We start from the raw sequence: 234,917 nt of genomic DNA, 5'->3' as shown, positions 1-234,917 counted from the left end.
CAACATTGTAGTTTGGCTGAAAAGAAAAGAAAATCAATCATTTGTAAGCTTTAGTGTAGGTTTGAGCTCTTTTGGAGAAGCCGACTTCTGAGTGTCAGAGTCAGCATTGTGCAATCATTCCTAGTCTGGAGTTGTAAATGTTAATTGGTAGTTAATAAATGGATTTTGTTCTAAATGTTCTTCAGCTGCTGAGTGGTCGAACTAAACACTGAAGCGTCTTGCTAATGACCTGAAGAACTACAAATACGAAGTATCCTGGAGAAGAATGCACCAGTCCACTGATTGCATCACAACCTGGCAACCCACAGCTTTTCCTTATTAATCTATAAAGCATTAATACATAATGTATTGCCTATTAATAAATCCATAACATATAGACCCTATATAAAGTGTGCCCTATTGGAAGACATTTCCATCACATTTAATCAACAAAATCCATTTGATCACTATCAGAGAAGATTTGTAATTGTTTTAATGGCTTACAATCGATCGCCCTCATTTGACTAAAATTTCACTACTTGCTGTTTTTTTGTAAGATATATTTATTGTATTATTATGAACATAATTAAACATTTTGTTGCAAAACTAGACTTTACATTATTAATTCTTATCACTCAGATTTTACCTGAACACGTGATGTTTTGAATTATGAACACAATTATTTTGTGAATGATTTAAGAAAGCCTCATGGGATAAACGGAATCATATTTATGATAATAAAGAACTCAATATCTGTCAGGTTTGATTTACACCCACTAGCTTTATAGTCTATATTTATCTGACCATGTGATGAGCAGACTCCTACTTCCTCTGCAGAACATGTGTTTAGCGATGCTTCACCCTCCTGGCCATGATGTGCTATTACACACTGGTTTGTTATTGACTCAAGGTGAATCGGACACATTTAATTTTTAATGGTTTTTCAAAGACGTGAGTAAAGCCATTTTATCTTTTTTGACTATTTGAAACTGCAATTTGTTAATTATTATTTTGTTTGTTTGGGGGGGGAACAACCCACAATCGTGACACATTGGAGTAGACCTTGATTTAACATTGGACCTACTTTTTTAAGAATATACACAAAACTCTCAGGCATTACTGCGTGCACAGCAAACATGTTAGATCCGGAGCTGCCCCAGGAATGGCGATTGAGGGCTCTTAAAACGGTCTGTAGTGTCTCGTTACACACTGATGACCCCTGCAGGCAGACTGGAGCAACTGCACTGCTTTCTTCTCTGCAGCCTATTTTCTTTTTTTAATCTGAACAATCATGCAACATAAATAGTGTTGTAATTTTTGTGTTTGTTATTATCTTATTTGTGAAGTTGTGATGGGTGCCGGTGAGATATAAATGCAGTTGGTATTTTCTTTGACAGTTGAAAGATAAGATTCTCATAAAATAAAGGACAGGTCAATAAAGCTGTAAAATGCCAATTATGCACCTTTCAATGTGCTAATGAAAAAAAGATGAGTTACTTTTCTTCTATTGTCCGCTGCTCTGTGATCTGAAAGGTAACAATTTAAAAACACATTAACGTCCGGATGTGTTTTTTTCTACATCCTTTACAAATCTCTCATTGATCAATGCTTTCTATTGCAGTGTGTGCAGAAAATATCGTCTGGCTGTGGGCCAACAGAAACCAGACGACCGTTGTACCGTCACACTATCTCACTGTGATGTTTGTTATCATTCAAACCTGCTTGTACCTCCCTAACAACTAATGCAGGTGTGTTCGGGTCCCGCCCTAGACAATTCTGTCTACAGATGAGGTGTAAAACTGAAAAAAGAATTCCAGAAGTGTGACTGAACTTTCCGTCTGCAGTAAGTGATTCAGATCTGTTCCACTGTGAGAACACAATTGCACTTTTACTTTTTACAGTCAGATAGCAGTGTATGTATCTGTTTGTGTATTTCTGTTAACGTTCTTCTCGTTACCGTAGAGTTATGTAGTTAGACTGTATAAAAGACAATATCACCACACATACCTTTCAGTGCTCTTTCGTTTCAAAGTCCAAGAGATTAGTGCAACATTGTGTGATTTATTACTTTGTGGTTAGTATCTACTTATGTAAGAAAAACAATGGGCAGTGAACACGTAGTGTGGACTGTACACGAACACACAAAGACACACACACATACACGTTCTGTGAAGAGCCTTCCAGCAGATAAGCAAATATTGTAGAAGAAAAGGCGGTTAACACAAAGGTTGGTTTTTTTTTTAGCTCCAACTCATTGGAGAACGGCCTCAGATGTAGTAGATTTGTTTTCCAGTTTTTTTCCATGGCCCTAATATTCTGTATTTTTTTGGGAGCGTTTAATATATTCTTACAAATATTGGGGAATTTAAGGCTGATTCTGGTATTAGTTTTATATTGAATTGTGTTAGATTAGATTATCATGCAGGGAGTTAAACTTCACTCATAGATTCATTCTATGAATCTATGAAGCAGTGGAAAGTCTGAGGAACCATCTGTATGTTAACAAGCTGCTGGGGAAACTCAAATCACAGTGTTAATATGCGAGACAATGTTATTAGTCCACATCATTTAATAAACCAGCTGTCAGGGTTGGTTTTTTTTACTCACTGTTTACTCATGAATGATGTCAGTGCCAGTGTCTGGAAATGATATCATACGTATGTGTGTCGACAAGTGTCAGCGGGTCTCACAGTCCCTGTGAATCACTAGAGATCCGTGGGAGTTAACCTGGTGATACCTTTGCATTGTTTTTCATATTCTATCAGACACTGGCATCTGTTTAGTTTTATATTCCAGATGTCAGTTTGGTGTGGCAACACATGCATGAGTGACAAATTCCCCTTTGCAACAAATCCCCTCTTCACAACCAGGAAATACTGCAGGTGACCCACACTGAAAGCAAACATTAGGTTAAATATTTACTCCCAAGCAGAAGAGACAGTCAGCAAAGCTTTTACTTTCTCCTCACATGGTTCTATGTGCATCTGAATGAACAATGCAGACAGAAAGGTAAGGTTAAAGACAGACAGAAAGGATAAAGGAGGATAAGCCAGAGGTGGCACCAGTGCATGACAGACAGGTACTACTAAGTCTGACAGAATGAACCATCCCTGCACTATTTGGCACACCTCACTGTGACACCTAAGTCTCCCAGAAAGAGTAATATCTCACAAAAAAAGTACGCAAATGCTGTGAAATAAAATCCCTGCACAACAATTTCAGAAAATGACTCTCAGTCTCAGTTGTTAGTTTAATAAGGCCACACCCTTTCTGTTGAAGCTTATAATTAATGGCCTGCTTCCAAATATTCTTCACTATCTCATTATACAGCAAGGTTCACTGTCTTACTGCTGAGCCCGTCTCTGTCCGAAAACTGTTATTACACTGAACTTGTACATTGTACATGTTCAGTCTTGCAGTGTCTTTGGACATGTATTAAGAGTGTGTGTGTGTGGGGGGGGGGGGGGGGGGGGGAGCAAACACACGTAGAGAAAAATCCACCTGAGCCAATAGTGGGAAAGAAATGTAGGGTGTGTCTTTAGGTAGGTGTGTTTGTCAATTGACACTGGTTTTACAAGAAATTGTCATTATAATAGATGAGACTGTCGTAATTAAAGTGTAAATAATTACTGCATGAGGTACGGAGAAATATCCAGCACAGACAAGTCATGCCAAGTCTTTCAAATACGTGCATTTAAAAATTATAAATGTGAAGAACCAGGGGTGTAGCTAGGTTTTCAAGTGTGGGTGGGCTTAGCCCAGAGGTGAGGTTGAGCTGTGTGCACCTGCATGGTAGTACAATTACCATTAAAGGAACTCAGATGACATGATGATGGATAAGTAAGTCTGGGAGTTGTGCACTGAGCAAAGCCGCTACACACCCATAGTGTTCTGTGCTGGTTGTGTCGTCAATATATTAGTCATGTTAACCAGGTCCATGTTACCTGGCCTTAGTCATGTCGACATGTCTTAGGAGTAGGGTAGACTTCACATCCTCCAGGGGGGTCGGGGGGCATGTTATACCCGGGCAGAATATTTGTAACATTTTAAAGTGAATTGTTGCATCTGGTGCACTTTGAGAGCAACATTAAGATGCTAGATCTAATATAACTTTGTGGTCTTGGTAAGGGGAGGGGTTACAACTCTCAACACTAATATGATAAATATCAATCAAAGTATAAAAAATACCATAACCAATGACAATTAAGTGAAATATTTTCATTTAGAAAACTTTATTCTTAAAAAAGGAGCATGAGCCGGGAATCCCAGTTTTTTTCATTTGGATGTGAATATATAATTGTTTCTTACTAATCTTATACTTGCTAATCTCTGTGAGCCCATGGGGTTGGGGTGAAAATATATGAACGTTTGCCCTTACTGTTGATGGTACTTGCAACTGTGAAAATAATAATAAACAATTATTTTAAAAAAAGAAGCTGAGATGGCAATAACTACAAAGCAACAGACATATTTTCTTCTTTAATTTATCATCATAAAAACATTGAATGATTGGAGAAAACACTGACACCAATTTCTAATAGGACACAGGTCCCCCTTGCCCAAAATAAAGTACATTTGCATAAATCTGGTGCACTTTAAGACAAATGCCTATCGACTCTTGAACACACCATCTGTCTTTCCGATACTTGTAGGTGGAAGCATTAAATAATTCCTTCTCTTTTTGAGAGTGGCAAAGCGATCTATCACGCTGTTGGGATTCAGATGCCAAAGATGGCAAATTTTAATTTGGGTGGGCTTTAAGCTAGGCCCATTTTAGGTGGGTTGAAGCCCACCTAAAATGGGCCTAGCTACGCCACTGTGAAGAACAATAATGCTGAGTTGTTTTAAGAATTTCAGTTTAGGGCGTTGGTGTTACGTGACGGCCCGCTATCTCTCTCTCGTTCCCACACTTGGAGTAGTTGTGCGTTCATTGGCTAAAGCTCAGCGCTAAAACAATGTCTGTCAAGTTAGTCAACTATGAGACTTTACTATGACCTACTTCATAAAAACCAAAGCACTTCACTTTGTGGCGGTATCGTTTTTATGTCTTTTGCACTTCTTTATATACCAGACCTGCTAAATCAAATTAAATCACACTCAAGTTAACGTTTCACTCCTCAGACTTTTATCAACTTTCTTCCCCCCCCCCCACATACTTTTTTGACTCTGCCTTCACTCCCTTTCACTTTTCACATGATGTCTAACAAAGTTGTCTAAAGGTCAAAGGAGTTGATTTGTGGAATTTCTAGTCATAGGAAATGAAAATGTGTAATATACTTAATAGATTTGAAACAATATATAAAAATAAGGTGATTAACAAACAAAAAGATGAGGTATGAACACTAGTGTGTACATTTCTTTTCGTTTGGGACTTTTGGGAGCACATATATTTTATTTTGTTTATTTCTTTTCTTTTCAGTGTATACATTTATTGAGAATTGCGCAAATGAATTACTGTCAAAAAGGGTGTGTGTGTAATAAGCTAAGTCTTAAGCCTACACCCATTCAGTCAGTATTGGTTTGGCAATAAAAAAAAGTGATGACTTATGGTTGTTTAGTTAATATTTTTTATGCATGTATTTGAGTTTTTTAAGTTGACCAAAATAAACGAAACAAAAAAAATACAAACTAACAAATCTGCTGTGTTGGCAGAGTAACAGAAACAAAATGGAAACATGAAAGATATACTTTAGTGAACTTGGTGTTACTTGTTTTTCAGCTTTATTGAGATACTGAACACTCAAATTGTCCTTTTGACCTCAAGAATGTTGAACCCTGGATGGGAAATTCTCTGCGCAACCACTATCTCTACTCACTCTACTGGGGATTAAATGTGTTGCCTTCTGTATTCTTTAATAATCATCAACTGTGTATATATAGCACTATCATTTGTCAGGCTTTAAATGAGAGAACAGAGTTTAGAATAGTTCTTTTTAAGTGAGGTTCAGTGATGCCTAAGGATCCATAAAAGGACCGTAACAAAATTAAGAATGCATTTTATTTATTTATTTATTACAGCGAAAATGCGTAGTGATCAATAGCAATCATTACAATAACAATAAAGCAAAAATCATGTAAAATCATAACAGGAAAAGGCAGATTTGTCTTTTTTTCTGCAGTCAAGTTAGATGTCATTAGAAACATTATGTGTAAAAATCACTTGTATTAAATTGTAGATTTCCCAAAATAAAAGGTACACCTTACGTTGTACCTAATCTATCTCTCTAATGACACAGCTGGGCTCAAATGTACCACAGAGATGATTAGAGTCTCTGACATAAACTTATAGGACGTTATAGGAAGTTTTCTTTTGAAGATGGCAAACAAGCGCCTTTGTTTGTAACCAGATAGGGTTCTTGTTTAAAGAATATCTAACTAATAGATAGCTTTAAGTCACTCCCCCCCCCCCCACATGACTGTGTTTATTACAAACTGTAAAACTAATATTGTAATTAGCAATGTTTCAAATGAGTAATCAAAGTTCTGATTGCAACATACTTAACAACTTTTTCGCAGAATGAAAAGACAGCCCGAGCACTAATCTTCCCACCCAGGCTAGAGGGTGCAGGAGTGTTTCGTAAACACAGCAAGGTGTGGTTTCTATCCAAAAGCGGCCAGCTTCCGTCTATTCAGACAGAGCAGAGCATTATCTGCGCAACAGGAGACGGGGAGGGGAGAGGTGCGCGGTTTGTCCTCTTGTCTGGACAGCAGAACGACTAAAAACTTAAGAGTTTCTTAAAACATCGAAAACAACTCCGCAAACATGAGTATGTACGGCTCCAATTCAAGGCTGGCCACCATGGGCCAGAGGAGTAATTCTCGACAGGATTTGGCGAATGCAAGTTTTAGAAGCGACCCAATGGCCGGTGGAAACGGCTTCCAGGGAGATTACCCAGCAGGGGACGGCGGATACACCTATGCCTACTCCAGGACCTCCATGCACGGCGGGGGGGGACAGAAAGTACAAGTCAGCGTGGGCAGCGGAGGTGGAGGACTGAGGTAAGAAATCACCTGAATGAGCTTTCAAATTAACCTCGTGGCATTAGGATGTGCTTAAATTAGAGTTTAAATGTTCATGTAAAAAGAAAAAGAAACTAAAAAAAAGGTTCAGGTTCTTCCCAGCGAACCAGAAACTACAAATGAATGCCCGCTTCTTGAGAAACATTATGTCAGCTGTGTCAAAGCAAAGGCATAAACAACAATTTGGGAATGTGTTAGGGGATTGTGTTGTTATTATTGGCACCATTAAAAAAGACAAATGGCATCAAACAGGTTCCATTAAAACCATTGCTTGCTCTCCACAGACAGGTTAATGAATGCTTTAGAGATAATACATGAACATATTAAGTATTCTTTCATCAGTGCAAACGCATCCCAGGATCCAAGGTCTTGACGTCTTTGCTAAAAACGTATTTTTCCAATTTATGTTTGTCTCTCAGTAATCCTAGTTGTTTCCTGTTGCCAAATAATCTGAGTTACAATCGAGGAAATACGTGCACACGCCCCTTAAATGTCCTCCCAGTACACTCATTATGTCACTGTCTATATCAGGGGTGTCAAACTCATTTTAGTTCAGGGGCCACATATGGCCCAATTTGATCTCAAGTGGGCCGGACCAGTAAAATCATAACTCCTAATTGTTCCCTTTGTTTTAGTGCAAAAAAAATACATTCTGAAAATGTTCACATTTAATTAACTATCTTTTTACAAAACAATATGGACAACTTGACATTTCGTAAGAAAAACAAGTGCAATTTTACAATTTCAACAATATTATTCCTGTTTATTATTTCCACATGTGCACTACAACTTACAGATCACAGTGTATCTACAAAGGCACAACACATTTAGTCACAGATATCTGGAACTGAACAATATAGTATTTTACTTTATGATCAAAACAACACATTTTTACACTTTGCAAAGTCATCCCGCCGTCGGTTTGACGCCCCTGGTCTAAAGTCATGACAGTGATGTTTGTGCCAGAGCTTTTCAAACTATTTCCTTTTTAAAGAGTCTTAAATGCTTAATTCATGGTGAACAAAGGTTAAAGTAAGACACAGGATGTGCATGGGGGAGTTGCAATCTCTTTAAAAATAGAACGTTTTTTGTGTTGGTGACTAAAATGTATGATTTTTAAAGGATTATTCCTGATCGTAAACTACTTTTGTTCTTTCTTTGATTTTCACACATTGTTGTTTTGTTATGTCATGTTGTTCATTAAGAACGTTCGAGCTGATATTTTGTTTTAATTTCCATGAAATTCAATGATTATTGACAAGCATTCATACCAATCTAATAATTGATTAATTATATTAACAGTATCTGTCTTTGAAACTGCTTATTAAAGGTTTAAAAGACAAACAAACTGCTGGTTGTACATGTATATATATAACTGAGTGCTTAAAACAGTAGTTTGTACTTTTTCAAAATATTCACTTCACATTGATATTATTTAAAGTTGTATTACAAGCTCTGAAAATATGCTGTTTTGTGTTGTTCCCCTCATGTTTAGTTCACATGCAAGTCAGCAAAAAGCTGTGTTCCTGACAAGCCAGTGCCAGGAGTACCTGCAGAGAGCCAAGATGATTATCCAGGGTGTAAGTGTAGCACACATATTACACTGAATATAACTTGAGTGTTTGTTTTTACTGTTCACGCATCAATATGACAATGTGGTATCATTAGATATGATTTAAAAGCCAGATATTATCATCAGCCACAGTTAAGTATAATTTCAGTGTCTGTATTGTGTGATTTTATAGGGGGGTCTAGCCATGGATGCAGAAAAGCATTTGAACATGGCTGCAGAAACCATGGAGCAGATGAAGCTCTGTGGCAGAGACCTGCAGCAAATGCGTATACCTAGTGAAATTTTCAGAAGGTAAGACCAGATGTGTGTGTGTGTGAGTTTGTTTTCTGTCTTTGCATGTGTTCAATAAATGCCGTGTATACACATAATGGTTAATGGGTAAAATATGCAGGTTTTTGAGATTGTGGAGTCGCATCTGAATTTCATTTTGTAGTTGAACCGAACCTTATAAAGACAAAGTAATTCTGAGGACTTATGGGCCCTCTGCACATTCCTCTCAGCTGTATTTGCCCAGCTGAGCTCTTTGAAGTTCAGAGCTCAGGTTGCCCTTTGGAAGATTCACAACATATTTTCCTTCTTTGTACAACTATACAGCTTAGAACAGTTCCAGTACTTGCATGGTGCTCTCCATCAGCAATTAGTAGTCGGTGGTATGACAGTGAGGCGGAACAGAAGCAGCATGGGTTCCCAGGAGGGGGGGAGGATCTTTAATGATGCCATGGCCTGGATTGTCCAACAGAAGGTGAGCTCTTCATACATCAGAGACATTTAAGATCATAATAAATATAAAAAGAACACAACCAATGTGGGTGATACGGTTGGAATCAATGATACAATAATAATCCCTCATCAACACACATCACAATACATGTATGTAGAATCACATATACAATAATAAAATGTGTTCCACTGTTACTGTACTTCACTCATGTTCAATCAGAGACTTTGATCAAACATTTTCTTTTTGATTACAATTTACTTGTAATTACGAATTTGGACAATCATTAAATGGTAATACAGAATCGTCTGTACTCGTCTGAAGCGTTTTGTGACGGCAGCATCCACAAAACTCTGTGCCCGACAGTTTTATAACCTGTTTGAGCAGTATGAATAGCTGCACCTGCATGTGTATGCATGTCTGAATGCCAGGGTGAATTAGTATGCAGGCAGTTTTTTTATGTGAACTGAGGAGGAGGAAGAGGAGGAGGAGGGGGGTGCACTTACCCTGTCACTTGTTCTGACCTCCTGTAACTGGAACCATCCGGACCCATGCCAAAACCTGATCCATGAGTCAAAAGAGGCCAGGGGGTTGGGGGTGGGGGGTGAAGAAGGATTGAAACAAAGAAGAGGAAAGAGCTCTGCCATTTTAGAAAGAGACTGCAAGAGAGGAAGGCATAAAGTGAGAGCGGGGATAGAAAGGATGCAGATAAAGAAGCTGTGGGAGCAACAAAACAAAAAAAAAGTAGAAGTAAAGGAGTGTGAAATCTGACACTCTCCACCGAGTCAGTCGGGGTAGTTCAGGAGAAGGGTAACATGCTCATGGGAAAACGCCCTTTTACTCTCTACCTCCACAATCCTCCCACCCGACCAAAAACACACCCTGTCGTTCTGTCACCACTTCAAGCCTCACCCTGTTACATCATTCACTCTACCCCGTTATCACATATAGAAACACTTCTTTACATATTTCTCATTCTTTCTACATTAGTTATTGCCTTTTTTTAAACTCCAAAACTGGTATCCTATCACCTGATGACCTACTGCTATATTTTTTTTACCTATTGTATTTATCTACTGTCATGTCATGCTTTTAGCCATTGTACCTTCAGTCAACTTTGTTGACCTTTCTACTCTGAACATTAGCTGTACTGTCGACAGAGCCAGTCTCTTAGCAGCAAAAATGTGTGTAGCTTCAGCCAAGCAGTCATGAAGAAAAAGGGAGTGGTTAGAGAACAAAAGCCTTGAGAGAGAGAAAAAAAATGCGGGTAAAGAGCAAGGACCGGCTGAGGTTGGTTTGCTGCTAGAGCTCTTATCAAAGCTGAAGGCCGTTAACAAGGGGGGGAATAGTTGGGATAGTTTCCTGCCTAACAATGGACTTAATGATTGTATGCTGACACCTAGAGGACAAAGAGGGGAAATGCATCAGCAAAGTAATAGCAGGAAGAATAGTGTTGACTTGTGACTAATGAGGGCTCACTGTGTATTTTTTTTATTGCTAAAACAATGAGTTGATTACTGACAAGTGTTGCCTGTGTGGCTAAAGCCGATAAAGATTAGTCCTCTGTGCCCCAGAGTTTCATTGTTGTCCAAAAACTATGATGAGCCTAACATTTTGCAGTATTTAAATGTTTTCAATTCCACATACTTATGTCTTGTTAGATACTTACTACAGCACAACATGTGTATTCATTTGCAGCTGGAAATAGCCACATACCAATGCACAATTTACTCCTGTTTGAGTAGCTTTTGCCAAAAACAGCAGTGCCCAGGTTGTTTAAGGAATTGCAGAGCTCCTTTAAAATGAAACAATGTATTTGTGAAGTATTTAAAAAAAATACATATATGACTTAGAAAAGAAAGGGCTCAGTATGGAGTGCCACAGACAGGGGAGGAAGTTCAAAAAGCATTGAGAGACTAATAATGCATTTCTTTTAAATTTGTATATATACAGTGTATAGTATTTCTTAAACCATTATACAGCAGTGTATCAACAAAATATGTTATGTCGCGTCAATTGAGGTTGATTTTGACTTTGTAATTGTGTGTAGCAGTTAATGCATTTTAAAAGGTAATAAACTGTGATTCTGCATCTTGTAGCGCATGATTGAGACTGCTCCGTGGGGAGATGACTCCGAAACCATAGAAAAGCAAATCATAAGCCACAACAAAAACCACAGCTTCATCCAGAGGAGCCAGGAAGTAGACCGTGCCAGAGATGAACTGGTAGGTGGTCATCCTGTTTCCCTGTTTTGAAGCTCTTCTTAGTTTCTCTTGATATCTTGTTTGTTAAGTAGGATGGTCATCGATGCATCACGTGTACAAATGTTTTATAATCTTATTTAAAACTGAACAATTTAAAACAATCAACATCTCTTTTATTTAGAGCATGAGGGGTGACAAGTACAACCTGTCCATCATGGAACAAGAATGGGAAAGCCTGCAGGTAGAAGCAAAGTCTCAAAAATATTTTAGAGCTTTTACAAATCAGTTTTTTATTTGATCATATTCATAACATTGCCCTTGTGTCTTGTCTCAGAAAATGTCGCACTGCCGTGTGAGTCAGCTGCGCGAGCTTCAGGGCATCATCGATGAGATCTCCCGAGCCATCATGTGGGTGAATGAGAGAGAGGAGGAAGAGCTTATGTTCAACTGGGGTGACAAGAACATCGACCAGTACATCCCAAAGAAGCAAGAGAGCTACTCAGTAAGAACCTCTGGCTGAACTCTTCTTTTCTCCTGGTTGGATGTCTCTGTCATAGTTTATGGGTGGGATTAAACCTTTATATTTGATGTGTTTTTATTTCATATGTTGGCTTTTGGAGTCCAAATCCCTTATGTTCTGTTCCTCTGCCAGGGGCTGATGAGGGACCTGGAGGAGAAAGAGAAGGACCTAAACAAGCTGAAGGCGAAAGCTGATGGACTCGTAAACAACAACCACCAGGCCTCAGATAAAATTGAAGTAAGGTGTTTTGTTTCTGGGTGTTTTCCTTTCCAAAACACCAAATTATTCATTGGTTTTGTACTGAAGACTCTGTGTGCGCCCACAGGCCTACATGGACACCTTGCAGACCCAGTGGAGCTGGCTGCTCCAGATCACCAAGTGTATCCATGTTCATTTGAAGGAGAACGCTGCCTACAGCCAAGTAAGGGCTCAGCATTGCAAATATCTTATGAAAATAGTGCATTGTATTTATTTTTTTGTGTGAAAACTAATCAAAGCTTTTTGCTGCCTTCTTCAGTTTTTCAAGGAGGCTAATGAGACCTATGCAAAGCTGCAGAAGGAGCATGAGACTATCCGAAACAAGTTCACATGCGACAAGAACACCCCACTGGATAACCTCACTGAACTCCTGAAACACCTGGAGGTACCATTATACATGCATACCTTTAAGTTAAATTCAGGCACATTTTCTTGCAGGTGTGAAGCACAAAGCATTCTCCAACTATGCGTTCTGTCGAGTGACATGGGTTTAAACTTGCATGTCTGGTGAACTGGTTGGCCAGTTTTTGTTAAGACGCTAAATAGAAAGCCTCTGCATGTGTGCATCTATTTTATAAAGTCTATGGTTTGCATTCCTTTTGTAGAGTTTTGAACTTTGAATGACACAGTGTATGTACAGTGGCTCAGTTAAAAATACAGATCTGATGTTTGCATGTTCACAGAAAGAGAAGATGCGAGTCATGGAGAATAAGAGACAAGTCCACAGTCTGGTCAGCAAATCTAGGAGCATTATCAGGCTGAAACCTCGCAACCCTGAGGAGAAGTCCTCTAGCCCCGTCATAGTCCAGGCCTTATGTGACTTTAAACAAGACCAGGTAGGTCCTCTCTCTCTCTCTCACAGACACACACAGACACACACACACACACACACACACACACACAGACACACACACAAGCACAGAGTATGAAGTGGAATATTACAAGTATAATTCAGTGTTTCCTCTGTTTATATGTTCTGTTTTCTGCTTCAGATAGGGATTTTAAAAGGGAATGAGGGCATCCTGAAGGATAACTCACAGCGCAGCAAGTGGCTTGTAACGGGACCTGGAGGTCTGGACATGCTGATTCCCTCTGTGTGTCTGCTGATCCCCCCACCAAACCCGCTCAGTATCGGCCTCGCCAACAAGTAAGACATATTCAGTCAATGTAGGTCTGTGAAAAACCTGTTCAGATATTGGTCAGGGCATATACAAATTTGATTTGTTTTGTGATAAATATATTGGATACATCACGTTTCCTGGAGCTAGATGGAAAAACAGCTTTTCCTTTTTGGACGGTAATTTATTTTTTAATAAATAGATCCAATAGATTCTAAAAGGTTTTTTATGACCGAAGAGGTAAGAAAATATCTTAAACCACAAAGTAGCAAGTACTCGCTCCGTTAAAATTAAAATGCAAAATTCTGCGTTTGATAAATATTACATCATATGTCTGCATATTAATGGGTTGTGCTGTTCCTAGGAATGAGCAGTATTATGAAGCCATCATGAGCATCTGGAATCAGCTCTACATCAACATCAAGAGTCTCATCTCGTGGCAATACTGCCTCAAAGACATAACTTACATCAACTCCCTCACTGCCAGCATGGTAAGATATCACAAAGAATGTTATAAACTTAAAGGGGAACTACCCCCATTTTCTAAATTCATACACTATTCTCCGAAGGTCTAAGACAGTCAAAAAATATTGGTAAACATGAACAAACCCTCTCCCAAATCTGAAATGTGCTAAAACTAAATATATATACTAAAAATACTGTCATCAAGTATAAAGTCTGTATATTCTCCATAGAAAATGACTTGTTATGTTATAGATGGCACGGAGAGCAACCAACAGAATACATTTTGTTTCACAACTGAGAACACTACAAAAGAATGAAGCTCATTTTAGTATAAGAAAGAAAAACAAACATTCTGTGGGTCCACAGGATCATCAGGTCATTTATTGTCTATGGAGTAGCTCCAGACTTGTCCTGTTTCTGGTTTCGAATATTGATTGAACTTTCCTAGGCTGTGGAAATAACGTATTAGAATTCTTCATTTAAGCTAATTCTGCATTTTACTGTTAGTTTTTATACCAAGCAAAGCTGAATTAGATCCAGTTTTCGTTTGATCTGATATATACTGTCTGGAGTTTGCTGACATCCAGTGTCTTTTGCTTTAACCTGATCCCTCTCCATTGTCCCGCAGCTGTCTAAGATGCGACCCGAGGAGTACCGCAGTGTCATCAAAAGACTGGAGACTCACTACCAAGAGTTCCTGCGTACCAGCCATGGTTCTGAGCTGTTTGGGGAAGAGGACAAGAAAACTATCCAGGGCGACTTTGATAAAGCCCAGACCCACTATGACACACTGGTTATCCAGATGCCCGCCCACAGTGAGTGTAAAATGTTACCTTATCCTCCAATAACCTAATAATAGTCCTCTAAATTTGCAAACCACTATAAATTGATATTCTTCAAATTTTCCCACCAATAAAGGGGAAGAAGTGGTGAAGCCTGAACCACCAAAAACGGACACCACCAAGATCATCAAGACCACTGTCGTCGATATCAGAGCAGCGGCTCCCGTACCCAGTTCTACCCTCAGCCTTACCCTGCTCAATAGTCTGCAAGAAATTCGACGCAAGCTGGAGCTGGCTGAGTCCGGTCTTACCAGTCATCTCCACATTCCCCTGGGGGAAAACAGTGTGCATGAATGCTCAGTGCACATCCAGAGGCTGCAGGTGTGTAACGTTTCATTTATTGTTCCATCTAATTAAAAGTGAGGTTCCTCTCTGCTTGAAAAAAAAGAGGTATAGGTCAAATATAAATGTAAACAATATATAACTATAAAAATAAAACACAACAAAAACATAACTTTCTTGTTCTAAGCAAAGTGATAAATACTAAATGTAACTTATTATTACATATTGATATCCAGACTGTGCACCAAGACTTGGATTCCATTCATGATGAGTACCTGCGACTAAGAGAAAAGATTATAAAGCAGCTGGAGGGGATACCTGCAGACTCCGAGCAAGCCAAGTTCCTCCGCTCTGAACTGGAAATCATCAACCAAAAATTGGGAGGCCTGCAGGGTCTCTACCCAGCCTACCTTCAGAGGTACATTATTGTTGTCTAATCACATCACCTTTGTTTTTACAATGATTGAGAGAATACTGCGCAAAATAAAGTAATTACTGGGACCAGAACTTATTGCAACATAAAACTGATTTATAGAGTAAAACATTTACTTTTCTCATTAGATTTAGTGAAAGTCATTTGCAAGAACGAGTGCATTAACGTAATGGCTTCCTGTCTTTAAAAGGCTGTCGGCTGTTCATGCCTTGCTCCAGAGCCTTCTCCAGGCTGAAGATATCATTAAAGTCCATGAGGCCCGGCTGACAGAGAAGGAGACCTCCTCTCTGGACCTTCGAGAGTTGGGAAGCTATCGAAGCACACTAAAGGTTTGACACGCTTTATATATTTAGTTTGAACCGCAGCTTATTGTTTTCCTATGTGGGACATAAGGCCACATTTAGTAGTACACTACCACCTCATTTATATCAATATCAATATATTTTGTGATATACTACATTTTCTGCTAAATCATTTGAGAAACTTGAACACTGAAGTTCATTCTTGACCTTATGTGTGACAAAATAATATGAAATAAGCTTTTTCCTGAGATTTCAACCACTTCTCACAGTCTTTATGTCTCTTCGCTCCTCACTGGCTGTGATGGTCACTGATGATCCCCACTCCCGTATGCAACAACTTGTTATCACATGGCTGAGGTTCCACACTTGGGTCACATGACAACACCCAGTGGTGTGAATGTAGCATTTACTCCAGGACTGTACACATTTAAGTTATTTGTACTTTACTTGAGTATTCCCTTCCCATGTTATGCTACTTTATACTTCTACTTCACTACAAATCAGATGGAAATTGTACTATTGTCTCCATTACATTAATTTGATAACTAGTTATCATACAGATTAAGATATTACATACAAATCATACACATGATGGGGTTATTAAATATGATGCATAGTTGTAGATTAAACTACCCAACAGTATAAAAAACTGATCAAATTAATAAAAAATAATCCAATATATAATAGCATAACACTCACATTTTTCTTCATTATGTGTATTTTTACTTTTGATACTTTAAGTACATTTTGCTATTAATACTCATGTACTTTTAATTAAGTAACATTTTTCAATGCATGACTTTTACTTGTAATGGAGTATTTTAATATTGCTGTATTGATATTTGATAAGTAAAGGATATGAATACCTCTTCCACTCCTGACAAAACTGTAGGAATGCTCTGATGAAGACTAATAATATCATGTATATAATGTCATAGTGCCCACCTCTAGATGTAAATAAGAATTAAAAAGGATGAATGATATTTATATAGTTGAAGTTTTACATTTTTAATTTTTATTAAAGAAAATGAAGATTGATCTGGAACAAAAAAGAGACCTGCTGACAGCTATGGAGTCTGACCTCAGTAAAGCAGTGCACTGGAATAGTCAAATCTCTGAGCCCTTCCACAAGTGTGACGTGGACTTGTCCAAGTACTCAGACCAGGTCAGTCAGATGTCTGACCGCTGGCGCCGCATCCAAACCCAGATTGACAGCAGGTAGGATAGTCAGTACATGTACACACATTTCTTTAATATCTGTGATTGTTTCTCCACATTCTCCGTTCGTCATTGCCGGTAACAACACTAAAAAATTCCCTTCATCCCTTCCTCTTCCTCCTACTCTTTCCTCTTCAGAGTTTGGGATTTGGAGAAGCAGGAGAAACAGCTGAATCATTATCAGCAGACCAGCTCTCTCCTGGATCAGTGGATAGACAATGCCAGGAAGCGCCAGGACAACCTTCAGACGGTTAAACTCAGCGACATCCAGACTCTAATGGACCACCTCAACCAACAGAAGGCACGTCTTTCCTTCTTTAGATCACCATATTGTAATCAATAATATTATTTTTTAACTGATTTGTTTTTGAATTGGAGATATCCAACCATATACACTTTAATTAAGATAGTGACAGCCGTGAGCATTAGTGTAGGTGTGTGGATTTTATACTTTATACAGCCCCATAAGTGGAAAGTGTGGACATTTTTTGATGATTTATATATTACTCGCCAAGAAAGTTAATTTGTGAGTAACCACTAATACTAATATCATTAAAAGTATTGTCTAATACTATAATAATATTATTATAATTATTGTCTATTAAAGTAATGGATGTCTTAGATGAAGCACAGTCTGGACAGTGTCATGTCAGATCAAATCTGTGAATTTAATGCCCCCTTTTTGCTGACTGTACAGGCACTTCACACTGAAATTAAAGGAAAGAAGGAGAAAGTAGAGGATGTGCAGAAAAACGCAGACACCTGTGCTGCCTCCATAAAGGTATGTAGTCTGTAAATATTTTTTTATATTTATATTTTTATATTTTTCTTTCATTTTAAATTTGTTTTACACTTAACAAGCTGATGAGCCCAAGCAAGTATGGTACAAAATAAAGAAGTCCCTGTTGTGTTGTGGGTTTTCAGGACTATGAGTTGCAGCTGGCTTCCTACGGTGCAGGCCTGGAAACTCTGCTTAATATTCCTATCAAGAGAACAATGCTGCAGTCCCCTGCCTCTGTGGTCAGACAAGAGGTATGAGTACTATTTCTAGCTAGATGTTATGTTCTTCTGTTTGTTAAATATCAATTAAGCAAGGACAATTGCCTTTGTATTAAGACCTTATGTAATACATCCTATTTAAACGTTAATTCCCTAATTGTATCTGTCATTCATAGATCTCATTGTTATGTAATGAGAACATGAACAATTTACATCAGTATTCATCAACTAATTTTAACTCCCATCAGGCGTCTGGCCTCCAGTCCCGCTACATTGAGCTTCTGACCCGCTCAAGTGACTACTATAAGTTCCTAGGGGAGCTGCTGAAGAACATGGAAGAGCTGAAAGTAGGTATCAGATTTGAATGATGCCATTTAAAACATTGTGTCTGTAAGTCAATAATTGTGCTAGTAACAAAAGTAGTATGATCGAAATAAAATAAATGAACAAATAGGTTTATGTAACTGAGTCTCTTTCTGTTTTTGTCCATGCTCTCTTCAGATCAGGAACACCAAGATCGATATGTTGGAAGAGGAACTGAGGCGTCTGAAGGAGGACATCCAGGATCGTAACCACAAAAACAAGTCTCTGGAGGATGCTTTGGCCCGCTACAAAGTGGACCTCTCTCAATCACAAGATCAGCTCATTTCTATGGAGGAAGTGAAGAGAACCACAACAATTCAAGTTAACGCTACCAAGGAGAACCTGGACAGCACACACAGCCAGCTTCAAGATCTTAATGATCAGCTGACCCGCATTAAATACCAGCTTGATGAAGAAAATAGGAAAAGAAGGTTGGCAGAGGAACGCTACACCAGCCAGCAAGAAGAGTATGAGACGGCTGTTCGCCGCAGACAGAAAGAACTGGAAGAACTCAACTGGTCCAAGATTGACTTGGAAAAGTCGGTGAAGGACAAGGAACGTGAGGTGGAGAGGATGAAGATACTGCTAGATGAGGAAATGATGCGTCGACGAAACGTTGAATCAGATATCTCAAAGGTAAGAACACAGTGTACCCAGGAGCTTAATCAACTTAAGCAGACATACGAGACACAGATCCATGTTACCAAGACCACGATCCTGAAAACCTCACAACAGAAAGAGGAAGACGCAACAGAACTGAGACTGCAAGTTGACAGACTCTCTGCTGAAAATAGAGATCAAGAGGAGGAGCTGAGGAGACTAAGGCAGTCCATTGCTCACACCGAAGAGCAGAAAAGCAGAGCTGAGCATGAGGCCAGCCAGCAGAGGGCCTCAGTGGTAAAAGAAACAAGAGTGCGCAGTGAGTTGGAGATTCAGCTGAGAACAGTCATGCAGAAGGGAGGAGAGAATGACCTCCAACTACAGGACGCATCCAAAAGCATTCAGGAAAAGTCCAGGCAGATCAGCATGCTAACATTGAACCTGGAGGAGGAGGGGAAGAAAAGGAGAGCTCTGGAATTGGAAATCAATCACCAGAAACAGACTGAGGCAGACCTGAAGGCAAAGAACGCCTCCTATCTGGAGTCCATCAACAAGCTTAAAGTGTCTGAGCAGGAGATCTACATCACTCGAGTAGAGCTAGAGAAGCAAACCAGTGAGAAAACCAAGGTTGAGCAGAGTTCTGCCAGGCTGCAGAGCCGTATCCGGGAACTTCAGTGCTCCCTGGATGGAATGGAAGCTGAGTTGGAGAAACAAAAGAAGGCAACCCAGGAAGAGTTCACACGTAGAAAGAGAATGGACGCAGAGTGTGAGAAGATGTCACAAACTTGCAGAGAGCACACCACAACAATTAGCACACTGAAATCTATCCAAATAGAGACTTCCAACAGTGGAAGGAAGTATGAGCAAGACCTCAGCGCCCTCCAGGAGGCTCTGGACAAGAGTATGAGGGACCATAAAGTCACCAAGCAGGAACTGGCAGCTGTCACAGCTGAGCTGAGGACACTTAAACAGAAGCTCCAGCAGGAACTGGCTCGAGTTCATGAGCTCAACCAACGTAATGAGAGTCTGTATAAAACCATTGAGGAGAAGAGCCGCCAGCTTAACGACTTCACTAAAGAGATCGAAAAACTAAAGACTCTGACACAGAACCTGACAAAGGAGAGATTGAGGTTGGAGGAGGAGCTGAGGAAAGTTAGACAGGAGAGAGATCAGCTGAAGTTTAGCAAAGACACTATTGATGGAGAAAGTGCCACTCAGATCTCAGCCTTGCATGTCCAGCTTCAGAGTAGCTCCAAGAGGACAACCGAGCTCCAGGCTCTCATCAATGACCTGACCAAGGAGAGAGAAAAGCTTAAATTGGAAATAGACAAATTCCAAAAGCAATCGATTGAGGTATTTTTCACTGCATGGAAGGATCATCTCTACAAACTCCAACTAATTTTTTTTCTGCTTTTGCATGAATGCTATATGTGCTTTAAGAGTGTTATATTAGTGACACATTAATTATTTTTGGAGTTTTGCATGAAATTCACTTGCTTAAAAAGGCTTTTGCTTATACATGCACATTGTTCACTCATTCACTTGGCACATTATGCGACTCAAATTAACTCATACAATAATAACAATCACTTGATTAATCACTGCATACTAATGTATTTAATAAACATAATATACACATTATACAATATTAAACATTCAATTAGCCTGTGGCATCACAAATTAAATATACGAAATCTGGTATATGATGATAAGCGCTTACAACATGCTGTTAAGGAAGGCAATGTGTAATTCATTCATTAAAGTTGTGGCTCTTTGCATATGCTGCTTTTTGCTCTGCTCATCACTTATTGCCATTTCTTTACAGACATAATAATGTGTTTTATAATCTTTCCCCAGACATCCATGATGGTTCATGATTCCCAAAGTCAATACACTGAGATGCTGCTGGAGAGGGACAGTTTGCTATCCAAGCTTAAACTGCTGGAGCAAGACAAGACTCGTCATCAGCGCATAGAAGAGGAGCTCACCCGCATCAAGCTCACACTAGATACTGAGATCCGCAACAAACAGCGGCTTCAGGATGAAAACAATGGTATCATCAAGGATTTAAACTATATGAAGAGCCAGTATGAGATGAGAGAAAACCACATTAGGCAGTTTGAGACAGACAGAGACAAGGCAGATCGTGACAGGATCTCCATGAAGAATGAGCTCGATAGGCTCATGAGGGAGCTAAAGAGTGTTGAGGAGAGGTACAAGAGCCGCCTGTTAATCTCTGAAAAGGAGGCATCAGACCTGGCTCTCAGGAGAGATGCCCTAGAGAGAGAGATACAGAGGCTGCAGCAGAAACCCAGCACTCTAACCAGGCATACACAGACAGATGAGAAGGTCCCAACAATCGATCCATCCAAGCTGATATTTGATGGGGTGCGCCGCAAAGTCACAGCCCACCAGCTTTGTGACTGTGGTATAATCAGTAAAACCACGCTAGACCAGCTCCTGAAGGGAAAAAAGACAGTGGACGAGGTAGCTGTGGACATCCAGCTTAGTCTAAAGGGTACTGGCATAATTGCTGGCATGAAAACAGGTTCTCAAGGGAAAATGCCATTCACTGAGGCGAAAAACAAGAGACTCCTCACCCCAGAGTGCGCCCTCATGCTTCTGGCAGCTCAAGCTGCAACAGGCTACATAGTGGACCCTGCATTTAATGAAAAGATGCCTGTGGATACCGCATGCTCAAGAGGCATTGTAGACACAGAAGACAGAGACACCTTGGTGACAGCTGAAGCAGCTAGCACAGGCTTTAAAGATCCATTCACTGGCAAAGTGTTATCTGTGGGTCAGGCTTGCAAACAGGGCCGCGTAGACAAAGACACAGCCATCCGCTTGCTCCAGGCTCAAGAGTCTGTTGGAGGCATATTGGACCCCATTCTGAGTGTGTTCCTTCCAAAAGATCTGGCCTTGGATCGCAATCTCATTGATGAAGAGCTCTATAGGGCTTTGAACAAAAAACCCACCTGCTATCTGGAGCCGGCGACAGGGCAGAAGATAACCTATAATGACCTTCGGAAGAAGTGTATAGTGGAACCTGTTTCTGGCTTGCTTCTGTTCCCTGGTCAAGAAAAGAAAATGACAGTGATGGGTCTCCGTGGTGAAGTCTCTGTTTCAGAGCTCATCGAAGCTGAATTGCTGGATGAAACTGATGTGGCGAAGCTCACCAGCAGCGAAATTGAAGACAAGCTAAAGTCTTATCTCCATGGCTCTTCCTGCATTGCAGGGATCTATGATGAGGCCAATGACAGAATAATTTCTTTATATCAGGCAATGAAGGAAGGCTTGCTCATGAGAGGAACCACCCTGGAACTTCTAGAGGCCCAAGCTGCTTCTGGCTTCATTGTTGATCCAGTCAACAATGTGTTCTTGACAGTAGAGCAGGCCACAAAGAGAGGCTTGGTAGGAAACGAGTTTAAGAATAAGCTGTTGTCAGCAGAGAAGGCAGTAACTGGATACAAAGACCCATCCACAGGAAGGATAATCTCTCTCTTCCAGGCTATTGAGAAAGATCTTATTGAGAAAGGTCATGGAATCCGTCTTCTTGAGGCCCAAATTGCCAGCGGTGGCATTATTGACCCCAAAGAGAGCCACCGTATTGATATCGCTGTTGCCTATAGAAGGGGATATTTTGATGAGGAAATGAATGAGATCCTAACTTATGAAGGAGATGACACAAAAGGGTTCTTTGATCCTAATACTAAGGACAACCTGACATATCTTCAGCTGAAAGAAAGGTGCCTGTCAGATCCCAAGACAGGCCTAACACTCTTGCCAATCAAAGACAAGAATAAGACCCAGAAGTCAAAGGAGAGCCGTACCAATGTCCTTCGCAAGAGGCGGGTAGTGATTGTTGACCCAGACACTGGACTGGAGATGTCAGTGAGGGAGGCCTATCACCGGGAGCTAATTGACTATGACACTTTCCTGGATTTGTCGGAGCAGGAGTGCGAGTGGGAGGAAATAACTATCAAGGGGACTGATGGCTCCGAACGTTTGGTGATAGTGGATAGGAAAACAGGAACCCAGTATGACATCCAGGACTGCCTGGAACGCGGTGTCATTAAGCAGACGTCTTTGAATCAGTATCATGCTGGAATGCTAACCTTGACCCAGTTTGCTGAACAAATTACCAGCAGAACCAGCAGCACAGAGATGAACATTGCAGCCATCAATGTTGATGACATGGTCACCTGCAGCAGTCCCACCCAGGCCGCACCATCTTCTCCTACCGTCCGTAAACGCTTTAACAGTATTTCTATTACTGTTTCTCCCCCTGAGATGTACGATGACCACAGCCCTGTGGCTGCCATATTCGACACAGAGACCATGGAGAAAGTAACTTTGACAGAAGGGCTCCGAAGAGGCATAGTTGACACTATTACAGCACAGAGGCTACTGGAGGCCCAGACATGCACAGGAGGTATTATCAACCCTGCCACTGGTGAGAGACTGTCGTTGCAAGATGCTGTCCATCAGAGTATCATCGATGAAAGCATGAGTGCTAAGCTGAAACCTGCCCAGAAAGCCTATGTTGGTTTTGAGGATGTGAAAACTAAAAGGAAGATGTCCGCAGCAGAGGCAGTGAAAGAGACATGGCTGCCCTATGAAGCTGGCCAGAGATTTTTGGAGTTTCAGTACCTGACAGGAGGCCTGATAGAACCTGGCAGTGGACGTCGCATCACCATTGAAGAGGCCATCCGCAGAGGTTGGCTAGATGGTCAAGGGGCCCAGAAGCTTCAGGATACACGGAACCACCAGAAGAACCTGACCTGTCCCAAGACAAAACTAAAGATCTCCTACAAGCAAGCCATGGACAGCTGCATGGTGGAAGAAAGCAATGGTATGAAGATGCTGCAGGCCTCCTCAATCTCCTCCAAGGGAATCAGCAGCCCTTACAATGTCTCTAACCCAGGATCTCGCTCTGGGTCCAGGGCTGGTTCCCTAGCCGGCTCCAGGAGTGGATCTCGTAGAGGCAGTGTGGATTACTCCTCTACTTACAGCTATACATTCTCCTCCAGCAGTACCAACTCTCAATCTTAATACACACCATAGAAAAAAGAATGAAACTAGACATGTTATAACCTACAGGTCAAATACAATTTGAGTACTTTTGTAACAGTTTGCTTTTTTAAATATTTTACTGATACCTATGATATTTTGGGACATCTGTTTAAATACTGAACGTTATTCTAAATGCATTTAGATGTTTTGATAGTTTGCAGTTTTTGGTGATTTGGTGTTTGAATATTAATCTTAATGCAGAGTACAATTAATACTCTTATTCTAAAGCATACTTGTTGTATGAATATATATTTGGCATAGCTCATTTTAATATATGGCTTTTTCTTTAGAATTTAACTATTTGTTGTGTCAAAATATGCTTGTTAACCACAGCTTCAGCATTAAGTTTGCATTTAAGTTGCTTAGTTTTTTGCAGCTTGACTTCTGTATGTTTTACTTTTTTTATTGAATAAAGGAACAGAAATATTTTGGAAATAGCTAATGCTGAGGTTTATCTTAAAATACTGAATTAAATGATTAATGATTAATAAAAATTCCTTGCCACTAAAATGTTATTCTCACATGATTGAAAATAAAGTTGTCATAACAAATTTGATTCATTCATTTACTCATTCATTCTTTTATTATCTTGATATTTCATTAGTGTGCATTAAAAATAAAACAGTTTACTGTATGAGGAGAGGATCAGCAGTATCCACTGTAACCTATGGATGGCGCTAATTTTCATGCTGAAACAGTTTAAATCTAAGTGCCAGCCTGTTTGCCCTCAAAGCACAGTTTACATTATACTAGAGATGTGGGAAGCAACATTGTAAACTTTGATTATAATATAGGCTAATATAGCAAGACTGTTACGGACTGAACAACCTGCAATGCAGACCTGATATAATATGATAATCATGCATCATATAAATCTATATATGTGAATAAACATGGGTATTATTTAACCAAGCAATACATATAAATGATCAAGCAAGTTTCTCTTATTGCCTAAAGATAATTTAAATGCGTATCCAGACACCACTGGAGATTCAGATATTATATTACAATGGATAGACCTAATGCATATTATCATTCAAACAAAAAGCAATTATTTATGAAGTCATTATACTTATACAGTGCATTAGGGTAAACCCAACTCAATTGTTGCCAATACATATATTGAACCACAGTAAAACTATTTGAAATATTCACATAGTTTTTAACATAAACATGATGGGTATTAAAGCCATTTGAGGCACATTGTGATTTTGGGGTTCATGAATAAAACTGACTTGATACAGCTTTGTTTGGTGATGTAGGCCACTGTAGGATTATGCAAAATCAAGCAACGTAAATAAATGGTGCGTCTGCGCAACTCTCTGCGGCGCTGTCTGTTTTTGCTATAGCCTACCGGTATATTCAACTTCTATAATTGTACTTATTCCCATACAAAATGACTTGGGGGTGGCTGGAGGAAGTATCCGTCTGCGTGTGAAGGGTGAGGGTGAGAACAAATGGAGACAGGCAGCGAGAGGAGGCCGTAGAGAGGGGAGGTAGGGTGGAAGGGGGAGGGAACAAGGGAGACAGCCCTAACGGAGCAGTGGGAGGACTATCCCATGCCAGGACTTGTGGCGGCTGCAGCGGCAGCCCGGACTGGAGGAAGTGTGCTGGGGGGCTGAGCAGCAGAAGCAGCAGCAGTTCAGGAACCGAGCAAAAGCTTCCATTTTATCACCAGCAGCCACAGAAAAGGCCGAGCAGAGCACCGGGTCCAGCTGAGAGCACATTCCAGCAGAGGAAAATGAGCCTCTCAGCCTGCACTAAGCCTGTATGACGGGATGAGGGCTCTTTGATCAGGACTTTACCCCACTCTTTCTCTTTCTGCAGCTCGGACTGACAAAGGGACACAGAGGAGAAAAAAGAAGAAGAATCAAAGTTCTCGCTTTCAGTCTGAAAAGGTAAGGCACGGTGTGTGAACTTTTCCTCGGTCAATCATCATCAGGGAGGATTTTTTAAAGTTGGGCTGGTCAGTACTTAAGAGCAGGATTAGACTTCCACACACTGTTGTTCATTTTTTTTCCTTCTCTTTAGCACTTTGCTTAGTCACATTTCATTGAGTTTGCTCATTTATTCAAAGTGCAAAAGAAGGAACCGCTCTCTGTATTTACTTTGGCTCCGAGTCCTAGTAAAACTTGTGTTTGTGCTCCAGCTCCTCCAGCAGCACTGTGAAGACAGAGAAGGGACTCATTCAAACTGACCCAGCACTGATCTTGTGACTTTTTTTCTTTTTCTTTTTCAATGTGAAAGAGTATTATTTGAAGCCTTTGAATTGAACTCCCTAAAGCTTGGCTTGAACTCTGGGTCTTTTTAGCTTTTAAATGTCTTCCTCAATAAACTGTGTTTTGCTATGGCTATAATTTAGGGTTCCTTGCTGTTGTGGGCTCTGGTGTAGAGGAGACCTTTTTATAATGTGAAACATATGGGGCCATTCTTGTGGAAGACTTGCACCCAGTACATAGTTCCAAAAGAAACCATTTGTTGATTGTCTCCCAGTCAGTGGATAAATGATGGAGACAATCAGATCAAGAGTATGGCTTTTTTCTTTGAGCTACAGCTGCTGCGTGGTATTTGCGGCCCTAGGGCTATGCTTCTCAGACAGCCATTGTTGATGACATGTACAAACATCCTTGCATCACAACAACTACAACCATCTTCACCTGAATATCAGTCCCTCCCTTGAGAATCAGACACACACCTGCATTTACACACTCTTTCTGTCAAGCAACATAAACCATGCAGGTTGTTCGAAACATTTTGAAGGCTAAACTCTTTCAAGATTAGCTTTAATTACAGACCCAGTGAGACAGGAGAAACATTTTTGAAGTGGCAATTATAGCTTTTGTTGGTGGTTCTATCTTGAGGTCAGAGTCGTATGAACGATATCTTGCCCCTTAAGGCAAACAAGAAACGTGCATCAGAAACCCAAAGTGTCAGGCGGTAATTACAAAGGACTGGCAGGGTGACAGATGAATGGGGATCCTGGTAGTGTGGTTTGGACAGGTGGGTTGGCAGAGGGTTGGGGTTGTGTACTGTAAGCAGAACACTGTGATCTAACCCTGGGAGGAACAGCATGGGACGGAGCACTGGGGCATTTCACTTTGTCACGGCTGTGCCACGGCCACTTGGCTGACATGTGTAAGCTATTAAATGGAGAGAAGGAGACCTGAAGAAGGAAGGAGAATGGAAGCAATAAAGGGGAGAGAACGGCAAGAAAGAGAGGAAAGAAAAAAAGAGATTGAGGGAATGAGAGAGCGAGAGTGGGAACGTAATCCATTTTGGAACGCATTCCACTATGACCTTGGGATAGAAAATGGTAATTAGGGAGTACTTTTAGGAGCCTTAAGGGTGCACAGATTTGCTAAGGGCCGTCATTTTTTATTCCCTTCAACATACCTCGTGAAAATGTGCGACAAATACACGTTAGAGTTCCAAGGTTACCAAATAAACGTACTAAAAATAACCAGCTCCCACCTTCTGTGCTTTTTTTTCTTTTTTTTTCCAATAGTTCTCATGGTTTTGTTTATTTCAGTTCTTCAGCAGTGAACGTGTGACAAAGCCACAACATATAGAGCCCCCTGACAGGAAAAGGCCAGAACAAACTGTGGCCTTGTCTCTCTCCGGGCCCTTCAACCAGCCTGTTATGTCACTGTGGACATGTTATCCCGCAGTATGAGGCATGCGCTCGTGCCAAGTATGCATACAGGGCGTTTTGGAACAGTGAAGCTGATGGTATCAAGGTTATTAGGTGGCTATTAGATGTGAATGCTAAATACCAAGTGGGGGCTAAGAAACAAATCTGTTCTGGTGGCACAACTCCTGTCATCTGATTGAGTGGTAAACAGTGCAGGAATAGTCCTTTTCATGTGCTGGGAAAACAAAGAAATAAAGCTAGTAGAAAACAATATATAGCTACATTTAGTAAAAAATGTAAAAAAACAACATTTTACCATCCAGAACTCTCCCCCACCCCCCTTCCCCCCCACCCGCAGGCAGCCAGACTTCCTGAAGCATTTATGGCACTTAAGGTGTTACTCAGGTTTGCAGACAAACAGTTTAGGAGATCATTAATCTGTCCAGAGTCTCCCAAGAGGCAGAAGTGTGTAGCAGCTTTTTCCATAGGTGCAAAACAGAGCCAGCTCCTACACGCTGGGTTGGATGAGCTTTATCACCCCTCTCTGAATTCAACCTCTAACCGTAGCTGTAGCAGCGCTGCAGTCTGTACCAGAGAACGTTTGTGTTGAGTTGAGGTTTGGGACTCTGAGGAATATCAGTGCACTCATTTTTCATTTCATGCACATAATTTCAGTTTAATGGACCTGCAAAGATATACGTTGTTATAAAATGGAGGCTGTTGCCAAAACATGTCAATCATACACTAGAAGATGGAGCCAACAGAAGCAATTTAGTTTGCTTTTGGAGTGTGAATGGGGGAAGGGATGTCTTGATTGCTTTCATATGTGTGCAGGCATAATGTTTGTGGACATTTGAGCTTTCTTTAATTGATTTAAAACATGTCACATCTCTTACTAAGTTGCAATCTAAGCATTTGAATATGGATTAGTCGATGGGGCAGGTTTAAATCTCTTATCTGGTAAAACTAAAGTTTTGGTTGTTGCAGCTTCCTTAATATAAAGATTACAGATTACATTATAAAATAACATTTCATACTTTTTTTGGCTTTGAGACAATTGGTGGACTTTGTTCGTAACTTGTGATGAGCATTTGTTATTGTTTGGACATTTTACAAACTAAACATTGAATCAAAAAAAGAACTGATACATTGATTGATAACAAAAAGAAAATATTAATTTACAGCTTAACTTGCAGTAGTGTTGATATCCTCATCTCATGACTTGCTTGTCTTTGAAAGAATATGCGCTTCCTTTACCTTTTTTTTTTTTTTTTTAAACTTGTTTTATACCTTCCGGCATTTAACCAAGAGTCTCGACTCTGTGTTTCATCTTCCACTGGCTCGTACAAATATATGCAAAAGCAATCTGCACTGTGATGGCCACACTGAAATCGCTAACGGAAAATACAGGCTCCCCCGCCTGTAGACATGTAGCAACCGAACATACAAACAAACTTTGGCGTGAATTAATTTGGTTGCTGTGGCTCAACCCCAGGCTCGGGAGAGTCTTTATTATTTGTGAAAGACAAGGATGCAAAAATTTTTTTTTTTGCCAACTGTTGTCACCACAGTGGACTCAAAAATGAAAACAACTATGATGTCACTGTTCACATGATTTAACCCTTGGGGTCTGACTAACTGGTGTCTGGATTTCTGAGACGGTTCTTTCTGAGGTTTATGTCCTGTTTCATGATGCCGTCTTCTTTCATCTCGTGGTTCACCTGCTCCTACAAAATGGAAGATTCCATACTGTAGTAGACCCAAGGGCCAGGTGAAGGGTGTGGCTCCTGAAATAGAAACAGGCTTCATCCCAGCACTTTATTATGCCTTCCCGCTCCGCCTTCCCCGCATCTCTTTTACGCATAAGTGGAATATTTGATTAATTTATTTTCAGCGTTGTTCCGGGTATTTGATATAAAGGCATTTGGAGCCGGTTCCAAGTGATGGTCATGCATGTGTCAACGTGGCTGACAGCACCCATGCAACCTAGTCAAGCTCTTACCTGCAGGGGTTGGAGCTGGGGGAGCCAGACACACCCTAATCCCCCAACATCCTGACCTCAGTAAACCTGTCGCAGCTTGTTCACAGTAGACCTGGCAACACATTTTCTCTGATCTCTCTGCCTACCCTGCTCCTCTACCAGCCTTGCTCTCCCAGTGCCATGGGTGGGCTCAGGATTTGAGTTCCTTGGCACTGCTTATTCTGCCTTTGTGAGCTAATGCTGCGCCTCAAACCAGGAACAAAAGCAGTCACTGCAAATTAAAGACCAATTATCTTTAGTGCGTGCTGGGGCAAGTCGCTCATGTTAGCTTGAATGATGAGTGGGAGAAATGAGAGGTCTGGTAGGAAAAGGATGTGATAGTTAATGTGATATTAGCTGCTTTTGTGCATCCTCATGGGTTTTATTTTAATTTGGTTGAAATCTTTATTTATTTTTCGTTTAGTTACCTTGAAATTAGTTATGTAATCAGTTATTTAATATGTTGACTTTTTAAAGCTTATTTGCTTTCTAAGCAAGATGCAAAATGTGAAACTTTACAAAACATTCTTTATACATCAAATGAATGAAGTAACCCCTTTTCACACTCCTGGGTCACATGGAGGTTAAGTGTAGGTTAGATATCCTTCCCATCTCTAGTTAGCAGAGTACTTTGACACTTCCAAAACATTACTAAGCCTTCTTCCCATGCCCCTGCCCTGCAGAGACACAGTGCCTAAGTACTGGCCGACCTGTTCATTAATTTCCCATTAGTCAACAGTTTTTTCTCAGGGGAAATAGACTAACCCCGCCATTAATTCCAACAATCCCCGGGGACCCCCCACCCACCCCGCTCTCACCACCTCCACCAACACACACACACACGCACAAAACACCCAGCGCTGTTTCCCCCGAGTGATGACCTCTTCATACACATGGCCTCTTTCATTCCGCTCTGAGGGTTGGTTTAAGCCGAGCTACACTGTCCCTGGTTTATGGCTCCCTCTCTGGCCCCCTTCAAAGTGTCGGGCTGCAGCCTGCAGTCGTTGCTGACTTAATTGACGGACACATTCTTGACTGTGGATCGTTTAATCACAACAAACATTCGGAGTCATTCAAGAAGGATGATGATATCTTTGGCAGCTTCAGGAATGTGTTTCTGAGAGTGTGTGTGTGTGTGTGTGTGTGTGTGTGTGTGTGTGTGTGTGTGTGTGATTGTTTGTGTAAAATCTGAAACATTTATCAAGCTCTATTGATCTGTTATCTCTTACAATTTCTACACGCTAGTCGAGTTCAGTTGTTCAGTGAGCCTAATTCTGGCTCAGTCGAAAGGTAGGATTTGCTTTGCTTTGCTTTATCGACGGTAATCTAATATTTTTAAATAATTCAATAATAATAATAAGTACAGATAAAAAGAGAAGTAAAAATAGGAACTATAAAAGATAATTCAACAAGTCAAGCAGTGTGCACACAGTACACACATTGTCCCACTATAACAGCATACATCAGAATAATATGAAATATGATCAAGTCATAATACTTAGTGTTGTCTGTATTAATATAGAAATATGATATATTATATAATGTAATAAAACAGCATATTAACATAATATACATTATAGTACAGCAATATTACATATACAATTGAATAAAATATGAGTACAGTATAATAAATAATATAATACATTTAATATTGATGAGTCAGTCCAACAATATATATGTTTTTTCATAGATATTAAGTATTTAAGTACTTTTTAGAATAATTAATTTCGTTATTCTATAGTCGTAATTTCCTTTAATACTAAAATGACAACTTGAAATTGCTTGTTTTGTCGCACCAACTTTCAAAAACCTGAATTTATTCATTTTAAAATCGTATAACAAATAGAGAGAAGCAGCAAATGCTCATAAATAATAAGCTGGAAGCAGCACCAAACATATTTGGCATGTTCACTCGATAAAAAAAAATAGTTTGTTTGATTTATTGATGAATCGACTAATAGCGTCAGCACTAGTGATGGCCGCAGGCAACACTTTTCTATTATACGGCTAACGACCCGCACAGAGCATACAGAGATGACTAGATAGGAGAATAAGGGATGTGTCTGTGGATGTGGTGGGGTGAGACAGGCTCTCTCCAGACTACCACTGCAGGAAGTGCATGGCAATGAGGTCACAGGGACACGCCATCACTCAGGGATTTACAGCAACTGGTTCTAACCGGAATTGTTTGAAAGTTGTTGTTTTTTGTCTTTGTCACTGTTGCTCCGACTGAGTGATATTGGGTGCTAGATTGCTGGTGTTCAATCTTTTGAAACCACTGCACTAAATCTCTTTTTGCAGTGAAGATAAGCGTCACTCATCTCTCGCATGTTAGAAAGCCCTTGTCATATTGTCTCGTTTCAACCAGTACGGTGTTTGAGTGACTCACACTGTTGACCGTTTCTGTGCAAACAAGACACCCTCTGTAATACAATCTGGAGCTGAGGTCGATCTCTAAAGATATCCGTGGCCAACTTGGACACAATGACTAAAGCTGAGGACTTTGACCACCAAATATTGACTCAAAGTTATTGACGGCAAAGTCACCGGCTTTACCTGGGAAGGGTTTGAGGTTATTAAAGGGCCTGAGCCACCTGTGTCTCTGCTTTGATGTTTTCAACAGGAAGACCCAAGATTCAGCATGGAGGAGGGATATGAACTTGACCTGACGTACATCACAGAACGTATCATCGCCGTGTCCTTCCCCCGGGGTTGCACAGAGGAGATTTACTCTCACAACCTGAAGGATGTCACGCGAATGCTCAAGTCCAAGCATGCCGATAATTACCTGGTCAGTGCTCGTTTGTGTGCTGCTCTCTTGTCTCACCTTGAAATGTGCCAAAAGTGCAAAAAACAGTATTGATGTCAGAGCTGATGAGCTTTCATGGCATATTGACATGAGAGTATTGATCTCAGAGTTCACAGTGCATCTTTCACTCATGCTAATGTAAGACTCAGGGTTAAAGCAGAATGCAGTATTCTTATAGAAAACATTTTAAGTCATTTGGCTTTGTTATATATTCTCTTTAGATTATCAACCTGTCAGAGAAAAGACATGATCTCACTAAAATGAACCCAAAGGTAAGTTTACCTTTACTGTGTCATCTATACAATAAGCTAATGAAATCCTAGCAGGATCAGTATATCAATATCAGTTTGGAAAATCACAAATACAATTTATTCCAATTTTTTAAAGTCTTTTTTAATCAGCTCTGTCTAACCAGCTACCAAAGACAGTCTAATATTGATTGGTAATGCTTAGCTGTATAGAGCACTACTGTATCTGTTTACAGTGAGTGATTTGTTTTTAGACTTTAGATACAGGCTGGCCGGACATGCACGCTCCACCTCTGGATAAGATCTGCACCATCTGTAAGGCCATGGAGAGCTGGCTCAATGCTGACCCCCTTCATGTGGTGGTTATACACTGCAGGGTGAGCTTCTACGGTTGTGTTGTATCAGCTGTAGTTTTGTATTAATACTGTACCAATTACTCCAGATTTATTAACGATATGATTATTTTGTCACTACACATTTCTGAAACTTTAGTATTTTAAGTATTTCTCTATGACGTTGAATATTCATGACATCATATTCTGATATAAAAACAATTGCAAGCCTTTTTCTTAATTAGCCATGCCCACTTCATAGATACAGATGTGTGAAATAACCAATAAAGTTCTAACTTTGGCAGAAATGAATGTCTTTATGTATGACCTCATCACTCACAATAGGTCAAAAATCAATATTTAAACACATTAATGTGTAGTGAATCATCTCCTGTCTTCTCTTGTTTCTTCAGGGCGGCAAGGGTCGAATCGGTGTAGTCATCTCATCCTTTGTGCATTTCACTGACGTGTCAGCCAGGTAACCACTACTATGTGTCACATTCTTAGTGTGCCGTTTCTATAAAAATGTCGTTGTTTGCTCTGAACTCAGGATCTATCATAACATGGATGTTCCCGCTCGTTGTTGGAAGCCAACGCTGTCAACTACCCACAACAGTTTATGAAGACTCACTCCGTAGACCACAAAAAAAAGTCATTTTCTAACCACGGCTGATTTATTTACCTGCTTTGATTTGCGGTCAAGGATATTCAGAGAGTGAGTCAAAGAAAAGTCACTGCTTTAAAGTCCAAAGGGAAACCGCACAACTTTAAGCCATGAATCACCCCGTATTGAATTGCATGAATCAACCTGGAAACATGTCAGTTGCTGTAATAGCTTCTGGCCACAGTGTCAGTTTCATGAAATCTATTCATCGTGAAGAAAACCGATTCAAATTTTCAAACCATTGTCATTGTCTAAGCCCTAAAGTAAAGAACCGCAGCAAACATTAGGAGAAGCTGCCTGGTGTTATGCCACTATGTAGATCCTTTCTGCACACAGCAGTCATTGTGGCATGAGAACACATCGGCCTTCGATTTAGCCTCTGCTTCCCTTAGTGTTTGAGGAACACCGGGTCGGTAAGGCGAATGTGAAAGACAGAGGGCAAAAAAGAGGTAGAGGAAGAGATAGGAAAACAATGAGGCAGATTTACAATGGAATAGATTCATGGAGGGGGGGAGAGCAGAGGAAGAGGGCCGACGAGAGAGAAACAGAGCTGTGGTGAAAGGCTCCAGCGCCTGTTGGTTTTAGGTCTGTCTGAATAGCAGAGCTGTGCACACACTCTGGCCTCTCTCTGTCCTCCTCTCCCCCTCCGTGTTTACTTAAGGCTGGCATTCTCTTCCTCTCTGCTGGAATCCCCTGTCTCTCCGGTGACTTTCACTCTTGTCCATTATGCATGTGTATGCATGTGTGTGTGTGTGTGTGTGTGTGTGTGTGTGTGTGTGTGTGTGTGTGTGTGTGTGTGTGTGTGTGTGTTGTCCTAATTTAAGTTAGGGTTACTACCATTCAATTATAGAGCAGCAGAGTGTAATCTCTCTCTTGAGTCATAATTACCTAAAGTGTTTAATGTGTCTCACTGTCTCCCTCAAAGTGCTGATCAGGCGTTGGACCGCTTTGCGATGAGGAAATACTACGATGATAAGGTCTCAGCTCTGATGACACCCTCGCAGAAACGGTAAGACCCAAAACTCGAACACACCCTTCTGTGTAGCAGTCGATGCGTCTATTCGTGCGTTGTTTGACTGGTGCTTCAGTTGACCCACATCCAAACACATGCATGTCCCAGACCCACCTGATTCAATACAACACTTTGTATGTCCCAAGTGCTGTTAGTATGTTCGTTCACTAATTGTGGATCATTGTAATGAGAATGGGACCCCATGGTGCCCATATTAGTATCGCTGGGTAGCCATTAAAATGTCTTAATACCGGTGCAGATTTGATACCTGGGTTATGGTACCAAAAGCAAGATAATACTTTTTGCAATACTTTGCTACTGTATAAGGAATATAAACATGTTTTCATTGAACAAAAGAGGCCAAACTCAAATGTTAGATGTTGTCTTAAAGGAACAGTTCTTGCCCAGAGCTAGATGAGAAGGTCTGTCTCATGTCTGTACATTAAATATGAAGCTAAGCTTTGCATAAAGACTGGAGAGAAAAATAACCCTGATGATGTCATAGTGATGTCACCAGGGTTATCTCAGTTTGGGCTCGGAGATTAACATGTTTTTATGAAATTCCTGAGTTACAAACAAGAAGATTCAGTTTGAAAGACTTGAACATTTGCCAGGCAGGGGATGGTCTAATGAAAAAAACATCATCAAGTTGCATTATGGGAAGTGTAGGATCCAGTGTTTGTAGAGATGGACCCATACTAGGGATTTTAATTTGGAGTACCCCTTTACCACAAGCATCGTTCTAAGAACTTAAAAGAACTTAAAATAACTTAAAAAGAATTAAAAGTTGTGATCAGTTAATATCTGATAAAAACAAATACTTGAGACATTTTGGACTGCCCTAAAAAATAAAAATAGCATATTTAGCATGTTTGTTTGTCATGGGAATACTATATAGTTATTTACATCCACCTCTTTGCTTTCATTTCAGATATGTTTGGATCCTCAACAGTCTTCTGAGTGGATCCATGAAGATCAATGCCTCACCCTTGTTCCTGCACTGCGTCATCCTTCACGGGATCCCAAACTTCGACGCCACAGGAGGTTAAACTCATTTTGTTTACCACTGTACACAGCTGCTACTCCCAATGAAAAAACAGTCGCTGCCACCATGACGGCATAAAAGAACCCAGACACAACCACATCAGAGTTGGAGCTGTAAACAAGATGGAGACTTATCTGTACTTTTTATATCGTTCTCTTTTTCCAACACACATGCATGCTCAGACAGATAGAGGCACTTACACAAACACAACTGAGGAGAAGAAGTTCTTTATGGGTTCCCAGTAAACTCATGGGAATTCACACCCATGTTTGCATGTAAATTGCTGTTTTCACTAATTTTACTGAAACAACAGAGGTCTTCGTGACATCGTGGAGCTGAAATCCCTTTCTCACAACAACAGCTTATCACACTTGCTGTGAGCAAAACAATCTGGGGAACATGTGAACATCTTACCTAACAGGCTACTAAAGTTCATGCTATCGGTGAACTTGGAACATTTATTTATTTGTGAATTCTTATATTGTTTTCAGTGTGTCGTCCGTACATCAAGGTTTACCAGGGAATGCAAGCAGTGTATTCATCTGGAATCTAGTAAGTAGCCTACACATGTGGTACAGTAATTTGTTTACTTCAAAGAATATTGGAATACATCAAAGCAATGTCCTGTTTTACTTACTTTGGTGCTGATTTTAATTCAGAGTTACTGCTTTCTGTAAATATCTGTGATCGCTTCCAAACTCTGGCTCACTTCTCTGTTGTTTTTGTTTCAGTCACATTGGGCCAGGCCACAGAGACCGTGTATGCATCACCCTGGAGCCTGCCCAGCTTCTAAAAGGAGACATTATGGTAGGAGAATAAAAAATAAAAAGCAAGATGCCTTCTCAGAGTTTCTGACTTCAGTATTAATTGTAGTAATCTTTTGCAGATTAAATGCTATCACAACAGTGACGTAACTTCAGAACGTGAAGTTATTTTCCGGATGCAGTTCCACACGGGAGCAGTGCAGGGCTACAACCTGATGTTTGAAAAAGAAGACATGGAGACTGCCAACAAAGGTAAACCTGAAAAATAACATCTCAGTGCAGGTCTCAACGTGCCGTCACTAGTTTACTGCGACTTCTCTGCTTCATGCAGCATCTGCAGGGCTCACTCTGGACTTAATTTAGACCTGGCACTTTGAGACCAATAATCTTCTTATCCCAAACATGTTACGTCTACTGAGAGAATCCTATTTGCAGATTTACAGACACCATTCATCCTTCCACTTGTGAATGGCTACACTAATGACATTCCTGTGTGCTTACATTCCAGATCCCAGATTTGCAGATTATGGTAAAGTGGAGCTGGTGTTCTCCGAGGGACCAGAGAAGATCCCAGGTAGATTCCTTACTCTTTATTTTCCAAAAGTTGCTACAGGGAGAGGTAGTTGGAAAAGCACACACGGAGAGCTTTCTCCATTTTCCCCTTCATGTTGTCATGTGCTCTGTACTTCCCCCTCTTCCCCCTGGTGAGAAGGGATGTGGAATGCTGCATAGGGGAAGTGTAGTGTGAAGTGTGTGCTGACAGAGAGGTAAAGAAGCACAGCATGTGCTGCCCCAGAGCCCCACAGGAGGGAAACTATGTTGTGTTGGTCTGTGTCTGTGCAGCACGTGTATATTTGTTTTTCAGTGTTTATCAAACCCAATTCCTGTAGCTTGATTAAAATACGTTGGCTAGGGTGTTGCTCTTTTGATAAAAAACATGTGATATTGCCAGTCATTGTTGCCCCCTAACCATATGGTGTGATTTCAATCTGCATTATCAGGGGTGAAAGCAAAACCTTGAATAAACCTTAATTTGTTGTTATTATCCAATGATATGCTTAGGCTATATTTAGAGGAATAGTTGGGACATACAGGTTTGCTTGAGAGTTAGATGAAACACTCGATATCAATTTGTGAGAGTTCTAAATATGAAGGTACAGGCAGGAGACAGTTAGCTTAGCTTAGCTTAGCGTAGAGACTGTAAAACCACTACCTCTAAAGCGCACTGATTAACACAATGTATATGGTTTGTTTGAATCTTACTAAAACCAAAATGTAAAACTACGACCACAACATGTTTTCTTTTACACTTTGGACGTGCTGTAGTGCTGAAGGCTGATTTTGTTACCTTTTTGGAGCGAGGCTAGCTAGCTGTTTCCACCTTTTTTCCCTGTCGTAATGCTAAGCTAAGCTAACTGTCTGCTGGCTGTAGTGTCATATTTAGCATAGTGACATGTGTAAAAGGTATTAAACTTCTTATCCAACTCATCAAGAGAGTGAATAAGCGTATTTCCCAAAAATGTTAAACTATTCCTTTGAAGCTCTTATACCTAATAAGTCAAATAGAAATATGAGGGAATAACTGAACATTTAGTTTTTACTGGTTTGTGTTTGAATAGTAACGTTTGTTGATATAAATTATCTTCTGAACGGGGTGATATGAAGTGAACATTTATGATCATACCATAGTGATATAATTCCACTAAAAGCTTATAAAATCAAAATATTGCTCAGCCCTAAATATTTACACAAAAATGTCCTGCTAAGACAGATCCGTCTTTCTCCATCCTCGAGCCATAACAGCTGTTACAATAAAATAATGATGAATAGTATGTTTTGCTGCTCCCTGTCTTGTAAAGTAAAAAAAACACCCACAGTTTCAACAACATTGTTATTTTTGGGTCCAGGTGCCGACAGGTGGCAGAATGGGGCGGATGTTATTGTGGACTACAACACAGCAGATCCTCTAATCCGCTGGGACTCCTACCAGAACATCTGTGATGGTGAAGGTACAGTTATTACGCTGCATAAGTCACTACATGACTCACAAGACTTTATAGCTATGCAGGGGGCTGCTTAATGAATCAGACTCTGAGTAAACATGACATGTGGCTGTTTTATTATTGGAAGAAGTATGCAAAGGTTGTTATTTGGACATTAAACGGCCCCTTTCCTCTCTTTGTTACTTTTTTCGGTATTGAATGTGTTCTGTCTGTTTCACAAACACACACCCCAGCTCTCTTTTTCTCGCAGGATATTAACACAGTGTGACAGGTCCTGTGCTCTGTTTGTTGATCGACTGCAGTATGATTGCATTAACGTGCACACGCTGTCTCCACTAACTTGGTTTATGTTGTAAGCGTTGCTAACTGGAGTTATTACCCATGAGTGGGACTTAAAACGCAGGCAGGCAGGCAGGGAGGCAGGAAGGCACTATGGAAACAAGATATTTATTATGGCGAGAAAAAGAAAGCTGAAATTGACCTTTTGTGTTGTTTCTGCGTGAAGGATAGGGAGGAGTGTTGTTGTATGTAGGGAATGCTGGGTTCAGAAGAAGAGCAATTAGTTCTCAAGAGATTTCTTTTTTGTTGTTTCATCAAATGAATAGGCATGCTTTAACCATCACACACACACACACACACACACACACACACACACACACACACACACTCTCACTAGTGCCTGCACAGACACACATAGACTCACACTCAGAGCCACCCTGTCGGGGCGTCCCGTCCTAGCTGCGGTTGTTGCTCTCCACTCAACCACAGAATTCACAACAACCTCCCAGAATAGAGAGACGTGGTGGTAGCATTAAAACACAGATCCACCCTTTCCCAGTATTCATTGAGTGCTTTTATAAGCTAAGTTCAGCTTGATGAAAATGAGCTTTTGTTTTTAATTTTCATTACAAATACCCCAACACGTCCATATATAATTTTATTTGCAACTCTGGGAATGTAATGAAAGAGTAAAACGCTCAAATTTAAGAATTCATCAAAGCAAAGCAAATACATTAACAAAGGAGCAATTGTTTTCTCTTGCCTTGATTCTAAAGCATTCATGTGGGATATTTACAGCTTTGTTTTCTCATGTAAACACTACATCTTAGACGGGAGACTGGGAGCTTTGTTGGAATTCTGCATCTACTTACCATCAGTCCTCCGGCAGGCTCAGTTTGACTCTGAGAGGCTGTCACTCAGAGGTTGGTCAGGAGGAGGAAGCCTAAATAACGTTTGCCACTGTAGTGCTAAGGTTCTGAAATTAAAACCTCATTTACTTCAATGGCTTTTCGTCAATCACCAGTGAGAGTGTGTGTTGCTCCCCATGTGTGAAGGAAGAGTTGAATTTTAAAAGATTGTTTTTCCAGAAAGGTTGTTTACCTAAGTTTACTGTCAAAGTAGGCTGTTGTGTAACTTGGCTAACAGCTGCTGACTGCGGAAATGAGTATCTGATAGTGAATATTTAAATGACAACTGTGTGCTGAATGGTAATTGCTCAGGATATTTTTTATTTTCTGCTTCCTTGTAGCAGTATATTGCTTTGCAGATATCTTGTGATATCTGTTTCTCAGCTTTATGCTGCCACCTCAATACAATGTATGTGAATGGAAGTACATTTTTGGGGCTAATGGCACAACAAATCAACACCGACATCTCTTTCCAGAAAAGGCTTGGATTATTCCCTGACCATGTTCTCAACATCTCTGGTAGAATGAAGTTCCAAAGAAAACTTTACATCAAACATCTAATAGCTCAATTATACAATAGAATCCAAAAATCCAAAAATGACAGTCTATATCGAAAGGAAACTGGAGAGTTATTCAGACGTGGAGATGAACTGAGGAAAACCAAGGAAGAACCAATAACAAGCTGAGCTGTTCGTGTGACCGTAACCTATAATATAAACTATTTACAGTTAGTAAATGTTACGTTAAGATGTAACCATGTTCCTGAACAAGTATTGTGTTGTCCAGGTCTTGCCACACACTTTTCTTGAAAATATCAATGTTGAAAAAAAGATAAAATAACACATTCTATGGATTGCCCAGAGTAACTGAGACGTTGTTTCTGCAAGGAAATGTTGCTGTTGAAAAAAAAAATATATATATATGGTTGTTCAATCTTTCTTCACCTTCATGTTATTGAAGTAGAGGCGGAATTCTCAGTGATGGTTATCTCCGAATTGTCTGCATGACAAGATACCACTAGCAATATATGAGAAACGCAATTGAACTCTTCCATAATGGAGTTTTCCTCCTATACGTTTTCTGTATGTACAGCATGTCCTGTACAATTTGTACACAGGATTGTAAGAAATATATTTCCCAAAGGGCGGTCCTCTACACATCGGAGGCACATGTAAAAGCTTGGGCGGAAGAAAATGAGTATGATGATCATCATTATGCTTTAGACTCACGGTTTTGGCATTCAGGAGGTGCGGGATGGTAGTAACTGAAAAGGAATGGGAAGGGTTGGGTAATTGCATATCCATACACAACCAGACCTCCTCCTGTGATACGAAAGCAGCTTGAGGAATGGTTCTGGTTTCGCCGCTCTCTGCACTGTAATTGGTGGATTATTCAGGGACTGACCTTACCACAACAACCATCATGATGAATGCTAGATATAAATGGTTTGACTGATTTTCTTAAGCTAAGATCATACTTGGTTAACCATTCATGGGTTTGTTAATGTCAGTGTAATCCCCATAGGTAAAACAGTTTTTAAAACAATCGGCGAATCCCATAATTGAGTTTAAGGCACATCTGTTTCTTGCCGATATTGTTCATGAGGACTGCAGGCATGCAATTTCATGACACACAAGAGTGAGAGAAAAACAACTTGGCTTCTGCTTTTCAGAGCTCCAAGTAGAAGGCAAGGATTGCTTTAATTAAAAAGTGTCTTTTTACAGAGTAAAAAAGTCTAGAGCTGCAGGAATGTTGTTTTTTCTCTCTGATCCTCTGGGCCGCCCTCTCTTTCTTCCTTTCTTTCTTTCTTTCTTTCTTTCCCTCTTTTTTCCTTTTCGCCCCCTCTCTCCCCAGTGGGGTAGTCCCCTAATGCAGGGCAAGAGGTCGGGTTACTGCTTTCCTCCAGCCCGCCTCCACCACTAAACCCCGCCTCACTTGTTTACATTCCTCTGCCCTTATTTGGAGATCTCAAGGTCCCCCCCCCCTTGTGTAGAGTGCAAACACTCTCACCTTCTCAGCAGAGAAAGCAGGGGCCAATTTATTCACATCTCTTGATTTGACCCTGACCATTATCTGCTGGTTAAAAGCCATGTCCGCTCTCGTGTGTCTGCGCTGCCTCTTCTTCTCTGCAAGTTGCGTTTTCCCGGAGACTGGGATTGTCTTGTGTGCTTACCTGCTAGTGGCGGCGAAGGTAAGACATTTCTCTTCTTGAGACAGATGGGTGGCCATGAGGGGGAGGGAAAGCAGGAAGATGCATGATGACAGGGGTGACAGAGGTAGAGAAAGATGGCCAGCATTGAGGGAAAACATCTGTCTTAAAACCTGCCTGCACCTTGCCAACAGGAATGTTACGAGAGGGATTTGTTGGAAAATCCCGGCGGGAACTGACCTGCATGGAGGCCTGAGCCGAGGTTTGCTCAAGGCCGGATGCAGGTTCAACTAGTGTGTTTGTGTGAGCAGGGGTGGGGGGGGCGGGCAAGCCATACATACAGGAGCTTTTGGAGAGGAGGAGGAGGAAGGGGAGCTTTTATCATGCGTGTCTGGTATTCAGATCCTCCAGTCATGGTTTTACTGAAAGGCAAGTACTTAAGGTGGCAGATTGAGGGAGAAGCATAGGAGTCATGTTCCAGCTCTCTTTTGTTGAGGAGAGAGTGACAGTGAAATAGCAAGTTTTACTTACTTGGCAACGCTGCTCACACGCACATCTACTGCAGCCCTCATTTTGCGTAAGTCTAGGCTTAACTTGATTTTCGTTGTTTTCTTTTGTGATGGATTTGACTCCCACCTTTGCAAAATGAGTGACTTTTGTTGTTTTTCTTTTACTTCTGAGGATTAAGGAGGTTGTTTGGACATATGCTGGGGGTCAAGGGGCAGGCGAGAGGGAGTAGGGTGGCTTAATCACAGCAGGGTGAGGAATGTAGGGGTCAGACTCTGAAGATCCACCGCCGTCGGACTCTTGTAGCGGCATACAGAGGATTTACCAACAATTATATAACCTGAGCGTGTGGAACACCTTTGTCTGCTGCACACGCTGCATACACTAGCACCTTGGCAGTTCCCCTTGTGGCCTGGTGGGAGTTGTTATGGCAAGATGAGAGGAATATCTATGATTAAAAATACCTCGGATTAGAATATCAAATTGATGGATTTGAATAATTTGGGTGATTCTACTAAAGATCTTTTTTCTCACACATCTAATTAGATGATCTGTTTCTTCTATTGAGTCACATGTTTTTCTCTGACAATGTCTTAATGTCCTAGTTATTTATAGTCTGATGTTTGCTCTGTATTGTCTGGAATGTTGTCTTTGTCAGGTGAGGTGTGACTGTAAGTGTTGAGCTCTGTCAGTAACGGATTCTGAATGATGGAGGTTGTGGGATGACATGACTGTGCATGTTAAAAGAGTCTTGTTTTGTCTGTGGTGTTGTGCCGTCTGTGTGAGTCTCTGCTGTCTGTGTGTCTCTGTGTGTATGTGTGCCCATACCAGCTGATCGTATGAAGCGCTGCGTCTCTTCTATTTTGCAGCGCCAAGATCTCAAGGCCTAATCCAGGACAAAGCGGCGAACAAGAGGAGCCCCAGCGGGGGAGAGGCGACGCTGGGCAGAGGGGCCCGCACGACCTCCGCCACCTCCAGCCCTGACCACAGCGACCACGCCCTCTCTGTCAGCAGCGACTCAGGCCTGTCTAGCACTTCTCTGTGGACAGACAGACCCACACCTATACCTGTCACCAACACCACCACCACCACTACCACCACCACCAGCAACACCAATACCATCAGGCCTAACCACGGCCCCAGCCAGCAGGAAAAGGTCCAGCTGAAGCGCCTTTTAAGTGGCTTTGGTCTTGAGGAGCCCTCACTGGGGGAGATGGGTGATCAAGGCCCCAGAGTGGTCATCCAGCAGATAGTCCCAGCGCAGGTGCACATTAACGGAGACACCAGACCCCGAGAGAGGGAAACGGACATCCTGGACGACGAGGTCATTACAGGTCATGATCTGCACAGTGTGGACAGTTTAGGGACTTTGTCGTCCTCCTGCCACAAGAGCAGCCAGAACTCCCTGCTGTCCGATGGCTTTGGGAGTCCTGGAGGAGAGGAGCAGCAAAGCCAAATCCAGCACCACCTCCACCACCCTGCACCCCCTCCTATGGAGGAGTATGAGAGAGCCTATGCTGAGACTAGAAGGGGCTGTCTGAGCTCCAGGAGCAACTCTGTGGCCACCGCTAATCCCAGCAGCGCTCCTATGCCCAAGCAGCACGTCTACAGACAGGGAAGCTATTCCACACAGTCCTGGGTACGCCAGCAGCAGATGGTTGCTGCACAACAGTTTATCTACATGCCAGAGGATGGAAACGATACTGAAAGATATCAAGGGAACAAGCAAGGGAGCAGTTCACCCAAAGCAGGCCTGCCCACTGAACCACAGGGCCCTACCAGGGACATGACGACAGATGCTCTGAGAAACACAGCGCCACACAAGGAGCAGGCAACTATAAACAATAACAACAACATCAAACGTGACGAGGAGTTCAAATCTCTAACGATGGACATTGACAACTCCATCGACCAGCTCAACCAGCTGATCATGGACCTGGATCCCACATTTATGCTGGTTTCGAGCCACGGCAGTTCCATAAAGAGGAACGGCGAGACGCACACGAACGGCTCAGTGTCCAAATGCTCGAACGGCGTCAATCTCAGACTCAACGATAGTAACGCCGCAACCCTGAAAAACACACAGCAAACAGGTAAGACAGTTAGACAGTCTGGGTGTGGTGGTGGTGATGATGTGTGCTGTGGTTTGGAAGTGTGATCGTGAAAAGAAACGTGAGAAGTTGTTTTGCTAGAAAGGTCTAATAAACATGGCAAAGATATGAGTAATAAAATAACTTTAATTGAAATGCTAGACATATTTCAAAACAGAGTAGTTCCTCTCCAACAGCATCAGATGTTCTTGTGCCTTTACCACAGAGTTAACTTCACAGAGCACTCCTCTACCTCTCCCACCTGGCGTGCTTTAGTGGCAGAAATAGCAGGGTTGTTGCCAGGTTTTCAGATGTTTTCAGTATGAATCTGAGGAAAGAGCGCCGTCCAGACTTGTCTGTATAGCTATCTGACTAGAGGATCAGTAAGGTACAAGAAGAGAGGGAGAGCAGCTGTCATCGACCTCTCTGAACACTGCCGTCTCTCAGTGTTTGATTATAGAGATCGCATACTGAGGAACACAGATATTTACTAAATCAAAGTCCTTAACATTATGTTTCGCTCCGACCTTACCACTGCTTATTGTTGTGTGTGTGAAATACGTTTTAAGTATTATGTAAAACACACACAGACACGCACACACACCATTTCTTAAATGTAATGTTAGTCATCTCTAATAGATGCTCTCTGAATCTTTATAGCAGCATGTTCATCAAACTTCCATCTGTGCAGATTCTTTTCTTTTGAGTTCTTATCAATGATATGTTACTATAAGCTTAAAATGTGTCCTCTGATTGTTGTTGTTAGGTTTGTCGTGCAGACAGAGGTTACGCGACGTAGCGACTCTGGTATCTACGTTAGATATCCACAAAAGTTATTTACTATTTCCAGGACCATTGTTTAGAAGATGCAGTCTGAATGTAACTGTGTGTGTGCTTCTACCAACAAGCTGTATACATTTCATAGAATTGCAAGAGCTACACAGATTAGAACTAAATGATCAAGTTCGGTACTTCTTCAGCTGAAAATCAGTGAGGCAGGGGAAATACAGAACGCTGTCTAGATGATGGCAGAGCATGAATCACACTTCAGCATGTACATGTGGTTGCAGCGGGGGCACACGATGGGGAGGCCTGAGGAATTTCCAAGGGAGGAACAAGTGAAGCCGGAGGCAATGTTTTTTCCATTCAAATCCAAAGGCATACCTGTCCGTGCATATCAACGACACAGAAGCGTCATTCCAAGAAACAAATGCCAAAGGCTATAACTTCAGCTTATTTTGCAAATAACTTGTAGGAAGTATAGGACTATTTTTTTGATGTAGGCTTTTATCTGTTTGCACCGGTGCCAGGAATCATTGGCTCAGAGTCCTTCTGCCCAGCTGTGTTGGAGCAAAAGTAATTTATCTTAAATTATGTTGATTTTATGAATGATTTAATTTTGACTGTTGAAAGCAAATCAAGCTGCAATAGGGCTTCAATCTGCATCTAGTAATATAGACTAGACCAGTCATGCTTTTCCTTGCTTACCACCTGGAGCTAAAGTAAAGTAAATCTTGCAGGAAGAATTTGGTGCATCGCAAAATTCTTCTTATTCTTATATCAGTAACTTCATGGCTGGAGGCAGTAACATTTTGATTTTTATATATATATATATATATATATATATATATATATACGGTATTCATTTGATTAATTATTGTGGTTTTATTATTATGTTTGATAAAATAAATGTCTCTGTATAAGTTTCCTCTCTAGTTGGAATAACGTGTTCTGTTACAGTATATGCACTTTTATATAACTATATCATGGTAAAGTACATTTTCAATGTATCACATCATTTATAGCTAAAACAAAACAGATGGGAATGTGTTGGATGAATTCAATGAACAAAATCGCTGACATATAAATAAGTTAATCACATTGATGCAACAATCCTGTAAAGACAATATTGCCTTTAAGCCATCCTGCTCATTGATTTGCAACGGCCTGATACAAGTCGGGACCTTTTTAAAGGAGAGCCACCTCAGTGGAAATAGCCAAATCTCTATTTGTCCTCATATTGCCCAACCCAACTCTTGAGGGAGTATTACGTTACAGAAATGATGGCACTGAAAGTGAATCGTGGGAGAGAAAGAGAGTTTGTCTCCACCATTCAGATCCACGCTTGCCTGTCTCCACGACTGTTTCTCGTACCTCCTTATACAAAATATTTTACACAGATGTGTATAATGCTGTGATGCATGCTTTGAGGACTGACGCTGGCTGTGACATCCACACTCGCCCCCACAAAGTGATTAATGATCCCGGCATTAACACTTCTGCATCATTAGCATTCTTCAGGGCTGAGAGGTCAGGGCTCGCTGGGAGGGCTCAAATTAACACCCGGGTGCTGAGTGGCAGCACTCTTCAGAGTAGTCACAACATTGACCACACACACACACACACACACACACACACACACACACTCCACACACACACACACTCCACACACACACACACACACACCCCTGGCATTCCTCAGCTGTTCTCTGAAAACATGACTGTTGGCAGGACTTTGGGCTCAGCAGTGTGTTGCTGTCACTTTTTATGGACTAAAATTCAAATGTTATCAGTTATTAATGTTATGAAATTAGTCATGCCAGTTTACAATTTAATGCTACAGTAAAAAGTTGTACTGTACAATAACTCAATAATTCAGATAAATCATATTATTGATGATACTGTCTTGTAAGTTATCATTCCTTAAATGTGTGTTGTCCACTTGATTCTCAGCAAGCTGTTGTTATTGAGTATTGCAACACATTTAAAACATATTCTTCAGATGTGGCTTTGAATACATTTGACGTCATATTGTCCAACCCTGGTCTTCTTTGCCTTGATTTCAGACAGGGCTGAGCAGTATATTGTTATTATATCGTGATATTAGACTTGGTATTAGTGTTAGACTTTGGATATTGTAATATGGTATAAGAGTTGTCTTTCCCTTGTTTTAAAGGCTGCATTACAGTAAAGTGATGTCATTTTCTGAACTTACCAGACTGTTCTTGCTGTTTTAGTATTTGTCATTATTTCCACAATGTTGATGATTGCATATGAAAAATCTCATTGTGTAAATATTTTACGAAAGCACCAATGGTCAACCCTACAATATCGTTGCATTACCGATATTGAGGTATTTGGTCAAAAAACATTGTGATATTTGATATTTTTTCCCACATTGCCCAGCCCTTGTTTCAGAGTAGACGGACGTTTGTTATAGTACGTTGACGAGAAGAAGACGACCAAATGCTAAAGCACGATTCTTTTTACTTCAGTGATGACTGTTGACATTTAATGACCTGCTTGCTGCTGTCTACCTGTGTATATCCAGCTGTCCAGTCCAGTGAGGGGCGGGTGGGCGTCATGCGGAGTCTGAGTCGCCAAGGAAGTGATGTCACAGATCTCCCAGGCTTCTGTAAATCAGGGTGGGCTGGGACAGAGGAGTACAGGGGCCAGCGGACGTACTCCCCCTGTGTGCCACAGTCCCAGGTAAATACAGTATGTGTGCACAATGTGTATAATGGCTCTTTCCCACTTCATGAATGATTCTATTCTATATGCTTACATGTATGTGTTTGTTGTTTGTTACAGCACCCCCTGTTGTTCAGGACCGACAGTGCCGACTACAGGGCACAGGGCCCAGACATGGACAGCGGGGTGGAGGCTGGAAGTGACATGACTCCACCCACTCCCGCCTTTCCCATCTCTCCGCCAACACCTTATGGTAAGTGCTGTATGTTTCCTGTGTCATTTGTAAATGTAATTTCATTTATGTGAACTTTTCATTGTGCATGTACTTGTGAACCAGCTTTGTTTGTTTTGTAGTTTTTTTTAATTAAATATCTTTGTTTCCTTTTGTGTTTTCAGTGAAAAGTATGTCTGAATTGACCCACCTCAGACAAACACCTTCTCCTAGCATGCAGTCTTATGGAGGCTACAGAACAGACCATGGTAGGTTCATGAATGCATTACATGAATCTGTTGTGGGAATTCTTCAGTCTGAGGGAAGAAAGTGGTCTTTCTCTGTGAACTTGAAAGCAGAGTTTAAGAATAGACACTGTAAAAAAAAAAAGGAGCTGTGGTATAGCAAACAATTACCCATATAATTTGACGGTATATATTTAACATGCAGAAATGTCATTCCATTGTGAACTAAAAATATGGATGATTGACCTTTTTCTAAGCCTATGGATTCGAGAAACCTTATCATAGGGAACAGCCGACCAAGTTAGTGTGAAGTACAAAAAAAACTATTAAGACCGTTTTCTTTGTGCAAATGTATTAACTTAATTGTGTTTTTTCCATTCAACCAATTAAAGATAGTGAGTGACAAAACAAAAACACGCAGGGAGTGGGAGGTAATTGCGTGAGTCTTCTTTCATGTCTGCGCTTTGACTGTCCTGTTTGGATCCATTATCTCATTAGAACAGAGTTAGTGCAGGTGACTCTTGCTTTACCTAATAATGGTGACATTGTTGTTTGGGGAATTCTAGCGGTTTTTGAGACAGAGGTTGAAAACAAAGACGTCTCATAAATGCGAAAGCAGGGAGATTCCTAACCAAGTCTCTGCCCTTCATGTTTGTTTGTTTTAGAGAATGTCAGCGTGGTCATGACCTAAAGAGAAAACCTTTTTTTAGACTTAACAGTGTTGTTCTTTAGATTGAAACAGAGCCTTTTTTGTTTCTTTATGAATGGGTGTTTTTCTGGTGTTTATCTGAGGTGGAACACACCCTGGCTATAATATTTCAGAAATGTGAAGAGATGTGCATTTATAGCACTTTGTAGCGTCAGCATTTATGGACTTTGACGTAAATTCCCAAATCCCAATTTTTTTTTTTTTACAGTTTACTCGATTTTCATGGATAAAATACAAATGTTGCACCCCAAGCTGTTTAAAATGAAGTCAGCTGTGTTTTATTTAGTATGCTTTTGGATCAGTGTTGTCGCAGAAGCGCAATGTTTTAATTGTCAGGAACTACTCACACCCACTTGGTTAACATCTCCATTAAATTAACCTTTTACTTTCATTTTCATTCGACTCTGACCTCATGTGGACTTGCTTCCATAGTGATCTGTTTGTATGTCTAAAGGTTGTAGGGCCTGGGAGCAGATATGTGCCCCTGCTGTGCCGCTTACTACCTCAGACACCCAGTCTTGCCACATCTCCATGGTTACTGTGGGTCAGGAGGCATGACACAAAAAAACTTTTCTTCCCCCATGAAAGTGCCTCTGTGCACACGGAGGGGAAATAGGGGACAAGAAGAAACCAGCAACTCTTTCAGCTCTGCATTCCTACAAAAGTAACCCGGAGAGAACTTCGCTCTAAAGCTGGAGTTGGAGCGTGGGCTTTGAGATCCGCTGCTGTCGGCGGCTCCAGACTATGACTGATTGAAATAAAAAGCTTTTAGATAATTATGTCAGAGGCCTTTTTAATTTGCATGCTGCAATGAAGTCTGATGTGTTGACTCTGTGGGTTGTGGCGTAACTGTTGATTGGTTTTATGTAGATTGATGACTGTGTCCAAGGCCATGTGGACAGTTTTCATTTAATTTCAACCCCTAATATTGATTGTTTTGTTTTACTGGAAAGAATCCAGAGCTCTTTCCGAGGGATTGTTTTTTGCCGTATCGTACAGTCCTGCTTGTTACAGCCATTTCATTTTTTGCATTGTTGCAGGCGGATTTTCTCTCACTAATTCTTGTAAAGCTGTGTTTTAAAAATAAAAAACCAGCGCCTGACTGTGAATGTGCTCAATAAATGTGCTATATTTCTGATTTGTGTTCTTGCTCTCACACAGAACCCCGGGGATATCCTGAGATGATCAGTCATGTTAAAGTGGACAGTTTACCAGACTCCTCCACCAACTGCCACAGGACACTAAGTGCTACACACTCTGCCTCTATTGTTGGGACCACCCTTCAGTGGCCAGACAGGTACAGATCTGTCCCATCCAGAACCTCAGAATTACCATAACAAACTTCAGACTGGTGTGGATTTCCAGTGGGATCAAGAGTATAAGCAGCACTTTTATATAATTATATAAAGTCATTTGATATAAACAATAATGTTGTTTCCATCCACCTTTTTTTTTAATGCACATTTTCAAAAACCCACCGTGGAAACACCAGAAGGCTTTTTAGACTTTAGAATTTGACAAAATTCAATGGAAACAGAGTTAGCAAATTAATAACGGCGATCATAATGCATATGACTTAAAGGTTACTTGACACTTAAGAGATACTAAATACATGAATACTTAAAATGAACATAAATTATTTTTCATAAAACCTTCCACATTTTCCATTGTTTGAGATTTTACTGGCGCTCTTCCTCTTCGATAACTTCTTCAATGGTTTATACAGGGTAAATATGGTCTGTGGTGTAACTTAAATATTAAGGTTTGATGATATATTTCTATCCTCTGGTTCCACTGACTCAGTTACAGTTATAAGGCAAAACAATTGTAGGAAAGTCTACCTTGATGCAGTAGTAGATGGAAATGCACATTGATTAGCAATGTTCTTGCAATTTGGTTAAAAATGGTCCTACACTTGTTAGTGTACTGTATATTCATTACCTTTTTAATTTTTTCTGTTAATTTAAGTTCATCCACGAACCAGTCCTGGCCGGATCATCCCGTCCTGAGCCGCCACTCGTCTCTGAGCAGCTACCCCTCTAACAGACAACCACCGCCGCACGCCATGTCACTAGACTATAGCCACCACTCTCCTCCCCTGCACCACCCCCACATCCACCCTGCCCCCAACGCCCACAGCTCTCCCCGGAGCATCCAACGAAGCTGTATGGCTCGATACGCTCTCAGCCGCAGTCCAGCTCAAAGCTTCGAAGAGCAGGATGGCTTGGGTCTCGGCTATGGCACGGACTGTCCAAACACCGCCTCTAATCTGCTGGGAAATGGAGGCATTGACAGGGAACTTTTGACCTCCATTGATGGGCAGAATCAGTTACAGCTGACCCAGATGCATCCGCCGCTTCTGCCTGAGAAGAAGAGGGCGTCAGATGGAGAGCATTCGTTGGGAAGAGCTTCTCCAGCCCTTAGTGGGTTCTCGAGTCCCCACAGTGGGAGCTCCCTGAGTATTCCCTTCCCCAACGTTTTGCCTGACCTTTCGGCTCAGACGCTGGCCGCAGCCTCGCCTCTGCCAGGTAAGCTACGATCCCCTTGTCAAGCTAATGTCCACATTGGTGTCACATGGCTTGATAACCCCACACAAATGAATACTGTACTGATTATGTTACTGATGATTGTGTTTTCCAGATGTACTGGCCATCAAGCAGGTTACTGTAAAATTTGTGCAGGACACATCAAAATTCTGGTACAAGCCAGATATCTCAAGGGATCAAGGTAGGCTTCCAGTGTCCAACCTTTTGTGCCAAAGTAATAAAAGAAAGGAAACGTTTTCACAAATCCATAGAGCAGCCTCACAATTATGTTTCTCTTCTCTCAGCCATTTCAGTCTTGAAGGACAAGGAGCCTGGTTGCTTCATTGTGCGGGACAGCCATTCCTTCAGAGGGGCGTATGGACTGGCTATGAAGGTGGCTACTCCCCCACCCTCAGTTCTCCAACAGACCAAGAAAGGTACGGTGGATGTGAACGATTTAAATGATTGGTTTGTACTAATTTGGTTTAAAAAGACTCCTTCTTGTTTCTCTAATGTTAGAGCAAATTCAAACCCTTTTCTCTCGTGCGTTAAATATAGAGCTAAAGTCATGTTGGGGTTAGCCTAGCTTAGCATTAAGGCTGGATAGCTGGTGGGGAAACTGCTAACCTTGCTTAAAAATATGCCCACAAATTCTGTAGAAAGTAAGAAAACAAAAAGTGTATTTCCCTCAATGTTATTCTTTCAATGACCATTGTGCAGATATCAGAGATTGGCCTAGTAGTACAGATTTCCTTGGAATTATCCATCTCACATTTACACACAAAGCCTTTTACAGTTACTGCCCACAGTACTCGTCTCCATGCTGGAACATGAGAGTCCATCCCTCTGTTTGTGTGTGTGAGAGCTCTTCACTGTGTTTCTCTCCTGGGCATCATCACGATGAAGCCAAACAGACCCCTTTCTGCCTGATAGTCTTAGATGTACAGCTAATGTTTCAAGCCTTAACAAAGGATACGCTGGGTCCATAAGCCAACTCTGATCCCACGGCCTCCTGGGAAGCCGTCTGCCCCAGATAACTTTGTCTGATTATAGATGTAATATCCAGGGACAGGGGTCAAAACAGGCTGCTTGGTTATTTACTTCCTAGTATGTTTGTTTAGGATAGTCAGGAAATACAGGGAGGGATTTTTTTGGAAACAAAGTCTCTAGAGGAATTCTGGCCAAACATTCCCTGGCCATGTTTCAACACGAAAACAAAGGCTGATTGAGTGATGATGGAGATTCATGTATCACTTTTACTTATTCAGAAAAGGGCCAGATGACATTAAATCACACACAGTGTGTATCAGAAACAAGTTGGACTATTTATCTATCAAAAGCAAAACACCAGGAGACAAAGGATGCCCTCATGCCCTTCCTGCACCAGCCCACCACAGTGTACAACCCTTTCATTTTGTCGCCTATTCACACCTGTCCTTTTGTTTGCCTTCACCCCTACGCAGTCCAACGGCACCTGTGGTGACATCATGACACGGTCCTTATCCGCAATTTCGGTTTAGGGCATTGTGACGCCTTATAAGTGTGAAACCCAACCCACCTTAAGGAGTTGGGCTTTCTCCAAGCCTTTGTGTCGAGACATTCCTCATATAGACTCCTCCTGCCCCCTCAAGAGGCGCTTCTTTTGAATCATAATCCCATTAATCTCTGGGGAGATTGAGTGTAGTGGTTTAATATGTTTTAGGTAACTCTTCAAGGCTGGAAAATTACGTGTTGCTCTGAGATAAATGTTTGGCGCTATTATTAAGGTTGGAGTAAATAGGATGTCAGATAGAGGACAGTTTTGCAAAAAACACAACAGACTATTCTCAGGAATTAATTATCTGTCGCATCTGTTTCTTCAATCTGTGCTTTTTTTTCCTTTTACAGGAGGCGATCTCTCCAATGAATTAGTACGCCACTTCCTGATTGAGTGTACACAGAAAGGAGTGCGGTTGAAGGGTTGCCCCAATGAGCCCTATTTTGGTTAGTACCTGTTCTGTTAAAACTTCTCCCTCCACAATATGTTAACAACAGTGACACCTCATGGCTGTTTGGCTACACTGCACAAAGGGAAAGACTTCACACACACCGTACTGCCCTCTATTGGTCAGTGGTGCATTTTACAACTGTCAGCTGATTGGTCATTTGTATGCAGCATAAGGTGACATAGTAATGCACCTGGCACTTTAACCACAATTTACTGTCCTTTTTAACCATAATAATTGTATTTTCCTCTCCCCTGACTTGTAGTTGCATGTGTTTTATGCTTTTATTGGTCATATATTTGTATGTTAATGTCTTTCTTTGTTGGATATACAGTATATAATTATGTATATGACAGTTGCAGTTATGCAATGTAAGCAGTCAGAAATGTTGTGCATTCTTGTAGTAAAGTATTAAACACAAGAAATTGATGAAGAAGTAAAGCGTGAAATATTTTTTGCTGTACAGGAAGTTTAACTGCGCTGGTCTGTCAACATTCAATCACCCCCTTGGCCCTGCCCTGCAAACTTATCATACCCGACAGAGGTAAACGTTCAACACACAGTCACAAACCTCATTTTACCGTCAAAAGAAAAATAAACATTTGTTTTGGTTTTGTGGCTACCCATATCTGCCAATCTGTCTGTTTAGCTGTCTGGCCATTTAGTCATTATATTTGTTTATGAAGCTCTCGTGGTTTTCCCCAAAGAATCTCACCGACATTTTTGCTTTTCTTGGTCATAGATCCTCTTGAAGATGTTCTGGAGACTACCTCACAATCGGTCACCAACTCTGCGGCCGAACTGCTAAAACAGGGTGCAGGTAATGAGGCGTCTTAAGATCACTTGCTTTGAATAGACATCATGACAGAGCAATGATGACACTGTACCTAAACACCACCGACACAATCCTTGTGTGCAAATCTGGCACAAACATTTTCCCCTGTCCTGTTAATATGGGCTATGGGACTTGTTATGGACTGTGGGACACTACATAAGCTCTACAGCTATTTGCATTTCGCAGTTGTAATCCAAGTGTCATTTCAATCTGTGTGTTCCTGTAGCCTGTAATGTGTGGTACCTGGGCTCCGTGGAGATGGAGTCACTAACAGGCGTCCAGGCGGTGCAGAAAGCCACCAGTATGTCTCTGAGCTCCAACCCTCCACCAACCTCCACTGTAGTTCACTTCAAGGTGTCCTCCCAGGGTATCACCCTCACTGACAACCAGAGGAAGTGAGTACCACACAGGCATATTCACACCATGCAAACATGCAGAGACATTTTTCTCACAATAACCCCCCTCCCCCCCCTGTCTCCCTTTTTTAGGCTGTTTTTCAGGAGGCATTACAATGTCAATACGGTCATATTTTGTGCATTAGACCCTCAAGATAGAAAGTGAGTATTGCTGATTTTAAGTTTAAATACATGTCATTTAATGGTTTTCACCAATGCTGGTCATAGCTATTGTTAGGCAAACCTGTTATTATTCTGACCAGGTGTGGTAGGTCAACAAACGTACGTTTGGGAAAGTTCTACTAAGCCAATAACAATCTGTTCACTGCTCACAGGTGGAAAAAAGATGGCTGTCCTTCAGCAAAGTAAGTTTGTGATTACATTTTACACTGCTATAACCAGAGCAGTATTATTGCAGTGCTTTTTAAAGGAACATGGTCAGTTTTAGGCAGATGACAGTTCTGTTATCATAAAGTATTTTTATTCACCTCTACAGGGTCTTTGGCTTTGTGGCGAGGAAATCTGGCACTTCCATGGACAATGTATGTCACCTGTTTGCAGAGCATGACCCGGAGCAGCCAGCAAGTGCCATTGTCAACTTTGTTTCCAAGGTGATGATTGGCTCGCAGAAGAGTAAGTAGGCCGGCCTCGGACTGAGCTCATCACCTGGACAGACTTTTCCTAAGAGTAGAAACAAGAAATAAAGACTGAAAGGCTGAAAAAAAAGGACAGAATGTACAGGACTGAAGATGGCGACGTTAACCCTGGATATTAACTGGATATTACGTACATATTGATCACTTGCCAGCATAGGACATCTAATTACATCTTTCGAAAAAAATATATAAATACCTTCTATGCTGTTATTTTTCCTTCCTGTAAAATAAACTGTAAAGTAGCCAAGTAAGAAAACAACAAAATCATAAGAAATGTGTATCCATTACAACTGTAATATCTTATACAGTAAGATGTATTTTCTTAACATATTTTAAGTACATAACAAACGTAACATAACGGCTGCTTTTTGTTATTTTGTTCGTAGCATTTTTATGGACAAATCAAGAAAACCATACCTCGTTGCATGTAATTTCTTTCTAATATTTAACCAAAAAAAACTTAATTTAAGCTATTAACATTCTGTAAAGTTGTAGCCAATGTAGAAGCACCTCTATGCTGCATCTGTCCAGCATGCAGTATTGTGTTGTGGATTTTAAAATGTGGAAAAGCAGTGCAGCAAATATGTATAATTTGGATTTTGGGACAGGCTACATCTCATAAAGGATTATACTATTTTATCTATGCAATGTACATTTTATTTTTTTTAAACCACAGCCTTCTGTACATGCGCAGCATGTATGTGGCTTCTCTAAATCTGTTCAGATGTATGTGAATATGACCACTTTTAAAGCTGCCAGTGACATTTTAATGAACGTGTGTTTGTGTTGAAATGAGAGAAACCATAGAATAATATTTTAATTAATCCCTAATATATATTGATTCGACATGAGTTGGGTAAAAACACATCAGTACTTTGCGCAGAAGAGGATACAAGTGGCATTCCCCTCACAGCCGCCAAATATGTTTCTCTATTTCGCCCTCTTTTGGAGGCTCGTGGCCACTAATGGCACTGCAGTGTTTCAGTATCAAAATTATATCGGTATCCTCGATTTTGTACATTTAATTTGAACTTTAAAAAAAAGACATACTGAAAGCTGATATATGGCGCAAACAAATGCTGCAACTGTGTCAGTGTTTTACAAGTTCTTAGAAGAAAGAAAAACACTTTGTTGGAATTGCACATTAAGTTTAGGATTTGACATCTGTCACTGACATACCTTGCTCTGGGATCAAGGAAAAGCTTGGCTAAAGCTGTTCATTATCCCAGTCGAGTGCTTGTTACCATTGTGATGGGATGAGTGATGCTATGAGATGATGACCATAAAACCTTTTCCTTTCTAATATTTGTGTTGGGCATTTTATCAAGAGAGGGACCTACGGCCACACTACAGCTTTGTTGGTATTCTTACATTGATTATGTACACATTTGTTATTTTGTTATCTATTATCTGTACCTCATACTTATCTCATACAATACTGTGCCTCTGTGTATAACATGCTACATGTGAACGGTTTATTTGTATATTGATGATGCATTGTTTGATGTGTTCTGTAAATAAACAAAATTAAACATGTATTTAATCTTGAGGATCCGTAAACCCTTGGAAGGAAACAGTGGAGACTAAAATGGGCCCGACAAACAACGATTTATGATCTGTTTTTTGCAAGAATGAACAAAAAAAGTGAAACGTGTTAATTAATGAACGTTAAAGGTTCTTGCATGATGTTTTTGTAACCTTTAGACATATCCAGGCTGGATGTGTCTTTGTTTCCAGTCTTTGTGTTAAGCTAAGTTAGCCGGTCGTTGGCGGTAGCTTCATATTTAGCAAACAGACCTGAGAGTTGTGGTTAGCAAGTGTCTTAAACGAGTTTACGTTAACAATAGAGTCCATAAGCACATTCAAATTTTGCCAAAATGTCAAACCGCTTTGTTTCCTCCTTCAGTATCTTTTTATTTTTATAAACCTTATTCCACTCTCTCTGACACCATTGTCTATATTATATATTCTGTAACTCTTTTTCCAGCTTTGTATTGAAGCTCTCTGATGTTTACACTGAGTAAAATATTTAAAGCCAACACTAATGTCATGGCTGCATCTTTCCATCTAACAGAAATATTTTAACGTATTGTGCATCATTTATATAGTTAGCTTACATCTAACTGAAATGAAAAGGAGTCTGTCTTTATGTGTGCATGTCGATTCATCCGATGTTCTACCCACTTGGCAGGTGGATTGCCAAGTGAAGTTGTTTGGAAAGTTACAGGCCCATTGTAGACGGGAATGTTTTTTTTTTTCCTGCACTAGTTTCCTTGAAATCAAGGATCATATTTGGTAACTTTTGGGTCTCCACTAGAATTGTTTTGTTAAGTTCTGCTGTTTTGAATAAAGTTTGGCTGAACATACATAGGTAAAGGCTAAACCCACTGTTATTAAAGGGGTTAAGCACACTGCTGAACAAAGGCACCATGCACAGGTCTTGCCTTGTCTCAAGACTCCACAACAGCTGGAGTGTTAGCCACAGGCCAGTTTCTCGCTTCAGTGTCTTCTAATAGCACCTATCTCACAATACAAAGGAGGATTTGAAAAGTAAGCAGTTCCCAGAGGCCAATTCAGAAGAAACTCTGCTGGAAAAATGTTTTGTGTTACTGTGGAGAACTTTCAGTTCAATGTGCAGCCAGCAGAGGACACTAGCAACACAACACTTTTGAACCTGAACATTTGGAGTCAAGTGGAGTAGTTTTGTGACGTGGCTTATTTCCCCAGTCAGAATATCTATCTGTGTTTTCCTTTCTCAGTACACACACATGTCCACTGTCTCATTTATGAAGTGCAGTAAAAGAGATTTTTACCTCCACACAAGCCTGGACAGGTTGCTCTAATGGTGTTGAGAGGGAATAAAATTGCATAGCCTAGCCAAAGAGGGAGGAAAGGTGTAATGAGGTAGACCCTCCCTCCTACCTCGCTCACTACTGTCCCTCTGCAGGTGGTGAAAGTGAAGAATTCCCGGGGAGGGCAGGAAGGAAGCGAAGGCCCAGGTGTGGTGACTGCAGAGAGCCCAGAGCCCAGTCTTCCTCTGTTATTTAGTGCGGAGTGGCCTCGAAATAAAAGAAACCGGGGAAAGTCCAGAAAACCAAGTAATGTTATTAGACTGCAGAGGAACCCTGTCAGGAGACAATATTTCACACATGTAATAATGGTGTGTGTGAGCATGAGATATATTTATTGATTTATACTGTATGTCTTAATATTTACTATTACCATGCTGATTAATGATTTTTTTACAGAAAAACATTCAATAAATTCAGTCAGGCTTATTTTCCAACAATTAACCTACACAGACAGCTGATGAGCCTCTGTAGCATAATCACTGCTATTGTGTTGACATTCCTGACCTGAGCAAGGACCCATAACAGACACTGATTAAGCCTGTCACATACAGTATGCCTGTCTCAACAAATACCAGCTTTCCAATAAACTTCACAGATTTACACCAGTCTGTTCTAGCAGTTTGAAGCTTGAATCAAGTTTCACTTTGCAGATAAAGTGGAGGTGAAAGGCCGTGTTTATCAGGATGACAGAGCTCACTCTCATTCCTCGAGCACCCCAGCTCTGCAGCCTTTTTACAGCCACTTGATTAGAGGGTCAGGGCTCATCTTGTTTCTCGGAGGCAGAATAAAGGTTCAGGACCAAAAATAGAAAGTGCATTCTGGCATGGCTGCACAATTTGAGGTCCCTCAATTTTGTTTTCAGCAGTTGCCGAAACCTCGAAAGGCACTGAGATTAATTGCGGACATTCATATCAGGCCACATAATAGTTCAGGCCAGGTCATGATGATGCCTTTTATACTATCTTTATTCAAGAGTGTGTTTTTCTATTTGAGAGCATGCGTCTTAGATTTCACGTTCACATATTGTAATGCTTTCCCCCCAAAACTATTCCCTCACACTCAAACAGCCCTGTGCTTTGGTTTGCTCTGCCTCTCTTCAAACTGCATGCTTGCACTCAGATATATTGTTGCTTGCACATGCTCACACTTCTGTGTGCGCGTGAAACATCAGCTCTCGGATTTCCCCTCTGTTCTTGGATTTTTTTGTGCAATAACCATAACCAATAGAATGCCAGGTGTTGACTACTGAAATGATCCCTACCTCGTTGTGGGTGCGTTTGCTTTACCTTTAGAGCGTGCCAGACGGGCAGTTACTCTTTAACCAGATCCATTCATCCCCTTCCGCCTCCAAGGCTTTATTATATGCAGTTCCCTGCTTTTTTTTTATCGGCCTCCTGTCGATGTAGCTATAATATTATGCTACAGGGGAATGAACCGTGTTGTCCGTCAGTGGAGAAAGTTACAGTTAGCATGTATATACCAGCGAAAATTGCTTATGGGGAGTGACGCCAGTAAGTGCAATACGAGCCGTTTTAGGTGGTTTATAACCGCAGCAGGATACTACTGCAATAGTCAACAGGAATCAATAACGTTATAAACCACGGCACCCAGTCCTCACTTACTATTGGAAAAACATAGCGAAGCGCTACAGAGCTAGTTTTGACTGTGCATCAAGCCAGCTGAGACTGAAAATAGAGCACTTTTCAGCACGAGTATGTTCAGTTTACGCTTGGAAGGAAATTTACTTAATTAATAGATAAATAAACTAATTATAGCTACAGCGAGGGAGATAGCTTAATGCGTGCAGACCATGGATGTATTAGGGAAAAGAGACAGAGCGCGGCGGATGCCACCACGGTTTTAGCTAGCATCAGGAAGCTAATATTTCTCCGTGTCCTGTTGATGCACGCCATCCTCGCCGGCATACGGCAAAATAAAAAAGTTGGTTCCATTGCAGCTATTAAAATAAAATAGAAAGTACGAGCGCTGATATATGTATATTAACTCATATTATTTGAAAAGTCGGAGAAAACAAAAGCCCGTCTGGGAGTAAAGCAAACGCACCAACAACGAGGTAGAGATCATTTCAATGGTCAACATCACACCTGGCATTCTATGGGTTGGGGAATTTAGACAGGGTTATTGCACAAAACATCCAAGAACAGAGGAGAAATCTGAGAGCAGACGTTTCACACTCGCACAGAAGCCGCCTGAGTGTGAGGAGAAGGGCTGAAGCTGGAGCGCAGGAAATCTGTGCAAGCAATAATATATCTGAGTGCAAGCATGCAGTTTGAGCAGAAGAAGAGCAAATCTAAGCACAAGCAGGGACTTCTTGAGTGTGAGGGCATGGAACGCATTACAAAATCTGAACGTGAAATCAAGGAGGCATCCTCTCAAATTGAAAAACATGCTCTTAAATAAAGATAGTATAAGAAAAAGCTCCATAAACACAATCGATGGATCATTAGTTGGATAATGCAGTGTAACTATTGTTTTGTTTATGTTAAGTGTCAAAGCTGCACATTTAGATACATAGAGAAATAAACGTAAAAGGTTTGTATTGCTATCATGGCCCCATTAAAAGATGACCCATTAACTGGAGGGTTGCAAGTTACAGAGGTCATCGGTGCCTCCCAGTCTATGTTACTGCCTATGGCTGTGGTGGGGTCTCAATAGGTCATAGACATGGTCACTGAACTGGAAAGAACAAGCAGTGAGCTCATGTGCAGCCTTTGTGATGTGAATTTGTGAATGTGAGCATTCATCAACACCACCCATCATGCTCCAACTGGCTTCATTTTAATAGTCTGTAAACTAGATGTCATTTAACACTGTGTACAATATTTGAGTTATTCAAGACGTAGAAGCTTTGCAGTAGGTTTTTGTCAACTTTTCACTTGTCTCTATGGTACAACTGACTGTTGGAGAGAAGTGTGTCATGTGCAGTCAGCCTTCCATTGCTGCTGGTTTATTGTTTTTGTGTGACAATAATTATACTAAAGATCAGGTTCACACCGATTCATAATGCTTTTTGTATGTTTATTTTCCTCCCAAATGGAAATATGTGGATTCAATTAGTTTAGCTATTCTGCAATATTTCCACTTGCTCCCTGGCAACAGCAGAAGTAGCACATGGGGTACAAGTGCTCGTCAATTTATTGTAACTTGTGAATAGTTTCTTGTTTGGCATAGGATGTACCTTGTACCCCTTATTTACGACATAAAACATGTCGTACAAAAGTCTTAGCATAGTATGACAATAAGATGTCACAAAAAAGTCATCGCATAGCATGTTGTTAAAATGCCATAAAAAGGTCAGGAAAAGGTTTGAAAAAGGTCATGGTATAATATGTAATAACATTCTGTAAAAAAGTCATAGTATACTATGTCTTTAAGATGTAACAAGCAGTTCATAGTATATTATGTCAATAGACATAAAATAAAAATAAAAATCAGGGTGGAAAGCATCGGGATAAGCCAATACCTAACTTGTATAGAATCCTAGCTCCGAAGACAGAGGACAATACCTATTTTGTGGAAGAAAAATTGGACGGAGAGCTACTACAGGAAATAAGCGAGGAAGTGTGGTTAAAGCTCTGTGCTCAGGCCCCTTCAGTCACTAACGGCAATTTGTGGAGAGAGTTTCAATGGAAGATAATTAACAGATTTGTCAGAACTCAACAAAGATTTATCCAAAACAGTCAAGTATATGTTGTGGGGGATGTGGAGACACTATGGCTACACATTTGCATATATTTTGGCAATGGCCATTGTTAGATGGATAACTTTTGGATATCAATTTTCACCACTAAGGAAGGTGGCAATTTTTGGGGTGAACCGGAATTTTTTTATTCAAATGTCGTCAAAAAGTCATAGTATAGACATACATTTTTTAATATAAAGGTCATAGTACTGTATTGTATGTCATACAAATGCCATAAAAAAAGTTCATTCAAAAGTTATAGTATAATATGTCATGAAAATGCAATAAAAAAAGTCATAGTAAAGTGTTTCATAAATGTTTCCTCTCCATTGTCTTATCCTAATTTACATAGGCCATTAAAATAAACTACATAAAAAACTAAAAAATAACAATTACATACAAGAGATGAAATAACAAAAGGAAAATGTTTATGAATCATGCTAACTAGGCTTGAAAAACAGGGCAGATTATAAAACTAATTTGACTTGCATGCTGATCCAACAGAGAGTAAATGAGATTTGCTGGGTGGACCTGTCAGAAACAACAATAATGTTTTACACTGACTGTCATAAGACTGTGTCTTTTCTCTTCATTTCAGCATCAAACCACATCTTACAACCGCAGACTACCATCACTTAAAAAACAAATGGAGCATTGTAGGGCCTGCATCCACAAGGGATATTCCCTCCTCCACCAACTATAATTTTGTTTTTGTTTACGATTGTGTTGGTGTCAGTTAGAAAATAATACGTGATTGTGCAAGAATAAATGACATGTAGTTGTCCGCTTCATCTTGTATTTAAATCATTTGACGCCTTTGTTGTGGATCACAAACACTCAAAAGAAAAAAAAAAGACAAATGAATCATGAGTGAAAAAGTACATGTTCAATAAGAAACTGCTTTTTTGTCGATACACATGTTTATATTAAAATCATGCTTTCCATTTATTTCAGTAACCATACTTGAATAACAAGCTCTGACAGAGTGAAAGAGAGTGATAGAGCAAAAAGCCTACATTAATGCTTTTAACATGTGAGGAAACTTACATACATGTGTGAATACAAAAAGTGCTATACGAGACAGAGAAATACAGACACAGGAAGCGGTACTGTCTGGGGGGGATTCGGAGCCCAAAGTGAGCGGCGCGACTCTTAGCCCACTTCCGAGCGCTCTGCAATCCGTCAGGCTGAGTGCTGAGAGCTCCTCTCTCTCTGTCCTCGTCTGCGCTCAGGCCTAATTACAGCCTTGGACTGCCTCGGGGGCCAAGCCTCCAGAAATGGGGACCATGACAGCTCCACGAACAGACCACTCCAAAAAAATAATTAACCGACTCTGGAATTAGATGAAAGGTGGCCTCTGCCCCTTTTGGCTCTTTATTTTATCCCCCATTCAAACCACATCTAATAATCAAATACTTGTCAAGGCTCTGTACGAGTGCCAGTCACAGCAGAATCAAAGGGAAAAGATGATCATATTAATCATAATAGACCGTTGCGTCCAATTCATCTGCAATGAGAGTCTGCTCGAAAAGCCCTCAGACAGGGACAATTATACGAGAGACGGTCATGAGGTTATGATGGAAAAAAATAATAACAGTGACCGTACCAGACTTGTCATGTGATCTGTGGCAGCCTCGTTTGTAAACAGTCCCACTACTTCCCCTTTTATTCCAATGCACCTATATACAATATGGACTCACACACTCTCTCTACACACACACACACACACACACACACACACACACACACACACACACACACACACTGGACCCCCACTGCGATCTCAAATTCCATGTCAGAATATGGGAAAGATTTGGTTGGTGTTTCAGAGTGAGGGACATGCACACACACATACACACACAACCTTCTTCTGGGTTAACCCAGACATGTTCTGCAGACCTCCAGCTGATTAAACTATGTGCTTTTCAATCTGTGATCTTTGGCACTTGCTGCAGATTTTTGTGCTGTTTCCCGTCACTACAGTAACACCATCCCCTCCATCTCTGCACTGAACACAGTCAAGAATCACACTAACAGAGCCAGAAGCGGGGAGGCTACTGAAAAAAGAAGCATTATTACATAAGACATGATAATGAATAATAATGAAAGGAACACCAATAAGGCATTCCGCTCATACATGAAAAATGTAAACTATATTTTTTCTCCCGTCCAGTGATTAAATATTCATATCTAAAAGAAACATCCTATTAGTTCAACTAACAAACAAAAGAAAATCCAGAAGCATTCAGTATATATTTAGCAAAGGGCTTCAGTGCAATAAGCTACAGTGAGCTACAGCACAAGTACTTGAGCTAATGCAAGACCACTCTCAGAGCTTCAAGCGAATGTATCTGATTTGTCCAAATCTTCTTAAAACACTGGAAAATTGCTCCGGATTAGGATTTGTCAAGCAGTTGCGGTTGGCCAGTGTAGCCTTTGACAGCAGGTTATGTTAAACACATGTACAGTAATATCCTGTGTGTGCAAAAGCAAATACTTCACACTCCCTCTTTATTGAGTGGCTGCTCTGCGGGACGACATTCCTCCAGTACATTACTCCCTGTGCCCGACGCTCTCCTCTGCTATGCTGAATATGCACAGGTGGCTGAGAGACCCCCTTCCAAAGAGCTCTGAGCGGAGGAGAGGGAGGAAAATCAGCAGGCTTTTTTCAGCTTATGAAACAAATGTTTGGCATTCCACTGAGCACTGCTCTGCTGTAGACCTGTCTGTTAACAGGCGGCAGGATGCCAGGGCTTGTTGGCAACTGATTTAACATCGGCTTCCAAGAACTTTCAAAAGCAAAGAGGAACTGTACACCTCGCCTCTCCCGCTGTTATTCTTTTGAGGTATTTTGGACATTTTATGCTGGTGTATTACCTTTCTCATCTGTAACCAATTAATAGTGGACTTAAAAAACGCCACAGATGTAATTACTCAGGAATTTTCTCACTCACATGTGTGGTATGTGTCTTTATTTTAAGATCTGCTTTGTAGCACTGACAAATGACTAGAACAGGCCCAACTATGTCACACGTCTAACAACAAGTTCAGAGCCCGCTGCTTTACTGTATGTGTGAGGAACAGGTACTTTTGTGCATGGGTCAAAAGCACTGAATGCCATATGGGCAGGTCACCTTGAATTATGTTCGGCTGGTGGATTTTGTCCATGTTTTGAACTAAACTGATTGTTTAGATTGAGAGCAGCAGATCTTGAGGCTGAATTATATTTTGACTTTCATCTGGCCTACATGAAACCTGTTAACAATACAATCTTACTTATTAGCAATCTTTTGAAGCCACAGTTCTGCAAATGCCAATATTTAAAGTAAATAAATAGATCAACTGTATCTGCATCATGAAATATTAAGGGAAATGTAAAAGGTAATACCATTATTTAATAACATTATATATATAGTGTATAGTGTATGAATTCACGTTTTGTACAGTGGTGGGAGAAGTAAACAATACAGACTAGATAACTAGACAAGGTGGAGAAAATCTATAAAAAGGCACAATATTTAATAAGATGACCATTTGTTTTGTATGTGTAGTATTATTCTGTAGGGAAACTATAGATCAAATAAATGTAGTGGAGTGAAAAGTACAATATTTGCAATATAGTACAATATAAGTGAAAGGTTGAGTAGGCATACACGTACCACAAAAGTGTACTTAAGTGCTTGAGTAAATGCACAAAGTAACGTTCCGCCACTAGTTTTTTCTTTAATATGTCATAGGGCTACACTGTTGTAGCTTATACTGTATCGAAGCATGAAATAATCATCCTATGCATGGATTGGTCACAGTTTATGCGCTTAAACCATATGCAGGTCAAGCAGGGTCATGTGCAGCAACGTCTGGAGCCGCAGATGAGTAGACACACAAACACTCACACATGCAAACAACACACAGTCATGTGAACACTTGTACACACGCACACGCGCACACATACACATACACACACACACACACACACACACACACACACACACACACACACACACACACACACACACATATAGCTGCTAGCAGATGAAGACATTTAAACCTCTTGAGTTTACCGCAAGTGCAACTGAATCATTGAGAAATTTGAGCTGCATGAGTTGAGAAATCTGTAAATGCTACACACACACACACACACACACACACACACACACACACACACACACACACACACACACACACAAACAAACCCTTACTATTGGCGCCCCCTATGAAAGAATGTGTGCATGGCAGATGCTTGGACTTCTGTGTGTGGGCTCTTCAAACTAAGAGTTGATAGACAATAAAACACCCTGCTGTGTATTCTCTTGGGTAATTATTTCCTTGAATATGTGTCTAATAACCGGACAACTGGCTATGTATTGAAATGTAGGCTATTCAGAGTTTTAATGTAAGATCTCAACTCAGCTAAGGCAAAGCGTTACTAATTGTAATTTATTTTTAAATGTTTTCCAAATTGATTTTAAAGAGCCATCATTTAAATGTTATTCTACTGGTCTGCACTTGCTCTGATGGTTTTAAAGGAATAACGGAGTAGAGGCAATTCATCAGTAGACCACAAGCTATTCGGGGGTGTGACTACAGTCGCTGGGGTCTATATATTGAGATGTTTTGTCCGGTGGCTTTATGTGAATGAGAGAGAAGCTGCCCAGTGAAAAGTCACCACCACAGTAGGACAGTGCTCTTCCTCACTTTGTCACCATATATGCTCTCAGACGCCACAATGGATTCCTGTTTTCGCGCACTTTGCATGACTTTTGTTCTGGCATCGTTCACACGGAGGTCAGGTGCGGTCGGACCGGTTATCAGATGCGAGCCATGTGATGTTGGAGCGCGGCTTTTGTGCAAACCTTTACCCAAGGACTGCGCCGAGAAAGTCCGCGAACCGGGCTGCGGCTGCTGCATGACTTGCGCGCTGAGCTTCGGCCAGCCGTGCGGCGTGTACACCGGGAGATGTGGCTCCAGACTGACTTGTCAGCATCAGCCCGGTGAGACGAAACCTCTGCAGGCTCTGCTGGAGGGACGGGGGATTTGTGCAAACGCTACTATAAAAAGACTGACTACCAGACCAACACCTCCAGTCAATGAACTGCCAGGTAATTATTGTGCCTACATCTTTTCCATGCGTCCCATGCGCACTTTAGGTGCTTTATAATTGTTTAAGAACGTCTTACAATCGTTGTATATGCATATTAATGTGAAATAACTGTACAGACTTTTTATTTGTTACCCTTATTTAATCTACAAGCGTCTAATCTCAAATGAAGATGTGTTTGCAAGAACCAGAAGAATGTAACATTTAGCATTACATAATCAACTTCCAATTCCATGACAGAGTAGAAATCCAGCTCAAAGCAACTCACTAATTGATTTCACCCAATTAATTCTCATCCTTCATGCAAACAGAAGATGGAGGATGAGACAGGTTGAAGCATAAGAAAAAAAGATGTTGAAGCCTTAGTAAGAAGTAAAAGAAAGTCAACTCAATATCATAAAAGTGTTTCCTTTTAAGTGTAGAGCTGAATCTCCCTGAATGAGAATACATTTTGACTTTCAGGTTAGATAAATGGACTACAGGTATTCAACGTTTAAGGTAGAAACACATTTGGAAGCAAGTAGTGTTACTTTTGTATATTTCTGTTCATTTCCTGCACAAATGTAAAGATTTATATCATCGCATGTATGTCCTCATGACCCTCAAGGTGACCTCTGGCTTGCTGAAAACAAACCAATCAGCAAGATTATGTATCATAGTGTACTGCGAATAAACACATGTTGTTCTCAAACTTTAGCAGAGCATATTGAAACTCAGGACGAGGAGCGGAACTCCACCGGCTCAGGCCTTCAGACCTCGTACAGCACCCACAGACCCACGGGACCCCTGAGACCTCCGCTTCACACCTTTTTCCCCTCTGCCAAGTCAGAGGTCCTCAGACGGGAGCAGCAGAAGAGAACCCAGAGCTTTAAAATGGAGGAGCTCCCGGGACCACTCATCACAGACCAACAAAACTTCTCTCTTGAGACCAAACAGGAGCCTGAGTATGTAAGTACCACAACCATTTTTTTTTCTGTTTTCAGAGCATACTGCAGGAATGTTTTTCTCCTCTTCCTCTGTGTTTTGGTGTTTTTCTCCCCTTGTGGGTGATGAAATGTTTTGGGTAGCGGTGCTGATGGTTGGCAAGCATCGTGCGCAGTAGAATGGCATGGCAGCGAGCGGGTACGATGGCCCTGCGGCTGACCTGGGTCAGGCGGTTGTTTGGCCACAAGGCGTCCGCGTGCCGGGTGTACTGGGAGCCAGCAAATGATGGATTGGCCTATGTGAGTGCCTGTTGGGAAGCCCTGCTGCTATTTTGATCTTCTCCTTGGCCAGAGAAGTGAGCACACACTAGTAATGGGCTTTGACTGGCTGCTTTGATTAGTGACTGGAGTACTTGGACTTGAGGACAAGCCTTTTGGCTCCCACTTTGAGCTCTTTGAATTCACTTTATCCCCCATCCTTTGTGTAAAGTGTAAGAGTTATAAGCAGCTTTGGCAAACTGTTAAGCCGCTACAAGTTGGTTAGATGAATTAATTTCTCTTTCATATTGCAGCCACCATTGTTCAGGTATTACAGCAGCGCAGTGTGTGATGAAGCGCGAGTCAGCTTTGTTAACGTCTTTATCCGGACACAAAAAAATAGAAAACCCAGAGAATTCATGTCAAAATCCCACCACTAAATTCAATATTAGCTTGTGCAAATGGTAGCATTTTGTCTTGAAGCTGGAGATGTATTGGTGTTAGTATTGGTACAGTAACTGCTTATGTGTTCCCTCATCTGTAGGGTCCCTGTCGGAGAGAGATTGAGAGCATTCTCAGCAGCCTCAAGATTACAGACATTCTCAACCCCAGAGGTTTCCGCATACCAAACTGTGACAAGAAGGGCTTCTATAAGAAAAAGCAGGTAAAAAAAAAACACATCTAAAGGACCTTCATTTGATATCGACTGTATGCTAAAATATAAAAGCATGCATTCATTTCACGAGAGGCTACTTATCTACTTGATAAAAACAATTTGTTTACATCTTTGAAAGGCTGTAAAAAGGAAACCCACATTTCCCTTTTTTACATGCTGCATTAATAAAAATTCATGCTGAAGTCTAGTGACTCAAACTTTAGGTCTCCTGCAGCCCAATTACAGATTTGTAGCTGTCCTCCTGTATTCATTGGTAGTCATTAGAGCCTCATCATTGCACCACCACACCAGTGAGGTAGACCCTAGCCACTGGCTCTGGAGACAGGAACCACAGGGGCCAAACCCCAGTGGGGTTGACGGCTGGGACGATGGCCGTTTAACGGGAACCCTCCCAGGGAGACAGACGTCAAGGTGGCCACCGGCACCCGATGCGCTCCCCCCATAATTGCTGGACTTTTGAGAAGCATGCACAGAAATAGAGCTGCAGCCATCCCCACGCTCACATGGTTCACCCACGATCGGGTTGTAATAAATGAGTGGTTCTGACGCATTCATATGGAGGCACTTAGTGCTCCCGCGCCACTGCATCACCGAGGCAGCTCTTCTCATAACATAGCAGTCCCTCCTGCTTAATGGAAGTGTTCTTCTTGACCTGCAATCACCTCATAGCCAGCCTCACAACGCCAGGCTCATTGTCTTTCTTTATGTAGAAATGACCTACTGTACAACTACTGAGTCCTGAGGTGCTGAAAGAGTGGCAGATATTTCATGTTGGACAGTTTAATTTGGACGTTTGCTTGATTTTAAGCACACACATCTCTTATTAGAGGTCTCAATCAGAGTAAATGTATTTTTAGAGAAAGAAAATACCCAGGACAGATTTAAAGCTGGAAGCAGATGCACCTCTTTCAGCAAACTGTGCATACAATTTGGATTTCTGTATTAGTTTATCCCCCTTGACTTCCTATGCAACAGTGATCTGATAACAAGAGAGTCCTATTTCAGCTCAGATCAGCCTCTCAGTCAAGCCCCGCTGAAATATTGAACTAAATAAGGATGTCTTCCTTCCTGATCAGCTCTGACTCCTCCGTGGAGCAGCAGCACAGTTGCTTTAGCCCCCGAAATGAATGGCTGCATGTTTTACTAGAGTGGAGGTTGACCTTTAGTAAAATTGGCAGTAAAATAACAGCCCTTGGGTAGCTCCACAGACTCTGTAAGTCATTTGTAGTACCCATAATTTGGAGCTGTGGGGTATAATCAGCAACAGATGATTCGTACTGGCCACCAGCTTCTGAAAATAGATCTTGGTTCTCAGTTGTTCACAAATGGGACTAAGCAAATATTTTACCAGGTTTCTGTTTACCTTAAAGGTCTCTATATGTGTGTGTAACAGGAGGTAGACCATAAAAGCAGCTCAAAATACCACAGCGTGTTGGATAACCAAGGCTGCGTCGACTCAGCACAATCTGACCATTAATGCCTCTTAACTCTTGCTGTTCTACTTCATTTAGTAAAGTGGCTTATTACTCATAAGGCTTCATATTCAACTGTATTTTCACATTTAGCTGCCCCCCCCTTCCCCCACACTTATTTCTCTTCCCTTACTTCATCATGTCCCTTCCTTCACTTTCAGTGCCGTCCATCCAAGGGCAGAAAGCGAGGCTTCTGTTGGTGTGTGGACAAATACGGGCAGCCTTTGCCAGGTTTTGATGGGAAGGAGCGAGGAGACGCCCAGTACTACAACTCCGAGAGCCAATAGGAGCAAAGCAGGACGGAGGGAGGGAGGGTGGGAGTGAGAGCAAGAAGAATTGTAAACAAATGGAGACACTGAGGAGTATTGGGAGAGAGATCAAGAGATGGCTCAGCCGATAAATGGATGTTTGCTATTTCTATCTGTTGCCTGTGGGACCTTTTTCTGAGGCAGAGCAAGGGGAACAGAGGAAGAGTGCTAGGAGGTACATAAGCCTCCGTGTCACAGATACTGTACGATGGATGGATTCTTCATAAGCTTTTTCTTTTCTCTCTGACCCAACCAGGGTGACTTCTGATGAGAGGATACGCTTCTCAGAAGCATCGTTCTGTTTATAAAACACAAAGACAATTGTCACAAACATTGATGAGAGTGATCTTCATTTACGCACAATTAAGTGGCATTGCACACGTGCACATGCTCGTGATGTGTAATCATAATTTGTATGCTTGTGATTTGTTATAAAGACATTGTGTGTGGTGTATGTATATGTTATTCAGAGTAAGCACGCAGTGCCTTACTACGAGTTCCATTTTCTTCCGGGTGCTTCCTGCTCCTCAGGGAGTTGGACTGGACTGTGCAGCTCAAACACTATAGTGCCTATACATTTTTTTTTTTATGCTGAATCTGAAGCCACAAGAAGAGGGACATTTCCTTTAATCTGTACTGTGGTTGTTACTGTTTTGTTGTCACTTTGCATAAGCTGAATTTTTGGGATAAAGGCCACAAATTGTTATCTCTGTGTAGCCAGTGACAGTTTTTTATCACTTGCTCATTCACTAGTAAATATGCTGTTTGCATGTACAATGCAACCCTCAGAGGTCTATTTTTACTTAATAAAGGCAGTATAAAATTATCCAGATATTGCATTTTATTTGATTGTTTTCTCCTCACCTTGCATTCTCTTGCTTTGAGTGTGTATGAAACACTATTTTGGAAGTTGAAAAACACATTTAAACATGACTCTGTTGTGATTAAATAACATTTTAATTAGATGCACACAGAATTAGAAGAATATATACATTGTTTCAACAAAACCAATAATGGAATAGCAGCATTGCCGGCAAATAGCATTCACAAACAGATTGCTCCGCTGCACATGAGATCTCAACAATAAACAAAAGCAGAAATACATTAATGAATCATAATAAATACTTGAATAGATGCTAGAATAGGTCGAAAAAAACGACAATTAAAAGTCATGCGAGGAGCCCTTCTGTTTGAACCTGTGGACCTGCAGAGACTAGTAGAGGTAGACAAATGCAGAACAACCCATCCCAAACCTCATGGTGGCTTGGATGAGTCCTGATATGTTTGTGCTTGGTCACCGTGCACATACTTGCGGCACTATAAGTATTTCCCCCAATACCCATTGAGGAAACGCCAATGGAGATACATTCAGACAATGTCAACACGTTGAATGAATGAGCGGCTGTGTTGTTTCGTGCCGCGCACAGCTCCAGTTTTGAATGAATTTTAAAAAAAAACTGATCCTGAAGACTCTGAAATGGGCTTGGCAGAGGTGTTGACCTGTGGTTTTCAGCAATGGAGTTATTTAGTCAGAAACACAAATGTATACAGTGTTGCCCTATTTACAATTGGGGGGAAAAAATGGGCAAACATATAAAAAATCTAAAAATGACAAAATGGTTAATGCTAGTAAGAATAAATAAGTCTTGATACATACATCATGTAAATAAAATGAGAGGAAATTTCCCCCTCTGAAATAGGTTTTTACATTTTGTGTGAATGAGTGTGTTTTTATGAAAGGAAGTCAGTTCATCAGGTTTGTTGCAAGTAGATTTACACTTTCACTTTATGAAACATGTTTTGCTTGTGTCAGTAAGTGTGTGTATGGGTGATAGCAGAGTCCATCATTTAGTGAGTGACTTCTTGATGACACTCTGATGAGTCACCGACCAGGTCACTTGATCCTGGGAGCTTCTTTCCATTCCAGGAAGAGACACACCAGCAGCGAGCGGGCGGTCCAACCAGAGATGACTCACACTGAGAGAGAAACAGAGATGGGTAACCACATGAATAAATCACCCGGTAAACTTTAGGATGAGTCTTTTTTTTAACAAGAGTGACTTTTATGTTGTGAAATTTTCGAGTTCTCACCTGCTTGGCCTTGTAGAAGCCATGCTTATCGCAGTTGGGGAGGTAGAAAGTTGTGAACTTCTCTCCTAGTTTCTGCTGAGAGCTGGATATCATGTCCAGTGCTGCATGCAGTTCAATGTGACAGGGACCCTGTGAGAAAAAGAAAGACTAACAGTTAGAACTACAACCCCCCATATAGACAAATACACTATATTCACTACAAAAATATATTCACATTCAAATCCACAGATGCTCAAAAACCAAGTGCTCCCTCTAGTGGGAGGAAGGCAAATTACATTGAATCGTCTTCATTAGGCAGGTTGATGTTTTTTGCTCACCTGTTGTTCCAGTTTGTTGCGGATGGCATTGACCCTGGCCTTGATGCTCTCTTGGCACTCGGCAGTGTCTTGATGGTCCATGGGAAGGTTGAGACCCAACAGGTAGTGTAGTGAGCCATGTTCAGGGACTCCATCAGCCTCCCCTGTACAGGTTTTAGAAAAATACAGAATTAATGTTGAAAATATCTTCTTTTTTTTTATCAGAATTTCTTTATTTACATGTTTTTTTGTTTCTTGTGTATCTTTGACATTTTAAGACCTTGAAAGTAACAGATATGAACGGTGAACATATGAAAGAGAAAAAGAACATACCTTGGTCTTCAGTGCAGACCCCTTGTCCTCTGGTCAGAGCGTGGAGCGGCATGACCTCACCGGGCCTGGGGGTGCAGCGGAGACCCTCACCACAGTGGGCTGTGTGAACCCCGCAGGACGCTCCTTTCTCCAGAGCGCAGGCCATGCAGCAGCCACATCCAGGCTCCCTCAGCACCTGATTGCAGTCTACAGGGATGGCAGGACAGTCGTTGAGTTTCTCCTGCGTACAGGTGGCACAGCGGATGGGCTCCGGTCCCACCACTGGCGACGACCTCACCACGGCCAAGACAGCCAGAACCACTGCTACCACGAAAGTCAGCTTCTCATATAATCCAGGCATCTTCAGTTTTCAGATAAATATGCTCTTGTCCGTAAACTGTTCAGTATGACTGCACTTTTCTTTCTAAACTGATTTCCCGAACTAGCAGTATTTATATGGACATCTGGCCTCCAGAGGCGTTAATGATTGACACGCTGGCCATCGCAAAATATTTTTGACAAAGCCGCTTTAAACGGTGGATGACCCTGCTTTATGTGCGTAGATCCAGGTTCACAAGGTCTGTTGTCAATATTGACTTTGGAACATAAAGTGATTATACATCAAAACAACCCTGTTTTTGGAGGCCTAAATTACTGATCTTTGCGTTTTGCCTTTGAGGTTAAGAAAACAATTCATTATATTAATTAAGTAATAATGGATAACATCCACAATAAGGAATACTAGATCATCCAAGGAGTTATAGTCTATGAGATAATAGCTGGTGATTATAAAAAACTGTTTTTGTGAAGTAATGCTGACCTATTGTGCTTTGACACCGTTTTCACACTCAAACCTTATTTGTACTTCCAGTCTCTTTGGTGAAGGTTCCTCTTATCAGGCAGACATATACACATGATCATTCTTCTTTAGCATTGCATAACCCTAACATTATGGATTGCTCTGCTAGAATCACAACATGTTTGTCTGAAGAAAGATGGTAGTAACTGGTTGTTTCCTTGGTGTAGTATTTGTCATAGTTATGTATGGCAAATGCACCACTCATGCATCACCACTCATGCTGTGTACTCTGTATGACCCCAAGCTTTTCATCTTGTAGTTTAAAAAAATAAAACAGAACTCCTATGTAACACTACCCGCTAAATGAAAAAGGATTCTGCATGCACTGTAATAAGGCTTCAACCAGGAAAGACCAATAAAGTAATGAGGATTATTTACCAGTATTAGTTTTGGATATTGCAGCATACATTTTATATTATGCTACTTTGTACTTTACTTCACTATATGTGATAAACTTTACATTTGATGGTTATAGTTACAATTTAAATAGCAGAATAAAAAATTCAATAAGATTGTATGTATGTGTATGGTAAAATTCCCAACAGTACATAAGAGTCATAATTAACTCCCTTTGACCAACTAATACATTAAAATACTGCTTACTGTAAATGCATTAATACAAATTATTCAGTAGTACAATATACTGTACTCACAGGGGTCATTTTTACATTGTGCCTTTATGTGATACAAGTACATTTTGCTTTTAATAGTGTACTTGCACTACAGTAAACACTTGGATGTTTACTTGTCATGAAGTAAATCTTCTTTTCCGTAGGTAAAAGGATCTGAATAAAACCACCTCCTGAAAAGAGACTCTGGAAAAACATTAGGTGTGCGTGATGAGTGGTGGCCTTTCTCCCAAAAAGAGCTACTTGATGCATATATAGAAATGCTTTTGGTGTATTATTTCCCCCTCACATGTAGTTTTATGTAATGAAAGTTATCAAGTCTGTATTTAACAGAAAAAAAAAAAAAAAAAAAAAAAAAAAAGCACAACAAAAATCTATTTATTGAATTTACAAAGATATTATAATGACACTAAGAGAACAAATGTTCCTCATCACACAGTCAACACTTGTTTGTAGGTTGATTTTTGTTTATTTATTGATGACAAAAAAAAAGAAACTGTGACTTGCACATGGACTTCACTCTCTGGCAGTGCCAACCCTTAACATGACTATTACTGGTTCTACATTCAGTGTTTACCAACAAGGCCGCGGTCTAACATGCTCTACATTCACCTTGTGAGGCCTGTGAAGAACGTTACTCAACCACCAGTTGATGAGTTGTTGCCGCTTCAATGTTGATCATCACGTCCACCAGCCACTGAGGAAACTGCTGTTTCTTAAAAATTATTTTGAGGATTATTAGTGAAAAAACTACATTATGTGTATTTTTAGAAGTTGAACCATTTTTGCTTGAAATGAACACTTACAGCCAGAGACTTGTGCGTTGTCTTCTTTGTCTTCTTCTGCACTGACAGTTTAGGTGGTGAGTGTTTTGGCCATTTATTCTTGGAGACCTTAAAACAATTAGAGAATCATCTATTTTCCATTCGAGTTGTAAGATATTTAGTTTGAATGTGAATTATGCCAAAAAAATACTCACCTTTATTCTCAGCATACCACTACTGGACCTCTTCTCATTTCCTAACAGTGTCTGCTGATGTGTGGTAGGTTCATCACTTAAATCCACTGCATGTGTGCTCTGATCTGACCCAGAGAAATTCACCATTTCCTCCTGCTGATTATTGGTATATTGGATTTGCAGAAGATTCTTTTGGCGGAGGGAACGAGGCAGTCGCCTCGGTCTCAGAACGCTCAGCAGAGCACCATCATCTTCATCTTCTTCGCTCTCAACTTCTGCCATTACCTCATTTGTCTCCACATCTACTCCAAATTGATGATGATGATAATCATCCTCATCCTCCTCCTCCTCCTCCCCTCTTTTTCTTCCTTCAATGTCATCTTCCTGCTCCGACTCCTCCTGTATGGGCTCCAGACCTTGCTTTGGTTCCCACCATGTTATTTTTTTAATACAGAGCAGAATTACGATAAAATGCCTAATTAATGATGAATTTTAGGAATTTTTTACTTATTTTGTACATGAAGATAAACAAAAAGAGTGGCTTAAAACTTACATAGTGCTGTTGACTTGCCATGGAGCTGGATGACTAAGCTTTCCTGATCGGTAGGACTCTGCAGTTTCAGGTTGTCGTTAGTTGATTATTGAAATCAGGTGTGGAAGCTTGATTACAGGCAGATGACAGGTGGAAGTCCTTTTCGGCACATGAGGTGAAACATAGAGCAATGTAACCTGAGTCTTCTATGAAATTAAATCAGTGTCGTAATAAATATCTATTTAAAAAGCAGATTTATTTTAAAGGGACACTTTTTACGCACAAATGATGGAGTCTTACTACAATGAAAACAATTGTATAATTTATTCTGTAGCTCTGGAGGGAGACTTAAGTTAAATACATTTTTTTGACATTGAATATAAGCTGAACGTTTGCTTGTTTACAAGAAATATCTTTCAAATGGGTTAAGATTCAACTGTTATTTTAAGGAAATTCCTCTGGAGATCATCGACTGCTCATAAACTTAACATAACTAACTAAAAACTCAAGTTTGATAATACAAAATTATTTCCAGGAGACTTACTTAGGAATTTATATAACATTTCATATATTTATAAAATAAATAATAATAATAATATAAAAATATTTTTTTTGGTTGTTGAAATTCTGTTAATTAATGCCCCAACGTCATTTCTTCATCTTGACCCTTTTTTGCACTGATGACACAAGGGGGAGTGTTATTTGTGAATCATCACTCACCTTGGATTCCCTTCATTGCTTAATGTCAACTTCAGTCAGGGGACTTGTACCAGGACGGTGATAACAACAGCTGCACTTCATAGTTATTTTTCTGTAACTTTTTAAAGATACATCAACATTCAAATAAATTGCAACTTATCAATAATTGACCAGAATTTGTTGTATTTCATTCCAAAGCAAAACTACTTCCAATACTGTACTGTACTGAAAAATGGTTGAGCAAGTCAGGCATTTGTTGACTTAACTGTTACACTCCGTGAACCCAAGACAAATTCTACATTACGCTGGGAAAACAATTCTAGCCTCCGCTCAGTGTTTGGGACATGGTGACATTCATCTGGCTGTGGGCTGTGGAAGTCCACCGTAAACCTGTCATTGTCCGCCATAGTTTACTGCATACAGTGAAAGCTGTTATTGCAAGAGCTATAAACTAAGGTGTGAGAAATGAAATTTTATAGAGTGGAACTAACAGGGAAAACTGCCAATAAAACGTTAAATGTGTTAGTTTGCTGTGCTGCATGCTGGGTTTTGAGGTTTGGGGGACTAAATGTAAATATTGTGCTTTAAAGATTGAAAATCCTTACATGGCTCATCCTAAAAAAAAAAATCAACAAAAAGATCTTAATTTACACCCTCAACCACAATCCCATACACCTGCTTGCTATGATTCATAGCCATACTCATTAGATATTTTATACACCAATATTGTCTTTATTACAAAATATTCAATAACCCAACTTTACACTGTACAAGATACAACATAGTTTACAGCTTTTGGCTATTTACAAAAAGTATGATCTGCATATCAAAGTGAATATATCTAAAAAGGCAGGTTGCAATCACTGTAAGCTTATTGAGTAAGGCAAAAACTTGAAACAGGATATATTTACACTTTTGCAGATCAAGTAAAAGTTCAACGCTGATAAAGATACAGGCTACAAAGATATCTGAAGTGCCCCGCATTTCTGAGACTGTATCTGAGAGACGTGCTGCTAAAGCTGATATTGTTTGAGGAAAACTCAAAATGTAGCTTAAAGATAGCGAAAAAGCCGGAGAACGGTAATGTATGCCTGATAGACGACAGTAGCCAGACTCTGCACCTAAGTTTCTGTGGTCTCCAGAAAATGTGAAAATGTACATGGAGCATTTGAAAGGCTAAAGGACTGCGTCATGCATTTCTAGAAATGGTGTGCTTATTGTATATATATATATATATGCTCTCTTCTGTGTGGATGAATGCCTTCCTGGATATCTACAGATATGTTTGCACCATATATAGGAGAGTATTGGTCCTCTTTGTGATGTTCATTGTTCTTTGTGATCGGTCCAGTTTTTGCATTTACTTGTTTCCAAAGCAGCACACATCCACACACTTTCCTTTCATTGACCTGTGTGTAGACTTAACACACACCACATTATATTAACAAAGAAATAAAGTGTGTATATATATATATGTGTGTGTGTGTGTGTGTGAATTAGGGAAAAATTAAATCAGATAATCAGGAAACCTCGTTTTGTCTCTCAGGGGTTCAAAAAGACACTTTTTAAGTCTACTCATGAGTCCAATATGCCAAATATATTCAACCTACTACAACATTTTCTCTTCTCTCTTGTATGTTGATGCAATATGAGCAGTAAAACTAAATATTGATAGAAAGCTCAATACTTTGGTTGTTTCAAAAGGAGTACAGTTACTATGGCTGTCAGCTCGTAAAAGTCATGCACTATTAACTGTAAATATGTCTCAAAAAAGCCTATTTCGTCCAGTGAGCTCTGAGTATAAAAAAAGTATTTTGTGCTGTTTTGTTACAATTCAGAATTAACCACACATGCATACACACACTCACAAGTACACACATGCATGCTTACACACACCAAAAAGAAACAACACCATTTTTACACTGTAAATAATGCAATGTATCCTTGGCATAATCGGAAAGACAGTGCAAAAGCAATAGCATGATCAGTCTTTTTCTGGATATCAATGCACATATCCCTTATACCTGGAATATGTTCCATATAGAAAACAAAGATGCACATTATACCTGGATGTGAGGGAACCCAGGAAAACCACAAATCTAATAATCCTGTATAGAGATGTAAAAAGAGGATTTGAGATTCCGGGTGTCTTTCTTCTTCACTCCACGTTTGTCAAGAGTGACAAGCAGATTAAAAATCCCTAAAAGTGAGTATGATTGTCCGTATCACCATGTCATTTCTCCGGAAGTTCATATCCTAAATGAGCATATTCTGGGTTGTGCCAGTAGCTCAGGATTTCAAGGAAATAACTGGACAGCCCTTTCTTCTCTAGACCTCCAACCAGGGTTTTTATTCCTTTTTTCAGTGAAGTTTTTTGTCCTGTCTTTCATCCTACACTGCTACATCTGCAACAGCTGCCCCAGTCTCAATCTCAATATGTGTCATCTCTATGTCCTCCTCATCCTCCTCACCCACTGCGGGCACAGAGGATGAGGGCAGGCATGTCGCTTGGCTATTGCTGCTGTTGGCAGTGTTCATCTGTACGTTGCTGCCCATGCCGGCATAGGCGGTCAGGCTGGCGGCGCTGCCCAGATTGGTCGGGACGCTAGTCTTGCCACAGGAGTGGATCCGGCGCGCCAGGCTGGCGGAACGCACCACTGAAGAAGTGGTTACGGTGCCCACGCCCTGAACCTTGCCTTCCAGGAAGTAGGTCAGCATCTCACCTTTACCCTTGACACTGACTTTGCCCCGGCACACCAGGTCATAGTTGCTATTTAGCAGGCGATAGACGTCTTCAGTCACCTGTATTGTAAAAACAAGGAAACATGCATTGTATCTGTTCGCATCATGCTCCTGCCTGATGTCCGGTTACAGGGAATAACACTCAATACGCTGTTTTTGTTCCGTTTTGTAGCATAAATAGACTACAACTGTATTTATTGTGCAACCCTGATACCTGACAATGATACCTGAACCCTTAATGACTTACATTCAATCTAATATCAGAATAAAACACGTAATATTTATGTTTATTTATTATTATTTTACTGATATTCTTTGGACATCTACTGTGCCTCAAACTATGTGTAATGTAACAATTTTGTTATTGAATTTTGAATTAAATGGAGTTCAAATTAACAAAAGGGACAATGTGGTTTATTGCATCCAAATGCATCACACTTTAAGTCCTGTTCATAGTCGTCAACCCACTTTCCCCTATTATTAAATTACTTTTAGATAAATATTGTAATAATCCAAGGTGCGTTGGATACCTGTATTTTCCCCGGGACTCCGGTGCTATCCATTCTGCTGGCCACATTGACTGTGTTCCCCCAAATGTCATACTGAGGTCGCCGCGCCCCAATCACTCCTGCGACCACTGGACCCACATTGATACCTGCACAAACATAGGAACATGTTAAACAAATACAACGTAATGTCAAACTGAGATTTCTCATTGTGATTACCTATATGGTTGTGTTAACAGTTTAATACAAGGCTAGACGTACCCACTCTTAACACAAACTCATTGTATGACTGATAGTTGATTTCATCCAAAACGTCAAACATCTCAATGGCGTAATCTGCTATTGTGCTCAGATGGTCGTAAGGAGATTTTTTGGCCTAAAGAGGAGACACACAGAGCAGTTAAATATCTGTGCATGAAATGATCCCTCCTATCATAATAATGTATCCATTCATACACGTGCAACACACACAGAAACATAAAATGACATGTCACCTTGGTACCAATGGTGGGGACGAGGCCCACAGCTGCCATGTATGTACTGCCAATGGTTTTGATTTTCTCTATCTCTTTGTAGCACTCTTTATCCATGAGCTGCAAAACATACATTCAAATAAACACACAATGCAACACATTTCAAATTCAGTCTCAAAGTCAAGAAATCACCATCCCACCTCATCAAAGTCAGCGATGATCTCGTTCAGCAGTCTCAAGCACTCCACTCCCATGTTGTTGCCATCCAGCTCGATGTAGAAATCATTGAAGTTTGGGATCGAGGCAAACAGGACACCAACTTGTGCGTAGGACTGATAGTATAGATCCTGATGTCCAAAGAAAGAATATAGAATAACAGTATAAAATACGTCCTATGATGTCTTTTAATTCATGTTTTATTTTCTGCCTGTTTATCTACCTGGCTGTCTGCGTGTCTATTAGCGAGGCTCACCATGTTCCTGGGGTTCGACAATAGGAAGTGTTGAGCCACATGTGCGGGCAGAAGATTGAAGAGAATCCTCCTGTTGTCCAGCTTGACTTTCTCCATGCCATCTCTAGTCCTCTTCCGCCTGACAGCACATATAGCACACACACAAACACACAGAATACAGCCATTAGGACTGTAGCTTGTCTCACATTTTCACCACACGGGGTCAGTAAAAAACCATAAGAGCCTTACAGCATGGAACGTATGTCTCATAGTTGGATTTCGGATGTGTACATTACATGACTAATGCTGCTAGTTAAATGACTTGAAAATCAGACATTTAAAATTTAGCTTTTGCAATCCCACATTGCAAAATAGTGCATTGTTTTTAAACTGAAAACAAGCTTCTTACCATCGTTTCTGCCAAAAAAAACAGACAGCTGGCAGCCTATAAATACAAATCCCTCATACGTACCCCAATAGTTTACATATACCACAGTTGAAATGGCAGCATTTCTTCAGCACACTTTACTATTAAAGCATATATCATGATACTGAGATTTAAGCCTCTCAACATTCACACTAGACACACTGATACACACGCTTGCTGACCTGCACAGCCCATAGGAAGTCCAAGCGTAGTTTGAGGTCGAGTTGTCTGGAGTGGAGGGCCAGTGCGCTGACAAAGAGCAACAGAGACAGGATGGGCTCATAGCCCCGGATGTGGAAGGACCCCCCACTGTGGAAGAGACCGACACACTCAGCACTGGACTGGACCACACAAGAAACTACACATGAGGCTTGAACGGACCCCCCACAGTTTCGAGAGCAATCATGAGTAAGGTTTTATTAAATAAATAATAATTTTACATGCATCCAAAATAATAAAATGAGGAAAATGTATAAATAAAAGAGCTTAAATGCGTTGAAATTTTGGACCATATCCTATTCGGTATGATTATATTACTCACTGAAGCACGATCTAAAGAAAAATTTGCTTTTCAAACGCGATCTTTTATCTTAATAAACTTAACAATATTCAACATAATCACTTTTCAGGGGCACATTTATGATCTGAGCACCAATCAAATTGGCCAGGCCCCTCGGTACTGTGTTGAAACAGCTAACGCGCTACCATCATCCAGCCCACATCGTCCTTTCAGGCTTCTGATTTGGAACTAATGAGCACATGTGCTGCTTCAAAGAGTGGAAAATGAAAGAGTGTGTGGGCTGCAGACAAGCAAAGACTCCTCCACATACATACATCTCAGCACGTAAATGTTCTTCCAAACTCCTGGTTATCTGTCCCTTCTCCGCATCAAACAAACACAGAAAACATTGCTTGATATTCACAGCCAATCGTTGCCACAATTAGCTTCAGGAAATGACAAATAAAAAGTAGTGTTTTGCATGAATGTATGCCCTGTGTTAGTGGTCATGTTGTACCACAAACCACTCACCCTTCAGTCTTGCGAAAGCCGCTGAGCTCCAACACGGTGACATACAGCACCCCCAGAAGGAGCATTAGCACCATCTTTGGCAGCCATGAGACCCGCAGGAAAAGTGCCAGGGTGAGTGTGCCCACCACACAGGACAGAAAGGCGTAGTGGGCACCGTCACAAGGCAGCTCCTCCATGGTGTGGTTGGTGCCGCTGTCCAAATCAATAATCACGATGGAGCTGTTGGTGTTGGCACTACCCCACAACCAGGGCATACAGCCCACCTGACAGAGACAAACAGGGAGATACATGTGCATAAAGACGACAGGATATTAAAGCACAGAGCAATTCAACGCTAGCCTTCTCTCACAGTCTAATAGTAAGGATATTTTATTTTGCTTTGTTGGTTTCCTAATTTATAACACCATTATATAAAGCACGACTGATATAATGTTACAAATGTAATAATAAAACATCTCACCAGTAAAGTCTAGCATACAAGCATCCAGCCTTTTTTTTTTTTTAAACCAAAAGGGATTACAGTTCGAAACATGGAGACATTTTTGTTACTGGTTTTTAATGTTGTCCTTCACACTTACCACACAGGCCTGGGCCACAGCGTAGATTAAGAGCACTATGAAAATACAGAGAGCAGTGCGAATCTGAATGGTCAGGCACCCTGGAAAACACTGAGAGACAAAACAAAGCAAAGTTAGATGAAGGAGGCCGACACAATGAGGAACATTAAATGATATATATATATTTTTAAAGAGACTACAATGGGACAAAGTGTGAGAGTAGTTGTAAGAATAGTATACGGAAAAAGGCTTGAAATCACACTGATAGGAGTAGCATGAGGTAAGTAAGGAGAGTAAAGAACAGAAAGAGAAAGAACATGAACGTGTAAAAGTAACAAAGTAAAAAAAAATAAAAATATATATATATATATATTCAAATTGATGTGGTCAGGAGGACGACCTCAACAAAAGCTGAAATTAATAGACTAGCCATCCGAGTTTAAATACAGCACAGGGTCTTACAAAGTAATTTGGAAGCCAATGAATACTGAATCGTTATTACAAGGATGTATGAAACACATTTACATATTTCTCTTTAGTCAGCAAAAAAAGAAGAGGATCATAGCAGAGAAATATTGTAGCGAAGAAACTTGCCATCTCTGTTAGGTCCCAGATCAGAGAGAAGAAGTTAACGTGTAAAAAGTGAATGAGGGAAAAGAAGATAAGAATCATAAGAACGCAGCTGTATTTACCTGTACTCTAGTGATATGCAGGTACATGATACAAGCTACTAGGAAACAGATGCAGAAGACGAGAAGGACAAGTACCACCGTGCCCCTGAGTGGAGAGAAGCAGATGGAGGGGTTAGTTAAAAAGACAAAGAACAGAGTAACTAGGAGATGAATGGAGAGAGAAAAAGCAACAGAGAGAAGAAGGAACAACAACAAAATCTGTTGTACATACTGTGGTATGATGAGAAGATAGACAAGGCCAAACAAGGCAGCTAGGATCAGGGAGAGGACCACTGCGCTGGTGAAGTACTCATCAGGAACCTGGTGGTACTACGCAATGCCAGATAGGAGTGAGTAACAACATATCACATGACATCTCACTGTACAGGTACAGTATGTGTCTGCAGTGTCCCTCACCCTCTGCTCGCGCTCAGAGCACTTATACATGAGTGTGAGGAAGTTGAGATCCGCCGTGTCTGACTCAGTTTGGCGGGCCTCGATCAGACGACCGATGTAGCGATTGACCCGGGTTCTGGGGCTGCTCTGGACCACAGTAGCCTGGTTTGCTTTGGGACGATTCCTCAGCTTCTGTGGAGCCGTTCGCATGGCCCTCCGCTGGTGGAGATAAAAAAAGAAATCTTCACTGAAAATGTAGAAGTTGAGAAAACAACAGTATGATAAATAGCACCCTTTATTCTCTGCCCTACTGGAGTATTATCATATTAGGAACAAGGGTGAATAAGAGTCAACAAGAAACACGGGCAGCTGATTATACTTTCAAATAAAGACATTGCTTTCACACTTAACTTCATTACTGAATGCACCCCGCTGTGTCTAAGTGTCTTCGGCAGCCAAAGAGAGCAGCTTTGCAAAACATTGGGCATTGGAGCAAAGCCAGATAGTTAACATGGCAGAGTGGATGTTTGTGTGCGTGTGTGTGTGTGTGTGTGTGTGTGTGTGTGTGTGTGTGTGTGTGTGTGTGTGTGTGTGTGTGTGTGTGTACATGCTGGAAGAATTGTGTAGCTCGGTGTCACCATAGGGGAGCAAAGGGTGAATAAGGATCAGCAGACTGTCCATGAGTTCATGACATGATTGTGTACAGCTCACTGACTTTCTTTTATTTCCTCATTTTCTTTCTGTCCTTCCCTGCTTCTGTCTATTCTTCCTTACTTCCTGCTTTCTCTCCATGCTTCTGTATATTCTTCTTTCCCCCCTGTTTCCATCTCATCTTCCGTACTTGCTTCATTACTTCCCTGCTTCCATAAATTCATACCTAATTCTTTCTGTCCCAATTGTATATTTGTATGTTGTACTTCCTGATTCTGCATATTCTTCCGTACTTCCTTCTTTCCGTTTACCATTTCTCTACATCCTTACCTCTTTTTTTTCCATCTATTCTTCCTCAGTTCCCTCCTTTCGCCCCTGCATCTGTATATTCTTCCTTCTTTCCTTTCTTCCCTGGTCCTGTATGTTCTTCCTTTCGCCCTTTTTCTTACCTGCTTCTTTCTTTCCTTGTATGTTTTTGTCCATTCTACCTTTTTTCCCGTCTACTCATCCTTACTTCCTTCTTTCTTTTCTTGCTTCCATATTTTCTTCCTTCCTTGTTTCTGTTTATTCTTCCCTCCTTTCCTTCAGTCTTCCTTTATCTCTCCATTTCCATCCCTTATTTCTCTGTGCCTCCCTCACACATCTTGTTTTGTTATTCATAAGGCAGCAGCGGAGTGACCTGCTGATGCCGACTTCTCCTTATATCCCATAGTGTGCTCAACGTAGCACAAGACACACCATGCAGCCATGTCTGCTGCATCAAAAATCCTATTCATTTATCCCTTGTCCCTCATATTGCTTCCCTCCGTGCCGTGAATGCATATCTCTTTTCACACAATTCAAGTGTGTGTGGTCTGAATGCAAAATTACCATTAAGTCTTTCATGTTATAGTAATCTGCTTCCTGTCTACGATGTGTGGATGTTGTCATTACCAGTAATGTAGATCTAAGAGAAGACACTATCATGAAGTGTGAGGTAAAGATCTACTGGATGCAGCCACTGAGGGCAACATTATAAAAGCAGGAAGATGATGCTGGGTCAAAATGTTATACCAAACACAAATGTGTGCTACAACACTAGTGAGGACATTGTTTTGACATAAATTAATTCCCTGTGTGCTTGTCCTGACCTTTACTGCTACATGCCTTACCGATCCTTATGTTAGTCTTAACCCTAAAATAAATGGGTACTATTTATATATATATATATATATATATATATATATATATATATATATATATATATATATATGTTGTAGCTGTTATTCCCCGCAACAAGAAAAATACATAGTACACACACACGCATAAGAATTGCCAGGCCACAAGATTTTCACACACAAGGTCAAGTAAGCTCTTTGACATTTGGACAGAATGCCAGTGTCACTGACAGTATACGCGGGGGGACACAGTATGTTGGTCTCTGACAGGAGCAACATGCAGAGGTCATTATAGATGAAAGGAGCGTCACTTACCATCACTCCCTATCTTCTTACGATAAAGTATACATCCTGTGAAAGCCATATATGTTTTTACTGACTATGATTACTGATTACTGAGCTGATTGCTTTTCTCCTAAGCTGTGGTTTTGCTAATTCAACTAATTGAAAGCACATTCAGCGCAAGAATGTAAAACTATGTGAACTTCTAGGAAAGAGACTTCTTTGAAGTAGGGTTTCATGATTTCTAAGCAGTGTGATGACATTGTTGTGTTGGTGGAGACGTCACCAACCGACAAGGGCTGTAACTAATGATTATTTTCATTATCTATTAATCCTTTTATTTATAAAATGTCAGAAAATAGTGAACACCTCAATTTTCTTAAACACCTGCAAACGGCTCTCTTTGTCCAACTGACAGTCTAAAACCCCAAAAATGATAAATGAACATGACAAAGAAAAATTGATTTCTGGATTATCAAAATAGTTTTAAAAAGATTTTTCTGTCAATGGACTAATCAATGAATTGTTTCAGCTCTAATTCCACGTCTACAGCAGAGATCTGTAGAAGATAGACAGAAGGAACTGGCTGTGCTAAAAATGTCACAGCAACGTACAATGTTCAATGAGGTGACAAATAACATTTGTGTTCCAGCTGTGGTTTCGGGAGCATCTTTTGTACATGCTAATATCTACTCTATGTCCACTAGTCCACATTAAGAAAGCCACTAAATCATAAAGGAATCCAAGGAACATGCGTTATTGCCGCTCTAATGTTTGCCCCTTGGCTGATCCACAACTCTGTTCTGTTGGAACAATGTTCTGTAGCGCTTAAACTCATGTCAGCCCATTCAAATGTACAAATGTGGAACAGCCAAGTCCTAGTATTGTGGCTTTTTTTACAAGACACCCAGGAGTATAAATGAAATACAAATGTTTAATATAAAGAAGAATACTTTGAAATGCATCGTAATCGCTGTACAGTTCTACAGAAAGCATTTGCCTGAAAGATAGTGTTGCTAAAGTAGTTTTCACCTCTAATGTAATGTAATGCTACAATGCATAAACAATACCATGAATAAAGACAGCACAGATTCAGGTTTAAATAAAGAGATTAGGCCACATTTAGGGGCATTAAGAAATCCAAACATAGAAGTGTTTTAACTGCTTTAGAAATCTCTAGACATTCAGAATTGATATCGTTTTGTCTCCATTTACGTACATCACAGCACGAACAAACACAGAAACGTCAACACAGACACTGAGAGTTTATACCTTATCACCGTCCTCGCAGTTCATGACATTGGAGAAGGGAATCTCAGCCTTGAACATCTTCCTGCAGTGCATAAGCTGCACTAGTAAGTAGCACACAGTTTTGAACTTCATCTTTTTGGCGGGCTTTATATCCGAAAGAATCAATCCTGGGAATATCTGTCACCAGATAAGAAACGGGAACAAGGATTTAGTCATGACACCCCACACAGTAATATATATTATGTAAGGGCATTGGACAGTATGCACTTGCACACATGCTCATGCACAAACAAGCATGCAATCATTATTAACAGCTTAGGAATTTCACTAGAAAGTGGTTCAAATAAAATCAATGCCTGAGGTGATTTTAATAGTTTTAGGACTTTGTGGTCCTCATTTTTCTTTTAGAAAACTATTTTAGAAAGAGTAATAAAGATTATGCATATGTCATTTTTTTAGTAAGAAATATATGTTTTGTTCATTACACAATGTTGGAAGGGTGTCCCTAAGCAGGAGTAATTAAAGGCACAATAGCAGAGCGATAGCAGCCTATCCAACACAGCTTAGTCAGGGCACATCTTTCTCTGAGCCATGCCTTTGATGAAGTCTAACCCTCAACTCTATTAAGAGGATTAGCAAAGTCTCCTACGTACCAAAGGAAAATACACGCAACTGGGATGTTACAGGTTCATATGAGGACCCATGTAACCTATGCGCAAGCTTTATATTGCATAACATGAAACCTACAGCAAGAAATGAGGAGGAGAGGAGAGGAGAGGAGAGGAGAGGAGAGGAGAGGAGAGGAGAGGAGAGGAGAGGAGAGGAGAGGAGTAGTACTAAACCAAGACTGAAATTCCCTCTCCAGCTGCTTGTGGCACATCTGTTGAAGATGTGCATGTTTATGTGTATGCTCTATGACACACACACATATATCTCTGTAAGTTTGTAGGACTGTGCAGATCAGAGATGATAAATGCCACAGGCTTTATAGCCCCAGTCCAATCCAATACAGGCTGGAAGTGAGATCAGCTCAACAACAAATGTGTGAGAGCTCCATGAAATGATATTTGATTCTTTAGTCAACAGTACATTTCTATTTGAATAATGGTTTTATTATTGGTCTTTGCATAGATGTAGAACCAGGTCAAGAAAAGCTTTCTTCACCTAGCCTACTTTAACTTACCACATAAGTCGATTAATACTGATTAGCATATATTTCTGCAGAAGCTTTGCCAATGTGTACACAGTGACTAGGTAATAAAAGGTTCAACTAAGGCTAACGTCTTAATAAAGGAGGTGCAATCTTAGCATACAACTGATGCTGTCCTCTTAATCATATTCTTCTGCTGAAAGCTAAATATACAAGTATATACATTCCTCTGCACAGAAATACAATGTGATACCTTCCGTCTGTGAGATGGCACTATAAAGAAGGTTTCAATTTCATGTTTTTGGAGGAAGGCGTTCCTTTCGTGACCGTTTCCAGGCTCCACCTCATAATCTCCATTTAGGCACTCCAGCGTAGATTTGGTGATGTGGACTTTCCTGTGGAACACAGGCAGAGATGGGACAAGATGATACACAACCCAACTAGTCTCACAGCTGTCATCTGCAGCAGAGTGTTACAAGAGACTGTCAAAATAAGCCCTGAAATCCTGCTATTAAGTCTATTTCAAATTCAGCAAAAAGGTTATTTTTCATTCTTAACATTATTTATATGTAAACTGTAATTAAAATGTGTAGTTGAGGTTAGTGCACCTTTTTCCTTGATTTGTCTTAAAACAATTACTAGTATTTCTGTCTATATTGCACATTTCTGCATTTTAGCGCCTTGAGATTGCTTTTAGCTTTGAAAGGCGCTTTATAAATACAATTTATTATTATTGTAATTATAATTATAATTATAATTATTATTATTATTATTATTATTATTATTATTATTATTATTATTATTATTATTATTATTATGTATGTATATATTATTTCACAGTAACTTGTCATATTCTTAATTAATTTCCTTTTTTGTATATTTATATTTCTTGTTAAAAAAACAGTTTTTTAATAATAGTTTGTACAATAGTTTATATAATATTTCTTTATTTGAACTATGCACTATTAAACACCAAAGCAAATTCCTTGTATGTGTAAACCTACTTGCCAAATAACCAAATTCTGATTCTAATACTGATTTTGAAAGCACTAGCATAAAGACAGACTCTATATATCCAGGACAATATTAGAAATATTCACACTTCACTGTACAATATGATTTCTTGTGTCAACTCTAGATCACAGAACTAGTGTCCTTATCTGTTGAGGCTGGCATTCATCTATCATGTCAAATACTGACCCAGGTAATCCTCCAGCCTCCATCACATTGGCGAGGGTTACATCATTGGACCACACATCATATTGCCATTTCCTGAGGCCAAGCACTCCACACAGCACGCGACCTGTATGCAAGCCCACGCGCATGTTTAGGTTGACTTCTGTGGCCTCCGCTACTGACCTGCAGGGGCAAAACACGTGGAGTGTTGGAGCCAGGTTTGAAGGTTGTATCTATATTTATATATATAATTAGGCAGAGCATAACAAGGATGCGCAGAAGATGCACATAAATAACATTATTTGACATTAGCAATGCATACCTGTAAAAAGCACTGTACAGTTATTGAATAAGACTTATACTCATAATACATATATGTCAAAGTAGACTCTACAGACATAAGCGAGACAAATACTGAGAAAACTGTGTGACTCATTTATACATAATATTAATATTTGCAAACCAACCCTATATGTTTTACATCTAAGACAACCATTCGTATCACTGTATGTTTATGCATAAACCTTAAGAATCCTCAGTGTTAAAAGGTAGAAATCAATGTTCCTAGACTGCCTCATCTGAATTATGTTTCTATTCTTTGTTTTATATTTATTTTATTATTTTACTTTAATTTAGTATATACACAATTATTTTATCTTGGTTGCTTTTTATTTTATTTTATTATTTTTCCAATCTCAAAATACAATCCTCTATATGTAAAATCATCTGTCAATGTACTTGAAAATTCTTTCATATAAATGGAAATGAGCATTGACACAACAAAATACCGTATGTATACTCTTTGTTGGTTCAGTTAAAAATATTTAAAATATCTGAACAATCAAATTAAATCCTCAAAATGACCTGAGATGGCTCATTGAAAAAGCCCATCCGAATATTTACTATTAAAAGCAATTATTTGTGTGTAATGATTGAGGTCAGATACAGGCGAATAACATAAATCTGTAACGACAAGCCTTCTTTCTAAATAGATGTGGTGATCTGTCAAGAAGAGGACAGGGAACAAACAATGATCAAAATACTCTACTTTGCTCTAACGTACCAAAATAGACTAAAGAACAAAAAAACACTGCTAAGTTGAGCATTTCCATTTAATCAGTGTTGAGGGAAATCTTAATTAACAGTCACGAAAGTTTCTGATTCAATCTTCTGCTGCACCTCAATCTCTCACTTTCTTTTGGTCTTCTTTTCCCCACTTCCAAACTATGCAGAGCATGCAAGGAAAACAAGACCAATAAAATAGCTTATTTATTTTCTCCATTAAAGCCTTTTTCTCTCAGCCAAATGTAGCTCTGCTCACTCAGATGTTCAGTGTTAGAATTCACTCACAGCACACATGGCTAATCAGGCTGCAGTTTGCTCTACTTGAAGGAAATCTCTCAACACGGACTCAGTTAAACAGTTTGTTTTGAATAGAATACAGATTAAAAGAGAAGATTTCTTAAACTTTAACCGTGCCGAAATTAAACTATTAGAATACCTATTCATTTCACTATTATAAATACTGCTAAATAAAAGACTAGAATGTGAGCACTCACGTTATGGTGTCAATCATATCCAGACCCATCTCTACACAGCAGTGGGCGTGGTCAGTCTTAGGCTGGGTCAGTCCAGACACACAGTAGTAACAATCCCCCAGGATCTTAATCCTGCGACAGTGGTTCTCCTGCAAATCACAAGAAAAAGACGGTGATCCCATGTCTTCTTCCAAGAAAGAAGAGCCAATCAGTAACAGAATCATCTTTAACTCAAAACAAGTAGTGCTATAGCACCTACGGCCTTTCATAGGATCAAAAATGTACCTTTAATAACCATGGTTATAAGCTTATTTAGTGTGAAAACATTATAACAGAGAAGCATCATTCTTTCAATCAACAGTATTGGAGTTAGAGTTAAAAATTCTGAAGTTTAATTATCGTGCACCCATTACACCGATCCATATCCATCAGTGTAATTTGTAAGTGTAGCTACAACATACCCATTGCTGCATTTAACATTTTACCTTAAATTGTAACATCCTCATCGTAACAGTAATGTTTATATATCATGCTTCAACATTCTTTGGCAAATTACACAGGTGATGTAAAGCTTTTTTTTGCTATGACGAATGCTTTCCTTTGGCAGCAGGTTAGCTGAAGCTCGTTAATTATATTTTATATCTCGTTTGTTGAATCCGTGAAAAAAAGTGTGGACTTTTTGTGACTACACAGGGGGGGGGGGGGGTATGTGCCGGGAGCAGCAAGTCCCTCTTTCTTCTTCGTAAAGTCAGCAAATCAGTCTGGCTGGGAAGTGATGCTTAATGGATACACTGTTGACAGAAATAGCTTCATACTCTGGGTTTAAATTAGTGTTTTATGCCAGCACGGTTGTTTAACAGCCGACGCATAAAGACATGCCACTGGCAACACCTGCTGTGCATTTCAAAATCACCAATCACAGAGACAGTTGAAGGCAACCGAGTTACAGTTCCCAACCTATATAGGAACACCATTTGAGAGACAGAGGCAGTCAATAAAATGAAATAAAAAGACTTAAGTAAGACAGTTATCAGCTAAGACAGTTATACAACAACAGTTATACTACATATATGAAGATGGTGTGGATCTCCACATGGACATATTTGTATTTTCATTATCCCATACAAACTCATGAGTATTTGAACTCACACCAAAATTGAAATGGTTCCCACATAGCAGCAATAAATCAATGGATCAGTCTCACTTTAGGGAATAAGGTGAGTCACTCTCTCACTCTTCAGGGACAATAAGCACTGGCATGAAAAGGCGGCTTACAAATATAATCCATTATTAGAGGACATGAGCAACAGACAGAGATTTTACCAGGGAGACCAGGTTACCGTGGACACCTTCTCATAACCCGTTATTGTTTCGATGGAGGTAATGGGATCGCTGGCTATGCATGTGAACAGCACAAAGACTCATAATTATGCACATCGTGGGCCCAAGACAAGACAGATGCTCTATTTTTAACATGCGAGCCATGTGAGTTTCAGTAAAGAGAGAAAGCGAAGGCGTGTTAGCGGAAACTATTAGCGGCTTTGGTCATGCTTTTTGAGTGCTCGGTGGCATGGATGAGCTGTTCCTGTAAAATCGAATCTTAGACACAAAGGTACAAAAGAAAAAGAGCTCAGCAGCAGAGAAACGAGGCAACATTGAGAGAAGTATGTTTTGTAGACTGTTAAACAGAATGTTGCACTGAATATTTAATTTAAATAATAACCATTGAGCTCAAATGACGATTTAGAATGATCATATATATATATATATATATATATATATATATATATATGCTGCTGTATTTCTTCATTAATTTCCTTTGTAAACATCAACAAAGGGCCATCTAATTTTATTTTTCTAAAAATACAAAATTTCAAACCTAGTGTGGAAAAATTGTGCTGATCATAACAACAGTCAGTGGAATGAGCTCAATGATAAAATGAACAACAAAATACCCTATCTTCAAAAATAAAGAGCTTCTTTTCAAACTATTTTTTTATAGCAACTTCACTCCATCACACTCAAGGCGAGGCAGGTCCACGCTACATACGCAGCTCCATTTTATATAGACACCTTAGAACAGATGTCAAAAGCAAGGTATGACGTGGAAAACACCTTTAAGACCGCTATTTACTTGAAAAGTTCAAATGGGTATCCTGTGAACAAGATCTTTAGCTATGTACTTGACAATTAAAAGCTATCCTCTCAAGGTCTCTTCGATTGTAACAGAGCCAATGAGGTCTCTTCGAGGTTACTCAGGTTATGGTGGAGCAGTAGCAGATGGCGCTATAGTGAGGCATAGTTGAAGCTCCAGGAAGCAGGGGAAAGCCCTGGTACTTACAGAGTCTCTTACTCTGTACTTTTCCTCTGCTAATCTGCACTGTGAGGGTTTAGGGGCTGATTCAGTCCCAGGCAGGATTACCACCGTCATGTGACTGAAGCATTGTGGGCGATCTCGGTGGTCAAGATGAGTACTGTGTATTAGAGACAGGTATAGCTTGACACCTAATCACAATTTCCATTGGAGAAGGAAAGACATCTTTTAAGATGACTGTTTTGGATAATTCATCATGTGTTTTCAGTGAGGTCAGAATATATTGCGAGCACCACCATCAAAAGTGTCGTGTAGTTATATTACCAGTCACCTTACATAGAATATGCCCATATGCTTGCAGAGATGATTTTCTTTTGCAAACACTTCAGTGCGCACAGACGAAGAGAGGGAGACAAAAAGGGACACAGATACAGGGAAGGGGGAACATTGAGTAAATTATTATGAAGGAGAAGATGAGCCAGCTGAGAGTAGCAGCAGTTAATTTCCTACAAGGCCCCGAAGGAGAGAGCAGTACACACCGTGCTTTGTCTTGTCTCCACAAAGACAAAGATCAGTGCGGTGTACATATTATTGATGTGGCTAAAGATTAGGGTTTCCACTCCTGTAGCTTTGGGAGGTTGAAAGGACACAGACAGAAGGTGTGTTTGCAGCTGTCTATCTCTGAATCTGCCCTTCTGCCACTGTTTGAACACGCACATTTATAGCATAGAGTTGAAGCACTTTTCTTTATTCTAATTACAAACACTCACACTATGTTATGCATTTTACACCATTACATAGCTTTAACGAGCATTTTCCTACCTTTGCTTTAATTATTTCATTTCAAAATGTTACCAATACAATGATTCATAGCAAGGGGCCACTGTTGGCGAAAATCTTTTCTATCAACATTTCCCCTGCAGACTTCTTTCCACCTCTGCCTGCATGCCAAGCATTCTCTGGATTTTTCCCTTTTAGTCACCAAGCTCCCTTATTGATTTGAAATAATATGCAATAATTTATGTGCAACAACAAATGAATAATATATCAACACTTCCTCCACCCACCACAAATTGGTGGGTTGGAGAGAGCAGGTGTTGGAGAACTGTTAAGTAAACATATTAATGTAGATATATTTAACAGATATGACCGATACAACAAATAACAAATGTTCAGCGGTCCAACTGTGTTTTATTTTCAAAGATGGCACTGCTTTCCAGAACATTTGATTGGAATAGGAAACAAGGAGCACTGTTTTCTTGGAATGCTTACAATATTAAAGAGAAACTGGTCAAAATATGCCATTAGCTTACATACATACTTACATATGTCTGTGTATAATGCAGCAGATATGGCAAATCTAACAATAAAGAAGCATTGTGTCAGCTTTTCTCTTTTACAATATTAAAAACACCTCAAGAACACTAGCGTTTGATAATTGAAAGATTCTGTAACATTTTCCCCTATGATGACAAATAAAACTTCCATGGGTCACTCTAATAATCTGCCTCATGTGAGTCCCCCACCTTACGGAAGTGCAGGATGCTTTATGGTATGCTCAATTCAATGGCAGCCATCATGATGATTTCTTTTTCTTGAAACAGAAGCCTTTTTTTCTCCTCTCATAGTCCTCTGTCAATATCCTAATCTGGCTTGTTTGGCTTGGGTTTTGCTTTAGTCTGAGGGAAACTGCAGGACTTGACAGTGATCCTTGCACCTGCTCATGAGACAAACCCAAACAGGGTTATTTGAGCTGTGTTTACACCCAGACTTTAGTTTCTGGCAGGCAGCTGTCACAGTGTGGGCAGTGAACAGTCCTTGAGTCTAATTTAAGAATAATACATTTTTATTAGCACCCTAAGCCGTCGTATTTGTTATATTATTTCTTGGCATAGTATTATGTATTATATAAACCTGCAGATGTACAAATAATCACATCTACAAAGCAGTTGGAACAGTTATTTAAAGTTAACTTTGGGCAGAATTGCACTTTCCTTGGAAATAGAATTGTTTGTAGTTCTTTTTTTTTTGGGAAAAACGAGTTTCTCACAAAGAGATTACAATTGAAATTACACCATCTGAAGTTACTCACAAGTTCTTCTAGTTAGATAGATAGATACTTTATTGATCCCGAGGGAAATTTAGGCATCCAGTAGCTTAAAAGACATGACATACAACATTATGTTTTATGTCAACTCCAGCATGCATTCATGCAATGCACATGTGATGCAGGCTATTCTGTACGCCTTATTCACAGCCATATATGTGTGTATGTGATTGAGAGGGGAACTCTGATTTGTCTAGAAAGAGGCAGCAGATAGATACATCATTGAGCCATCCTAAAAATGGAAACACGAGAGAGGAAGAGAGTGCAGAGAGTGCAGAGAACCACGGGGCTTAAAAGACACAGTTGAGGGAAGTAGGCTGCAGCATGTCAATCAAAAAGCTGAGAAACAAGGAGCGGAGGAGTCTTAAAGCTGTGATGCAGGGAGGTGTTGCGAGAGGAGAGAAAAGAGAGACAAGAATGAAAAGCTTTGTAAAAGTCTGCCATGGAAACAACGACGACACGCGCCCATACACACATGCAGACAGACACAAAAGCACATCCAGTCCAGAGCTATTAATGTTATATAGCATCACAACAAACATAAATTAATCACAGAGTCCCTCTCACAACAAAAGCTGTTGTTTCGGGTGCCGGGCTGACTGTTGGAAACTCAGCCAGGGAGAGGAAGTGTTTATAGAGTGACCAGTTGGTGTGTTAATTTGCATTCTTGTTATCTCTCTTCGAAATAAATACCCTTCTTGTATTACCTTCCTTAAAAAAACAGACATTGCCCTTGTAACTGTGAGTGCTATCTAATGTTACCTGTATTAAAGAAATTCCAACTGACATCAAAAATGCCATGTTTCTGCCGACAGTCGAGTTTGGACCACTTCTACACTCAACTCTGTCACTTCAGCCACGTATGATTGTGTCTGCTTTGTGTGCCAGTCTGCTGTTATATTTTCATCATTTCCCCAAAGACCAAGTTTGGGGAGTGATACGGTTTCAAAGCTTTCCTGAGACGTCTGCGCCCCTTGTCTCCGGTCTCAGCGATATAGTCGGCAGATTCTCAGCCTGGTGCTGAAGAGTTATAATAACTCCCAGCTAGTGTACTTGTGGGTGGCGGGAAACAAACAGCAAATGCTGAACAGTGTGAGTCAGTTTTCATTTCAATGTTCAAGCTATCCCCCCTACTTAATATGGCACAGTGAAAGAAGGAAAGACTATTATCTCCTAATGTAAATTTCATGCTGTTTTCCACTGAGTTTCTGAGCTCAGGAAAGGCTCACACTTCTACAAATCTTACCGGGTGTTATCAACATGTGTATTAAAGCCAATAGCTGCTGTCGGTACAGTGAAACAGCGGAAGGCTTTCCACTCCCTCCCTATCAATAGTTGCAATAATGAGAGCCAGCAGTAAAATTCTTGGCTTGTTTTTGTTGGATGGAAACACTCTTGTACTCGGTAGGTAGGTAGGTTGTTGTAAGGGCTTCCACGTGGTGAATACTGGTGCAACCAAATTAAAAATCCAAACATGATCAATGACCTGCTTTTTGCTTTCTATCCATACAGAACTACGCACACATTAGCTAGCCAGGCTAACGCAACACGTTGGTGGGTACACTGTCATTCCCTCTTGGCATTGCTTATTTGCTTGCAACACACAACAGGGGCACATACAGTCAGAGAGAGAAATTGTTAATTTACTAGAGTTGCATCTAATCAATATTTCTATATTAACAACTCTCAACTCTAAGGAACTTTTTAGCATTGTTTAGCTCATTGTTTTGGCTATACCAACCACACTGTGTTGGTTCACTCTGCTCTTATCTACCCAGTTTTCAGCAGAATCAGGCAGCTGTTTAAGTTCTGATAAACCCACTGCATGCTACCAGCACCAAACAGAAGCCAGGCCTGGCTGGTGCTCATACTGGAGCTTTTAGCAACTAAAGAGCCAGATGCTTCTCTCAGGAGTTAATGGAGACCAAACCAGAGCCTATATTTGCCAGGGGGCAAAACAGAAGACTCACACTCAATTAGAGTTTACAGCTTGTTCTCAGCTTCACACAACTGACTGTGAATATAGGAGGAGAAAGATTGCAATAGTTTACATGGGTTTGAAATTTAGTAAATCATAGTGTCTCTTTGACACAGAACAGGTAAACAGATATAGTACATTCCTTTTGTGAGCATTAGTGATGATTGATATGGAGATAAGGTTGAAAAGTGTTGACAAAATGCTCAAAAACAAAAATGTCTATTTTGATTTAATGTCTAAGATTAAGTGTGAAAGTGATTATGTGTCAAATTCAGAAACTGGTGTGTGTTTGTTAACTACCTAAAGTTTAAAGGTTTGACAAAAACATTTGGCTGGATGAGGAGAGGAGAGGACGGGAAGGGGGAGGAGGGGGGAGGAGAAAAGAGGAGAGGACGGGGGAGGAGGGAGGAGGGAGGAGGAGGAGAGGAGAGGACAGGACGGGAGGGGGGAGAGGAGAGGAGAGGAGAGGAGAGGAGAGGAGAGGAGAGGAGAAGAGAGGAGATGAGAGGAGAGGAGAGGAGAGGAGAGGAGAGGAGAGGAGAGGAGAGGAGAGGAGACTTGGGCTGCTACAACAGCACTTTAGGAGTACACTGCGTTCCTGGCCCACTTCACATGCAGCTTGACAAGTCCAAAGAGTGGACAGGTGGTGTGGGGATGGTGCTGGAATGGTATTATGAGATGATGCCCAGTGGCCATGTGGCATCGCCCGCTCTTCGTATGGAACGAAAAGAGTCTGCGTGCCCACAGTGACCACAGCAATGAGTCACTGGCACTGCCACTTCCTGCCAAAGTGGATCAGAATGAGTGGGGCTTTGGGTCAGGGCAAGGATAGAACATTTGACAAGTTTCATAGCTGGGGACAGCCTTTCGTGGTAACACGCTGCTCCCAGCTAGCAGCCAAGGCGAAGATCAGACCAATCTATTGAGTTGTAACCCAAAGAATGAGACAACTCCATTCACAACAGCAAGAAAATGGACGTAGCTTTTCTTCTAGCATTTCTTCAGGCCAAACTTGATGGAAGATAAAAGTGAAAATGTATCATTCAAAGCTAAATGAATTGTAGCTGTCAACTGACATGACTTGACTTATAAATGAGTGTGTGCCTATGGGTGTGTGTGTGTTGTAATGCATGGAATCCTCTTGTCTTGGCTAATAGCATCTTGGGGGTAAAATGCAACTTTCAGTAGGATAAAGACAGATTGCATCTGACATGCAAATCAGCAAGAGCCTGGTAAAGCAATTGATACAAAACTAATTGGAAAGGCAATGACAATTATTTGACAATTCTCTTGTCAGTCAGATCTAATTTTGTGCGTGTAAAACAAACAAGTTAAAAATAGAAGCTCAACACAGCCAAGTAAAACCTTCTATGAAAGCAAAAAAGGGTTAGTTGTAATCCTGTGGATTAATGGATTTGACAAGGGCATGTGCCTAGTGTAAGTTATAGAGGCCAGATTACATGTAGATAAGGCTGTAGTGGGGTGATCTGCAGGGGCTCAACCTTCTCACCAACAAAATGCTGTAAGTGTCAGCCAAACTCACACGGTCGGAGAAGGAGCAATACCATACCTTTCTTTTAAGAAGCACTCTTATTCTAATTAGCACAATTATTAGTATTTTTAATTAAAGCTTTGTAATACCAGCATTGATAGCGTCACATTTGAAGGCGACTAGATTAACCACAGCCGTCAAATTCACAGCAAAAGTTGAGCGGATTTTCAGCACTGAAATCGCAAAGAGTGATATATTGACAGATGGGAGAGCTGAAATCTTTTCTACATGTGAACCGAGAGAGATTGGGACAAGTACAACTCAGTGGTCGCGTCATTCAGTTCATTCACACAACCAGAGTGGAGGCGAGGTTTAGCCCTGTGTAAATCTGGCCTAGATTAAAGAGTTATTTCAACTCTTCCTCAAATGAAGCACTGGGTAATCATATTAAGCATCATATGGGCTTCCAGTATTCACAGTGACATCATGCTAAGCTGGTACAATAGAAGTATGTTCCCGCAGCCTGTGGCCAAAGCAGTAAACAAACACACACACACACAAACACACATACGTCCTTGCTGTGTCGGAGTTTGGACAAAGTGTGCACAAAAAGAGAAAAAGAGCAGCTTTTCATGCCAACAGTGACTGTAATTGAGGGATAGGCCTACGTGTTCAAGGAAGGGAAACCGACTCACCGTGGCAAGCTCATCAAACTTTCCAAACAGCTCATTTAGCAGTTTAACCAGTTCCTGGGCTGTGCACTGGGAGGCCAGGCTCGTGAAACCGACTATATCTGCAAACAGGATGCTGTGACGGAGAGAGAAAAAGAAGCGTTTCAGTCAATGCAGGTTATTTATAGCAGCATGTATGAAGAAAAAAATAAAAAAGATTATAGGGTGCCTGATAAGATTAGCTCTCAGGAATTTATTTTAAATGACATTTAAGAAGACTGAGCCAAAGTCAATTTGGGCATTCTCTTTGGATAATGTTTTACAGCATACTAATGAAACATTCAAATTAATGATCTGCAGATAAAGAGAGAGAGAGAGAGAGAGAGAGAGAGAGAGAGAGAGAGAGAGAGAGGGAGAGAGAGAGAGAGAGAGAGAGAGAGAGAGAGAGAGAGAGAGAGAGAGAGAGAAAGAGGGAGAGAGAGAGAGAGAGAGAGAAAGAGAGAGAGTGTGCTCCGTTCTCTAACTGACTGGCGGCGCAGTCAAGCAGAGCGACTCAAAATAGAAACGAGAGCATTCTCATGGGGATCAAGGTGGAGACATGTCCTGTTAGGAACTGATGAACAGCCATTCTGGGATATATTGCAAGCATCAAGGCACTGTTCACCATCTCCAGGTGAACTTGTATTCCCTAGTGACAGTCTGAGAGAGCTTGAGGTTAAACTAAAACATTTAGAAAATCTAAGAAATCAGCACGTTGGTGTTTGTTTTTACTGATATAGTCAGAATTGAAATGACCAAAAAGAAGAAGTGTTAAGATTAATTTACTTTTCCGCTGTGCACCTCCTACATTAATCTTCTCCAGGTGGCATACATGTTTGGTTCCGACTGAAGATGTTGTAATGCAATTGGTCCAATATCTGTGTGGGTGGGCACTAAATATAGTTTATAATATCACAACATTTCCAACAGCCACACAAGCAGTTAACCAGCTGGGGGCTAATGTTGTTATAGCCGCCTCTTTTTGCTATTAGTCCCATCTGTGATTTAAACACTCCATATGGGGACTCAGTGACTCTGCGTGATAGTTACTCTGTGTCACCAGTCGAATCACAGAATAGCGTTCAGAGTGCAGAGGTTACCTCACGTCTTGTATCAACATTTATAAACTGCAGAGCGACGCTGGCCATAAAGTGTCAGTTAAACACCGCTATGGGCACTGTTTCTGCAAATGTAAATGGCTTCATCCTCTTTTGAAAAAATGGAAAGTGATGCATCATAGCTCTATTTTTCATCACACTGCCTTACACAAAAAAAGTGTAGTCATTTAAAATTTCAGGTTGACTTTACACGTTGCATTCTAAGGCTTGTTAGAGGTTATTTTCACTCTTTATACACCTTACGCTTGTCTCTGTGCCGTCAGTGATGTGTGCTGATTATCCTCATCGTCATACTTCATTATAACTTTGACAACAGGTCCTGGAGGGAAAGGTTACTTAATACGGTCCACCTGCCCTTGAGAAACTAATTATTATCCATCTGCATCAGATCAGAGCAGGGACTTGTGAAAGATTTTACCATGAGTGCTGGGTGGCGATGGAGGGTGTGAATATGATTAGTCATCAAACTCTGACGTTGCCGTCCAACCTGCATGTCTGCGGCACCCGAACTGACGGCAGACTGGTGCCTCCATGTGGGCTGTTCTTTTTCCACAATGTGACAGAGTGCTGGATCTCTAACCGAGAGCTGCTAAATGTCATTTTGTTGTCTCGCAGATGTCACCGTAAAGAGGGGAAATAGATTAAATGCGTGTGAAGGTTTTAATTGGCAACCATCTGTTGCGGGCAAATATTTCAAAAGTTAAATACCGTGCTAATGTAGACATTTAAATTTACGGAAAAACTGAACCGATGCAATAGTGTATTTCATATCAGTGGACAAAATAGCCTCCGGATGCAATCGAAGCATCTTTAATGTGCGCAGTGAATTACCCAACAATGAGCAAAGAGCTAGATGAACACCAAATTGATTTTGATGCCCACTTATTTGATCCCTCAAACAACACAACAACCTCTGTTTCATGCCTGATCGGGATTCCGGGTCAAAACAATTACTCGTAAGCTGTCTTGGATCAGCCATCTTAAAAGTTAAACTGCTGTTATCATTTTCACCCCAGATGTCTCTAGCCTTTTGTGAGTCCCTTCAAAAAATGTAAATGTAAACTCAGACAAGCTGTAATCCAACCATCTTCTCACAGAGAAAACTATTTTCTTTGGTAGTTGCGTGAAGAGAGGAAGGCTGCAAACCACACCATGGAATCATGTTGTTATATTTGGAGCCGATCGTCGCTCATGTACAGTATGTGTGTCCTTCCGTAGACAGCTGGCTATTAAGAGTAGAGGACTGATTTTTCCTTGTGAGGAACAATGCTAATGATTTCAGAGCTCCGCTTTTAAAAATAGCACAGTATCACTACAACGTCTGCCTGGGGAAGCTTATAGTGCATCTCTGTGATGATATTACACAGGCGAGAAAGTGGCCTTCCACACACGTTTTAGGATGATCCCTCGTGTGATGGCTAACAGACTCCTGAAATACATGTCTCACTGCATGTCCGGTTCATGATATCTGCGTGGCTACGGCTATGTGCGGGCAGAAGAATGTGCCGTTTCTGCACTTGTCATGATGACTGCATGCCTTACTTTCAAGTGTTCTTTTTGTAAGACAGTGTTGTAGCAGCCCAACTACAGGCTGCAACTGATTTGCAGTATTTTGTTTTTGTAGAAGGATTTAGGTAGAAATTGACATACAGGCACAGAATTGTTGCTGTGCATGAAGCGTAAACCAGCCAGGACGTGCTGCAGAGAGCATCCCTTGTAGTGCGCGGTACCAATGTCTCGTGACCTAATGTGAACTTCACTATATAACTCAGTTATTTTTAGCTGTCTTTGCCTCATTTAAACCACATGCATATCATTGTCTCCACTTTAATGTGAAGCATGCAATGTGGCGCATGGGGCCTGCGTTCCATTTAAAGTTCAGGTCTGCCGTCATGTTATTATGGTGGCATGCTCTGTAAACACTGCACCGCATTAGTGAAAAGGTTTGCAATCCGCATGTAATATGGGTCAAAAGATGCTGGTGAATTCAGAATAAGCCACAAATGTTATGTGAGTGACTACATGTTCAGCTCATAAATATTTATGATTAAATACCTTGACAAACATGAGCAACTTGTCCAACTCAGCACATCATAAAGGTACATAAATGCAAATACATTGTAGACGGAGAAAGGTTACTTGGTAATTAATATCCGTGACCGCGTGTACAGGCAAAGGACAGGCAAAACTAAATCATAAAGACAAATATGAATGCGGGGTGTGTGCTGAGCAGGCAGTTAATAAAACAAACATCTGGGGCTTATTTTTTAACTACACAGCATTACTTTTAATATACGTCTGCATAACATGATTGTATCTGTATTTAAACACCCGTGTGCAAAATGTACACACACAAATTTGAAGTGTTGCCAGATATATTTGACATATTTGCAGATACATTAAGAATAATGTTCATTGAGTAATCTCACATCTCACAGGCACTTGTGTTTTTATGAGTTGGACCACTGAAATGCACAGAGATCACAGACTGGAAGCTTCTTTATCTGATTTTGAATGTCCTCCGGCAAAACCTTCAAAAATAAACACCGCAGCACTCTTGGCAACAACTATAAGTTAGTCTATCCCCAGCGATTGCCTACACCAAATCGACTGTACTGTAATGTGCCATATTCAAGGTCAAAACCTCATCGCCAACTCAACTTTCTGGCTCAATAAACTCTATCATCCAAAGCAGATAAAGCACAACAATTGAAATGATTAAGCAATTTAATACAAACATGATTTTTTTTTCCTGTGGTAACAACAACTTGTCTCATAATGTTGTCTAATTTAACCTCCCTCATCCATTATTTCCTCTCCAATGGCACATATTCGCATGAAAGTTATTCCCTCAATTATTTCATATTTCCCTCCGTGGGAGGCATAACTGTAGCTATTTTGGCATATGTGATTTCAATTTAATCACGTAGCGGAAGACACAAGCCAACTCAAGGGTTAATTTTGGATGGGCCCCTCTGGAGCTACAGTATGTGGGCTGTGTATGTGCTGATGTCGGGCCAATAAAGGAGCTAACATAGACGAGTGTGCAAGATGCTTACAACTCATTTTAGAAGGATAAACTGTAACATCTTTATGATAGTGTGAGTTAGCACCTATAAACATTACAAAAGCCTTGACAGTTCTGACAAACATGTTTTTTTGCAAATTTTTCTTCAGACAATAAGAGATGTAATAATACTTTATATGTCAACTGATTAACATTATGCCTATTTTGTGAAGGGAATGACTTTGTTGGTGGGAATCTGTCTTTAACTAGCATTGTGTATTTATGGTATATTTGGTGTATGTGTGGGCGTGGAATGAAATGTTATAAATGGGAAATGCCTGTGAATTAAAAGAGTGGTGAAGATGCATGTTGTGCTAAAGTGGGTACTACTTTATAAAGCAATGATAAGTCTGAAAGCTCTTTGATTAAAAGAGAGATGTGATATCAAATAGTGCATGGTCATAATATAATAATATATTGTATTATTATTGTATTATTAATCATATTAAAATAAAAAATGCAATTTATTAGACGTGACTTGATAAACTAAGAAACAATTCAGAATTAATTACTGAAAGTTTAAAACAAGTGTCTTTCCTGTACAATTATCACTTTTTTTATCATATCAGTTACTTTACTACACGGCCCTAAATAAATCAAATGTAACAGTCAATATGCGACTATAATATCCCACATATCTTGTTAAATAATCTTTACGTTTGTTAGTTTAGAGGCGTGTTTTCTTTTTTCAAGACTGATTACTACAATATCCCCGTGGCTGGATTTTAATCAGATCAAATACTGCCCACAGTCTCAGAACATAATGAAGAAAACTCATTGTGCTGCACACTGTTTACTTTCTAATTGCAGTCCACCCAAATCACATAAATCATGTACGCATCCAGTCTAGATCACTCTCAAAGGGTGGCGCTATCTGAAGGAGTTCAAGGCACAAAAGCAATCAGCAGAGCTCCACCGAGATGTGTCCATATTTAACCACCGTGCGCACATACGGCGTTATGCAACGAGAATTTAGTCTCCATTGCATTTAATCCCCTGTAGCAACTTAATCCTGGGGCTAAGCAAACTCTCCTCCTCAAGCATCCCTGCTGCTCTGAGAACACAGAGGAAAGGAGGCAAGAAAAGGAAACAAGGAAATGTTGGAGTGTGATAATGGATATTTAACAATACAGTAAGAAGTGCAGATTAAACTAAGTGATGAAAAAATCCGATTTATAAATTGTAGATAATGGAGCAGCGAAGGTCGTGTTTATAATAACCAAGGGTTTAAAGGTACAACACGGCCAACTAAAGCTGCAGGAGTCAGGAGCTAAAGTGAAAGACTTTACTGCAGATTTGCACTGGTGGATGTAACTAAATGCATTCACTCAAGTTCTGTACTTAAATACAATTTTGAGGTACTTGTAGTTACTTTGCAGGTTTTTTTGATTTTTCATACAAAACATATGATCATTTTAGAAAATAGAGTTTGTTGCTTTAGGTCAAACCAACCAATAAAGTAGTAAAATTAGCTTCCTCTTGACTGGTTACGACATTAAAATGCTGCTTGCAGGCTAAAGCACCTGTAATAATTACATTACAGGTCATTTAGCAGACGCTCTTATCCAGAGCGACTTACAGTGAACTAACTACAGGGACAGTCTCCCTGGAGCAACTCAGGGTTAAGTACCTTGTTCAGGGGCACAATGGTATTGAACTCACGACCTTCTGGCGTTCTGTTAGGAAGGCGTACCCACTAGACCACTAGGTCATCACCACCCAATTACATTAATACAACAAATAATAACATAAGACTAACAGGTGCGATTCTGCTGCATCATGACCACCATTTTGCTGATGATACTGTTCTTTATAACACTCGGAAAGCTTGACTTTAACTCATGATGAAGTATTTTTACATGGTGGTATTGCAACTTGGTTGCGACGGAGGAAAGATGACGATTGTATCAGAAATTGTTTGATACAGTATATTAGCTAATGTCTTCTGAAAATGAGTTACTGTAGCTTCTCAAAGAGAGACACTGGAGATACCCGCTACTGTGAAATCATTTGTACGCCAGTTTCTGAAGACTAATTTGTCATTCACCGCAGTTAGCAGTTGGGATTCCATAACCATCAACCTGGAGTACAAAGTAATGATCTAAAGACAGACTGTATCGCTTCCAAACTGTTGCGAGCTTGGCAACTTTGCAGGACATTGCATAAGTGCCAGAGGAATCTCCTCTTTACTGAGCATTGCTTAATCTGCCTTTCTCTATTCACTAACTCCAAAAAGCTTGTTTCCCCTAGGGGGCTGCCAAGATATGATGGCCCAGAAGTTGGCATATGCACTGGCATATTAGTCTTAGTGCAGATTTGGGTTAGTTCCTTGTTGCCCCGTAAATCAATTCTGCATCATTGCTCCAAAATTTGTACACCCATATTAATCAAATAGAAACTGCAACCTAACGTCTCTGGATTCAGTGTTATCAAGACTGATAATAAACAAGTGAGTCAGGAGCAAACCATTGATTTTCACTCTGAAGAATTAAATATTTCAGTTTTGCAGCCTGGGGTGGTGTTAATGTTTTAAGACACTGTTGGGTCAGATCCCACTACACTGAATAGCCCTCAGTGTTATTTCCAAAGGACATGTTTTGTGAAGTTGTTCATTGTTTTTCTAGCACGCACTATAATTATTAGAGACAGCGTTTATTCCACAATTTCAGCTGGAAATTCTCCCATGAGGAGAATATAGTATCCCCAAATACCCCTGTTAAAAGTGGTATTAGTTAAGTCAATTCAAGAGGGATTTAAACACCACTGGGATTTGTCTGGAGTTGTGTTGTGTTATTGTGTGGATCGTACCTAACATTGTCATGCCGCTGGATGTAGATTTTGTGAAAGATCCTTTCTGGGGGCTTCAGGAAATCCTCTTTCATCTCCATAGCTACGTTCCTGGGCAACAGACTCATTAGCAGGCGCTCCTGAGTGTGTGTGTGTGTGTGTGTGTGTGTGTGTGTGTGTGTGTGTGTGTGTGTGTGTGTGTGTGTGTGTGTGTGTGGTGAAAGTGAGAGTGTGAGTGTGAGCGAGAGAGAGGGAGAGAGAGAGAGTGAGAGAGAGAAAGAGAGAGAGAGAGAGAGAAAAGATAAAGTTAATTTAAATATACATTTATACAGTCAAAAACAGCAAAGTTATCATAGGATAAAGTGTTAGTAGCGATAAGAAATGTGCTAGACAAAAATAAGTATGAAATCTAAGAGAAATGAATAATGTGTTGAAATGACTCACGGCACTAGCGAGGGGGGGGGGGGGGGGGGGGGGGGAGAAAAAAAACCAGACACAAATCTAATTTTACCCATAGTTTCAGCAGTGTACAGGTGCCTGTACCTGTTTCTCGTTCTCGTCCTCCATGCGGAGTCTCTCTTCAATGCAGTTGCGAGCCTGAAGGAAGGCCTTCCTCTGGGCTCGTTCTGTCAGGATGCGCACAAACAGCCCCGACAGGTTGACGCTGGTAAACAGCACTGTGTTGGCAACCAACTGCAAACAGAAGAAAAAATAAACATAAAGTATGATGTACACTGTTGTATGTATTTTTTGTGTGTCACTTCATACACACGTGTGCTTAAGAATGATGAAGGAAAAGTAAATTAGTTTTTTCCAAATGGGCCCTTGATACTATTAAGTAGAATTAAATCAGTCCTCACAATTCCTCATAGATATGTTTTCATGCTTTTATGCTGTTGTGTGGCCTCATGATCTTGTGTATCTTTTAAGATTATGTACCTTTTCAGATCTTTTAGTTTTGTGCTCAATTGTGTTTTAGTGTTTTTCTTTTCCTTTCTATTGTGTGTGTATTTGTTGATCTGGGTGGCAGGCATACAACTAGCCTTACGGGGATAAATAACGTTGTTTTGAATAAAATAAATTCACTATAATCTATCCAAGTATCAGCTATTAGATTTGGAGTATACACTTCATGTGACATCCTCCTATACCTGCGATGGGTGACAGGGTGGTGGGGCCTAATATTTCTCTATTTTGGGGTCTGTGACATTAAAGTGTTTGAGAATCTTTTCTCTGGTTCATCCATCACAGCAGATGCACAGCAGATGCACAGCAGCACGACTGCTTCAACCTTGTGCAGGACACACAAAAAAATAGTTTTTTTTCGAATTGATTGAGGTCGGCTGGCTATGACTTTGTATACAAACCAAACAAGGTCCTATATCCAACAGCAAGCTGTTACCCCGAGGCAGTAATTGTATATTCATACGAATTCATTCTCTTCATATCTCAGGTCATTCATCATGAGTGTTTATTACAGCTGGTATTTTGACCACAAGAAAATCTATAACAAATGACTTTACGCTTCACTTATTAAAAAAAGTTGAGCATCATAAACATACTGTCAAAACTTCAGATGATATACACACAAACTCAAGTTTAACAAACTTCTATTCCCACAGACAGACATGTTTCCCAGTCCAATGAATAATGGATTGCATTGAAAAGACTGTTTTTGGCAGCAGCAGTCTGTCTTTGTGCTTGGCAGTATTGCTGGCAAGCATCAACATGTTCAAATGATGCTCGAGTTACTTTACAGCCTCGAGTAAGTAAATGTGGACATCTGAGATGACACTGCTCGGCCTAACTGTGGTGATAAACCCAAATTGCTTTCAGATGCCAATAACTGACCTTTTTTGCACTATACTCACTCTTGAAGCTGTTTTACCCACTGTCAGTGAGATAGCTCCATATGGTTTCACACAGTGAGGAAAATACAAGCTTTAATAGTGGTGAATTTATATACATGTAGCATCGTACTGTACAATAAAGATTTCATTCAACATGTGTTTTATTACTGTGGGATAAAGGACAAACTCCCTGGGACTGGTTACATTGTTTATAGCAGTCATTATAGGTATATGATGTGAATGTGATTGGGATTTAATATAAAAGCTGTTCCGTGTTGTTGTTTTCTGTTTGTCTAATCCAAGCTTTATCTAGACATGCAAGGTTAAACTAATGCCATATAATATTTTATTACTCCCAACTCTATGATGTGTCCATTTTCTTTTCTTGTTGTTGACAGACACAATTTAGGTGACAGCGAGACTCGGAGTTGAAGGTAGGGAACTAGTAATAAGCTATTTTTCGAGTGATTTCCACATTTGCTTCAGTGATAAGATATTTCAAATATATATATATATATATATATATATGGACTGAGTCTTGAATGCAGACAGTACTGTAGGCCGAGTTACTGGGACCTATATGTTGGTGATTGGTGCAAGCCTGGGCCGTGCGGGGTCATGCCACACAGCTCATCTCTAAGCTTAATGGATTAGCTATCTCTGGTAGTACATCTAACACTGTCCTTCACATGGCAATGCAGGTATCTCATAGCCTACATACAAGAAAACAATCTCCTCTGCAAATACACTGTCATCATCCGAGGGCGTGATTAACTGATCACATCTCAATTTTGTTTCCACGAAATGCACAATCCTCATGTCATATGTTCCACTGGGGTTTGACTGATACATGACATATCTTCTTTCCTCACACCTGATGACAGTCAGAAATACGAGTGTGTATGTTTCCTTGCGATAGAAAAAAGGTACACAGATATATAAATGCACCCAGTGGTGTACCCATTTCTATTTTGGCTCAGAAAAGACTTGAATGACTTTGCCCTCTTTTCCACAACTGAAGCACATAGTGTGGTGAAAGTGTGGTGTGTGTGTGTGTGTGTGTGTGTGTGTGTGTGTGTGTGTGTGTGTGTGTGTGTGTGTGTGTGTGTGTGTGTGTGTGTGTGTGTGTGTGTGTGTGACCCTCTGTCTGTCCTACTTCTGGTGCTAGCAGGATGTTAGTCTGGTTCCTGATTCCCAGCCAGCTCCTTTGGGCCTGAATCACATCCCCAGGGAAACAGTCATGGGCCTGCAGACTGCTTTGCTCATTCATTTTTAGTTTTCTTTTTGTTTGTTTATTTTCTTTTTAGGGGCGTAGAGCTATGCATCACCGGAAGCTAAGGCCTATACAGTAGTTCACTGTTACTGAACGGAGAGCCAGAAAAGGTGATCAAGCAGAAATGTACTCTATCTCACTTTGTGTTTGTCCACCAGACTCCTCCTCATTTAAAATCCTTCTTCGTGACTCACTATTGTACTTGATCCCGTGGCTGGGTTGACATGAGCCAGTTAGTTTTTTTTTTTGGTAAACAAGAATTACACTTTTGTTAAATTTGATCAAACCCTGAGCAAATGCAGCAAATCCCATCAAGTCTAACCACAGGGAGCTGTCCTTAGTGCTGAAATGAAGTCTGAATAGTGTTTCACTGCATGGGCCAACATTATAGATGTAGTATGATGTATAATGTATGCGTATGCCAAATTGATGATGACTATTATAGGCCTATTGATGGTATACAAAAAAACAAATCATACAAACAACTAAAGGCACTATAATTAGCGTATAGCACATACGTACCGTTCTCCATAGTTTCTGTTTTTTTCGCCGTGACAGAAGTGGCAGTCACAATCAAATGCGAGATGGAGACCATTATTCCAAAAACAACCGCCAACAGTGTCCGCACAGGTAGGAGCGCATATGCGACGAAGGTGACCAGGATGAGCTGCCACACGCCTTGCTCCGGGGACGTCGGGGGCTCCATCCCAATCGCGCCCAGCGAGAAGGGACAGCAGAGGAAAGAGAAAGTGAAGCCGAAGAGCAGCGCCAGGTTGACAATCTGTTGGAGCTGAGTCACTTGCAGGTACTTGACATTAGTTACGATGAACAGGGAGACGAAGATGACACAGTGGACCGGATGGGACCCCTTGGAGATAGTGAGGCTGGGGCCGGACAGCAACTCCACCAAGGCCAGTGTCGATGACATGAAGATGAGGACTGCCAGGGCTTTGAGAGTGGACGTCTGCTCCAGCTTCAGGTTGTAGTTCTGGAAGAGGGACTCGAGCTCCTTGCAGTCGAACTCGTCCTCACACGCGATGGTGGTCAAAGGGACGCCCGTTGGACAGTGACTTCTCTTCCGCCTGGTTTTGACTTTCTGAAACGGTATTTCCTCCATGTCAGTGCCATTCATAAACTGAATACCTGCTCACAGCTTAGGTCAAACGGAACACCGGATCCCACGCCGACACAGACCAGAGCCAACGGGAAAAGACGCGCGCGGCAAAGCAGGCTGGAGGCAGAGCGTCCCAGATAGCCGGAGACTGGCCGGTGGTCACAGACGCGCTCCACACTATCCACAGGTTGAATCGTGTTGTTCGGAGAGATCAGCTACCACAGAAAGCTTCATGTCCCAGCTGTATTTGCATGCGATCTGCTAAATATATTTCTCAATTTTGTTTAGCTTTCGTTGGAGCGCCACATGAAGAGCAACGCACACGACGTCTAGTTCAGATGGTAAAAGCTTTTTGCAAGGCTCAGATAGGATCACGCCTGCGCATTATGAGGTAAAGATAAGACAGGTCTCAGCTACTCAACACACAGTCAAGACGATTTGACTGGTGCGGCGGCAGAGCTCCCCTCACCAATGTGACAGAACAGTGCATACATACATCATCCATAACGGCAATGTCCTTTTTTTCCCACCTACACATGACATGTTTCCATCATTAAAGCCTGCGCAATCTATTTATATATACATATATTGATTAATGTATGCTCTTCCTTTTCCTGTCTCTCACTCACAAACACATGAGGAGGAGAGAAAGGTGCAGAATTAATACTGTAGTACTGTATATCAATGTTTTCAGACCATGATTCATGAAATTCTCACTAGAGATTCTCAGTAAGCTGGCAGCTTCTGTGTTTGCTTGGCACACACATGTGATAACATGCTTGCATACCATTCATCATATGATTTCTATGTTGCCAATGGGGCAGCCACCCTCACCATCAGCACCCTCTTGGCATTCAGGGGGTGGCGTCTTATTCATTACCAGGGGAAGATTAGTCATCCGTCACAGGCTGCCGTTGCCATGACCCATCAGTGCCATGGAGGGTGCAAGAAAGAGACAGATGGATGGCCCAAGACAAAGTCCAGCACTCCACCATGCTACCCGGACACTCACATGCCTTCTGTTCCCCTCCCTGGCTCCTCTCTCTCTCTCTGTCTCTCTCTGTCTCTCTGTCTCTTCTCTCTCTCTCTCTCTCTCTCTCTCTCTCTCTCTCTCTCTCTCTCTCTCCTCTCTCTCTCTCTCTCTCTCTCTCTCTCTCTCTCTCTCTCTCTCTCTCTCTCTCTCTCAGCTGTTAGTATCCTAGCTTTGACTGATCTCACTCAGCTATTGAATGAGTGTATGCAGTCTGACAGGTAAACAGAGAGAGAGAAAAATGGATGGGGTGTAGTGAAAATAGAAACGGAGAGGTAAATAATTTGGCAGCCGACGGAATTCAGAGACAAAAAAAGAAGCAGTGCTCTAAAAGAACAGCCTGGCCACAGTGAAAGCATCAAAGCCAGTTATTTATGAGAAAAATAACACATTCGAACACACAGTACGGGGGAGAGAGAGAGAGGGGGGGGGAGAGAGAGAGAGAGAGAGAGAGAGAGAGCTGTTCACTCACAGACCTGATAATGCAACACTGATCCAATTACTACCTATAGACACTGAAAGCAGCCCCTACTAGAACATTACACCTGGCTGTAAAGGAAAGAAGAGTAAGTACTATCAAACCAACATTTAAACGTATAGAAATAAATGATTTATTACAACGTAGGCCATATTTTTGTGGTTTTTTTTTGGCTATCATTCCTATAATTCTGATAACATTGTACTCACCGGGATCTGGTAACATGGCGACATCGTTACAAAAGTCCAAAGGGGCAAAAAACACAAGGAGTCAGACGATCAGACGGTCAATCACTGTTAAGGATCCCTCCTTACACAGGAACACTGTGTGTGTGCACAAGGACGTAGTGTCCGTTTTGGTAAACATTTTTCCCATTAATCTTTGCTCTCTCTTCCGAATAATTTTGTCTGACTTGGTGGGCGATTGTTTAAAACTTCTATCAGCCGACTGCTCTTGTTCCTGACTTTATAGCGATGTTGCCACTCACAAAGCAATTGATGTTGTGAGTGGAAATAGCTTCGACAACAGTATATATAGCAAAGCCTATCTCAAGTGAAGTGAAATGAGAAATAATGAAAGTAAGAGAGAGATGGAGGCAGAAATGCGAAATAGACAATCAGAGACAGCTGGAGATGCCTGTCCTGCTGGTTAACGTATACAATGAATATTGAGTGGGTCACACAAGGTCAGTTAAAGAGTACTGTTCTAGGAAACAAACAAAAGCAGAGCAGGGTGATTGGAAACATAACAGATGAGAACCAACAACACTTGGAAAGGCCTGATGTTGAATAGAAACTGGATATTGAATTTCAAAGACACAAACAAGATTCAGCAGGCAGGGAGGGGAGTGCTTCCTCTTATGTGTCCCCTGTGCTGCTCTTCTCCTATAGAGTCAAATATTTCTCAGGTGATCAATAACCAGGCGAAAGTGGACGCTGGCCTTGATCCTAATTAGTGCAGGGTTAGAGCAGATTAGCTTGCACCTGAGCCCCTATCTCAGCCATTCAAACAACAGCTCCTTCCCAATCAGGCTACCTAGAAGCACCAGCATCAGCATTATTCAGTGATATGTCTCGGTTGGGGGGGAAACACACCTCAGTCAGCATATGAAACCATTTCTCACATCTTGTTTATTGTTCTTCTCATTGTGGGAAAATCAAGCTTTAATCACCCAGAAGACCAAAAATAAAGCACCGCAAAATACATCATAGGGTGGGGACAGGTGGGTCTTTCAAAGAGGGGTGTGTGGAGGGCGATTAGTGCCATCGCTATTTTTAAATAACGATGGTTCTCTTCGCAGCGAGCGATTAGCTGTAAACCTTTGGTATCACAGCCAATTCTGCTAAACACAAAGAGTTCAGGGAAAGGTTAGGGAGAGGAGATTAGAATGTGCAGTGTGTGTGTGTGTGTGTGTGTGTGTGTGTGTGTGTGTGTGTGTGTGTGTGTGTGTGTGTGTGTGTGTGTGTGCACGTGAGACAAGCCCCAGTCTCCACTCCAGTGTTGTGAATTGATATTTGTTATAAATAGAAAATATCTAAGCCTCTGTTGTTCTATTTTCCTCTGAAGCCAAATGAAATATTGTAAGCTTATTTTAGACCATCATCAATGAATTAAACCTCTTTAACATACGGTTTGGTTGTAATGTGTCATAAATAACTTTAAATATTAATAAAACAAAAAAGAAAACCAAAGCGAAAGACACAAATCCAACATGACAAACGTTTTTAAATTAAATAGATACTCATTATAATGTAGAAATATAACTTTTTACTAAAATAAGCATTTACTTATGGCTCCTCTTTCCATTTCCTTTAATAAATTGTTTTCATACCTGTTTTTAAAATCTGTAATAGATTCGGGTTATTCATGGCATTTAATTTAAATCCTAGATAACCATATCTATAATTGGCTATGCTTAGTATTGTACCTACAGTATATACGCTCCATGCTAAACGTGAATAGTTACTAAATACTGAACCCTGCTGAAAATGCTTAACAATTTATTGATGATAAAATGGATTCTTATTGTAATCAAAAATATATTTTGTACAATATATAGTGGGCATGTTGTTCCTTTTATATATATATCTATATCTATATATATATATATATATATATATATATATATATATATATATATATATACATATATATATATATATATATATATATATATACTTATATATATAGATATATATTTAATGATAAATGAGAAGAATGTATATAAATATATATATATCTATATATATATATATATATATAGATATATATATCTATATCAATATATATAGATATATATATCTATATCTATATATATCTATATATATTTATATATATTTAATGATAAACGAGAAGAATGTATATATATATCTATATCTATATCAATATCAATATCAATATATATATATATATATATATATATATACAGTATATAGCCATCTTTCAAAAATATGGCTGCAATGCCATTGATGCCTGTAGATTTACACAATGTGTCTCTTTAGACTTGCTCCAGTCACATTTAAAAATAGTTGATTTGTAATATCTAAACAAACCTCCCTAGTTTCAGAACACAGATACTGAACTCCTTAAATGGCAGAATGAGCCATAACATGCCTAATGGACACGGACAAGCTCTGTGTGACCGTAATATACATTATGTGTATCTGTGTTATGTTCACGGCTTCTCACCAAGCCCTGATTTGGTCTGACACTTCCTCCGGTCTGCATACAGAAAGAAAAACATCACACTGTTACACACACACACACTGTTACACACACTGTTACACACACTGTTACACACACACACACACACACACACACACACACTCACACACTCACACACCAACAAATAAGTCACAGAGTCAAAAACCAATATATGCCTACACACACAGAGGTGCCATCACCTGGTCAATCTACCTCTTTCAAAGGATCAGAGGTATATTTGAGCAGTGGTGGGCCGTCAGGGCCAGCAAGGTCTTCTCTGCTGGCCTAAACATCATCAGAATATAAATGTAATTTTTATATATTTTTTCCACAAATATGTATTAAATTATTCCCCATAGTCTATTCTCTTCATTTCATAGCTTTCCTCTTGGTTGCGCTGCTTCCAGCCTCAGATCGAGATTTGGAGGGCTGGCCCTTATGTTAGAGTTTTTATCATATTTCAGCCATGATGTGTTGCCAGGGTCCAAGAGATCTGCCCTGAGGCCTTCAGAATCAACAGTGCGGGCGCCTGTCGCTTAAAGTGAACGGAAACAAAACTGTGGCGTTAACCAATCAGATTTCGAGTTGGTGACACCGGGGCCAGCTAGCAGGTGTACGATAACGTCAGCACGTCCACGTGTTTTGATTGATACTGCACTATTGAGAGGCAGAGCTATGCAGAGCTAGCAAACTTGAACGAGCTAATTTGTGTAGATTTCTACAAGCTGTTTTTTTCATCCCACAATGGCTGAAGGAGGAGAAGAGATCGATTTGGTCGCAGATATAATTACAACGCCATTTTCAAGACGTACTTTTCAAGAAAAGATAGACATCGTGAGAAGAGAACGGCCAACCCCGACGCTAGCGAGCCTATCACAGCTGGGAAAAGGGTTTGTCTACCACTTTCAAATCACTAACTACGAGCGGTACCCCCGGCTCACAGCCTCCGAGAGGCACTGCACATTGTACTGCTGGGAATGCCTGCTATTTACAACTAAATGTTTCGTAAATATTAATATAACTCTGTTGTTAGGGTGATGCAACGCCCGTTTATACTGCAGTTTCTGTCTAAATGTATAGTTTCTAGAGCCATGGCGTCATAATGATGGTATTAAGAGGTGGAATAATTCAGGTAGGACTGTGTAGGACATCACTGAAGGCCTAGGTGTGAAATGCTCGGCCCGCCACTGTATTTGAGTCTATTAACCCGATGGCTTTCGGGTCAGACAAGAACCTTTCCACTTCAATTTCATCCATCCCCACTGCATTCGCGAATGAGCCGCACGTCTTGGGAGTGGAGTTGTCAGCTCTCCAGAAGCCTTTTTCACATCAGCTCCAGAAATGACCAAATCAGACAGCTAACATTTCTCTTAAGTGCCTCTGTGTACTTTCTTCTCCTGATGACAAATGGGACTTGGCTTACCTCCCACAGAAGAGGAAGCAACCTTAATAAAAGAGGAAATCTAATCATGGCAATGATGATGATGATGATGATGATGATATACATTAACAGGTGGAGATACTTTATGAACAGACGGAAGGATTTGATTTGGATGCTAATTGTTGAGCGAAGAAAGAGGCGCCACAGACGGAATAAAACTTGAGAGGAAATAGTGCTGCACGTGCTTTTTCACCAATGTGGACGAACTGTGGAGTTGTTTAGTGGTGCTGCAATTCTGTGTGGACTAAAAAGGTTATAATGAGAGAAACTGCAGTAGGCATGAAATGAGCTATCCCTGAGTGACACCCCTGAGATGCTGAAGATGGATCACGTACCTGTGTGTGTACCTGCGCTAGTCTTCCTACCTCTCACACACATACTCTCCCCTAGCTCTCTTGAGATAATTCCTTTATGACTATCATTACATCAACATAACACTGTTTAATGAACATAACCTTCCACAGCTAATTTAAATGACTCTTAGCCCTCCGTGTCTCTCGTTTCCACTGGGTGACTTAACCGTGTTTGTCCAGTCAGTCAATAAAGATCGAACGCTTTTAGGAGTTGGAATCTTTGCCTCTAGGATGCATTTCCTAGTCTACTTCTGCACAGTGCGGTACAGCAACGTTACGGGGAAAGACCGGCAAGATCTTACAAAAGAAAGCCAGCCCTATGTTATAGGACACCCATCCCACACTATCAGGAAGAAAATACAAGACAATAAAAAGCACCACAGATCCAAGAGCTATAACCTCTGTTCACGCCACACGCACAAAGACTGAAATCTTTGCCTTTTCTCTTGTGGATCATTAGATTGTTTCTTGAGGACTATATTGTAATAAAACAAAGAAGAAGAAGAAGAAAAAAGTCTCTTTGATTAAATTGGTCACAGCTTGTAGACGTATGTAAATTGTGATTTAAGTTGTCATTTAAAATGACACATTTAGACAACCCCCAAACAAACAATACTATGAAAACATCAAATGTATCAAGATCACTGTAAGAGATCACAGATGCCACCTTGTGTCATAAACTGCTTTTCACTTTAAACTGTTTCCATCCTCGGCAGCATTATGATTGAGGCAGATACTGTGTCCTCTGCTCGCCTCAGCCGTAACAAATCTGAGGTTCACTGAAGGCCTCGGGGTACTTAAGTCTGCATTTCCTCTCACTCATGCATACTAAGAGAAAGAATTCAAGTGGATACAATGTTGTCTGTGCCCCTTTAAGAGCAGAGTTATAAATTACTGTATAATCTACACTTGGGATAGAAAGCTACATGCTGGCATCTACTGTTCATTTTAGGCACACACACACACACACACACACTACACTTTATTCTGTCTCAAGAAAAGCCACTGTGCTTTTATTTATTTTTAATTCTTTTTTTAAATGCAGACAATAAGACACAAAAACAGCAAATGTAAATTTAGTGCTTTAATAATCACTTTATATATGCATTGGCAGATTTCATCATAAGAAATTGTACGTGATGTTATTTGTCGTTTAAAAAAACAAACATATTATCAAATATATGACTGCTTTCATTTTTAGACATTTTGCATCTGCAGATGTTGAACACATAATTGTGTAAAAATGCATCATGAATAACCCATGACATGCAACTATACTGATGTCATACTAAAACACATTCAAACGGCATGAGAAGGAGATAACGCTGAATCAGGCTAGGATTGAAGAGAGAACAGTTTCCCTCTACTCTAACCCCCCCCTCCCCTGTCCTCACACTCTTAACTCTGTGACTAAATCTCTGTAACATTGGTTGATTTGGTTTGATTAATGCGAGCGTTTTGGTCAAGGTTGTGTAAACAGTTTTGAAAGGCACGAGATTAGGTCACGCTTTGTACATCTGTTCAGTCGGTGGAAAGAGAAAAAAAGCGGAATATTCTCCGTTCACACCAGGAGTGATATGTTCTGATCTACAGCAAAACATGACGATCCCTCACCGGCGTCTAATACGCAACATATGAGAAGAGTAGCAATACCCTCTGATATCTTAGGCTGCATTATCCTATGCAAATAACGACATACATAGTGCATTCCCTATCGTATACAGAGCTGCATGGCTCCTGCCTAACTCAGCAAATGTGTAAAACCTACGATGTCCCATTTCCAGTTTATAGAGCTATACAGTATATTCAAGTATTAAGTAAGCTATATTATAAGCGCAACTCTTCCTATCCCAAGCATCAACAGCTCAACTGATTTTAAGGCAAACATTTAATAAATATTGCTATGAACCCCGCCCCCCCCTATCATCACATCCAACCTTGTATTGCATTATTACATAGAAGAAGCCACCGGTTGCTGCTTAAAGAGTAATTCTCTTTACAAACTTAAATACCCTCTGACTCATGTCCCGCCAAAGCTGGAGGCAGCGTTGTTCCACACGGACCCTGGAAGTGGTACCTGAGCCCCATCACACACACACAACACACACACACACACACAGAGAAAAGACAATGAAGGTCAGATTTATTGTTCAAATCATTGATTCCAATTTCTGGATGTTGCCTATGCTGCCAGTGGAGGGCACCAAATCTAACTTTCATAATATTATAGGTGGTGTATATTTTTTCCAACACTTAGTTTCTTGACTGACTTACGTGAAGTACTCAGATTTTGGGGTTGTATTTGTGTTAAACTCCGCCACCGGGATGCCCCTCGATGCAATCTGGGGGCCAAACATTGCTGCAGGGTAAACAATTGAAGACGTGCCCACCTAGAGGTCAACAGGGAGCAATGAGTCAGCGTGACATCTACTGTACAGCACAGTATTTCAGGTCCAGCCGTTGTAGAGATTCTGAGCAAATATTGCTTTATGTAATAATATTACACAAGAGGAGAATATGACATGTATGCATGTAGAAACGAGGATGACTCACCACCAGACAGAGATCGCAGGTTTCCATCTCATGTTCCACCTTGGTCAGGATATGAGAGTCTAGAGTTTCTCCAAAAAACACCACGTTGGGCCTCAGAAGACCGTGGCAGTCACTTTCGCCACACCTTGATACAGCAGCACCAAACAGTTCTTAGAGGGTTAATTGTGTCATTCTGCATTTATCACAGAATAATTGGCCGTAACACAAAAATCCACACAGACATACAGTTTCACAGATTGTGAGGCCAGAGGTGCAACATGCTTGAGAGCAGAGAAGAAACTGGTTGATGGGGTGGCCAACCCGCGGCTCTTCAGTTCATATCGAATTGTATTTGTGTGTAGGCTACGTGTGTGTGTGTGTATGTGTGGTGTCAGTATGAGAGCATGACAACGCATCTAATTTTGATGTGTCCCAAGAGCCAATCACAAAAATGCCTGCGATGCAGTGAACCAATCACCTTCGAGGGGGGAAAAAACCTATCGTTGAGTAAACACTATCTGACCATCTGAGTTCGATCCTAAAATTGCAGGGAAAAAATGCACAGCTAAGCGAAAATATGAAGACGAACATAGGACGTTTTTAGTAGAGTGGGAGAGTTCATATTCATATAAAAATGCTGCCTGACCTAGTGCAAAGTGTATTTGTGTTTGTTAACAAACGGAAACTGTTTAAGACAGTTCTTCAAAAAGGGAGAATTAGGCGCATTTCCCCTCTCTGCTAAAAGCAAGCGGACAAGCCACGGTTGCCACCCTGAGAAAGCAAACAGCCCGATATGCAACATTGGTTGAAACCCTGCACGACCTTTGCGACCCAGTTCCATGATCTACAGCTGAAAAGGTGACAGATTACGTTCCTCATCGACCGTTTTAATGCTGAGACGGACTGTTTGAAAGCCCCGCTAGTCACTGATGAGGCGGTGGCCGAGTTGGAGATGATTGAACTTTCTGAGGAAGACCGACTGAAACCTGTTCTGAGGGAAGGGACTCTTGAGTTCTGGAAAACTGTGCCAATGGAAAAATATCCTAATGTCAAACGGGCTGCTCTCAAGCTACTATCAATGTTTGGGTCAACATACGTCTGTGAGTCGGTGTTTTCTACCCTGAAACACGTGCAATCAAAGTATCGATCTGTTCGGACTGACACACATGTGAAATAAATGCTTCGAGTGACCACAACGGAATACAAGCCAGATTTGAGGAGGATTGTTCAAGGCAAGGAATGTTCAGAAGTCCCACTAATTTAAAGAAGCAACATGCATAGGAAGATAAAACACACTGAGAGTTTGTGTGTGAGAGTGCACACAATGTTCATTGTTGATAATAACTGGCCTCTGAATAATGGTAGGTTTAATTCAATTTCAATTATGGTGTGTGTGACATTTACAATAAATCTGTCTGAGCAGAGCTGTGTGTGTCTGTCTGTGCGAGAGTGTGTGTGTCTTTGGGCGGGAGGGTCTTTGAGTGTGTGTGTGTGTGTGTGTGTGTGTGTGTGTGTGTGTGTGTGTGTGTGTGTGTGTGTGTAAAGTTTTAGATTTAAATGTTTGTCTGTGTGAGAGAGAGGGGAGGAAGAGAGTGAGTGAGCACAGAGAAAGGCTGAGAACAAAAGAGAGAAGGGGGGGGGGTGCGCATCTGTGACTGTGTGTATGATGTGGCTCTTTGCAGTAACATAGTAACATTTTTTACTCTTAACCTCTGACTGGTTGGCCACCCCTGCTCTACATCATTCTTTGATACATTGGAGAGGGTCATACATGAGGCAACCACAGAGACAAATTAAAGCATCAATTTCCTGTTGGTCTTTATGGTTTAAACGGTATAACTTTAACGGCATATTTAGCAACACTTGCTAGCCTAAGGTCTAAGAGGAAAGTCAACACTTTCATAGCACACAACTGCCCCTACGTGGAAGCCCCGACTCCAATATCAGTAGCATGAAGATTGAGTGAAACTCTCGGGTTACCTCAAAGCATGATTAAAACAAAAACAAGTCCTGGAGGCCAGAGTTGCAGATTTTCTTTTTTTTACATTGTGCTGTTCATTTAATCTGCTCTCTGACGCAGCAGCCTGTCGCTACACCAGCACAAGGTGCATTCTGAGTGAAAGAGAGTCAGTGGGCCTGGTTCATTTGTCTGAGATCACTAAGCTCAGAAAATGATATTATAGTTTAACTCCACCTCAGAAAAATGATCTATTGTTTTATGATTTTATAGTATTAATACAATAGGGGCAGCTTAATAAAATGCACAGTTTAATAATAACACTGCCACTGCAACAGGTGGTGGGAGAGAGCTGGGACAGAGAGAGCTCAGAGCAGGAAGGAGCAGCAGGTTCAGCAGAAGCTTAAAGTGGAGCAGGTGGAGGGTGGAGATGGTGGCTAATACAACTAATGTCTCACAAGCAAAAGCAGATTAATTGCACTTTATTTTATCTGTGCCATTGGTGGTACATAGAGATTCCACTGTTAATTAAACGCTAAATGAATGTTTAATGAACACAAACTGTCATGTTTTCTCACTTTTGGTGATATAGAATGTTCAGACATTTGCTCCTTTATTATATCACTTGTCTGCTGCCATAGGGATTTCTGTGCAAGACCGGTTCATGCATGTTTTATGCATGTTTCACACCTCAGCCTTCAGTTTTAACATACTTGCACATGGTCTTTAGAGGCAAATCATTTTTCACGCAAGACTGGCATACACAAAATAAGGCAAATTCAGATGGTATTTGCACAAGCCTCCCTGAAATGCATATATACAAATAGAAGCGGGAGACACGCGTGCTTCACTTCGCAAAGTATGCATGAGAAAAGCAGTACAACAGGCTTAGTAAATCTGACCTCACTGTTATTAATATGAAGTGACATTAATCCCACCTTGGCAGTTTATCCACAGGAATCTGGGCATCAGGAACATCTGGGTCAGGTACACTGTACATTAAGAGAACAAACACAGCCGGGTTAGATGACGCATGGGGGTCAAACTGAAGAGATCAGGCTACAAATCCTGTGTGTGCGTGTGCGTGTGTGTGCGTGTGTGTGTGCGTGTGTGTACTCCAGAGGTGCCGCCTTTTACCCTTTGTCCTTTAGGGCAGCACATATGGGGCTTCGCTTGTTCACGGTCACATGTCCACAACTCACACAGCGCGTCTCCATTAGACTGCCTGCAGTTACACACGGAACACACAGCTGTTTTTAATTAAGGCCCTCCGGAGTCACAGAAAACATCTCCCTCTGCACAGAATTTATCGGCCGTAATGGTTTGCTTTTTCCTCACTCCTACACAGTTAATTAAAGCAAGACTTTAGCAAAAAAAAATCAGTCCAAGGTTTAGGCGCCATTTTCCGCCACAATCCACCTGAAAACTTGAGATTGAAATGAGAGATTCAGCACTTTGTAATTATGTCATGACAAGACACTTTTTGGAATTGGTGTTACTGACGTAAGATTCCTGACTAACTCTGTTGGCACATGGGATGGTTCTATTTTAGGCTAGATCTTTCCTACAAAATGAGTATTCAGTGCAACAGAATTCCTTTCTTAATCAAATCATTCCAAAATCATGTCTATTATGTCTTGTGAAAGTTCACTACTTCAGTGCAATGCTTGGAAGTCTGTAGTTCTGGCCCAACTCTGCCTCTCACCATGAATCTTGAGCACATGTTTGGACCCGGCCTGTCGGTGGAGGTCGTCTGTGCACTGGGTGATGACAACCACGGAGCGTCCCTGCTTCCTCAGCCGGGCCTCACACTCTGCTATGGCCAGATGGGCAGCACTGGGCTTCTTATCCAAAGCCAGCTCCCTTCTGTAATGGTAGAACTCCCAGACCCGAGACGGTGTTCGAGAGAAGGCCTCTGGGGTCGCCAGGTCCTGTGGATGCATCAACAGAGGCATGTTTTAGGTCAAAACTTAAGTGATAAGAAGGTGGAACGTGCAATATTCAGAGGCAAGAAAATGAAAAGCATCATAGAGTAAGTCTAAACACCTCAATTAGGAAGGGAGAATAACATTTGTTGTATGAAAGACTATTTTTGGTTCTTTCCTGGAGGTAAATCTTAGAGCAGCCCACGACAAGAATCCAGATTATGCAACAAACACGATTTCTCTCTTTACTGGCTGTTGCCGCTGAGATAAATCCACTGAGCTGTGAAGATGTATTATGTAAACATGAAATACACCCACTCAGCAACAACTCTGATGCACAGCTGCAAATCAGACCAAACACAAAACTTTGACCTACATAAAAAGACAAAAAATAAATAATACAGCCATGCACACGTGTGTGTGGTGTATGTGTGTGTGTGTGTTCTGCTTTTTAGGAAATTACCTGAGATTGCCACTTCCTCCACTTCTCATTTTCTCCCCTGAAGGTCGGTACTCCACTCTCTGCACCCACACCTGCCCCTGTGATGATTGCTATGTGCTTTGCTTTGGAAAAAACCTTGCGGAATTCAGACATGTCTAGGGGAATAAAAAGAAGAGCAAAGTATAATTAAGTGTTTAAGTTTAATAACTATGGAAGACAAGTCACGAGCACATGTGAGGGATCAATACAGCATAGCAGTAGCATTTTATAATTCTTTTTTTTACAGTTCTCCCAACTATATGTCCACAAATGCTAAGTCTGGGGAGGGGCCCTATGGATGCTGCGATATATCAGTAAGTATTACATTTATTGCTCATCGAAAGAACATACGGTCATACAACATCAACTATTCAGGGAAAGATAGAAGAAAAAACATAATATAAGGAGGTATAGTCATTTTGTATAGGTGCTTGTGGGTTTATTATATTTCATTCAATAATTTCAACCTACTTACTTTCCAGGTACAGCATAAAAGTGTCCCATATTTCCCTGAATTTATTAAATGTTCCTCTGACCACATTGGTTGATTTCTCCAAAGCAGATTTCAGGTGTAGGAGTAAGCCTAAGTATTACATTTGCTAGTGTTACAATATTTGCAGTGCAGACTTTGCATTAAGTCACAGTTACTAACTACTTGATTGATTTTTCCCTAATTTCTTAGATGCTACGATTTTGCAGTACCTTATTGCAAAAATGTTACTAATAACATTGAATTTAAACATTTAGATGTTCTTATGCACCGTGCCTGCCAGGAGGAAGGATGACCTGATAATCAATGTTTAATGAAGGACTAATATTTACCGGTCACAGCCGAAAACCAATACTAGTTAACTAATTAACCGAACAGCTTTCATTTTACCTGAGTTGGGTCTTGCTGTGTCCATCAAAGGTCCTTTCATCACATGAGTGGAGCACATGCGAAGACCAAGAGCAAACACAGCTCGATTTTGGAGGAGCATTGTCACTATTGTCACAGAAGAATAGATGAACACATGACATACATGAAAAAGAACACAAAATAAAAGCTAATTATTGGATTATTCTTAACAACTAGTTTTTATTTATAGTATGTGGTGCGGATGAGCAAACATGCAGTTTTTCTCCTGTTTATATTTATTATGACCATTAACCTTCACTCGTCTTTACAAAGTGATGTTGTGCAGCCAAGCATTGTTAAAACCACAGAACTTTACCTAAATTCCTGACACGCCATGTATTTAAAATAAATACATAATCTAAAATATATCAACATTTGGTCCAATAGTGCAGCCATGAGGAACAAGCTGTCTTGTTTTGTTTATTTCACTAATAGCGGCAATGAAGAGTATATAAGGGGGGCAAAAGCACATTCTATATGTGATAATGTTATACAGAATGTAAAAAGAAATCTCTCTAAATTATGACATTTAGGGGATATTTTAAATTGGAAATTGGAAGTGAGCCTGTGTGTGTGGCTGCAGGAATGCATGTAATGTAGTTGTGCAAATCAGACTGTGATACTCTTATCTTGCAGCCATTAATGACCACAAACCTAAGGAGACCTGGCTATTAAGCACTGACGAGGAATGTGCACCTTTTACTAATAGGTTGGAAGTAAGAGGCCGGTTTTAAACGGCTTGCTTAGACAAACTATCAATAAGAACAAAAGTGGGTGCGCCCTTCAAGCCTCAGCATACCAAAAGTGTCAAAACAGGTTTTACAGGCTGCCTCGTATATAAAAGAAAAACTACAATTCAGCACAACTTTGAGTCAAAGAGCTGTACACATTCTGCATATTTCCATAGTTAGAGTTGCACACACTGTTAAAGACTGTTTAACCCATCTTTAAACGGACTTTAAACTACTTCAAATCGTTTTCTTCCAAGGCAACCAGCCACTTTACTTATATATCTTGATAGTACACCTAACGTTAGTTAACTGTAGCTGCTATATTGCATAGTCCTTTACAAATGCTCTACGTTAACATAGCGTCGCTTGTTTCGTCGTGAAGTTAGTTTGGGATTAAATCATGTCGTCTCATGTCACATAAACAGGAACTTACGTGCACGTGCAAACGTGTGTATTTACAGGTGACGTTAACGTCAGCTGAAAACAGGACAGATATATGCGTTTATAAATGAACTTGCCTTAGTAACGTTATCGTACTTACCTCGTTTAATGATATTCCCACTTTTGGGAGCAGAAATTTACGCCGAGTTTGCTTGTTTACCTCTCTCACTGCTATTATCATAAAATGGCGTAAAGTCACCACGCTGTCGTAAACCACGCGCTGAAAAAAACTAAAAGCACATTTACTGACAAAAATGTGTAGTTGAAGAGAGCCATCTGGTGGTAGACTGCCGTAAGTGTGATTCATTCAGGATGATTCATTCATCCCCAAATTAGATACAGAGCAACACTTCATGCTACACCATTGAAGTCTTGCTGTGTTACTGTGCCTTGCAGCAAAACGTTTTCATTTTGTGAGACAATAAAGATCTGAACTGAACATTAAACTGCACTGATCCCTCTCAAAATGTGCCATTTCATTATCTTATCTCTTCTTCTGTGATTCTCAACATTACCATTAGATGTAAGTAAGTAACTATGTCATATTACCATATATTTAATTTTACTTTCTTTTATCTATGAGTGTTTGTTTATCTTTAATAGCATACCATGTAGTATTATGAAGTTGTATAGTGTGATACATATGGTATGCCTACGTTGCACGTAGTTATGTGTAAGCCATTTGTTGTCTTTTTTTGGCTATTGTAAATTATATATAGATGTAATCATTCGTAGCCTATTTTGAAGGATAAAATAAATACATTTTGTACGTATATGTCTAAATCAGTAGCTATTTAGGCCTATAGGCTGGGATTGTACTATCTGAATAAATTGAAAAGATACAAATCAATACATTTGTATCAAAGAATGATGCCATCTTTATATATTTTTCCCTCGTCGTATCCATGCCACCAACGCCTCTCTCTCTCTCTCTCTCTCTCTCTCTCTCTCTCTCTCTCTCTCTCTCTCTCTCTCTCTCTCTCTCTCTCTCTCTCTCTCTCTCTCTCTCTCTCTCTCGGTGTGTGTGTGTGTGAACTCCTCCTCCCCATCAATAGCTACTTCTCAGTGTGAGTGGCCGTGGTTCTGCATCTGCCCCAGTCGGCCGGCAGTCATCCCTGGACACTGGTTCAAATTGATGGCGACCACTCCAGACAGCAGCACAGACCGCAGACCGATCAGGAGACTCCGTTCCAAGAGCGACACCCCATATCTGGTTGAAGCCCGACTCTCCTTCAACCTGAGGACAGGTAGGCGCACATCCATCCATCCATCCATCCTGTCCCCAAAATCTTTTTGTTGTATTTTTTGTTTTGTTTTACCATATCTACCAGTCTATATGTGTGTGTGGACCTGGGGGGTAGGTGGGTGGGTTGTCGCTTTAAATACACTCGTGGTTTACGCGAATGACAAATTACAACAATATCCCTACGGGCTATTATTCTTGTGAACTGGTGTTATAGTTTTCCTGTGAGATATAACCCTCCATAATGTATTAATGGAGAGCCGCTATTCTTGTAAGGCAGAGGGTGGATGTGACTGAAATGTTATGCAACTTTATAGACTAACGCTGGTGGTTACTGACGTGTCTGGCGCACAGATATTGAGGGGTCCATGTATTAAGCAGCAATTGTACAGCTGTAAATACCGTTCATGTGTGACCGTTGATTTCGTCAGCGCTTGTCATTTCTACCACTGTGATTCAACGCAGTTACATAATAAAGAAGCTTCAACGTGACCTGTAGTAGCCAAAGCTGTGGCTGTGGTGCACAAAATCTGATGGCATATCCGGTTGAAATAGATCCCGTGATGATGCTCTTGGTGAATGTCTCCACCACCCTTTACGAAGCGTGTTGCATCCCCTGTTACCATGGTGACTTGGCATTTTATGCTGACTGAGTCAACAGGATTCAGATCTTTTGCACTACAGTGTTATTAAGATTTACATGCAGCATCCAGTTTTCTGTTTTACAGATCTCATGCTAGTCATGTTGGCTAATTAATCATCTCTAGAGGATACGTCATGGTTGTCATTGTTTTGTCCAGCCAACCGTTCCAAATCCCAAAGATATTCAATTTATAAAGACATTAACAGAGAAATTATGCAAATCTCATCACCAGATCAATAAACAGTATTTTAAGTCAGGACAGTAGCTGTCTTGACTCTATGTTGAGGGGATTGTGATCACAGGGACATCAGTTTAGTCTTTGTACAGTGCTATTTCTCAGTGGACAACAACGTAGCTGCTGTATTGACAGCCCCCAGGTGTGCTCTGATGGAAAAGAGCAATTGTGCCCAGTTGTGTTTTCCTGGATGAATGAATGTTGAATAAATAAAAGGCCCACAGCATGTTTATCTCAGATAAGCCTCTGCAGTTCTTGGCTGCTCATGCCAATGAGTGTTTGGCCTGTGGAGACATGTTTCTTGTCAATGGCAAGACACTGTCATTTGTCTCTATGCTCCTTTTTTTATTCTCCTACTCTACATCGAGCTCACAAAGCATGAGAATGGCACGGGGGCGATTTGTACAACAGCACTGTTGACTCACTTCCACCTGAAGAAGAGGAGCAGGCTTTAGCTTGCCTATTGCCAAGGAAACCAAAAGCCTTGTGGTTGTGTGCCCAGGTGCTTGATAATGATAAATGACCAGGGCTGCCAAGGGTGTGAAACAAGAACTAAGCTATTATTTCTGGACAAGGCAATGGCTTTGGTTTCACTTTATGCTTTTTCAGAGTCATTGCAATGGTTACGCCTGATATTGTATTTATGACTGCATCCGTGTTTTCATCAATGAACTGCTACTTCACAGAGAACAGAAAATGAACTTTAGCATCTGACACATTCAGATTAAAATCAAGACACTGCCAATGTCTGCCAGCTTCAATGACTGAATTTGTTTTATGATGTGTGATGATGGTTTGGAGATGAGTCGAACGTTCAAAAAGCCGAATCGACTGTTCAGTGTTTAAACAGCTGATACTTTGCCATATTCCCTGACGCTAAAACCAAGCTTAGTTATCCCCATATGTGGATCAGATGCGTATTTGGGAATTCAATCTCTACTGTGAGTTTGACTTCTGCAGAAACAAGGCCACATCATACAAATGACAGATACTCTATGAGCTTCTAATGGAATTAGCGAGCATGTATGAAACATTGCTTTATTGCGTTGACCTGTTTAGCACTAATCTGATTTGCCTCACAGTTAAATGGCCCTGCACAGTCACGAAGACATGATAACAATATATTGGCATCAGTTACCGTGCAGCTGTCAACGATTGTGGCACCGGTCATAAAACATTAAAGGGTGTAGGTGTAGACGGATGGTTGACCTACTTCACAGGTTTGATTTCAATCATTACTGCCTGTTATGAAACACACACACATACACATACAACATACACACGCGCACACACATTGTCATCTGGACTAACAACTCAGAGATTACAGTGTTTGTTGAACTACAATCATTATTGTTTACCCAAGGATCTTGTCTATGGATTTTGAGCCAAAAGACAGAACATTTGTGTGTCAACGTGCATGTTTGTGAGCACCAAGCGTGCATACATATTGGTCCCTTGTTTAGTGTGATGTGCATGCGTTGCCTACTGACACAGCATCCGTCTCACAGGAAGAGGTTGTCTGCTTATTGTTATTTGCCCATCATTCAGCAGCTCAACTACAGCCCCATCTGCTTTCTGTCTGCACACTCATGCAGCATGCAAGAAACTCCCCCAATTACAGAAGCTAGTTGATTTTCCACTAACATCCTTGTGACAATCAGAACAGACATCTTGGGCTCACGCAATCAACGTAACCTTTTAACGCTATGATTCCTTCTGTCTCTGCTCTGTATTCAATTCCTTTCGGTACTACTGGAGGCCCGTACTGTTTTTGTCAGATACTTTAATACAAGTATAGAACTGACTGGTACAATTACAGTTGTGTTTTACAGTACAGTTGTGTTGTGGATACTGCACCTTCATACTTTTATATTGTGGGTTTTTTATACAGCCACATGGCAGACTTGTTTGCTTTTTCAATTGTGCTAAAAATTAGTAAATTAATAATCTAGGAAAGCTTTGTTTACCTTTAGTTAAATTAAAAAACGTTCTTTATTTAACTTGCCATGCCAGAATGTTGGCACAGCTCACAATGTTTAAAAGAAACCATGTAGCATATTATAATCTAGAAGCAACTAACACATTTTGATATTCATTTTGTTGTTTGCACCTTGCAGCCTCGACACACAGGTCAGCTTGTTCTTACAGGGATAGGGTCTTCTCAGGTCTGGTCTGACATATGGAACATTAATCCCAGCAGCACACCTACTGTACAGATGTTAATTGTGCTGGACAGCTGGATACTGTGTTACGTTTAGAGGCGTGGAGACGCCGAAGCCTGGAGCTCCCACCATTATACCTGGCCTGAATGCAAATAGACAAAGCTGAAGCCCAGACTTGGCTGCATTGCAGTTGTTGGAAGATAGATAATATGGGGTACTAATCCTTATCCTTACACATACACAACATGCATACTCTGTATTAACATTCTTACATGGCGGCAAATTAAGATGTAAGCACACAGATGTAAATATGCACAGAGATGCAAGCTTGAACACACAGCATTTGGATATGTTTAAATAGTCACAAGTCAATGTTCAGACCTGGCTCGGTGTTGCAGCCACATTAAGATAAAAAAAAAAAGCAAAACTCAACTCATTCACCACCCACCACTCCCTGCCCCTCTCTCTCTCTCTCTCTCTCTCTCTCTCTCTCTCTCTCTCTCTCTCTCTCTCTCTCTGCTCACTCTCTCTCTCCCTCTCTGCTGCTCTGTGTTGTACAGTAAGCACTGCTGTCCAAAAGAGTACAATCAATACATACCAGATGCATGGTGGGACGGGACAAATTTCTGCTGCATAGCTCTGTGTGCCTGCAGGGTTTAGCAGAGGATTTACAGTACACTATGTCAGAGACACACTTACATACAGACACTCTCGACCAGGACACGTGTGCAGATACGTGGTGTTGTGTGTCACTACTCTGTTAATCGTTTTTTAAATGATTTGCATATGAAAACTCTCATGGAAGAAGTTCTAGTCAGATTATCTACCCTTTGTTGGAATTCAAAAGGAAGGTAAAGGTGACTTCAAGGTCAAGAACAAGCAGCATTTGCAATCACCAACTGATAGCAAATTCTACTTTCCTTTTTTTCAAAGGGAAAGCGGATTTCTGATTAACTAGCTTGGCTGGAGCCAGTGCAGAGGAAGTTGAATTTGTAATGTTTTTAGCTGTTTTTAGCAACACTTGAGGCTATTAGGAAAAGTGTTAAACAAAGTGGTGATAATTAGTGGCAAGAGATTTACTGCATTTCAGTTTTCTGTTTCTATCGCTTACATTCTATCCCTATTTTATACCCCCACCCCCCCTCTACAGCTCTCTCTCATAAACACACACGCACACAAACAGCACATGGTTGACATTTCAGACCATCCTGTATCTCAAAAAACAACCGAGCATCCATCTTCCCTACTTGGTTGCACATAGGCCTTCTTGTGAAGCATCCCAGGTCTGAATAAAACATGAGTAGGAAAATCAGAGCAAAAAATAGCAATGCTATATCCAGGATCCTTACTGGATGCTCCTGCTGCATAAAAGTTCAATCAACCATCAGTGTCACCTGGCCCAAAAACTGCCAACCTCTGCAGCTCGGTGTTCTAAAGAAAACGACACACAGGTGAGAGCCTGCAGGAAGCTTCATCCTCAGAATCCTCTCTCTCTCTCTCTCTCTCATCTGCCCCCCCCCCCCCCTCTCTCCTACAGTGGTGAAAGTGTGGGAAAGGCTCCTGGCTGTGCTGCGCTTTCCACACGCCAGCTGAGAAATTATGCCTTTTTCAAAAGCCTCCCAAGCTGAAGAAAGCGGCATGATGATGTGCTTATGGGTCATATTTATAGTAAGTGTGGCGGGACATTGGGAAGAGAGGGGTAAAGATACCACTGCAATCTGTAAGGCATCATTGCCAAGAACCAATTATGCTGGAGGAGAGAGCTCCGCCTGAATCGCTGTAACTCTCTAATGCTGGTTTTACTGAATTTAAAGAAACATGCAATGAATTCTGTTGGGTAAAAGGAAACGAAACAAAGGAGGCAGCACACTGTATGCAGTCTGTTGTCTAAAATGATGGGTGTGTCATATCCCTATATATCTACAACAAGACAAACAACAACATGTATATTCTCAGGAAGATAATGTCAGGCAGGTGGGGGACAAACGATGGCCATCCATTCTGTGGATATGATGAATGTCTACAGAATGGCATTTGTTGCTGGCGTCACCAATGCAGCTCCCATAGTGCACCAGCTCTTGAGGACATTTCTGCTGAGTAAGAGACTTTACAGAGTCAGAATCCCTTCAACACTGCTGCAAACCTGGGACTCAATTCAATCAAAGCTGCATTGCACCACTCAGCAGTCCTTCACAATTGTATCCTATTCTAATAATAACAGGATACATTTTGGTTCTTGCACTTCTAAACCTCACTATTCAAATAAGGTGGGGGGGAAAAAGCCCTTTATATTAACATCTGCCGTGTATAACTAGATTAGCTTACACCACTCAATGTTTGTTAACGCTCACACCATGAGGAATTCTCAAATAGTTCTGTAAATATAAACCACACATTAATAATATTACAAATGCTGCTTCCATTTTGAATAAGCGTAGCCAATCAGTATTTTCTTTTATATAAAGATTTCTGTATTACTTATAATGTTGTCACCCATATCTCCCTTTCAGATATGCTGTCAATCAATATGGAGTGGATGTTGGAGTGAAGCTCTTCAAATTAAATAGAGATGCATGGTATGTGCTCTACACAGAACATTATGGTGAATTATGCCTGCAATTTTCAGACAGTTATATAAGTCTGTAAAAAAAGACTAATAGTGTAAATGACTGGGTTCTGTAGAGGCAGAATAATTATATTAAAGTGAACCAAGGGGACATTTTACTCTTATTCTTTCTCCAGCAAATCTTACAGATCCAATGTAGAATAGTCCCATCTCATAATAACTGTAGTGATACGATGTTTATGAATACGAAAACTACTTACAGGCTCTATGTGTAGGTTTTTAAAACATTTCTGCCTTTCAACATTTGTGGTTGTATAAAAAATCCCACTCTGACAGACAAAGAAATGTATGCTATAAGAATAAATATTTCACACAAATGTGCTTTAAAACTCACTAAACATAAAATCAAAAGGCCAAAACTCAGTTTAAATATTGTTTGTTTCATATTTTATTAGTTTCAGTAATAATAATAAGCTTTATTTGTATAGCACCTTTCATACAAGATTTGCAGCCCAAAGTGCTTCACAGCAAAAACATAAAAATGAGTACAACATTATACAGAGCGTTTAGAGTACAATAATCACAATGTTAATGTAAATGTGAAATAGTATTAAAAATAGTATTAAATAGCAGAATACAAATAGTAAAAGTGGAAAAGGCTAATAGATAAAATAGCAGCTTTAATAAAAGCATTTAAATGAGTTTAAAGTGGCATAAAGTAGCAGTAGCGATGACATGAAATTAGAAAGATTTGGGGAAATTACAATTTAGCCTTATTTTCTCACAGAGGTCATAGAGATCTTTCTAAAAGGCTTAATACTGGGGGTTCATATTCTACAAGAAGTCTGGATTCTAATGGTCTACGGGGAATTATTCTAAAGTAACAGCTGCATTTATGATTATTAGCACTAGCTACACTCTTTTAATGTGACATGTTATATAATGCTGAGCTACCTCTTTCTGAGACCGGGCGATATAAGTCTTACCTTCAGCAGAGGCACGAGAGGCCATAGGGGAGCTAAGCTCTTTAGTTGATAGTCCACTCCATACTGTGGTGTTCATTATGAGTGGGACAGATGGAGGTTTCAGTCTGAGAAAAATCTCAGTGTCTCTGCAGACAGAAGACAGCCAGAATGTCCCAGAGGAGTGGTGCAGTCTGCCTACCAGTGAGTGTTGCAGAGCCCACTGAAGATTGCTTTCATTTTGTGGGATTTCTTGTTTCGATTTTCACTCGCTTGCTGTCAAATACTGTGATTCTGTGAGCATATAACCGAGTCTAATTACCTCAAAATGTGCTGAGCACATCCTGTCCACGGTCCTTTGAAAAGAGTCGGAATACAAAAGTAAACAGTGTTCCCTTTTCCCTTATTGCATTTTATTTCATCAAACAGGACTAACACGAACATCCTTGCGACCCTACTGTGCGGTTATTACAGAGATGTTCCTTTAAAAAAGAAAAGAAAAGCTGCTGTCTGTCACCCTCTATCACCTTGCCTGCAACATTGTTTCTTAATTAGCAGACAAAGTGGGAAAATAGACTAAGCGGAAAATCCCAAACTGACGGTTCCTCTGTGTTCTGCAGAGATAGAGATAGCATGGAGCAATTGAAAGAGACAAAAACTGTCTAATGAAATATTTAGCATTAGTTGCATATTTATCCACAAAAACGTAAAGATTACAATCATACATAACAACTTCCACAATCAAAATGTTCTGGATGTTCAGATGTGGCCTGGGAAAGAACGGTTAAGAATTTATTATTTTAGAGATATTGCACATAAACTCCAGTCTGTCCCTGGAGCTCCACTGCTCTCTGGTGGAGAAATGCTTTTTCTGCAACAGTAAGCTAACGTGTGTATACACTAGTGCTGAAATGATTTATCACATAATAGATTAGTTGATCAACAGAACATTAATCACTAATGGCTTTAATAATTGAGTATCCACTCAAGTCATTTAACAAGCAAAAATGACATTTCATTGTAAATTAACAACACAACACAAGCAACGTTGAGATGTTATCTACAGCGCTGGCACATTTTGATGGCCATATTTCACAATTTTTCAAATTGCCAATGACTTGTTGATCTTATCCAACAGATTTTATGCAATAAAATATACTATAATGAAAATAAAAATGTAATAATATGACACTGTTGATGGGCAAAGTGCAGTTTGCTGCCAATACATAGTTTTATTTTTGTAAAAGTTTGAAAGCAGAACTTCCTGTAGCCTCAATTTGGGCATCAGTGGAAGTTTATATGAATTCTCAAAGGAAGAACATTTTACTTTGTCGTGCATAGAACCTATTTCAGAAACTTGAATCTCTTTAATCAAATTATTTGCAGCAATTGAAAGTTGTTCTTGTGGCAGTCTGTTACTCCCAACGTTTATTATCTCAACCAAACAGGTGATAGTTTGATCTATGAACATCAGAAACTACTTCCCAGAGCCCAAGGTGACATCCATCCATCCATCCATCGTCTACCGCTTATCCGGGGTCGGGTCGCAGGGGCAGCAGCTCCAGTAAGGTACCCCAATCTTCCCTTCTCCGGGCCACATCCTCCAGCTCCGACTGGGGGATCCCGAGACATTCCCAGGCCAGTGAGGAGATATAATCTCCCCCGGGGTCTCCTCCCAGCTGGACGTGCCTGGAACACCTCCCTAGGGAGGCGCCCAGGTGGCATCCTTACTAGATTCCCGAACCACCTCAACTGGCTCCTTTCAACGTAAAAGAGCAGCGGCTCTACTCCAAGCCTCTCACGGATGGCTGAGCTTCTCACCCTATCTCTAAGGGAGACGCCAGCCACCTGTCTGAGAAAACCCATTTCGGCGGCTTGTACCCGTGATCTAGTTCTATCGGTCATGACCATAAGTGGGGGTAGGAACGAAGATCGACCGGTAGATTGAGAGCTTTGCCTTCTGGCTCAGCTCTCTTTTCGTCACAACGGTACGGTAAAGCGACTGCAGTACCGCCCCCGCTGCTCCGATTCTCCGGCCAATCTCTCGCTCCATCGTCCCCTCACTCGCGAACAAGACCCCTAGGTACTTGAACTCCTTCATTTGGGGTAAGGGCTTATTCCCTACCCAAAGTAGGCAATCCGCCGGTTTCCTGCTGAGAGCCATGGCCTCAGATTTTGAGGTGCTGATCCTCATCCCAACCGCTTCACACTCGGCTGCGAACCGATCCAGTGACTGTTGAAGGTCACAGACCGATGATGCCATAAGGACCACATCATCTGCAAAGAGCAGCGATGAGATCCTCAGGCCACCGAACTGCAACCCCTCTCCTCCACGACTATGCCTCGATATCCTGTCCACGAACAGGATTGGTGATAAAGTGCAGCCCTGGCGGAGGCCAACATTCACTGGGAACGAGTCCGACTTACTGCCGAGTATCCGGAAACAACTCTTGCTTTGGGCGTACAGGGATTGGATGGCCCTCAGAAGTGACCCTCTCACCCCATACTCCCGCATCACCTCCCACAGTATCACCCGGGGGACCCGGTCATACGCCTTCTCCAGATCCACAAAACACATGTAGACCGGATGAGCATACTCCCAGGCCCCCTCCAGGATCCTTGCAAGAGTGAAGAGTGAAGAGTTGGTCCATTGTTCCACGACCAGGACGGAATCCGCATTGTTCCTCTTCAATCAGAGGTTCGACTACCGGCCGAACCCTCCTTTCCAGTACCTTGGAGTAGACTTTACCAGGGAGGCTGAGAAGTGTGATACCCCTGTAGTTGGCACACACTCTCTGGTCCCCCTTTTTAAATAGGGGAACCACCACCCCGGTCTGCCACCCCCTAGGCACTGTCCCAGACTTCCACGCAATGTTGACGAGGCGTGTCAACCAAGACAGCCCCTCAACACCCAAAGCCTTCAGCATTTCTGGACGGATCTCATCAACCCCTGCGGCTTTGCCTCAGTGACTTCCGTCAGGGAAATTGACGATGATCCCCCATCAGCTTTCAGCTCTGCCTCCATAGAGGGCATGTTAGTCGGATTTAGGAGTTCCTTAAAGTGCTCCTTCCACCGCCCGATAACCTTCTCAGTCAAAGTCAGCAGGGTCCCACCCTTGCTGTATACAGCTTGGATGATTCCCCGCTTCCCCCTCCTGAGGTGCCGGATGGTTTTCCAGAAGCACCTTGGTGCCGACCGAAAGTCCTTCTCCATAGCTTCTCCGAACTTCTCCCACACCCGCTGCTTTGCCTCTGACACGGCAGAGGCTGCCGCCCTTCTAGTCCTTCAGCACCCTGCAACTGTTTCCGGAGTCCTTCCGGATAACATAACCCGGAAGGACTCCTTCAGTCGAACGGTTTCCCTGACCACCGGGGTCCACCACGGTGTTCGAGGGTTACCGCCCCTTGAGGCACCTAAGACCTTGAGACCACAACTCATCACCGCAGCTTCAGCAATAGAGGTTTTGAACATCGCCGACTCAGGTTCAATGCCCCCAACCTCCACAGGGATGTCTGAAAAGCTCCGCCGGAGGTGTGAGTTGAAGATCTCCAGGACAGGGGCTTCCTCCAGACATTCCCAGTTCACCCGCACTACCCGTTTGGGCTTACCAGGTCTGTCCAGAGTCTTCCCCCACCCCTTAATCCAACTCACCACCAGATGGTGATCAGTTGACAGCTCTGCCCCTCTCTTCACCCGAGTGTCCAAAATATGCGGCCTCAGATCAGAAAAAAAATCGATCATTGACCTTTGGCCTAGGGTGCTCTGGTACCATGTATACTTATGAGCATCCTTATGTTCGAACATGGTGGTTTTTATGGCCATTCCATGACTAGCACAGAAGTCCAACAACAAACGGCCGTTTGGGTTTAGATCAGGGAGGCCGTTCCTCCCAATCACGCCTCTCCAGGTGTCTCCATTGTTTCCCACGTGTGCGTTGAAGTCTCCCAGCAAGACTACGGAGTCCCCTACTGGAGCACCCTGCAGGGCTCCATTCAGGGTCTCCAAGAAGGCCGAATACTCTGAACTGCGGTTTGGGGCATAGACACAAACCACAGTCAGAGTTTTCCCCCCCATAACCCGAAGGCGTAAGGAGGCAACCCTCTCGTCCACCGGGGTGAACTCCAACGTTGCGTCCCCACACCGCCAGATCCAACTGGTAGTGCTCCACCTCCCGCACTAGTTCCGGCTCCTTCCCCCACAGAGAGGTGACGGTCCACGTCCCCAGAGCCAGCCTCTGCTGCCCGGGTCTGGTCCGTCGAGGTCCCTAACCATCACTGCCACCCGTGTGACAGCGCACCCGACCCCAGTGTTTTTTCCCATGAGTGGTGGGCCCAAGGTGACATATACATTTAATTTATAATGACACAGGACAATTAAGAGAAGCACATGCTCACATTTAAAAAGCTCACACAAGGCACCCAACACCTTGGAAAATGACTTAAAACAATTATTACATTTCTTAAATAGTTTCCTGTTTCCTCACGTTCATGCAAAAGCAAAAGGCCTCTGCGTTATTTTCTTTGGATTGGATTCTCCCCTAAATTACTCAAATTATGAGTCTAGCTGCTTCCATCACACAGCCTCGAGCTTCTTGCAAGCCCTTGGAGAAACCTTGTAGACATCAGCAGATTTTATAAAAGACTTTGATTTGACAAATTCTATGCTACAAAGGTCATTTTTATTCTCAGTGAATAAAGATCATTCCCGATATAAGACAAAGATGTTGCGATTTATTCACAAATGTTATCATAAATGTCATCATACATATATACATTATTAAGACATTGATGAGAAAACTGATGGCACATGTATGTAGTGGTAGAGTGTAATATAGCATGTGAATCATTAAAAGTATTAATACAGTACAAGTCCACCATTAAAGACATGCCTTTCCTCGAGAATGCTCCGTCACACTTTGTACATGTGAATAGTCATTCCTCCCGCGTGAACCATCATGTTTAATCTAAAGCAGGGGTCTCAGACTCGCGGCCCGCGGGCCAATTGCGGCCCGCTGGACGATATTTTGTGGCCCCCTACTTGACATCAAAGTTTAGTGTTAGTGTGGCCCGCGCGTTTTCTCTTCCAAGTCGTTGCCTTGGGCGTTTTATATTTGTTTTAATCACTTATAGGCTACCATAGCTCAGGCTTGTGACAGCAACGTTTTTTTTTGTCACCCAGCCCGTCATGTCTTTCTCAAAACCTGCCGTGAAGAGAAAGGTTGGCGACGAGCACAGACAATTTCAGGAAAAGTGGGAGACGGAATATTTTTTTGTTGAGCACAGGGGCATCCCGACATGTCTTATATGCACAGAGAAAGTTGCGGTGCACAAGGAATACAACATCAGACGTCATTACTCAACTAGACATGCTGAGGAGTATGCAAAATACCAGGGAGATGAGAGAGAGGACCGGGTCGCCAATCTTAAAACATGTCTACTGAGGCAACAAGATCTTTTCAAGAAAGCAAGCAAAGAGAGCGATGCGGCAGTCGAAGCTAGCTACGTGGTGAGTGAGATGATTGCTAAGGCGGGAAAGCCATTCAAAGATGGCGAGTTCATCAAAAAGTGTATGTTACAGGCTGCAAGTATAGTCTGTCCGGAAAAGAAGGCTCAGTTAAGCAACATCAGCCTTTCAGCCAACACAGTGGCAGAGCGCATTTCTGACCTGTCGGGTAACATATACGATCAACTGCGTGAGAAAGCTAAACATTTCCGTGCATACTCAGTCGCTCTTGATGAGAGCACAGATATCACTGACACTGCGCAGCTCGCAATGTATGTCCGCGGTGTTGACGACAATTTTGAAGTGATGGAGGAGTTGCTCACAGTGATTCCAATGCATGGCCAGACCACCGCTCAGGAAATATTCCGCCAGCTGTGTGTGTTCTTTGAGTTGAGAGCAGAAGTGAAAGCCTTCATGGAGAAGGATGGGATGGCTGTTCCTGTGCTAAGTGATCCCAAATGGCTCATGGACTTAGCTTTTCTTGTTGACATCACACAGGGGCTGAATGTACTGAACAAGAAATTACAAGGCCAGGGGCAGCTTGTCAGTGCTGCCTATGACAACGTCAGAGCATTCTCCACAAAACTTGTGTTATGGAAAGCCCAGCTCTCTCAGACAAACCTCTGCCATTTCCCAGCATGCAAGGCACTCATGGATGTGGGCACACCATTCAGTGGTGAGAAGTATGCTGATGCCATTGTAAAGCTACAGGAGGAATTTGATCACAGGTTTGCAGACTTCAAGACACACAGAGCCAATTTTCAAATGTTTGCTGACCCCTTCTCCTTCGATGTGCAAGATGCCCCTCCTGTGCTTCAAATGGAGCTCATTGACCTGCAGTGCAATTCTGAACTCAAAGCCAAGTTCAGGGAGGTGAGTGGAAAAGCAGACAAGCTTGGACAATTTTTGAGAGAATTGCCCCCCACCTTCCCTGAGCTTTCCAGGATGTTCAAGCGGACCATGTGCCTTTTTTGGGAGCACATATCTGTGTGAAAAGCTCTTCTCCACCATGAACTTTAATAAGTCAAAGTACAGGTCCAAACTTACTGATGAACATCTTCAAGCCATACTGAGGGTCTCAATTGCTTCCTCCCTCAAGCCAAATGTGGCTCTGCTGTGTAAGAGGAAGCGCTGCCAGGTCTCTGGCAGCAAGGAGTAGGTTAGAGAAGCATATGTTCTGAAGAACCGTTCATGTTCTGAACTGTTATTATTAAAGATTGAGAAGATTGGATCAGTTGTACTTTTTTTTGGAATAATAGAAACCCTTTTTTTGTGGAATATTTGATGTGGCCCAGCCTTACCCAGAATCTACCTCCAGCGGCCCCCAGGTAAATTGAGTTTGAGACCCCTGATCTAAAGGCTTTGCTGCAAACCTCGCACACAAACGCACCGATATGTTTGGCTCTCCGGTGAGCCATTAAATGGGACTCCCTCTTGTAACATACCTACATACACACACACACACACACACACACACACACACACACACACACCGCAGTCCTCGCACTTGAACGGCTTTTCCTCTGTATGTGTCTGTGTTTATACAGATGCCATTTAAGGTATGTTTTTTGATAGAGTTAGAGTAGCACCCCCCCCCCCCCCCCCCCCGTGCCTCATCATATGCACTGTCAGGCAGTCTTTTGTACTGAACTGTTTCCCACAGTAGGAACAAACACTAGGTTGCTGTTGGCTCTGGTGCAGAATAAGATAAGCGGGAAATGTGAAGCTTGAAACGTGTGGTGTCACACTTGTAGTATGCACTTTTTGATGATCATTTAGTAGAGCTGGCCTTGTGTAACAGTTGTTGCAGGCAGAGCACTGGCACAAGCTTTTGATTTGCTGATGTAGAACCAGTTCTGACTTTATGTGACGTGAAATAATGTCTTTTCATGAGAACAATTTCGGAAAACTTATTCTCACACAGGGTGCACTTGATGCTGCGAGATTTAGTCTGGGGGCCATCTGCATTGTCCGCGGAGGTTGGACTTTTTGCACTTTCACTTTCCTTAATTTCAGAACTTGCCTTAGCGTTGGTGTTTTCAGCTGATCGCAAATGACGAGCATTGATAACAAAATTGTTTTCGTTTGCCCTTTCTTTTCTTTTTTTCGGAGCTCTTTGGGAACATTTGCTCTTGTGCTTCTCAAAACTCTTGCTGTAAGTAAAACCCTGGCCACATTCCTGACATGTCAGAGGTGACTTAGCCTGCGAGTTGGCAGACGCATTGGAAATTGACGGGATCTGAGTAATACTGCTTGAAGCAACTATATTCTCCTGATTCCTTATATTTGCGTTGCTCGCAGAATTGTCCTGAGAACACTGGTTTGAAACTCTGCATTTTTCTTCCTGGTGCGACTCGCAGTCTTCATAGCTGTCAAAGTCTTTCCCACAATGAGCACAAGAGTACTGTTCAGTGTGGCTTCTCATGTGCCTCGTCAAGTCAGCACACCAAGTAAATGTTTTCCCGCATACAGAGCATTGTTTGACACGACTGCTTCTTTTCATTTTCGAGTCAGAAGATGTTGATTCGTGGGGTACAACATTTGAAAGCCCAGCTTCAGTTTCACTAGGCGAAGAGTCTTTGGTCTTAACAACAGGGTTTGCTTTGGAGGGACGAGGTAGGCTTGTGGAACATTGCATGTCTGTCTCTGCTTGTCGTTTCCTGCTAACCACACAATTCCTCTGGTGTCTGTCAAAACTCTTTGGATAAGTGAAAACCTTGTCACAAACATGACAAACAAGTCTAGCGTCATCGTCATTAGATTGCTCAAAGTTCGCAAGACTATTCAGATTTGATGGGTCGCGTGTAGATGAAAGCTCGTTCTCACTTGTGGAAGTTTTATTCTCAACACAAGTCTTTGGTTTAGGATGTAAATTCAGATTCTCCAAAAACCTATTTTGGTCAGCAGAATTTGACGGACCCACTGTTTTTGAACAGCAACCACTTTGGGTAATCTGGTGCTTTTTCAGTTTGCTAGGAGAATCAAAATCTTGGCCACAAACAAGACAATTGAAGGTTTTTGAGGATGTGCTACTGGCAGTTTTTAAATGCCGGAACCCTTTTTTGCCCACATCGTCATTATCATTAGACTCACTTTCATCAGAAGGTTGAAGTATGACTTCAACAGAGGCTCCTTGGTCTTCAGTTAGATCATCAACATGCTGCCGTGCATCTCTTTCGACATCCCTCTTCAATTTGGAATTCGTCTCCTTAAAGTTTTCTTTGTCATCCTTTAGCTCAGTGTGGCTTCTCATGTGCCTCGTCAAGTCAGCACACCAAGTAAATGTTTTCCCGCATACAGAGCATTGTTTGACACGACTGCTTCTTTTCATTTTCGAGTCAGAAGATGTTGATTCGTGGGGTACAACATTTGAAAGCCCAGCTTCAGTTTCACTAGGCGAAGAGTCTTTGGTCTTAACAACAGGGTTTGCTTTGGAGGGACGAGGTAGGCTTGTGGAACATTGCGTGTCTGTCTCCGCTTGTCGTTTCCTGCTAACCACACAATTCCTCTGGTGTCTGTCAAAACTCTTTGGGTAAGTGAAAACCTTGTCACAAACATGACAAACAAGTCTAGCGTCATCGTCATTAGATTGCTCAAAGTTCGCAAGACTATTCAGATTTGATGGGTCGAGTGTAGATGAAAGCTTGTTCTCACTTGTGGAAGTTTTATTCTCAACACAAGTCTTTGGTTTAGGATGTAAATTCAGCTTCTCCAAAAACCTATTTTGGTCAGCAGAATTTGACGGACCCACTGTTTTTGAACAGCAACCACTTTGGGTAATCTGGTGCTTTTTCAGTTTGCTAGGAGAATCAAAATCTTGGCCACAAACAAGACAATTGAAGGTTTTTGAGGATGTGCTACTGGCAGTTTTTAAATGCCGGAATCCTTTTTTGCCCACATCGTCATTATCATTAGACTCACTTTCATCAGAAGGTTGAAGTATGACTTCAACAGAGGCTCCTTGGTCTTCAGTCAGATCATCAACATGCTGCCGTGCATCTCTTTCGACATCCCTCTTCAATTTGGAATTTGTCTCCTTAAAGTTTTCTTTTTCATCCTTTAGTGCGCCTCCTTCATCCTTTAGTGCGCCTCTTTCCTCAATGTCCACGTTTGGTAGGTGATAGGACAAGCTGGAAAGTATGCAATCATCACCTGAGGAAGACGAAGCTAGAAAAATGACAAAACACAAAATATGTTTAGTAACTAAAACAGAAAAAAAAAAAAAATAATAATAATAATAGGAAAGACCATTAGGAATTGTGTGAAAGTACCTTGTGGAACTTTGTGGCCATGCTGTTTGTGATGCTGAATGAGTGTATGCAGGGGCTCCGGTTGATTCATGAAGTCCACACACTCTTTCAAGATAGAAGGGGAGAGACTGAACCAAAGGGAAGTCTTGAAATGGAGCAGAACAGTTCATATCAATTTCAAATAGTGTTATATTCAATCTCCATCCTGCCATTCCAGTTATGTTCTCATATATGTTGTTAATTTCCTTGTTATTGTAACAACGTCCCTCAAATTGCCTCAAATCAGTGCTCAATGCTTTTCTACATTTCCCAGAATGTCGCTCGGCATCTCCCAGAGAAGGGAAAACTAGTGGAAACTGGTGATTGTAAATTGTTCTTCCTCTCACAGTAAGCACAAATATATGCATCCATGATTATCTAACAAGTTAATGAAGGCAGGAAAACTAATATCCACTGGAGGGTTTTAAATGCAGTTTACAAAACTAATTTTCTTGCAACTCTAAAAGCTAATATATATAATAATACTCCATTACTGAATTTTCTAATTATGAAAGTAGAACATATCAGTTTTAATGAACATGCTCTGTAGAGTATGAAGGAATAACAATATAAACATGTAATTGCTTTTGTGCCAATTTACAAACATACTGCTAACAAATATTCTTATAATATTTAATAAATATTGAATTTCTATAGTTTTTTGCATGTTTCTTTTTTTACTTGTTTTTGTCCCGGGATACTGTTTGTACCCACTTGTTCAAGATTTGGAACAGGCAGCAGCTTCTGCAGATTGAAGAGGAATTTTCTCATTAGAGCCTGTAGCGCTGAGTCATATTCAGGGCCGAACACTGTTGGGAAGGTTTTCTAAAAGAATAAAAAAAAACAAATGTTTTCATTAAAATTTCATTTCTCAAAATACTGGAAGGAGCCTTTAATACCATAACAGATCTTGAGAGTTACATTAAGGCAATCATCAAGACATTTAACCAACCTGAAGGAAATCAAACAGCATATAAATGATATGAACTGAGAAATGTACTTTTTTATGTTCCTTTTTAGCATTAATCTCAAGGGACATAATCTTTACCTGATAAAAGATATCCCTCTGGCATGTATCATCCAATAGAGTGTGAACAAGCTTCAGGAAGTTTGTCACTGATGCTTTTACCTCAGAGCTGGAAGTCTTAAAAAAGCAAAGAAAAAAGCACATAAGTAAACGCAAATGACACAAAGAGTGATGGAGATTTAACAAGAGCAGCCACCTCTTTATCTTGGTTTGTGATGTAGGTCTTTAATCTGCTCAGATGAGGCTGGATGGCCTGTAGGCTGGCAAAATCATCGTTGCGGCACAACTCTAGCACCACCTGTTGGCATATGAAGAGACAAAACAATTAGGCGAAGGCTTTATTTTTCAACTCACATGTGGAGGTGTGGCCCTGAGTGGCATGGCCATCATCTGAGAAATATCCCCTATAGTACAATATAGGAATTGCATATATCTGAGATTTGTCTATGAGGGATATTACTTATTTAAAAAAAAAAAAGAGGCAATAGTATAATGGTCTTCATCACAAGAAAAGTATTATCAGCAAAATGTAAGAAGTAAAAGTATCTATTATGCTGAATGGCCCTTGTCTGTGTTATAGTACTTTATACTATATATCATTATTGTTATAGCCGGTGGACCTTAATACGGTTGGGTAGTGTAATCAAGAATAATTCACAATATTTTATGAAATGATTATAAGTGTTATGTGTATTATCTTTTTCTGCAGATTAACTGTAGCAGTCAAATACATTAATCGGACTAAAAAAGTACTACATAACCATGTAAAATGTAGTTGTGTAGTATAAAGTTGCAAAACAAAAATAACACTGGAGGTAAAGTACCTCAAAATAGAGTAAAATAATTATTAAAACAGCTAGTATTCAAGTAACAAGTTATTCTCAGTAGTGGAGGAAGTATTCAGATCTTCTACTTAAGTAAAAGTAGTAATATTACAGTGTAAAAATACTCTGTTACATGTAACATCCCTGCATTTCAAAATCTTATTCAAGTAAAAATATGATCATTACAATATACTTACAAGTATCAAAAGTAAAAGTAGTCATTATGAAGAATGGTCCATTTCCGAATAATGCTTATTATATTACTGGATTGTAATTATGGACGCATTAATATGTACATCACTTTAATGTTGCAGCTAGTAAAGCTGATTTTGATTAAGGTATAAAATGCTGGGTACCTGAATCTATAACAATATAATAATGTATTACTTGATTTGTATTTTCTATCAATAATCTAAATATGCAGAGTAACATGCAGTGTAGTAAAACGTACATTCTCTCTGAAAAGTAGTGGAGTAGAAGTATAAAGTAGGATAAAAAGGGAAGTATTAAAGAAATACTTGAGTAAATGTAGCTACTTTGCACTACGGCTTATTCTTACCTTTGCACGTAGGCCCATAACTAGTTGGGCTCTTTCTGTGTAAGTGAGCAGTTCAGGGACTGTATCCAATACTGTAGTAACGAACTCCTCCAGCAGACCGTAGTACATCATAGCCCCCTGCTTCACTATCTCCCACAGAGCTACAGACACAAGCTGCAGCGGGGGGACGATAAGACGGAGAGAAGAAAGGGAAAGGAAACCTGAGGGGAAAACAACTATACGTTAACAGTATAAAGACAACTGCATTTATCGCTAGTATTGCAGTACTCATATGCCGGACTGTTTCCGTTAACATTAGCCGTTAAGTTACACTAAAACATCACTTTCTAACGCTATCTTTTTTTATCTACCGTTAGGGAATGAATTTGTGTAACGTTAAAGTTTAGTTGAGTGTTAAACACTCACCATGGTCCGTTAATATCTTGCTCATTTTGGCGTTATGGACATAATCATTTGAGCCATGAAGAAGGCTGTTTGCTTTAGTCGTAGAAATACGGAAATGGAAGCAACATCCGATTTCTCTTTGGGTAGTATACGCCTTACGTCGTTACGTACAGTCGTGCAAGGCAGATGCACGTTTCAGTTATTTTAGTGGCATAATAAATAATGTCATTCTGGTATTTAGAAAGCACAAACGCCATTGTTGATAGCACACATACGGTATTGTGATGATAGATGCACATAAGCAGCGGATAAGTTAGAATTTACTCTCTTATGTTGTGTTAGGGGTGCTATGAAATAATTGTCACAAAATGACCCCACTAGATGGCACCATTGTAACATGGGATACATTTGGCAGCTCTGAAGTGGAGTGTCAGTGCAACGATTCCAGTATATTGTGCAGCATAACATGAATAACGTGTAACAAAAAATCATAGCTAACATGAATTGGCCTGCCTTGCAAAATAAATGATAGCTGCATATTAAGTTATAAAGGTTTTCTTTTTAGCCTATAATGCCAATTTTATAAACAATGTCATTACATGCTGGTGTTTACATTATTGGCACTACCAAATTATTACATGCACAGTTTTGTCCAATTTAGCTTCTTACTTAAATGCAAAAATAGTAGGAATGTGCCCACACAGTTTTAACTATTTCAAGATTTTTATAAATAATATGAGAGATCCTCGATCTATATGACCAAGATGATTGTTATCCATTAGATAACAAGTGCAATTATCAAACACATTAGAAAAGTAATCACTCATTATTATGAATTAAAATTACTTCACAGTTTCATTGTGACATTTTTCAGTCACAATGACCTTATAAGATACGTGTCACACTAAATATCACGTACCATTTGATATGTTGTGTTATCGCCCTGGTAATGAAGAGTTGCACATTTATCCAGCAGCAGGGATAACATATTGAGACAGGGCAAGACAGACGTGTGGAGAAAATGAAAATACAGGCATCAGTGAATGATAACAAAGATAAAAGGTGAGCAGTTATCTGTTTACAGTTTTCTGAAACTGTGGTCGCAAGCATCCTAATCCCTGACGGTCTGTGACAGTACTATACGAACATGTCTGTTGGCAGAATTACATTCACAGTGACTATTAATGTCAAGAGGCAACTTTGTCGACGTGCCCCAACTGTTTCTAAAAACAAGTGGATACATTTCTATCTCAGTTTTCTCTGTGTCAGTGTTTGATTTCTTTTCAAAATGAATACATCAAGGTTTCACTCCTGAAGTGTTCCAGTCTGTTGACTTTACATAATCATGTGGCATTACTCTACTGGAGAAGATTGAGCTTAATGCTGAAGGTGGAGCCAAGAACTGCATCATTTTTTTTTGGAAGGAATCATTCTCTTGGCAGATTATAATTGTGTAACTATCATTCATATTTCCCTTAACCAAGTAAGAAAAGTGGAAGGAAAAAAAAAAGGCAAGGCACCACACTTTTACCATCTCTGTTAATACTCAGATTGTGTCAAGTGATACTGTGTGTGCGTGTGTAACTACGAGGGAGTATGACGGATAATAGTGCAGAGAGAGAATGACAGATGGGAAGAGACAGAGAGATGCAGGGAGAACAGGAACAGCAGATTTGTAGTGACAGGCTGCTCAGTCGGAAGTTGTACGATTGTTTTGTCTAAAACCTGCACCACATTCATGGAAACAAGTTCAAACCAGGATCCAAAATATACAAGACACGGCATTGCTGTTTAATTAAAATGTCACCCGTTTTACATTGAATTCCAATAACTTTAGTAGAAACCACACTTTCCCTGCTTTACAATGGTACATAAGAACTAACATTCACTGAGGCTTCACGGCAGCAACACTGTGAGCCAACATATCCATCAGATGTGAGTCAGAGAGGATTGGCAAGTACTTCTTAGCAGCTTTGGGTGAGCATACTGTGTCGGTTTAAGTTTATTGTGACAGTTTGTGACACGTGTCAGGTATGTTGTCATCCACGGGAAAGTGTACTTAATCTTTGAAGACCAGCAATGAACGCAGGATTTTATGCTGAATTTAGTCAAAGTTTAACACAAAAAATGTGATTAAAAGAAACTTAGAACCACCACACAACCAATCTGACCAGGTCCGACCTTAAGTAAATTGATTCTTGTTAACTATTGTATTTAAGTTCATCAAAGCTCAAGATTTCAGTATAAATCCAAATAGTTCAAAACCACCACGCCATATACTGAATTAGCAGTTCCTGAGCCAACCCAAGCTCTCTAAGGACCACAATTACACCTCAACAAAAATATTAACACAAAAGGAAAAAAAGAGCCATCCATAAATAAAAGTTAAAGTTACAGAATAAAAACAAATATTGTTGCAATTTAATAGATACAAATATATATATATATATATATATAGGGGTGGCTGCTCCTGAGCAAGGTACTTAACCCTGAGTTAACTAGTTAGTTCCCTGTAAGTCGCTCTGGATAAGAGCGTCTGCTAAATGACCTGTAATGTAAAAAATACATAGACATGTATAAAGTGTAATATAATAAGGCTAACATTAAGATAATGACAGTGGACACTAAGAATAAAATCATTTCAAAGTAAAATAAAAAAATCTAACATTTGAAAGGAGGCTCTGAAAGGTTAAGTTTGGTTAGCTGATTAAACCTCTACTTCATTATTCTTATTAGAGTCACTTAAAATTACCACTTCTAAGCCTTTAAAGTATGTTTTTTTGCGCGTTCACCCCTTCTATAAAGGGATATGCTGAAGCACTGTTCAGCACTGCCTGACATATAGAAGGCACATAACCACATTGACAAATGTGACCATTCTTCCTCACAGCTGACAAATGACCTGTCTAGTAACTATCTGGGGCTACTTGTAAGAATGATGTAATAGGGAATTGAGGCCGAAATGGCCTTGGGCTTAACAAGACCCTTATAAGTCAACATATTTTTGAGGCCAATGCCAGCTCTGAGCCTTAAGTACATTTTCAGATAATTCAAGGCCAATAATGTCCACTGATGGGAATAAACAAGGTGATAAAGGTTATCACTGTCCTTGTTTATGAAACTAGCAGTGCGGTAGAACAGCAACATACATTTCTTGAATGTTTAAAGCCTCGAACTCTTTCACTCTTCCACTTTCAAACACACATACGCACACGCACACGCCCACACACACACACACACACACACACACACACACACACACACACACCACACACACACACACACACACACACACACACACACACACACACACACACACCCAGAGTCACACCTTGCTATAGTGTTATTTAACTGATGCCTTGCAAAGACTTTCACTCCTTTGCCTGTTAACCTCTTACTCTTTGTTCCCAAATATCTTTCAGACACAAAAATAGCTCTTTATTTGTTTCCTAAACTTTAGCGCACATGAATGAAACTTTGCACCGAAAAAAAAGGCAACTGAGGGCAGCTGCTGCATTGCACCATGGTGGGAGTAAATCAAGTGCCTCTGTCCCTCATTTCAGAGAGGGCTTTGATGTCACTGGAATAAGCTGCAGCTCATTGAAGGAACATCAAAGATACTCCCCCCCCCCCCCCCCCCCCCCCCCCCCCAGCCAACGACTATTCAATGCTCCTCTGTAGGAAATGTGATTGGAAATGCCATTGGGTACATTATCTTCTCCATGATTAATGCCTCATTAACTGGCCATTAATGTTATCAATTACCCACAAAATGTGCTCAGTAACTTAAGGGATCAACCAAATTGCTGTTTGGAATTTGTGATGTAAAGAAAGAATATTTAATGCTGGCTGTTACTTTGGGCTGAGCTCTCTCATTTGAAGTACTGAGCTTTATGATCACTGATTATGGTCCCTTTGCAGTGTTTCTTTTCTTTGATTTTAATTCTCTGAGCTCTAGTCTGTTATTATTCCCACATTATATAGATGTTTTATTTTTGCATTTCACCCCTGTTGGCCCTTGCACTTAAAACGGACTTTCTAAATCTCACTTAATGTAGTGGCCTTTGAAATCAATGTAAGGTGAGAGGGGTGGATAAATGTGGCGGAAATACTCTTAATTTGTAATCTATTAATGTCAATCGTGGATAATGCATTGACTGATATTTATGACTTGGGTATGAGCCAACGGTGTCGTGTGACTACAACTGTTTCACATAGATTATTGCATTTTAATTGAGTGTCTTGAGAAGCTGACTGGTATCACTGACACGGTGACATATGTTCACTCCTTTCAGACAGAAAATGATCTATTATTGTTGGGAACTAAACATCCACATAAAGGCTTTGAGGTACCACAGGGCTACGTGTTTGATCCTGACCCCTTCATTGTATTCCTAATATAGTCACACAAGTCTGAAAGCAAAATCACAATGACCTGTCAGCCAGTCATTAGCATTTCCATCCTCTTTTGGATTTGCCAAATTGTCTTAATGTTTGGCTCTATTCCCTTTAATGAAGTATTTACTTTGATTTCTATAGACTCAGTCTTTCAGATTAGCTAACATTAATCATTATAAATTTATCTGACTAAACAATAAATATGTTGATTAGACCAAAAGCTCTCCTATAACTCATTGTTTTTTCAAATATTATGCTTATGCTTATAACCTGTGGTGGTTTTAGCTGTTGGTAAGAAAGGTTCTGTCATGTAATGTAACTAGCTATACATAAAAAGAAAGAAAAGTTATTGGAATCCTATTATCAGACGAGTAACTTTTCCTCTGTCCACACTGGCCTATAAGAGGAGCGCATCGTGCAGCCAATCACAGGCACTCACTGCTCAGCTCCACTAATCGTGGATTAGCTACAACCGACTGCAGTCTGCAGCTCAGGGAGGGAGAGGTAGTCACTGCCATTCACTACTCAGCCTCTATTTTATTATTAGCTCACTTGGATCTGGCAGCAGGGTTTTTTTCTTCTTTTTTTTCCTCAGCAGCAACAGAGACTTTTGCATTGCGCAACCAAGAAGGCTAGCTGCACATTATTGGGATCTCAGGTAAAGGTGTGGTAATACAGCAGAGAGAAGCGGCTGATTTAGGGTCGATGGAAGCTGCTACAGTAGGTCAGGTAGGACTCAATTAACGGCCCCTTTAATTTAAACCCACGCAGTGGTTACAAAGTGCACTGGTCAGTTTTTTCGCAATGTTCAGGACGGTCAATTACCCGACGGTGGATCCGGCGCCCACCATCATGCACGGCACTTGGTTTACCACGGGGTGCCGAGCAACGCCCGTAGCGGTGGAGAAACCTAAGAAAAAGGCGTTCAGCCTGGCCAAAATAATGTCTCTCAGCAACAAGAAAGGACACGGCCAGCATCCGCAAAACAACAACAACATGCCCTTTACGATCCACTGTCACATCGGGAAAGAGATAAAGCACATTTGCAGCAATTGCAGTCGCGGCAACGACACACAGGATGGTGAGTAGCTCTTGAGCCTTGTGTGGTTTCGCCCATAGTAGCCCTGCAGTACTGCCATCCAGGATGTGCTCTCCTCATGCCTCTGGGCTCCATCGTTCAATGTGCTTTTTGTCTCCTTCATGTCTGCTTGTGTGTTTTTTAAAATACTGTAGTTCCAATTTTAAGTGGGTCAGCGTATAGGCTACCTTTTTCTTTCTGTGATTCACTGTTGCTGTTGTGGAAACTGGATCACAACTTCTCTAGGCTCTGACTTGAATTGCTACTTGTTGGTTTGCATGATACATTTTTTTTTTAATTAATTAGTCCTTTATGTGGGAAAGTATGTCTTCAATGTACCTATTTAGCCAATAGATGTCATTAAAAGGGTATTAAACTGTGCAGGCTGTTTACTCAAAGCCATTTCCAGTTCAGTGTTATTACATCATCACTCAGCCATCTTGGTATGCAAACAAGTGTTTTTAATTAAAAGCAGCCACATCAGTGTGTTGTGTTTATAGTATAGTGGATAATATAGGTTATATGCAACACGCTGAAGATGGGGGTAGTGTGCGCCTGATGTCCTGAAATGATCACCTGCCTTTTTTTAAAAACACCACCACATGTTAATCACCGTGGATACTTGGAGGAGGATTTTCTCCTTTTTTTCCTTTTCCATTACAGATTGACCTCGGCTCTCCTTTGCCAGGATTGTGTCAAGATTGTGATTAATTACATCATCATGGACCTAAATTGTAGACATTCTGATTCTGTGTTTTCTGCCGGGAAGAAAGAAAAAGTAAAAGACAGATTGGGTAGTATTAAACATAATGCCAATACAGACGGACGCAGAATGCACTGAAAATCAAAAGCTTGCTTCTTTTGTCAATATAATATATATTTCAGCAATGTGTAGAGGTCTACAAAGAAGTGTTTGATGTTGTAACCTTGTGTTCACATTGTAGGTATTTCTGTTTATTGGAGTTAATAAAAGTAGGTCATCAATGTGTCTATCACACAGTACATAGAGGTGGTTGTTGTTGTTGGCTTGTCTTTGTCTTTTATCTAGCTTTTGGATCTCTACTGGATTCAATTAGCATTGACTGTAGATCTATTTATAGAGTTGTGTGGTTGCAGTATTGCTAAGATGGTTGGCTCTGAGGCTCCGGAGCATTCGATTGATGTTCCGTGGGACTGCATTACTGTCACATTATTTATGTGACAGTAATGCACCCCCTGGGATGTGTCTGGCCCCCAAAGTGATGTGTGTATGTTGGGGAAACATCATCAATGTGAATGTGATGTAATTTATTTAAAATAAATGGCCACCTCATTCCCTCACAGCATGTCATGCCTTAAGATCGCAATGTAATGCTACTGACAACTGATACAACGTGCTGTGCTCGAGGTCACCATACATGCAGACTCCAGTCTGTTATCAAGATGCAGTCATGGAAACCTCGTTGTTTTATTTTTCATAGGCAGTTATTTATGTCCTTTCTTTCCACTCAGACTTGAACCTGTCTAAGTGAGGTGATGCATCTGCTTTCATTGTTTTGGGTTAGGATTTGGGTTATCTTGCAATGCAACACTATGCTATCGTTGCAAATTATGACGTAAATCAGACAAAAATGAAAGCAGACCTGAAGGATTACCCGTCTCAAGCGAGTATCGAGTCTCCTCAAGTTTGATTTTTAATCTGTATGGAACTGAATGGCTGCCTAGAAGGCACAGATGGTAAATTACATTCAGAAATCTGAAACATTTAAATGTATCCTGTGAGTGCTGTTATAATTTAAGTGAGAATATTGAAGATGTTGTTTTTAGTGAATACTTGGCTGGTCTTCTGTTCTTGCAAGATGGTTTTTTTTTTATACTGCTTTTGAAAGACTACTTAAATGTCTGTGTTTTGTAGTAAGGAGAACAAAGAGCTGGGTAGAAAAACAGTTCCTTATCTAAAGGCACATCATAGTTTATTTGCTGCCAGCATTGTTTAGTTTTTAGATCTGTTCACAAGCTGGTCTGTTCTCAAATTTCAGTTTGAATCCCTCTTTTATGATCATACTTTACCTTTTTCAGCTAAAACCTTTACATCATGTGCTCCAAGCACATGGTAACTTGTGTGGCTTCCCTGGTGTTAGGGTTAATATAACGTGTTCACTTTGTCATTTAATAGTTTGTGTCGGAGTAAATGCTTAATATTCTTGGCTTTCGATAACCAGCGGTGTGTGTGTGTGTGTGTGTGTGTGTGTGTGTGTGTGAAAGTCTAACAGGATGGGCCTTGTGAATATTTGATGAGGAGTAGAAAGATTTCCACTTAATGAGGTGCTTATCAGTATGTTAGTGTGTTTTGGCAAGCGCATGCCAGCCGCTCGATGTGATGCAGCCTCAAACTGTTTTAGACTGGGAGTGTATCCTGCATAATGCTATCTGATATGCAGGTTTGTTTATCCTCTCCCAAACTCGTCCCGTTACTAGTCATTCAGGAGCCCCCTTGGCAACAATTCTTACTGCTTGGTTCTTTGTAAGCAAAGGTGTCTGCTGCATTCACTGCTGGCTCTGCTGCATGATTACCAGAATATCACCTCCTCTGCATCCTCACCTAAACTACACTCTGTTTTTCTTTTTTTCTTCCCTTACAGCTGAGGAAGTAGAGAGGCTGGCCGCCATGCGTTCTGAGTCTATGCTCTCCGGCACCCACACTCCACCCATCCGCCGTCGGAGCAAATTTGCCACTCTGGGACGCCTCCTCAAGCCCTGGAAATGGAGGAAGAAGAAGAGTGAGAAGTTCAAGCAGACGTCTGCTGGTACATGACTTTTTTTTTTTTTTCTTCCTAGTTCTATGTTAATATAAGCACAAAAAGCTCATGCAGGTGCCAAATGTATCAAAGACAACCATGTTATTTTATACCCTGTCTGATTTTATGTGAAGATAATTCAGTGTATATCCTTTTTGGCCCAAAAAACAAAAAGTATTACGTTTTATTCTCCAGAGTTATTGAAAATGCGGCAAATTGATTCAGCAAAAGTGCAGCGTTGGAGTTTCATGTTTTGAGGTCTCTTTAGAGTTCCTTTCATCTCGCGGGCCAGTGTTGTCAGGGGTGAGTGAAGGACATGCTCTCTTCAGATGTGGCTGTTTTTATTTTCCTCTGCTGACACATCCTGAATTCTGTCGTCAGCCTGGTAGACGGGATGTGGCACTTTGTCAGACTTTGCATCTCGCAGGGTTGACGCTAATTATTTGTAGTGTAGAAGATGAGCAATTGCACACCTGTATCTGGTCTTAACAGGACAATCTGATTTTTTGGTAATATTAAATTGGCATCCTTCAGGTGTGAATTTTCTGTCTCACAAGCCCAAAACATGTATTTGACTTTTGTTTTTGTTATTACCTTTTCAGCTAGGATTTGATTCTTCCTCTTCCTAATAGTTTATTGGCTGTTTGCGTTTCTGCCCCTAACATGGTTTCCCTGGCTCTTCCGCAGTCTCTCTGGACTTGGTGGTATTTTTAGCAAGGCACAAAATTGCTGACAAAATCATTTTTTTTCCCCTGTTTTTTTTAGATGCTTGAGTTTCAGATGTTTGGCTGTATTTAAATGGACAATCTGTTCTCGATCAAACAATCATGTAGATGCTTTTCTGCTTATTGGTGCAATCGTGTATGCTCTATGATAACAGCATCTCCCCTGTTGTGGTGAAGGACAACAATGAAGAGCTGAGAAACAAAAGGGCTTTTTTTTCCTGTTACAATGGTGTTAATGCACAGTGGAGTTGAGTGATAAAGCTCTCTTCATCACTTTTGTCATCTACTTGTTTTGTCTCCAAAATAATTATTTTGCTACTATTGTTCTATTCAAGCCTTTTTGATGGCAGCATGATGGTGGATTATAACCCACCCATATCTCACTGCAGCGTCTTCGAAGTGGAATTACTGCCTCGTTTCAAGCTGTAGGTGCAGTTCTGAAAGTAGGCCCCAATGCTTGGGCAGGTTCTTTAGCCGCAGTGACGACACTGCAACCGCGCGCACACACTGTCACTTCAATTTCAGCAAGAAGCATGAACCTGACTTTTTAAAGCCCCCAAACACAAGAGGAAGGTGATCTGCACTCGTACAGCCGGCAGTGGAAGAGTAGAAATCACACAAGCGTGAGCCAGTGCAGTAAATTCAAATGACAGGAGGTGGCTCAGGGATTTTTTCACTGTAGCGGTCAACACATGGCACATAAATGTGGATTTAAAGCTGTACAAATAAGTACTTTTATACAAACAATGGCTCAAATGACGACACATCTGTAATGTTAAAGAGGTCGCTGGTAGTCATGAACGGACAGAGTCGCTTTAAAGATTGTGTAGTGCAGAGTTCTTTAATCCAATTGTGCGCCAACAACCCATGGAAGGAAATCTTTCATAAGCCAATAAATGCATGTTGCAATTTTCATATTTACAGTATTTGCAAGCTGGAAGGTAATGTGTGCGGGTAGATATGATCATCATATCTACCTTCATACCTTCCTGTATAAGTATTAGATACTTTATTAAATTCAAGGAACATTACTGATTCTAGTGGTATGCATGAAATAGCTAACAGAGTAAAGCGTGGAGTGGATTTTGAGCAGGCATGTTATCTTTCATAACGTTAAATCGGAGAAGAAAGAAAAAATAAGTGAAACGGATCATTTGGGGGGGAAAGGGTTTTGTTTGCTCATTATCACACCTATTCCAAGAAAGATGGCTAAATATTTACATACTTTTATTCCTCGTGTAAGAAGCGTTTTGTCGTGATGAAAGCTGTGTTGTTTTTTTTTTTAGAGGAACCAAATTCTAAATACTTCATCTGGGAAACAATATTGACTTTAGTTGACCTGTCGCCCCCACTATTGATTTGTGTTTGTTTTTAAATGGAACATTGCACATGCTGTGCATTTGCCATCATTGAATTGGTCAACGCTTAAAATGACGGCCTATGTATTTACTAACCTTAAAGCCTGGAATGGGATGACCATATATTTTCATAAGACATAATAAAACTGTTGCCACTTGATTATTAAAAAAATACTTGTACTATGTACCAATACTTTCAACCTTCTGTTGCTTAAACAAACGAGGACAAAGTGCTGCATGTACGATACGGTAGAGCTCTACATTCATCTCATTGAAGTGTATCGTCAAGACGTACGCCGTCTTGTCTCTGCAGTTATCTGTGATGCCTTTTTTTTTTTTTTTACACTGTTGATTATGTTTCCTGTGTCGGCAGGGGAGCAGAGCAGCCACTGGGCATGCAGATGTTGTCGTGGATAATTGGACACTGAGCACAGTAGAGGATTATGAATGTGTTGTGATATTAAGCAGATGAAGGCCAGCTCTGGGGGACTGTACTCTTCACCTCCAGGAAGGAAGGAAGGAAGGAAGGAAGGAAGGAGGGCCTGACAGTTGGATGTCTTTATCATGCTTTCTTGTCACACTCGGTACATTCTCACAGCGCGTTTGTATCACAAAGAGATCTCACTAGGCGGAGATTAATCAAAAGAACACTCTGATATTATCTTCATTTTTATTTCTAATCCAATTAGTTGGTAATTCCTCATGAAAAGGGAGTAATCTAAATGCACAATTCTTGCTGTTTATTAGCATAATTTTTCTTATATAGAAAAATTCTTCGCCATATAGCGTATGAAGAGGAAAATGTCTCATTGTATGTATTATGGTCATGTTTAGCTCCAGCCAAGCTTCTGACGTGTTGGCCTGAACACATAATCTTCTCATTGACAAAAGACTGCATGAAAGTTTTAATACAGTTTTTGTTAGGCTCAGGCTGAGAGAATTGCCTCTGTAAAAGCCTCCACTTTGAGCTACTGAGCCTCGGGGTTGGTAGGATGTGTTCTGACTATCTGGGTCACTTTGCAGTGGAATATATTTTCTCAAAAGAACTAAGCGTAGTGTTCTCAGATCAATACTGGCTGTACTTAGATATGCCAGTTTCATTTAATATGCTCTCAGATGAGTCTCCCAGATCAGCGTCTAATCTTCTCATCTCGGTACAGACTGAGTGGCTGCAGTGTTGGACACCACGCGGGCCGGGGTGGACTGTCCAAGATAGAACTTGGTTGATATTCAAGGTGATTTTGAGGACTGTTTCTGCTTTTCGTGCAGAAGACAGAAGATTGTGTTAATTGGCATTGATGGTCCTTTAAAGTTGACCTTATTGCAAACTCACAGCTGATGCTTTGTCATTCTTGTATCCAATCACATTCAGGATCAAAGTTAAAAAACCCTTTTTTTTTTTGGCTCTCACAGGACCTTCCTGATGAAATGAACATGAAATTCCACTTCTTGCACACGATTAATGTATTCATTAAATATTAATCAAAATGTTTTTTAGTTGTTTTTTGCAAGGAACAGCCAGTGCTTTAACTCCTGACTCGATGCTCGGCCAACTGCGGCGTTTGTTTGAACAATTTCTTCTTTTTGTTTTAAGAGCACACGATATCTGCCAATCTGAAGACGTAGCCTCACAAAGGCTTTTGAGTTAATGGTATTACGTAACCGTGCACATCCCATGGCATAGCAGTTATGTCATAAAGCTTTGAGTAATTGCTTTTCATTTTGGATGAAACTGCAGTATAATCCCTGAACATACTACAGCACCGCCAGCCAAGCGTCGACCTTTAGCCCTGGGTTTCCCCACTCTGGCCAAGAGTCAATGCTGCTGTTTCTGAACGGCTTTGTCATTTTCAATAACATTGTGTCTGTCACCCAAAACGTATATTTATGTTTTTCTTCAAATAACCCCCTAACATGTATGTTAAAGTCTAGTTGAAGCTGACTTCATGCAAGATCCTTGGTGCCAGAATGAAGAGCTATTGAAGGATTTGTATTTAATGAAAAAAAGAGGCTGAAAATAGTATTGTAACATGTATTTTCATGTTTTAATGGTGTACATCCTAAAAAAGATTTAAAGAAAATGCTCTGATATTGACATTTGAGAGAACCCTTTTTAAAACATGGTTTACTTTTCTCATTATGCAGATACTGCTCAACTGGCAGACCTTATTAATAGAAGTCTCTCCCAGTTTCTGAACTGTTTTTAAAAATGTAATGAAGTTTGAGCATGCACGGGTACAACCAAGTGAAATGTGCGTTGCCCGTGGTGCTTTGTGGGAAAACAATCTAGTGAACTGGCTGCATTGACTCTCCGTTGGGAAGAAATCCCCTCTGTTGATCTGGGTCAACTGTTTGATCAGTCAATGTATGCACTATCCCCTTGACTTGACCTAATGTTACATTTGCTGTGTCTGTGTGGAGAGAGAGGAAGAAAAAAAAGGATGGAGCTGTCAGCATTAGCATCCCAAGTAGCATCCACAAATGGCACAATTTCCGTTCATTTCACACTCTTCAATTTACCACTTCCTTGGGCTCCAGTGGAGATGATTCTTTGTGTGACATATTGACGATATTTTGGTCACATATTTTGCTGCTTAACTAATTCCTGGCTTGGAGCTGATCTCAAACAGGGTTCTCTTGGGGAAAACTTTTGAAGTATTGAGTTGAGTATGCTCTGGTATTTTTGAACAGTTGAAGCACAGAGGATCTGCCCTGGAGTTCTGCCCATCCTGACATTTGTATTACTCTAATTTGTGTTTTTTTTCATTTTTGGACTCTCAGTAGTTGGTTTTAATCCACTGTGTTGTGACTGAGGGCAAAGCAAAGAGAGGTCAAGCTGTCAGTCTTTTCATGGGTCCACGCTGAGGATGTATTGGCATCGAACACACCGCCCTCTCATTGAGCTGTGACGAGACTCCTGTGTCATATGTAAAGCAGACATGGCACAATCTTTGATCATTCTCTCAAGCAGGAGCTCCAGAGGCCTGCAGGGAGATTCCTGCGTAGTGTGTTTCGAGTGTTGTAGCGGATCCTCATTTCACATTCTTAATTGGCTTCTATGCAGGGGTAGATTTTTGAATTTACTAACATGAGTTTTAACTGCTTTTGTTCCGCCTACTGATAGAAGATGTTAAGTGCCTTAACTTTTGAATCCTAAAAATAGAAGCCGTAGCTATGGGACGTGTTATCTTGTGCATAATGAATTACAATGAGAAGTGCTGCCGGAATATCTCCTCCATCCTTTATCTCTTTTTGTTAATCAAGGTCAATCAAGGTATTTTTTTTTTTAGTTTTTTTTTTAGCTTCAGCTGGTAAGAAGAGAAGTCATACTTTCACCCTGGATTTTTTTATCTCAACTTTTAAGTTGCTTGGAATTCTGATTCTTTTGTTTAATGAAAGATGTACCCTTACACATTCATGTACAGCAAGACCAACAATGTACTGGTGATACAGTCGGGTTTGGGTAAATTGGTAATAAAATGCATTTAGATAGATAGATCGATAGATGGATACTTTATTGATCCCGAGGGAAATTTAGGAAGGAGCATTTACTTAAAGGATAAGTTTTGTGAGTGCATATGTTTCTTATTGCCTTATTGTACAGCCCATAAAAAGACAAAACTCAAAAATGAAATAATCCTACTTACAAGTATCACTTGTGTAGCCGAAGCCTGATATACTAACCTACAGTTATTATCACCAAATACCTCCATAGTCGACCACGAAAACTATTGAAAAATCCACCAGAAACCTCCCCCCCCCCCTCTGTTTGAATAACTTATGCTAAAAACTACAGTGCCCAGCCGTTTCCTAAGAAGGCTATTTTAAAAGGATTGAGTCTTCAGTTGGAACTAATTTGGAGCCGAGTGCCACAGACAGAATAGGAGAGACTAATGCAGGGTTAGTTTTGGTCTTTTCATTTTGCGTTCTTTTTAAAGGTTTGACCAATCCAAAAATGACTAACATATTATTCTCCTTTTTTTTTATCCCCTCAGCTTTGGAAAGGAAGATGTCAATGCGACAGAGCAGAGATGAGTTGATCAAGAGAGGAGTGCTGAAAGAGATCTTTGAAAAAGGTGAGCTGTTGTTCTACACTTACAGTCTGGATTCAACCCAGCTGGAAACTCTGGCTTCTAAGTAGAAACTGTAAAAAGAAATGGTGAAGTCTTCAGTTGTTCATCTCCTCATTAATCAGTAGTCTCTGAAGTGCACATTTCAAATTCTGGACGGGGCATTTAAAGATATAATCTTTCATTATAGAAATTTGTAGGGGCTTTTTATAAACTCTTTGATCTTGATTAGATGTGCCTTTAGACACCCCCATATTTAAAGCTTAAGAGTATATTTGAGTCTGACAGCAGGGTGCTCCATGCCTCCAGGACATCAAAAACAAAGTTGGTTAAGCTGAGTAAGTCCATTGACTCTTCACTCAAGATGTGAACAGAGCAAATGAGGACGTTTGGGGACAATGTCCAAAAGTAAGAACACAAAGATCTTACAAACATGCCTAAATCAAGTACAAATATGCATGCTTGCCATTTCGCCTTGGCTTAACGTACCATGTGCCCCTTGAGTTTACAGACGCACGTCTCACTCAGTGAATTGGGCAAACTGATAAACTGGATATCTACCTCTCCTATTTTTGCAAAATTAATTGTGCCACCCCTTAGATTAGGCCAGGTGTGATCAATTCTCCTGCCCGGTGACAACCTAGTTTCGTAAAATACAAAAAAAGCTTGTGTGCACAGCTTGATAGATCAGCAGTGGTTATTTTTATGCATCCAAAGCAAACGGTTACAGTCAGTGATGTTTTTTAAAAAAAAATTATCAGCACTGACATCCCCCTGATGTATAGATATACCACACAATTCACATTGTTGTCAAAATTGCACTCTGCCGTGCTCAAAATAGAAATGGATCCATAGGGGCAAAAATAGAATTATATTCAAAGAAAAAGAAATCTCATGTTGGCATAAATGTGTCAACCTTTCATCTGATTGGCTGCTGGATTGTAAGCGGCTTGAACTGGCTGCTGTCTTTGACTGGCACTCTGTGTTCCTGGATTTAATGCGGCACACGCCAGCCAATCCCTTTCACTTGCCTAGTGTAGAGTTAAATGGTCCGCCGTCTCAATGGCGTAATTTTAAAGATGCAATCGGATCTTTCCACATGTAGATGCTTCAAAGTGAGGACCTGTGTGAAGGTCGATCTGTATGACAGCTGGTTGGCTGGTTACGACTAATAGTGTAAAAAAAAAAGTGCCAAAACTCCCTTCAAAGACTTTCTGAATGTTAGAGACTAACCTGTCTCTCCAAATCCTCCAGAAATAAGCATTCTTGTGGTTTTGTTTTAAAAGGCTGTTCAGTCGAGTTGAAATTTGGGAATGGGGAAAGACTGCTCCCAATACAACTGCATTGTTTGTCAGAATATGTGAGCGGCATTGTGAATTGCGCTGTCGGCCTTAAAATGCGATCTTGCAAAAAAAGAAAAAAAACATCAAAAGGCTCAGCGCTGTAAAGAATTAAAAAGCAAAAGTTCTGTCAAACTGCTCGGCTGACAGTGTTTCTTGGTCTGCTGTGTGCTGATAAAAGGCTCATGGGTCGTTAAACATTCCTAGCTTTCTGAATCCACTCCCCATTGTCTCAAAACTCAACACCCTGAGTTCATTTTGAACTTTGTTTGAACAGTCTTTGGTTGTGCAGTCAAACACATCTCGATGCTTGTCAGACTGTCACTTTCTTTTTGTTTAGCAACAGTTGAGTTCCGATCCTCGATGGACGGCGGAATCTGCACTCAGGAGCCCTCTCTTAAGTCCTCTATGGTTCTGCACACCAAGAAATCTGTCACCTACTCGGGTGACCTCAAGGATAACCCCGCCAAGCCGCCGCTGTACCACAAGAAGCCTCCTGCTCTCCCTCCAAAGCCTTTTTCTAGGATCCCAAACCATAGCACAGGTCAGTGGTCTTTTCGTTTTTCCCTTTCCCACTATTTGTTGTACGCTACTTATTACTATGCATAGTACGTGTTTTGACAAATGAGCCATGCCTGCTGTTGCTTTTTAAAGCGTACCTGCGTTGCTGAACATTTGCCCAGGATTATAGTAGTCTCATTAAATTCCCCTGTGGTCAGGTCAGCTTGGCTCTCTGTCATTGTCAGTCCGAGGGAAGTGGCATTACACTGGCCTAATTCCCATCGCTCTGCGCTGACGTCTGAGCCATGTCTGATCGACCATGAGCTCTGTTTATCTGTCTCGCCAACAAAGTGTAGTGGATGCGATATAACACCAGTTAACCCAGTGTAAAATGTTCAGTAATAATTCTTTCTGTCCTGATTTTTATTTAATTTCTAGACTCTTGCCAGCCAATGAAGTTGCCCTGTATGCGTGGGGGAAAGCACTCTCCACCTCTGCCTCCCAAGAAAGTGATGATTTGTGTGCCTCAAGGGGGGCTGGACTCCTCGTCTCCGTCCCCCAATCCCCTCTGCGCTCTCTCCCAAAAGTGCGGGCCTTCCCACGGCATGTCCCTCCACCACGGCCCCTTGCTGCCCTCTCAGTTCGCAGCTCTGTCCAGTCTTCACCAGAGTCGCGGTCACCCGTTCCAGCTTCAGTACGGCAGCTTGCACGCGCCCAGCCGCATCATCGAGGAGCTCAATAAAACCCTGGCACTGTCCATGCAGAGGTTTGAAAGGTTAGTAAACATCAGTACTCGGTGCTATTCAATCCAATTGTCCTCCAGTGAAGGCAGGGAGGGGATTACGGTTCAGCCTTTTATTTGTGTATCTGCACAGACATCTTTGATGCAGTGTGTCGATGTGTCATGCTGAAATGAAAGATTTCACAGATGGAAGTCGCTTGATACTGATTGGTTCACATTACTTCATTTTCTTTTTTATAAAGAACTATTTTCCTTCATTTTGAGTCTGTGGCTAATGAATCTCTTGTTAATAAAAGCGGTAGCCAAAACCACACTAATCAGATTAAATACTGGGGGGGGAAAAAAGCATTATAATTAGCTTAGAGCGTCCTGTTTATTAGGTTTATTTTTGTGTCGACTTGGCCGCTACCCTCAAATATATCCTGGTCTCCTGCTATGTAGTGCTGGTGCACAGGCCTCACAGGGCAGCATGGCCTAATTTTGAAGTAAATGTGTGTATGTGTGGGCACAGGCTCATGGAGTAGGCGTCCCTCCAGCAGTTGGCCTGACATAACATGACCAGCTGCTCTTTACAAGAGCTGCGTTTCTTCGTGTTTGGAGAAAAGGGACCGGGTAAAGGATTGGACATTATGTAACCTTGTACATTAGGATCTCTTTTTCTCCAAAGCCACTTGGGAAGGGATAAGGAAGCAATGGTCCTGACATGGCTCACAGTTGGTCTAAAAGCTGGAAAATGGTTACGTAACAGTGTCTCATCATAAGAAGCTCCAACTATCAAATATGTAAGCGGTTAGCACTTGATGGCTCCTGAAAGTTTTATTTCTGTCACCTTGTTTTGAATTATACAAGTTGTATAATCGGTTACTCTTCTCCTCCTGTGTTGTTCAAAGGATTGCATGGCATTGCGTAGGAATGCACAGAACTGTACTTGGTCTGTGTTCAGGCTCTTTGTACTCCAGTTTCATTCAGATGGAGTTATACATCTCCACTCCCTCTATACTTGGATTAGAACCCCACTAAGCTATCATTAGACCGTGTACCAGAAGCCCCCCTTTTATTTTATATCACTTCCTTTTCTGGCTTGAGAAGGTTTGTGAGGGTTATTGTTTCAGTAATGCTACATATCATAAACAACATTTTATGACCGTAAAAAGACGCTATAGAGCTAAGCTTGATTTATATGAGGTTTCACGTGTAAACTGGACTTTTGCCTGCACTGTTGAAGGGGTGGGCGGGCTCATCCTCTTAGCAAGGCCAAATGGTATGGCCATAAGCATGACCCAATAACATTAACCCCCAGAAACGCCTCTCCCTTTCTCTCCACTAGCTCTGCATTGCACGGCGTCGGTCACTGTGTTCCCCTGGACAGGAGAGAAGTGCCGTCTGTGATCATCGACTACGAGGATGACAAGGAGAACATGCCCAACGAATGCGACTACGAAGATCTGCCCAGCATGTACAAGGACGAGGACGACGATGATGAGGACGATGAGGACGACGAAGATGATGACTCCATATTTACAAGTGAGTGGCAGCACTTACCGTGAGGAGTCTTTTAATATTAAATAAAATTGTACAAATGATGAGTTAATTTGTCAATTTAAGTCAAGATCCATAAATGTATTAACATAGACATTTTTAATCTGTCTATTTAGGATGTTTCTCATCTATTTGTTGTCAAAGGTAAAGGCAGAATGTGAAAAGTGAGGCAAGAGAACTATCTTTGTCTATTTTGTTGGTAAGGATAGCTCATGTTTCCAGATATGACACATTCACCTGAGTAATCCTGATCAACAGTACTGCTAGCTTCCCCTGGAAGGCTCCTGGATCTCGAATGTAGTTTGACCTTCAAAGCAGGGCCAAAATTAGGTTCACAGAAGTGTATCCAGAATCATGCTGTCACCCATGGAAACACTTTCGCTCACAACTTCTCAGCAAAAGCGCCAAACTGTGCGGAGCTCATGTCTTTGACACTGTAACCTTGTTTTCACATGGGAGCATGTTGGGAGTTTTTTTTTTTGTTTTTTAAAGGTTGTGATCGGCCATGTGTGACGGAATCGTTCAATATGCCACATCATGACTTAAAGGGGCTCTGAAATTATGAGTTGCACTTAAAGGTACAGAACACTTGGTTTAGAATTTTTTCTTTTTTTTTGCAAATCTATGTAAAGGCAAAGATTTTACATCACAAAACCTCAAATAACCCGTCAAATCACCATAGTTTAGATCAGGGGTTTCAAACTCATTTTATTTCAGGGGCCACATATGGCCCAATTTGATCTCAAGTGGGCCGGACCAGTAACATTATAGCATAATAACCTATAAATAACGACAACTCCAAATGTTTCCCTTTGTTTTAGTGCAAAAAAAGTACATTCTGAAATTTGTAAATAAATTTAATGAACTATCTTGAACCTGAGTTTATCATACACATGTGCATTACAACTTACAGATGAGTGTATTTACAAGGCACAAAACATTTAGTGTAACATTTTTAAATAACAGTTACTTTTATTGAAAAATTGCAGTTAATGTTTTTACACTTTGCAAAGTCATCCCGTGGGCCGGATTGGACCCTCTGGCGGCCCGTGAGACCATTTGATCCGGCCCTCGAGGTAATTCATAAACACACAGAAAGAAAAAAAACTAGACAGCAATAGATGGGCGATTGACTGTTTTTCCTGGCCAAAGTCAGGGTCCTTGAACACAACACAAGCAGAACGTGCCGTCACGTCATGTCAAAAAACGTAAATATTAAACAAGACTGTCATTGACTTCAGCGAACGCAGCATGGCAAGTGGAAAAAAAAAAGAGAAAGGTGGCTGCGGAATGTCGCACTTTCCAGGAGAAATGGATGAACGATTATTTATTTGAGGAAGTAAAAGGCCAGTGTGCCTAGTTTGTGCGGACGGGCTTGTGAAACATGCCGAACTGCACGAGCTGAAAGGACGAGTGCGTTTGGATAAAGTTAACGCTCTTCGGCGGAGTTTGGCCCAACAAGCAGCTCTCTGCAGAGCGGAATATACAGACATGGAAAGATAGAGAGGTAGACCACCACACCAAGAACAGACTGTTCCACCACTGCTGTGCAATTATCACTTCCATGTGCAATATTCACTTTATTTTCTATCAACCACTTGGTACTTATATTATTTTTTATTCTATTTAATTATTGTGTACTGCCTTTTTTACTTCATAGTGTTCTTTTGCTGCGACAAGATACATGTCCCCATTGTGGGACTAATAAAGGATTGTTTTCTGATAAAACGGAAAGATGCATGGATACAAAAGTTGCTTTTTTGCACAGCATATAAGAAAAGTGAAATGAATGGGCTGTGTCTTAAAATAAATTTGCAGAGGTTATGAGTTCAATAATTAGTATGGCCCTCGAAGGATGTTGTAAAAAGAAAAATGGCCCACGGAAAAAACACAAAGAAACTTTTTGGTAAATGAGGCCCCGGATCAATGCTTCTTTCCATGTAGCTTCTCTCATGTTTGACCGAGGTGTTTGGGTTTAGGTACGCTGGCACAGAAGGTGCTGAGGAAAGACTCTTTGGCCATCAAGCTGAGTAACCGTCCATCCAAAAGAGAGCTGGAGGATAAAAACATCCTGCCCATGCAGACTGATGAGGAGAGACTGGAGTCTAGGCAGCAGATAGGCACCAAACTCACAAGGTGAGTGCACGTGCACACATGAATTATTGACACGAGAAATGTATTTACGCACACATTCATAATTTATGTGCCGAGCGCAGTAAACCTGGTTGCTGTAGCCAACTCAACAATTATTTCTGGAAAAAAAGGGCAGTGACCCTTCTCAACCAAAGTGAGCATTTTGTCTTCGGGCTGACGATGGCCCGACATCCTGGCTGAAAGAACAGTGACTCAGTCCAAAGCTGTTGCAAATGTGAGCCTTTTTTTCTTATTGAAACTCTTTTTTTTTTTTATATCCTTTCATTTTTTCCTTCTCAACATTCGATAAGGATAAACGCTTTATCTCGTTAAAATGAGGCTCTGAAAATGGAGCTGACCTAATTTCAGCGATTCATCACCCCCCCCCCCCTCTTTTTTTTTTCCTTGTCGTCTCTCTAGCTCGCTCTCACTCTCTCTCCTCTTTTTTTTTTTTTTCCTTCCCTGCCTGACTACCTCCCTCGCTGACTGAATCACCACGGTGATGCATGTGCCAAACTATCTCCTCCCGACTCCTCCACACAGCAGCACCACGCAAGCTGCTTCATACCAGCAGTTTACACACACACACTCTCTGCACTGGTGCAGTGCGTACAAATCACAGGAATTTGTATACATATGTTGAGATCATAAATGTGAATTCTAGTAATTGAACAGATCAAACAACGTAATGTTTTTCCCCAACGGATCACACGCCTCATTTGATTTCACTCTCGTCTTTGAACACTTGCCTGTCTGAATGAAGGGGGATGTAATGATGTGCCGAGAGAGGAAAAGACCGGCAAGCGTTAGGGTTTTTTATTTTTTTTCAAAGCCGGATTTTATAATAAGATACTAGATGTGGAAAATATGGTTGCAAGGGAGGGATGGAGTATCATCTAGAGACATTGGCACATAACTCACTATTCCCCACTGTGATTGGAACACAGCGCGTGTTCCCAGAAGGCCTGCCTGCTTAGTTGTCATGTTCCCAAAAAGCTCTTTCACAGTGTCCTTTTTGCATGGTGTCATCTGATGCACAATTCCTAATTTCAAGCTTTTTGCCAACAGCATCGTGTCCTGTAATGTTGTCGCTTGTGCCAGGCCAATCAGTATTGTTTATGATAATGCTATTCTAGATTGCGCTGACTTCAACATACTTCTATTGACTTAATATGTTTTTATGTAATGTGTAGTTTATGTCTGTTTTTAAAGGATACGTTTGACATTTTGGGAAAGAGACTAATTTGCATAATTTAGTAAATGTGCTTAAAGACTTGAAGAAGGGGGAGACGGCTAGTAAAACATCCGCCTGCCAGCTTCTTTAAAACTCACACGATTAACGCGTTACATTTTGTTTATTTCAAGTTGGAAAAAATGGCGATTTACGGGGGGGTTATTTGGGAGACCTTCTTGGCTGGGGCATCTTCAGTTGTGAGGTTTCCAGGACACCAGCACAGACCCCAACAAAGCTAATGAGTGTATTTTCCAAAAATGTTAAGCTATTCCCTTAAAGGGCTGTGGGTAACTGCAGAGTTGGACGATAATTCTTTGTGGATTAGTCGTTATGAGACTCCTTTCACATTACACTTGCATCAATAGAGCCATTGTTAAGTGCAGCTTTAAACAAATTGATCTTCATATTGCCGCTTCATGTGTAACTCCTCATACAATCTCAATATACTCATGTATATACTGATTGCACAGAACAGGAAGTGCCTTTTAATAAAGATATTTTTTTTATTTGGGAAGGTGCATGATCCATATGGATGTTTGTGACCATGTTCATTTACAGTAGCTGGCGTGATGCTGATATTACACTAGGACCGCAACTAAAAGGCGGAAAGCTCTAGTCTGAGATTGAGTGCTTTATCTTTTCCCGAACGATAACTTCCAAGTGGAAGAGGAAATACCACCAGACGAGATGAGACCAGCGAGTCTGAGCCACAGAACTAGCCCTCCATACAGTAGTTTACGGTGCCAAGCAGTTTCCATCAGCTGTCAGATCAAGAATGAGATGGAGACAATCATTGATCCTACTTTTAGGTCTACTCCCGCAGGGTCCTGACACAGTGCTATAATAAGAGTCCCCAGTTGAGAGAGTTAGAGTGACCTTTCAGAGATTGCCTCTGGGTATCTTAGTCATTTCAGATGCTTCCAAATTGAGGAAATTGGAGATAATCTGCGCAAAATGCATCTCCTCTGATGTTGCTGAAAATAACAACATGTGATGGGGACAGATGTTTCCGTGTTGATGTGTGTGTGTGCGTGTGTGTGGTAGTTTTTTATTTTAGCTGTCCTCAAAGTTGAAACCTTTCAGTTGGCGAGTGACTGTGTTTATAGTGCCTTATTCAGCATTAGATGATAGCTGAGTCTTCAGGAATATCTTGCTTTTATTGGCCTTCTTCCTTCCTGCATTGCACCAATGTATTATCATGCAGTTATTCCATTAGAAGAGAGGGATTGGGGATCATGGTTGACTGAATTTTCGGGAAGTGCACCTGTCAAGCCGCTGTGAGGCAAGAGCTTAAGAGAAAAAGATGCAAATCTTTAAACTAAGAGAAAACCACGTTGAACTCTGTTGCTCATAAATAAGTTGTACTGGAAGTAAACATTGAGTTAATGTTTATTTAATTTGGTTTGGGAATAACACATTGCATTTTACTCCAAAGCCCAGCCTTGTCAGTTGTAGAAGCACTCACGCTGTAAGGCGAAATGGGAATAAGATAACCTTACAGCTGCTGTCAAATCGAATACTGGACAAAATGGAAGGAATGAAACAAAATCAACTGAACAGCTTTCTCTGAACTACACTGTAAGAAGAATCAATGAAATGCTTGCAAAGATTTTCTTTTGAACAATGACCGCTGAAGATCACATGATATTTACGTGTATAGAAGGTTGATTTGTATCTCATATGGATTCAGGGTTGCTTTGCTGACCTCTTGTCTGTGATTATGTGTTGACCATATGATGTATATGTTTCTAACCAGGCGATTGAGTCAGAGACCCACAGCAGAGGAGCTGGAGCAGAGGAACATCCTCAAACGTGAGTGTCTTGATATATCTCTTAGCTGCTAAAGTCACAAATGTGAACAGTTCAACAAAAATGTCAGTTACAAAAATTGCAAATAAGCTGCCGCACACCGTCTATAAATGTTTATTATTTGCGACGTTTGTTTGCCTCATGACGGTCTATGGCCGAATGAAAATACATACAGTATATTTTTTGCGAGTTAGAAAGTGCAGGAGCTCACTTTTGATCCACTCGTCCCTCTCCTACACGCCTGTCTCGTGAAAGAGTTGGGAAAATAGTTTTTTTTTCTGCTCAAAGTGACAAAAGTGCCCTCTCTAACCGTGTGACTATATTTGTTGCAGCCCTTTTGTGCATGAAGGCTTCATACGTTGCAGCCTGGTTATTTGATAGCTAGTGGCATATATATATCTCTCCCTTTTTTTATTCCTCCTTGGTCTGCCTTTTTCATCTGAAGCACACAGGCAGCAGGGCTCCCCGAGGACTCATGTCCAGAGAGACTGATGTCTTTGCTCGCACACATGCAGTATCAGAGAGAAGCAGCTCTTTTGCCTGGGACTCTGCGTAGCTCACATCAAAGACTGATTTTGCCAGCAGTTCCTGCTTCTCCTAGAGGCTCCTGCATGATTGGCAGAATGCAGGAGGAAAATACAAAGTCAAGTCTTGAAAGAAAATACAAAGTCAAGTCATGTTGAATGCATTACCGAGGTTAAACAAACAGGGCTTTGTTTTTCTGTAGTGGAATCCAAAACATGTGCGTAGTAGTACTACACATACAGTATGTGTTCAGCACAAATGCAGTTTGACTGCCGACGCTTTTGCAAATGGGAGCGTCGTCTCTGCTTGCGTTTTGTTTACTCATCTCTCCTCTTGCTGCTCTGAGCTGGAGGTTTTGTAATTGACTCTGAATATACTGTAAAGCAGCGGTCCCCAACCTTTCTGCACCACGCATCGGTTTCATGCAAGACGATTTTTCTACGGACCGGGGGGCGGGGGGGGGGGCAGGCAGGCATAACAAAATATAGGGCTTATAGGTGCATGGAAGTGGTCATTTTTCAAAATAAAATACCCTGCAGACTAATGTAAATAAAATGTTTACAATAAATATTACCAACACAAAAAAAAAACTTTTGTATTCTTTCTGTGCGGCCCGGTACCAAATGATCCGCGGCCCGGTAATTGGGGACCCCCGCTGTAAAGTACATCCCCTGGATCAATTTTAGGGAAATGTAAGTACTTATTGTGATCACAATTATTGTCCTTGGAAAATAAATGTTTATTCTTAAATGGGTTAATCACTTGAAAGGAACAAAGCTATCATTCTCCCCTGATACCCATTCCTAATAGCATTTAAAAGGCCAATGATGGAAACTATTTTTAGGCCGCAAGAAGTTATCCAGTTTTAGTGTGACTCTAATAAGCAGCATTATGCAAATGTTGCATTTGTTCCCCTTTTTCAGAAATGTTCTAAATATTTCATATACACAGTCTACTGTTTGCGCTCACAGAATAACACTCATCCTCTCATTTTCTGCAGCTCGCAATGAGCAAGAGGAAATGGAGGAGAAGAGGGAGATAAAACGAAGGCTAACACGAAAGGTGAGTCCAAAATAGCTCCGAAGGTGTAAACGCACATTTGATTTTTTTTTTTTTTTAGCATTTGTAGGGGGTAAATTGTTGGCCAGGATAAACAAACACTGTGACAGTGACTCATGTGTAGCGAGAAGTAAGAATCTAGTGTGTTGCAGGTTATTGTAGTTCTCAAGGCGCCCCCAGGAGACGCCGACGTCCTTGTTGCCCTTGGCCCTTCAGCATGTCTGCTGCCAAATCCTTCGACCCCCATCGGGAGGTGTTGAGCAAGTTCCCATCACTTTTAATTAGATTATAGCACTTTCTGCTCACCTGCAGACATGCTGGTAAACACAAACATCCCCCAGCTGTTGGAGGACTTTGTGGTATGCATTACATGCCTTTTTAATGTATTCAGTGTAGAAACGTTCAGTCACTGGAGCTGTATGGAACAAAATATGTGTTTTCCACAAAATGCTCATCCTATACTGTACATAACACTAACGCATTTTTAGAACATAAAGCATTTACAGCATGTAACCAACTTGCATTTCGGACCTAAATATACAATATTGCCTGAACAATACTGGACTTTGGAGGCCTTTACAGATATTGATAGTTTAAATCATTAACAAAATGTCTAGGTGTTTTTGTACATACCTAGATAACATAAAGGTTATGATGAGGATCCCTTACATTTGTATTAAATTTGTATTTTTTTATTAAAGCATTTTTATTATGAGATCTACGGAACAGAACCTTTTACTGCTGAAAATATGTTGAATGTACACTTTCTGGCATGTACTGTATCTACTGCAGTTTTTTTGTTATTTATCGACCCTCATGTAAGGCGCTACGACTTGGCTGATTTGGCACCAGATGTTGTTGATTTCCATCTAAAATGGGTACATTTCTGATACCTTTTTTAATCTGGAATTATTGATGTGTTGTTGTCTTTGATTCTGATTCTTTTAGGATAGATTTATTATCCCATTGATTCAATAAATGTCGTGAATGCCAGAGCAGCGGGATATTAAACTCCTCTCTGAAGCGCCTGCATAGGAAATACTGGCTGTGAAAGTCTTCTTTCAATAAGGATTTAAATACATGCAAATTCTGAGAAGCTGCTAACCGGGACAGCGAATAGGAATACTCTACCTAGCTTTCTGTTCTCCAACTCTGCTTTTTTTTCTGCTCTCTTTCCAGCTGAGCCAGAGGCCCACCGTAGAGGAGCTGAGGCTGGCCAAAATTCTCATCCGATTCAGTGACTACGTGGAGGTGTCAGATGCCCAGGACTACGACAGGCGGGCAGATAAGCCCTGGACCCGGCTCACAGCAGCTGACAAGGCCAGTATCCCTTACACTTAGTAAAATTGAGATCATCTTAGAATAATCTCAAGATCCCTCCTTGCCCGCTTTCAAATTTCTTTAAACACCATCATGCTCCCCTTCCCCTACCCCCTCTGTGCCTCAAATGACGCAACCCCGCAACGCAGGAGAGTAATAATGGAAGTAGGATGTGTTCCTTCTCTGTTACGACAAGTTCCACCTCAGCTGTTTAGTTTCCCTTTTGTGAGTAAACACTGTGGAGCAGTCCTGCTGCTCACTGCCCAGCAGTCCATGCTTCTAATTTTAATGAGTTCTTGATTTGGCGAAGCGACGCTGCCTCGTTTGCTTTTTGATGATGCGCAGATCTGAACACGGCAGGTCACACCTGAGGAGCACTCATGTGAAAATCACAGGGATTCAGCGTTTTGATTATGCAACAACTCCCCTTACATAAGAGAGTAATCGGACAAGCAGTGCCTCAGGACCCCTCAGCCGCTGGGATGCTCTGCTGACTTTTTATTTCCTGCTTCTTCCAGCATAGATTTGAATATTGTTTGTTCTCCTGTCACAGAAGCATCCTCTCCAAGGCTGGAGACGTTCTTTTGAGTCATGCTGAATAGCAGAAGCAATGACATCACCCGGCTGAGTTGCTGTCAAACATGGCATTTTAAGGGGAACGGAAGGCAAAAAAAAAAAAAGGCACAGCACATTCCTGGAAATTTGACTCATCCCCACTTTTGAGAGCATCTTTGCAGCCATGCAGTCATTCTGCCCTTGGGCAAGGCACACAGCCCGCCACCGCTCCAGTGGTGCTATTTAGACGCGATGATTCACTGGGGATTGTCCTAAATGTGAATGTGTGCAACTATGAACGGAAAACAGCTTTGGTCTGTGCTCAAAAACCGACCCGGAAAGGGAGGTGCGTTTTTTTTAATTTCATTTTTTGAACAAAGTGTTGTTAACCCTTAGATGCATTCCTCGGGTCTTTAGTAACCCGGGATTACATTTGAGCTTTTGATCCAAGGATTTACAGCTCATAACACCTAAATACACTGTACAGCTTTGGAGTTATAAAAGTAAACCTGTATTGGTCGAATAAAAAAACAATGCTGTTTTTTTTTCAATGTGTGTTTTAGTCTATGTAAATCCATGGTATCACCATTTAATTCTAGTTTAAAAGAACATGACTACCCGAGTAGAACAGCAACAGATTGTATATTTTTCAGTCTCTTAGATGAAAATAGAGGGCTCGTGTGAATTCAGCAGAATCATTTCAATTCATGGCCTCAAGATGGGCGTAAATGATGCATGAAGCACGCTAAAAGGAGGTAGAGTCGAGGCTTAGAGCCTGCAGCTTGTGTACTAAGCCTATGCAGCTTTTCTCAAATTTTCGTCTTATTCGTCCTCTGCAGGCAGCTATACGGAAGGAACTCAATGATTTCAAGAGCAATGAGATGGAAGTGCACGAGTCAAGTCGCCATTTAACCAGGTAACATGCAGAATCCATTGATTTGCATGTTGGAGCTATTCACATGCTGCCAGTATTGGCTGCACAGTGCAGCTAAGAGATGAAATGTTTGACACAACTCTTTTTCTTCTATGCCCATCTCTTTAGGTTTCACAGACCATAGTAGACCATCACTGTCTTGAGCAATGCCGGACCGGCGCTCTCCTCCACTGAGAACCTTAAGTGCTGGACAGTAAAATGGTGCCCGTTTCTACAATAAGGCCATGTCTTCTGAAATGCCTTTTTCAAGACCCACGCAACTGAGTTGGTACTACGCTCCAAGATGCAGACACCCACTACTCCATCCACTGTAGTAGCACATAATGACTCCAGTTGATTCACTTCGCCCCTCTATGGAATTTGCTCGACTGTCTCTTCAACCTCTCTGCTGAGCTCTCAGGCAAGGCGCTCAGTTCTGTGGCGATTGGACAGCGGGAGAGTTTTCTGTTTGCAATTGATTGACACTTTCGCCATCTACTGAGGGAAACTGTACCTTGGTTGATCAATAACACCAGTGGACTTGTCTCAGTGGACATGTTTTTATCCCTCTTCTTTATTCTGCTGTCACTCCGGACCCCTCTAGCCCTTGTGGACAGCGCTGTGCGAGGATGCAGGGTTGGTTGTTCTGAGCTCACTACACCAGCAGGAGATCCATCTTTACTGCACCTGCTGGGACTTTGTAAACGGCTTAGAAAGACACACAGAAGGGAGAGAGGGGTCCAACATGAGAATCATGTGCAATATTTTTCTTTTTCCTTCTTCTGCTTCTCCTAGGCTATAGCACCCCCTAGAGTCCCCTCTGTGTCATTACTATGTAGTCATGACTTCTGTTCTTCCCTCATATGTGCAATTCTCACTGTACCAACAATGTTGACATCTAATTGCTAACTGTGAATTTTGAGAGTTTGGACAAATGCCCGCACTCTCTCCAAATGTACATTTTGTTTATACTAAAGAAGGCAAGTTACATTTAAAGTAGAATCATGCTTGACCAAGTCACAATCATATATAAATTTAATGTAAAAATTGCAGCTGGCAGATTTATTCTGGTTCCAGTGAGTGCCACAATTATCTGTTTTATATATAATTTTTTTCAGTTCCTAATTGTTTTTGATAGAGGCACTTAAATGATTAATGTCCATGTTTTTACATGTCCCAGCTCTTTGGATTTGAAACGGAGTACAAAGTGCCGGCTCACCACGTCGTTATTATGACTTACATGTTTTGTGTTTGCAGCAGTGTGTTTTAACGGTCTTTGGTCATGATGTGCATTGTATTGTACATTTTACTTTTCTACTCGTGTCATCGTACGCTTTTGACCAAGCAATATCCGTTGTTTGTCGAGAAACGGTTAAACTGCAGGTGTACTCCCCACTATTTGTTTTTACTGTGCTTATACACTACGCCTCACTTCAGGGTTTAATTTTTCTTTTATACTTACTTTTAGGAAGGCTTTATTCAGGAGGACCTTTTTTCTGCATTTTAACTTAAGCCACCAAAAAAAAAAAAACCTGCATCTGCAACACATTCGGACAAGATTTGGTTCAGTCTGAAGCCTACAATTGAACACGATGATGCACTCTACAATTTTGAAACACAAGTACAGGTATTCGTGAACTCATCGAGTCGTCAGGATTTTTAAATTTTTATTGCAAAATTCTTTGCACTGTTAAGAGTTTGGCTTTACGATGGTCACTGTTTTTAAGGTCAGGGCCCAAGTGTGTAAAATATTGATGGATATCTGATCTGTGACCATTTTGTCTCTTCACTTTTACCGTCTTGTTACCTGATCACTGATCCTACACCAGTATTCCAATGCTCATAAGCTTTATGTACACAGAATATTTTTATTTTTTACTGTATTACTTTTAAAGTTGCAATATGAAATTCTTGTTTGTCAGATGAAGAAAGGTAGTAGAGGTGAAAGGGCTGTTGGCCGCCTACTATAATGCATCTGTCTGCAAATGAAAATGTGTTCTCCCTTATTTTCAAGGTCTCGACCAGTGATGGATAGATGACCCAATAAAACCTGGGGAACATAAAAATTGTTTTGCACTTCATGGTTTTTATGTGAAACGGTAGATGTTTTGTTAGTTTTGGAGCAGGTTATCTTTGGAATCAGGACTCACTACTCATATCACAATGCTTCTTTTTTAAAATCAAACATTCATTGGGTCATCTAAACTCAGAGACTTTGAAATAGGAGGTATATCTGTGTTAGAACCAGCTTCTGTATGATTCCAGCATCATGCCATTATTTGAAATTTTCCAACCATAGGTTCAGTACAATAGAGCATTAAACAAAGGAATTTATTTACACAAATGCGCTCCACTTCTCATTTCAGCTCTAAGAAAACAAACCTGAGCTGCCGGCCTGAGCATGAGGTTTTTTTTACATTTTGCTGGAATCAAGGAACATGAATTCAGCAATAATCTGTTTCCTTTTACATGTTGGTGGAGCAACTGAACGAATTTGAAAGTGTTCCTTTTTTTTTCAGTTTTGAAATACAGAATACCATGTAAAGGATACATCATGCCAATTAAATTCCATCTCTGAATGCATTTGGATTGTCTGAATGATCTTTTTTTTTTTTTTTTTTTTGCCATAGAGGTTATCATACAGTATTGGCACCACTTTAACACTCAACTGCGTCCAAGCTTATTCTCAAATGTCCCCAAAATGTATTTGCAGGCTTGCTTCACACATTTTATGCCCTTGTAGATTCAGTACTTTATTCTCCATTTTACTTTATTTTACATTTATTACTCTCACTGCACTTCATAACAAATTTGTATTTAGATAATGACCGGTTCAGGTGAAAATCATTCTGTCTCAGACTGCGATGGAACTAATTATGAAAGCATATTGTGGCCCACACACATACTGTCCCATTTTCAACCGAGAGGGAGATCTGACACCGACTGCAAATAAGTGACACATTAATAAATAAATGACCCAGATGTAATACGAAAAAATAGATTTATAGTTGAGCAGGGCGTTGTCTGTGCCTGCTCTGACGTTATAGGATGTTGATGTTTGACATTCCTTATCTTCCCATCTTTTAAAGATGTTTACTATTTTTCAAGTTTGTCTTCAAATGATAATCAGGTGCCCATATGTATATTGGAAGTGCATACGGGCATCAATGACCAGCATGAAGCAGAGGAATGATTACAACAAGCTAAATACGTACATATGGGAATGTGAGAATTGTTATAAGACATACTTCACAATTCACATTCTCTTTTGAGAGAGGGTAACACTTTAATGGCTCCTATTATTCTCTGCAGGCCTTCCATTCATTAAAATGTCACATTTTAACACTGAATTCACCTAGAATATCTGAGGCTGACCCGGGTTTGAAATTGGAACATGCATTTTTATTTAAGTTGGGGAACAAGAGCAGACTGAAATGATGATACTCGGCAGCCTAAATGCTTCAAAAGGGTTGACAAGGTGTCATCAGAGACTTGATTATATTTGTATTTTTAAGCTATAGATTTATAGAACAATCTTTTTCTATGTGTGTCTCAACCTATTAGCGATGAAATTATAGGTCTGTTTTCATTGTTGTGTTTATACGCATTAGCTTATTTGAACAAACCTTTCACGGTACCAGAATACAAGATATTGGCTATTTGTTTCTAGTTTTAGATAGTTTAGAATAAAGACTTAATGCAACATATTTGCAAAAGTTGCAGCATTTTCTCATAAGTCCAAATGTTCTGGAATGTAAATGCTTTATATGCAAACCTTTTATGCATTTCACAATTAGATTTACACGTCTAATAATAGTAAAAAAAAAAAACTTTGGCTTGAACGAATTTAGAAAATGGGTGACCTGGAAAAAAAAACTGCAACCACCGGTCTTCCTCGCAGGGTCGCTGCGTCCTCAACAGGAACACACACAAAAAAAGTTTCGGTCAAGCTTTGCGGTGTGCTCCACTAGATGGCGAGAAACACAATAGAATAAGAGCATGTAGAGTACACTGAGTCGGGCTGTATGTCCTTGTGAAATGGCGTCCTGATGAGATGGTGCTGAAGTTATTTGCCTCGTCACCACTAGTCTAAAATAAATAGACATACAGTGATGTTTCATATTTCCATGCTTCAGAATTGTATTAAAGGGAAATAACAGTGTGACACTTCTTGTGACTTCAACGTTTTTCTCTCAGATTCAACAGTTGATAACATGTTGCTGCGTATGCGGTAGTTCCACGTAACTACATTGAGTGATACGGTAGTTTAGTTTTCTACAAGGGTAGCCGACATAGATAACGCTACAGCAGATAAGAGGACTCACTTCTGAAGCCGCACACCAAACATTTTATACGAGCTATGTTTACGCCCCTCATCTGTTCACCGCCTCACTTGACTGAAACTGAAGAAAAGCTTCATGGGAAATGTATTCATGACATAATTTCTTCCCTGGAGCGGCGACAGTAGGGTGCTTTCTGGCACAATACACTTCCCACAATCCACTGCGTTGTTGTTAGCGACCCCATCTTGTGTCCTCCTCATGAATATATATCAGTCAGTATTTGCGTAGGAGGTCGGCCGACGTTCATTTCATATTCTAGCACTGTATTTTGGTCCAAATGGGACGCACAGTCACGTCTCCGCCCTGATCTGTCCCCGCGCGCCCAACCTCTTCCAAAGCGAATTTAATCGGTAAAATGTTTTTTTTGGAGCAGCGGAGGACACGCCGACAGGGAAAGGAAGGCAAGAAGTGAATGACTACTAGTGGAATAAGTCAGCAACACCGCCCAGTTGGCGGATATTTACCACGGTGGGCACGCTTTTTAAGGCTTTTAAATGTAGACGTTGTAGGTGTAACCAAGTGCGCACCGTTATTTATTTAGAGAGGGGGACTTTTCATTGGCAGAGATGGAAAGTGTGCAGGCTGTCGCTGAGGATGGTGCGTCGGATGGAGGCGCGACCAAGTTAATGAAGAAGCCCAGCGGACTGTATGTCGCCCGGGGGACTCCAGCGGATGATGGCGGTGGACATTTGGCACCCTCCCGCGTAGAGGCAAAGAACGGGAATAGCTTTTCTCATTCCGCCTCTTCAGCGGGATCTAGTGCGTCAAACCGAACTGTGGCGTCTAACGGCCGGGGCTCATCCAATCACTCCAGCTCTCTCCTGTTGAGACGGAGGCGCTTGAAGAGGAACCTCTCCGCCGCAGCTGCAGCCACCGCCACCTCAGCTGTCACCGCCGCCTGCGGCGCCAAGATGAACTCGGCCCTGTCCTCTGCGTCTTTACATACTCGGAGTCTGGATCGGAAGACTCTACTGAAGCACCGGCAGAACATGCAGATGCAGCCGCCAGATCGCGAGTGGGTGAGAGCAGATCTCCACCGGGGCTCTATACATGTCCACGACAGACTGACGACCTCATATCCCAGGCCGGTTCTTTGCACTATGGACACCACAGCCGGCGAGGTCGCACTACGTCTGAGTAAACTCTGCAGTAAGTCAAGCTCTGTCATGCGCATTTTTTGTAAAGATAACCCCAAGACTGACCAAAATGGCAACTGCAATGTGAAGTATGAATATAACGATAACCCATGCAAGGTGAATGAAGACTCCAGTATGAAATGCAACCACCTGACTCCCCTGGAATCCACAGAATTAAGTGGCCATCCAAGTGACAGGTTGAAACTGCTGCTCATGGAGAATGCAAATGAGAGGCAAAAGCAACAGGACGTTGATGGAAAACTTTTCACCCCAGAATCAGAGTCACAAGACAACATAGCCTGTTCACTGTCAGATTTAAATTCCAACTCTAACATGGATACCCCCAATGATGACGACTCTGAGCACAGGAACTGTTTGGACAGCTATGGACTAAATTCTGGCTCAGATGTGGAGAGCAGTGCATTTGATGACCTGAGCTCCGGGGCCAGGCTCAGCGAGCACAGGGACTCCCTCAGCGATGACATGGTCCTGGGCACAGACGCATCCATCCTCAGCCCCTCGTTCGATAGTGCCACAGAGGGCCACGACATGTACGGCAGCTCCTCGGACGAACTGGACCTCGACTGTCCCGCGTCGAGCACCAGCATGGACCCCATCTCACAACATCACACTAACGGAATCAGCGCTGTCACTGCCAACTACAAACATTTAAACGACATGACAAACAATATGGGACCAGATAGCAGACTCAACCCACACAGTCTGGGCAGCCTGCCACCCAGCAGTAGCGCCGGCTCATTGTCAAGAGCCTGTTCTACAGGTAATACACCTGATATCCAAGATCCGGACACCGGCCATGGTGCTGTAAAATCAGGGCTGACGGCAGACCACAATGGTGATTCCAGCCCCACACTGTATGTTCAGCTGCATGGAGAGGCTGTCAGGAGGCTTAGCCCAGATGAGAGGCCTCTGCAGATCCAGAATGACTTTCTCTTTAAGCTTGGATTTAAGGACCCGTGGAGAGTTCAAGAGGAAGGGCTTAACACGGAAATTGGCTCCTTGTTACGTTTCTATGCAGGTACGTGAAATGATGTGTTCAGATATTATCACATTCTCTCATAATAAGGTCTCTGCTCATTCTGGGACTTGTTGAGGCCTTCTCTGTTGCACACTACGTAGTTTGGACAGCAGACCTTTTTAGTGTTGCTTGTAGCAGGTTGGAAACCTGTATCACAAAATGAGGCAGGTGCAAACCTGCAGGTGCACATTCTGACATTGTAGAGCAAAGCAACAGTTTATCTTTTTTTTTTTTTGCTGAGACAGAATATAGTTTTTCTTTTTTTTTTTTTTTCACAGGAGGGTAGAGCATGCTTTTCTTTTAGTTTGAACGCTGACCAAGCGGTGGGTGCACATGGTTAGTGGCATGAGCTCAGAATCTTAATGTTTCAAATTCTCGTAGGACTGAAAAGAACAGGCCGGCATGTTCCTGATATTGTTGCCACACAAATTGAATGCTTTCAGGCAAGGTGAGTGCAGCACAAGACCTTTTGCTGATAACTGCGAAGGCAATTTCCAAGGGTTATTATTAAAAGCCTAAGTGTGCTTCCCAGTGACGGTTTACCATGTGCAGGTTTAATTGTGTGGTGGCATGAATGGGTCAGAGTGAGGTCATGTTCCAAAGGCTGCTGCTTTGCCGGCTCGACCTTGCCTCAGGGACCTCCTTTAAATTTTCAGGTCTATTTTCTGTTTCTTCTGTCCTGAACTGTCTTTGTCGGACCGTAGCAGCACACTGTGCTCCCATGGACACGCATGACATCGCCACAAAGCCATCACCACAACTTATGGTGCTCAGACATGGGGCCCTTTCCGGCTTTTGCCCCATTATCATCCTAATGAAAAGGCTGAATGCCTTTGTGGTTGGATGGAGAGTAGGGGTGGGAGCGGTATGGCTGGGAGCACCATAAACCCTCTCTGTGTACCCAGTGAATTCTGGTCATTGAGATGCTGCACAGTGCCTGTGCTATTGGCATCCAGCGTGGCTACTGTCACACTAACTAACTGCCTGCCAAGCTGGGTTAACGTGCTCCTCCAAAGCTCAGGAAGCCCTTTTCTTCGCCGTGCCACTGCCTCCAGCAATTGCTGCTATTGCTGTCGCCGCTGAGGATTGTGATGTGGGAGGGTGAAACTGAGTATCTGGTGAGGACAGTCGAGGAGAAAGTGTTTGTTGGGTCTGAAGTATGAAAAAGAGTCTCTCGCTTCCTATCCCGAGAGGCTGTTGAACCAGAGGTCACTCGATACGAATCTGAAAGTGGCAACATATACTCCCGTTCACGTTTGCAGTCACATGCGCATCGTGCCCTTTTGTGCTCTTGAGGACTGGCTTGCTTGAGGTAGAATGATTTTCATTTAGATAGCATCATATGGCAGGCTGCATGAGCTTGCACACTGGGGCTTATGTGGATGGATGTGCAATTTAGGGAAAAAACTACCTGAGCCTTTTGCAGTCAGCTGAGCTCAACCAGCAGTAGCAGCAGCCGCTAAAAGCGGGCAATAGTAGCCCTGATGCTGCTCTGAGGGCGACGCTGCCACATCCCATGTGAGACAGCTTAACTGTGGTCACCTGAGCTCTCTTTCCAGTAACCCCCCTCCCCAACACTACGCAACACTCAGTCCGCACAAAAGGCCTAATTCTCAATCACACAGAGAAGGACACAGAAGAGCACTTTCATGCACACACACAGATGCGTGCACTGGAAAGAGCAGTGCTGACTTGTGACATGTCTGGCCTGCTCTTCCGCCCCTTCCTTACACGATGGAAGCATGTGAGGAATGTACGCTGGCTCGTCTAGAATGTCAGGCATGTCTGCTGAGGAGGAAGTGGAGCAAGGGGGTTGCGGGGGGGGGGACGGGGTGTACGAGGGGATACCGCACTGACGCATGTTGCGCTGACTTTGAATGGTTGTCCTGCCTAGATAGTGGAGATGGGGCCAGTCTCAGCTGACTTGCTGGCTGCCTCTCAGGCGCAGCTGCCACAACTGTAGACCTCAGTCACACTAAGGGCCTTTTTGTCTGCATGCCTGTGCATGCAAAGCGGCCTTTGATACAGGAAGTTCAGTATCTAAACTGTTTTATTGTTCAGTCGCTCAATAAGAGCACTGTGCAATTTTAATGCTATATATAACCCTAGATATTAAGTACATGAGCAGCCAGTAAACTGTACTGTACCTTTTTAAATTTTTTATAAGATAGACAGGAGAGGTACTCAGCATGATTGGGGAAGCAGGCGAATGATGGGAAGAGGCTGTTAAGTCGCAAAAGAGTTGCCAGGGTGCCTTTTGCTTGATCCTTTGGACAATGCAGAGGCCAGTTTGACTTTAAAGGGTTCAGGTCATGGTTTGAGTGCATAGACTCTGCAGTGGCCAGATGAGAGAACTCACTTCGCCCTGCTAGACACACAAACATGCACACATACACATGCACATGTACAGAAGGCTGCCTAGATCAAAGGGCCGCTGTCCTCTTTGGCAGGCGGACGAGTGATCCTTTCAGAGCTGCCCACACAGGAGCCTCTTGTAATGCCTAGCCAGCTTTATTAGAGTTTGAGTACAAGGGAAAAAGAGTAAAAAAAAAAAACATACACAGACTCGTATAATCAATACATTCTGTTGCTGAGCGGTAAATACAAATACACTTCCTCAAGAGAGTTGGGTTTAACAGATTTATTTTCAACTGTACACTTCAGTCAGAGCCTTGATTTAATTGCCCATTCAGCTAAAAGTGTAGGGCACAGGTTAGTGTCACTCAGTAATGTGAAGTCTGCTCAGCGGACAGGAGATCCTCAACTCCCAAGTAATGAAGCTGCCCCCTGCTTGGATGGCTCTGGTCCCTTACCCAGAGGTAGTAGTAGTGTTGTGTGTGTGTGCGCATGTAGACTTGCAAGAAGAGGAAATGGCATACTGAACCCTAACACACAGTGGCACAGGGGTTCCCTAGAGGCAGAGGACCCAGAGTTCTTAACCAAACCAAAGCAGCACACTAAATTATTTAGATTCATTAGCCTCCTTAGCTTGACATACTCTCTCATCCATGCACTTCAGCATACCCATTGCTTCTTGTGAGCTTTCTACTTACCCTGTTAAAGTTGAGAAGTGTAGTTTTAAAAGCAGTTCCATGTAAATCTAAAGTGGTGTTAAGATTGGGCCTTTTTTAATTTCTACTGGCGTATACTGGCATGGAAACTGTCAAAGTATTAAGTCTCTTTCAGCTACGCTTCTGTGAGACAAAGTCAAGGTTCAGCATGCTGTATCCAATTGTCAGGTAATTCCCATGTTGGTTTTTTTTTTAGTATCTGCCAGCAAAGGTGAACTTGGCAGGAAGAATTGTTCGTGCAGAACTAATAAAAGCAGAGATATCTAATGGAATGTTGCAGATAATGGCTCCGCTTTAACAAAACAAGTGTTGAATGCACCCGCTTACAGCTTTGCACATTCATGGTAATGATTTGGTAAAAGTTGTTGTATCACAAATGTTTCACGGTTAGTAATGGGAGTCATTTCTCCAGTTTCTTAAAATAACATGTACAGTAGGGCACCTTTTTTATTACCTGTTTTTAATAGCCTATAACGTTTTCCCTGCAATAATTCTCAAAACAAATTGTGATTTCATGCTTATTGCCTCACTTGTACTGAGTTGCTTATTTACACAATTTGAATAACAACTTACTGTTTTATTGCTTCGGGTTTCTGAGGCTAACAGTGCACAGATTCTGCATTTATGTCATCCCCTGGCTTAACTCTGCAGCATCTTTTAAAGGACCAAAACAGTGTGTTCATATTGAGACTTGGAAGAAAGAAATATTCCTTTTTAAATGTGTGCTTGATTTATTTATATATTCTTACTGTTTCACTTCTTGCTTACTTTTTTTTTGTGTGTGTCTTTTCTATACATGATATCTCGTTTCAATTCTCCCTAGAGAACAGGAAGTGGAATTAAAATAATACAAACGTAATATCAGTATTGTCAAATGACATCATAATAATATAAAACTGCAATACACATGTCTTTGCTTTTTAAAATTGTTACCGAAATAGAAGTTTTAATCAATAGTTAAAATTAAAGCACTTTTCTTTTTTCTTTTTTCTTTTTTACAACCAGAGAAAATTCTCAGTCGTTCTGACATGATATTAACATTTTAAGAAGAGAATGGATGGTTCAATTACTCTAAAAGCTTCAAGGGAATCTCAACTCAGGACTGTATGTTTCCACTCTTACCCCGGGCCCTCTCCGAGGAGGCAGCGACTGGTCACGTGATGCCTTTAAAGGACTCTGCAGGGTTTAAGGGCTTAATGAAGCTCCCAACTTTCTCCAGCAGGCTGTGGCAACTATTAAGCAGAGAAGCGCTCACTCACGTCTCGTCTGTGCCACGTTGCTTTCTTCGTACAGTCAGTATGCCAGATTGCTCCCACACTCACACTCGCATCTCTAATGAAAACATTTTTTAAAGGCAGAAGGAGAACAGCCTGCACACTTTTTGTCTTTGTTTCTTATGATCGGTCGCTGGTTATCCTGATATCAATATGGAGTTTCCTCCTAGTGGCTTAGTTTGAATGAATTTTGCTATTCAAATGATGTGTTACTGGCCTCCCCGGGATTTATGAATTGCAATATTAAAGTGTCGATTTCACTTGAATCTAAAAACAAAGTAGCTTAGTTGAACAAAACTACAGCATCATGTATGCAAACACTCTGCAGCAGTGAGGCACTCGGCTGCCTCATCTTTTCTCACATCCATGTCCTCGCCTGAGAGCTAATGGTCTTTCTAAATGGCCTATTGCTGAGTCATTATGTAATTGTGTAATCAGATTTCACACGTTCCAGAGCTCAAATCCAATACTCATGTGTCGTGTGCTCTGAGTTTTTTTTTCTTTTTCTTCGTTCACTACGCTACTGTCTAAAAAAAGCAAACGATCAAAGAATAGGTTTATGTATTTCATGTCTCTTCACGTGCGAGCCACACATGTAGACATGGTCATAAGGCCTCAGAAGTGGAGCTGGATGTGTGTGTGTGTGTCGGCAAAGGATTCACATGTGTGTGTCTGCTGAGGCAGACATTGAGAGGATGGTGGTGTCAGCTTGTAGCAGTTAAAGCCAGGGGAACTGTTTGCTGTCTAATATAGATTGCCTTCTTGGCTGACATCCTCCCACCCTCCTCTCCTCTCGCCTCAAATCTTCCTCCCTCTCTCAATTTCTCTCATGATCGATCCCCCTCCCTCTCCTCTCGCTATCTTTCCTCGCATCTCCTCCTCCCTCACACCATCTGACAGCTTCCATTTATCTTCCCGTATCTCTTTATCTCTCCCTAGCTTATTGCTTTTCACTCCAAGAATTACTGGTCACCCTCGTAATTGTCTCTAAAAGAAATATTAATAAAAGGCAAAGAACTAACGGCTCAGGTCATTATTTCTAGCAGGTCTAGCGCTCTGCTCGCGGTCTTCTCCGTGTGAATGCGCATGCTTTGGTGTACAGTTGTGTTTAGTTCGTGCCCCCTGTGGAAATAAGAAACCGAGGGGGTTTGCATTTCAAATTCTCATTGCTTTGTGGTAAGCAGCTAAATCTAGGCTGAACAATGTCATGCTGATATGTCTCTCATGCGTGCTTGCCGGCACATTCTGAGATAGGGAAGGGCAGTGGGCTTCCTTAAGGGTGCAGCCCTGCCTCTCAGCATCTGTCAAACAGCATTTGCCAAATGCTCCCCAGAAACCTTGGAGGGTTGCAGTAGGTGGTGTTCACGAGCAAAGGCAGTGAAAAGGTTCCCCCCGGAGTGGGGTCACGGAGGAGGCCGACTGTCCCCGAGTTGAGCACCAGTCCCTTCCCTGACCACATGCATGAGGGGGGGATTAGAGGCAGGCCAGCAGGGGCTCACTCTCTGCAGCTTTGATCAGCAGCAGCACAGCCTAATACCAGACAACATCTGCAACTCTCAGCATTAAAGAGGCCCAAAAATTCCGATTAGGGAACACACAGCCTGCTTGCCTGCGAGTGTACAGGACAGAACTGTGTCAGTTCCTGGTTGGGAGATTTTTAAATGCCACCACTCCAGTGGTGCTTACACTGATTTGTTTTACAAAGCCCGAGTCTCCACATTTGCGTTGTGTTTTTAAAATTCTAATTTATCAAGAAAGGAATTTTCTTTAACACACATTTAGTACGTAAGGATCTGTTTTCACAGAGCCCCTTCCTGCGCTGCAGAAACAAAAGGCTGAGTAGATGGAGTGCTAAGTAAATAGTGTTGTGTGAGAGGAATTCAGAGTGCGACCAAGCCGTCCCCGAATCTTTGTTTGTGTCATCTGGACACCGCTAGATAAGGTGTGTTTGGGTGGAGCTGAGCTCGTTTCTGTGAACTCTGCGCCAATAGAAAGAGGCAGAGTTGTTGATGTGAAATGACCTAGTTTAAAGTTCATCTCTCTCCAAAAATGCTGGAGCATAAGAATGATTCTTCCTTATTGGCAACTGAGAGAGACTGCCACGATCCCATAGATGTTACGTACTGTACAACAGCAACTGTGGTTAATGCACAGGTACCATACTTTGATCCTAGTAGAATATCCACCACACACACACACTTCAATTCCAAATGTGAACTACCTTTTAACCATCATGTTGCTCTTGAGTTTAATTGGTCCATCTGTGCAGCCTAATGCAAAAAAATCATCGTTTGAATAACAAATCACTTGTCGCTCGTAGTGATGAACCCACATAACTATCGCCCAACTCCGATTCCCCACAGCTATACAGAGTGTTGTAACGTCTGCCAGCTCATTGTTTTGGTTCTCGCTCTCACTGCTTTCGTGCGCAGTGAGCATGGTGTAAATATGCTCCAAAGAAACCTATTGTACGCTACCTGCTCGGCACCAAACAGCAGACAGACAATTTAAGCAACCAGCTGATGAACACAGTGGAGCATTTAGCAGCTAACGAGACGGATATCTCCCTCAGGATATGAAACTGGGCTAAAATGAGAGTGAATATTGGGCTTCCATTCATCAGGCAGCCAGAGACATGACTCCAATGCTAATGTTGCCCCGTATCTGCTGGATGTGTAAATAGAAAAAAAAGTCTATAAAGTAGCAAAAACTGGAAATCTCAAGTACGACGACCTCAGAACTGTTCGTACGTGTGGCACTTGAGTAAATCTACCTTCCACCACGGTGCATTGGATCGCATTGTACCGAGAGGTATTTCTATTCAAGTCCAAAAAGTAACACTTCTCAAAAACAAAATTCTAATCTTCGTAAACATAGGATTTATTACAGGATCCTTATATTCGATTGCACAAAATGACACATGTTAATAAATGTAAATGGGTAGGTGTAAGGGCTGAGATTTGTGAAACTAAAAGTCCAATTTTCAGCCCGGAGAGACACTTTGCTTCTCTCTTGCTGTTAGCAGGCCGGGCCCTGAAAAAAAAATAGTGGAGTTGTCACCTGCTGCACCAGGAAGTTACATCCCACTTTCTCTCCCCTTGTCCTCCCTTGCATTTTATTCTGTTTTATCTTGCACATGCTCAGTCTTTAAGTCAGTCTTATCCTGTTTCCTTTGCGGTGTGTGTCTCTCTCGTAAATACAGTTGTTTTATTAACTCTCACTCCCCACTCGGCTACCACCCAGTTCTTTTCCAGCTCTAACCAGAGGGAATGGGAAATGGGGAAAGACTTCCCCTCTTTAGTTCTTCTTTTTTTTTTTTCTCTCTCTCTCTCTTTTCCCCCCCTCTCTCTTCCCCCCCCCCTCTCTCTCTCTCTCTCTCCCCCCCCTCTCCCTCTCTCTCTTTTCCCCCCTCTCTCTCTCTCTCTCTCTCTCTCTCTCTCTCTCTCTCTCTCTTCCCCCCCCCCCTTCTCTGTGCCACTGTGTTCACATGGCCCCTGCATGTGACATGAAGCTGGGCCAAAACACCCCGGATGCCCGCTTCAGCCCTCCACTGTTCCAGACCTTGTTAAATTTTAAACAAAACAAAAGGAAAGGAGGGAGGGGGGGGAGAAGGAGAAGAAAGAGAAAAAGTGAGCACGTGGGTCCAGGGGAATGTGCAACAACATCACAATCTCATTCATTCATTCGTCCTGTCCCTGTGCATCATCTGGAGAGAGCGGCCCTTTAATTCTTTCTCTCCCTCCCTTCACTCTGCTCGTGTGAAAGCCTCCCTCCCTCTCTCACTCTCTCTCCCTCTCTCCCTCTCTCCCTCCTTTCTCTCGGCTCTCAACCGGACTGATTGTAGCTTTAACCACAGATCTGGGGTCTGATTACTTTGTGGCCTGTCCTTCTTTGGGATTAAAGAACAACTGACTCTGTAGCTGCTGTCTTTTTATGGACAACATCCTTCTCAATTACCTCAAGGCAACCGCTGGCCATCAGATGTATTTTTAATACTTCATGGATTGAGAGAAATAATAAAAGTCACTGTTTACCTTTTATTATTGCTTTTGCTCTTCCCTCGTATGAATCTGCTTATTACTTTCACCTTCAAAGGAATGCCACAACATGGCAGCCTTTTAATATGAAGTCTCCCAGAACAACGAGGATGCCTGCAACCTCCCAGTGGCTCGTTGCCAGATTTAGCTAAGCTACGAGAGCCCTTCATAGCCTCTGATAATGAATGGCATTAGAGGTTAAGTACAAACAATAACAACAATGTGCTTCTGTGGTCTACCCTCAGGGAAAACTTGGAAATTGGAAGTGGTTTGACTGCCTTTTCTATTGTGGATTAGTTGTGAATAATTCCAATCAGCGTTACAAATTATGTCATTGTCACCACACACTGCTCGTTTCCTGTCATCGTGCTTAAAGCATTATGACGGATAAATCACTGGACTGGAATCAGCTGGGCCCAAGTCGTTGGCAAACTGCAACCAACAGCGTGCGTTGTTACAGAGTTGCGGTTTTTAAAGTTAAATTCAATTTGGCAATCTGAATAAACTCGCTGCATATTTCCCCAAGCAGTTAGCGGTTTAAAAAATAAAAAGTGTGTCAGCTTTGGTGTGTTTGTGATATCAAAGGGCACAAATACTTCACCTTCATATTCTTGTTTACGAGCAAAACAAGTTCAGACAGGAGCCTCAAGCGGGCTGTAGTTTTCGGTCCACCCAGCAGAATAGTCATCCCACCAATCGCACACACGCTCATGATGGTATTATAGTACAGTACACTGCTCTGATATTCACCCTGTCTCTTGCTCGCTCCACTGCTATTCTTGTACCGAATCTATGAAAATGTTGCGGCCGCCTACTTAAATCTGCTTTTCTCTACTCAGGAATCTGTCTACTTGTTGATGGGTAGCACATGCTCAGTGCATACACGGTGTATAAAGTCACATCTGCTCAAAGGGGAAAACAAAAGTTGACATGTCAGCTTTTAGGACACATACATGTATACTTGCACGGGAGGCGATGTGTTTCCATGTTAATAATTCAATATACATTGTTTGAAAATGAACGTGTGGTAAAAGCAGATAGGCACTTGGAGATAATTCCAGCGCAGGAGAGAAAGTGTGATAAGATTTGACACATAACGTGTTATTGTTTTCACCTTTTGACCTTTAGACATGTGACCCTACTGCTTCTAATCACTTATTATGGCCACAGATTTTTAATAAGATGTCATGAGTGAGGGACTGACTGACACTCACTCACTCAACCTTCATCATCACAAAGTATAAGGAGTGGTGGCAGTGTAGCAGCTAAAGAAGTGGTGCAGGATGAGTCTGAGAGGCGCTTTTTACTTATTATCTCTTAAGTTTTGCTTTCTGTCATTATATGAATCCCTTCTGAATGGATGTTTGAATTCCTCTGGCAGGGTCTTTAGAGCTGTATTTATGCTATGTTAGAAATGGGCACATTTTATAGTATCACATCTCGCCCTGTGCTGCGACACTAACAAGCCGCCTGATTATCTTTTTCTGTTCTGCTTCTTTTTTTTTTACCTTTTTTTTTTTTTTTTTAAATGTCCCTCCTTCTATAATGGACATCCATGCTGGCCTTCAGGCTTGGATAGTGTTAGTTGTTGCAAAGTCTTCATTAAAGCCTCAATTTCTGGAGGTCAAAAATAAGATTAAGTTCTTTAATTAAATTTGTTACAGACCGAAATTAAGCAAGATGAGGATTACTGGAGGGCCTTTGCTGAAATACAGAAGATAATTCAGTTGATTGTTCCAGCCAGGTACAACTTTAACGGCATGTTTGATTCTAGTGACATTGAAATAAAGTTTGAAGTAATTCCAATATTGAGACTCTCCCCACTGTGCTCATGAAATATATTATGTTCAACTGTGATTTTGTAAAGGTGTCAATCATTGTCAAGTATCAAGTATCATCTGCTTGTTCTACCAGGGAAAGGGACTGATTGTGGACATTGGTGCTGTACAGCTTCAGCGGGTTGTCAGATTTACTAAAAGATCATATATGATGATATGATATATGATAGGAAGACACTTCAGGTGGTATTAATCATGACTGTGAGCTTGTTGAAATGAGCATGAGAATGACGAGGGGAGAGACGGAGCAAAGGATCGGGAGTGGCAAGTTCTGAATACAATATGCCCCAGCTTTGTTTCTATCAGCGACAGGCATTATTAATGCAGTGGTACAAATGAACAGGGAAACCCAGGGCGACAAACAGGCAGGAGTCCCTGCCAGCTAATTAATCACTGACATACACATAAACACACACACACACACACACAAACTTGTGTACGTGCCTATGCGTGCACACTTCAACATATTCAGCTCTAACCTTTTACACGACATCGAACCTTCACTGACTTACCAATTACCGTTGTCATCTCGCCTCTTTAGCCTCGGTATCAGAGGGAGGTGTTGTCAGCCTGTTCCTTTATCGCTACTCTCCCTTCATCCCTGGCTCTCACATTTCACCCTCCCCTGATGCACTTCCCAGGGGGGTTGAATGCTAGGTGGGTAAGCCTAAACCTCTGTGTCTGAGAGGGGGGTTATTGTACTGGTGCTTAAGACGACAATACCTCGCTCCTTTTTCTGTTTCTCGTTTTCTTTAAGCCCCCCCCCCCCCCCCCATACAGTATAAGGCGCCGCACTCTTTATCGAGGCTGTATAGAGTGTTGCAGAGACAGGCTGCTGCTGTATACAGGCCATTAGCAACTGCTGAGTGACAGAATGCGGAGGCTGAAGTGACACAGTGACGCTGCTGATGAGCAACCGGTGTCCTCAATTATGAGATAATACTGTATGTGTGTGTTTGAGACACTTCTCACTCCATTTTGGTTTATATTTAATCACAGAGAATAGTGAAATATGGCAGTCACTATTTCCCAGACCCATGTTTGACCAAGTAAAAAATAAAGAAAACAAATAAATTCAATTTACAAAGCAAAGTTTGCTTGTCATGAGAAGTAGTGTGGTTATGTTGGCTTTGAGTCTACACTTTTATAAAAGAAAGCCTGTCTTATAGCACACTAAGCTTTTTGTTAGCGCAGCCTCAAGTGCATACCACCCTGCATGTGACAATAAAATACTAAATAAACAATAAAGTAGAGTTGATAGATAGCAGTTGCATTATGGGGGAGCCAGATTCAATACATTGTGATGTATTGCAACAATGTAAACAAGGTGATATAATGGGATATATTAGGAAAACTGTCATAGTATAAAGAATACATTAAAAGTAAACCTTTTATGCAACGGTGGGATCTGCACTGTAACATCCAACGTCAGAGCACTACTTTGAGAGGGTTCATACACTGAGAGGACGCATATCTTTGCAAATTAAATAAAGTATTGACTGTTAATCTTTGCATGTAAACCATTAAAAATAAAAAACAGTACAGTATCAAAGAAATATAATGCAATACAATAAAGTATTGATATTTACCATACTTAGCAGTGGCCCGTGTTTGCTGCATGTTATCCTAAAATAATCTAAAAGAAGTTGCAGTATGGGTCGTGTAGGATGCATAGGAGGAACTAAACAATCTGGATATCTCGGCCTCTGCTGCATCCATTCATACCGTTCTTTTTCTTTGTGCCCAAACTTTTTTGTAAGTAGAATACAAAATCACTGGATTACCCATTTAATAAATAACTTCACAACAAGCTCTGCTCATTTTCTGTTGATCCACGAATCGATTAATGCAGCACTAAATGTGAGTTGCAACGCTTCATAAAAACTCAAAGTATGAATGAGATTCAGTAAAATTGAGCTCATAGTGAGGATGTGCTATCCCCGTTCACATCTTGTTTAAAAGCTCCTCCAGGCAGAGAATCTATCACAATGTTGTCTTACGTTGTCTACTGGCTTCTGGGATTTTCTTTAATTGCATCTTCGCCACAAGTCGCAGCCCGCCTTTGTGCCGTTGTGCATGCATTGCCCGTGTTCAAGCCTCATTATGTGTTCTCATGTGTTAGTGAGAGAGCTGTAGGACTGATGGCGAGTGCTGCATCATTCATGAGTGTGTGCCACCCTGTGCCTGGACTGCAGTGACCCGTAGCTGTCAACAGCGTATCCTTGAGCGTGATGGCACAGGCTGTGCTGAGGACACACTGCTGGGACCGCTGGCATGTGGAGGGCTGTGGGTGGGGCCAGGGGATGGGTGTACTAGTACTGGAGGCTGGAAAGGAAGCAGTGAAACACAGAGGAGGGCTGAATAGGACTCTAATATTAATGTACTGCATTATCTGTCTCGTTTTTTTTTTTTGGAAGTTCTCTTTTCGCTTCTCTTCCTCTTTGGGGAGGTCAGAGAAAATGATCAGATACTGAGCAGCAACCTACCTAAAGACAATTAAGCAGGCCCCGTGGCTGACATATTAAAAAAGGAAAAAAGGGAAAGAGAGGTCATGTCGTAAGTAAGCTGGACTAGACATGGTGATTCCCTGCAAGGACATAAAAATCACTCAAACTTTGAGAGTGAGAGAGGTGAGAGAGTGTGAGAGAGTGAGACTCTAAATATATATATACATACATATACAGTTTAGGGAATGGGTAATGGAGAAAGATAAGTAGGAAAAACCAGAAATTTCAGTTCAGTCTTGCCCTCTGACACATTAAGATATGCACACACATAGGTGAAACCTTTCCGGCCATAACCTGTGTGTGTGTGTGCGTGCAAGGCAGAAGCACATTACATAACCGGGCACCCGGGCTCTTCTGCTAGTTTACTATCACACAACAGTAACTCAGTTCACACGTGTGCAGGCTTGCTTTTATTTTGTGTGTGTGAAATGCACAGCCTCCCATTTGTTTTTCACGCATTCATGACCCGCTGGTTATTCATTATTTCCCAACATGGAATAGCCATCCTCTTCCACACTGAACGAGTTTATCGTGCATTTCAACTCGGCTCTACATGGATACAGCGTTACATAAACACTTGAGAGGGTTTGACGGAGAATACATCTGACCTTTTTAGCTGGCAAGATAATAGACGCGCACTGGAAGTGAGAGAGACATCAAATTCTTTTCTGAGTTGTTAACCTTATAAAAAAACACGATAAGCATTATCACCATTTAAATGATCCTGGCACTGTGCGATGCAAGGTATTTTCAGACCACTTGCTTGTTTCCTCGTCCGCAATAAATGGACTTTGCAGCTTCTCTTGTAGAATCTTTTGTTTGAAGGAATCTGCCACTATAGGACTGTGTGCCTGGCTTTGCTTTTTAAAGGATAATTCTGCCATCATTTCAGTCTTATCTTGGTATTTTTAGCCATGATTTCTATCGGTTGATATTTCTATACTCACCCAAGTTATTTTCCTACAGCATACACGTTAATCATTTCAGTTCTGGTTGATCTACTGCTCGTAATGCTGAGAAATCTGAACAGTACAAGTCTCAGAGTTCCGCTTGTGCTACGTGTGTCGTTTATAACTGAAGGTATACTTCTTAGCAAATGTGAAGTATCAAACGGCCCGGGCCTTAATACTAAAACTGTCTGTTGTAATCATCCATTACTCTGTAGTTCACAGACTGCGTTCTTGGTTGATCTTTGTCCTTATTGTACTTGCTGTAGTTGCGTGTACAGATCTTGTACATAATATCATAATTGCTAAAGAATGATGTCCAAAACTACAAGACTCAGGTTGCAATAAACTGTCCTACGATTCTTTTAATGTCCATGCGTGCTTGTACAAATATACAAATTTTGAATTGTGTCAGCACAAGACGACGTCGTGTCTGTGTGAAAGTATTTTGTCTGTTTTGTGGCCGTCTTAATACCGACACATGCAGGTGTCTGAGATTAGCTAACCTCACCATCCAGCTCTTTACTCCCGTGACACTTCTGCCTAAAGTGACAGGATATGCCCGTAGCCAACTCTTTTTCTGTCTGTTAATCCGCGTATTTATCTATCGGTGCATTTTTTCCCATCCTATGCATCTCTCTTTATGTTCATCCCCCAGTCTCTTGCTATAGCTCTTTGTATACACCAGCATGGCTCCCAGTATACACACATGTACTGCAACACCCAACTATGACCCCTCATTATTCTCTTTCTCTACTTTTATTTATATTATTTATCTTATACCCAAGCTCACCCACAAACATACTAAATAATGTATTTGGGAGCTCGGCGCACTTTCAAAGCCTCACAATCATGCTCAGATTTACACCCATGTATTGAAATAATTTGTACTACGCACACACACACACGTATTGTATGCATGAGCAAACACACGGACACTTTTGTCCACTACGGTGACAACATTTTCATTCGCTCACACACAAACAAGGGAGTGAAACCTGTGCTTGTGTGTGTGTGTGTGTGTGTGTGTGTGTGCGCTCTGAGCTGGCTGATCAGGGGACTCGTGTTTTCCAATGTAAGGTTTCGTAACACACTCCCATTACATAACAGCACCAGGAGTAGAGCTGGGAAGAGGGGGAGAGTAGAGAGGAAGCACATGTACGTCAGCATACAACCCTTCCACTGACAGAGGGAATCACTGGGGAAAATCCTCTTTTTATTTTATTTTTTCAAACACTGATGCCAACACCTGCAACTCTAAGCATCTCTAATGCAATTCTCCTCTCAGGCCACTGCATCTGTGTCTATTTTTAGTCGATATTGATTGAATTACAAGATGAAGCATGTTCACAGTGCAGCGGGTGGTGAGAAGGAAGGTTCAGCTGATGGAGATGGCGGTTGTTTCTTTTTACTTAAGGGCACACATACGTCATCTATGTGAAAATTCATAGCGGCACAGTGTCATTTATCAACCTCTCAGGAGGCCTTTCTCATTGTAGTTCCTCATTCCAGCTGTCGGGCGCATGAGTTATGATTGCCTATTTATACATCGTTTCCATCCGTTTCTCATCAAATGTCCTTTACTGCGCAAATCATGATATGCATAAAAAAAATGCAGAAGAGCAACTGAGTGTGCAAGTGGGTCAAATTCTTGTAAAAAAAAGAAAGAAGAAAGAAGATTCCAGAACACACTACAAATCCTCCTTCAGGTCATCCCCTTGCAATAATGCATTCCCACACTGCCCCTACAGGCGGTGGATGGTAATGCGTTGACCTGATAACTGGAGTTGTACAATGCCTTTAATAGCAAAGGGCTGTTTAGTTCCCTTCCTCCCAGGGGCAAAGGGTAATAATGGTTTGATGGGGAAGATATTGCAGGCTGTGACCTCATTTGGATTCAGGATGCGTTTCACTGGACTGAGGGAGGAGGTTTTATATAGTGTGTGTGTGTGTGTGTGTGTATGTTTCGGTCTGATTGTGTCCTTCCTGGAGACATGAGGTATCAGAACTTGAGGGCATCCATCAAACTATTAACTATCCACTCTATCCTCTCTCCAGGGATAGAGGGACGTCTCATGGTCAACTTACTCCCCCCCCCCCCCCACCTCCACCCAAGTCTCTCTGGCCCTGATCCTTAATGCTGCATCACCAGCTGAGAGTTGTGCAGACAACGGGGTAAAAGAGGAGATGCAGAAGCATCACCTCGACTGAGCTGTTTAAGCTAAAGGATGTTCAGTGTCTTACAATAGACAGAGCGCCACTCGGCTTTTCTTAAAGGGATTGGAAGCTCTTCTCAGCAAGAAATACACACACACACACACACTCACTCACCCTCACACAGAAGGCAGCCTTAGCCTAAATTATAGATAGATATGTTTTAGTACATTCCACGTGATTACATTCTGTACTGTATACCTTTTTTATTTTACAAATGTGACCTTACCCATCTAAGATGAATGAACGATTTAATCATGTGTAATTTCTTCATTAATTAAAGAGATAATGAAAGCAATTGCAACATGGAAGATTGAATACATACTCATCTAGCTAATCAGCGGCTTGTGGCAGTGACACGGCAGAGTTTACAGTCGTTTATCACGATTTCACCGTTGACTGCACTTTTGAGTTGACTTTGCGTTATTATACTGTAGATATTATAGACTCAACAACAGTCGGGTCAAGGTTTGCCTGATTTTAAAACAAAGTCTCTTAGCCTCCGTGGCAGTCACAATATTAAAAGCACTCAATAAGATGTTCCATCTGGACTTTTTACAGTGCCGACAACAAGTCAACGCAGCCTATTTATGTTGGACACGTTTCAAAGTAAGAACACACAGGCACATGTTGGCTTTGCAGTGTCACACAGTGATAATGCATGCACATCCCATCTATTTCCCATGCAAACACGTATCACTTCTTCTTATCACTTTTACACAAAGGACAGCTTCACACATTTCACACATCAACACTTCTTCAGTCCCAGGGGGAGGCAGCCCCTTTCCCACCATTGACCCATTTGTGTGAAAACATCTGGGAACTTTTCAAGAGGACGTTTGTAGGATTAAGACCTAACCCAACTAAAGCTGCATTCCCACTGCGTGGTGTGACGCGGCTTGGCATGGCTCGACTCGACTCGCTTGGAACCATTACTTTTACCGTTTCCTTTCCATTGGCAAAAGCTGCGGATAGTACCTTGGTATAAACTCGGTCGAGGTTCCAAGTGAGCTGAGCCGATATGTGGAGTTAAAACATTGCTGACCACTGATTGGTCAGAGAGATTGAAAGCACATACTTGCAATTTCTTTAAATAGCAAAGCTACCGACAATAAAGGTTGCTAATCTTTGTGTTTTTTGAGATGCAGACATTCTTGTTTCATCCAGCGTTGTTCCTGAATGAAGCTACGCGCATCGTGTTGTGTTTTTAAAGATGATGTTACGGCATCTTCACGTGGCGTCGCTATGACGATCAGCTAAGAATCCCGCCTACATTGACGTGGAACTATCTGCAGCGAAATGGAGAAAAGCACCTGGTACCAAAAGTAGAGCCGGACCATGCGAGTGGAAATGAGGCATAATTAAGGATCTCTTATTCCAGAATCTGTGAGGCCTTCTGGAAAATCTCCACTGCGCGTTGTGTTTTTAGTGGTTGCACATTCCCAGTTCAACATGTGCATCGTTATGAAAAGTACAGCGAGGTGAAGTGTAATGCGAAGAAAGATGTGGAGCAGTTTAGTGAGTGCAGTCTATCACCCGTGACGGCCTTTGCCACCTTCCAGCAACTCTCGTCAACTGCTGCCCGAGTGAACAGTCGGCTTAACACGGCCTGTCACTTCGCATCCGAGTAATCACTACAAGTCATCCACAGAGAATAAAGGAGAGGAGATGGAGAAAAGAGTGCTACCATTTGGGAAAAGAGGCATAGCTGATCAGATGTAGGAAGCGCATCCTTCCTTGGCCTGCAAACACACACCTCTTAAGTAAATACATTTTGACATTGAGTGTGTGTGTGTGTGTGTGTGTGTGTTTTGCAACAGAAGGACAGCGCAGCTATTTGTGTCGCAGAGTAACAGTTGGCAGCGCTCTGTCTTACATCTATTTCTCTATCCTTTCCCCACCAATTTTCCTCAACTGTAGTTTGCTCATTATGAGTTAATATCTCCAACACGTCGCAGATTATGTTAATGTTTGTTTGAGTGTCTCCTATCATGACATCCTGCGGTTGACATACATTTCAAAAGAAGCAGAAAATAGCTGATGCTGTAGATTTAAGAGCCCAGTATAGACTTAGAAGCATTTATGAGTCTTGCCATCCGGTACCTCATATCTATCACCGCCTATAGAATAAGCAAGTGTGTGTGTGTGTGTGTGTGTGTGTCTACGCATGCTCGTGCTCCACTGTGACTTATGTGGGTCACCAATGCCCTACGGTACGGCATGCCCAGTCCTGTGGTGGAGGTGTGCTGATGTCAGGTTGCATTTAGCAGGGCAGGATGATTAACCAGGGATGTGTCCTTGTTATTACAGAGAAGGGCCAGAAGAAGTGGCGTTGATCTGTTTAATTGGCAGATGGAAGGAGAGAGGTCTGCCTGGTACTGATCACTAACAGTGATGAATATCGGGGGCAGCAGGGCGTCTGGGAGGGAGCTTTGCAGTCTGGATTAGCTCAGAATCCTGACTCTAAGCAACCGAGAGTTGTTTCCTTTTATGTCAATGTGATTGACTTTGCAAAGATTACACCATGCTACCATATAAATCCACACTGTATCAATATTCAGAGACGTCTTGTCAAAGTTGCACACTGCGAGTAGCCGATGTTACACACCTACTTTCTGGATCTATAATGTGTTTGACAGGCTTGTCCCGAGTTAAACTGAAAATGCACTGTGCCAGTTCCCCAATCCTACAGGGATGTGCAGAAGATAAATTGTCATAGCAGTAGGATGTATCATTTTTGAACGTTTCCCACCTTATCAATGCTAATTATCATCGTGTATCAGTAGGAAGCATGAATTTAAATATCGTGTCTTCGTAGGCTAACACTAATAAGTAATAAGTTAGTATGTTTAAAGGCCACACAGAGTCTTCTGAGAGATAGAAACCACATCTTCTTCGTCAGACATGCTGCGTTCAAGCGCATATTTATATTTCAGTATTTTAGTACCACTATCTGTAATCAGTTAGACAAGTCTATACAGGTACAAGTTGCTTTACTGTTTTGTTTGTTTTTAATATACTGTATATACCAAGCACTCCCTGGAAAGCTGTATTGAAGGAAATTGAAGTATCAAGTGTGTCTCCCAGCTAATCATGTTTCACTATAATATTTACTGATGTGAACAAACCGTTTACAGCTCTGGAAAGTGACAGTAGCTTGTGTATATATTCATATGTATGTATGTGTTTGAGCAGTAGGGGTGCACACACACACACACACACACACACACACACACACACACACACACACACACACACACACACGGGGATTCAAGCCTAGTGTGGAGGGGAAACACTCTTTTTCCTGAGCTTGGGGAAACGGAAGGAAGCAACACACACATACACTGTAGTGTACTCCTGCTCCTACACACAGTATGTACAGTATATCTAGGAATAGACTGACGTCTGCACATGAACACTACCACCTTCCAGGGCCTGTCTATTATTTTTAAAGTCATGCATCCCCCGTAGATTATGGGATGACCATCATGACTAACATCATCGCTGCTCGAAATATTTCTAGTGTAGGTGGCCTGTGGTTCATACATTTGTAATAAAGCAACTGTCTCTTATAATTTCATTCCCCTACTGGAGGGTCACCAAGAGATCCTGCTGTAAACAGGATGCTCACGTGTGTGTCCCACCCATCTCCCTGCTTCCTCCACGGTGCATTCCCATGGCCAGACTGAAGCGTTTTGCCTCCATCCAGTCATCCCACGTCTGTGTGAGATGGTTGTAAACGGCAACATCCGTACGGGAGAATCTTTCAAACTTCTGTTTATCACAAAAGCAGCCCACTCAAGCTGCGTGTGTATTGTTTCATCTCTACAAAATATCTTGCTGTTTTCGCTCCATCAACATTTAGGACGGGGGGGGGGGGATTTGATAGATGCACATATGGAGATGGTGAATGTGAATGTGTGTGTGTGTGTGTGTGTGTGTGTGTGTGTGTGTGTGTGTGTGTGTGTGTGTGTGTGTGTGTGTGTGTGTGTGTGTGGGGATGTCAGCACGGGGAAGAGTAGGAGGAGGGGGAAGTGTGTGTGTGTGTGTGTTTGTGCATATGCTTGTGTGGGAGAGTGCACGTTCCAACAAAAGGCCTAAAAATAGTATGAATATGCCCATGTGACATATTGAGGCTAAAAGCTTGTGAATAATTTGTCTAATGCAACACATACCCCCTTCCCAAGCTCAGCCATGATAATATGCGCCTGCTGGTTACCTCTGCCAGCCTGCGAAGTTGGAAGGGGATCACCCGTCTGTTCAGTGACACCAGTCACTTTGTCTATCTGTTAGCAAGATGGCACATGGATTTGGAGGAGAAAGCGTTTGGCCTGGAGAATACGTGATTAGATTTTGGTGGTAATTTTAGAATGTACGATTCAGATGTACCTGTTATGCTGTGTTAATTTTTCCCCTCCTTTTTTTTATATATAGGTTTAAAGCGTATACAAATAATATTCAGTTCATGTACTTGAACCAAGAAAATATTAGGTATAAGCCTTATTTTTTCAAAGGAAAGCTAAATAGCCACATGATAATATCAATGTATCAATATTACATTTGTGTGTTTTTTACGCACATAATGATAAATCTTTCCCCTTTTTTAAAAACGATATCTTCATTTTTTTTTTTTAAATGTCATCGTCCTTATCTTTCCTTCCCCGTGTTACCTCTTTAAGGAAAGTTCAGTCCACAGTTCAACTCTCTTATCTAAAACACTTATTTGAAAGTGAAAATAAACGTAGACGTCTGTTATACTTGTCGGTTGCCTTGTAAAAACGCGTGTGTCCGACTGGGCGAACTGGTTATACCCGGAATAGGCCCAGCGAAAAGTAATGGACATTAGATTGGTTAAACTGTCTAACATTTTACTATAAATGTCTTGCTTGCCTGTGCATCAGTAATGACGTTAGCGCATGAAATGATACTCAAAGGTTATGATGTTCAAAACTATGAGACCCAGATTTAAACAGTTTTCCTAAAGCCATTTCCGTCACCTCACTGTCCCTCCTTTCCCAAACATTTGGCCTTTTGCTTCCAGCCAGCACCCACACAGTATACCACATGAGTGTACACATGATCACAATAATACAAATGCCTAGTCATTTAATAGCATTGCATGTGGAGTGGATGGTAATAATGACCCTTTAAAAGGAGATAAAACTTGCACATAACCTGTAAGTACAATATACAAATAAAGAATTTGGAATATTACAGATGTCTCTCATATCCTCATAGCTCATTAAAACATATTTAACCATATTTATCTGTAGATTATGATTGCCAGCTTTTTATTACTGCTGTGAAGTCAAGGCAGACTGCCAGAGCACAGAGGGAAATTATGAAAAACAGGTTATGCTACTTAAATTGTCGTATACCGTTTATTATAGATAGCTTCACAGCTTTGCTCCTGCATTTGCTGTTACAGGACCATATTTAAGTTGGCATTGCCTTGAAACAGTTCCATAAATAGTCCTTTTACATAAAAGAGGAAGACTCATATCTCTTCCTTAGAACCACCCTACACACAAGTGTATTTCTTTTTTGTCTTCATTGTTATTTTGCAAATGTGATGAATATAAATGCCAGTTTTATGCTATGCGTGCTGTTGGGAATGTCTGACATGTGTGCGTAACATGCGTGACTTTGTGTAATCTGCTGCCAGTTTTGCCTTCTCACACTTTTCCTCAGAAGATTATTAGTGGCCTAAGTAGTAACACGGCTGCATTTGTGCACGTTGTACAGTTGTTCAGTTGTTCAGAGGCTCTTCTGCATGCCCTCTAATCATGTATTATAGTCTCTGCCGTTCAAGCATACCAAGACAGCACACCCTTGTAATTAAACATGAGTCCTGATCAACATTTAACAGTAGTGTGTTATATTACACACTCATTTAATCAAAGCAAATATCCTTTTGGAAACTAGACTTATGATTGCGCTGTGAACACAAGATTAGAGAGCGTAGAGGAAAGGCCAATAGCTGCGCTGGTTTTAAAAATGTAATTTGGCTGTGTGCAGTAAATGTTAGAGAAAATCTTTTAGAATAAAATATTTATGTATGTATTGTCATGACCTCAGGTTTAGCCACATCAGCAAAGCAAAGCTCTGGTCAAAATGTTATTTAACTCTGCTGAGTGTGTTGAGAGCAGTAGCCCACTCTGCTGCGCTAGCCTTACAGTCGGCATGTGCAAGACCTGAATTATTAAAGGCCATGAGAGCTTGTGTAAGTTCACACTCGCTTTGCCCCTTCTTCCTCTCTTTAACTCCCCTCCACAACCTCTCTGCTTCAGTGTGTGTGTGTGTGTGTGTGTGTGTGTGTGTGTGTGTGTGTGTGTTCGGTGACGTGACACACATGTGAAAGAAACCGTGTACAGTAGGCCACAGGATGTGACACATTTCTTCTAAGGCCATCTGTCGCTTGGAAATTAAAACTTCGTAAACCACGGCATGAATCTCTTAGCTTAGAGTCGGAAAACAATGAGGTAAAACATGCTGTGGGCAACAACAACAAAAAAAAACACGAAACGAAAAGCCAGGCAGCCGAATAGAAGAGATACGACTGGGAGGAGGACATCGCATGCCAGCCCTGGGAGGTTTTTTTTTGCGGAGGTGGAGGTAGACAGAAAGCAGGTGGATGTTTAGACAGAGCGATAAGACAGCCTTGCTGACATAACGCCTGATAAGCAGCCTGACTGTCAGCTTTGGCAGCCTGGTGGTGAAGCAAAAGAACAGGCCATGGAGAAGGGAGACAGATGGGTAAACGTGATTAAAGGAGGCTCAGTAATTGTAAAAGAGCTGCACTGCACGCAAATCCAGACTATTCAAATCCATGTGCGAAGTAGGATATCCGAGACAGTTGTGCTGAATGTGTTTAGATTTTATGCTAACCCAGCATTGTGATGGTATTGTGGGCAGAGCGCTCCTGCTAACCACTGTGAGGTATATTTCTCATTTTGTGGCATTATTTAGTGGCTAGCTACACGTTTTTACAAGTTTTTAGCCATTGTAGCAACTGTTCAGATGGAAATATCTCTTGTAATGTCTTGAAATGTCTTGTACTGGATTGAACTGTCCCTTGTGGGAATTTAGTATCGGTTTTCTGTCATTTTTTGACTGTTTTTATTTACTTACATTACTATAAACGGATATTTTATTTCAGTAGCTTGTGCGTCACTAGCAGCCGATGAAAATGAGCTTTAAGATTTATCTGATATAATACATGTCTTGCTAAATAAACAACTTTTAAATGGGATTGTCATAAAATGGTGTCTAGCACACATTATAATTTGTCCAATTTATGACCAAACACCCTTAAAATGAATGACATCCTTGTACTTTGTGTTTAGTACTAATTAGCAAATATTAGCATGCTAACATGCTAAACTAAGATGGTGTTCATGATGAGAGTTATACCTGCTAAACATCAGCCAGTTAGCGTAGCATTAGAATGTAGTTAGCATGCTGATGTTAGCATTAACCTCAAAGCATTATTGTGTCTAGGTACAGTCTCAGCGTGGCCCATTGTAAAAATGACTACTTTAAATAATCACTTTGAAATCGATTTTATTAACTGGTGTTATGCTCCATTCTTTTCCTTAAACGATACCTAATAGTTTGACAGACCTGTGTGGGGTCAAGTCTACAGTGCTAACCCCTATCTCTTTATCGTTGCTCCAGGGAAGCCCTCAAACATTGAGAACTCAGAGCGGGTCCAGCTGTCGGGGACATACAACGTTCGGAAAGGGAAGCTCCAGCTGCCGGTCAACCGCTGGACCAGACGGCAGGTCATCCTGTGTGGCACCTGCCTCATCGTCTCCTCCGTCAAGGACAGCAAGACGGGGAAGATGCACATCCTGCCGCTCATTGGAGGAAAAGTATGTCAAAGTCACACACCATATCAGGGCGCAACTTCTCATTCTGGTTTTTTATGGTGATGATATGTCATTTAGGGTTTTAGATCATAAACTCATAATGTTATATCACCATGATGACAGTGACCTGATTTTACAACTTTGTTGTCCTTGACACCAAATAATGCTTCTTGCTTTGTTCATTTTAGCTCAAGGGCAAACAGAAATGGTTCAAGCAACAAAAATGGAATGTTTTCAGTATTCTGTAAGGATGTTTTTGTCCATTTCTAATCTGGATTCATAATGCCATAACGTTCAGTGTAATGGATCACTATGACATTCCAATAGCCTTATTTTCTCTACCTTTCTTTTTTTTTCCCCAAAAATGACCTTTATCTGTTTATTGCTTTATGGATCTGATTATCAGCAAGGCCACTAAATAAGCTCCAAGAGCTCTCCTGAAAAGCCTTTTCTACACGCCCGCCTGACACAAAGGACTCTCCGTACTACGGCCCGCCCAGTTTTTAAACATTTCACACACAGCACATTACTTCTAGTCAACCATTCATCCATACACTTGCCTCTGCATGTGCCTGTGTGGGGCGAGATTGATTGTTTGCGTGCCAGTATTCTATTCAAACACCGTAACTAGTCGGCCATTCATTCACAGAGTCCATGTGCTTGAGTGTGTGTGACTCTGCGTGTCTAAAAAAGCAATTTCACATACATTTACTCTCGCTCATGTCACGCACATACTCAACTATATGTTCATTATATGATCATGCGTGCTTTATATATTGCCATGTGTGCTTCTGGTTGACTGAATCTTTCTACCCTGCAGGCATTACGCATCTTATTTCCCCCAGCTGAAGCTTTTTTCAAATAAGAACTAATGTATTGAGACATCCATGTGTCAGCTTTTCCCCTCTGCTTCCTTTTTCTTATGTGACTCTTATCTTGATTGGCATGGATGATTTTGTTTTAAATTCAGATGGTGGGGGGAGGGGTCAGAGATGTCATTAGTTCAGACTGTAATGTCACTCCTGTGTGTGTGTGTGTGTGTGTGTGTGTTGTGCTGCAGGTGGAGGAGGTGAAGAAGCACAGTCACTGCTTGGCCTTCAGCTCGGCGGGGCCTCAGAGTCAAACCTACTACGTCAGCTTTGACAGCTTCACGGAGCACCTGCGCTGGCACAGACACGCTGCCAAGGTACTGTGTGTGGATGTGCATGAGAGTTATAGTCAAAAAATGAAGAACATAAGCATGTGGTCTCCGGCGCTACTTACGGGTCAGCTGCATTGTATATCAGAACATGCGTGACTACAAGTGGAAGTATGAAAATATGGCACTCACAACGATCTCGCTGCCCGTATGAGCCAAGTGTGATTTAAAAAAAAAAAAAACTGCACATATTCCACTGCTGTCCAATCTGTAGTATAAGTAAGTGTGTCTGGGTGCACTCACACACAAAACACCACTCATGGCTCTCTCCTTTTTCTTATTTGAACTCAAGTAGGCCACAGCCAAAAAACCTCTTTTCTAAATATGAACAGGGACATGCATGTCACCAGCACCCACAGGGCCACTCAGAATAGAAGCCTGGATAGAAGCAGCACGTGCCACAGTGACGACTGCTGAGCCTCCAGCTCCGCTCTGAATATCGCTCGAGTTCACAGGGTGTAGATTTCCTCTTTTTAAGACGTGGTGGACGTTTATGCAGTCATTTCGTTTTAGATAAGCTTGTGTGAAACTGCAAATTTGACTAACAAATCACATGTTAAATGCACTAGCCACCTGCAGTTAACTAGATTACATGATGATGTCAGGTCACTAACCTGATGGACTTTCCCTGAATCCCTAATCCTAACAAGATTGGCCATTGATTGACATTTGACCACTTAGCAGCAGGCCACACACACACACACACACACACACACATAGTAAACCAGTTAAGTCTTGTGGTACTGATAATCCTGTTTAACTCCACATTTCTCTTCCTCTGTTACCTCTTCTCGCTTACCTCCCCCCTCCTCACATCTAGATGGTGTCTCAGAGGATCAACTCTGTAGATCTGTCCTGCTGCAGCCTGGAACAGCTTCCTCCCAACCTCTTCTACAGCCACGATCTCACCCACCTCAACCTCAAACTTAACTTCCTGCCTGCAGACCAGCGGCTGCAGCAGCTGCAGAGGTACAATGCCATCGTATATGTACAGTAAACACACCTGAGGTTAAACGGGATGAGGCAAGGTGAAGTGGAAGATAAGAAAGTAGAGGATGGCCTCGACCTGTAACAGAGTTCAGGGTGGCTTTGAATGGGCTGGTTTGGGCAAGATGAGACTTGAAAAGGTTTACATAATTATTCCACAACAGGAGTTGTGCTGGGCTGTTGTACAAGGAGGGGAGGGACGAGACACTGACACAATGAGGTTTCACTGGACACAGCAGGTCATGGCTGGCTGGTTTGGGCAGCTTTAGCTTTCGCCTGCAATTTGCGAGCCATCGACCTGAGCTGTCTAGGACTCGGGCCATTGGCACGCAGGGACCAAAGAGGCTAGCCAGGGCTGTGCTGGACCAGGCTAGGCCAAACGAGCCCAGAACTCAGAAGGGTAGATGAGTCCGCAGGGAAGCTTTTAATGTGCCTGGCCTCCCTCACTCTCTCTCTGTGGGTACCATCTGCTGCATGCTTATCATGGTCCCAGATTAAAGCCCACAGCCAAGATGTGTGTGTGTGTGTGTGTGTGTGTGTGTGTGTGTGTGTGTGCGTGCATGTGTGTGTCATGCACACAGTGGTACATGTGAACGCCTGTCGCAGTCTTTCTTCCTGATGATTACTGCCAAAAGACTTTTATCATTGGAGTGAGTGAATTGTGTGATTCCGATGCTCTGGTATGTGTTAGCAATGTTTTGCAGAATGGAGTGTGTGTGTGTGTGTGTGTGTGAGAGGAGAGAGGATTGCTTGCTTGTATGCAACAGAAAAATTGGCTGCAGGCTACAGATTTGGGGTCAGTGCATACAAAGTCTTGATACAGTATGGCATTCGTTTTTTCTTCTTCTTTTTTTCTTTTTAAGATGACTGCACTGACAGGAATGTGTTTTTGTGTGTATGGCTTTGAATGCATACTCTGGCACGCTTGTACGTCTTTCCTGAGAGAGAGTAGGAGGTCAGGATTTATTCACGTATCACTTTGTGAATAATCATCTCTTTCATTTTTTTAATCCTCGGAATAAAGACGATGATGGCAGGGAAATATCTGGGTGAGCGACGCACAGCTCCCCTGCTGGTCAAGGGAGATAACATCCATTTATCCATTTTAAACCTAAGTAGGCTCATCCGCATTTGACCCAGCATGACAGAAAAAGAGGTCAGTAATGAGAGAGATAAATAGTTAGCTGAAAATAGAGCCGTTTTGACACAAACTTGTAGCAGAGTTACTTGAATACTCTCTTTGCCCCTGAGAGACTGAAGTCAAAAGAGCTGTAGTCAGGAACAATACTACTGCGTGTGCAGCCTCCATAAGTGTAGGTGTATGTGTTTTGGTGTGGACGGTTGTGACAGAGTGTGTTTTTGTTTGAGTATAAACACTGGCTTGCTCCGACATCTAACATGGGGGTCATAGTGCTTTGTATTTTTCCAAGAGGAATGGAATGTGTGAACCTGCCTCTCTCTCGCTCTCTCGCTCTCTCTCTGGCCAAATACTAACTGGTGGGTGATTTGCCAATCAGATATACATAATCAGTTGTCTGGGATACTAGCTCTCTCCTGCCATGGGACTTAGCATGCATCCTTCTGTGAGACAGAGGTCACCACTCACTGAAGGGGAAAATGTCACGTTCCACGCATACAATTGATCTTTTGGCCTGGTAATTTACATTTGTATAATATTTTAGCAACTTATGAGGGACATAAAAGCCCCGCAAATTTAAGGGAGAAGGAAATGGAGAGAGAGGAAAGTCTGACAGAATAGTGGCAGAAAGCCAAAACTTGAGATAAAAGTGGGTATTTAAGGCAAAGTGAAAGGAGTTGCATTAATTGATTGTTTTGGCAGCTTAGGGGCAGCAGAAGAAGGTAAACACACAATATTGACATAGTTTTACCTTAATTAGTTGATTTATGGTGAAAATGTTAGCTTATTGACATGTTCAGCTGACACAGAGCAACTTTAACATTCATTTAGAGTGTGTTCCTGTTCACCTAATGAATACTAGAACATGAGCTAAGAGAGACTGAGGAGAACTGCCGAGTCACATGATCATTTTACATTATACATCCTATAAAGCTGTTGTGGTTGCTAATTTACACTGAGGTGCATTAGCCTTTCATTTGTTTCTTTCCAGAAACCCCGAACCCTAACTCCAATATCTCTCCTTTCAGCTCTGTTTTGGTCTCCAACAACTTCAACAAAAACAATATCTTCAGCATGCTCGAAGCTCTATTCTGTTTACCAGCTAGTCTCTAACTTTGTCTTTCTACAGTCGATTTGTCGGAACTTCTTCGCTGAAAGTAAATAGCGTCCGGAGATTAAGTTAATAAAAGTGGAATTTGAGAGGTGTGAAACTAAAACAATGAGCTGAAAGAGCCCAAAAGGACCTCACATAGACGAGGGGAACTGCATATATGTGGGATAATTCCCTTATACTCGGGTGATCCATTGACCATATATAAAGTGTGCGTGCAGCTTTACATATACCAGGAAAGGAGTAAGGAGAAAAGAGAATAGTATGATGGGACAGAATGACAAAGCATGACACAGACAAGGAGAGAGTCTTGAGTAGGTAGTATGAGCATTACTCAGCACATTGCAGGGGTTGATTTAATGGTGGAATGACATTTTCCCACTCACACCCCCCACCCACAGCCTGCAGGAGTCACCCTCAGCTGGAATTACTTGGCCACCCTAATCAATAGCTCTGACGGCTCGGTTGCCTTTTTCTCCATCACCATGATTTAGTGTGTGTGTGTGTGTGTGTGTGTGTGTGTGTGTGTGTGTGTGTGTGTGTGTGTGTGTGTGTGTGTGTGTGTGTGTGTGTGTGTGTGTGTGTGTGTGTGTGTGTGTGTGTGTGTGTGTGTGTGTGTAAAGGGAGGTAAGTCAAGTAGTGCCAGTTAAAGCAGCTGCTCCAGCCCGCGGTGCTATTATGGCGCACTGCCCATCTCCGGCTCGCCATAGCTGCTCTCACTGTGCACATGATAGGTGATAAGAGGTCCCATGTGTGCAGATGGATAAATAAAGACAGAGGGAATCATTTCGCCTGCTTTCCCCGTGCTTCCTCCCCCACTGAGGGGCTAACCCCTCTGAAGGTTACCACTCTGCCATAGGACACCGTGCAAAATGCCACTGGTCACTGGTGTTTGAATGAACAACACAGATGTCAATGCTGCACTTGTTTTCTCAACAATCAAATGCGAAGGTTTAGGAAGGGTTCAATCGAACTGTGTGCGTTTCACCTAAAACTAATTCTGTGTAAGCTATACTTTGCTACGTTGCCAATAAATATATTTAGGAATATCTTCCACTCTCTTTTAATATTCATGTTGACAAGATACGATACAATCTCATATCACTTTTCTCCTCTCCTCTCATTTGTCGTTAACACTTTTATCCTCTTTTTCTTCCAGATTTTCTCGTCTGCGGAGCCTCAACCTGTCCAACAACCACCTCGGTCAGTTCCCCCTGGCCATCTGTGACATCCCCACGCTGACGGAGGTCAACCTCAGCTGTAATTACCTGACCTGTGTCCCCAGCTCTGTGGGGGCCATGACCAAGTAAGTAGCAGAAGGAAGTTATTGAGGATAAAGACCTGATGTTTAACTATGATGAAAACCAGCAGTATTCATGTTGTAAGATCGAAATCTTTGCTAAACTCAGAGGCTGAATATATATATATATATATATATATATATATATATATATATATATATATATATATATATATATATATATATATATATATATATATATATAAAAAAATCTAAAGTTCAGCACTATTGGAAATATACTTTCTTCATTTGTTGGTTATTCTTCTATTGTTTCTGCTTACCGTGTCTTTACTGCTGAGTTGAGGCCAGTGCTTGTTTGCATTGAACCTTTTCACAAACCAACCACATAGCCAAATGTGGGAGTTACCTAGCAACAAGTACATGGCGTAACAACCACCATAGTGCACTTTGCTAGTTCCAACACGTGACAAAACAACAACACAACTTTCCTATGACAATTTGCTTTCCGTGGCCTGTCACTGTTTCATTGCTGGTCTATGCAAGTCAATTTACTCCAGATCTTCTTCTTTTTTATTTAAAATGTTACTCTCGCTGAATATTCTCTGTGATTTTTAAAAGTTTGTTTGGCTTGCTATTGATCCAATCTGTTTGACCATCTCCCTTTTGAGTTTTGGTGTCTCTTTCACTTTTCTTTGGCACTGTATCTTGTATTTCTCTTGAGGACTTTATTGCCAGTAAAACGTTGACGTCTCATTGAAGATTATGACAATTGGTTCTGGTGGTTAGAGAAATGATATAAGTTTACTTAGTGACATTGTTACTCTGTCCCTCAGATTTATCCCTAGTCCCAAATCTTCAAGATAATGGAACAAAATCCGATTTTGCTGGCTGAAAACCAAGTATCTTCTCATGGGAATGCTCAGATCCTTTGAAGTTTCAGTTTAACTCCAGTATCAGCCCCCCCCCCCCCCCTCCTTTTGCCTGTGAAAAAAGCCGGTTTTCTCACTCTTTCAAGGAATTTCAGATTTATTTTTATAAATATTTAAAATAAAGAATAATACATTCTTTTCAACCGCGCCTTTCATCCTAATCACGGGTCGCCTTACATTACAGAAAATCAGTAATAAAACATACAATAAAGTCAGCAAAAACACATATAATAGGCAACAGCACCAGTAATACAATGTCAATTAAATCAAAACTAACACATATAATAGGTCATTAAACTTCATGCATTACTAGGCACCATGACATAAGCAAATGCATAAGATTAAGGGAGTCATTTAGTAGCTGGGTCAGCACTGGCTCATGGATAGGACATGTGCTTTAAAGTCAAACGAAACCTAACATACAGGTATGTGTGTTGAATCCGGGTTAGAGAAGTTAATCTGTAGGAATGATCTGGTATGCCTGTAAATTCCTGAAGTGGCCAGTAGAGCATTCGTGCCGCTACTGTCATCTGCTGGACATTAAGTGTACTGATTTATAAATGCTTAAAAGTGTGGGGCAAGTCCTAGTTGGCACAACATCATTGATCCTGAGCTACTCTAGCAATTCTTTGTTGAATTGCCATCTTGCCTGTCACCTCTTTCATCGAACTAGGTGAACCGTCTAATCTCGTGTTCCTCTCTCAGTTTGCAGACTTTCCTATTGGATGGCAACAGTCTAGATGAGATGCCCAATGAGCTCGGTTCTCTCCAGAGGCTGAGTTACTTAGGCCTTTCCTTCAACCAGTTCAACCATGTGCCGCAGGTGCTGGAGCAGTTAGCCTCCATGGAGAAGCTGTGTATGGCTGGAAACAACCTAGAAACGCTCACCCTGCAGAATTTCCGACTGCTGCGTGTCAAACACATCGATCTAAGGTACGGCAATTTTTAGGCAGATAATCACCATTTAAGAGATTATGTTAGGGTTTTTTTTATGAATGATCTACTTGACAGCTTTCTCAAGAAGATCACTTAAAGTCCTCAGTCATGCTTTTTCCAAAGCAATGTACTCAATGAAACATGTTATCCCACCAATCACAGAAACAAAAACACCAAGAGGAAGTGAAAACACGAGCAGACAGCCAGACAGCACGGAAATCAAGAAATCATTTGCCTTTAGTGGCTCCATCAGGTGTCTTCCCCATTGTTTGCAAAAGCACAGCGCTGGAGTGACTTGCACTATTTTCCAGTTAATACTTCAACCCTTCTGACTTTGCTTAGACGAGGTCAGTCAATACGTTTTTACAGGATTCCGCTTTGGCCAAAGATCACTTGGTATCTCTGATGAGGATGATGAGTGCTGCAGCTGTTTGTTTCTCTGGATTTATTCTATTGTCCAGTCAAGCTGAAAAGATTAGTCAATTAAAAAAAAAAAAAACACAGACAAAATATAACCATGAAAATGAAATAATCTAATGACTTTTTAAAAAAGTCATTTTAATATAATGGAAAGTAATTTTATCGTGCTGCTTCTCACGTTAACAGAGTTAATTTCATTCAATTAGTTTTAATTTCAGAATGTCCCTATTCGCCTTTTCGAAGGTCTGTTTTTATTTCCCAGCAGCCTTTTCTTTTTTCTTTTTTCTTTTTTTAAACCATAATGCCTGTTTTTATCACAAAGTCTATGCCTGTCAATCAAGACTTGTAATTGTTTATGGAACACAATTATATATATTTATGTATTTTATGCCTGATCAGTTTTTGCCATAGAGGCCATCACCACAAGCAGACAGAACAGAAGTGCAACAAATTCACACGCGCACTGAATCAAAAACCACTTGCATCAGTGTTGTACACAGAACAACTGAGTACTAAAGCGAACTCGAGAAGCTGCTACACAATGTATCAGCCATCACCTGAGGCATGTTCCCTGCCTTGCAATAAAGGCCACAGCCTGTGCAGTTCAACCTGATCCAATTGGAGCTGAACCTTTTGCCTCCTCCCTGCTCCCTCTGTCAGGTTGAATAAGATCTCCAGCATGGTGCCAGATGAGCCTGACCTGCTGCGTCACGTGACTCAGCTGGATGTGAGGGATAACAGGCTGACAGAGCTGGACGCCTCGGTCTTCCCCAGACTGGAGGTGCTTCACTGCGAGAGGAATCGCATCGCCTGCCTGAGGACCAAGGGTTGCTTGCTCAAAGGCATCTACGCCTCCAACAACGGTGGGTGGTTAGAAAAAGACGGATCCCCCTTCCCCTCTCACATCACCGCTACCTGTAAACTAAAAGCAAAGTGACTCATATGACTCACCTCACAGATGACACTCCTTTCTCCTCATATATATATATATATATATATATATATATATATATATATATATATATATATATATATATACACACACACACACATACACATACATGCATTCATTGTGTGTAATTAAGGCAGTGCTGCAGTTTCATTGTCTCTCTCCATCATCCCACTCTAGCTTGGCATCAAACCCCCAACCACCCCCTCCTAAACGCTCCCCTCCCTTTTCCATCTACCTGCTTTTGTAATAAGCCGCGTCTGTCCTTGCTGTAGGTTAATGTGTTTGGTTTTCTCCCTACAGAGCTACGGCAACTGGATGTCAGTCCTGTGCCCTCCAATCTTAGTTACATGGACATCTCGAGGTGAGGAAAATCTTACAAGTACACACACACACACATGCAAGTACACAGACACACACAGACACACACAGGCACACACAGGCACACACAGACAAGGGCAGCTCTAATTAGCAAAGGTATTTTAGAAAATGTAGCTCATTTACAGTACATCCGCTTTGCCCTTAAAAAAAAAAGGGAAACATTTGGAGTTATCGTTATTTATAGGTTATTATGCTCTGATTTTACTGGTCCGGCCCACTTGAGATCAAATTGTGCTGTATGTGGCCCCTGAACTAAAATGAGTTTGACACCCCTGTGTTGGAGGGTTGACACTCATTTGCTGTGTCAGCTCTGACCTTTCACATGACCCTTGATTGTTATGTGAAAGATGCATCCTTGTGGTCAATAAGAAAAGCAAAGGAAAAAGAATTAATTTGAACATTTCTTCATCCTTTTGATACCTGTTGTTGAAATGTATTATTGCGTGTTTTAATCTAAAACGCAACACAGCTGAGACTTAAGTTACTCCATGAAATAAAACTGAAATATTGTAAAATGTGTAACATTTACAATCAGAACTGATGTTGCTGCCGTGTCGTCTTTAACAGCAGGACTGTTGGGAATTCAAATGCATGCAGTATCCCAGTACATTAAATTCAATGTTAGATATCTCGCTTTAAAAACTGTGCATAATTTATCATCATCACCCCCTCTCCTCCTGTAGGAACCATATGGAGTCTTTGCCAGACTGGCTGTGTGAAGCTAAGAAACTGGAAGTTCTGGACTTGAGCCACAACCTCATCACTGAGCTCCCGGCGCGGTGAGTCTCTCTCTCTCTCTCTCTCTCTCTCTCTCTCTCTCTCTCTCTCTCTCTCTGTCTCTGTCTCTGTCTCTGTCTATCTCTCTCTCTGTGTCACCGTCTCACCAACAATGTCACCATCTAATTATGCATTTATCTCTCTCTCTATATATATATATATATATATATATACATACATATCTACATTATTGTAGTTTCGACACAGTCTATATGTTTATCCTTTATGTTCTACTACTGACCCAACCATCTGTATATTGTTCATGCCGCAGGTTGTTATGCAGCAACAGTCTGAGGAAGCTGAGTGCAGGACATAACCAGTTGCAGAAGCTGCCTGAAAGAGTGGAGCGCCCTCTGCTGGAGGTTTTGGACGTACAGCACAATCAACTGGTGGAGCTGCCTTGCAACCTGTTCCTCAAATCTGACAGGTAGCATTAATCATCAGCTGGAAGTGATTTCTTTTTTTTATCAGCTAATGCACCGGACACAAGGAGATTAAGCGTAGGGAAAATAAAATGCAGGTGTGTATATAAAGATGAAGGACAGGGAATTATGAATAGGATATTAATCGAGGGCAAGCTAGCCAAGGGCAAGGATGACATGCCAATATAAAACAACCAACCAGGGCAAGGATGGCAGAGGGGGAGGTTTTTATGGAGAGGGGTTTATTTTTCATATCCCTGTTTGGAGGAGCACAATAATGAGTCTGTATTTTGCTTTCAGCTTACGGTGCGTAAATGCGTCAGCCAATAAGCTGGAGCTCCTGCCGCCATCCAGCCTGTCAGAGGAGAGCCACAGCATCCTGCAGGAACTCTACCTCACCAATAACCGGCTGACGGATAAGTGTGTACCCCTGCTAACGGGCCACACACACCTTCGTGTTCTGCACATGGCCTACAACCATCTCCAGACCTTCCCGGCCAGGTAAAGGAGATTTACATTTGCTCTTCTCTCTACTCACCCACTGTATTTTACATCAGGTCTGGAACTAACAATTATTCTTCTAACTATTAATATTATTTTCAACAGTCCAAAACCTGAATAGAATCAATTTTAAAGGATATAAAGAACGTATTAGGCAGCACATCTGCACATTAGGGATGCTGGAACCATAGAATGTGACCAATGAGCTAATCAATTAATCATAATTTCACGTGCTCATCTCACCCAATGCTTTCCCATCATTCTTCAGTAAAATGGCCAAGCTGGAGGAGCTGGAGGAGGTGGACCTCAGCGGAAACCTGCTGAAGACTGTGCCCACAACCATCATGAATTGCCGGCGAATGCACACACTCATCGCCCACTCCAACGCCATCGAGGTCTTCCCTGAGGTCATGCAGCTGATGGAGATGAAAGTAAGACAGTAGTATTACATAATACCGCATCTTAATGCTCGAGCCCCCGAGTTTATGCTGTACAAGTACGTCCATGTGTGTGAGTGTTCACACATTTTCCATATGTTGTCAGTGTGTGGATCTGAGCTGTAATGAGCTCAACGAGATCACACTGCCAGAGAATCTGCCTCCCAAGCTTCAGGAGCTGGACCTGACTGGAAACCCCCGTCTCAACCTGGACCACAAGACCCTCGAGCAGCTCAAGTATGTCATTATCTTTCTCTACAAGTGTTTTTTTCTTACTTTAGTTACAGTGCATTCATTTAAACTAACCCTTTTATAATAGAAACCACCCTGCACAAACACCCCGGATAGAATACTGTCAGTGCCGTGATGTATCTTTACACTGAATGTCATCTATTCATGTGTTGTTGTTTTTCCAGTAATATACGATGCTTCCGTATTGATCCGCCTCCTACCTTTTCGTCGAACGAGGCATCTGGTGGGCCTGCGGTGTGGAGTCATGGTTACACTGAGGCCTCAGGCGTCAAGAATAAGTGAGTTCAATTCAGTCGATGATGAAAAAGCAACCACCGTCACACTGGTCCAGCGAAGCGTCACTAATCCAAACCTCTTGAGAATGCGCATTGCTAAAGCCAGATGACTCAAAAAAAACATTGAAACAGTGCTTATTGAAAAGATGAATCATGTTTATTGACACAGCGAAACATCGCTCTGTGGGCTAAATAGCCAAATCGACGCTTTTAATACGCATGATAAAGAAGAGATTCAAGCAATTGCTCATAATGTTTCCACATTCCCATATGAGTGATGTTCAATAGGCACGTCTGCTTTGATGACGGGGGCTCTGCTGTACAGTCAAATGAATCACACAAGGCATTGTTTCCATGGTTATTAGTGAGTAAGGTAGTGTGAGCAATATGTGGAGAACAGATGCGTTTTGAAGCCCTCATTGTTTCCTCACTGAGCACATGTCTCAATGATGTTGTGTATATGTCAAGGGTGGTGGTGGTGGTGTAGTGGTTCGGCTTTCAAATGCTACACCGGAAGGTTGTGAGTTCAATACACTAGCAAGGCACTTAACCCTGAGTAGTTGCTCCAGGACTGTCCCTGTAGTTAGTTCACTGTAAGTCTCTCTGGATAAGAGCGTCTGCTAAATGACCTGTACTAATGTTAGGGCCTCCTTTTTGTTTTCTTTTTCAGACTTTGTGTTGCAGCTCTTTCAGTAAACAGTTTCTGTGGTAGTCGGGAGGCTCTGTACGGTGTGTTTGATGGCGACAGGAATGTGGAAGTTCCCTACTTGCTGCAGTGCACGATGAATGACGTGCTGGCGGAAGAAATACACAAGACCAAGAGCGAAGAGGACTACATGACCAACACCTTCCTCGTCATGCAAAGGTATACAGCGTCAGGCATTTTTATCAGCCGTCCTCGTGTCACAAATCATCCACATTATTGTTGCACGCTTTTAACACAGACTTTATTTTTGCACAATTAATTGAGACTATAAATTTCAAATATTCAAATGTCCCCCTCTTTCGTTGCCGTCATAGAAAACTGGGAACTGCAGGGCAGAAACTGGGTGGCTCAGCGGCTCTGTGTCACATTCGCCACGACCCCACCGACCCCGGTGGCTGCTTCACCCTCACAGCTGCTAATGTGGGCAAGTGCCAGGCCATCCTATGCCGCGATGGAAAGCCGTTGTCGCTGTCACTGCTTCATAATGTGGGGATTGAGGAGGAATACCGCAGGATCAGGCAGCACAGGGCTATCATCACTGAGGTAGAGATCCTTGAAAGCATCCAAAGTACATTGAAATCAATGAGGAGTACACTAATGTCGTTTTGGATGCACACTGCATGAACTCCGTATTGATGTTTATGCTCTATTCCACAGGACAACAAGGTGAATGGCGTGACCGATTCTACGCGAATCATGGGCTACTCCTTCCTCTATCCATCAGTCATCCCTTGTCCCTACGTGCAGACAGTCACTCTCACCCCCCAGGATGAGTTCTTCATTCTGGGTAGCCGGGGCTTGTGGGATGCCGTGTCTCCCAACGAGGCTGTGGAAGCTGTTCGGAACGTCCCCGATGGCCTGGCTGCTGCTAAGAAGCTGTGCACGTTGGCGCAGGGCTATGGCTGCACAGACAGCCTCACCGCTGTTGTGGTCCAGCTCAGTGTGAGTGAAGACTGCTGCTCCTGCTGCTGTTCTGAGCCTCCCCAGCCACCTCCCAGCCCCGGCTTGGGCCCCTACCCCCCGTCGTCCTCTGCCATCAAGGAGAGGCCCTCAGATGGCTCCCTCCCTGTGCCGCCTTCCTCCTGCAGTGAAATCAGCAGTGAGATCAGCACCAGCGAGATGAGCAGCGAGGTGGGCTCCACGGCCTCATCTGACGAGCCACCGCAGAGCTCCCTGGTGCTGCTGCACGAGCAGACCCACCACCCACACCTCCCCCTGCACCATCACGCCCACTCGCTGTCCCTACAGCACCAACAGGCCCACACAAGCACCCAGCCCTGCCAGTACGTATTCCCAGGTTCAGAGCTGCCCTCTGCCCGCAGCTGCTGCACCCTCCATCCCGCCTGCTTAGCGAGCTCCTTCCAGAGGCAGCTGTCCAGTGCCACCTTCTCCAGCGCCCTGTCAGACAACGGGCTGGACAGCGAGGATGAAGAGCCAATCGCTGGTGTTTTCTCTAATGGGAGCCGCGTGGAAGTAGAGGCAGATGTCCACTGCCTCAAAGCAGAGTCCTCCTCCTCCTCGTCACCCCAAACATCATTACCGTCATCCTCCAGCCAGGAGCGCACCATGCTGACTCTTCCCCCACCACCTCCACCGCCATGCACCCCAGAGCCCCTGGAGGAAGGGGTCGACGTGAGCCTCAGTGAGGCTGAGAACGGGCTGGAGAGAGATGAGTCTTGGCATGCATTCGGAACAGGAGGTGGGGATGGAGGGAAGTTGGCAGGCAAGAAGAGGGTTAATGGGTCGGTGGCACGCCAGGAAAAGAGTCACAACCTTATCGAGGTGGCTGCCGACGCTCCCTCCAAGAAGTCCGGGGGATACTTCACAGCTCCAGCACAGCCCGACCCGGATGACCAGTTCATCATCCCGCCTGAGCTGGAGGAGGAGGTGAAGGAAATTATGAAGCAGCATCAGCAGAAACAGCAGAAGCCGCCTGGGACGGATCAGCCCACAGACTACTACGACACCCCTCTCTGAACAACAACAACAACAACAACACCAACAACTACAGCCTCATCTCCCTCCCAGCTGCAGCATGCACAGAAGCCTACTGTACCATGGATCTAACCAGTCTTTTCATATATGAACACAAACAAATGGGTTTCATCAAGAGGCTGTAAAATGCACAGGAAAAAGTTGGATCATACTTTTTCTAAACAGCCTTTCTTGCTCAACACAGCCTCATCATCGAAGAACCATGCACTGTAACGTGACCCCCCCCACCCCACACACACACACACACACACACACAGACACACGCACGCATTTTTACCCAGACAACTCATAGAATAAAACAAGCAAATGATCCCTTTAATGATGCTCAACCCCTCTTGAAAAGGCTGTGGACACAGCTCCTGGTGTCCATGGTTGTGCCCTTCTCACAGACTGGAACGTTGTTTTTACATTAGAAAACCAGCGGAGTATGTTTTCAACACTAGTCTCTTTGCAATAGCATTAGCTCGCCACAACACTTGTTAATATGGATAACAGTTCCATGGTTTCTTTGTTTGTTTTGTAAGAACTTAGCATATCTTTTAATGTGAAAGCAGTGATGTTGCTGAAAGAACTTTTTAAAACGGAGACTCATAATCTTTTTATTATCAGTGAACTATGTCGAATGGTACACCAGTAATACCACACTTAACTGTTGTAGATAGGGCACTTAAAATACTGTATTTCTTCAGTAAATCATGGCTCTTGGCCTGTAAAATGGCATAGAAATTTTTTGTAGAAATTTTAAATACTAACTCCTAGGAGTTGCATACTCTTTATGGTGACTCAGTCACTTTTACTAATCTTCTCTGAGAGAAATGGTGATTTTTTTTTTCCAATGATTTGTAAATAAGAGAAATGTTGTATACTGATGCTTTTAAAAAGGAACTACGTACCTGTGTGTCGGTGAAAGTTTTAGTGGTCGGGAGGATGTGAGGTTCACCAAGAATTTGCTGTTATGGAGGTGTCACCTCCACCCCCCAGCCCTTTATCTTACAACTTAGACCCACAAATACAACACACACACACACACACACAAACACACAAAAATGTATATGTGTAATTGCAGGTCAGAAACCCAAACATTCCATGCAATATAAGTACACAGAGGTTGCCATCGCTCCACTTTGTTTGATTATGATGTCCTGTAGTCATCACTGTATCTAATGAACACTAATAGACAGATCGTTGCATGCACACTTGCATGCACACACATACATACACACAAACGCACATACACGGACACTCACACGTAATATTAGTCCCAGCTCCCTCCTACAGTAACTGTTATCACCGGCATGACTGTGTCAAGTTCAGTAATACAAACAAATATATCCACATGGAAAAGAGACAACACAGATGTTCCTGTCTTTGGTATAATAAATTTTAAATTTGTGAATATAAGTCATGCTGTCTTGGATTTGTTTTGATAATTAATGTGTGTTTAATGGGAAAACATTCATATAAGACTTTCAAGAATTTCAAAATCATTTATTTACAATAATATTCTTGGTTTGCTCTAGTGTTGACCAGAAGGGGGCGATCTCATATAATGGTAGGATCTTCTACAGCAGAGGTCTTCAACAGGGGGCTCCGCTACATTTTTGGTTGATATTTTTTCAACCAATCTTTTGAACAGATTAATGGAAGCAGAAGACGTTATCTTTCAGTCACAACTGCACACATTCAGTATTAATTGAATAGCTTAGTAATGAATGCACAATAACAGGGTAGCTATGTTTGGCACTATAGGCCCAGTTTAATATAAAACACAATTGTATACAATATATATATATATAGATATATATAGATATATATAGATATATATATATATATATATATAGATATATATAGATATATATATATATATATATAGATATATATAGATATATATATATATATATATATATATATATATATATATATATATATATATATATATATATATATATATAGTAGGGGGTCCCTGCTCCATCTCTCCATAAGTTTGGGGGTCCTTGGCCTGAAAAACGTTGAAGACCCCTGCTCTGCAGTATGTGATTGCTTTACCTTCAAGCACTTAAATCTATAAATCCAAAGTCTGCCCCACAAGATACTTAACATAAACATTGAGCTGAAAAATATGACTTTATTTCTATTTTTAGTCTTTTTTTTCTCACCAAGCTGTCATTGGAAAGTTCAGCGTCTCCCACTACGGTTTCTAAGTGACATCCATGTTTTCCATGACAACACTGTTGGCATTACTGTGTTTCTTATACTTCTTCTTCACACAGATGACACTGACTGCTGTAACCACCAGCATGGCACCCAGTACAGACAGAGAAGAGGCAAGTGCAAGGGTGGTTTTATCCTCGATGGAGCCCTTGAACTGACAGGTGTCCCCATAGTACCACCAGTCATCACCCACCACACACCTGGAGAGCAGAGGAAAAGAGCATGAGAGAGAAAAATAGACCCAAAGGTGTTCCCAACACGTATAGAGGGTGATAGAAAAATATTGTAAGGTAAATACAAGAACAACTTAACCTAATGGGACAAATTATTCACTATATTGTAATAGCTTTTATGGGGCTTCATCTAGATAAAGTGCTGTTCTGAGAAGTTGAGCATCAACTATTGGATCCATCCATTCAGGCTGTGGCTGGCGTTACCGCAGTTCTTTTCAAGCGTGTCGGGGGGGGGGGGGGAAACTACCGTGGCCTTCAGGTAATGTAAAAACGCAAAAGGCCCTATCTAGAGCCAGAGGTGTTTTTTTTATGAGCTACTGTAAACGTGGCGATGCAACATGGCAGACTCTCTATGTAGATATGAAGGGTTAATTCTAAGCTAATGATTATAGTGATAGTGATTATACATTATTGAAAAATGTCTGCTTATAGATCCCCCTGAATACTACACACTGGCCTTAAAAGGGATTTAAAATATACATTTGGGGGAATAAGCTTATTTGCATTCTTGCAAAGAGTTACATTGGAAGATTGATCTCCTCTCTATATGGTATATGAAGCAGGTGGTTAGCTTAGCACAAAGACTGGAAACATCTCAATTGACTGTCCAAAGGTAGCAAAAAGTTACCTCTCTCGGCCAAGAAATAGTCCCAGCAAGCAAGCAATATCCCCCTTTTTTCCAAGTCTTTATGCTAAGCTAAGCTAAGCTAGCAGGCTGCTGGCTGTAGCATCATATTGAACAGACAGATATGAGAGTGGCGTTGATCTTCTTATCTAACGCTATAATATTACACCCTTTTAAGGCTTGCTGATTGTTGCATTCACAATTTAGTGAGTGAAGTCAAAAACTGCTCACCTGCAAGCAGCCTTCCCGTGATCAACCACGCATATGCCGTCATTCATACATTTCACATTGAGGCAGACATCAGAGGGAGCGGTGGTGACAGGTTGCTGGCTTGTGGACGAAGGTTGCTGGGTTGTGGAAGGCAGAGGCTGGGTCACTGTCAGATGAGACACATCTGAAGAGGGACAGCAAATGAGAGAGCGGTTAGTGGATCCAAGTGGAGCAACAGTCTGGATCGCTAGATTGACTGACTGTAGTGTTTCTCTGACGAGTGGGTATATGATTCATGGGTGTAATCATGCATCACTGGTATACATGATCCCAAAATATGCAGGTTTGCATGGGTGATGAGTATTTAGCATACTAATAAATTGATGTAAATTCACAAAAAAATCATAACATAAATGGTAATACATTTCTTCTCCTATATCTTTGGACACACAGGAAATGAAATGAAATCTATTGAGTTTATACTGAATTATGGTGCTTTTACCCTCCATGGTGAGGAGAAAGATGGCATCTCCTCCCTTTATAAAATCCCTGCTCTTGGCTCTGAGGTGTGTGAGATACACTACAGTGCCGGCGCCTGGCCCTCGGAAATACTTGGATCCATCTGTATGTGTGACCTCAGCGCCCACCTTGCGAGGGTCGTCCCAGAAAAATGTGTCAGAGTCTGTTTAAAAGGATGTTGAAAGGGTGAGTAAATATTATTTTCCTGTAAACAATAATCAATTTGAATGTTTTTGACAGGGGAAGTTGCTGCACCTGTTGCCTTCATGTTGGGGTTAGTGGTGACACTGCGCTGGTTGGACATGCGCTTTTGGATGTGTGAGTTCTGGTCCATCAGCATCATGGTCATCTGTTTCCAGGGGCATGGCCATATCTGTCCCGTGTCCCCTTCACGGGCCACTAAGTGAGCATATGCTGACAGCTCATCCGGGTAGCCTGCCTTACCGCTGGGGTAAAGCTGCATTTGGAAGGTGTAACCCTCCTTAGAGTTGAATGGGGGGCTGAAGATAGATGTGTTTGTCGGGGTGTTTTCCATAACGTTACTAAAGTTTTTCACTCGCCATATAAACTCTGGGCAGGTGGTCTCAGAAAGGTTGATGTCATCCAGGGACAGTCCCCCTGTCAACAGCCCAGTACCCAGCTTGGTCCCTTCAAAGACGACACGGAATTTTGTTTTGATGTCTAGACTCACGTGGTGCAGTTGCCACAGCTCCTGAGGGGATCCTGTTGAGGTTAAAAGCATGGAATTTATTGAACAGATAGTTTACGATCGGCCAGATTTCGCAAGCAGCTGTAATAGTCACCATCTATGGTCTTTATAAGGCGCAGTGTTCCGTTGGGGTTAGCTTTGTCATATTCTCTGACATGGATCTTCAGTGAGTCGCTGAGGCTGGCCGCTGTTGTAGTAGAAGAACTGCAGACACTGGTATCCTCTTTTGGGGTAAAGGATCCTGCTCTCCAGCAGAGCCGTATCCCCAATGAGGGCTGATGCAGTGCTGAAGTGCATGAAATACCCCGAACCTAAAAATCCAAATTTCACTTGATTAATAATGTCAATACCTGAGCATTATTTGAATGCATTTTGCACAATATAAGAGGGAAGATTATGAAGGCCAATCCATCATATAGCAATTAAACAATATATTCACAAGTCTCCTCACATGTCTAAATGTATATTAAGACAGTTTTTGGTTGCTGTAATTGTTCCTCCTGTCATGGCTCTGAAGAGATCCCCTCCTAATACATATTTAATGTAAGAGATGAGGAACAAAATCAATAGTCCTTGCCTTTTTAAAGTTCAGTAGTAAAGTTCAACGAGACTTCATATGTCCAAAGTTAAACAAATCAAATGAGTATCTTCCAGAGTTAATGTTAAAATTCTCCCTTTGTGTTTTTTTGCTGAGCTGTGGTGGAGGGATAATAACACAAAGGGAGATTTCATACTACAAAAAGACGATAAAGACCACTTGACTTGTCTGAAACAAACTGCTGAAGCCTGATATTAGCTTTGGTTGAACTTTGGAAAACTATTAACACAGAACAAGGACGGCTTTTTGTGAACTGACATTGGAATTGCATTTGAAAGTTGTTTTTTTCCCCAAGGTCCATATGGAGAGGAGGGAAATCTGCAGTCTTAGCAGACGTAAAACCTTCTCCAATTTGCACACAGGAATGTGAGCTAAAAATGTGAACCAATTCTTTAATGCACATCTGAATGCACCATTCCTGTAAGATAATTCTCACCAGTGCATTTGCCCATGTTGGAGTAGTCAGTGTTGGGCCCTCCCTCCGCTTTGGCAATCCTGACCCAGTCTGCCTGGTCCCCTTGACCCTGGATCATACCACAGATGTTCTCCCGTTCAAAGTCACATGAGTCCAGGAACGTTGAGCCCTGGGCTGGAAGACATTACACAAACACACACACACAGGTGTAGGACTTGGAACCGCTATAAACTGATCGACTACGCAGTAAGTTCAATGTTTTGCGTACGCACATATTTCCGTGCTGCAAGAATCCAGAATCTAGTTGCCAGCTGATACCAACATTACTAATTAGAATTAGGTGTAATAACAATGCTGACACAACACTCCTTTTACAAATAATGAAACCCAACTTTGTTTTATTGACTCTTACTGCAGTTATAGAGGCGGTGCAGCTTGAGCAGGTCACTGTCACTGAACTCCATACGCTGGCCAATGACATCACTGAAAGCAGGGATCTTGGTGACGATGGTGGGCTCAGAGCCGTTGCGGAAGGCATTTTTACTGTAGTGCATCATGGAGCCGTAGTCATAGGGCACCCCCAAAGAGCTGGAGGTGGTGTCGTCATAGGTGTTAAAGTTGTGTTCTCGCCCTGAATAAATAAAAGGGGTTGTCAGTGCAGTTCAATTCAAGATCACAAAGATTTCATTTTTCTAAATGTAGAGGTGGAGATCAGAGATGTTTGTTAGTTACTAATAAAAGTTGCTTACAACAGCTGGCACGTGTTTAAAGACTTGATGAAAGATTGCTCATATATCAAAGTACACTGTACTTTAATAACAGACACTAATAGATTAGATTTAAGCATAGGTCAATGCCACCAACATACAAAGTGTGATGTTCTTTGATACTGATAATGTCTTTTATCTTTATCTTTATCTTAGGTTATGCAGGCAGGAAATCAGCACATGCTTATCAATCAATAAATCGACTGCTGCATAAAGTCCTATGGAACAAACCTCTTGATAACATTTCATGAACTGAAGTGATTTCTTTACTGATTAATTAGAATGTACATTTTGTGAAAAGCTTGTATAAATGTAATCTGTAAAATATACACTTTATAATCCATCCCTTTAAGACATGTTAGATTAATCATGATTTAGTTGGCAGACAAGCAGTGACAGGTTCATTACCCTCTGAGATTCGGTCCCACATGATATTAACATAATCATCACGGTCTGCCCTCGACTGTTCATGCCAGAAACCCAGAGCATGAAGGAACTCGTGTTCAATGGTGGCGATGCGGTCGCAGTTACTCCCTATTGACAATCTCTGTTTCCCAACTTTCCGGTTTCCCACAGAGGAGAAGCAGCTTTTGGAGAAGAAAAAACAAGGCTTTTATGAACATCACATTGAAGACTTTTATTGCAATGATACAGTATATATATTTCACATTAATCGTTGAGAAAGTACAATTACAATATATTAAAATAATATAAAGTCTTACCCGCCTCCTTTAAAGATGGAAATGTAGTTTGCTTCTCCGACCCAAGGTTTGAAGTCGATGCAGGTCTTGAGCCGGTACTGCTCAAAGGCCTTCAGAATCACACCTTTTGCATTGATCTCTGCATTGAAGATGATAAATTATCAATTATGTTAAAGATGATCAAATATGTCTTCCAAATTCCCCTTTTATAACATTGACTGTAATGCTGTGTACATTCATAAAAGGCCTCTGTTGAATTATTTAAAGCTGTTAAGGTTCAAGATGACTGAACATCAAACATACAGAATACACTCTGTGGTGAACACGTTCTAACTCCGTTCCAAACGGACAGCTCTGAGGTGAAGTTTGAGGTAATGCAAGATGACATATGTACAGAAATGGAACATATTTTCTTTCCAATAGGTAAAACAATACGAGTATGTTTTAGCTTGTTTAAGTCTCGTGTCATGGTGACATTGGTTTTCCTCCCTCACTGTTTTAGGTCACACAGACCTCACTGCTGTAAATGTAAAATTAAATAATTGCAAAAATTCCCCTTTAAATATTGTTTTCCTTTTCCTGCGATGTCATTCAAACCCATTATAAGTAAAGTACTGAAGTGGTAACCCTTCCCCTTGCTACAAACTTAACTTTTGAGCTTAAATATTTGATTAAAGTGACAATTTATGTTATATGGACTATGCATTAACACATATGTATGTACAGTATGTTATCCTACGTAGTGAATCATGTTTAAGGTCACTTATAATTGCGTGTTTTTGTACCATACCATAAAAATACTCAATAGCAAGTTCAAAATTGTAATTGAAGAATCAAAAGTATTCTTTATGCAGAACGTCCCATGTCAGTGTTATATTATTACATAATGTGATTATCATTATCGAAACTTTACCATTTAAGTAGTACTTTAATAATCTAGTTGATCACGGTGGAGCTAAGACTGCTTTATACACTGTTGGGTAAAATACATTTTCTAATAGGCTGACTTACCCAAGTCATCTTCCATGTAGTATGGGATCGTCTTTGGCCACCTGTACTCATCCCCTATTATGGAATTCCTAGTTTGCCTCTGCGGTGGTCAATAAAAGCAATTACAAAAGATAGGAAAAACATGAGTTCAACATAATTCAAGATGAAGTTTTGTTAAATTAAAAGCAATTCAATTAACATACCTCATCAAGCACAATGTCCCCCTCTACTAGATTCAACCCTGCCTCTATGGACACCAAGCACAAGAAGAAATGTGTTTACAGAAGTCACTGAAAACTAATAATCTGGAGATATGAGGAGGAAAAATGTCAGCATACCTTCATTAATGTCAAAAATGTCAAGGTCCCGTCCACCGTCCACTTCATAGTCTGTGTGAATGGTTATGAACATGAATGTGAAGACACTTCAAATGAAAACAACAACATCTTTGTCTTGCTTAAAAGTAATGAAAATCACTTACCTATTACTTTTGTTGTGGGCTAAACAAAAGATAATTCAAATGTAAATATTATTGATTTGCAAATGTATTAAAATCAAGTTTCTAGTCATCTTACAACATTATCTTAACAATAAATAAAGCCGTTTCTCACCAGGCAAAGGGTAATACCACATAAGAGACATGCAATGTGAAGAACAAGTACACTAGTTTTTCTCCCTGCCATGTTCTAAAATGTCCCTCGACATGGGACAGTGCAGATGACGGGTACTGAGCTCTTACAGACACACAGAATGTAGAAATAAGAGAGGGACATGTAGGAAATAAAATAAAGTGTATCATTGACAGAGCAGTAAAGGATCTAAGTTAAACAGCAACTTAAGTCTTCCCTTCTATCTGCTCACAAATCTTTACACATCTGCAGATAAGCTGCAGTACACTACAACTATACCCATCTTACTCTACTTTAGCTTGGTTTTATTTCCATTCTCTTGGATATTTAATGACTGTTTTAAATTCATACAAATGACATTAGAATTTAAATAGAAATTTAAATGTCATTTCATTAATTCACAATGTTTAAAGCACTTTGAATTGCCATGTTGTTGAAATGTGCTATATAGATAAACTTGCCTTACAACAGTCATGTAGTCTACTTACCCGCCAGAATAAGTCAGAGTAACAAACACATTTAAAGGGAGTAATGTACTCTATCCCCACATTATAATGCTTTTTTGTTATTAACCTTTCTTAGTTTGTATTTACTTTAAAGTAATAAATTGTAGCTGTTAATGACATCTGGTTGCCACCTTTGGTATGCTGATACATCAGAAAACGCAGCCTTCTTTGGCAGTTCTGTATTCTTCCCAGGGCTCTTACAGGCAGTTCAAAGCTCATTACAAGCCACTTTTATTTTATTCTTGTCATAGGTAACCAGTACCTTGAACACTCTCATTGCAATGCTTCATGGGAATTTTAGAAGTGGCAGCTCTGACATAAACTTGGTGTGTCAATACCTGTGCTCTGCCCTCCAACAGTTCCAGCTTAGTAGTCGAAGATTTGTGACGACATTAGTTTTTTAAAAGGCTTTCAATTTCTTCCTCACACAACATATACGCCGCAAATTCACACAATATTTACGACTTATTGTTAACTCGGCTTTGTGCTACGTTGATTGTTGACTGGCAAGACAGAACAGAATGCTCTGGTCCTTATAAACCCTCTGAGAAACACACAGTGATTACCTCAAAACAGTCGCCACCATCACTGTACTGAGTCCAGAATCCAATAATGGAATCAAAGAAGCATTTTGGATAATTACTCACACTGCAAGCCAGGCGCCAGGATGAAGTGACTTTTTTATTTTGGGGCAATTTATTACATAAAATGAACTAAATTAACCTAAATAGCCTCCAAAATGTTAAATAACAATAGCATATAGCTGCTGTTTCAAAGACAAAGACTAACCATATCATTAAGAGCACTCGCATAACAATGTAGCGCTATCAGAGCCTTAATACATTTTGAATTCTCTCTCTCTCTCTCTCTCTCTCTCTCTCTCTCTCTCTCTCCTCTCTCTCTCTCTCTCTCTCTCTCTCTCTCTCTCTCTCTCTCTCTCTCTCTCTCTCTCTCTCTCCTACCCCGCCACACTGACAAAGAATCCTAGTGTTTTGGCCTTGAAAACTGTTGTTGGTATTGTCTACATTTTTGCTGTGACGCATGTCATAAAGCCATCTTTTAAGACAGTGTGATGTATGGTTAACCCTTTTTATGACTGTTGCATGTTATATATTGTATTGTATAATGTTGTGCACTATCATGGCGATGAACTCTTGTTGTGTATACATTTTTGCATGCTTCCTTTAACCTTTTCCACGAACTGTCATAACAAAGACACACCTGAACCCAGCATTGCTAATTGACACACCTGAACCCAGCGTTGCTAATTGAATTTTTGGAAATTTTCATACTTTTTAAAATATATTAATATTATATTTGTCATGTCTAAAGAGAATATAAATGTACAACCTGCAGTGAAAAATCAACTAAAATAGCTTCGTCCTCACTTTTAATTGCACTCTTCATCCATAAAACATTTATCACATTTGCTGTGGAGCGTTTTATTTCTTCGTAATGTCTTGATAATGAGGTATCACCAGTCACAAGTAAAGCCCTTGTTTGAAGTTTGTGGGCCAAAATGGTTTGAGGACAATGTTAAATTAAAATATTGGAAAATTACCGCTGTGATGAGGTGCTGATCACTAAACAAAATAGCAAGCGCCACTGTCTTATACCATATAGATATCAATTGCCTGTGTCTTACTTTTGTTCACCTTGACGAAGGCCTGAGGGCCGAAAAGTCATCTAAATAAAGAGCATTTGTGTACAACGCTTACATCTCCATAATGTTTCTCATCAAGGAGAATAAATATGCATCCATCCATTTTCCATCCTGGTCATTCTGTTGAGTAGGGGAACATGCAAACCCCAGTCAGATCATGTTTGAGGTTTTTGCTGTGAAGAGGCAATACTAACCACTGAGTATGAAAGTAAACATATATATATATATATATATATATATATATATATATACTTAGGGTTGGATTGTTATCTCCTTTTTTTTAATGCAACATACGTCATGGAACTGGCTTGTAACCTCGATGACAATTGAGTAATAGCTGCAAATTTACGTGACAATTTCACCACCTACTGGCAAAGTTTGCACGTGCTATCTGCTGGCAATGACTGCTTCTAGCCGACCACAATTTCTCTTTTACAGCTGCTGTTTTAGTTTTACTTTTGTGTGTGTTTTAAATATATTGTACACTTTAAAACTGCACCAGCTGTTAAAGTCCCATTTTATAGTAAAAATAGAGCATCATTGTGTCACACTAACCTCCAGTTGAAACTCATAGAAATACAATATGTTTGCACTTGATCATCAGACAAATGAGCATGAGTTTTAATTGTGTGTGAAATGTGTCAAGTCAACGATCTTTCAATGAAAATAAAGGTTGAAACCCCCGTCCTTGGCTGCAGGTGGCATTATGGTGTCAACAATGTCTAACTTGATACTGATGCAACTTTTCTTGCCAATAGGAGGCTGAGCTGGTTTTTGGAAGCTTCCATCAGCAACACGAATACCCTCCACCCTAATAATGAACAGACAATTCCCAAATGAAAGGTTTTCTATCCTGTTTCTATTTAGTGTGTCACAGCCATTCCAGTGAGCCAGCATGCACAATACCAGTCCACCCAAATGGAACAGGGACATAATTCCTTGTATTAACTATACTTGTGTTTTCCCTGCAATGACATGTCAAAATGGCTGCTGTGCAAATGGCCTATTACAGTGGAACTAGGACAAAGCTGAAATAAACTATCTAACACAGCTGTCACATTCATGCAAACTTCGAGTTAGGTGGTGTCATATTTTAGGCTTTGGAGATTACTTATTGATATTTCCTGGCCTCTGCTTTATATTACTCTAAATATATATTCATGGAATATATGGAACTAATAGAGCAGAACTGATGCAGTTCAGGCTCTGCTCATTTTTTTTTTCTCTGACTGACCACACGAAGAGTTTTAGAAACCTGGTACGCAGTGCTGGGATGGAATGGCTTTTCCGTGTCCATCCTGTCACAGTGAATTATATACTGACGACACTGTGCGAAATTGCAGTTCAGACATGAATTGTGTGGAAAAAACACAAAAGGCAAAGCTGTTATTTCCACAAATAGCAGAATATAAAGGCTGCTTATCATATTAACGCCTCATCATACAATGGTATTACTACTTGCTGATCTTAAGTCTAAGCCTGCTTCACTATTTAAAACTCCCCTACACTTTTAGAAAAGAGCTATAAATAAAAAATGTGATGTATGCATATGAATACTCCCAGTATCTACAGACAGGGAGTTCATGTTCAGAAACACCAGTTGAGATCAGTGCTGCTGTGAGCGGCTTCTGCACAGCAAGACTTCAACTCCACCACATTAATAACAAGCTCACTCTTTTCATTGATCTAAAAAGATCAGAGGAATCATGTATTTGTACATTTCTTCCACATTCATATTTCTAATTGTGCATGTACTACTAAACACAACACATATCTTGTAAATCCGTCATTTAATGGAGGTTCCAGCAATGATATAGTACTTTTATCATTTAACTTGTTAATTAATCAGATTTATGATAATTGCACTGTTTGTGCATTGTTTTTTTTTCCTCATTTATATCTGTTGTTGCTGTTCCACCCTCCTCCTCCTCATCACCAGTGTCCAGGCAATGTCCATGGTCCAGCAGGCGGCCCCAATGATTTAGTAAAAATGCATGTCACACATATCCGTATGACAGAAATGTATGCTGGCGCATACGAATATTTGTCAGAGTCCAAATACGTCCAATTTTTCATCAGATCGGATCGGAAAAGTGAACATATACAGATACGCATGTCTAATCTATTGATATCGCATCACTTCCTAATATAAAATGTATCAGACGAATGCCCAACAAATACATAAGATATACAAAAATATGACGTATACAAAATATTGGCAACACGCTGGTTTACGTTGATATAAGGTAAGGTATAAGTAGTATTCGTTAAGAGCTCCCTGTGTTACACTGGGGTGTGTTGTTGAACGCTGATGTTTTGTGCATGTTCAAAATTACCGGACGTATTTTGTATGTGCCATATTTGTGTATACGTTATGCATTCGTTGGGCATTCGTCTGATAGATTTTGTATTAGGAAGTGATGCGCTATCAATAGGTTAGACATGCGTATCTGCATATGTTCGCTTTTCCGTTCTGATCCGATGAAAAGTTGGACGTATTTGGCCTCTGACAAGTTTTCGTATGCACAGGCATACGTTTCTGTCATACGGATATGTGTGACAGGGCCTTTAGTCTTAAATGGGATACGAGTCCAAATGCATTTATTCTGAATCATTACTATCCAACCATAAATATCTCACAAATACAACACAAAACACAGCAAGTCAAACAAACTTAACTTCAAGTTAAAATTGTTTTGCTGATAAAAAAAAAAAGAGTTATAAAAAAAGAAACGTACATAATCTAGCTTTAAAAATCTAAAACAGGAATGAAATAATCTAGTTGAGAGCTGTAATTAGTAATTAGTATATTCCATCCATCCATCCATCATCTACCGCTTATCCGGGATCGGGTCGCGGGGGCAGCAGCTCCAGTAAGGAACCCCAATCTTCCCTTCTCCGGGCCACATCCTCCAGCTCCGATTGGGGGATCCTGAGGCGTTCCCAGGCCAGTGAGGAGATATCTCTCCACCGAGTCCTAGGTACCCCGAGGTACTTGAACTTGGTCTGCCAACCCCTAGGCACTGTCCCAGACTTCCACGCAATGTTGACGAGGCGTGTCAACCAAGACAGCCCCTCAACACCCAAAGCCTTCAGCATTTCTGGACGGATCTCATCAACCCCTGCGGCTTTGCCACTGTGGAGTTGTTTGACTACCTCAGTGACTTCGGTCAGGGAAATTGACGATGATCCCCCATCAGCTTCCAGCTCTGCCTCTACCATAGAGGGCATGTTAGTCGGATTCAGGAGTTCCTCAAAGTGCTCCTTCCACCGGCCGATAACCTTCTCAGTCAAAGTCAGCAGGGTCCCACCCTTGCTGTACACAGCTTGGATGGTTCCTCGCTTCCCCCTCCTGAAGTGCCGGATGGTTTTCCAGAAACACCTTGGTACCGACCGAAAGTCCTTCTCCATAGCTTCTCCGAACTTCTCCCACACCCGCTGCTTTGCCACTGACACGGCAGAGGCTGCCGCCCTTCTAGTCCTTCGGTACCCTGCAACTGTTTCCGGAGTCCTCCCGGATAACATAACCCGGAAGGACTCCTTCTTCAGTCAGACGGCTTCCCTGACCACCGGGGTGTTCGAGGGTTACCGCCCCTAAGACCTTGAGACCACAGCTCATCACAGCAGCTTCAGCAATAGAGGTTTTGAACATCGCCCACTCAGGTTCAATGCCCCCAACCTCCACAGGGATGTCTGAAAAGCTCCGCCAGAGGTGTGAGTTGAAAATCCCCAGGACAGGGGCTTCCTCCAGTTCACCTGCACTACCCCTTTGGGTTTACCAGGTCTGTCCAGAGTCGTCCCCCACCCCTTGATCCAACTCACCACCAGATGGTGATCAGTTGACAGCTCCGCCCTCTCTTCACCCGAGTGTCCAAAACATGCTGCCTCAGATCAGATGATACGATTACAAAATCGATCATTAACCTTTGGTCTAGGGTGCTCTGGTACCACGTGCACTTATGAGCATCCTTATGTTCGAACATGGTGTTTGTTATGGCCATTCCATGACTAGCACAGAAGTCCAACAACAAACGACCGTTCAGGATTAGATCAGGGAGGCCGTTCCTCCCAATCACGCCTCTCCAGGTGTCTCCATTGTTTCCCACGTGTGCGTTGAAGTCTCCCAGCAAGACTACGGAGTCCCCTACTGGAGCCCCCTGCAGGGCTCCATTCAGGGTCTCCAAGAAGGCCGAATACTCCAAACTGCGGTTTGGGGCATAGGCACAAACAACAGTCAGAGTTTTCCCCCCCATAACCCGAAGGCGTAGGGAGGCGACCCTCTCGTCCACCGGGGTAAACTCCAACGTAGCGGCGCTCAGCCGAGGGCTAGTGAGTATCCCCACCCCGGC

At 41.3% G+C, this 234,917-nt stretch overlaps 10 protein-coding genes across 19 annotated transcripts; 5 read left to right on the top strand and 5 right to left on the bottom strand.

Annotated features, from left to right (window-relative positions):
* The first annotated feature begins 6,610 nt into the window (after positions 1-6,610).
* dspa (desmoplakin a) lies at positions 6,611-24,526 on the top strand. Of its 2 annotated transcripts, none has more exons than XM_029453150.1 (24): positions 6,611-6,978; positions 8,495-8,579; positions 8,745-8,863; positions 9,167-9,314; positions 11,390-11,515; positions 11,676-11,735; positions 11,829-11,996; positions 12,147-12,251; positions 12,340-12,435; positions 12,532-12,657; positions 12,956-13,108; positions 13,265-13,419; positions 13,755-13,881; positions 14,484-14,670; positions 14,774-15,018; positions 15,216-15,397; positions 15,603-15,741; positions 16,739-16,932; positions 17,071-17,233; positions 17,630-17,713; positions 17,857-17,964; positions 18,180-18,278; positions 18,433-20,247; positions 20,752-24,526. In XM_029453150.1, the coding sequence occupies exons 1-24, from the start codon at positions 6,743-6,745 to the stop codon at positions 23,947-23,949; spliced, it is 8,118 nt and encodes a 2,705-aa protein (XP_029309010.1). In that variant the 5' UTR covers positions 6,611-6,742; the 3' UTR covers positions 23,950-24,526. The 2 variants fall into 2 exon arrangements, with proteins under 2 accessions (XP_029309010.1, XP_029309011.1); XM_029453151.1 differs by having other exon boundaries at positions 6,613-6,978; positions 18,433-18,930.
* A 959-nt stretch (positions 24,527-25,485) lies between these two features.
* tns3 (tensin 3) lies at positions 25,486-57,001 on the top strand. 2 transcript variants are annotated; one of them, XM_029453612.1, is made up of 27 exons: positions 25,486-25,868; positions 32,245-32,412; positions 32,652-32,702; positions 32,933-33,055; positions 33,424-33,488; positions 34,600-34,683; positions 35,618-35,730; positions 36,223-36,283; positions 36,463-36,538; positions 36,618-36,747; positions 37,004-37,069; positions 38,403-38,504; positions 43,211-44,434; positions 47,763-47,920; positions 48,023-48,155; positions 48,299-48,382; positions 50,229-50,364; positions 51,036-51,595; positions 51,708-51,794; positions 51,898-52,029; positions 53,480-53,575; positions 54,044-54,121; positions 54,320-54,397; positions 54,639-54,807; positions 54,901-54,969; positions 55,143-55,172; positions 55,304-57,001. In XM_029453612.1, exons 2-27 carry the CDS (start codon positions 32,263-32,265, stop codon positions 55,446-55,448), a joined length of 4,200 nt encoding a protein of 1,399 aa, XP_029309472.1. In that variant the 5' UTR covers positions 25,486-25,868; positions 32,245-32,262; the 3' UTR covers positions 55,449-57,001. The 2 variants fall into 2 exon arrangements, with proteins under 2 accessions (XP_029309472.1, XP_029309473.1); XM_029453613.1 differs by lacking the exon at positions 43,211-44,434.
* A 9,725-nt stretch (positions 57,002-66,726) lies between these two features.
* On the top strand, positions 66,727-70,732 carry LOC115022759 (insulin-like growth factor-binding protein 3). Its single transcript, XM_029453847.1, has 4 exons — positions 66,727-67,117; positions 67,814-68,064; positions 68,842-68,961; positions 70,607-70,732. The coding sequence occupies exons 1-4, from the start codon at positions 66,727-66,729 to the stop codon at positions 70,730-70,732; spliced, it is 888 nt and encodes a 295-aa protein (XP_029309707.1).
* A 1,529-nt stretch (positions 70,733-72,261) lies between these two features.
* Positions 72,262-73,813, bottom strand: LOC115022659 (insulin-like growth factor-binding protein 1). The gene is made up of 4 exons (XM_029453717.1): positions 73,474-73,813; positions 73,162-73,304; positions 72,845-72,973; positions 72,262-72,730 (listed from the first exon to the last, which is right to left on the bottom strand). Exons 1-4 carry the CDS (start codon positions 73,811-73,813, stop codon positions 72,602-72,604), a joined length of 741 nt encoding a protein of 246 aa, XP_029309577.1. The 3' UTR covers positions 72,262-72,601.
* A 4,025-nt stretch (positions 73,814-77,838) lies between these two features.
* Positions 77,839-111,656, bottom strand: LOC115022993 (adenylate cyclase type 1-like). The gene is given in 21 exon segments (XM_029454121.1): positions 77,839-79,931; positions 80,402-80,526; positions 80,639-80,753; positions 80,872-80,970; positions 81,051-81,197; positions 81,323-81,431; positions 81,903-82,037; positions 82,759-83,021; positions 83,337-83,426; positions 84,008-84,092; positions 84,219-84,316; positions 84,404-84,601; positions 87,745-87,900; positions 89,127-89,268; positions 90,074-90,232; positions 91,609-91,736; positions 100,174-100,285; positions 107,182-107,300; positions 107,704-107,853; positions 110,806-110,832; positions 110,834-111,656. Coding segments are annotated over 21 exon segments (3,450 nt in total). The 5' UTR covers positions 111,416-111,656; the 3' UTR covers positions 77,839-79,520.
* Positions 111,657-118,471: 6,815 nt separating this feature from the next.
* On the bottom strand, positions 118,472-126,601 carry LOC115021952 (NAD-dependent protein deacylase sirtuin-5, mitochondrial-like). The gene is made up of 9 exons (XM_029452691.1): positions 126,468-126,601; positions 125,178-125,282; positions 124,280-124,413; positions 123,597-123,822; positions 123,029-123,116; positions 122,830-122,883; positions 119,956-120,079; positions 119,677-119,792; positions 118,472-119,479 (listed from the first exon to the last, which is right to left on the bottom strand). Exons 2-9 carry the CDS (start codon positions 125,275-125,277, stop codon positions 119,407-119,409), a joined length of 915 nt encoding a protein of 304 aa, XP_029308551.1. The 5' UTR covers positions 125,278-125,282; positions 126,468-126,601; the 3' UTR covers positions 118,472-119,406.
* Positions 126,602-127,453: 852 nt separating this feature from the next.
* On the top strand, positions 127,454-177,423 carry LOC115022162 (phosphatase and actin regulator 1-like). Of its 5 annotated transcripts, none has more exons than XM_029453064.1 (13): positions 127,454-127,614; positions 154,862-155,026; positions 161,096-161,176; positions 162,851-163,054; positions 163,450-163,786; positions 165,081-165,277; positions 167,272-167,428; positions 170,416-170,471; positions 171,680-171,685; positions 171,994-172,055; positions 173,232-173,372; positions 174,767-174,843; positions 174,970-177,423. In XM_029453064.1, exons 1-13 carry the CDS (start codon positions 127,503-127,505, stop codon positions 174,983-174,985), a joined length of 1,611 nt encoding a protein of 536 aa, XP_029308924.1. In that variant the 5' UTR covers positions 127,454-127,502; the 3' UTR covers positions 174,986-177,423. The 5 variants fall into 5 exon arrangements, with proteins under 5 accessions (XP_029308924.1, XP_029308925.1, XP_029308923.1 ...); XM_029453063.1 differs by lacking the exon at positions 127,454-127,614 and adding an exon at positions 151,606-152,243 and having other exon boundaries at positions 162,857-163,054; XM_029453061.1 differs by lacking the exon at positions 127,454-127,614 and adding an exon at positions 151,606-152,243.
* On the bottom strand, positions 141,153-146,884 carry LOC115022161 (zinc finger protein 91-like). 4 transcript variants are annotated; one of them, XM_029453060.1, is made up of 9 exons: positions 146,786-146,884; positions 146,381-146,580; positions 145,194-145,295; positions 145,019-145,114; positions 144,685-144,795; positions 143,953-144,076; positions 142,939-143,848; positions 141,348-142,110; positions 141,153-141,252 (listed from the first exon to the last, which is right to left on the bottom strand). In XM_029453060.1, exons 1-8 carry the CDS (start codon positions 146,808-146,810, stop codon positions 141,453-141,455), a joined length of 2,226 nt encoding a protein of 741 aa, XP_029308920.1. In that variant the 5' UTR covers positions 146,811-146,884; the 3' UTR covers positions 141,153-141,252; positions 141,348-141,452. The 4 variants fall into 4 exon arrangements, with proteins under 4 accessions (XP_029308920.1, XP_029308917.1, XP_029308919.1 ...); XM_029453057.1 differs by having other exon boundaries at positions 141,348-143,848; XM_029453058.1 differs by lacking the exon at positions 141,153-141,252 and having other exon boundaries at positions 141,331-143,848.
* Positions 177,424-179,430: 2,007 nt separating the features above from the next.
* Positions 179,431-221,193, top strand: phlpp1 (PH domain and leucine rich repeat protein phosphatase 1). Its single transcript, XM_029453589.1, has 17 exons — positions 179,431-181,358; positions 204,924-205,120; positions 206,178-206,303; positions 207,136-207,284; positions 210,711-210,857; positions 212,447-212,674; positions 213,758-213,960; positions 214,350-214,410; positions 215,111-215,206; positions 215,476-215,631; positions 215,927-216,127; positions 216,396-216,558; positions 216,671-216,801; positions 216,981-217,094; positions 217,762-217,956; positions 218,112-218,340; positions 218,455-221,193. The coding sequence occupies exons 1-17, from the start codon at positions 179,750-179,752 to the stop codon at positions 219,772-219,774; spliced, it is 5,325 nt and encodes a 1,774-aa protein (XP_029309449.1). The 5' UTR covers positions 179,431-179,749; the 3' UTR covers positions 219,775-221,193.
* Positions 221,194-221,989: 796 nt separating this feature from the next.
* Positions 221,990-228,181, bottom strand: LOC115022332 (meprin A subunit beta-like). The gene is given in 13 exon segments (XM_029453302.1): positions 221,990-222,203; positions 223,093-223,255; positions 223,574-223,753; positions 223,846-224,313; positions 224,394-224,475; positions 224,477-224,610; positions 225,334-225,486; positions 225,725-225,943; positions 226,488-226,666; positions 226,802-226,919; positions 227,792-227,870; positions 227,974-228,017; positions 228,109-228,181. Coding segments are annotated over 13 exon segments (2,106 nt in total).
* Between the last annotated feature and the right edge of the window lie 6,736 nt (positions 228,182-234,917).

This window comes from Cottoperca gobio, chromosome 17 (assembly GCF_900634415.1).
Source record: "Cottoperca gobio chromosome 17, fCotGob3.1, whole genome shotgun sequence".
Classification (NCBI taxonomy): Eukaryota; Metazoa; Chordata; class Actinopteri; order Perciformes; family Bovichtidae; genus Cottoperca; species Cottoperca gobio.
This window is presented reverse-complemented; position numbering and strand designations above follow the sequence as displayed.

Excerpts from the sequence above, each read along its gene's own strand:
- LOC115022162 (XM_029453061.1), top strand. The coding sequence starts at position 151,967 with ATGTTCAGGACGGTCAATTACCCGACGGTGGATCCGGCGCCCACCATC. Across the intron at positions 163,787-165,080 it reads TCCATGCAGAGGTTTGAAAG|CTCTGCATTGCACGGCGTCG; the intron begins GTTAGTAAACAT and ends TCTCTCCACTAG. Across the intron at positions 165,278-167,271 it reads TGATGACTCCATATTTACAA|GTACGCTGGCACAGAAGGTG; the intron begins GTGAGTGGCAGC and ends GTTTGGGTTTAG.
- LOC115022659 (XM_029453717.1), bottom strand. The coding sequence starts at position 73,813 with ATGCCTGGATTATATGAGAAGCTGACTTTCGTGGTAGCAGTGGTTCTG. Across the intron at positions 73,305-73,473 it reads GGTCTGCACTGAAGACCAAG|GGGAGGCTGATGGAGTCCCT; the intron begins GTATGTTCTTTT and ends AAACCTGTACAG. Across the intron at positions 72,731-72,844 it reads GCTTCTACAAGGCCAAGCAG|TGTGAGTCATCTCTGGTTGG; the intron begins GTGAGAACTCGA and ends TTTCTCTCTCAG.
- LOC115022161 (XM_029453057.1), bottom strand. The coding sequence starts at position 146,810 with ATGAGCAAGATATTAACGGACCATG. Across the intron at positions 144,796-145,018 it reads AGAGGGATATCTTTTATCAG|AAAACCTTCCCAACAGTGTT; the intron begins GTAAAGATTATG and ends TTATTCTTTTAG. Across the intron at positions 143,849-143,952 it reads TGGCCACAAAGTTCCACAAG|CTTCGTCTTCCTCAGGTGAT; the intron begins GTACTTTCACAC and ends TCATTTTTCTAG.
- LOC115021952 (XM_029452691.1), bottom strand. The coding sequence starts at position 125,277 with ATGCTCCTCCAAAATCGAGCTGTGTTTGCTCTTGGTCTTCGCATGTGC. Across the intron at positions 123,117-123,596 it reads ACATGTGCTCAAGATTCATG|GCAGTCTAATGGAGACGCGC; the intron begins GTGAGAGGCAGA and ends GTGTAACTGCAG. Across the intron at positions 119,480-119,676 it reads CCAAAATCTGAGTACTTCAC|GTACCACTTCCAGGGTCCGT; the intron begins GTAAGTCAGTCA and ends GATGGGGCTCAG.
- tns3 (XM_029453612.1), top strand. The coding sequence starts at position 32,263 with ATGGAGGAGGGATATGAACTTGACCTGACGTACATCACAGAACGTATC. Across the intron at positions 33,056-33,423 it reads TGGTGGTTATACACTGCAGG|GGCGGCAAGGGTCGAATCGG; the intron begins GTGAGCTTCTAC and ends TTGTTTCTTCAG. Across the intron at positions 35,731-36,222 it reads AAACTTCGACGCCACAGGAG|TGTGTCGTCCGTACATCAAG; the intron begins GTTAAACTCATT and ends TATTGTTTTCAG.
- phlpp1 (XM_029453589.1), top strand. The coding sequence starts at position 179,750 with ATGGAAAGTGTGCAGGCTGTCGCTGAGGATGGTGCGTCGGATGGAGGC. Across the intron at positions 212,675-213,757 it reads GTCAAACACATCGATCTAAG|GTTGAATAAGATCTCCAGCA; the intron begins GTACGGCAATTT and ends TCCCTCTGTCAG. Across the intron at positions 217,957-218,111 it reads ACCTTCCTCGTCATGCAAAG|AAAACTGGGAACTGCAGGGC; the intron begins GTATACAGCGTC and ends TTGCCGTCATAG.
- LOC115022759 (XM_029453847.1), top strand. The coding sequence starts at position 66,727 with ATGCTCTCAGACGCCACAATGGATTCCTGTTTTCGCGCACTTTGCATG. Across the intron at positions 68,065-68,841 it reads CCAAACAGGAGCCTGAGTAT|GGTCCCTGTCGGAGAGAGAT; the intron begins GTAAGTACCACA and ends CCTCATCTGTAG. Across the intron at positions 68,962-70,606 it reads GCTTCTATAAGAAAAAGCAG|TGCCGTCCATCCAAGGGCAG; the intron begins GTAAAAAAAAAA and ends CTTCACTTTCAG.
- dspa (XM_029453150.1), top strand. The coding sequence starts at position 6,743 with ATGAGTATGTACGGCTCCAATTCAAGGCTGGCCACCATGGGCCAGAGG. Across the intron at positions 12,252-12,339 it reads AGGCCTCAGATAAAATTGAA|GCCTACATGGACACCTTGCA; the intron begins GTAAGGTGTTTT and ends GTGCGCCCACAG. Across the intron at positions 15,742-16,738 it reads GCTATCGAAGCACACTAAAG|AAAATGAAGATTGATCTGGA; the intron begins GTTTGACACGCT and ends TTTTTATTAAAG.